The 284,492-nt window shown below is 50.8% G+C and overlaps 2 protein-coding genes across 10 annotated transcripts; one reads left to right on the top strand and one right to left on the bottom strand.

Moving 5' to 3' along the window:
• The first annotated feature begins 13,723 nt into the window (after positions 1 to 13,723).
• Positions 13,724 to 176,555, top strand: PTPRE (protein tyrosine phosphatase receptor type E). Of its 5 annotated transcripts, none has more exons than XM_086681174.1 (21): positions 13,724 to 13,986; positions 77,538 to 77,560; positions 131,602 to 131,720; positions 137,860 to 137,959; positions 138,248 to 138,321; positions 140,217 to 140,353; positions 146,284 to 146,374; positions 149,979 to 150,055; positions 150,932 to 150,968; positions 152,729 to 152,826; positions 156,801 to 156,920; positions 158,136 to 158,299; positions 161,820 to 161,955; positions 162,270 to 162,419; positions 162,752 to 162,845; positions 164,124 to 164,200; positions 165,060 to 165,194; positions 167,986 to 168,111; positions 168,844 to 169,010; positions 170,807 to 170,942; positions 173,600 to 176,555. In XM_086681174.1, exons 3-21 carry the CDS (start codon positions 131,609 to 131,611, stop codon positions 173,672 to 173,674), a joined length of 2,106 nt encoding a protein of 701 aa, XP_086537300.1. In that variant the 5' UTR covers positions 13,724 to 13,986; positions 77,538 to 77,560; positions 131,602 to 131,608; the 3' UTR covers positions 173,675 to 176,555. The 5 variants fall into 5 exon arrangements, with proteins under 5 accessions (XP_086537300.1, XP_086537297.1, XP_086537296.1 ...); XM_086681171.1 differs by lacking the exon at positions 13,724 to 13,986 and adding an exon at positions 77,030 to 77,267 and having other exon boundaries at positions 158,139 to 158,299; XM_086681170.1 differs by lacking the exon at positions 13,724 to 13,986 and adding an exon at positions 77,032 to 77,267.
• A 4,796-nt stretch (positions 176,556 to 181,351) lies between these two features.
• Positions 181,352 to 209,673, bottom strand: MKI67 (marker of proliferation Ki-67). 5 transcript variants are annotated; one of them, XM_086681176.1, is made up of 15 exons: positions 209,529 to 209,673; positions 208,858 to 209,037; positions 206,153 to 206,231; positions 205,929 to 206,044; positions 203,647 to 203,713; positions 200,958 to 201,003; positions 199,393 to 200,463; positions 197,768 to 197,949; positions 196,291 to 196,609; positions 196,085 to 196,203; positions 195,809 to 195,980; positions 192,409 to 192,567; positions 186,223 to 191,177; positions 184,935 to 185,378; positions 181,352 to 182,655 (listed from the first exon to the last, which is right to left on the bottom strand). In XM_086681176.1, the coding sequence occupies exons 2-15, from the start codon at positions 208,947 to 208,949 to the stop codon at positions 182,590 to 182,592; spliced, it is 7,887 nt and encodes a 2,628-aa protein (XP_086537302.1). In that variant the 5' UTR covers positions 208,950 to 209,037; positions 209,529 to 209,673; the 3' UTR covers positions 181,352 to 182,589. The 5 variants fall into 5 exon arrangements, with proteins under 5 accessions (XP_086537302.1, XP_086537303.1, XP_086537301.1 ...); XM_086681177.1 differs by having other exon boundaries at positions 197,780 to 197,949; positions 209,521 to 209,673; XM_086681175.1 differs by having other exon boundaries at positions 209,521 to 209,673.
• Positions 209,674 to 284,492: the final 74,819 nt, after the last annotated feature.

The raw sequence follows: 284,492 nt of genomic DNA on the forward strand, positions 1-284,492 counted from the left end.
TAAGTCTTTGCTAAAGGCTCTATGGAACGAAAAGAGAAAAGTTTACAAGCTCCTTAGTTTTTGACTTTGCTAGAGAGGTGCACGTTTGAAATTTCCTCTTCCAAACTAGACTATATTTGCACGTTATTTAAATTATAACTTGAGGGGCGCCTGGGTGGCGCAGTCGGTTAAGCGTCCGACTTAAGCGGTCCGTGAGTTCGAGCCCCGCGTCAGGCTCTGGGCTGGTGGCTCGGAGCCTGGAGCCTGTTTCCGATTCTGTGTCTCCCTCTCTCTCTGCCCCTCCCCCGTTCATGCTCTGTCTCTGTCTGTCCCATAAATAAATAAAAACGTTGAAAAAAAAATTTTTAAATTATAACTTGAGAAGGTACATCTTTATTTGTCTTTCGCGCTCTGATGGAAATGGTTCTGAACATTCTGGCATTAGGGCTTTCTGCCACCTATCCATCATCCCTGTTAAGCAACTAATGGTTTACCAATGCTCCTTTCTGTCTCTCAGAGAAACTCCCCCACGCTGCAAGCAGATCGCTTCTTGAGATAATAAAAAGATGTCCACAACGTGTCTGTCTTCCTCTTTTTTATTGTGCTCTCTTATTACAAAGTAAGATTGTGTAGGCACATTTGTGTCCAGTGCTATTCTGAACAGCACCAAACTTGTTTGTGGTGGAACGAGTCAGTTGTCTGTCTCTCTCCTGAGAGGAACTGGGCTGTGGGGGCTTCAGGACTCGGGACGTAATTGTTTTGCTCAACACTAGACCCCAGGGTCTGTCAAAGAGCAGACTCAGCCAATATTGGTTAAGTGAATTGTTGGAGACACAAAAACAAATACTCCACTATCGTGGACACATATGCTGTTTCAGTTTTTAATTCACGATGGCCAATATATATATATTGGCCATATATATATATGTGTGTGTGTGTGTATATATATATATATATATATATATATATATATATATACACCGTGCATGAACATCCTTCTACATAAATCTTGTCTATATCCCTGGGTATCTCCTGGCTTAGATTTCTGGAAGTGAATCAGAGCACGTGAACTATTACTGAAGCTGTTGCTTTTTGCTGCCCAGCTGCTCATTAGAAAAATTTGCAGTGATCTGACCACCCCCTCTTCACACAGCGAATGGCACGCTTTACTTGAGCCTCACAGCATTGCATAGTATCGGGAAAACTGTTTTTCCCCCCAATGAAGTCTATTTATTTTGACTACATTTTTAAGGAATGGGACAGAATTTCAGAATTTTCAAATTACAACTTCAGAATGTTAAGGGGTGGGGCAGAATTTCCTTTTAGCCCATTTTCTGAACATAATTTTGTATCGGGATATGCACATGAGATATGCTCATTACAAAAACTATATCGAATAGAAGTAATGGAAATAAAGACAAAAGCAATTACGATTAAAAATTCACCCTAGGAGAAGTAATTCTGGTCAGCCTTGGGCAGAGACTTTTACCTCACACCTTCCTGTCTATACATGCATTCATAATAAAACCAAGTTCTACTCTCTGTTGAACTCTAAAATGTGCTAGTACAAATCTCAGCAATTTTTCATGGGACTCCTCGTCAATCAGGTTTATCCTTGTATCAGGTGACCATAATTTACTTACACGTGTCTTTTTGGGGGGACACTTTTATTGCATTTTCACTGCTGTACCCACGATGTGATGAGATCCCTTACGTGTTGAATTTTGTTAGCCTTTCCAGGTGTTTCTTCCTGATGAATTCTTACCCACAGAGCTGTTGAGTCAACAAATAGGTGCAGATCAGCAGAAAGTCTGGGCCAGTTTAAACATTGTGCACTTTGTGCGGGGACTTCATTTTCCCCCAACCTCATCACCACATACTAGTACTGATCCTTTTAACCTTTTACAAGCTGGGAGAGGAGAAATAGGTCGTTGGTGTTATTTTACAAGAAGAAGCAGTGATGATTAACTTATGTTAGTATGTTGATCATTCATTGGTGTTTTCGTTTTCACACATTTTCCATTGGCAGTGTTCGTTCATTTATTGTATGTAGAGATGCTATTTTGTATATGATTGATTGTACAGTAAGGGCATTAACGCGTGTCAACTCCACACGGCACATAGATGTACACGAACACATACGTACATTCATTTCAGCGTTTGCATTTCACATATTCGTAGGGTTTTTGTTTTTTTTAACATCTTTGAAAATGTTTTGCTTCCTGAAGTTAAAAATGTCTGTACAGTCAGTCAAATATTTGTCTTATTTGTCCTGGATTCGATATCTCAACTCCCAAGTAACGAGGCCTTCTGCGTATTCAAACCAGCTCAAGTTTTCTTAAAAATGGAAAAGGGATGCACTTTGTAAGGGTACATGGTTATATCACAGTTCCCAAGGGGAGGCGGACAATGAGAACTCAGGACGTCACCCCAAACTCGCAATTTCCATTTTCTCTGCTCCTTTCTACATATATTCCACTCTTCTGGGTTTATTTTTTCTATATTAAGTGTCGTTTTTTGCCATTATCAGATTTCTGTCCTTAGACTTACTTTGCTTTCCTCTTCCTAACTTTTTTAAAAATAAATGTTTCATTTCCTTAATTATTTTGTTACTGGATTAATAATGAAAGTATTTAATACTGAGTTTTCATTTCAATGTAGGACTTTGGCCAGGTCCCATAGGTTTTAGGTAGAGTCTTTTGCAAACTGACATGTAACATTTTGAAATTGCAATTTTTGTTTCTTCCTTAATGAGGAATAAGTTTGTAAAATAATGATATGATAGTAGAGTTTCTATTTTTTGTTATTTACTTTTGCTTTTCTATAATTTTGATAAAAGAATGTAGTCTTGCGATGTTTACTCTTTGCATTTTATTGGTATTTTCTGTGTCAATTTATAAGCCATTTATATAAACCTTTGTAGCATTTCATGTCACTTGACGCTATTCCATTTTATGGATTTACCATCATTTATTTTTTAGGTTTATTTATCTGTTTTGAAAGAGAGAGAGAGAGGGCATGAAAGCAGGGGAGGTGAAGAGAGAGAGGGAGACAGAATCCCAAGCAGACTCCACACTCAGCACAGACCCCGACACAGGACTCGATCTCACGACCGTGAGACCATGACGTAAACCAATATCAAGAGTCAGACGCCCCTACCGTCATTCATTTAACAATGTCCTGTTTTGGACATTTGGACAACAACGTATGGGAGAGCTCTCGTTCCTGTAGTGCTGGGAAAGGCTGGCTATTACGTTTTTAAATTCTGGACGTTGTTATCGGTAATACAGGTAATTGTTATATAACAATTCTGTGATCTACCTCTCTGTGATCACTATAGTTTTACCTTTCCTAGAATTTCATAGAAATGATATATATAGTATGTAATCTTTTGTATACGGTTTGCTTTGAGATTCATCTGAATGTCCCCAAATTTGTTAATCCATTCAGCCATTGGACTCTTGGGTAGATTCAAGTTATTGACTACTATGAACAAAGCTACTAGGAGCATTTGGGTACAAGTCTTTGTGCGGATATTTTCTTTCCTTTCTCTTGCATAGATTCATGGGAGAGAAACTGCTGGGACATATGGTAAATATATTTAACTTTAGAAGAAGCTGACGGGATGTTTTCCGGAGGGGCTGTGCTAACGTGCATTCCCACGAGCTCTGAGTGTGGGGTTCCAGTGGCTCCATATCCTCTCCAACACTTGCTATTATCAGTCCCTTAAAATCTGGCATTATAATGAGTGCTTAGTAGTGTCTCACGATGGTTTCGAGTTGCATTTCGCTAACATGATTATTATGGAGCATCTTTTTATGTGCTCACTCACCTTCTGTATACCTTCTCTGGTGAAATATCCATTTCAATCTTTTGCGCATTTTCTTACCATGGTTTGTCTTCTTCCTGTTGAACTCTGTGAGTTCTTTCTATTGTGTTTTCTGCATGTAAATCCTTCATTAGATACATGCTTTGTTACTATTCTCTTCCAGTGTCTGGCTTGTCTCTTCAATTTCTTAACAGTGTTTTTCAAAGAGAATTTTTAAAAAAAATTTTGGTGAAGTCATGTGTACCAATCTTTTTATTTTATGAATTGTGATTCAAATGGGATATGTAAGAAATCTTTGTCTAACCCGAGATTGTAAAGGTTCTTTTTCTCCTATGTTTTCTTTTAGAAGTTTTATAATTTTAGTTTTTATGTTTATGGTTATCGCATATCTTGCATTACTTTCCGTATAGAGTATGAGGTAAGGTCTGCAGCTCATCCTTACTCATGTGGTTATGCAACTGTTCAACCGATTTCATGAAAGGCCTATTTCCTAACGAACCACCTTGTCATTCCTGTTGAAAATCAGATGACCACGTTTGTGTGGGTTTCTTTCTGGATTCTCTGTTACAAGGTCTTTCTTCCCAGCCCTGTATAAGCTCTGGGAACTGTTGGTCACACTGCTTTTCTGCGGGTCTCTTGCTGGCCCCAGGCAGCTTCCTCTCACAAGTGTGGATCAGTACTCAATCACAGATTCGAGGGATCTGTCTGCAGTTTCCTCTGTACACCAGGAGTATACCACAAATTCCAGTTGCTTTTGGCTTCCCAGGTTCTGATCTCCCTCTCTTTGGGCTCTTTATGGCTTCCTCTTCTTCCTTGGAATTTACCTGGGGCTGTGGTCAGTCTCCCTTCATTTGTTTTTCTCTCCAGAATCACAGTCTTATACTGCCAGATGTCTGGTGTGCAGAGATCATTCCTTCGTATACCATTTTCTGTTCTATTGATTTTTTAAGCCTGGAGGGCCAATCTGGTCGCTATTACTCTCCATCATGGTCAAAGGAGGCTTTGTTCTTGAATGGCAACATGGCGGCCACATTGTCTTCCTTTCAGACTTTTGTACATATGGGTCTGTCGTCTTTTGACCCTGAAGGCTGTTGTGGAAAAGTCCGAGGTTTGTTTTTTGCTTCTGATTGGGACTTACTTGTCCCAACAGCATAGCAACAAAAGTCTTCATTGGTGAAATCTAGTCACCTGGTAACCTGGATACATTTTTGCATAGATTGTTCTGTATAATTCTTTTTCTCTTTCTTTTTCTTCATGGGTTGTCTTTCCAGTCTTCCCATTCAGTTCATCGCAGGGAAATTTTTCTGTATCATATCTGTGAATTGTGAGCTCCCTTTGCTGAAATCTTCCCTCAGGCACACCAGTCATTCTTGAGTTGGGTTATCTCTGACCCACCATTTCTCTCTGATTGCTTTCGCATCTGATCTTTTTTCTCTGAATACACTGTTACTTCCCTCCATAATGAGAACTTGTCTTTCAGCCAAGCCTTTTTCTAATTTGTATAAAAATAGGAAATATGTAAATCTGAAATTGTGTGGTTTGGAGTTCTAATTTGTTTTCTTTGCTCTGAAATTTCCTTTTCATCTCGTCTCTGGTGTTTTACTATTTCTCTATTACTCCTTTGTTTTATCAAATTCTTCTTACTATAAGTTCTTGCAGAGGAAACTGCTTCTGTTCACGGGACCGAGTGTTCTCCCAGCCTGAAGAGGGTTCGCTGTTTCTCTTTCCTTTTGCTGAATGTTTGCAAAGTTCCCTTGGCATTTTCCCCCAGCTGCTTATGCTGAAAGTGGGCGTCCTGTCCAACCGTTGGTTTGTTCTAACGGATTTCGAGTGTTTCTCCCTGACACCCTGCTCACCTCCTCTGGGCTACTTGGTTGTATCTTCTCCAAGCTTCGGTGTTTGTCTGGGACGACTTTCGATCTTTCTTTGCTCCAAATGCACCCGGGAGGGAAAGAATGGACAGGGAAAGCTCTGACCGGTTGGCTTAAGCTCGTGTAAATCTGGAGCAACGGCAGCCTCACGCATCACCTGTCCCAGGGCCTCAAACGCGGTCTCCTCATCTTGCTGTTTCCATCTGCTGGTTGTGTTTCTTGAGGCTCTGCTCCTGAGTCCACAGACTCTCCTCCTTTTCCAGAACGTTCATCATGTCAGCTTCAAGTTACTGCAAAACAAAACAAAGCAAAGCAGAACAAAAGAGAACAATAAAAAACAAACAAACAAACCTCAAAACACAGCGACGACACCCCCCTCGTGCCTCTGCCGACAAATTTGTTGGCATTTTTAGTAGCTCGAATGTGGTCAGGCACCCACAGGCCTAGTGTTTGGGGGAGGAGTTACTGGAACTGCTTTGGACTCATTTTGAGTTTGGGGAGGCGGAAGTTACGACCTTGCTGCAAGTCCAGAACCTTCCACAACGATGTCTGGGAGTCTCCCAGGGTGTGAGAGGGACACGGTGTCACCTGTCCTGTTCCTTGTCCGGGGAACAAGGAAGCCCGGAGCTCCTCCAGGAAAGGGGCTACATCTAGCACAGGCTAGGGCAGACCAACACTGGGCGAGGGGCCGGGGGAGGGAGATGTCAGGGCCCGGGGCACAGAGGCCACTGCACACAGAACACGGTCTGGGGCATGAGGCCCCTACAGGTGGGGGCCAGAACGAGAGCAAACTCCGGGGCGAGGGTCACAAGAGCAGCCAGCAGGTGGCTTTGAGTGGGTCATTTCGGCTGCACTGTTATGACTCTTAACACTACCATCTCGAATCCCTGAGTATTTTTGGTCTAAAGTAATTGTGTCTAAATTAATGGGCTATGACACCATTTACTTTAGCTTAGTTGTAACAAAATGTCAAATGATGTACCAATAATATTTTCCTAGTATGTGAAAATAAACATGCGATTTGCATATGAAATGTTTAAAATGGCCATTCTTGCGCTATCTGCCATCCACAGTCGTCTCTCACCTCCTTGACATATATCGCTGCTAATGGGATCTTACTCTGGGAAATGCCGGTCTGAACGATGTGAAGAAGACCGTGCTCCCTGTGTTGCCATAATGCAGTGGGACAAGCTCTTAACTTTTTTTCTTTTTCACTACAATTTGAAGCTGCTGACTCCTTTTTCCATTTATCACGCAGGTCACTATGTGTGTGGTTTTTTGAAAAAAAAAATCACAAAGGCACCTTATGTCACACAGACCTCTACAGTGTATAATCGCGTTCATTTTACTCTTTGAATTAATTCATGTACATCCATGCTTTTCTTACGAAATGCGTGTAGTTTATATGTACTTCGGGACATTTCAGGAGAAAGACTGCCTTGATGTGATCCTAATCTTCCACGAAAGAGGCAAGTTTTTAATACACAAAAGCGTTTCTTGACATTGCAATGCCTCAAGGAGTCAAACATTTAATATTTTTTATCCTGTCTTAATAACTATCAGAAATAGCTACCTAAATCCTATGTGCCAAGAGTCTTTCCCGAGTATCTCAGTGCTGCGTTATGTCCTATCACCAACTTTTCCCTCCATCCCTAGAGCAAAGTGAAAATACATACGAGGCAAAAGCCGGGTGGATAATAAACTATTCCATACGTGATAATGTTCTGTAGATTACACGCACAAATTTCATGCTGACAAACAAGGAAATTAAATCAGTCCCTTCTGCTAAAAGAAGTTGAAGGAAAAACACACTTTTGCTAAAGTGTAAACATTTCTGAGATACTTGATTTTTCAGCGAGGTGTAAAAAGATATTCCACGCATTACGAGATCACTTGAAGCAGATCACAGAAGTTCTGTGCCGGATTGTTTTATTATTTGGCTTCCCAGTGGTACCAACCATAATTTTTGGACAACAGTTTATTAAGGGCTTAAATCAAATTTTCTTAATCACACAAGAAGTAAAGTGGTTGGAGTGTCTGGTCTGAGTCTTGAGTTCAGCTCAGGTCAGGATCTCCTGGCCCATGAGTTTGAGCCCCGCGTTGGGCTCTGTACTGATTGTGGAGCCTGCTTGGGACTCTCTCGGTCCTCTCTCCCTGTCCTCCCCTTCTCATGCTCTCTCTCTCTCTCTCAAAATAAATAAATATACATTAAAAAAAAAAAGGAGGAAAGTAATTAATGGATTTGTTACTGTGAATGGAACAAAAACCTGTCCTGGTACGTACATCCGTGAACTTGTTTCCAAAAGAACCCCGCATACACAACGTATTGTAAAAGAAACCACCCGCATTCTCTATTTACATGTACTCTCCTCTGTGAAAAATGACATATGGACAGGGATGCTCCTCGCGGCATATTTGTCTTAGAAAACAGGTGGGGGGGCACCTGGGGGCTCAGCTGGTTAAGCGTGCGACTCGTGACTTGGTTTGGATCAGGACACGATGTCATAGTTCATAGGTTCCAGCCCCGCGTCGGGCTCTGGGCTAACAGCGCAGAGCCTGCTTGAGATTTTCTTCTCTCCCCTTCTCTCTGCCCCTCTCCCTCTTCTCCAACCAAATAAAGAAATAAACCATAAAAAAAAAAAAGAAAAGAAAACAGTTGGGAACAACCTAAGTGGCTTAGGACAGAAGCGCAGTTGAATAAATGTGGGTGTATCCACCCACAGGCTTCAAGTGGCTACAATGAATATTTGTATGAAGCGCATCCACAGAGTACAACAATTCAGGCGGCAGAAAATCCCTATGTGTATCTTTTTGTAAATGTCCAAGGTTCCTCTGGAAGGATAGGGAAGAAACTGGCTACCGACTTTGTCTCAGGAGAGACGAACCGGCTGTCAGGGGAATAAGGAAGTCAGCGAGACTTAGGTTTTTCAGTTTCATTTTTAAAAACGTTTTGTATTTTGAGCTGTGTGTGCACATTCCTTATTGTTTTAGGTATGATGTCAGCTGCCATTTAAGTAACAGAACCACATAACTTGACTACACACTCTAACCGCGATTCTGAACAGCATATAGCATAGAACTCAAATTGCTACCTACGTGTGTGTCGTGCATTTAACGTTTCTTCAAAAATCTTTCACTCGGTGCCATTTAAGGTGCTCGCTGAGTGCTGAAGATGCAACACTCATGGGGACTCGGCTTCTGGAGAAGGGATCCATGGAGACAGCTAGAGACCAACGCAGTAAGCAGTTAAAATAAAGGTGGCAAATCTAGTTACAACCATGACAGAGTAACAGATACCACATTTAGCCTCCTGCCATCCACAGGCATGAAACAGGAAAAAAAAAAAGTGTGTGGTAAAGGGTGTTTTTGGGTCAATGGACGGCCATCAACCTGGAGAGGATGGGGGCGTGGGAGATGGTCCCATTAACCCTGCGTGCTGGCAGGGACGACCTCTGGACGGCAGCCGGGAGAAGCAAAGTCACTCAGAGAGCAGCGTTCTTTCTGAGCAGAGGACACAGCTCCCAGTCTGTGGCCAGGAGGGCTGGAGCATATGAGGAGGGTACCGAAGCAGAAAAGTTGTGCAGAAAAGAAGCGATGGCTTTCTGCACGAGAGCCCTAAACTCTTCCCTCTCGTGTGAGCTGTGCATCATCAGGATGAAAACCTTGCTTCCTAAAGCCTCCCCGGGGGCTGTGAGAGTGGAGGGGATCCCAGGAGTTCTGACCAGCTAGGGTGGAAAGACCTCGTCAGATGCGTTAGGCGTTCAGTTCCGGGCTCAGAAAAACCATGCTTATGACTGGGGCTACCGGAGCTCTGGAGAAAGGGCTTCTATCAGCCTAAGCTGATAACGTGAAAACGAATCTAGACTCCCAAGAATGCAGACAATTAAAAAATTAGACGTGCAAGGGCGCCTGGGCGGCTCAGTCGGCTAAGCGTCCAACTTCGGCTTGGGTCATGATGTCCTGGTTCGTGAATTTGAGCCCCACATCAGGTTCTCTGCGGTCAGCGCAGAGCCCGCTTCGAATCCTCTCTCTCCCTCTCTCTCCTCCCCTTCCCCCCTCTCAAAAATAAATAAATATGTAAAAAAGTAGACGTGCAAAGGAACAGGAAAATAATCAGGACAAAAAGCATCAATAGATGCAAAGATGACACAGATCTTAAAATTAGCAAAGAGCTCAGAGGTGCCATTAGACGTACATCCGAGAATTTAAAGGAAAAGATGAAAAAACGCGGGGAACCCTGGCAGAGAAATAAAAATGAACCAAATAAAAATTCTGTGACCTAAAAATACAATATCTGAAAGGAAACACTGAATGGACTGAACAGAGGATTAAGCACTGCAGAAGGAAAGATTGGCAAACTTAAATATTCAGCTATAGGAACCTACCCAGACTGAATCACAGAGACAAAGAAGGACTTAAAGCTTTGGAAACCTTCAGTGACCCATGGGATAATATTGGGAGATATCACGTACATATAGTTGGAGTCCCAGAAATGGGAGAAAGTAGAAAATATTAAAAAAAAATAATAATGGCTGAAAATGTCCAAATTTCATGCAAACTATAAACCTATAAACCAAGAAGCCCAGCTCATCCTAAGTATGATAGACACAGAGAAAACTACACTAAGATGTGTCGTTTTATTTTATTTTATTTTATTTTATTTTTTCTTTTTTTTTTTTTTTTTTTTTGGTGCAAAAAGGTGATTCTGTTACAGCACCGGGACAGGACCCATGGGCAGAAAGAGCTGCCCTGGGATTGTGGGGAGTGACTGATCATACACTTCTGAGTTTGTGGAAGGAGGGGGGATACTATTTTAATCACATTTCTCAGAAAACAAGGAGACGATCTTAGAAGCAGCTGGAGGAAGAAGATGCATTTCCTAAAGTACGGATATAGGTAGTAAAGCATGAATGCCCCCCCCCCCCCAATGTAGCTCTGTGAAAGAAACCATAAGGGAAAAAGTTCATTGTATCATTCCATTGATATTGGGGCCCCTGGGCGGGGGGGGGGGGGGGGTGGCGCCTGGGGGGCTCAGTCAGTTGAGTGTCTGACTCTTGACTTTGGCTCAGGTCATGATCCAAGGGTGGTAGGATCAAGCCTTGTGTCAGGCTCCACACTCAGTGTGGAGTGTGCTTAAGATTCTCTCTCTCTTTCTCTCTCTCCCTATGCCCTCTCCCGCTCATGTGTGCTCGCGCTCTCTAGCTCTTTCTAAAACTAAAAAAAGAAAACACAAAAAACGACCCATGGTAAAAAGTACCAGAGCAGGGGCTGCTTTGGTGGGATTCGGGAATTTTCTGGGAAGGGACATGTGGGGACTTTCCAGGGTGATGGAAATGCGATTGGGACACTTTTTTGCGTATTTGTCTTTATTCATAAAATTCATTAAGATTTGTATAATTCACCTATATTATTCATCAACGAAAAGTAATGCAAGAAAAAAAAAAGAATTAAAATGCTCCGAGACCCCCCTGAAGGAGGAGACAACTGCTTGTTTTCCTCTTCCTCCATACCAATTCTGCCTTTTTTTTTTTTTTTTTTTTTTTTGTTTATCCTCCTAGAGAGCATTTCTGGCCCGAGTGTTTTAATTTTAGCTGACATCTGCTGGGGCCTTTAAGGTCAATGAGCATAATCTGTGTTACCCTGAACTCGAGCCCAAAGTCTCAGCCCTCAAATAAACGGAAGACAAGACACACAGCGAGGGTTAAGAGTAACGGTCTCAGGAAAACTCCCTCCAGCCTCCTGCGCATTACAGGAAGGGAGCTGCAGGGTTTGGGGGGGAGCAGGGCTCCCTAGGTGGGATTGAACAGGAAGTGCTGATGGGGGCTGATTTAACAAGCGCTGGGGCCTGGGTCTGAAAGAGGAAGATGGCTAAGTGGTCAGGATGGCAAGAGGGAGGGTAGATCCTTGAAGCCTAGGGTGAGAAGAGGGCAGCGGTCTCAGGTGTGAGAAGCTTGAGCAGGAAGAGATGCCGAACGGGGAGGGGTAAGAAGGATCAAGGGGCTTCCGTACGGGAACCAGCACGACCCTGGCTTCAATACCTCTGACAACATGCTTCAGCGTGACGATGACGGATGTCTTCAGACTCTAGAAGAAGTGAAGGGATGCTGCTTCATTCCTGGAAGAATCCAACAGAGAGGATGTTACCAGGAGACAGGAGCCATCTGCCCCTCATCATGTTACCAGGGCTGTTGACTTTCCAACAGCAGATGTCTGACAAAGGCGACTTGTTCCTCTCTTCTTGCATCACGGTCTCTGTCTCCACGGCCCCGCAGCGTTAACAAGCAAAACCGTGCTCCCCCGGGCTTTGAAACGGTGGCCTTCATGTACATCAGCCTGGCTCTGTAGGCCACCGCAGCAGGCACACTGAGACCTGGGTGATGTCACTGGCCTACCTGGGCCCACCCACCTGGGCTGCTCCCTGCGGGGACGCTGGAGGGGGGGCGGGGCAGGGGGAGGGGAGCCGCCTGTCCAGCTGGGCTCCGAACACATGCCTGCCTGGTGCTGCCTGCTGGGCCCCTCCTCCTCTGAGCTGCCAGCCCACATGTTTTCATTGACACCTCCTGGCTATCAGGGCTGTGTGAGGAGCCTGAGACGGAGATAGAGAGGTGCTGGAGTCCCGCATGGCACAGACCGTCTTGGGGGCTCAAAGCCCCGATGTGATCGGGGCGGGGTGGGGGGCTAGTGGCTGACCAGAATGACGGACATCAGACCAATGGGTACATCTCAGAGAGAGTAGCAGAGGACGGGAGTGCCAGGCGATTTTCCGGGGGCAGAGGGGAACAGCCCGGGTGGGGAAGAGCTGGGCTCCAACAGGGAAGGGGCGCAGGGGTGAGGGCCCAGAGCAGCCGAGATGTCAGGCAGAGGCGAATCCGAGGTGGGGGGAGAGGTAGAGACGGGGATGCTCGTGGAGAGGCTGAGTCAGAGCAAGACTGGCCTGAGATGGCGGGAGAAGGGACAAAGCTTTGTGGAGAAGCTCTCCTTTATTTGAGTCTTCTGCATACGGATGGTGGAGGGAGCCCTGGAGTGGGACCGGATCCCCCAGGCACAGTGGGGGCAGGACAGGAAGGGGAAGCGGAGTTCAAGATCTCCACTGTCGCACCCTCTTTACCTCCTGTGCAAGGCAAGCTTTACTCTGGGCAGGTCAACTGGTCTCAGCCAGCAGGTGCCCCATCCCTCCTCAGTCTTTGGGGTCGACAGCTCTGTGGGCAACAGCCCCTACTGCCCCAGGCGTCGCCTGGGGGCTATGATGCAAGGTCGGGATCTGTGACCTCACTGCCACCTTCTCCAGTTGGTTCCCGCATTCACAAACCCGGAGCAGTGAGGTCCCCACGGCAGGGATGCAATCTCCCTCAGGAAGGCCAGGTCTTGGAGCAAGCTTGGAACCGCAATGATGTTGCCTGTATCCTTTCTGCCCTCCGGATTGGAACGCCCGTGACTCTGCCACCTCCCTACATAGCGCACAGCAGGTCGCCTGGAGAGCAGTCCCCGAGAGCAGCAGGTCCCGACCCTGCCTGGCAGCGGCTTCTTCCTCCGTGTAGGTGGGTTTCCCTTTGCCAGGCTCTGCCTCCTGGACCACCAAGCCCCTCACCAACCAGGTGGTGACCCCATCCCCTCTTCAGCGAGGAGGACGCCGGCTCGGGAGATTTTCCGGGCTCTCTCTGTACTTCTCGGAACCAGAAGCGGTACAGGGTGCCGCGCGCTCCCTTGTACCCCCTGCGTGACCCAAAGCGTGTCCCCAGCCAGGTCACTTCCCGGTGCCCAGGGCCAAGGCGGGGTAGGAAGGGCCTTTCCCGCGCGGAAGAGCGCCCGTCACACCTATCCCCGTCGGTGGGCGCGCGGCTCCGGGCAGTGGCCCCCCACCCCGACCCCGGCCAGGGTCTCTCCCCGGAAGGGGCGCCAGCCTGGGAAGACGGACGTCCAGCGAGCGCGGCGGGGCGCCTCCAGGTGGGGCTGGCGCCCGTGGTGCGCTCCCCGCGCCGGACGGCAGGCGTCGCCCCCGCTCCTCGCTGCGCCGGCCCCCGCCCCCGCCGCGGAGCCCGAGCCCGAGCCGGAGCCCGAGCCCGAGCCCGAGCCCGAGCCCGAGCGCGAGCGGAGGAGGCGGCGGGACCCGGCAAATTTCCTGCTCGGCTGCGGGCGGCTGGAGGCTGCGCCGGCGGCGCCCGGACCCCGCGGCCTCCGCGCGTCCCCACGACCCTCCTTGGCGCCGGCGGGGACCGAGGGGCGCCCCGGAGGGCGGCGGGCGGGCGCCCGGGAGATGCGGAGCCGCCGCGGCGGCGCGATCGGCGCGACCGGACCGGCCCCCCCGAGGTGAGCGCGCGCGCGCGCGCGGGGTGCGGGCGGGGGCCGTGCGCCCCTCCGGGGACCGCGCGACCGGGGCGGTCGGAACAGGCCGGGGACGCCGCCTGGGCCGCCGCGGCGGGAGGGAGGGGCCGCGCCCGGGCGCCGGGTCTCGGAGCCGGGTCCCCAGCGGCCCCGCGGCGCGCCGGGTGCCGGCGGCTGGGGACGGCGCGACCCCGGCCTCGGCGCCTCGGACCCCTCCCCTCCCCCCCGCCCAACTTGGCCACCACCTCGGCGGCTCCCGCGCTCCCTCTCGGGAAACCCGCACCCGGAGCGCGTGTCTGCGGGTGGCGACAGTGCCGTGGGTCGGCGACAGGGACGTAGGTGAAAGCGGGCGAGACCGAGAGGGGGTCCCACGGGGTGTGTGGAGGGCCACACGATGCAGGCTTGGAGACGGGAGCCTTGTGAGAAAGTGACTCGGAGTTGCGCCAACTCTGGGAGGGGCGCGGGCCGCCGTGCGGGTGCCGCCCCGAGGGTCCCGCGCCCTCGCCTTGGCAGGGAGGGGAGCGTGGATGGCCGGAGGGCTCCCAGAGGTGCCGCGGGGACACCCCCGGCGGCGGGCAGGCCGGGCGGGCCCAGGCAGGACTGCCAGGATCCGCAGTGGCGGTGCGGTGACCTGTCAGAGCGCCTGGACCGGAGGTCAGCGCGGTGCCACGCCTGCGGGCTCGGGGGCCCCGACTGGGGACGGCTGGCAGACCCACGGGGAGAGACGCAGAGCCAAGCCCTGCCAGACCGTGCTGGACCTGGCCTAAATTCCTTCCTGGCGTGGCCAGCCTTTCCAGAAAGGTTAACGTTATGCTTGCCCAATTATATTAATTTGTCTTGAATCAGGACCACTCTAGCCGAGTTTCAACGCAGGAAACTCAAGGAAAGAAGAACGTGGCCCTGTGCTTGTGTTTTCCCGTGGAAGGCTGTTGAGTTGAATGCTGCTGGTGGCTTGGTTTAGAAATCACGGCCTCCCTGTTCAGTCCGCTCTTGACCCCGGGTGCCCCTTGACCCAGAGTGCCTGGAGGTCTTTGTGTCTCCATGATGGGTGAAATTCTGTCTCTGTGAAATAAAGACCCACGCCCATCCAAAGTGTGAGTGGAGGGGGCAGGGAGGGGAGAGCGTCTCTCCCAAACCCGTGCAATAAGCCCAAGGAGGGCCTCGATGGGGAGGTGGGGGAGGGGTGCTGGTGGCGTGGGTGGCTACGGCCAGCTCCTGACTGCGCTCTCCCTCGACCTCGCTGAGATGGGGCAGAGCTTTGTGTGCAAATAGCGTCAGGGGTGTGTGCTCCCTGAGCACAAGCTCTAGGCCTTCAGGGAGGAAAAGGCCAGCTGGTGATGTGGACCAGGCCCAAGAGATGGGTCTGTGTTCTCAGTCAGGAGCCTGTAGGCCACCCGGCCCTTCTCAGACTTGGCTGTGCCTCTGACTGTGACCCCAGGGACAGAGGTCTTCCATCGCTGGGGTGAGTGATACCCCCCGCCCCCGCAAGGAAAACAACAACAACAACAACCCTAGACTCCCCTTGTGTTGACGTGAGCCAGGAGCTGGTTTTGTCCCTACAGAAGGGAAGGTTTTAGATTGAAAACATATCAAAATCTATGGCATCGCCCCCCCCCACTCCCCCTCCCCCCGGAGCTGAGTCAGTGTGGGAAGTGGATGACGGAATTACAGTCCCTGGGGCCCCTGGGAGGCCCGGAGTGAGCCGGAAGCAGCGTGGCCTGGTCCCCATGCTGTGCACAGAGGCCACTTCTCAAAAGCGTGTGCAAACCACCCATCCCGAGAGTGGCCGCCGCAGCCGCGGGGGAAGGCGCGTCGGAGGGGCGGATGCCTGAGGAATCCACGGCATTTGCCGGGTGGTTAGTGATGAAGCCGAAATACAAATTTCAGTTGGTCAAAACCTAGGCCTCCTTCACACTGCGCCTCCGTGGGTCCGCTTGGCTCTGTGTCCACTGAGGTCATCGCAGCCCAGGCTGCCCCCTTTTATCAGACTCCCTCCTTGCAGGTCAGAGGGGAGTTTCTAGTCCAGACCGCCCCTCGGCAGTTCTCCTTCCCGGCTGCCCCCGTGACATTTCTCCCGGAATATCAGTGCCCCAGCTCGAGGTTCCCCAAGTCAGACCTCTGATCCTCCGCCCCCACCAGCCCAACACTGTCCGCCTGTTTTCCTTACCCGTCTGATGGCACCAGCCTGCCCACCGCCATGGAAAGAGAGGCTGGATTGTAGTTTCCCTGCGGACGATGTTGTACCCTCAGCATCCAGCCAAGCACCTGACAGTGGGCTGGTCATAACTGTCATCGGGCACATGAACCCATGAGGAAGTGAAACGTTTTAGGAGCCCATCTTCTGAAGCAGGTGAATTCGTGTCTTCTCAGTGGGCGTCAGCGGGGCTGGTAGGCGGCCACAACATCCTGCTGGGGTAGATTGGGCTGGTCACATCGCCAGTTCTTCTGGTGATGCCGAACGCACCTGCTGTGGACGGGGCTGGACCACAGAGACTCCAGATGACCCCCTGAGGAGGCAGGCTTGGGAGCAGTGAGGGGACACCGAGGCAGCCCTCCTCGTCCCTGCACTGGAGTTCCACCCTCAGAGCGCCTGCTGTCGAAACAGGAACGGATGTATCCATTGGGATCAAGACTGGCCTTCTTAATATTTGATTATCACTAAGGAGGAAACTGTGAGCTTCACGAGCATTTCCAGTTCTTCTTTGGCAGGTGCGTCCTAGTGAACCCATGGCTCGCCACTCCCTGAGGGCACTGCCGTGCTTTCCAGAGCCTCGGAGGTAGACCCTTGCTCCACGCCTGCTCTGAATCTCCTTCTCCTCTGTCTCCATCTTGAGGGACTGCTACTCATACCTCACAACCCACTTCAAATGCCTCAGGGCTCCCCACAGCCTTCCTGACCCCTCTACCTAAGAAAAATCTCTCTCTCTTTCAGTTCCACAGAAGGTTAACTCTACCTGTTCTGGAGCACTTATCAGACCCTATTTTGATTTCCAGTGGGCCTGTCCAAATAGTTTATCTCGTCTACCAGGTGGTCAGTGCTTCTAGGGTAGAGGATGTGTCTCTGAGAGTTTGGGCTTTGAGTTCAGGTATGGATTTACATAAATCCTGGCTCAGCTGTGACCTCGGCTGAGCTCTTCCAAATTGACACCTCGGTGTTCTCCTCCATAGAATGGGAGCGGTTTTGAGGGTGGCAGATGATACGTGGAAAGCGCAAGGCAGATGACTGGCACCCAGTAAACTGGGCCGGGCTACAACACCTGAAGTTGTGCCCTGCGTGCGGTAAAAGAACCAGCGACGTCTGAAGGAGTGAATTAACCGAGTCACAACTCGTATTAACAGATACATCTCGCTCGCCATCCGAAGCGCTGGGCCAGATCGGTAAGGTGTGACATGCTAGGTAACTTCATTTTTTGGTGATAATCCGGCGGATGATGTGAACGTTGTGTGATGAAGTATTTTACTCTCGTGACGTCGCCGCTTCCCTGTGCTCCAAGAACAAGCCCGTTCTTCAACGCGCTCCATTGACGCTGCGGGGTTAAGAGTGGTCTGTGAGGCAGAGAGGTGGTTCTTGCGTGTTGACCTGTGCTCGTGGACTGAATTAAGCCAGTCTGTGGGTGGGACAACGCACGAGTGAGCCAAACCCGCACCAGGACGTACTGTGGGCTGGAGCCGGGTGTGTGCGTCCAGGGTCTAGATCCCGGATCTAGAACTGGAACGGCTTGTGGACTAGAACACGTAAACCGTGGAGCTGTGGACTGCCCCCGACACGCTCAGGACTTAGCATTTCTTACCTCCGCAGAGGGAAGTGTGGCACCGGGCCGTCTCTGAGCCCCTCCGAGCGCCAGTGCCCCGAGCGGTCTCACCCTGTCCCCAGCCGGTGGAGGCAGCACCGCCGAATGTGCGCGATCGGATCGGATCCAGGGCCCCGGCTGCCTCCGGTTCTTGGCTCGTCCCTTCAGCCACGCCTGTCTCCGCTCTGGGTACCGGGTCTCCATAAAGTAGGATGTGGCCCGTGGGCACAGTGGGCGCGCTTTTGTTTCGAATACGGACCCCAGACACGCCACAGATGTATCTTGGAGGGTTAGCCCTCTCGTTACTTTGTCATCTGGAGTTTTGCCCCCGGAGCAGGGTGCTGGGTAATACTCCAGCTGCTTGGGGTTTTGGACCAGCCACATCCGAGGTGATGGGGTCTCACTGAATTTTACTAACTTCTCCAGCAAACACAGGTGCACAGCGTGGGGGGCTTCTGCCGGACACGGGCACGGAGATTCCTAGTTCAGGGCTTACTAAGCCAGCTTTCATTTCTTCTCTTGGTCTCGCTGCTGTTCCCCAAATGTCATTAGTCAAAGTCTGCCCCATCCAGGTGTTGTACTCAGGGAGTTTTGATGTGGTTCACAGCCTCTTTGAACTTGAACAGCACCCGGCTCCGAGCCAGAAATGTGGGTATAATGCCTTTCTTTCAACTACATAAATACTTCAAAAGGGCTGATCACGCTTACGAAATAGAAAAATTTCAACGCCGTGTTTCAGAAAAACAACTTTTATATCGATTCCTATCGAAATAGGAACCAAATAAGTACTTTTAAAGGCTGTCTATCTTAAAAATATCTTTCCAATACAAATATCTTTCCAATTAATATAGCCCATTCGTGCATCTTACATGAGAAAACCAAAAGGGTGAAAAAGTCTTCTTACACCCGGAAGCAAATAAAAACTCCATCAGGAGGTGAGGAAGGGGGGAAAAAAAAAGACCCTTGATTATGCGCTAAAATTCTCAAGTGTTTTGGTTAGGTGTTTTGATGTCAGTGTTTCTTGGGTGAAGAATGAGAATGGATAGGAAAACTTGGGCGGGCCCCAGGCTGGGGTGCCGGCAACACGGAATTTGACCCAGTAGGTGGGCTCATGGCGGAACGAGTGTCCAGGCTGCAGCCGTGTTCCCGAGACATGCGTGTGGCTGCGTGGTCCTCTCTGGGGATGGGGGGACGCCTGTGCGATGCCTGGGGCTCACAGGACATCCAGCTCTTGTAAGTGAAGTGTAGACATTGGAGGAAGCAAATGATAGTCCTGAGTGGGAGCCAGGCAGGGGCAGCGGAAGAGGCTGCTTGTAGAGGGCACTCCCAGCGAGGGTTTTACTTTTTCAGCACCGAGCTCGGAGCACAGACTGTGGAGCAGAGAGGCGGGGTCAGACTGAGACTCATGGCACGGAAGCTTTGGACAAGTGACTGACCCTTTCCCAGTGTTTTCTGGTCTCTCTAATGAGGACAGTGACACTTCCCAGACGGGGTTGGCGTGCGGCTGGACTGAGGTCACGTGTAGGGAGCCCAGTGTAGTGCCTGCCAAACCGGTCAGTGGCCTTTTCCTGTGCCCGGGAGTCAAGGGGGTGGCTGGCCTTCAGTCCAAGGATTGGCATAATCTGGGCTCGGATTTCTCTCCTGCCACATTCGCTTTGTCCTCAGGGCAAGTCACTTAATTCCCATTCTATAAACGCAGACATAATTTTCCAGTTATCAGTGCCTGTAAATCTATTTGGACGTTTCTAGCTGAACGTTAGTGACCGATTTTTGTACCGGGGGGGGGGGGGGGGGGGGTGCAAATGAGTTCCATTCTTCTCCTCAACCAAGATTTCAGAATGTCCCATCACATAACTACTTGATTACAATGTATTATTCAAAGTGACCCTTGAACGCAGCCTTTTTATGTTGTTTCCTATTCCAAAAGGACTTTGCAGTTTTCAGGCTATGTCTGTGTAGTAGGACTTTCGCGAGTCTCTTCCATTGGCTCTCAGCAGACCTGGCCCGGACTCCTTCGCCAACACACTTGAGTGCCCTGGGGGTGGGGGGGTGGGGGTGCCCCCGCTGGAGCAGAGCCCGGGCGAGTGGAAGGTCCTGCCCCGGCAGGTTCCTCATTAAACTTCGGGCGCTCTTGTCTTCCTTTCTTCTCTAGTTCAAAAGGCCGGCTTCAAAGGTGGACACCCACTTGTCCGATCTGATGTCACGGCCCCGAGGCCTATGCCCACCTCCCCTAGCAGTCTGCTCGTCTGGGTTCTCGTCATGGGATAAAGCTTTTATTTTGTTGTTTGAAATCCAGCACAGGTGGAAATCCCTCGGTGAGAAGGGCTGTGTCTTCAGTGTGGGCTCTCACGTTTGAGTTCTAGGGCTGACTCGCTTCCTGGGGGGGGGCTTGGGGTGAAGGGTTTAAGGAGACAGAGGAGGAGAAGAGCAAACGTGTAACAAAACCCACTTGCAGTGAAAGGCAGGGCTCTTTTTGAGGTGAGAGGGGATGGGCCTTTGGGGACCCCGTGTCCCGCCATGGAGACAAATAGATCTTCCCTTCGGAATGCTCTGCTGATTTTCTAGATTCCAGAAATGAGTGCTAGTGAATTAAGCTAAGCCAAGCATCTGTTCCTACAAATGTTCGTGTTTCTTTCCAGACGTTTCCTGTCCTCAGCGTACTTCTCCACTGTGGTACATACAGAAGAGAAAGTAAGAGAGGAGAGAGAGAAACAGAGTCAGAGTCAGAGACACAGAGAGAGACACACACACAGACTCTCAGACACTAACGTGTTTTTTCTTCCAGGATTTGTCATCTGAGGCTGCCTCCGCTTTCCCTTTAAACCCCGGGTGGGAGCCGGGGATTCTGGACACGTGTGGCCGAGACGTGTGGCCTGGGACAGTTTCAGAGGGCAAAAGGGTGGCATGGCTGGTGGCGTCAGCATATGGAGCTAATATTCAGAGCCAGGCCCTGGGAGTCTCTGACACAGGACCTGTCGTCCCCCACGGTTACAGGAGAAAACCAGAGTGAACGAACAAAAAGCCAGAAAACTTGTGTCTCTGTATTACGTGCACGGATCTCCGGGAACTCCATTTGGGCTAACAAAATGCTGCCTTCGGGCTCTACTTGCTTTAATGAGTAGAAAACATGTAAATGATCTTCCAAAGAGGGAGAAATATTCCAGCTTCTGAACTAGGTACGAACAAGCCCCTATGCGATCTTGGCTGAACTATGACACCCGTTAATGAAACTGGCCTTTGCTGCTGTCATTTCAAATCACCTCAAAACCTGCATGGTTACCAGTCAAATCAATTTCTTATCATTAACGCTTTTTTGTTTGTTAGTTCGTTTTTTTCAGGATATGGTTTTTCTGGCTCCCGGAGGAGCCTTGGTTTCATAAACAGCCGAATGGTTAAGTACTGGATGTAAAGATACTTTGAAACAGTAGCCCAGCCCCATCCTTAATTTTGAAGCCAGGCTGACTCAGCATTCTGTCTCCCCAAGCTTGTGGCAATACTTTATTAAGTGCATCAGTAATTCAATAAATTACTTTTTGCTAATGTGGCAAGCATCAGCTAAAGTTCAGTCATCTCTTGGAGATGTTATCCGTCCACCCGTTTAGATTCCTTTGAGCAAAAGCCTGATTTTGGCCCAATGTAATATAAGAATGCAAAAGCCAGAAATTTAATAATTTGGTACCACACCGTGCCAAGCTAGGCCCGCTCTGAGCTAGCCAACGATATTCTTTCAAAGGATATTTCTTGGTTTTCATCAAATACGTGCAGTGTTTACAAGTCTGTAAGGTCATTGAGAAGAGACAGGAATGTTAAACGTTTATTGGGTACCCACAGCATACGTGCTCTGTTTTTGTACTGGAGTTAGCAAAAAAAGTCATGGCACCTGCCCTGTGGGTGCTCTGCGTCTGTGGGAGGCAGAATGCATCACTTCCAGGGTGTGTTAAATGTAACGCTGGCTGCAGAGGGAGTCCTAGAGGGGCTTCACCGGAGAGAACAGGCTTGGTTTCCAAGGATGTATTCCTGGCAGCCAACACGTCTAGAACATTCCAGATGGACGGCCTTCCATGTGCTTGCCCAGCAGTGAGAAGTAGCCTGTTCTGTCTGGGGAGGGTGTGTGGGTGGAGCTGGAGCCCAGGGATGGACGGGAAGAGACAAGAGGCCTGGAGCATCTGAGATTTTCTCCAAGCTTTTGAAAGCCATTGAGGAGTGTGGGTCCACTTGATGGATCAACAGTTCTGAACCCGTTTGAGATCATGGCCGCCTTTGAGATTCGGATCATGGCTGCCTTTGAGATTCGGATCATGGCCGCCTTTGAGATTCCGAAGAAGAATATAGATGGGTTCATTCGTGGAAAACTGCATGTGGGCACACAGGTTTTTTGGGTTTGGTTTGGTGTTTACGGTTTCCAGAAAATCCTGCCTGACCAAAGCCCCACAGTTTTCGACTGAGGAGACGACATACATCCGGGCCAGACACATATCTAAGAGATGATGACGGCCTCAGATTGCGGGCTGCGTTTGAGGTGCCTTAGCAGAGCCAAATGGACCTCTTGAATACAGGTGGCTGACTCTACTAGAAATGGTCTGTCCGGTGGGAGTTTCATCTTCAGAGTGGCCGTGACAATGTCAGTGCTTCACTGTGCTATCTGTTCTATTGTCGTCTTATGAAAACTTCGGTTACAGAGAACATTCATGGGTATCGGGCAGTATTCCCAATACAGTAACATGGAATCGGTCATTAAATTATGGCTGTGTCATTGGGAGAGCCAGCTCTCCCAGGATGTGGGGTAAGAATGGGCTTATGAAGCTCAATGTGGCCGGTTATCATTGGCCTCTGACACGTCCAAACTGGGAGTCACCTGCTCCCTCTCAGGCACCCACAACTCTTGCCTTACGGATCTCAGAACTTGGAGCACCACATTTAAATTTCCGTTTCCAATGGAGAAAATCCATATGAAACAATGTGTTATCAAAGGGGTGGACTTTGCTCCTCTGGGGGACAGGCAGAAGGAGCCGTGGTCCCTGATGCACACCATATCCAGGGGACGGCTGACTTACGACCGGGTGGCTCCAGTCTGCCAAGCATCCTGGCAGAGTGGGGGGAAAGTCACACAGTTACAGCAGGAGCGACTGGAGGAGTTTCTGACCCTGGTCGAGCCTCTTTGCCGATTTCTCGACGAGCACGAGCCTTCCTCCAAACTCCAGTGACCTGGACCAAGTGGGAATCACAGTTCTGTCTTCCATTCTGGGGGAAGGAAGTTTTACTGAGGGTTCTCTGGCTGGTAAAACATCCTCGAAAGTCACGGTGGTCCTAGATGATGGCCTAGCCCCCATTGCATTAAATATCCGTTTTCTCCCTTCATTGTACAGTCAAGCTGGATCCTGGCAACCTTTCTGTGCAGAGCAGTCCCCAGGACTGACACAGGACTTGGCAATTCAGCTGTACATTTGTGCTCAGGAAACTGAATTCATTGCACACTGGAAAGCAACCTCTTAAATTTATTATCATCAAATAAAAGAAGAAAAGGCATTTAATCACTTTCAGTTTTTTCTTTATTTTTTAATATTTTATTTATTTTTTAGAGTGGCAGAGTTCAATGGGGGGAGGGGCAGAGAGAGAGGGAAACACAGAATCAGAAGCAGCTCCAGGCTCCGAGCTGTCAGCACAGAGCCCGACGTGGGGCTTGAACCCACGAACTGCGAGATCGTAACCTGAGCAGAAGTCAGACGCTCAACCGACTGAGTCACCCAGGTGCCCCTATTTTAATGTTTGCTTTTGAGAGAGACAGAGACAGAGTGCAAGGTGGGGAGGGGCAGAGAGAGAGACACAGAATCTGAAGCAGGCTCCGGGCTCCAAGCTGTCAGCACAGAGCCTGACGTGTGGCTCAAACTCACAAACCACGAGATTGTGACCTGAGCTTAACCAACTGAGCCACCCAGGCGCCCCTCTAGGTATTTCTTAATAACCATCCTCGTACGTTTTTAGGTGACCAAAAATATGTTTTCTGCACAAGTCTTCCAGTTTACCAAAAACCAAAGCCACTCGTACCTTTTCGCTTCAGATGGTTTCTCTGAGGTTTGGCGAACAATTTGACCGCCCTCGTGGAGTCTGAGCGGGTGGCCAGCTGTAATGTGGAGCCTGGGACTGGCCCAGGGTCACAGCCTCTGCCCCGGGAACCATTGTCCTGACCCAGATGAGCCTCTTTTCCTGTTCTGGCCGCCTTGGTGGGCTGACCCCTTCGTCCTGCCGTGTCTGCACCGTCCGTGTGGCAGGGTCTCAGGACGTGGAGGCCCCTTGCCTGCTTCCAGGAGGCGAAAGCACCTCACCTGTCTGTTTGGCTGGAGGTGCATCCCGACCCTGAGCGGGACCGGAAGGCGAGACCTCACTGCTCTGCACCTATCTCTTGTCCCCTCGGCCTAGGTCACGCCGGCCTGTTCTCCTTGGGTGTGGTTCCCGCCTGGAAACTGGCTTCCAGGTGTATTTTAGAAGGCCGTTGCAGGTGTATGTGCCGTGTGTAGCGTGGTTTTGTTTAGCGAATGATTTTTTATTTGTCATGTTGAAATGCATCCCCTGAATGGACGGTCAGGGCCGTGCGGAGATCAAAGGCATCGATTCAGGTTATTCTGCTTTGTGATGGATTCCGTTGTTGTCTTTTCTCTATAGCAGTGATTTGTACAAGTTTTGGGGAGATTATGCTTCCTTTAGCGGCCTGGCGTCTTGGCGGGCGGAGAAGCCTCAGAACTGGCTGGGGCCGAGGCTGGGGTGCAGCCTCCGGGGAAGGTTGCGTGAACCCCCGCACTGCACACGGGCGGGGCCCCTCCCTTCTGTCCAGGTTGGTGGCTGGACCGGGCAGACAGGAGGAGCATCCCTTACCCCTTTTCTGTGACCTAGTATCATTTTAACCCCCCCTCCCCGCCACCCCCACCCCCCAGAGCCACCAAGCCTGCAGACGCACAGAACTGCCACCCGAGTGCCTTGACCAAGAGAGGCTTGTCCCTTCTGTCCAGGCGGGCAGCTGCCAGACTAGTCCGCCACCTGGTGTTAGCGGCTTCGGTCAGTTCAAAGGGTTGCTTTTTTTAAGTTTATTTGTTTTGAGAAAGCAAGAGAGCGAGCACGAGCAGGGGAAGGGGCAGAGAGAGAGAATCCCAGCAGGCTCCACGGGGTCAGCACGGAGTCCTGGGCGGGGCTGGAAGTCATGAACCGTGAGATCATGACCTGAGCCGAAATCAAGAGTCGGTCGGTCGCTCAACGGACTGAGCCACCCCGGTGCCCCTCAGAGGGTTGCTTTAAAAAAACAAAAATTAATGTTTATTTTTGAGAGAGCGAGAGAGAGAGAGCGAGCAGGCAGGGGAAGGCAGAGAGAGAGGGAGACCCAGAATCCGAAGCAGGCTCCAGGCTCCGTGCTGTCAGCACAGAGCGCGATGCGGGGCTCAAACTCGTGAACTGCGAGATCATGACCTGAACCAAATAAGAGAGCTGATGTCAAATTTCTGTCGGCTGATGCTGGGACCTTGGGAGCTGCGGGCGTGGTCATTTACACAGCCCTTTCATTCGTTCGTTTGTTCATTCATTCATTCATTCAACAGATACTAATGGGAGACCTACCAGATGCTGAGGCTTCAGTGAGGAACAAAATCCACGGGTCCTGCCCTGTGTCCTTTACCTGGGGCCTGGGTGTCCCTGTCTTTCTGTCCATCTGCCCCTGAGATTCCCCTGAAAAGCCAGCAGTGCCCAGCTCAGCCTTGCTCTGGAGACCGTGTGTGGTGTGCGGGCCGGGGACAGTCATCGTGGGTGGCCCTGAGGCCCTGAGGTCCCCACAGGGGACCGGGAAGGCCTTTCCTGCTGGGAACTGTGTGGGTCCCACTTCCCTTCTGTGTGGACCCTGCCGGGCGTGTGTTCGTTAGAGGCCCTGCTGCTACTTAGGCTTTGATGACTGAGCTACGAGCAGCACAGGACGAAATCTGTCTCGGAGTCCGTGTGGTCCCTGTGAGTCTGCTCCTGACTACAGCGTACAGAGGAGACTGGACTCAGGCCAAGGGGGCTGGGCAGCAGCATCACACAGAGCGGCTGCGGTCGGGGCCTGCCCTCCCCCCAGCTCTCTCCCTGGCTCCCATCTTCCCACCCACCCTACTCTTGTTTTCCCACCCACAAATACCACCAAGGCCTCTTCTTCCAGAACCCCAGACCCCACTGAGCTCTCCGTCCTTCCCGTCCGCTGGGGACGCTTGAGTTAGTGGAGCGAGTGCTGTGACCCCGGCCCCCGGCCCCAGTGGCACTGACCGCGGTTCTGCCAGCAGCCGTGGCTGCCCCACCATGTGCTCCTGCCCAGGCCAGAGGCCCTGAGAGCTGGTTCTTAGCCCGTCAGAGCGGCTGGCATGCCATTCTTTTCACATGAGTAATAGCAAAGCTGGTCCAAGAAATGTCCAGTATTTTCCCCCTGCGGTTGCCAAGTCTCAAGGGGATGGCCCGATGGCCTCATCACATGAGCAGTCTGGGGGGACAGCCTCCTGGGTCCTGGCCCTGCCTCAGGGGTCTGTCCGGGACCCGGGGCGAGAAGTGCAAGCCTGTGAGGAACCAGACAATGGGACGATTTGCCCCTTTGCTTCTGACTGAAAATCACTTCGAGTGTGTTTGAAGGGCTCTGTAGAGACTTTCTGCTTTGAGCCAAGTCCTCTCAAGGTACCCCACAACGTCTGTTGGCATCACGATCTTTCTTTCATGCAGTATCCAAACATTTCACTTCCGGGCATCTCTGGCAAGAGTTGGTTGAGTCTGGGGTTGGGGGTTAACCGCCTGGCACTCATTTGCCGCTGCCTGATTTCTGGTGGGTGAGGGCTGAGCCCCTTAAATGAGCAGAGCGGATCCGAGCGAGCAGATCTTGTCCGGCTGGAGGGGGGTGACTTCTCTGCAGGCTTCAGCTGCAAGATATCCACATCACGTGCAAGGTGCATTTGGTGGGGGGCGGGGGGAGGTTAAACACTGTGTCGAGATGCATGAAAAATCACATTAAGCCCCGTGCGAGGCCAGAGATGTTTCTGGGAAACTGGGTGTCTGAACAAATTACCGGAAGGTGTGAGGACAAACTCAAGCATTTTGATTGAGAAAGAGTTTGTGCTCTTAATGGGGATGAGTTACAGGGGCACAGTCATGACATTTGTCATCAGAAAGGCCAAGGGAAGGTGGGCGACATGTTGTTGAGACCCGGGAGCAGGTGGGTTGTGCTTTGTCAGCGGGGTTTCGCCGCCTCCCTGCCGTCGGTATGTTTGTCCTCTGCCCACCTTCCCTCGCTGTACTTGGGGAACATTTAACGACCCAAGCAATAAAACCTTCAAGATTACCCAGGACAACCTGGGCAGATGTTCAAGAGGGTCCCATTGGGTTATGGAACATGGAAGAATTGACATGCCCCACATAACTTGGGGCTTTCCTAAAGATTCTTGGTAATACATAATTTTTTGATGTTTATTTATTTGTGTGTGTGTGTGTGTGTGTGTGTGTGAGAGAGAGAGAGAGAGAGAGAGAGAGAGAAAGCACAATAAGGAGAGGGGCAGAGAGAGAGGGAGACACAGAATCCGAAACAGGCTCCAGTCTCTGAGCTGTCAGCACAGAGCCCAACGCGGGGCTCGAACCCACGAACCGTGAGATCATGACCCGAGCCGAAGTCAGATGCTTAACTGACTGAGCCGCCCAGGCACCCCCTTGGTAATACATAATTCTTCAATCTAGAAGTTACTGAATGTTGGTACAACTGTAGGCGAGCTTGCGACAGAGTCGCTGTTGTGATGCATAAACAGATCGAGAACACCTCACCCATCGGCACCATGTGTCTGCATTTGGAGGAGGCCCTGGGATTCCTGGAAATGCACGTTCCCGGGCACAGAAGAGGCTGCTCCTGTCAACTATGCTGATGCGGTTTTCCGAGCGCCGGGACAGAATTGGTGGCTCTCCCTCACCTCACCTGCCCGAAGCCAGCACCCCTGCAGGCTTGGCCGGCACTCGAAGAAGACCCATTTCCATGACCGGCAAAGTGACACTGGTGGTGGGGCAGGAGGCCTCCGTTCCCCTCCACGGGGATCCACCCACAGCACTGCGGGAGCATCTTCCTGTCCCAGCAACTGCCTTCCCCCAGAGAGAGCGATCCCAGAGGAAGCGAGGCAGAAGCCACAACCTCTTTTGGGACCTGACCTCAGAAGTCATCTTGTCTTCCCCGCAGTGTCCTGTGGGTCACACAGGTTGGCCCCTTTCATGTGGGGAAGAAGGAGCGGCTCTTTCCCGAGGGTACATGCTGGTGAGGAACCCTCGTTTTTCATTATCTTGGGTGTGTGGGTTGTGGCTTTTAGCTGGAGGCCACCGAATCTGACTCTGGTTAACTTACCAAGAAAAGGAACTGGACAGAAGTTACTGGATAGTTCTCAGAATCAACCGGAAGTCTGGAGAACAAGGTTCAGAAAGGGGGCAGGAGCCCGGGAGGCTCTCAACCACAATTAAAGTCCAGCCGCGGGAAGCTTTTGGTAAGGATGTGGCCTGTGGTCCATGGCGCTGAAGCTCCTGGGCATTGCTGGCACCGGCCTGTCACAGCTGTGGCTTCTGCGGACACTTCTGAAACGTCCCTGGGTCTGTGACTCACCCCGAAGAGCCGAAGGCTTGGGTAGGATTGATTGTCGGAGCCTGCATCACCTCCCTGCTGAAGTTTGGCTACAGGTGCATGGAGGGCGGGGCCGGCGGGTGGGACCCTGCCCTGGGACCTGTAAGAGGGATGCCAGGACGTAGGAAGAGGGTATAGATGCGGAGGGCAGCCCCCAAGCAGCAGACGTTCAGCCACCTGGTTTGTGCTGAGCTCCAGGGTTATTTTTCATCTCAGATATACCCAGTATCACAGCATTAACATAGTCCTGAAAAGTTACCTTGACTCGGATTGTGGTTTACATACACTGGCTAAGCTTAGTACCTTTTAGAAAAACGCAGATAATCCTTTTGTAAAGCAGCTAATCCTTTTAGAGAACAAATGGTCACTTCTTAGCCATTTTATTTGTAAAGATCCAGACCCCTATGTTGGGTTTTCTCAAGGCAGAGTTTCAGGCGTCCAGGTTTTCTCTTTTGCTCAGAGTGAGGAAACGTTTCAGGTTTGTAGATAACTCCTTGTAATGTCTCATGCTGTGTGAAAACAAGAAGCTGAGTTTTTTGTTTTTTGTTTTTTTTGTTTTTTGTTTTTTTTTCCTCCGCTGTAATAGATTCTTGTCTGGAAGGAAGTATGGGCTATTAAACTTTTTAAGCAGCTTCTGTTTATTTTCTCTTACCTATAAGGCTGTTTAAGGAGCCAGTTTAACTGGAGCATTTGCATGAGGGAGGAAGCAGGCGTTTTTAGTTGTTACACCTGGTAGGTCACATTTGGAAGATTCACCATTAACATTCATTTTTTTCCTCCCGTAAGAGGCTTTCCCATTACAGCGGGAATATTTTGTTCCATTTCTTAGAGCTGCTCTCACGTTTCCTGGATCACAGAGCGGGGCCCCGAGGTGACAGCTGGGCAGGAGCCTGGACGGGGTGGGCTTGGTGAGCCAGATGGAGACTAGACTCTCCGCTCCAGTCTGGCGACAGGTTCTGCGCGTCCAGAACAGTCCTGATGGCCACGGGAGCGCGGAGAACCAGCAGGTGAGGAGCTAGAAGCAGGCGGGGAGACCAGTGGGGCAGCCGCTCTCAAAATCTAATAAAGAGATGGGAGAGAGAGAGAAAGAGCCCAGTGAGGCATAGTGGCGTGGCAGGCAGGCATAGTGGCGTGGCCTCCGCCGTGGTGGGTTTGCACACGCCTCTCGGGGGGTGTCACGCTGTAGACCCGGAGGGCATTAATATCTCACTGAGACCAGTTCGGCTACGTCTTCCTCCAGCACTAGAACCCATAGGGCTCATTGGCTGATAAAATGAAATAGTGGCTTATATTTTCAGGGGCTGTGTTATTAAAAAAACATATTCCCTGAACTACTAGGATCCTACTCATTGTGAATGCCCCGCGGAGAGGGCACAGGAGGGGATCGCGGGTTCCCTTAGTGGGCCTGAGTTGTCTTCCGTCTAAGAGCGGCACATCTGTGAGATGCCAGCCCATTTTATGATTCGAAGAACTGAGACTCGGACAGTGAAAGGAGTTGTTCAAGGCCACATAACTGGGAAGTGGCCGAGCTGGGATGCAAGGCCAGGTTCGTGTGCGTGCCAGGTGGGGCGTGTCGCCAGACCTGGACGCTAGGTCTCGCTGGGGAGGAGCAGCCTGGGGGGAAGCCGCCCGGAGGCCAGGCAGCTTGTTTGCGACTCCTCGTGGTCTGCCAGACCGTGATCCTGAGATGGTCACGTCTTGGCATAAAATACGTGGCTAAAGAAAAAACAAAAAGTAACATTTTTCAGTGATTTATTTTAGTCATTTCCATCAGATTGACTCATTCCATGCTAGGGCATAAGTGAATCACTTTCCTGGTTTAATTTTACTTTTAAGACAAAATGCCAATCCCGGTGCATTTTAACATGCTATTATTATTGTATTACTGTTATTATTTAAAGCATTATGGCTTTTTTTTCCCCTTTAGGTGGCTTTTTCCATATTTTATACTGTGTTTAGCTATAAAACAGAAAGCACCATCATTTTTTTTAGCTAAGAAAATTGATGCACTCTACAAAAACTATTAGAGAGAATATTGATCGCCTGCATACAATAATCCTGAATTGCTTCTTTCCTCCAGGTTCGTGTATTGCCTTAGTGGTGACCTTCAGATTTATGGGTAGAGCGGAACTTCAGAGAAGATTTGTTTGGGAAATTTGCTGGGTGTTTTGCTTATTTCCCAACCTACTACACGCAGCATCTGAACAAACTTTAAAACCCCTTGATTTGACAAAGAAGCCAATCTCTGATGGCTCAGGTTCTGTTTATCTAGGTGTCTGGGCTGCGCCCACTTCCTGGCTGCTCCCTCTGTCTGCGAATTGCGCTGGTTGTGACTGACAGGCCTCTGTGTGTTTCCTCAGAGCCCGGACTTTCTGAGCAGGAAGGAAATAGTAGAAAACTTAGTGCAGATAACGCGGTTCCATAACTGCTTTTAAATGCACACTTGATCATTGCTGCCTATCGATTCCATCCACCCTCTTCGGAGAGTTTTCCAGTGTGAGTCCGTTCCTCTTTTCATGTTTTAATGGTCTTTCTCTGTGCATCAAGAACCCACCCTTCCCTCCTTCCTTCCTTCCTTCCTTCCTTCCTTCCTTCCTTCCTTCCTTCCTTCTTCCCTCTTTTCTTTCTTTTCTTTTCTTTTCTTTCCTTCTTCCTCCCTCTTTTCTTTCTTTTATTTTCTTTCTTTTTCTTCCTTCTTTTCTTCCTTCCTTCCTTCCTTCTTCTTTCTTTTCCCTTTCTTTCTTTCTTTCTTTCTTTCTTTCTTTCTTTCTTTCTTTCCTTCCTTTTCTCTTTCTTTCTTTTCCCTTTCTTTCTTTCTTTCTTTCTTAAGAGACAGAGGGAAAGAGAGCGTGCGCACACATGAGCGAGGGTAGGGGGGCAGGGCAGAGGGAGAGAGAGAGAGTCCCAAGCAGGCTCCACGCTCAGTGCAAAGCCCGGACTTGGGGCTTGAACCCACAAACAGTGAGATCATGACCGGAGCCGAAATGGAGAGTCAGACGCTCAACCCACCGAGCCACCCAGGCGCCCAAGAACCATTTCTTTTGGGTGTGGGACAGATTTGCTGCGCTGGCTTAGGTGAGCATGCTTGTCTGATCCCAGATCCCTCTGCAAGGCTGCCTGAGTACAAAGTGAAAACTGGTAAACGTCCCATCCTGGGTGCAGACTTTGCGGTATGTGGTGGAAATGTGTCTCCCTTCAAAACGACATTTTGGAAAGCATGGTATTTGGTAGCTAAGGGCTGCACCCACCCCCCACCCCCATCAGAAAACAGTTGTAGCATTTAGTTTCATGTCGGCCTTTGAGCCCAACTTTTATAGCCGAGCAAAACACTGAGTGGCTGTGTTAAAGGTCAAGGTCAGCACACATCAGCTTTCACCCTGCAAAGGGAGAATGAGCTGAATAGCCAGCAAAGTGACATGTGTGTGAAATACAGTGACCGTTGTGAATAGATGGATGCGTTCAATTTGTTTGCAGTTGTCAAAACCTCATGAATTGTAAGCCCGATGACGTTGTTTGCTGATTCATATCAGTTTTTTTTTTTTTTTCAACGTTTATTTATTTTTGGGACAGAGAGAGACAGAGCATGAACGGGGGAGGGGCAGAGAGAGAGGGAGACACAGAATCAGAAACAAGCTCCAGGCTCTGAGCCATCAGCCCAGAGCCCGACGCGGGGCTCGAACTCACGGAGATCGTGACCTGGCTGAAGTCGGACGCTTAACCGACTGCGCCACCCAGGCGCCCCATCATATCAGTTTTAAATTACACATGTGCTGCTTAATCTTAAAAGGGAAATTAAACCTTGGATTGGTATACACTTCAAGTTACAATGTTAAGCCATTTCTGTTTGGGGGAAGGAGTTTAATATACATCGTAAGATAAAGTTAGGAGGTCCTTGGCATCTGTCCATGGTGGCTTATGTAATTAGCTTCTGTCAACTGTAATTTTTCAGGTTAATTTCTTCCACGGTGTATGCCGTGTAAATAACAAAGTTACACATCCCTTTATACATTTAAATTGTTACCTAAATCCTTAGTATTAATGCAATAAAGTATGTTAAGTAAATTACATGGAAGTATCAGTTGTATGGCAAATAGGTAAAATTGATTTCTTTTTAGAAATCAGCAAAGATATTTTATTTGTCTAACAAATACAGGGATTTATCAAATCTCTAGGCCAGGTGCTAGGGACAGAAAGGTCACATGGTCACGGCCTTCAAGAACCTGCTAATCTAGCATGACCTTCCCAAAAGGTTCCCTGGGACAGGTGCGCCCCAGGGTTTTCTGCCAGGCGTGGTCAAATGAGGGCTGCGGCCTGCAGGGGGTGCCCCTTGGGAAGTTCAGGAACACCAGCTGTTTGCAGGACTCTATCACATTCCCGAGTATGTTGGTCTGGGCTCTGGAATTCTTTTTCTTTTTTTTTTTTTTTAATTAAAAAAATTTTTTTTAATGTTTGTTTACTTTTCAGAGAAAGAGAGACAGGGTATGAGTGGGGGAGGGACAGAGAGCGAGGGAGACACAGAATCCGAAGCAGGCTCCAGGCTTCGAGCTGTCAGCACAGAGCCTGGCACGGGGCTCAAACTCACGAAGCTCGAGATCATGACCTGAGCTGAAGTGGGATGCTTAACTGACTAAGCCACCCAGGCACCCCTGAAATTTTTTTAAATGTTTATTTACTTATTTTGAGAGAGAGAGAGAGAGAGAGAGAGAGAGAGAGAGACGGGGAGGAGCAGAGAGCAAGGGAGAGAGAGAATCAGCCTAGAGTCTGACACAGGGCTCGATCTCACAAACCTGGGCCGAAATCAAGAGTCAGACGCTTGACTAACTGAGCCACCCAGGCTCCCCTGGGCTCTGAAATTATTAACATGGGGTCTCTTGTGAGTGTTCGGGTAGAATTCAGAGGGTCTGTAAATTTAGATGGTGAGAAAATGTACCTCTTTATTTCCATATCATTGTCTTCCTTCATACTTTTATTTTCCTCAGACCTTAAAAAAGTTTTTTTATGGTGGAGACAATGAAACAACTTTGTCTTAGAATTTGACTTTCAAATTTCCACACGGTAGAAGTCATTTCTTTTGGCACGGCTCCATGAGTTTTGACAAATACATCAGAGCTGTGTAACCAACACTACGATCAAGGCACAGAGGTGTTATTGCCTACCCCCTCACCCCGCAAAGAAAAATTCTCCTGTATTGTGTCTTTAAAGTGAGACCCTCCAGCCCCACCCCTAACTCCTGGCAACCACTGATCTGTTCTCCATCCCTACAATGTTGCCTTTTCAAGAATGTCATATACTTGGACTCCTACAGCATGTAGCCTATTGAGTCTGCCTTCTTTTACGTAGCATGTGGATTTCAGAATCATTCTAGTCCACGGCTCGTCCCATTTTCTGTCGTGTAGAAGGATCATTGTGTGTTTAGTCTTTCCCCAGTTGGGGGGCGTGCGGTCTGGTTCCAGTTTGGGGCACTTAGGAATCAAATGGTTACGACCTGTGCACATAAGTTTCTGTGTGAAACTAGGTTTCCAGTTCACGTGGGAGAAGTAAGTATGATGGGATTACTGGATTGCACATCGCGTATGTTTAATTTGATAACACACTTCCAGACTGGTTACCACGGTGGGTATCACTGTTTGTGTTCCCACCACCAGAGTGTGAATGTTCCCCTTAATCTGCACCTTTGCCAGCATTTGATAGTGTCAATTTTTTCCTTTAGAAATGTTTTGCCTTTATGATAGGTGAGCTGTGGGATCGCACCGCAGTTTTAATTTGCGTGTCCCCAGTGACCAATGGTGTTGAGCGTCTGTTCATGTGCTTATGTGCCCAGAATACATCTTTGGTAGCGTCTGTTTAAACCTTTCATCCATTTACAAAGTTACGTTGTTAGTCCTATGTATTTTCTCTCAGGTCATTAAAAGTATTATTACGGGAATAAGCTTTCTGAGATGGCCCAACGGAGCCACGTCACCAAAAAGGTTAAGAGCCCTTGAGAGACACATTATCCTTAAAATATCTTTATTCTTGACGTTTTTGCACCTTCTTGTGGAACATCCCCTTGTTCCCAGTCTGTCACACACCATTTCCAAGGTAGCAGCTTGCCCGTGCTAGAACATGCCGCTAACCCATCATCCTTTCTGTTCCGGGTACATAAAATGCGCTTTCAAGATATCGCTCTCAAGTGTGGGCGGGATTCCTTACACCTCCCTCCTCTTCAGCGAGCGGTAAAGGCATGGCTTCTATTTTTATTTATGAAATTCTTTGGCCCTCTTTGCTTCTTTACTCAAATGGAAGGAATCTTAATTTGAAGGAAAAATGTGAACCAACGTATTCCAGGAGAATGGTCCTGTTCCAGATTTTGAATTAAGAGCTCTGTCTTAATGCAGGGAAACAGCGTGAGTGTGTGGGCCATCTGTATGGCACCGTGGATTAACATCGTCTCTGCCTGATCTCTGTGTTTCTGTCACAGCTCCTCAGCAAATCTCACGTCCCGGCAAAAATGCCTTTTATCTGACTGTGATATTTTTAATTTTTTTTTTCAACGTTTATTTATTTTTGGGACAGAGAGAGACAGAGCATGAACGGGGGAGGGGCAGAGAGAGAGGGAGACACAGAATTGGAAACAGGCTCCAGGCTCTGAGCCATCAGCCCAGAGCCTGACGCGGGGCTCGAACTCACGGACCACGAGATCGTGACCTGGCTGAAGTCGGACGCTTAACCGACTGTGCCACCCAGGCGCCCCTGACTGTGATATTTTTAAAAAGTCTCTTGTGGACCCTTTTAAGTGGACAGCTAAATTCTGACTTAGTCATAAACGAATCTATGAGTCAAATTTCAATACAGTCTTCAATGCCTAGTATTTTCAGGAACCATAAGCTTATTTATGCCCAATACATTAGTTTCGTCTGGTACTTCTTGTATTAAGGAATGTAGGGAAGATATAAGGCAGAGAAATGTTGTGTTACATTATTTTACTTTAACGAAAGGTCTTCCTGAAGATTCTCTTCTTCCCCATCAGAAAGAAAACAGCAGTTGAACAAGAGAATTAAATGCAATGTATATATTGAAAATTCACGTTTGGCACACACATAAAAATATGCCACGGCGAGGAACTCTGCCATGTGTTCGTTATTGTTTTAGGATGAATGCTAGTGATAAGTAGATACCCTAAATTTAATACTTGGCTCACTGAGCGTATGCAAACGAATGTTAAGTGCTTTTGGCGTAGGGAGTAGGAGATATAAAATAGCTCCTTACCTTCCAGCTGTGGGCAGTCCCTCTGGACGCATGAGGATCTCCATGGGCACAACGAGTGAAACAGTGACAAAGAAGTGCCTCTCGTTGAGTCCATTTCAAGTCCTGTGAACTCACGTGGGCGGTTTCAGCTCGTAGCCTGCAGAGAAAGCGGGGTGGAGAAGGCGCTTCTGCGCATTTGCACACGTGTATGCTTGTGGCCACTCTCCCACTCAGCCGTATCAGGTTCCTCTTGCTGCTGTGACAAATTACCATAAATGTAGCAGCCTAAAGCAATACCCGTGGCTTACACCCCGTTCCCAAGGTCAGCACCCAACACAGCCTCTGCGTCTGGCCGGTTCCCTGCTTAGAGGCTCGCAGGACGAAATCAGGGTATCCGCAGGTTACCTGTGCTTCTTGCCGGAGGCTCTGGGATGAGTCACTTCCGAGGTCACTGGGTGGGATCCACGTTTCTGCACTGGCTATGGGCTGGGTGGCCCCCGGGTCGCGGCAACTCCTCTCCTTGGCTCGTGGCCCCCGTCCTCCAGCATCAGGCCAGCGTCTGGGGGGCCCTCTCCTATTTGGGTATCTGCGTGCCCCCCGCTGCCACATCTCTCTCACTGGTGCTCATGAGGGCTCGTGGGACTGCCCTGGGCCACTCGACAATCCGGGATGTTCCCCTGTGTTGAGGGGAGCTGCTTCATAACCCTGATTCCATCTGCACAGCCCCTTCGCAGCAGCACCTAGGTGAGCGTTTGATGGAGAAAGCTGAGGGGTGGGAATCTTGGGGGATATGCTCGGAATTCTGCCTATCAGCGCCCTACACGTGCACATTAATAGCAAAATAACAAAACTCAAGGTTCTCCTGAGCGACTGTTTGCAGCAAAGGGATTTGTTTCCATTTTCGAGACAATATGTGCTGAGCTAATTCTGTGATATTTACACATTTGGTGTTTATGCCTCACGGACTCCATTATACATATCTTTAGGAATTCTCTTTACATAAATTAAGATGATTTTTCTCCTTCCCGAAAACATAGCAACATGCTGCGCATTCTGGATGGAAACGAGGAATTGTTTATACCACGAGCCAAGTTAAACTCTGGGAGGATTCAGATGCACGAGAGATAAAAACGTGCTCAAATGTACAGCATGTTTTAGATTTTCTAGGGATTTCTGTGCAAGAGTCATCACAAATTAATATTAAGAAGCTATTTGAGGGCGCCTGGGTGGTTCAGTCAGTTGAGCGTCTGACTTCGGCTCGGGTCCTGATCTCGCGGGCCATGAGTTCAAGCCCCGTGTCGGGCTCTGTGCTGACAGCTCAGAGCCTGGAGCCTGCTTCGGATTCTGTGTCCCCCCCCGCCCCGCCCCCGCCCCTACTTGTGCTCTGTCTCACTCTGTCTCTCAAAAATAAATAAATGTTAAAAAAAAAAAAAAGGCTATTTGATTATGACATCAAGAATGTATATGAGGTTCCCTGGACTTTAACAGAGAAAGTAATTTTAAACACACATCCTATCTTCCTCCCTGGGGCTGCCCAGGACAACCTCTGTCGCCCGGGAAGGACAGATCAACCCTATGTGGTGGCGAACAGAAGCTCAGGCTTAGAGTTTGGATTCTGTCTCTTCTCTCCCCAGTCCTCACCCTCCAAGCGGGGCCATTTTTGGCAAGTTCTGTGGTCTCAAGCCTCTGTGTTCCTGTCGTGGGGATGATCATCTTGCTTGTAGGATTTAACGAATAAAATAATCTAAGAAAATAATCTGTAATTTAGGGAGAGCTAGACACCGGTTACTTAGACAACCAAACGCACACGCGCGCGCACACACACACACAGACGCACACAGGGAAAGAGGGAGAGAGAAACTAGTGGTTGGGACTCAGCTTACTTTCTTCACACTTGTTCTGAAAAATTCTGGAACCATTATAGAGCAATGAGGTTTCTGAAATGAAGGGATAATCTTGGAATCAAAAGCAAAAAAGATGAGGCTCGCCTCCCCTCCCGACCCCAGCTTTTTTATGAGAGAGAGAGAGAGAGAGAGAATGAGAATGTGAGTGGGGGAGGAGGAGAGAGAGAGGGAGACACAGAATCCCAAGCAGGCTCCAGGCTCTGAGCTGTCAGCACAGAGCCCGACACGGGGCTCGAACTCAAGCTGTGAGATCATGACCTGAGCTGAAGTCAGATACCTAACTGAGTGAGCCGCCAGGCGCCCCTCACCTTCCCCTTTTCCTTAGAGCTGTCGGTGGGTTTTTGGAGGTGCCACACGCCAGCCCCTCCTGCAGACACAGTCTCAGCTCGCTGGTCCCCATCTGATTGTTTCGCCATCACCTGCCCGAGTGTGAGCGCTGTTCTGTTAAGATGATGTTCCTGTCCTTCCGTGTTAGAATGTATATTTGCCTTGGCGAGAAAGTCACATACATTTGTCTTTGGGGACATGTCTCTGAAATCTACCCGCAAGAAGCTACGTGAGGTGCCCCCCGCAGATGGGAACTGGCCCTCTCTCCAGATGAGCAGGCCTCATTTGCTTCCTGGCTAACCCCGTGGTGCTCGGAGTTTCCCAGAATGCTGCATTCCTCCCCAAGGATAACCGCGTTATTCGGAAACGCCGGACTCTGGACCTTCGGCGCTCCCCCGGCTCAGCCGTGGCGCAGCCCATCTCCTGTGGGACCTGTGCACTGTGCCACCTGCGCGTTCACGGGGGAGGAGAAGAAAGTAGTCCCTGCCCCCCCGGCCCGGCGCTCTGCAGTGGTTTGGGGCGCTGGGGTGCAGGGGCTCTGCACACAAGTGGGGGAGCTGCCGCCCTAGCTGTGGGGTGGGGCCCGTCTCTAAGACACGGCCTCGGAGGGCCCTCCAGGCCCTGGGGACCGCACCCCCAGGCGGCCTCCTCCTTTAGACCTCTACGCAGAGGACCGCCGTGCCCCTCGCTGGCAGTGCTGAGTGCGGGGCTGGTGTTTGGGGCCCCGCTAAGACATCTCCCTCCGGACAGGGGCTTTCCTGCCGACCCTGCGGCCCCCGGTTCCGCCCTCCCCACCAGCACTGCTGCCTCCGTGCACCTCTGTGGCGCCTGCGAACCCTTTAATCGGCTGGGGCTCCCATCTGCGAGTGCCCTCCTCTCCTCTGGTTTCCACGGAGAGGCTGGCAGCAGGGACGTCCAGCTGACGGTGTCCTCTCCAGGCCCACCGGCAGCCCCTCTGAATGCTGTAGGGTGTGGGTCTCCCCTCCTCTTTCCCCTGCCCGGGTGGCTGAGACTTCCCCCCACCCCCGCCACGTACATGGGTGGACCCCTGGCCCGTGGCTCCCAGTTTGGCCATGGGCAGGGCGGACCTTTTGTTACCAAAAGCAGCCCGGGAGATCATCTCCCGCCTGCCTGCGCCAGGGCACCCTGGGCCCTCCTTCTCCTGCCTCCTGAGGACGGATGCTCACTGTGTCCAGACCCAGCCAGCTGCTCTGTGGGCAGCTGTTGATGACATAGGCCCTTCCGGCCGGAGTGATGTCTGGGCCCTGCACCTTTCTGCCCGGGGGGGGGGGGGGGCCCTTCTTCAGTCATCTCCACCTAAGGGCACCTTCTCTGACCTGTTTTGCAAAGTACGCGGCCTTGGAGAAGCTTCCAGCAGCCCTCCAGGGTCATGCTGGGCCGCCGAGGGCTGCGGCCTCCCACCAGGGCCCAAGACGGGGTCTGCTAAGAGCCCAGGCGGTCACCCGGGTAGAAGCTCCTGGAAAAAGCTCCTGTTGTGAGTCGTGTGGACTGAGCCTCAAAACCGTGTAATTGCTTTCTGAGGCCGTGAGGCAGACACCTATGGCGTCTGCGGTCTCATGTCACGGCCGTCCTCCCTCTGCCCACCCCGCTCATCCTCCTCCTTGATGTGCAGACGGCAGTGGCCCCTGAGCCCCAGGTCTCAGCTTCGGGGACACGTTCTCCTTGCACGGCAAAAGGTTGTGCATGGGGCAAACCATGCCCACGGTGCCGCGCCCCAAACCACAGCCCAGCCCCGCATACTCCCCCGAACGCTGCACCCCCCCCCCCCAGTTTTCACTTCTGTTTGAAAATGACTCTCCATGTGTGAGGCCTCCCAGAGGTTGATGTCTGCCTTATGCTTAAAGGGCAAAATGGGAGACAGGCTTTCAGTTGTGGGATGAATAAGCCCCGGGAATGAAAGGCACAGCATCGGGAATGAAGTCAATGGTATCGTAGCAGGACTGCTGGTGACAGGTGGCAGCTCCGTCGTGGGGAGCTCAGCAGAGTATAGAGAAGTTGAATCACTAGGTCGTGCACCTCCCTGAAACTAACGTAATGTGGTGTGCCAGCTAGAATTTAAATTTAGGGGAGGGCGTCTGGGGGGGGGCTCGGTCGGCTGGGCGTTTGACTCTTGATTTTGACTCAAGTCATGATCTCACGGTTCGTGGGTTTGAGCCCTGCTTCGGGCTCTGTGCTGGCAGTATGGAGCCTGCTTGGGATTCTCTCTCTCTCTCTCTCTCTCTCTCAAAATAAATAAAGAGGCGTAAGAAAAAAACAACAACAAAAAAGGTGTTGGAGCCTCACCAATCATGGCCCAGCAGAGGCAATAGTGAAGTTTGTATGGAGACTGTTGGGTAAGCGTGTGTGGCTTTGAAATCTGACATTATTTGAGCCGTTGAGTCAACACTTGTGGTATTTAACGAATGGTGGCTGGTTTATGCGTGTGTCTGTCTGTCTGGACTTGCCCGGGTCAGTAACCTTACTGAAGCACGGGTTCTGAAACCCAGCCCAGTGGGTGTTGTGTGACTCCCCAGAACCATGTGATCCCAGCTCACCGGACGATCGTACTGTTACCCCCGCTGATACTCGAGCTGCTAATGAGCCGAGCGTCTCTAACGCCAACTCAGTTTAAAGATGACCAAGTGTTTGTGGTTGCCGTCCTTTTCAATGATTCTTGCTATAGTGAAGGCGGCCGGTGTTAGAATTGACAGGAGAAGGGAGTCTGGACCGCAGTCCCTGCGGGAACCTGCTTCTGTATCCAGAGGCCGTTACGTTCTGCTGCAGGCAGGACTCTGATGTTTTTACGCCTGACGGTACTTGGAAAACAAACAAAATGCAGGAACGAAGGCACTGATCCCAGTGACGTGGCCGCAACATTTTTATTAGGGGGATTGAGGTTTTAAATTCGTGACTTAAGTTGTACTGCACGTGATAATGCCCTTTTAAAAATCTGCATTTTCCCCCACCTCAGGAAGAAATAAAAAGGCACCTTCTCATGAATCATTTGATTAAAATTCCTCTCCAGCACCCTGTACAGCTCATTCACTGTGGAATCGTTGAAAACCGGGTGATTTGCACCTCTACACTTGCCCAAATGAAATCAGGAGTGTGATTTACAATTATAATCCCGGACTCTCTGAGCTGAAAGGGGTTCTAGCAGTTGCCAAAACCGGGAATGGCATTTTGCAGATGAAAAACAGAGGTCCTGGGGCCCTTTCTCATTAGGGTAGGATCAGTACCTTGGTAGCGAGAAAAGGGGGGATTCCTGAATTACACTCTTTTTAATAAACTGCTTACGTGTGTGTGTGTGTGTGTGTGTGTATGTTTTTTTTGTTTTTTTTGTTTTTTTGTGTGTGTGTGTGTATGTTAACCCTGTGACTCTTACTTAAACATATTGATAAATATGTATGAATAATATTCAAGTAGATAATGCTGTCTCATGTGTTTTTTAATGAGATATGATATGCTTTTTTAAAAAGCTTTCATTCTCCTATATTTCAGAGTAGCAACCTAGTAGCGTGTAATGCCAGTTTAAAGTCAGGAGACCCTTCTCTCTCTCTCTCTCTCTCTCTTTCTCTCTCTTTCAAAAATAAACATTAAAAAGTTTTTTAGGGGTGCCTGGTTGGCTCAGTCGGTTTAGCATCTGCCTTCGGCTCAGGTCATGATCTCACAGTTTGTCAGGTTGAGCCTCGGGTCGGGCTGTGTGCTGACAGCTCAGAGCCTGGAGCCTACTTTGGATTCTGTGTCTCACCCTGTCTCTGCCCCTCCCCTGCTTGTGCTCTGTCTCTCTCTCTCTCAGAAACAATAAATGAAAAAACTTAAAAATTTTTTTTAAAGAAAGGAAAAAGGGGCTCTTGGGTGGCTCAGTTGGTTAAGCGCCCAACTCTTGAGCTCTGCTCAGGTCATGATCCCACAGCTCTGAGTTTGAGCCCCACATCGGGCTCTCTGCTGACAGCACGGAGCCTGCTTGGGATTCTCTTTCTCCCCCTCCTCTCTCTCTCTCTCTCTCTCTCAAAATAAATAAACAAATATTTAAAAAAATGTAACGTCAGGAAACCGGCACTCTCCCCATGTCCTGCCATTACTTGTGTGCAAAATTGCTTTTCTGCTGAAGACTCTGTTTAGTTACTGTTACAGAAATTAACAAAAAAACCCCACCCCTGCTAAATGAGATAATCATTGTGAACAAGGCGGCACAGCAGCCCCTCAATGAGGGGTCCTGTACCAGGGAGCTGGGGTGCTCCTGGTCTTAATTACAGAGTACTGTTCAGCCCTGACTCAATTTGTTGTTTAAACAGACATTTTTAGAACAGTTTGTATTTTCTTCAATCCAAACTATTTTTAGAATTGATGTTACTTCCCTTGCATATGGTTGAGGGGTACTCAGTGAGGCCACGATACACTTATGAATTATGAAATGATGACACAATCAAGCTGCTCATCACAACTGTCACCTCACCTTTATGTGTGCGTGTGCCGAGAATACTTAAGATCCACGCTCTTGGCAAGTTTCAAGTATATGGTGCGGCATTATATTATTTATTTTTATTTTTTTTGGTGGGGTCAGGGAGCAGGGGAGAGGAGCAGAGGGAAAGAAAAAGAATCTTTTTTTTAATTTTCAAGTGTTTTATTTGTGAGAGAAAGAGAGAGAGACAGCGTGAGCATGGCAGGGGCAGAGAGAGAGACACACACACACAGAATCCAAAGCCGGCTCCAGGCTCCGAGCTGTCAGCACACAGCCCGACTTGGGGCTCGAACCCACGAACCGTGAGATCGTGACCTGAGCCGAAGTCGGAAGTTTAACCAACTGAGCCACCCGGGCGCCCCTAGAAAGAGAGAATCTTAACCAGCCTCCACACCCGTGTGAAGACCAACGAGGGGCCTGAGCCAACGACAGTGACAGCGTGACCTGAGCAGAAATCAAGAGTCGGACACTCGACCGACTGAGCCCCACCAGGTGCCTCTCCAGTGCAGTGTGATAAGCTGTAGTCACCATGCAGGGCATTAGATCCCCGGAACTTACTGGTCCTATAACGGAGAGTTTGCGCCTTTCGAACAGCATCTCCCTTTTCCCCATCGTCCCTGCCCCTGGCCACCCCCATTCTACTCTTTGCCCCTGTGCGTTTGACTTTTTAAAATGCCACGTTTAAGTGAGATCATGCAGTATCTGTCTTTCTGTGTCTGGCTTAGTTCACTCAAGAGAATGGCCTCCAGGCCCATCCATATTGTTATAAGTGGAAGGGTTTCCTTCTTCTGAAAAGCCGAATGAGTCTCCACTGTGTATATAATGTCTATACTTGTACTGCGTTGTACATTAGTGTGATGGTTGGCGTAACTATTTGGAATTAGAAAAACAGACACGGAGCCAGAAGGCAACATCTCCATCCTCTGGCCCCAAATCTCTCCTCTCCAACCCCGGCCCCCGGACCTGAAGATTCCAGGGTGCTAACTCACCGGAGTGAATTAGGACGTTGTGTTTCAGATCTTCCAGAAAGAACTGGAGGACCCCAAAAAGTAAAAGCTGCTGCTGCAGAGAAATGCTTCCTTCCCTCTGTTGGAACACAGTTTTATGAATGCCTTTCTGAACAAAGGCTATGAACCAATCCCATCATTCATTATCTTTAAATAGCATAACATTCCAGTGAAATGTTTCTCCAGATGTTTCAGCAAGAGAAATCATTTGTTTGTGGTTCACATTATAGCTTTTTTAGTAAAATAGGACTTTAGGACTTTCCCCCCATACTGGCAATCGTTCCGTCGATTGCAGAAATCTTCCGAGGATCCTTTTTGGATTCCTTCATCATTTTTAAAAATTTTTAAACTTCTTATTTTCCTATGGTGAGCATCCAGAACAACGTTAAGTTTTGTCTTTGGAAGATGAATTCATTTTGCCGTCTCCAAACAGGATTCTCACGTTGTAGGTCTAGTTATTCCGGAAAAAAAACAAGCCGGAGGCCCAAACACAGGATTCTTTGTTACTGTAAGCGATTGCAGCACACATTTTAGAAGGGTCAGCTGGGTGCAGGCCACCACATCGCCATGTGGGGTGGTGGCAGGGGGATGCGTGGAGGGAGAAAACGTGGCCCGGTCTTCCCTGGGATTCCAGTCCGGGGGGAAGGGCAGATACAATAGGAAGTGAATGAGCAACCCCAAGGGGACGTATTCCACACACCGGGGTGCAGGCAGGGCCCAGATGAGCAGAGGGGAGGGATGGGTCCCCAAGGACAGGCAGCTGGAGGCAAGCCACCTGCGGGTTGACAGTCCAGCCCATCTGTGGTTCTGGTCCATTCTATACACCTGCCCTCAGAATATCTTTCTGACAATCCTGTCCTGCCTTGGGTGCCTCCTTGATTAAATGCCTTGGAAGCTCCTTGTTGTGTTCATGCAAGAATTCTTCCCGCTCAGCCTAGACCACAGGCCCCTACCAGATCCCAGCTTACCTCTGATACCTCCCGTCCTGCTGTCCTCCAGAGGTGCTCTGCTCACACCCCTGCTGGTGAACCGTACCTCCTCGCCATGCTGCTTGCGCAGCCTGGCACGTCCCTGCTACACGCACCCCTCATCCAAGTCTTTGCTCAAGTAGCGCCTCGTTCCTTCCTCCAGGAAGCCCTCAGGGACTTCCTCCCTCTCCCACGGAGCAGTGCTCCCCCTGCACCCAGGACATTCCCTCCTTCAGTGAGTCTTGCTATAGCTCCGGCTGGGAGGAGGGAGTAGGAGCTGACGCCCCTCCTCCGTCACTGGGTCACTTCTCTTTCTCTGGGTCACTTCGTGCGCCTCAGAGTCTGTGCCCTCTTCCCTGGGCTGTTGGGCCCGGCAGCCCCCGGCGCTCACAAGGGCATCAGTGTGTGCTTGGGAATGAACGAACGAAGCCCTTCCCACGTAAGCAGAAGGTGGAGCCGGGGGGAGGCACCGCACCGGCAAAGGCAGGGCTCTCGTGTTTGAGAGGCCAAGGCCAGTGCCACTGAAAAGGCGGGGCTTGCCCTAGGTTGTGGAGGGGTGCTCCGGTCTCGAAGGTCTGCAAATGATAAAATCAAGAACTTCAGATTCCACTTTCTTTCCAGCTAACACCTTCCTCCTCCTCCACCTCCGTCTGGGGATTCTTGGACAGCAGCCCGGCAGCAGTCGTGGGAACAACACATGCTTGCTGAGTGCCCATTCTGCTCCGTGCACTGGCACCGCAGCCCCAGGGGAGTCACAAACACAGATGCCAGGCAGGCGACGTCCAGGGGACCGGGAGAGCCCCGCAGGCCTCAGCTAGGAGAAGCAGTACCTGCCGTGGCCACAGGGGGCGCTGCTGCTCAGATTCAGCCCGCGTCCGTGCCCGGAGCGCAGCCCCGGTGGGCAGGCCTTCGGATTGTTCGAGAGAAACCGGACATCTAGACTGGGTTGGGAAACGCTACAATTAAAAAATGTGGATGACTGAAGTACATTCTTTTTTACACCAGAAGGGCTAAAGAGGGTATGTTTTTTGTTGCCTTTGGTCTCCGGGCAGGCAGCTTTCCACCCCAACTGATGCATCTTGGTTGGTTTCTTGACTTCCAAGAGCTCTCCGTTTCCAATGCCACACAGCGCCACCTTCTCCGTCTTGCCAGAACTACGTGAGCCAAGTCCCCATGGGTGCACTTGAAGGCTCCGTCTTTATGTCTAGGCTCCCTTGGTTCATGGACTCTGGCCCCGGAGCCCTTCACCTGTAGCCAGGTGATCTGCAGAGTAGCGAGGAGGTAAGGCATGGGACAGCCCAGTCGTTCCTCCGGGCCGAGGGCAGAGCCGTGGCGAGTACGTGGAAACACACTGGTCTCATCAACACATCCCACATTGTGTCACCAGTGGGGAAAAAGGCAAAGAAAAAAGGCAGAATGTCAATGCTTCTCTGCAAAGCTGCGTGTCTTTTTATAATATCTCACAGGGAAGAAATAGGTCAGCATCGCCCCAAATGCAGGCCAATTTTCCCGCAGTCCAATCAAGAGCGCGTAGATGGGCCGTTTGACGTGCCAGGAAGCTCGCGATCACCATGTCAGAAGTAATGAGGATGAGTGTGAGTGGAAAGAGAGCCTTGACTCCCAGGGAGATATTTTAAGCAAGGGGGACCGAGGAACCCTGCTCTACCTGCCAGCGATCCGAGGCTGTAAAAAATCATTAGCAGTGACAGGATATTGAGGAAATGAACAAGTCAGGGTTAAGGTGCTGTGCTCCTGCCTCTCTGAAATGGAATTTTAGAAAACGAAACTTTTTCTTTAAATTGTACCACATCCTTGGTTTAGAAAAGCCAATCAGCTCGTGAGCCTATGCCCTCGATAGGTCCGTTTGATCGAATTCAGTTTAGATCGAAAAACCACATCGTGCAAAGTGCCCGCCAGCAGATGAATGGAACAACACGACGTGGTCCATCCAAACAATGCAGTGTCATTCGGTCTTAAAGAGGAAGGCGATGCGGACATGTGCTGCACGTGGGTGAACCCGGAGGATGTGATGCTGAGTGACATAAGCCTGTCGCAGGGGGACAAATACTGGATGATTCGACTCACAAGAGGTACCTAGAAGTAGTCAAATCCCCAGAGACAGGAAGTAGAACAGAGGTCACAGAGGCGGGAGAGGGGGGTGGGGGAGTTGTTGTTTGATTTCATCTAGGTGCAGAGTTTCCTTCTGGGAGCAGGATAAAGGGCCACTGGACCCTACACTCACACAGGCACGAAACTGGCAAGTTTTATGTGCTGTAGATTTCCCCACAACTTAAACAGTCCTCCAAGAGCAGGAACCTGAGGCCTGCATCTGTGATCGCAGGCCAAGACATCTTTGAGACCCGGAAGTGCTGTCTTATCACACAGGCCAGGATACCCGGTGACTTATCTCTCTATCTCGTCTGTCTAACAGAAACCCCAGCCATTTTTACGTAATTTTATCCTTCTCTTGTTGACCCGCCAGGCATCACCGCATCCTGTCCTAAGGAAAACAATAGGATTCTGTAAACTTGAGAAGGGTATTTAAGGAAACCATCGCTACGAGTGTAGTTCAGAGCAAAACGTGCTTGTGTCTCTATTAACCTCTGAAAGCGTATGTTTTTCTGAATCCGTGCATCTTTCAAACTCTGGACTGTATCAGGATGATTTCAAAATACTCCCCCTGCCCCTCTGTGACCTCTGTATTGAGGAAGAAGACTTTGCTGGTCCTTTTCGCCGGCATGCAGGGTGTCAGAGATTCCTCTGGGGCTCTCCAATTCCTGAGTTTCCCGGTCTCACGGAAGGGCAGTTGGGGACAGCCTGTGTGTGGCCTCCTGCCCGCCGCAGAGTCGCTCACATTCTCCAGTCCCAGATTAGACAGGTGGACTGGGAGGAACCATGCCCGGGGCTGGGCCTCCTCAGTGGGCTGGGCAACGTTGGCTGGGGTGTGTGTGTGTGTGTGTGTGGTGTTGGCGGGCGGGGAGGGGTGGCCGGGGGACTCTGACCTGGCTGCAGACTTTGGGACAGAAAGAGAGAGTAGTTTCCCTTTGGTATTGGGCTGCGGAGTCTAATGAGAAGTGACAGGGTTGCCACAACCGTTGGGGAGCTCGGCACTGTGGACCCCAAGAACAGCTGAAGTGCTCCCTTCGGGCAAATACGTCAGCCCCAGGGGCAGGGTGGGGGGCAGCAGTAATTTGGGGCCCCGCTGCCAGAAAGGCTGAGTTGCAGGGTAAGTTTCTGTGCAGAGGGTATGATGAGGATCCAGGAACAGACTGCAGGATAAAGCGGGACTGGGGATCAAAGTAAGACCAGAGCCATGGTCTCAGAGTGACAGGGTGGTGGTCAAGGCCAGATGGACGACTCTGGAAGGTAGGCGGGAAGTATCGACTGGATGGGTGGATGGGTCGGGGGATGGATAGGTGGAAGGATAGGTGGGCGGACGGAAAGGTGGGTGGATGGGTGGGTGGATGGATGGGAGGCTGAGTGGGGCGGGGGGTGACCTACCCATGGATGCCTAGGTTGATGAAGCTAGAAAAGCAAGCAAAGATCAGGCCACGAAGGCCTTATGAGGAGTTGAGCATAGCGTGGAAAGCCATTGAAAGAGTTTAAGGAGGAGGGTGACAAATGGATCTGTGTGCCTGAAAGATCGCTCTGATTTCATGTGGAAAATGGGCTGGGGGAGGTGCGAGACTGGATGCAAAGGGACCGTTTGGAAGGCAGCTGCAGGAAGAGATTGTAGTGCCTTGAAATTAGGTGAGCGACAATAGAATAAAGAAAGTGGGTGAATTCCACGAATTTTTAAAGAACACCGTTCTCAGGAAACAGCGACCTAGATATTTGGGGTACAAGAGGAAATGCCTGATGATAACCCCTAGTTGATTAGGCAGCTGGGGGAATGGCAGCACCTTCCGTCAGGGTAGGGGACGGAAAGTGGGTCATGTTCGGGAAGAGGGAGGGATTATCCCGTCAGTCACAGTGCCTGTGACACTTGGTGGCACCCATCTGTCTGCAAGACGCTTCCTCCGCTGGAGCTGAGGGCAGGCCCCGCCCCTTCCCTGCAACCCCAGAACTTAGCTCAGCGCTGGTCCGTGGTTCAGATTTAGATTGTTGTTCTGACTGGTAAACATGGAGCTGGGATTGGACAGTCTCTGAAGAGCTGTGTCGCTCCTGTGACATGGGGCACGGCAGGGAGACTTGAGGAACTGGCAGGTCAATGTGGAGAAGCTTCCAGAACAAACCGGCTGTGGGGAAAAGGTCTCCGTGTCTGGGTAGCATCTCAAGCCCAAGGCAAAGTGCCAGCCAGACTTCGGGCTCCTTGTCCCGGGGCACCTGTGTGTCTCATAGCTCCAGGCTCTTGTTTGAGGAACCCATTTCTCATGACAAGTGTCACAAACACTGAATGTCACCCTTGTTGCAAAGGAAGCTGATGTGGACAGACTGTGTGTTGCCTTCCCCCATGAGAACAGGGCTTGGCAATCAACCAGACTCACTATTACAACATGTCCTCGGGGAAGTAGGTCATGTGTCCCCAGGAGAGTCACAGAGGCCAAGGAGAGTGAGAGGTTTGCACTGAGCAGGGCTTTCTTTTTCTCAAAGCTCCAAAGGGTGGGGGCCAGGAGCCATTTTGTTTTCCGGCCAGTGGTGCGTTTCCTTCCCAGGATTAGTCATCCCCACCCCGTCCGCACCTCTGGCTCTGAGGTGAATGAACACAGAAGTGCGTTCTGTGTCTCGCCTCTAGCTGACCCCTGGGAGATGCTTGCCATTGTTGGGCTCTCTCCTGGTCCTCCTTGTAGTTGAAGAAGAGAAGGTGGCAGATCACCTCTGTGGGGTGTTTGCTCGCGACCTAGCGTGACTCCACAGAGTGTCCGCTGTGGCGCTTCCCACAGGTTTCTGAGAGGCCTCAGTGAGTGGTGAGGCACCACCCTGTGGTGAGGTGGCCCAGGATGGACCTTCGAGGAACGTAGCAGAACCGGGGAGGCTGGGCGAAGGGCGCGGGAGGATGGCTTCCCCCTTCAGACTCAGGAAGGGAGAATGGGTCCCTCAACAACCTGCTTGCGAAGGGGAACCAAGGTGATTAATTCTCCTGCAGGAACAGAAGAAAGAGGGACCTTCTGCTCCCTTACCATCGCTCCAGAAATATGCTCACTCCCCTCGCTCGTCTGAGACCGTCACAGACGACTGATGGGGTCCCCGACTGACCTTCAAAATGAAGGAGTTTGCCGTTCGTGGAGGGCTTCTGTCAGACTCCAGCTAGAGACTTTCCACGAGCCCAGAGCGTTCTGAGCAAACCCACAATGTAAGGCTTCATTTCCCACACTTTCCTTATCTTGCCTCAGACACATTTCCATTTTCTCAGTATTCCGTCCCCAAGATGTGGTAATGTTGCTGGTGTTCTGTGTTGGGAAGTGTGTCCCTGGGACCAACTGTGGTGCTATAAAGGAAATGATAGTTTTCCTTCTAAATGATTTTATATTTACACTAAAGGATAAATACATAAGATGCACTGAAACCCTCAAGCGATTGAAAATAAATATATGGGGGCATCTGGGTGGCTCCATCGGTGGAGCGTCCGACTTCGGCTCAGGTCATGATCTCGAGGTCTGTGAGTTCGAGCCCCGCGTCGGGCTCTGTGCGGACAGCTCAGAGCCTGGAGCCTGCTTCGGATTCGGTGTCTCCCTCTCTCTCTGCCCCTCCCACACTCATGTTCTCTTTCTCTCTCCCTCTCTCTCTCTCTCAGAAATAAAGATTTTTTAAAAAATTAAAAAAATAAATATATGTATTTACTTAATTCAGTGATTAAATAAATTAATGTATTTACTTAATTGAAGACCGCACCAGGGCCGAAGCACAAAGAGAAAACGTGCATTAAATACACGTGCATTAAAATACACGGAGGGAGAATGGCTGTCCATGCATTTACCGTTAGCTGATATTGATCACCTACTACGTGGCTGATGCTGCTCAGGGCCCTGGGAGGAGGGAGAGGAGAATTCAGACTTTGCCTTCATTTCAGAGCCAGTAAATAAAGGACATATGCATGGAGATGTTGATTGTGACAAAAAAAAAAAAAAAAAAAAGTGAGGACCCATCAAGAGGGAAAGTTTGAAAAAAGATTGGTTCCACTTACGGGTCATGGAACTATCTGCAGCCCATCAGAGGCGTGCTTCAGATCTATAAGGGCCAACAGGGTGGGATTTCTGCGATTCGTTAATCGGTGGGATGAGCAAGATGCCTCGTGCGTGTCGTGTCCCCAGAGTTTACATCTGCGCGCACTCGGCTGTCGAGCATCGTGGGCACGGCGAACGACGTGCTGAGACACGTTGCAAGTTACCACGTAGATCACTCAGAACATGCGGTTATGTGTTCAAGAACAAAGGTGTGCAGAGACACTCAGTGGGTCATCACGTATTTGTACCACAGCGCACGTGTTCAGGAAAAGCACCTGACTTCGAAAATTTAGTAAACCAAATCGGCCTGACCTCCAAACCAGGATTGGCAGAAACATGGTGACAGTGGGTCCCTGGAGTTCAGGGGAATGGTCATGCCTAAGGGTCTGGGTTTTATCCTGGAAGGCCAGGAGACCGTGCCTTTTGAGCCCAGGAGGATGAGTATAGACTCAGGACACCAACAGAGAGTTTGAGAACATGCACCCCCCCCCCCATCGCCTCTTTTTTAGTAGACTTTATTTTTTAGGGAAGTTTCGCTTTCACAGCAAAATTGAGTGGAAAGTGAAGAGATTTCTTATGTACCCCCTACTCCACACACATAAGTCTTCTATCAACGTTTGGCATCAGAGAGGCACACAGACACCCCATTACGTCTCCAAGTCCATGGTTTACATTAGGGTTCACTCTTGATGACATCCATTCTGTGGATTTTGACAAATGCACATGACACGTATCCATCATTTTAGCGTCCTGCGGAATAGTCGCACTGCCCTAAAAATCCCCTGTGGGCCACCGATTCATCCCTCCCTCTCTCCTCATCTCTGGCAACCGCTAATATTTTTTCACTGTCTTCATGGCTTTGCCTTTGACTTCTGTCTTCATTAACGTTTGCCAGAACGTTATGTAGTTGGAATCGTACACGTATGTAGCCTTTCCAAATTGGCTTCTTTTGCTCGGCACGGGCGTGGGGTCCTCCGCGTCTTGGCTTGGTAGTACCACACTTGGGTTTAGTGCTGGATGACAGTTCATTGTCTGGACGCTTCGCAGTTTACTCATCCATCCCCCTAGCAGAGGGCTTCTTGGTTGCTTCGACGTTTTGGCAAAATTATGGGTAAACATTCGTATGCAGTTGTCCGTGTCAGCGTTACGTTTTCGACTCATTGCGGTAAACGCCAAGGAGCGCGATTCCTGGATCGTATGATAAAATTACGGTTTCTGTGAGAAAATGTCAGACCGTCTTGCAAAGTGGCTGCACCATTTTGCATTCGCAGCAGTGAACGGAAGTGTCTGTTGCCTCACATCCTTGCCAGCGTTTGGTGTTGTCAGTGTTCTGGATTTGGGCCCTTGTACCGGGTGGGTGGTGAGATCTCTCCATTTTAATTTGCATTTTCCTGATGACATCTGTGTGCACCGTCTTCTCTCCTGCTGATCTGTCACCTGTATACGTCCTTAGGGCGTGGCCATTTGGGTCTTTTGCTCATTTTCTTTAAGGATTGGAAGTTTTTATTTTTATTTTAAGTTTATTTTGAGACAGAGAGGGGATGGGGAGAGGGAGAGAGAGAGAGAGAGAGAGAGAGAAAGAAAGAGAGAGAATCCCAAGGAGGATCCTCACTATCAGCATGGCGCCCAACATGGGGCTCGAACACATGAACCGTGAGATCATGACCCAAGATGAAATCAAGAGTCAGACACTCGGGGCTCTTGGGTGGCTCAGTTGGTTAAGCGTTTGCAGTTAAGCGTCAGACTTCATCATGATCTCTCAGTTTGTGAGTTCGAGCCCTGCATTGGGCTCTGTACTGACAGTTTAGGGCCTGGAGCCTGCTTCAGTTTCTGTGTCTCCCTCTCTCTCTGCCCCTCCCCTGCTCATGCCCTGTCTGTCTCTGTCTCTCTCTCTCAAAAAAAAAAATTAAAAAAAGAAAAGAGTCAGACACTTAACTGTGCCACCCAGGTGCCCCTGCCTGTTTTTTAATCAAGTTGTTTATTTTCTTATTGTTGAGTTTTGAGAGTTTTTTTTGCATATTGTTGGTAACAGTCTTTTATCAGATGTGTCTTTTGCAAATGTTTTTCTCCCAGTCTGTGGCTTATCTTCTCATTCTCTTGACATTGCCTTTTGCAGAGCAGAAATACTTAATTTTAACAAAGTTCAGCTTACCAGTTCTTTCTTTCACAGACCGTGCCTTTGATGGTGCATCTAGAAAGGCATTGCCACACCCAAGGGCATCTAGGTTTTCTCCCAAGTGACCTCCCAGGGGTTTTATAGTTTTCAGTTTTGCATTTAGGTCTGTGACCCATATTGAGCTAAGTTTTATGAAGGACTTAAGGTCTGCGTCTACGTTCATTTTTTTTTGCAAGGGGGCGTCCAGGTGCTTTTAAGCACCACCTGTTGAAGAGACCGTCTTCCCTCCATTGTATCGGCTTTGTTCCTTTGGCAAAGATCGGTTGACTGTATTTCTGTGGGTCTATTTTGGGGCTCTCTGTCCTGTTCCGTTGACTGATTTGTTAATATTTGTGCCCACACCACACTGTCTTGATGACCGTGGCTTCATGGCGAGGCTTGAACCCGGTAGTGCCTGTCCTTCAACCTTGTTCTCCTTCAGTATCGTGTTGTTTACTCTGGATCTTTTGCCTCTTTGCACAAATGGTGGCATGAGTTTGTCACTATCCACAAAATAGCTTGCTGGGATCTTGATTGTAATTGCGTTGAATTTGTAGATCACGTTGGGAAGAATTGATGTCTTGACCGTGTTGACTCGTCCAGTCCTGCATCCTGGCATCTGGGGATTTGGATGCCGGTCACTACACAGTCAGATGGCGGTTTCTGAAGTGGACTCTGAGGGCAAAGTGGGATGTACCCAGGAGCGTGGGCCTTCCTCCAGTCAGTCCACAGCGTCTACACCGTGCCCCACACGGAGCAAACACCTCATAAGCCAATGCTGGGTTGGATTCCAAGGAGGGAGTAGTTCAAGAAAAAGGAACAGTGAGGAAAGCCTCCTCTAACTGAGGGCCAAGATTTCTTATCTGCTCCTTTGAAAGGTCCTTTTTAGGGGTGCCTGGGTGGCTCCGTCGGTGGAGCATCCGACTTTGGCTCGGGTCATGATCTCGTGGTCTGTGAGTTCGAGCCCCGCGTGGGGCTCGGAGCCTAGAGCCTGCTTCGGATTCTGTGTCTCCTCCTCTCTCTGCCCCTCCCCTGCTCATGCTCTGTCTCTCAATAAGAAATAAACGTTAAGGAAAAAAAATCTTTATAAAACAAATTAAATAAATAAATGGTCCTTTATCAACTTTTCCTGACCTTGGACCTTTGCGTGCCTTCTTTCCCTCACCCACTGGGCCCCCTGGGGTTCTTTCTGGCTCCTCTGCATCCACGTCCAGAAGTTCTGTCTCGTGGGGGTCTGGTCTCAGCCCCGGCTTCACTGGGTCACCTCTGACCCTGAGCCCCTGGGAGCGCACGCACACGCACACGCACGCACCGTGACTTTGTCTGCCTGGAGGCTGCAGTGGGTCCAGATCATCTCTGGAACCCTAACCCACACACGCGTGAGTTTGCCGTCACCCGTGCCTCGCCCGAATGTGTGACCCCTCGTCTCCATTAGCCCCCACACGTGACTTTTCCTTCTACAGAAGCCCGTGGCTCTCCCAGCTCTCCTCTCTGCTGGGGGTGTGCATTCAGACGATGCCAACAAATCGGCTCCTCCAGGCCGAGCGGGGGTTCGGAGGCATCTCTGCTTATCCTGCACGTGCCCAGTGTGTGTGTGCGGCCTTCTCTGGGGCGCATAAGTGCTTTTTTCAGCTCGCACAAATGCGAGCGATTAGACATTCAGTGAAACACCCCAGCTGGAGCGTAGCCGCTTCGTGGCATTCCTGGTGACAGCCTCCCCTTTTTGGAGCCGGGCAGGCGGGAGATAAGAGGAGAACAGCGCTCGGCTTGTTGGGGCGTTCGTAGCGCACCCGGGGTGGGGGGACTGAGAATACTTCCTTAGAGGCCTCTCTGTGTGGCAGGGGTTGTATTTAGAAGGGGGGCTGCTTGGTAAAGGCCAACCGTGGACTGGGGGCTGGTCAACACCCCAGGGATGGGGTGTGGGGCCCCCCTGGCTCCTGACAATGACCTCAAGCCAGCACACGGTGCGGAGACCAAGGGGGGCGCCCCTTCGTGCTCCGTGGTATCTGTCAGGTGCTCTCTCGGGGAGAGCGCACGGCCCCTGGGACTGGCATCCTTACCGCTGTGCGACTCTCTCTCCCCTCCCAGCGTCTCTAACCGTCTGTCCCCTCCTAGCGTCACTGCCCTTGGTGGCCGTGAATCTAGTCACACTCTGGTCCAGGCACAGCAGGGCCAGGCGTGCCGTGGGGACCTGGCAGGTTGCCGTGGAATGAATGAATGAGTGGGTGAATGAATGAATGAGCGGATGAATGCGTGGAGAAAGAAGATGTGCCACGCGCCTTGCGTGACACTTCCCATGCAGTCGCCGGGGAGATGCTCGTTCTGGGAGGTGGCAGAGAGACTTTCGATTGTCCTTCAGGAATTATTGGGTTGTTTTCATTTCATTCAACAACAAGCATGCATTATCTCTTTTATCCTTGAAGTTCTACGTAACAACAGGGAAACACGGTAAACGTCCGGTCCTTCCTCTTTGCTGGGGCGCAGGGGTCGTGGGCGGTCTGGCCATCCAGGCCCGTGGCTCCAGCCCCTAATTCGGGGGAGGCGGCCCCTGATACGACATCCTGCACCTGCCCGCAGGCCGGCGCCCATGGGGTGTGGGGACTGTGTTAGGTCTCCCAGTACCGGGTGCCCTGAGGCCGAGCAAACAGTTGCATCTTCAGGGCCCCGACCTGCTCCAATGCCCAGCCAGGTGGGGAGCTGTGCCCAGGGTTAAGGCTCGTCACATTTTGTAAGGGAAGGAGGAACGAAACCCTGACCCCAAGGAGCCCTCTGGTTGCCCACATCACTGTCTCCTGGACACTAACGATGCTAGTTACTAAGAGGGTTGATTTTTTTTTCCCCTGTAGTCTGACTCTGGGGCCAAGCCTCTGGGGGAGTCTATGCTGCCCATGTAACAGGTCCAGGCCGAGAAAGTGCCCTCAGTTGCGCGTTCCCTTTACCCGGCCAGTTAGAGCGGGTCAAGCCCTCGTCTTCACCGCCCACCCGAGGCCCTCACAGCTTTACGCTAGGGAGTCGTCCGGCACCCTCTCCTCCCCGCTGCGTCCCCCCCCCCCCCCCCCGTAAATTTGTGCCAGGCCACTGCCCACGCTCCTTCTGGGATCACAGGTAGCTGCTACCAGCAAAAGACAAGGTGTGCAGCTCATTTTGGTTTTAGGTCAGTGGAGGGCAAACACAGCGATGAGTCGGCCGTGGTTTGGAAAAGTAGTTCGCCAGCCCGGTGTCTTGAGACGTCAGTGGGGATCCACAGAATGTTTTAGAGCAAGGTCATGGCACGGTCCGATCTTAAAAGGTAGCAACGGGCCAAGCCCTGAGGCGTGGAATGGATTTGGGGTACCGCTACATGACCATCTGGTAAACACGGATCATGTACCAGGCTTGCGTTGAGGGCTTGAGGGAGGGCCTTTAAATTGAACGCAGACAAAAGTGACCAGAGCGGAGACCGGAGCTGGTCGGGAAAGGCGGGTTCTCAGCGGGCCCACAACCAGTGGGAGGAGACTGGGATGCTGCTGTCTGTCGGTCGGGAACAGCCCAAGGCAGTGGTTCCATTTGCCAACCCTGGCGACGTGTTTTATTGTCATGGCTGGGGACGCGGGCCGGAGTCACTGGCATTTAGCAGGTGGAAGCCCGGGATGGTGCTGAGCGTCCCACAGAGCACAGGACGTACCCTCGTGACAAAGGATCGTCAGGTGCAAAATGTCACCCTGCCGAAGCCGAGAGACCCTGGGCTGAGGTAACGTCGGGAAGGGGAGGAAGGACGGAACCTTGCCGTCCACCGGAACCAGGGCCTGGGGGAGGAGCTAGACTGGGGCCACACACCAGACCGAGGTGCCTTCAGATTCCTAGGCAGAGGCGGAAATGTTTGTCTAGAGGCCTCGACTAAGAGGGGCGGGGGTCACGGGCCGAGAAACATTCGCTGATGTTGGAGGAAGGATGTGCATCAGAGGAAGGGGGTCCACGGAGGACCATTATGATGGCTGCTATGCCCCAGCAAGCCATGTGGAAACGTAGCTGACCCGTGATACCGAGTGTCCTTTCCTGCCCTTCTGCTGGGGCCAGCAGACAGCTGAAGGCCTGTGGTGCAAGCCCGTTGTCCATGCTGTGCACACACACACTGGCCAGCCCAAGTGTCTGGAATGCCCCCCCTTGCAGCTAATCAACCCCCACTCTTTCTTTAGCTCTCAGCCAAGGCTGCTTCCTACAGGAAGCACCCCCTGACTGCTAGTCCCGCCCAGGTTGCCTTCTCTCAAAGAACCGTGTGTGTTCATGTTTCTTCTCTCAAAGAACGTGCGATGAATGTCCGTCTCCCCCGTTACCCTAGAAACGTCCCAAGAGCCAGAAGGGCTTCTGAGTTGGCCCATCAGGGTATCTATCTTCAGAGCCCAGCACATAGTAGGTGGTTGGGAAATGTTTTGTAACTTACTACGCTTTGTCCCCGATGCCTAAGAAAGAGTCCTCTTTGCACTGTGTGAAGGGCCACACAAGGTGACGAATCCAGACTGGGCCAGGGGACGCTTCTCCAGTCCCGGGAAGGTGGAGGATGAGCTCAGCGGAGTGTTGTCCTGCCTCTCGCAGAAGCCACAGGGCCAGGGGTGACCTGCAGCGCGTGTGGCCGCCGGCCCTGGCGCTGAGCACAGCACGTGCTCGCCTTCCGGGAAAGCCACGAGCTGTGCACAGAGAAGGAAGGAGACTGTGCTCTGGGCCGAGCATCCGTCTCCAAGCTGCCCTGTCCCTCTGTGCCCGAGAGAGAGGGATGGCATCTCCCTCCTGGAGGAGAAGTCAGGCCTCATACCTTTCATCTAAGTTTCCATCCCTTGGTGAAAGTGTTCAGTTTTCTTTTGGTAAAGCAAGAGTCAGGGTTAGCATTGACCCCTAGGTCTTAAAATCTTCTGGTGTCGTCAGCCTCTTTGCTGCCGAGACCCCCTTCCTTGCAAAATTAATTATTTGAAGCGGAACCCAGTGTAACTGCAGCCCATCGCCCACTTTGGCTGCAAGGTATCCTTTCCTTCTATTGAATTTAAACGTCCACGAATGTATTTTGATAGATGATGCTTCTAGCTGTCTCTAAGAATTGATGAAGTTCTTAATTCCGTTTTTTCAGCCCTTGGCCAACTGTGGACAAATCTCAATTTTAAGGGAAAGATTGACTTCTTTATTAAGAAACCTAAGTGCCTCGGCGATTCTTTCCTCTTTCCGAGGGTGCTCGCATCGTACGGCGATTAATTCTTCTCGCGAAGGTACAGGTTGCTGACACTCGAGAATGTCACTCTGGGGCCCGTGAGCCCTGTTCAAGTCATGATTTTTAAAAACGCGTCTGCACCAGTGAGTGCCATGAAGAGTTTCCTTCCCACCGGGCACTCACGGTCGCTTGTATAATTTTCAGAACATGGGCTTGTCCGCAGTCTCCCGGATGTCAGCATTTTGCTGGACACGTGGGGGGTTCCCTGGCTCACCCTGGAACTGCCCTCTGGCTAAATGACAGGTGCAGCCAGCCAGCCTTTCCTGTGTTCTCACACCGAGATGCCGTGAACGCGTTTGGGCTTTAAATGCCTCTCGTCCCAGGCTCTCAGAACCCTCTGAAGAGCCTGCGTTCTGCTTCCGAAATTCGGTCTAAGATGCGTTTCCTTAATAGGTAGGTCACTACTGCAGCGGGTGGGTTTGACTTCTTCAGAAGTTTCTTTAATTTTAGCTTCCATATGAAATTTTTAGGCTCATCAAACAGCAGGAAATAGTTGCCAATCCCCTAAATGTTATCATTCCAAACGTCTCAGGAGTGGCAAGGATCTTTTTTCTGTGGCTGTTTTAAGTACTTAAATTGATCTACGTCCCTGTGGAAATGTGAAAAAAGCGTGGATTGGGTACGTCCACTCTGCCAGGAGTTTGGGGGGTTTTTCTGTTACAAACCGTGTTCTCCCCACACCTTGCCTGGTATTCGCGGTAGACAAGAGCCAGATCCTAATCAGAAGTGCTTGCCTTCCCTGAAAATAGGAAGAAATCGTGATTTCCCCTTTGCATTCCTTTTACAGTTTATATTAGAACAAAATTATATCAATGATTTTTTAAAGCTTATTTACGTATTTTGAGATTGAGAGAGAGAGAGAGAGAGAGGGCATGTGGGGGAGGGGCAGAGAGAGAGGGGGTGGGAGAGAGTCCCAAGCAGGCTCTGTGCTGACAGGGTCCAGCCCGACATGGGGGCTTGAACTCGCGAACCATGAGATCGTGACCTGAGCTGACGTCAAGAGTCGGATGCTTAACAGATCGCGTCACCCAGGCGCCCCTAAATGATTTTGTTTTATATTCCTCTTACGGTTTGTGTTAGAGCTTAAATATAAATGTATGTGAGTGGCCAAACGTCAGGAACACAGCTGGCTTCATTTCAGCTAAGTTCGGGGACCCCTCCTCAGGTGTAGCGAGGGGCTGAGCCTGGAGCCCCCGCTCCTCAGACCCAGGCGAGCACAGGGTCCAACGGCCTCGCGCCGTGTCCCGTTCAGGACAGCAGGCGCTGAATTCACAGGCAGCGGCCTCACACCCGCGCTGTTTTTGCTGCACTGGCCCCTTTGCCTGCACCGCCCCCCTCCCGGCTTTCTTGCTGAGGTCCCCGGGCCCCCTGAGGCTTCCGTGCGATCACTGGTCTCCCCAGTGGTCTGCGGGTGTCCCCGGTTGGGTGCGGACGTCACAGGCATCGAACGGGGCGGTGAACGCAGCATGCGCGGGCACACCGGTCTTTATTCCACCTCCAACAGCCCCCAGAAGCGGGTGGACGTTCCGTCCTCATTGGGACACGAGCAGTGGAAGCTCGGGAGGCCAGACGCACCGGGTCTACAGTCGGTTGGACTCGCTGCCTCAGATCTCCGCACAGCCCAACAGGAGTGCGGGGACCTTGGACGCTCGTGTCCCGGAGAGACTTGGAGACTTGCTCAAAGGTCCGATCACTTATGTTTCCGGGTGGGTCAGATGGGACAGCGGGAGCTTCCTCGGACAGATACCACAGCCAAACACATGCACACCAGCCTCCTGGAGAAGGCTGTGGTCGTGGTAATGCTAAAACGTCCGTATTTGTTGAGCACGTGACGTGTGCCAGACCCCAGATAGGGCGCCTGTTAGGAAGGTCACCGTGCACATCCCACAGCGCCACGGGGCGACCAGCCACTCCCTTTGCCGGGCATTCCGGGGTTGGCAGGCATGCGGGGGGTTCAGCGTGAGGCTGGACAGTCTTGGGCAAAGCGGGGCAAAGTGGTCACCCCACGCATCACCCCGGGGTAAAGGCAGACGTCTCTCATTCTGTAAGTGGAAACCCCATGGCTCAGAAAGCGAGGCCAGCAGCCCGGTTCTTCGTCTGGTAGGAAGACCAAGGCGGGTCAGACCTCACATCCTCACGCCCTGACGGCAGTGCCCAGGTCACGGCCGTGAGAGGCAATCCTTCCATAGCTGAAGGCTCAAGGGCATCCATATGACCAACATCTTAAGAAAGATTCAAGTGCAAATTGGAGATCCCTATTCCCTTTTGAAAAGGAAACGGTAAAAATCAGAAAATGATTTTTTAAATTTATTTAAAACATTTTTTTTCAGTTTATTTATTTTCAGAGAGACTGAGACAGCACAGGTAGGGGAGGTGCAGGGAGACAGGGAGAGAAAGAGAACCCCAAGCAGGCTCTGAACTCTCAGTGCAAAGCCCCTCACGAAACCATGAGATCACGACTGGAACTGAAACCGAGAGTTGGACCCTTAACTGACTGAGCCACCCAGGCTCAGAAATTATTTTTAAACAAAGAAAATTATTTTTAAACAAAGTTTCATGCCTAAAGGTACACAAGCTTGTTCTGTTGGAAATCAGGCTTTCGGTGGCAAAGGAACAGACACTCCCAGGGCAAGGTCAGGCCAGCAGCACGGTTCCTTTTCCAGCCTTAAGTCTGTCGACGCTGACGGTCGGTCGTCTGTCGCCCTGTTGTGTGAGGAGTGCATGATGCAAGAATATTCCTCAGTTGGCTTTTTAAAGACAAATTAGTTAATTTGTCTGTTTCTTTATACAGGATAAAAAGCAATTCCAGCCATGATCCAAAACAGTCGATCAAGTTAAAACTTAGAAGTGCATGTAAGCTTTAAATGTATACACCTTGAGTGGCGCCTGGGGGGCCCAGTTGGTGAAGCGTCCGACTTCAGCTCAGGTCATGATCTCGCAGTTCATGGGTTCGAGTCCCACATCGGGCTGACAGCTCAGAGCCTGGAGCCTGCTTCGGATTCTGTGTCTCCTTCTGTCTCTGCCCCTCCCCGACTTGCACTCTGTCTCTCTCTGTCTCTCAAAAATGAATCAATGTTAAAAAAAATTTTTTTAAATGTATACGCCTCAGATTCCCACAAAGTGACCCAGCTGTGTAACCAGCACCAGAGCGAAGGAATGCCGCGTGCCCAGCCCCCACTCCAGCCTCCTGGTGCTCTCTTCCAGTCCCTTCCAGGGATATCTACTGTCCCCACTTCTAACACCATACATTCATTCTGTTTGTCTGCTTTTGAACTCTGTGTAAATGGAATCATGGAGTGTGTAAAGTCCGTTTTGTATTAAGGTTTCTTGAATACCGACGATACACGAGGAGCTGTGTAGATCTTCGATGAATGTCAATGGCTTGGCTTTGAGTGCATCCCACTATGCTCTTATGGAAGCCTGTGTGTCCCGTATGGGTCACAGAGGTGTCTGAGTAGGCCAGTCCTAGAAGACCACACTCCACCGATGACTGGCTCACCCGTGCTGTGCGTGCTCGGGAAGGCATTGCCACTGGGTAAATCAACCATGTAAGCCTCACCGTAACGGAGTTCAGCAGAGTCATGCGGCCTCTGTGTTGGGGGGTCTTGTGAATGCTGAGGTCCTGTGCACTCTGGGCTCGAGCAAACAAGTCAGGACAAGAAAGAGAAGTCGTTAGTAGGTGTGAGGGGAGGTAGGTTTTCCAAAGTCACCTTCCCCGGCAGCCACCGGTGGGGACCTGATGTGAAGGCACAGCTGTCTCAACAGACGGTCCCCTTCCAGCCCCGGGCTCTGCCCAACAACATGCTTGTCCATCCTGGCCATCAATGAATCCTGCCTCTAATGTCCTGGGAGCCCTCGGCCGGTGCCCGGAAGCTTCCGCCGTTTCCGGCCTGCAGGCTGGCATGATCCTTGTTATGTCTTGATACTCTGTGCTTTTCATCCCCGTGCTAGCTGAATGACTGAGCTCCGGGTTCTTCCTCATCACCCCCGGTGTTCTACTCCGTGAACGTGGAATCATAATAACGGGGCGGTTACAAGCATTCAATTAAAAATACTTTGTGGGAGCGCCTTGCACAAGTAGGCATCCGATAAATACCAGCTCCCTTTCCCTGGAGATAAGATGTGATTGCAACTGTGCCTTAAAATTCGGTCCGAAGCTTCCTGGCTGACGAGGCAAAAATGAAAACACAATGGCTTGTATTGTTCTGGTCCGATGAAAAGAATGTTCCCAGTTTTTCAGGAAATATAAACACTTTCCTGGAGCTAGATTCGAAGGCAACTCTCTTTTGAAAGCCTGAGTAATTCAGTTGATGGGGTTTGCGACCATTTTTTTTCTGCCAGAAGATGAAGAAATCACCTTTTTATCTCCATAGCATGTATGAATCCCTTAATTAAAAAATACTTTCCTGAGGCCATAAATTAAGTATGGAGAGCTAATGCGTTGCCATTAGGATTGAGTGAGTTCTCTTTCTCTGTTTCTTTACAATGTAGAACAAAAGGGCATAGGGTCTGGGGTGACAGGAGGGAGTCCTTCCTTTGCTTGTTTTTTTGATGCCCCCGATGGCTCACATGTGTCTGTGAGGATGGAGGTGATGTACATGCAAGTGTCCTGTGGCATCGGCATCTGTAGAGGAAGGGATCAGGCTGGGAGCCTTTTCTGCTATCAAATCACATGTCTGTAGGATCAGTGTGAGTGTAAAGTCTGATTAATCAAAAGCCGAGTGAGCTGTTGACACACGCCGTGGGTGCTTTGTGCAACTGTGCTCATTCTGGTTTGTGAGCGCAGAGTTTTGCTCCAAGGGCTCTTGGGGGTCGGATCCAGGGCCCAGAGCCTTGTGGGGCTGCCCAAGTTAGGGAGGCATGGCGGTCTCTTCTCTTCACCTGCCTGGAAACTTCAGAATTTGGATGGGTTTGCAACTTCGACATGAATGATCAAAGCATTTCAGTTTTTTGTTCTTTTTTTAATGTTTTTTTTTTAAAGTTATTTTTGAGAGAGAGAGAGACAGAGTATGAGCCGGGGAGGGGCAGAGAGAGAGGGAGACACAGAATCTGAAGCAGGCTTCAGGCTCTGAGCTGTCAGCACAGAGCCCGACGTGGGGCTCGAACTCATGAACCACGAGATCATGACCTGAGCTGAAGTCGGAAGCTCAACCGACTGAGCCACCCACGTGCCCCAGTTATTTGCTTTTTCATAGAGGAACTTACACACACACACACACACACACACACACACACAGACACACAAAGAATAGCATGTAACCAAGGTGTTTCCCCAGCTCTCAATGGCCAGGAAATTCAGCACACACAAAGTCCAGGGAGATGTGAAGGGTAGGGGGCCACTTCACAAAGGGGCTCTTGGGGACCCTGTCCTCCAAGGGCCTTCAGGAACCCAGCTGTTACAGGGCACCCAGAGTACCCTGGGCCTCAGAGCTGGCCCTTGAGATGGAAGGACAGTGAGGGACCCCATCACAACAACCATCGCTTTGCAAATGAAAGGTCTGCATTTGCAGAATTCCTTGGAACCAGAGCAAGCTCTCCTCCTGGTCTCTGACCACCCAGGGCTGGATTTCCACCCTTTAAAGCTGCTGATCTTTTGTACCCTCATTGCCTGTCCCCGCCCCCTCACCGGCCGGTGGGGGCGGGTCCCCTCACCACCATCCACAACTGATCTGTTGTACTTTGTTGTACAAATGCATCAAACGTAGCAGACATTCCATAAATATCGTCTGTCACCCAATTACATATTATATAGCTTCAGATGCAAGGGTGTCGCCCGCAAACTCTTTATTCTACACTCAAAAGCTTGATTATTCTAACTATTCTTTCATTAACCCCACAGTGGGCTAAGGTTACCACTGGACGCTGAAGTTTTCATTATAGCTGCTTTTGTGAACATTTTCCCCTCGTTGCTGAAGATTTTAGGCGGATGACGTTCCTGTTCTTGTTAGAGGAATCGTGTGTTGGAGAAAGGACGTTTCATTTTAATTATGAATATTATGAATAATTAGTCACTTTAGAAATAAACCATTCTCCCCCCCTCCCACCCCACACTGGTGAAATTTATCTGGGGCTAGTGGTTGGATAGATAGGTTTCTATGTCATTAAAACTAATTGTGGTAGCAAAAGCAACTGAGTCATCATCCTGTCCCCTATCTGTGACAAAAGCATGGAGGGCTCGCCGTCTAATGCACAGCAGCGAAGAGCTCTGTGTCCCTTGTCACACGCGGAGGCCTGCCAGTATGTCATACAGAACTGGAGTGTCACAGAGATTGCCCGTCTGGCACGAGCTGTGGGCTCTGTTCGCCTTGCTGATGTGGCACTCACCACACCTCTGGGCATGTGCAGACATTCGCACCCCACTGACGTCCGCCATCCAGAGGGACCCTCGTGGGCATGGGGAGTCCCGCCCAGGCCGAGGGACCGGGGAACGGTTGGAGCACAGGTCTTGCAATAACAGACTTGGGGTGGGAACAAGGTTTGATGTGAGCTTCAAGGATGTCACCTCCGTCGTTGGAGTTTCTGTGTCCTCTCTGTGAGGTGGGGAGGGCCATTCCCAGCCCCGCCCCCCCTCCCGTGACAAGGGTTTGGAGATGATTGTCTGCCTGGTGTGTGTACCAGGAAAGCCCGTGTGCGGTAGCCGTGGCCTTGCTGTCGTCATGGCTACGGTGCGTTTCGGTTCTCTTGACGGAATGAGCACCTGGGTACGGAGGTTCCCATCCAGTCGTGAGGCGAATGCAAGGTGATTCTCAGGCCAACCCTCAAGAGCCCGTGATTTCCAGTTTGGTCGAAGCGGAAGGACACTTGTCGGAAATACGGTGGCTCTGGAACGAGACTCCCAGCTCTCGACTGGCCAGAGATGTGGGCCAGGAGGGCGGGTGTCTCCAGAAGGCTGGCCGGGACCCCTGCTGGGATGGCCAGACCGTGGGGTTTCCATCAGTGCTCACTTAGGCTCCTGCCGAGTGCAGATGTCCGGCTCCGTGCAGTTTTCCCAAACTCACCTTCCAGAGATCTTACCTTTGCAGAAACCAGCCCTGCTTTCAATGAGCCAGTCTTCCTTTGCATTTGCTCGTGAACCTTAGACCTGAGTTTAGGGTTATGTGGAAAATAACATCTCGGGGTCCTCACAGGACACACCAGATAAACTGTTGGCTTTTTAAGGAAATGGCGCATTTAAACAACTTTTTTTTTTAATATTCATTTATTATTTTTGAGAGAGAGAGAGAGAGAGAGAGAGAGACAGAGTGTGAGTGGGGGAGGGGCAGAGAGAGAAGGAGACACAGAATCCGAAGCAGGCTGCAGGCTCTGAGCTGTCGGCCCAAAGCCGGACGCGGGGCTCGAACTCACGAGCCGTGAGATCATGACCTGAGCGGAAGTTGGACGCTCAACTGACTGGGCCACCCGGGCGGTCCAGGAGCTGGTGCTTCTCGACCATGAGGAAGCTTCACTGCAAGTGCCCTTCCTCTGGTCGCTGGGTCATGACCACTTCCTCCACCATGGTCCTGGGGGAGCACTCCTCTGCACACAGCTTGTCTCCCGGGGGGGAAGTAACTTCTGGCCTGGGCACCAGGAGTATGGGGTTTTCCTAATGTTGGGGGCATTCTCGCCCAGGGGCGGAAGGCATGCATCCTGCTGGGTTTTGTTTCAGGCCCTCGCTCTTCCTGGGCACTTGACTTCCTGCAACTTGCTTCAAGCTCCTTGTGAGGATAGATGGGCTCCCGTGTGAGGAATGTCCAGTGTTGTGCCTTCGGATCATCAGTACCATTCTGACCCCTGTGCTGTGGCCCCACCCCCCTGCCATCCCCAGGGGACGGCCCTGGACTTTCTGTCTTTACCAGAACTGCCCCTTCTCTGGACCTCACCGTCTCTCGTTCACGGTTCGCAAGCTCGCTCATAGGATGCTGTGTCCTCGGACCATCATCTGAAGCTGCCCGTGACCTCCTGTGTAAAGGCCTGCCCAAGGTCACCCACCTTTCCACTGCGATGGTGTGCAGGGCCCTGGCCCGGGGAACACACACACTGGGTCTCCCTCCCTCCCTTCAGACTTGGGCTACAGGACAGACCACCAGCCACGCACGAGGCAGGTGAGGCCCCAGGGGTCCCTGCAAAGTGTGCAGACATCCTAGTTCAGCTCTCCCTCCAGCCTCTGACATCTCCACATTGGCTCAAATGCCAGACCCTACGCAGGCTGTTTGCTGAAGCAACTCAATCCCGTGCGTTTTAAGATGATTCCGTGAGCCGTAAAGAAAAAAACAGACAACGAAAACTTTTTCCTGAGAACGACGGACGCACTGCCTCCCCGTGGAAGAGGAGGGCTGACCTTTCTAGGTAGACCTTTCTAGGTCCGACATCACACTTCTGTTACGGCGCATTGTTCCAGAATGGGGTGCGGCATATTTGTGCTATAATGCTGTTCTTGTTTCCAAGTGAATACTGCAGTGTTCTTCGATGTGGAGGAGGGATTCATTACAAGTTCACGGAACTTTCTCAGTGGTGGCAGCGGGGGGAGATAGGTGCTTGTCCTCAGCAGAGTATATGCAGAGCCCGGAGACAGTTTTGTTAATAGCTCAGTGATGTATGAAGTCTCCAAAAGCTCACCTTTCGTTATGAACTCGGCACTAGATGGAGATAGTTTTTCTACTTTAAGATGCTACATCGATGCTTAAGGTAGTCTTTGCTACCTCACATTGTTTAAAATTTTTTTTAATGTTGATTTGTTTTTGAGACAGAGAGACAGAGAGAGAGAGAGAGAGAGAGGGTGAGCGGGGGAGGGGCAGAGAGAGAGGGAGGCACAGAATCCGAAGCAGGCTCCAGGCTTCGAGCTGTCAGGGCTGAGCCCGACGTGGGGCTTGAACCCATGAACCACGAGATCGTGACCTGAGCCGAAGTCAGACGCTTAACCGACTGAGCCCCCCAGGCGCCCCATCACCATGTTTTAAAGCTAGCCTTTGCTCTGCGCACGTTACATGGATTCTTAGTACTGACCTGGTTTAATGGGTCAGATCTGACAGTTTGGTTGGGGGAAGTTATTAAACTGAAATATTTCAGGGTTTTGGTGTGTTTTTTGAAATTTTTTGTTGTTCTTTCTTTTTGTCGTTATTTGGGCAAAATGACTGGTTGATGAACAGATCTTTCCTCACTTGGTTTACTACTTTTCAAAGTCTTTTTTGGGGGGGAGGGCCGCCTGGGTGGCTCAGTTGGTTAAGCCTCCAACTTCGGCTCAGGTCATGATCTCGCAGTTCACGAGTTCCAGCCCCGCGTCGGGCTCTGTGCTGACAGCTCAGAGCCTGGAGCCCGCTTCGGATTCTGTGTCTCCCTCTCTCTCCCCTCCCCTCCCCCACTCATGCTCTGTCTCTCTCTCTCTCTCTCTTTCTCTCTCTCTCTCTCAAAAAGAAATAAACATTACAAACAAAATTAAAAAAAAAAAAAAGTCTTTCTTAGGGATAGCTAACATCTTTTCTGCTCCGGATATCAGGTTCCTGGAAAAGAATTGTGCCATTTTTAGAGTGTTTCTTCTCCTTTTATTATGATGCTAATATATTTTTTGAGTCTCTCAGCAGCCTCCTCTGGTGTCTGTGCGGGATGCCCACCTAACTCACTTCCTGGGAACTCTGAGAGTAGGACCCCGTCTTGAGGAATGGCCACCCCGTTACCCAGGCCCCCGAGTCAGGCCTAGGTCTCCCTTGATATCTTCCTTCCTCTACATTCTGTAAGACTGGTGGGCTCAGCCCCCTTGGTCTTTTTTTTTTTTTAATTTTTTTTTTTTTCAACGTTTATTTATTTTTTGGGACAGAGAGAGACAGAGCATGAACGGGGGAGGGGCAGAGAGAGAGGGAGACACAGAATCGGAAACAGGCTCCAGGCTCTGAGCCATCAGCCCAGAGCCTGACGCGGGGCTCGAACTCACGGACCGCGAGATCGTGACCTGGCTGAAGTCGGACACTTAACCGACTGCAGCCCCCTTGGTCTTTTTTTTTTTATTTATTTATTTATTTATTTATTTATTTATTTATTTTTTTAAATTTTTTTTTTTAACGTTTATTTATTTTTTTGGGACAGAGAGAGACAGAGCATGAACGGGGGAGGGTCAGAGAGAGAGGGAGACACAGAATCAGAAACAGGCTCCAGGCTCTGAGCCATCAGCCCAGAGCCCGACGCGGGGCTCGAACTCACGGACCGCGAGATCGTGACCTGGCTGAAGTCGGACGCTTAACCGACTGCGCCACCCAGGCGCCCCCCGCCCTTGGTCTTTAAATAGCCGCCCATCCCCAACTCCATCCCTCCTGCTGCCACCCCAGGGGCACCTCCCCCTCCCTCACCTGGACTCAGAGTGGCCTCCATATTTGTTCACGGATCCACTGTCCATGCTCAGTGGCCTCCCTTTTGGCAGAGAGAGGGATGTCCAGGCTTACAGCCGTCTGCAGCCCCCTTGCAGCTTCTGCCCGAATCCAAACGCCTTTGCGACATCCCAGGCCCAGCACACCTCTCATTCCAGACCCGTACTTGTGATTTATTGGATATCTTCTGTATACCGAGTTCAGCGCCGGGTCCCTCGTGTGGATCACCTCTCTTATTTGCCCAGCACGGTGAGGATTATTATTCCTATTTCCCAGGTGAGGAGGGTAAGGCTCAAAAAGGTTAAGTGACTTGTTCCAAGTTCAAAGCCAGGATTTAAATTACTTGCCATTTCCAGAATGTTCCATGTACTCTCTGGCTTCCCTGTCTGCCTGGGAATCTCATTCCTGAGAAAGATGCCTTGACTTTGGCCAAACACAGGTTAGATTCCACTGCTTCCACGTTTCAAAGCCCCCAGGCTGGCTGTGGTCACAGAACTCACCCCTGCATATCAGTGATCTGATTATAAGCCAGTCTTTGGGAATTCCAAAGGGGGTGACCTAGAACTATGCTTGTGTTTTGCTTGTCAGTGTGTCTGTTTTGATCCCTAGGCCTTCTGCATTTGGCACAGCACAAGCCCATAGAAGATACCCCACGAACGGTAGCCACCGGTGTAAGTGCATTTATTCATTGACCCAACTGGTAATTTCTGAGTTGCTGATATGTGCATAGAATTGTTCATGTAAGAAGTTCAAGGTAGAGATGACAGGATTTCCCAGCAGAAAGCACCAAACTAGCTACGGGTTATGTATCTTTGGGTGAGTGTGTGCACCTTGCCGTTGTCATGGGTAACCTTCGGTGGACTTGCCCGCCCGCACCGTAGGGCAGTGGAGAGGTGGTCCAACTTAGTCCGGATCCACTGCCCGCCAATATTATGTGGCTGTGCAGGTGTGGTTGGAGCAGGAAGACCGAGGCGGATGGGGCAGTGGAGGACGGCGGCCAGGAGGGACAAACTCAGGGGAGCCCGGAGGCTCGGACGAGGTGTCGAGGACGGTGTGGGTATGATGAGCTCCTGGCTGTTTGGGCTGAGATGGAACGCTTTCTGGGCCAGGGCAGCGTGAGGAGAGTGGGGGACGGGGAGACCACGATGTGTCTGGAGGACGGTAGAAACAGTTTCGTGTGGGTGAGGCGTCTCTGGAAGGTTCCTGCTCTGGACACCGTGGAGAGGAAGCACCATGTGACTTTGGCGGGGCTGCAAAAGGGGGGTTTGATGTTAGAAGTGGGAAGGGGCCCCCTGGAGAAGGAGGGTGCCCGTGCCCGTGAACCGCGTGTGGGTGGCTTGCTGGGGCTCTTCCCCGGAAACTTCCAAGCTCTGTGACGCTCTCCAGACGGTGGTTTTCCGGCACATTCCCCCCTTCCAGTCCCTACCAGTCTGATCGGAAAAACGCTCTTCTCTCTATTCGTGAACGGTAGCTATTCTTATATGATAATAAAACTGTGTTTGTTAACACTGGTGAACTGGCATGTTTTGCTGGTCCCTTTGCCATTTGTATAGGACGGGTAGTAGCTAGCATTTTAATTAACAGCAACAATAGATAATTTAAAATTAAGAAGCACGTTATAAGTTGCCTCTCATTCTGGGTCCACGGGAATAATGGGCCTCCTGAAGAGTTATTTAACGCTACGGCTCATCCCTTACTCTGCCTTGGGAAATCTCGCCTTGCCCAGGCCTCCGCAGCTCGCTGCTGTTCACAGCTGAGCGTGAGGGTCATCAGCCAAAGCCTTGGTGGTTAAGGCTGATCACAAGCCTGGGGCCCCTTGGTGAAAGGCAGGGGCCTTGGAAACTGGCATTCTAAAAATTAGCACCTACAAGCATCCGTTAACGATCCAGATATTAGAGATAAATCGTTTTCTTTGAGGCTCACTGGACCTTAATTAGACCAAGAACGACATCTTTTGAATCCGATCCGGTATGCAGTTGCCATTAGCGTCGTGCACCCAGTAAGCCCGTCGGCAGTACCTTTCACAGGCTGGAGGCAGGGGGAGGAGGGAAACAGGCCTTGCTTTCAGGGAGCCCTGCGGACTCCATCCACCCTGCCCGAGGTAGGAGAAACAGCGTCAGGTCACATGTGATCAAGGCTCTGGCAGTGGAGAGCGAGAAGCATGGGGCCCGCAGGGGAGGCAGTGCTCGGATGAGGTTCGCTCCCTCTCTGAGCCGATTCTCAGTCCCACCCTCTTCCCTGCCTCGCCCAGCTGGCGGACACATTTAGTCGTGTTCAGAGGTGGTCTGTGGAACTTTCCATTGTCTGCCGGCACCTGGCCTCTAGCACCGACTTGAGGGTCCAACTCGACCTACAGCATCACCTGGATGATGAGGATGGTCTTCAGACATGCCTGGGCAGGTGCAGGTTTATCGTCCCTGTGTCCTTTGGTCCTCCTTCCGAATACCGTGAAATTCATCCGCCCATTCAGTGTGGATGCCTCCCCTGGGCCAGTCACGGCTCTAAGCACGTGGGCTATTTATTCCTCTCTGCGTTCGCTAGGAAAGACACGGCCTTGCGTGTGCACCATCGAAGGATACCTCTAAGCTCGTGAGGCCCCCAAAACAGGCCCAGAGAGCCACCGGGGTTGGCTGGTCTCCATTTTCCCACTGGTGGTTAATTTATATTTCAGTCCTTCTATTGCCAGTAAGCAAGCAGTAGTGGACAAAGGAAAGTGATTGGATTAACCTACTGATTTTTTTTTTTTTTTTTCCTGCAAACAGGAAAAAAAGATGCCGATGTTTGCTGTTTCTAGGCAGCAAGCCCGGACCCGACGTGAGGAGCCCGGGTTTCCCTGGGTGCAGAGCCCATTTCACAGACCAGAACCCTGGGGTCCACAAGGGCGGGGAAGGGAACTGGTCAGCATTGTCTGGGAACGTGGCTGAGCATGACTTGGTTTACTGTATCCACATGGGGTGGGATGAGGGGGTCAGGAGCCAGCAGCCAGGGAATGAGAGGTCTCTGGGGCCAAGGCTCAAGGTGAGACCCTGTTTCGTGTGAAGAAAATGGCGGAGTAAGGCACCTCAGTGTGTGACTAAAATCGGAGCGATGGAGGGGCACACTCACAGATGACCCCATTATGACGTAGCAGGCCTCGTGGAGGCTGAACCAGTGCCACCTGCTGACAAGCCAAGGGCTCCCGGGTTTTCTCCATCTATTAGAAATTTTCATTCGTACACGATTGCAGAATAGAAAGAGCCATCATTTATAGAGCAAGGATCATGTGGGTTTGAGAGGCCAGTACATTTCCACCAAGAGCGACTTTTTTCCCTCATGAAATTTTTTGAGGGAAAATGTGAAATCCGTACCTCCCACACCTGGGGAGCCGGGAGCTCTGGGTAATGTCCCCCCGACCCCCGGGGGAAGCTGGACCCCTGGTGTCAGGACTGGATTTTGGACGCGGGTGGGAGTGAGCATCCAGGGGAAGTGGGGGGCTCAGAGGCTGAGTCTCAGACGCCTGTTTTGGTCCCTCGGATTCTTCCAGGTGGGCTGGCTGGGGGAGGGGAGGGCGTGTGGGAACAGGTGTATTTGGGGAGCCCTGTCTCCTCACCTCCGCCTCCATGCTCCAAATCCGCACAGTTAGAGAAAAAGAGGTTCATGGAAGCAGACGCGCATGAGGGCAGTCAAGCTACCACCCGGTGCTGGCTAGGGGGTGAGTGGAGGAGGGGAGGGAGGGTCCCAAGATGAGCACCTTCCTCTCGCCTTCAGGGCCCAGGTAGAGCTGAGCGTGCTGTGGGTGCCCAGCCCTGCTCAGAGCCCCAGCTGGGCCACACAGCTGTAGAATGACCTGGGGACGTGCACAAACCCCACAGCCTGGGTAAGCTCCACAGTCCAGGCAGAGAGCCCTTTTGTCTTTAAGTCCTTCGTGCAGCTGGTTTAGTTCCCTGGGAGCTCCAGGAAGCCTGTGCCCAGGTCCCGAGTCCCACTGCACCGCCTGGTCGTGGGATGCCCGGTGGCAAGTTGCTTAATCTCTCTGGGCCTCAGTCTTCCCATCTACAAAGTAGGTCTAAACCAGACTCTTTATGGGGACATTGAGAGACTTCAGTGATCCCTGTGTGCACGTGACGGGATCTCTGGTGTGGACTACCTGTCACTACAGTGGACACTTTCTCCAAGGATGTTTTCACACTGTCCTAGCCCTCGAGCACAAGAACCTTCACAAAGATGCTACTTCTGGGGCAAAGGCTTTTAAAGTATGACATTGACGAATGTCACTATTTGAGAATCGTTTGTGCCGAATGCAAGAGGTGGGCCAGTGAAGAGGTGGGCAGAAGGACCAGGTGCCATCCCGGACCTGCCACAGCCAGGTTCGTGCTGGCTCGGGGCAGAGGGAGGGGCGAGTGCCTGTTCTAGACCTGCGCACGTGGCCTGTGGGAGGGGAGCACAGGCGGGGCCACCCTCCAGGCTGGGGCTGGGAGAGCACCCTGTGCCTCAGAAGGAAACAAAAAGTCCTGTGTTCCCACAGGATAATGGCAGAGAGGAGCATGGATGTTCAGAAGCCAGCAGCCGTTTGAACTTGTCAATATGGAGTCATTGGCTTGCTAATGGGCATAGTTTTCCAATCCAGAGAGGCCCCTCCCCCAACCGTGGGGTAATTAGGGAGGTGCCCTTCTGTGCACTTGGGAGACTGGGGATCCAGCTTCAGAAACAGTGTCAAGAAGCAGGCAGGGACACACGTGGGTCTTTGCTGAGCGGCTGTCCCTGAATCATTTTTAAAATTTGCCGGATATTTAGAAGTCCAGCTCGTTGGTCACAGATTGGCAAAACGGGTTGGGAAGACAGATCTTTTCTCCAGCCTTAACAACATTGTTTGAAGGACCCCTGCTCTCACCTCTTCAAGGCGGCTTGCTGTGGGGTGGGCAGAATATCGTGGATTCTCCCCAGCTCGTCATTCAGGGAGGTTTCCTGCCTCCCGTGAGGTCAGCAGCCTTTCTCAGCCTCTCTTTTGTAGGTTACAAAATACAGAAATTAACAGCTCTGTGGATGCTTGGAAGGTAGGCAAGGAGACCGTGATACTTGTCAGCGTCTGATCTCAGGGAGAATCTGCAGCCCAGGTGATTCGGGAGCATTTTGCACGGTGTCCCATCGCGTGAGCGGTTTCCGTCGTTTGCTCCTTTGTAAGTGGATTTTAGGCTCTTTGGGCAACCCACCTAAATGGATTGCCCTACTCCTCGTGTTGAGAGTCGCTGTGCCTGAGGGTGAGCGACACTCCTGCTGTGCCAAGTGCTCTGACAGCTGATCGATTTGGGACAACTCCGTGTCTCCGGAAACCCTGGGATCCAAGAGAATGCGGCCAGGGTGGCAGTCCTGTCTGTGGGGTCTGACCACGCTGATAAGACTGCGGCAAGCCCAGATTCATGGTGTTTGATTGCACAAGTTTGCTTTTTTGTTTGTGTGCCCTTGCTTTGCAAAATTTCATAAAAGTTCACAATTTAGATAGACTATACACGTGGAAATACAAACGGAAACATTGTAATTTTTTAAATGTTTGTTTATTTTTGAGAGAGAGAGAGAGAGAGAAAGAGAGAGAGCATAACTGGGGGAGGGGCAGCGAGAGAGGGAGACATGGAATCCGAAGCAGGTTCCAGGTTCTGAGCTCTCAGCACAGAGCCCGACGCGGGGCTCGAACTCACGGACCGAGAGATCATGACCTGAGCCGAAGTCAGAGGCTCAACCTGCTGAGCCAGCCAGGCACCCCTGCATCCAAATTGCTTTGAAAGGCTGCTGCCCACCGGGCCACGTGAAAGAGTAGCTTGTAAATACACCCTCAGCAACACACAGGCCGCCCACTTGGATGTTTAGGATGCTTCGGGCCAAGGGTGCGAGTGCAAAAGACATTTTACTTTTCTCTGAGTTTGTTAAGATTGTCCGGCTCCGTCCCTCTCAGAGCTGGACAAAGTCAGCATAATTCTACCTTCTTCCCTAAATGAAGCAGCCCCGGCAGATGGAGTCTAAACGTCATAGTTTTATTTTCTTCTTTGTGAGGTTTGGATACACGGTAACGTTGCTGGGTCTTTCCATATCTCGTGAGCGATCAGGACCGAGCCCTGCAGCCTGGGGCCACTTCCTGCCGGCGTGCCCGCCCTCCTGACCTCACCCGCCCGGCTCCCCCCGCTTCTCGGTGGATTTCCCCTGTTCCGCGTCCTCACACCACCTCTTTCCCAGGGTCTAGCTTGGCAGGCGTCCTCCGCCTCTGTGCCCTGGAAGCAGAGTGGCCGCGTCTGGACGCCCCAGGGACAGACCTCCACACTTGCGTGGTCACGCTGGCTCAGGCTTCCCACAGAAGCACGTCTCCCCCCCTCCCTCCCCAGCCCGGGACGTGTGCGGCCAGCCTGAGCCTTTCCAGGTCTTCCGCACACAGACCTCGGCGCAGCTTTCCCTGGGGGCTCAGAGGGATTTGAGGGAGTTGCTTGTGGCAGTGTTGTGCCCCACCGATGCCTTTCACGGGTCCTCCTGCTGGCAGCTGGTGGTAGACGCCAGGAATGTAAAGAAAAGGCCGACTGTCCCTGCCCTGAAAGAATTATGGCTTCGTTGGCGGGGAGGTTGGGGATGGAGACACAGAAAGAAAAAACAACGGCCAGCGAACAAGGGTAAATGAACTCCAGGGTAAGCTGGATTTGCCCGTGCGGCCCAGCCGAGAGTGGTCTCAGCAGCCCTGGGTTAGCCTCCCTGCCTCCCTGCTCTGTGTGACATGGGTCAAGGGGCTCGCCGAGCCTCCGTGTCCCCTTCTTCCAAATGGGACTCGCCTGGCCTGTTTCGTGGGACTGGCTGTGGGCTGCGGGAGAGACATCGTGAGCGGCCCTGGACGGGATCCAAAATCCAATGGCTTCTCTCCGTCCCCTGTTTGGAGGGTGGCACCATTCCTGCCACGACCAGAAAGGTCTCCAGGTGTGGAATGATGCCATGCAAACAGCTCAGAGACACCCTCCTGGCGAGAGGAGCAGCTCTGCTCCCGCGAACCGACCTCCCCGACCCCCAGCTTTAAATGTGCTTGTTTCATCTTTTCAGACCTTGTGCTCCGTATTAGAATTGCAGTCTGCATCAGGGCCTTAGGCTGAAGGAAGTGTTCGTGTGCCGAGGGTTGACTGGAGAGGGTATTCTGGTTGCTTGGGTTTTGTTCTAATTCTGTTCTTTGAGAAACTGATAGTTGTGGTTTTGTGCTATGAAGTGTGTGATCTATTTGACCAGCCCACAGTTCCGTGTATCCTTGCTTAGTTTAAAAACTAAAACAGCGTGAGTTCAAAGCTGAATTCAAAATGGTTGTGTGTGTTTTGGGTTGGTATGTAGTCAATTATGCTTATTCATTTGTTTAACCATCGTTGGGCAGGGTCCCCGCCTGGTTCTACACACTCTTGGCTTTTCTCCCTTGTGGTTTTCAGTGTGGTTTGACTCAAGCCTGCACCTTTGCTTCTGCATATCATTGGGTTTTATTTTATGATAAAATGACTGAACATTACATTGGGAGGTAGTTTTGAGCATTTCTAACGAAGGCTGAAGCGTCAAGAGCCCTTTCTGCTCCTGGCTTCTCACCATGCTTGGCCCCAGACAAACACACACGTCTCTCTCCCCAGCATTTTCCCAGGCTCTCTTAGGGGATTGGAAGCAGTGGACTCTTACAATTATTCTTACGAAAAGCAGTTCCCCTCACCTCCCATGATCACCAGCGGCCCAACAATCAGTGCCTCCCTCACCTTCCCGCCATTCACTTTGTGTTACGTCGGGCCCTGCTGCACTCTGGGAACTCTGTGACTTTATATGTTACCCAACAGACTGGTTCCCAGTTGATTTTTGGTGGATTCTTTGGAATTTTCTATGTGGATGCTCATGTCATCTGAGAATGCTGAAGTCTTACTTTTTTTTCTTTCCAGTTTCAATGCCTTTTATTTCTTTTTCTTGCCTTATTACGTTGACCAGTACAATGTCAAATATGAGTGGTGAATGTGGACATTCTTGCCTTGTTCCCAGTATTAGTGAGGAAGCATTCAGTCTTCCCTACTGAAGATCACATTAGCTGTAGACTTGCCCAAGTAGATTTAAAATTCCTTAGTATTAGGAGAACTATTTCTTCTGCTTTTTTTTTTTTTTTGACTTCAACCTACTTCCCGGGTCAGCTTCTTAATTCCTGCAACAACTTGTTATGATTGTGTGCTGGAGAGTGCTGTCTTTGGTGTAAAATATCTAGCCTGGCCATGACTAAGATAAGAAGTATTCTATTTTGGTGGAAGACACCGGGCACCGCATTAGCTACTTAAAAATAGTGGCGATCGAAACATCTAACGGCACAGATGCGTGGTGACAACTCTTCATGGTCTCTAGCTCCAGCGTGAGGCTTCCCTACTAGCCGCTCACACAAGAACCCGAGGGCCACGGCCACGGACCCGAGGGCCAGCTGAGGAGTGGATAGACAGAGCACGGTATATGGTATATGGGAAATGAAAGAGTGTTCGTCCCCAGGAAGGAACAAAGGACTGGTACATGTTCCAACATGGACGGACCTCAAAAATAGTGTACTAAGTAAAAGCAGCAAATCACAAAACGCCACGTCCTGTAGGATCTCATTTTTGTGAAATGTCCAGAAGGGACCAACCCATATGCAGAAAGTAGATTGGTGGTCGCCAGGGGAGAGGGGGTGGGGGGAGGACGGGCTGGAGAGCTCAAATGAACTAATGGGCGTGGGGTTTCTGTTGAGATGATGAAAACGCTCTAAATTTAGGTATGGTGGTGGCTGTAAAACTCTGTGGTTATGCTAAAAACCATTGAATTGTACACAGGTGGACTTTATGGCATGTAAATTATATCCTAATGAGATGTTAAAAACGAAAAGGACATAAAAGCTAAATTATTGAGGAGTGAGCAGGCTGGATAATGATTTAGCTGGAAAACCTGGATGAGGGGCCAAGCCATGGAGGTTTTAAGAGGCGGTATCTGGGAAGAGGGACAGGGGGCACCACCTTGGAAGAGGGGGGCTCCCAGGCTGGGGACTAGACACCCAGTGCTTCTGATCCAGGTCAGCCCCCGCGCCCCCACCCCCAACACTGACAACCAGAGATCACAGGAGAGCTTGGGGCAGGGCACTTTTGGAAAGCTGATGACTGTAGCAAAAAATGTCATCATCACGTAGATAGATAGAAAGGCCTCAAGAAGACCCCAACAACGAAGCAAAAATGAGCACATCCAACTAAAGCTGTAGACCAAGAAGTGACTAGAATGAGCAACTAACTAACACAGGTAACCAGAAAACTAATTCTTTCTCTTTTTTTCCCCCTTTCTTTTTCAGACTATAGCCTTCGTTTTCCCTGGGTGAGTACAAAACTTAAACACTTTTTTTCTGATGTGTAGTTAACAAAAAAAAAGGGGGTGTGGAATTTCATGGGATTTCATTGTTAGCGAAGCATTATTTCTAGAGAAAGAGGGCCAGTATGATCAGCTGGTGTATTTGAATGTTATGCCTTAACCTACTTGAAGAGGCTCATATCATACTTTTGGTTACATCAGTGTGTGTGTGTGTGTGTGTGTGTGTGTGTGTGTGTGTGTGTGTGTTTGAAATCTGGCTTTGCTGTTCAGTCTCCTGAACTATATTGTTGAGAATACAATTTCAACCTGCTCTCCTTTCACTGATTTGTCTGTACTTTTCAAAGGGCCTCTCCTTATCTCGCTGAACACATTGGATGACTATTAGGGAACACAGAGGCACGTAATTGCATTGATGGTAATTGCCTCTTAAATTGATCTGCTTTGGGGGAAACTGCTGAAAAGGAGCTTTTCTGGAATGCACTTTGGGTTAAAAAAAAAAAAAGAAACAGTGTCATTGTCACGTCGTTTTATGCCTTTTGAGATCGAGGCAATGTTCCACGTCCCTGATGTCCTAGTACTTAGAGAAGGAAACACCACCGCCTTTTTGTGTTCTACTCAGTCGACTTACTGGTGTTAAGATCCCCCAAAGAAATCAAGGGGAGAAAATCTAAGAGCTCTTGAAGTGGCCACAGTATGTGGGCAGGTGGCTCTGGGGCACGGTGGTGCGTGTGCTCACGTTTGGTGAGTGCACCGGATGTAGGCGGCCAGGATGTTGTATTTCTCACATGCGTCACCTTGTATGAAATACTCTGACTCCCTCCTGAATTATTCTAAGGTCGGTGGGTCGATTGTTTGGCTTTGGCTTCCCCCCCTTTTGGTCTCGTGGCAGTGTTCCATCTGGGTGTAAATGCTTACGGTAGTCCCGGTGCGATCGAATGCGTGTGGCTTGTATGGACTCTTGCTCCCTGTCTCAAAGGAATGTAGATACAGCCAGCAGTTTATCGAGATAGAGAATGGGGAAGGCTCCGTTTGTCACCTGCTAAGCTAATTGCGTTGACCCTCTTCTCTATGTCATCATTATCGGATGTGAATCAGTTTTCAATGGCACGATCTACTTCAGCAAAAGTCAACAGTGGGCTCCAAGAGCAGGAATATTACTGGAATCATATTCAGGGGTAGAGACTTATGTACAAGCAGTCTTCAGTCCCTTAGTGCCTCAGAATCCTAAGCGAGAGGCATTGGCTCATCCATATTGGTTTCAATGGATAGTAAACATGCTGTTCGTCAAGAGCACGGGCTCCCTATCTTGCTGGAATGAAATATTTGAGGGTCTCATCCCACAGACTCATCCCCTCCCCAAATACAAGATCCGGGTTATGATTTGTTATGACATCTGATCTTTACCCTCCTTGGCTCTCCACCCCGCACTGGTTCCTCCAAACCCAGTCTTGCCATTTGCCCATTCCAGAGTTTCCTCCCTCTTGGCAACTCCACCTGCTTCCTGGCCATGTCACTCAACCTGGTCCCATTGTTCACCTCCCTTTCTTTCTTTCTTTCTTTCTTTCTTTCTTTCTTTCTTTCTTTTTTTTTTTAAGGTTTATTTATTTATTCTGTGAGAGAAAGAGAGAGAGAGAGACAGAGCACATGTGAGCAGGGGAGGCCCAGAGAGAGAGGGAGAGGAAGAGAGACTCCTAAGCAGGCTCCCCACTGTCAGCACAGAGCCCGACATGGGGTTCAAACCCAAGAACTGTGAGATGATGACTTGGGCCGAAGTCAAGAGCCAGATGCTTCACGGATGAAGCCACCCAGCCCCCGCTTCACCTCCCTTCCAGGAGGAAAGAAAGTAAAGTTTGCTCTCGGAAGCTATGAGTTGTTAGGTAACAAGGGCTGCTTATTTTAGGAATTTTCTCTTCGATGTGAGGAAAGTCTGTTCCAAGCATAAGCCCCTGCTTTGGTGGCTACCTCATTTAAAGCCTTTGTTGGAATCTGCTGCTGGGGGCATCAGGGTTAGAACATCGGATGGCTCTCTTAGCCTAAACATTCACTGCTAAACATTTGAGTCTTGTCCCAGAGTTTCAGGATTTCCACTAACAGAAAGGAATTTATTTCTAATTTGTGGGCTTAGAAATTTGGTTTGGAGTCCGTTAGAGCTAAATAAATAGCTCACTTTGGGCAGGGCAGGAGAGAGCAAGCCCCCTGAGGTTGGTGACTGTCCCAAGCCATGGTGCTCAGGTGGTGGGGTGGCTGCAGGAGCCCAGGAGACACCTGCTGGGTGAACCCAGGAGCCCTGGGCGCCCCCTCTGCTCTCAGCTGTCAGTCCCTTCCTCCTGGGGTCATTGTAATGGATAAATGAGCTCACCCCGAGTTAGCAGGTAATAAAATTGATGTAATTAACATCATCGCAAAATTATGGCAATTGTTTCCAACGTTTAAAGATGTCATTTAGGGGCGCCTGGGTGGCTCAGTAGGTTGAGCTTCCGACTCTTGATTTTGCCTTGGGTTGTGATCCTAAGATTGTGGGAGGGAGCCCCGCCGTGGGTTCCACCCTGGGCATGGACCCTGCTTAAGGTTCTCTTTCCCTCCCTCCCTCTCTCTCTCTTTCTCTCCCTCCGCCCCTCCCCCTGCACACATGCGTGCGCTCTCTCTCTCTCTTAAGATAAAAACATAAAAATAAGGGGCACCTGACTGCTTCAGTCTGTTAGGCATCCGACTAACAGGTGATTTCACAGTCGTGGTTTCGAGCGGGCTGTGCACTGATCGTGGAGCCTGCTTGGGATTCTCTCTCTCCCTCTCCCTCTGCCCCTCGCCTGCTCACACTGTCTCTCAAAGTAAATGAATAAACTTTTTAAAAAGTTGCAATTAAAATTAAAAAGTAAAAATACCAAGCGGGCATTTAAGTGGGTAGTGATGTATGTCCCAGTACTATAACAGAGAGCAAAGGAGTTCTTTTTTCTAGCAGCACACTCTGACTTTTCATTAAAAAAAAAAAAAAAAAGATGCTCTATATTAATATCTGGCCTTAAAAAAAAGAGTCCACTTTCCCCTGTTAAACTGGATTAAGAGGGGCCTTTTTAGCATGACCACCATCCCCCTGGTTTTCTTTTGTTTCTCCTTTTTGTACTATGTAAATACAGACTGGGGAAGTAATACTATAATTCATATCCACCATCGAACATGACCAAAGTCCCTCAACCCGACAACGCTTACGACTCTGTGGGTCTCCGTTGCCTTGTCTTTAAATAATGCAGTGGAATGTCAGAATTAAGAATTTATGCAAGACACGTAATTAAGGTTTAAATATCTTCTCCAGGCTCTGGGAGGTCTTGTATTGTTATACCAAAGGGTATCCACCAGTGAGGAAAATTAAATGATACTGTAACTTGGCTGTTTCACTTTGGTTCTTGGAAATACCAAAGGGATAAAAGGCAATGAAATTAAAGTGCTGATATTAACAGTGAATTTTATTTTAAAATTAACTTGCGGTATTCATTCGCTAGCTGTCTCCTCTTTAATGATGTATCTTTCCTCCTCTGTCAGTTTCCGTATGTATGATTTTTCTCTTCGAAGTCCCTTTTCTTCTTCGGTGTTGGCGGGAATGGCCACCAAGGCAGGAAAAGAAAAGAAGAAGCTGAAGGTTTTTAAATGAGGTGCGGGGGCCTGGCCTGTGTTTGGCAAGGCAGGGCGGACCCCTCGGAACATGCCTTCTGACCATCTCAGCTGGGCCTGCGTTTCTGCAGGTGGTTTCTCTGCTGGGCTCTGCGTCTTCAGAAATGACAAGCGTGATGTATGATGTGCAGAGCTCACAAGACTTGAACACTTTCTCAGATATTTGACTTCGATTTCCTGCCTTTGCCCTGTTCTTGGGTTTTTATTAGCATCAGCGGATCCTCTGGGTTTCCTATCCGAGCAAAATGTGCTGCTCCCAACCGCGAAGAAGTTATTCTCCCGTAACTGAGATTGGAAGGTGACAGTACGTTGGAAGAATGCCTGCGGACCGGCTGGTGACAAACGGATTCATCCCTCATTTGTTTCCATTTCCACCCCCCTCCCCCCAGGAAAGTTTCAACATTCTTCCAAGAAGTACCACCTAAAAGGGTCCGCTAGGTAATTGTTTGTCATATGCCCAAGCCATGGATATTAAGCGGTCATGGTTTCCACTTAGAGGAAATAGGAACACAGCTCTTCTATATAAACTCGTGTCTCGCCCCTGAGCTCCTAGGGACCCAGTTCAGAGCTGGAATTCTTCCACAAATCCTTTTCCAGCTGACAGGAAAACATGGATTCTCGCGGGCCGGGATGGCTCCCCAGCATCATCCCCGTAGGACCGGAGGTAAAGGGGCGCCAGAAAGGGGAACTTTTCTCGTCGCTTGGGATTTAGGTCGTGGTTGTTTGTGATATAATTCCTAAGGCGTTTAAGAATCCAGTGCAAGAGTATTAGCAGGAAGCGGTCGTTAAGGGAAAATTTGGCAAGCTCCTCCGTTCGCTTTGTCCAGCCCCGTGCAGGAAATCTGGGATTTATGCTTCAGGAAACTGTTTTAATCCACCGCAGCCGGGCCAAGTGGTGCCCAGGGACGGTGCCGTGGAGAGCCGGCTGCCTCAGGGCCGGCGGGTTGTCCGACTGCCAAGAATCCGCGGTGAGGTCCACCTTTTAGGAAAACAATCCCCACTTGTTGTTGGGGCCCCAGGCTGACTGGGTGACACGTCAGAATCCCACTCATTCTAAATGGGACATTTCCTTTTTTTATTATTATTTTTTTTTTATAATCAGACCCACCCTCCTAACTTGCCTTATCAGCTAGATTTGTGCAGTGGCATTTTAGTTCAAAATGACACAGTGAGAACGTGGGAAGGACCTGGTCTGCAGGACAGTGAGTTGGTCCTTCAAGGAGCTTGTGATCAGGTGCACGAGGCAGGGCTGGTGTTCTGTGTGCCGGGCTTTCCAGCCTGTGCACTTCGGTGTGGAAACAGACGGCGTCCTCTGCCTGATGGTGGCATCGGTCACACTGCGGGGAAGAGGACAGGAGGTGTATCAAACTTTTGGGATGTATGACTTTTTTTGAAATATATTTTTTTAATGTTTATTTGTTTTTGAGAGACAGAGAGAGAGAGAGCATGAGCAGGGGAGGGGACAGAGAGAGAGGGAGACACAGAACCCGAAGCAGGCTCCAGGCTCCAAGCTGTCAGCACAGGGCCCGACGCAGGGCTCGAACCCACAAACCGCAAGATCATGACCTGAGCCGATGTTGGACGCTTCACTGACTTAGCCACCCAGGCTAAGTAAATGTTTATTTATTTTTGAGAGAGAGGGAGAGACAGAACACGAGCAGGGCAGGGGACAGAGAGAGAGGGAGACACAGGATCGGAAGGGGGCTCCAGGCTCTGAGCTGTCAGCACACAGCCTGAAGTGGGGCTCGAACTCATGAACTACGAGATCATGACCTGAGCCGAAGTCGGACGCTTCACCGACTGAGTCTCCCAGGTGCCCCCTGGGTGTGTGATTTACAGAGGGATTTCTGAGACCCCCGGGGCCACAGAATCGGGAATGAGGTCTGCACAATGTTAGGAGCGGGGACGGACCCCCATTCGATGCGGGAACTCGCTGGCCCCCAACTTTAGTCCCACGGCCTGGGGGATGTCCCCACGTGAACTGGGACACTGGGCAACAGGAGTATAAATCCATTCTGTTCGAAGACTGATCCTCCGAGGTGACTTTTTTAAACAGCTTATTATGGTACAGAGTTTGGTATAAAATATTTAAGATGTCGGAAAACTCTCTGTGGAATTGCTAAACGAAAATCCATCCTGTAACGGATTCTCTGAGTAGTTTTCCTTCTTGTTTTGAGTGGAAACAAGCAATAAGCAACAAGCCAGAAAAAAAAATGGATTTGTGTGGTTTTTATGATGGGGACTGATTGGATCCTAACAACTTTTTAAAAATACGTTGGTGGCGTTTAACTGATCTCAAACAACCATACCAAGACTGGTCTGCTATCAGCAATGATAGAGATTTTGTGTTCAAATACTGTACGTAAAAATATGTTGAAAGCCACCACGTTACCACGCTGTTGCTGCTGCTGCTGCTGCTGAGAAATGAATTTTTTAAAATCGTCATGTTGGTGGAAATTATTATTCACCAAAACAGGACTTGATCTATTTCCTGTTTTGCCACATAAGTTAAATGCCTTGTGCCATTTATAATCACGCACACGCACACGCACGCAGAGCACTTTACAGTTTGCAGAGCTCCGGCTCACGACCTCACTCGGGCCTCCGAGATTCCTTGGAGGCAGCACAGGCGTGCGTTCTCACCTCCGCCTTGAAGAAGTGAAGACAGAGACCCAGGCCACCTGGGAGAAGTGAGCGGGTAGGACAGTGGGAAGGGACCCACCCGTGTGCAGCAGCCCCCACCCCAGGGGCACAGGTTCCCTCTGAAACCAAAAAGCCGGGCCACACTCATTCCCACCCCCCACAGTGAGGACGCAGACCTGCCGAATAGAAAGCAACATTTTCCATCATGAAAAAATATCCTTTTGCAGTTATGCGAGGCATAGAGGACAGCAATAAATGAGGACATGTCCCACGGGTCCGGCAAACGGCGTGCTGGCAGATAATTATATTTTGGAACGACTTTACGCTCAGTTGAGTTGATCTTGGCCAGCGTTCCGAGTGTTTCCACACGCTATGTGCTGACCAAATTCAGTTTTCTAATCTCTTTGCACACACTTGCCCGGCTTCCTCCCAGGTTTTGTCTGTTCCCTCCGCCGGTGTGCCTCAGGCGGCCCCTGTGGGCCCATAATCGTGCCGGGTGTTCAAAACCCCAGTGGTAGGTCCGAGTTTCCGGCTTGAGGAAATATTGCCCGTAGGGCCTATGTCGGAATCCTTTCTTTTAGCAGGTGGGGTTGTGCGTTTTGCACAGAACCCTAGGAGAGGAGTTGGACAGACCTAGAGTGTGAGTGACTCAGACACGCCCCTTCATGCCCTGAGCCGTACCTTCTTGGTCTAAAAAAGTAAAGGGCTGGGTGACAATTTCTTTAAGGTCTCTTCTGGACGCGAAGTTGATGATCCAGGGCGATGCCTGTCTGGATGTGGCGTTAACACAGGAATCTCCCTAAAGGAGCCACTGCTGTGAATCCACTAGTTACGTCCGTCTCCTTCCCTCCCGGGGGGGAAGTCTGTCTCTACCTCCTGATGTAAATGTTTTACAACCTTCGCTTGGGAAGGAAAGCAGCCGTCCTTTGCCGATCTCTCTGCCTCTGCTCTTGTTTATGAACAAGTTAGCCCCCACTGCCTCCAAAAGAACCAGGAAGCATAGAAAGGAGGGCCTTATTAGTGGGAGAACATTTTTTTTTTAATGCTTATTTATTTTTGAGAGAGGTGGAAAAACAGAGCACGAGCAGGGAAGGGGCAGAGAGAGAGGGAGACACAGGCTCCAAAGCAGGCTCCAGGCTCCGAGCTGTCGGCCCAGAGCCCGAAGCGAGGCTCGAACCCACAAACCGAGAGACCACGACCCGAGCTGAAGTTGGACGCTTAACCGACTGAGCCACCCAGGTGCCCCAGTGGGAAGACATTTCTGAAGGGCAGTCTTCTTCCCATGATGTGTGCGTGCACAAATTAAAGACTGCCAATCCTTCGGCTCTGATTTTAAAACTTGAGCAGAAACACGAGTTAGTAAAACAAAGGCCCTTTCCCCACCGTTCTGAGACCCGTTCTGGCAAATGGTTCTGGGGGTTGTGTGATGGTTTGTGGTACCCGAAGAAGTGATTCCCTGGGAAGGCAGATTGCTTAATCTTTTCAGAAACCATGGAAACCCCCTGGGGCCGCTCTGCTTCCCTCTGGTGCGAGTTCTCAGCAGAAGAACAGGCTGGAAAGTGCCTGTCGCGGGGATGAAGTTAGCGTCCTGAATGCACGCGGTGTGGGCAAGATCACCCTCAGAGCCATCACTGTTTCCAAGTCCTGTGTCTGGCTTCCTTCCAACGTGAAGTCACCGCCGACATTCTGTTGTGCTGTTTCCTGTTGTGGGTGGATTTATTTAATTTTTAATGAGTGATTCACAACCCATGGCTGTCTGTTTTTCCTCCTGCTGAGAATTAAGGCATGTTTCCTTTAAAAAAAAATCGTGCTATCATCTGGGTACTGTGGTGCTCGGCGTGTTTGGGACAGGGGGACATGGTGATACCACAAAGAGGAGGCATTTAGCCTCCCCGGGACTCTTAGGAAATAGCAGTGATGAGATCATCCTGTGACTATGCTGCTCCAGGGTAGAGGCGGTCGCACCTCATTATATATCCCCAGACCCTCCTTTCTCTACAAATGTTGTTGAATGCCGTGTAGTTGTTTAAAAAAAAAAAAAATTCTTTTTTTTCATGTTGCTACAAATCCATTCCGCTTGGAAAGCCACGTGGTCAGTCTCCCTCCCGGAGAGCCCAGTAACATAATCAGTTGCCACTCACTCAAGCTTCCTTCTCGTCTGGCTGTTTACTCCAAGCGGCCTCTGTCCACCCAGCTGGGCTCACGAGCCGCCTCTGGTCCATAACCTTAATGGAAAATAGCACCGGGAGGCGGGGGGGGCGCATCTTGGGGACCAGAGCTGTTGAGCTCCTGTCTCAGGGTCACTCCCTGCCAGCCTGCTTCCATTCCTTGGCAGATCAGCATCGCTCCTTCAGACGGGTGGGGGGTGCCTCCATCTGTACAGTGAGGCACTCCTGCCTGGCCTGGGCGTAGCCGGCCAAGCTCGTGCCCCACGCCTGGCACCAAGGACCCCAGCGTGGGGCTTGTGTACTGAGTCGGACCGCATGAGAAATCTTTTTTTTTTTTTTTTTTTTTGCTTTTTTTAAGTAGGCTTCATGCCCGGCATAGAGCCCAACGTGGGGCTTAAAGTCACAACCCTGAGATCAAGACCTGAGTGGAGATCAACAGTTGGGTGCAAAACCGACTGAGCCACCCAGGCGCCCCCAGAAACCTAAATAGTGCATCAGGTCCTCCTGGGTGGCTCAGTCGGTGGAGCGTCCGCCTTCGTTTCAGGTCACGATCTCACGGTTCATGGGTTCGAGCCCCATGTCGGGCTCCATGCTGATAGTGGGGAGCTTGGGGCCTGCTTCAGATTCTGTGTCTCCCTCTCTCTCTGCCCTTCCTCATCCCCCGCTTGTGTTCTGTCTCTCTCTCTCAAAAAATAAAATAAACATTAAAAAAATTTAAATACTGCATCAGAAATACAAATATTACATCAAGAATCTAAGTTCCAAGACGGCTCTCCAAGTACCTTTTCTAGAAATTCAGATACCATGGCAGAAATGCAGGTATTGTACTCCAAGTCCAAATACCTGGTCAAAAATCCAAGTGCCTGGTTAGAAATTCAAGTAGCATGTAAGAAATCCAAATACTTCTCGTCAACAGTGCAAAAGTATTTGATGATTTCACTCCTATGTGGAATTTAAGAAACACGGCAGATGAACATAGGGGAAGGGAGGGAAAAATAAGATAAAAACAGAGAGAGGGAGGCAAACTGCGAGAGACTCCTCAGTACAGAGAACAAACCGAGGGTTGATGGAGGGAGGTGGGTGGGTAAGGGGTGGGCATTGAGGAGGGCACTTGTTGGGATGAACACTGGCTGTCGTATGTAAGAGATGAATCACTAAATTCTACTCCTGAAACCAATACGACACTAGATGTTAACTGACTTGAGTTTAAATTTAAAAAAAATAAAATAAATCCAAATGCTTCTTTAGTGTTCTTTAGGAACCCAAGTACCACGTCTGAGCATTTGTCATTGTGGTGCATATCGGGTCCTCATTTTTCCCTAGAATGTGTTGTCCCTTTTCTGAAATTCATTTTAAAAGTTAAAAAAAGGTAACTTTTATTTCAGCTGGGTTCCTATGCAGTTTGTAGAAATTTGTCTGTTGTCTGAGTCGGGGTGACCCTGGGAGATACGAAACAGTTGGCAGTCGCCCCTAGTCACACAGCGCAGTGAGGCTCAGTGGATGGCTGAGGAAGCTTTTTCGTGACGTCTCTAATCCAGATTCTGAGAAAGACCGAGAACCAGTGTCAGCGGGGTCTCGGCAATCCTGGTGGGAAGTTTCTTAAATCCGCAGGAAAGGGTTTTCTTTGAGGATATGGTTAAAAGAGAATTAATTACATCCTCCTCTTGGGAAATGAAAAGTCAAATTAAGCGAATGGCCTGATGAAAGAGAGCTCCCGGTTCGGCTGTAGAAACGCGTCTTTTCTTGAACTCCTGTTTTCTGTTCTCCATGATTTATAGAATATGGAAAACATCGCTGGAACTGTCGCCTGGCTGGCTAGGAGACAAGGGGACGGAGACCAAGCGAGTTGGCTCCTGACTGTGACCTGCGGGACACGGCAGCTCTAGGGGCGGCCAGTGTCCTCGCTGGGACCCAGCAGCTCCCCAGGTCCACGAATGATTGCGGAAGGAGGGGGAGTGCAAGAGTGGTCGGGCACAGGGAGCGGGGGGGGGGGGGGGGGGGCGGAGAGCGGGCAGTGGGCAGAAAGAAAACTCCACCTGTGCCTTCTCCACGGTGCCTGGGTGGCACTTAGTGTGAACGGGGCCAGCTACAGAAGATGTTGGATTGCTTGTTCAAAGTGTAGGACAAAAAGCCTTTTTCTTCCTTCTGTGGTCTCTCTCTGGACCTGTCATGCTGGGTTTTTTTTTTTTTTGTTTTTTTTTTTTGTGTTTTTACCTTCGATTCAATGTCATGGTCCCTGGGGTACGGGGGTACTCTAGGCAGCACAGACTGTCACAGATGCCGCAGACCGTGCCCCACGACTTGGTAAGGAAGTGCACACATCAGGGGGCAGGAAGCAGGGAGTCAAGAACCAGCCCTGGGGGAGGTGGCAGCAGGTGGGCCAGGTGTAAGGCTGCAGGGTCCCGGGGCCCTGCGCCATTGTCCCATCAGCCTGCGCCTTCAAAACACAGAAATTCAGAGGTAAAGTTATTACAGACTTCAAGACAGCGGCTACTGGGCGTGGAACCCCATGCACCGGGCCCTTCTGAGTGTGGGTCTCTGGGCGACAGCTCTGGTCTCTCACCCCCACCCCCCCAGCAGCCCGGCCGTAAGAAATGATGGTCAGAGCGCTGGAATGTTCACTCGTGGATTTTGTAATAAGGGACTTCTGTTCCCGAGGAACGCGGTCCATTTCCAAAGAGTGTTTTATTTCTCTCTGCATCGTTAGTTTATGGGAAGGTCTTCCCTGAAACAGCCCTCGCTACCCAACCCCCAGCCCATGTCACGTTCTGCAACCCTGTTTCACTTTCTTTATGTTGTCGTTCAAGCCCTAGTGCGAGGGTGGGGTGTTTATCCACTCTGTCCCCTGCGGGAACGTAGGCACACCAGCGAGGGCACGATGAGGGAGTGTGTGTTTACTATTCCTTACACTGCCTCACATCCTTTTTGGAGCAAGGTGGATATAAATACACAAGTGAAGTCAACCGGCACCCCGAAATGCAGAGTGCAGAGTGGGGGGGCTTGCCAGAACTCTGGCATACCTGCCAGGAGACCGACGACAGCAAAACAGTCATGTGCCTTTTGGGGCCTCCATTTGAAGGACTTAAGACGGGTCCCCGAGGCCCCTAAATTCTCAGGGTCAGCGGATCCAGAATCGCACCACGGGATTACTCAGCCTGTGCTCGGCTAATGGCCCAGAGCCTGCGGCGGGGCTTGAAACTGGACAGCCCCCAAGGCTTTCTGGGGTTTCATAAATAGCTTCATGCGATAGGTTGTTATAAACACGTCAAAGCCTTGTTTTCCTGTGACACTGCAATATTTGGTGAGTTCTTCTGGATGGCATAGCAGAATGGCTGAAGTAAACATTGCCTGGAGTGGTTGAGAGTTTTCTGAGCGTTGGGGAAAACTGTCAGGTCAGGAACCTAATCATTCTGACATGCCTCATTTGTCATTTCTTTTTTTTTTTTTTTAAGTTTATTTATTTATTTTGAGAGAGAGAGGGGAGGGGCAGAGACAGTGGGCAGGCTCCTTGCTAACAGCAGAGGGGCTCGATCCCACAAACCTCAAGATCATGACTTGAGCTGAGATCAAGAGTCAGACACTCAACCGACCGAGCGACCCAGACGCCCCGCCCCCATTGAGCATCTCTGCCCATGTTTACACTCATTCTCCACATGCGTGCGCACACACGCTGGGAAGAAAAAACCCCAGACCGCCTTGAAGCAAATGGATGTGACCTCTCTTTCTAGAATGTGTGTTAGTAGGAAGTAGGGAGCTTTCTGTGAGAGCTCAGCGAGCCATCCACCCCACCTGCGTCTGCCTTAGCTGACGGCCCTGGCGTTTAAAGAGTCTAGTGTCTCTGGGAAAATTCACGTCGGGGACATCTCGTTGCCAGGAAGCAGGGCCACTCACTTTTCGTTTCAAGATGATGTGAAGTCTCGTGTGTTATTCCCAGTGTGGACGTGGAGCCGTGAACGATGTCTAATGATTTGGAAGGGGAGAGAGCCGAAGGAGGACACGCGATGCCGGAAGCTTCCGTTGCTCAGCAACGTGTAATTTTACCTGTGTTTCACCAAAGGCAGGTAAATGGGCAAAGCCCATTTAATACGGATGGCACATAAAGGGGAAGATCTCAGCACCTGCCCTGTCCAAATCATTGCTTCCGCCGTGGAACATAAGCAGCAAAGGACAGATCCGGGCGGGTCGGACACCGGTGGGCGCACCGGGAGGGCGGGCAGTGCAGCGATGCCCCATTCTTCTGCATCATACTAACTTAGCAATAAAGCACATCGAGTTGCTCAAGTTTCTAACTGTACAATCTCTGGCCTAAGAAGCCCCTTCTTAGGTTCACGGCTGAGGCCACCCCTGTTTTCCTAAGTGTGGCCCCTCAGTATGGAACCCATGTCTGTGCAACTGCATCCGTCCAGGACACCCCACCTCCCCGGCCCCAGCTTCTGCTGTCCGCTTCCTTGAATGTCGGCAGCTCAGCTCACGAAAAGTCTTCCTTCCAGTGAAGAAACCCACATGCCCTCAGGCTCTGCAGTCACAGAAACCGGGCTGGCGAGTCCTGGCTGTTGGGAGTTACTGTAAATGCCGCGCCCCCCATTTCTTGGTGGAGTGGGTGTTGCAAGAAGTGTGTCTATTCATTGTTGTAGCCTCGGTGTAAGGCCCCCATGACATTCTTTCCTGTGTGGGGAGAGTTTTCCTTCTGTTCCTAAAACAACAGCTTCTCAGCTTCAAGCCTGGCCAATCTTAATAGAGTCGTGGCAAAAAAAAAAAAAAAAAAAGTAAAGCAAAGCAAAAACCAAAAAACAAATAAAGGGCATTGGCGGGGATGGGGGGGGTGAGGCGGGAGTGATGGAATTTGCATTCATTTGCATGCACAAATAACCTGGCGCAAACTCAGGTTAACTTCATGATTTGGGGCCAAATTAAAAATTTTTTAATGTTTATTTATTTTTGAGACAGAGAGACAGAGCACAAGAGGGGAGGGACAGAGGGAGACAGAGACACAGGATTCGAAGCTCAGGCTCCAGGCTCAGAGCTGTCAGCACAGAGCCCGGCTCGAACCCACCAACTCTGAGATCATGACCTGAGCCGAAGTCGGACACTCAACCGACTGAGCCACTCAGGTGCCCCTTGGGGCCAAATTTAGATTTGACATTTTCCTTGAAGCTTCGCTTCAAGTAATTAGTTAATTAATTACCACCTTTAGGTCCACTCCAGGTTTATTTCTCCCCTTTTGATTGACACCATCTTGTTGGGAGGCCAAGCCAGCCCTTAAGACCATTTTGCTATAAGAGCCAAGGGCAGGGGCGCCTGGGTGGCTCGGTCGGTTGGGGTCCGACTTTGGCTCAGGTCACCATCTCACATTTCGTGAGTTTGAGCCCCTTATCAGGCTCTGTGCTGACGGCTCAGAGCCTGGAGCCTGCTTCCGATTCTGTGCCTCCCTCTCTCTCTGCCCCTCCCCTGCTCGTGCTCGCTCTCTCTCTCTCTCTCTCTCTCTCAAAAATAAATAATATTAAATTTTAAAAAAATAAAAAGAAAAGAAAAAAAGAGCTAAGGGCAGCCAAGTGTCCAGATAAACTCGGGGTCTGCAGAAGGTAAAGCTGTGAAGCCCGTGTGCTCCAAAGGGAGGATTCCACCTGTCGTCTTCAAGGCCATCCCTCACGTCCCTGCTCTGCTGTGGGGCTGTCACAGGGTAGATACCCTCTTCCAGCCTGGACTCCAGGGCTGGAGCCTCAGGGAACCAGCCTCCGCGAGTTCAAGTGGAGTTCAGCGCTCGAATAGTAGTACCTCCCTTGTTTTATTGTTATTGCTGTTGTTGTATGAAGCCAGGCTTCACAGGTGAGAGCCCCCAGGAGCCCGCAGAAGCGTATGTGTATGTGTTTGTGTGTGAATGTGCGTGTGCACCGGATTACAAATACAAGCAAGACAGGAGACGTACACATTGCTCAGCCGATGCTTCAAAAACGAACATGGCAGGGGTTCAATTAATGCGAACTCCCAGCCCCCCTCCCCCTGCCCCCCCCCAAAATGTATTTTTGCCGATTTCTAGTTTTCTCACTCCTGCTTTCCGAGCAGCTCTCCTCGGGTCACTGGGAATAGTGAGAAACGTTTCCTGAAGTTCAAGAGGGGGATACGTGGCGGTACCGTGGAGGGGTTTCGTCTCCTTGTTTTCGATCTCGTGGCGCGTGTTTCTGCCGTTGGGTCAAGGGCACCTTCGGCTGTCACCGCTCATCCCCGCCGTGAGGGGGAGCCGGGGCTTCTATTGACTCAGTTTTACCTAGCCAGGTGTTTGTTGTATGAAAAACCCGTGCCGTGTGAAACAAATGGCTGGGGGTAAGCGTGTGGCGTGGCTGCAGCGGGAGGGGCGGAACCCACGGCAGCCGTGCGGCGGCGTCACCATGGCAACCGGTGGAAATAATGGCCCCCTTCGGGAATAAAAGAGATCTCAATCCTGTTGCGAGCGAGCCGCGCTGGCTGTCTGCGGGAGAGATGGTCTTCGGTGATTGTTTCAGAAATGTCCTTATCAACAGACCCTGAATGAGAGGCGGCGTTTTCGGAAAATAAATGGATCTGCAGACAACCCATGTGATAATCTAAGTCACCGAGGACAGCAAGGCAGGGATTTGAGAAGCTGGAGAGGGAATACCACGGGTATGTCCCGTGCCCACCGCCGTGCCTGTGCCTGCTCGAAGCCTGGTCACTGGCCCTGCCGCGCAGGATCGTTGCTGGCTTTTTTTTTTTTTTAATGGGAGGCAGACATAATTGGGAATTCAAGAACTTGAGTATATAACTAGCATCTCTTTGGCACATAGCAAGTACTCAGTAAACAGTACCTCGGATCAAATGCTCAGGACCAAATGAAAGTCAGTGCCTGGGGCTGGTCAGAGGGATTGTAAAAGTATTAAAAAAAAAAAAAAAGTAAGAGAGTACAGCCGACCATCCTCCAACGTCGCGGGCCACTTTGGTGCGTTTATGTGAGTGTCTCCCTGGAAGACTAGAGCCTGTGTTAGAACTGTTCGTGCACCTGTTATGCCCGCACTCATCGCCCCATCCTTGGGGAAGGGCACTTTCTGTATGAAGCCACCATCTTCCCGGGGATGTTCAACCCATAGAACGCGAAACCCAGAAGCTTCCACTTTGTCGCAAGGGAGGGGGAACTTGGTAAGAACAGGCAACACGCAAGCAGCAGAGAGTTTCAGCTTTTCGGATAACAGACGAGAGAGTAATCTTGTGGGTACATTTCCCTTTTTAGTTTAGGAAGTGCTGTGGAAGAAAACAGAGATATTTTTGATAGGACTTGACTCTGCAGAGCAGCACCGTGCCTGAAATAGAACTGCTCTTTAAGCCGAGTGGAAAACTCTAGAATGAAAAAAATGTACCTTTACACCCTACTTGGGGGAAAAGGACTCCTAATGGATGTGCCAGGGAGCCTCTTTCCCGGTTCCACTGTATTTGCATTTCAAATTCCTTTTGCCTTGAAAGAACCCTTTTGAAAGTATAACATGAGCAGTGACTTTTGCTGGAAAGCTGCATGTGCAGCGTGGGGGTTTGTGATCGGGGCTGACCCTGTCTTCTCCTCCCCCCCCCCGCCTGCGGGCCCCGGGTCCTCTCCCTTCCTCTGTCCTCCACCCCCAGCCCCCTCCACTGCCAGCAGCCAGACTGGCTTGTATGCTGCCTGTCCTACTGATTTATTTTAAGCTTAAAAAAAAAAAAATGTCACTACACCACTACGGTTATAAATTTATTTTTAAGTATTGATTTCAACGAGAGATGAGCACGCTCTCCTGTCACTTTTTCCCTGCTGGATTTTCGGCTCTGGTTTCTGATGACATCGTCTGAGTGCCTGCGGCCGGCAGCCTCAGGAGGAGAATTGCAAAGGGAAAACCCCGCGTAAATAATGTATCACCTCTCGCATCTGTAGCCCGCTTGGAAATGTTCACGTTATCAGCCGGTGAGACTCCAGCGCCGTGAACGTGGGTTTGAGCAAGGTGATCACCTAGGGGCTGCTTAGAAAGTGATGCTGTGTAAGTATCCATGGATGCAGAATACAGACACGGAAGGGGATTTCCAGAAGGTTCCTCCTGTCTCTCATAGAGGTTGTGAGGAAAAATGCACTCTCCACTGGCTTTTAGAGTTTAATATCTGATGTTGCTTCTCCCTGATAAGTTAGGGATGTCATGGCCGTTCTGTTCTTCGCCAAGCCCCCGTGTGAGTTTACACCACCAGTTGGTCAGACGTAACATCCCTGTAGGTGCTGGTTCCGCAGCTTTGTTTTGTTTTGCTTTTTTGTTTTGTTTTTGCTATATTTTATTAAAAGAATTCTAAGCATACATAAAAGGAAAAAGAATTACATACTGGAGCTCTTTTCCCCAAATAGGGCTTAGAATGAAAATATGAACAGATTCAAGAAGCATTTTCATAATGTACAAATGGTGACTAGACCCTGGACTTTTTTTCTTTTTAACATAATACTATGTACATGTGCTCTTGGTTTTGGGGCAGATTCCCATGATTCATCACTTAAATACAACACCCAGTGCTCATCCCAACAAATGCCTCCTCAACGCCCATCCCCCATTTCTCCCTCTCCCCCGCCCCCTCCCATCAACCCTCCGTGATTCACGCCAGTCTTATGCCTTCCTACTTCGGTATAAATTGCTATTTAATATAGAAGTGCTTTCTCTTTCACTTGAAATACAATAACCAAATGTACTTTAAGCAGCGAGAACGTACTTAAAATTTTGGACATGCGTCTTTCAACTAATGTGAAAATTATAAAGGCATTTTAGGAGGAATTTGACCTGAAAGCTGACTAACCAATTACTTGAAACATTACATGATAAAACTGGAGGAAGAGATTTTTCCCTTTCTTTCTTCCTTTCTTCTTTCTTTCTTACTTTCTTTCTACCACACGGCTTGTGGTTGAAGGCTGTATCATATATATATATTTTTTAATTTTTTTTAATGTTTATTTATATTTGAGAGAGAGAGAGACTGAAACAGAGCATGAGAAGGAAAGGGGCAGAGAGAGGCAGACACAGAATCTGAAGCAGGCTCCAGGCTCCGAGCTGTCAGCACAGAGCCCTACACGGGGCTTGAACCCACAAACTGTGAGATCATGACCTGAGCCGAAGTCGGCGCTTAACTGACGGAGCCCCCCAGGCGCCCTGAAGGCTGTATCATAATACTGAGCAGCACATGTTCTCATAGAGACTGTATTTGATAAATGCACGAATGACTTTTCAATTACTAATGCTACTACCTGGGTAAACCCAGACACAACTCACCTGTGAATTGTTTTTGATACGTATGGTGAGAACACCTTTCCTGCTGGGAAGAAAAGAATAGGTTGCCTTCTGTGCAGTGTTGGTTTTTTTTTTTTTTTTTTAATTTTTTTTTTTAACGTTTATTTATTTTTGAGACAGAGAGAGACAGAGCATGAACAGGGGAGGGGCAGAGAGAGAGGGAGACACAGAATCTGAAACAGGGTCCACGCTCTGAGCAGTCAGCACAGAGCCCGACGCAGGGCTCGAACTCACGGACCGCGAGATCATGACCTGAGCCGAAGTTGGACGCTTGACCGACCGAGCCACCCAGGCGCCCCTGTGCTGTGTTTTATTTCAACCAGTTCTGACCCAGAACGTCAGTCGTTCCTTGGTGCCCCACGAGCTCTGTTCTCCACTCAAAGGACGTGGTCATCGCCCCATTACCCTGAGAATCCCTGCCCCGAGTGCTCAGCAGAGCAGAGCCTCATCGTACCTCAAGAGGTGACAGGAAGCTGAGCTGCCCGGCCAGCTTCCCTCAGAGCCCAGGGAGAAGGGGTCCCTGTGCATCTGGGCCTCCGCACGGAGCGTGGCAAGTGCATCCCCAGTTCATGGTAAATATGTTTGCTTTATGTCGTTTGCATCAGAGAGAACATTAGACTATTTCACGTTAGAAAGTCGAGGGGGAAAACTTACTCGTGCTTTGTCGATGATGTGAACGGGCTTCCCTTGCCTTGAAGTCAACTGTGAACCATCCCGACTGTTCTTGGCTCAAGAGAAGTCTGATCGCGTGCCCGAGTACGGGACAGCATGCAGGAAAATGTCAGGGGCGTTGCGCCGCGTGCACGTGGGAAGTTCTCAAGGAGCGTTTGGTTTTCCATTTGCTTCCTTTCACCTCGGGCTGCTAGTGCGCTGGAGAAGGGCGCATCGCGGGTGAAGCCGGAGCTTTCTGTGCGGGGTGTTTTGTCCCAGGTGTGCGCCGGGTGGTGACCGTGGGGTCAGGAAATTAGTACACAGGTGGCCACCTACAGGACAGCTCCAAAGGAAAAGCACAGGGAAGAGCATGCGCTTCAGGAGTAAGTTGGGACTCACTCTCTGAGTCCAGGGGCCCCGGCGACAGAAACGGGTTTGAGGAGGGAGGAGGCAGCAATGGGGCTGCTGGCAGGAGAAGTCTGTTGTCCCGTCTTCCCAGCGCCGTGGCACAGAGCAGGGGTTCACAAAGTCATTCCTGGGGCGCCCTGGTGGCTCTGTCGGTTAAGCGGCCGACTTCGGCTCAGGTCACGATCTCACAGTTGGTGGGTTCGAGCCCCGCGTCGGGCTCTGCGCTGACAACTCGGAGCCTGGAGCCTGCTTCCAATTCTGTCTCCCTCTCTCTCTCTACCCCTCCCCCACGCTCTCTCTCCCTCTCTCTCTCTCTCTCAAAAATAAATAAACATTAAAAAAAGTATTTTCTGAGTAAATAAAAGTGAACGAAATGACAGGCAACGTCAACTCGTTTTTGCAAGATTTGTCATATATGATATGTTCTGTCCCTCTCCACCCACCGCGCATATATACTTACATAACGTAGAGTATTGAAAAGCAGCATGGGCCTTGGAATTAGACACTGGGTTCAAATCCTGGCTTGTCACTATGTCACTATGAGACCTCATTTGAGCCAGGGCCCAGGGGGCCCAGATGAGACCGCTCTTGTGATGCACGGCCATGCCACCTGCCTGGGAGCAGGGCCCAGGCAACATCGCTGTTACTACCCTTCTTGTTATTTCTGACTTCCTGTTCTCCTGATGCCCCTGGAGAGCAGTGATTTGTATTTCCTTGGGAAATAAATTTTAAAAACCAGCCAGGCTCTAGGGCAAAAACAAAACGAAACAAAACAAAACAAAACGAAAAAAAAACAACTTGCAAAATATTTTCTAGTGCATTAAAGAATATGAGCCCTGTCAGTTCTGAAGCAGACTATAAGATTTGGATTTTAAAACTATACCTTGGGGGCGCCTGGGGGGCTCAGTCGTTTGAGCACATCTGACTTCAGCTCAGGTCATGGTGTCACAGATGGTAAGTTCGTTGGGCTCATTGCTGTCATCCTCTGCCCCCCCCCCCGTCCCTCCCCTGCTCGCATGCACTCTCTCTCTCCTCTCTCTCAAAAATAAATATTTAAAAATAAAAAAAAAACCTGTACCTTGTTACATTCATCCTGATTATAGTCCAAAAAAAAAAAAAAAAAGACCTAACTTAATTAGTGTGAATGTCGCCACGTAACTTCTAATCATGAGTGTCATTTTCAGTACCTGCTCACCATGTAATTCAGCACAAAGGGACCAGCAGAATATCAGACTAGTATTTCATCAGGAGACATGATGAATGCAGAAGGGGGAAGGTTTAGAGCTTGGAAGCCCGCATGGGGCCCCGTGTGCCTGCTGGGACATCCCATCTGCAGCGGCGGCTCCGGGGCTCCAGGCACCCCCACCCCGGGGTGTGCGCCCCTTCGGCCTCAGGAAGCTGTGTCACGACTGCCACACGTCACTCCGCGTTTCTGTGCCGTTTCCTTTCCTGGAAAGTGAGGATCCGAATGGCCCCACTCTCTTACTGTTGTGGCAGGGGTTGAATGGGTTAGAGATGGAAAGCACTTAGTACTTAGCTTGGAGTGCACAGTACTCAGTAGATGCTGCTTACTCTCACTTCTGCAGATGTCCTTGGCTATGAAGGAAGATCTTGGAAGCCAAAGGGGGGAGGGTGCCTTTTATCCCAAAGTACAGCGTGCGGTGGTCCTCGGACGATCTGTCCTTACGGAGATATCATTCGTGTAACGTAACGTTAGCTATCTTAAAGAGAACAGTTAAGGAGCGCTTAGTGCGTCCGTCATGTTGTACAGCTTCTACCTCTACCTAGTTCCAACACATTTTCCTCAGCCCAGAAGGAATTCCCGGCAACCGGTAGCCATCACTCCGCATTTCCCCCTCCCCCCCAACCCCAAGCAACCAGTAATCTGCATTCTGTCTCTCCTGATTTGGTATTCTGGGTATTTCACATAAATGAAATCATACAATCTGTGACCTTTCTGTCTGGCTTCTCTCCCTTAGCAGTATCTTTTGAGGATCATCCACGGCCCAGCATGTGTCCATACATCCTTCCTTTTCATGGCTGGATAGCAGCCCATTGGGTGATGGGCCACATCCGGTTTATCCATTCATCCACCAGTGGATCTCAAAGTTTTCTGCCTTCTGCCCATTGTGGATGGTGCTGCTGTGACCATTCGGGTCCACGTTGTGTTCGGGCGTGCCATTCTCAGTTCTCTCCAGTGTATACCCAGGGCTGGGATTACCGGGGCCATCGTAACTCTGTTTACCTTTCTGAGGAGTTGCCAGAGTCCCCTGCAGTGGCCACGCTGTTTTACGTTCCGACCAGCCACGTATGAGGGTTCCAGCCCTTTCACTCCCTCACCGATCCTTTTTAGTTTCTGTTTTTAAAAAATTGTAGCCACCCTAGTGGGCATGAAGCGGTTATGGGATTGTGGGCTTGGCGTGCGTTGCCCCAACGATCCGTGGTATTGAGCATCCTTTCGTGTGCTTGCTGGCCAGTCAGAGGCTTTCTTTGGATAAATGTCCACTCAAGTTCCTTGTCCATTTTGTTTTTGCCTGAGTTATTTGTCTTTCTCTTGCTGAGCTAACAACAGTGTTTTTGTGCATTCTGGATGCAAGATCCTTACCCGCTACGTTGTTTGCAAGTATTTTTCCCGTTCCATAGGTTGTCTTTTCCCTTTCTTGATAGTATCCTTTGATGCACAAAAGTCCTTGAGGGTTTTCGGTGGAAACTGAGCTCCGCAGTGAAAAACTTTGAATCACAAAGAGACAAAGTCCTTCCCTTCTTTATTCTCCTGCTGTCTTCCTCAGACTCAAAGAGAGGCTCACCTTGGACCCAGTGTGTCTTTAACATCTCTGCAACTTGCTCATCTACCTTGTTAACAAAAGGACAGCAGGCTTTGACCCAAGAGCCTTCATTTCACAGTTCCTCTTCCCCACAGTCCTTGAGTTCATTGTGAAGGTCAGCTCTGGATCCGGCGAGCAACGCTGCTTTTTCCGTTTACACTAATGACAAAGAGTTTCTTTTTGGGGGCGGCTGGGTGGCTCGGTCGGTTGAACATCCAAATCTTGATTTCGGCTCAGGTCACCATCTCACCGTTGGTGACTTCAAGCCGAGTCAGGCTCTGGGCTGTCAGCTCAGAACCTGCTTGGGATTCTCTCTCTCCCTCTCTGCCCTCCCCCTAGTCTCCATCTTTCCAAATGAATAACCTTAAAAAAAAAGTTTCTTTTTAAAATTGCGTATTTGGGGGCACCTGGGTGGCTCAGTCGGTTGAGCGTCCGACTTCGGCTCAGGTCATGATCTCACGGTCCGTGAGTTCGAGTCCCGCGTCAGGCTCTGTGCTGACGGCTCCAAGCCTGGAGCCTGCTTCGGATTCTGCGTCTCCCCCTCTCTCTGCCCCTCCCCTGCTCATGCTCTGTCCCTCTCTCTCTCTCAAAAATAAATATTCAAAAAAATTTTTTTTAAAAATTGCATATTTGATTTTCTCAGAAAAATGAGTGGATGATGTGAGGAAGCTTGTGAAGGCAGTGAGAGAGCCCCTGGGTGTCCCTGAGCAGGCGGCAGGTGAGGGGTGAGTGAGGACCACCAGCCTGGTGATGGGTTGCAGAGGGGGTGGACAGTGCTGGGCAGACCTGCCCCCGCGGGCTCCTGCACGCCGCGTTCCGGGGTTATCCTAGGCCCTGTTCCTCCCTGAACTCTCACTGCCGTCGGGTGAGGTGAAGAAGGTCTTGACCTTCCGGGAAAAGAGACAGAGCACAGGAAGTCTGTGAAATTTGCCTGAGAGAAGGATGTGGTGGGACCTAGTGACGGATGAATGTGGCACATGAGGAGGGAGGAGGGTCTGGAAGGATCTGGAAGGATCCAGCAGCCAACAAAGGGAGACATGGGCAGACAGGACACTAGATCACTAGATGCATTTTTAGAAACCTTTCTTAGCTCAGCACCTGTATGAGTCTGGTGGGGCTGTTGTAAGACATTAATACAAACTCGGTGGCTTAAACCAAGAGAAGCGTGTTCTGTCATAGTTCTGGGAGCTGGAAGCGTGACACCAAGGTGTCAGCAGGGCCACATCGCTTTTGATGGCTCTGGGAGGGAGTCCTTCCCACCTCTTCCAGCTTGGATGGCTGCTAGCAACCCTTGGCTTCCTTGGCCTATGGCCGTAATTGGCCCTTTTCCACCTCGTCCTCACGTGGCCTTCTGTGCGTGTGCGTCCGTATCCTCTCTTCTTACAAGCCACCAGTCAGTGGATTCAGGGCCCGTCCTAATCGCTCATGACCTCGTTTCCACTTAACTCATTACATCTGCAGAGACTCTATTTCCAGACAGGTCACGTTCCCAGTACACCCGAATTTTGCGGGGAACACAATTCAACCCATGGAAGTTGGCGGTTTCTCCCCTTCTGCTGGAGGTCTTGGGGGTAGTAATGATACCATTGGGTTTCCTAAGACCAAACCCAGTGCCTCCACCTCCTCTCTGGAGTTCTGGCCTCAGTGGGGGTCTGCGCCACCAGGGTCCCCGGGTGCAATTTCCCAGACCAAGGAGAAAGTGGATTTTCACGGGCCAGGTTAAATCAGAGCACCAGAATCAACGTGGAGGTGCCCCTTACACACTTCGATGATTTTGACATGCAAATCACTGCTTAAGTCTCTTTTCTCCTGTCTGAGCCAAATAGAAATTACTGGGAGGTTTACAGTGTCTCAAGTTGGTTAAATTGTGTTTACATAGTTTCTAGAAACAAACTAGAGACGGAAGTAGTCTTTAGGCCGTGTTGATCCTGGGAAGCATCCCTGTGGAAAGGCTCCCTGGGTGGAGTGGCAAGGCAGCTGACTTTTCTTCTGACGGCCTGACTTTGCCCGACTGGGGGTACAGCAGAAGGGAGACCCGTCAGCCTTCGGGTGGCCAAAAGAATGGAGAAAGCCTACCCCAGGACCATCGAAGAAGCATTCCTCAGCCCCAGAGACTGTGTCAGGCCCCATGAAGGAATCTTCCAGCAGAAAAAGCATTTCTAGGACGGCTCTGCCCCTCGCCCCTCCCTTATCGTCATCAGATTTCAAATAAAGGAGCGTTCTGTACTCAAAAGGGTTTGATACAGCCCGTTTGACTGTTCTTAACGAGGCCAACCTTTATTTGGCCCGAACATTGCTAAATAAACCCAAATTCTCACGGCCTGTTTCCTATTTTCCTGTTACCTGACTTTCTGGCAGATTGTGACATTGATTTCCTTTGAGGTCTCTTTCCTTACCTTTTTTTTTTTTTTTTTTTTTCCTCCTGGTAACTCAACAAGGAATTCTCAAAGGGCATAAAATTCTGTGATTCTATATCGATAAATATTTGAGGAGACACAGCTGGTGTTTATAAAGACATTGGTTGGGGAAAAACAAAGTCAACTCAGGCTTTGGTTGTGGTTTTGGGTTTTTTGTGGGTTTTTTTTTTCGTAAACCTTTCTGCCATTCCATTCACTCACTAAACAAATATTTATTAAGTGCCCGTTTTACGAGGCAAGGGCGTTTCCCAGGTAGAACAGAATGGAAACGAAGTTCTGAGTAAAGATATTTGGAATCGTAAACCCACAAAATGCTAACGTGGGTTAGTGCCAAAAACAATTCATAGATTTTGGGGGGTGGGGCGGGAGTGAAAGTAAATATTTTCAGTGAGTTTTTGGAATTTACAGAATGTGTTCTGTTTTTCCTGCAAGGAACTGGTTTTCAGTTCACACAGGGTCCCAAGCTCCTTGCACTTGTCCTGGCAAAATTTCACAGAGTTTCAGAATAATTCCCGGGTCTGATGAGCTCGCTGTGATGGTGGAGGCCTGGTTTGCTAAAGTCTGGTCATGTTCAGACTGCCTGGGTTGGAACTCAGGGTGGGCAGATTTCCAGCTGTCAAGTTTGGGACAGGTTTCTTTTTTTTTTTTTTAATTTTTTTTTCAACGTTTTTTATTTATTTTTGGGACGGAGAGAGACAGAGCATGAACGGGGGAGGGGCAGAGAGAGAGGGAGACACAGCATCGGAAACAGGCTCCAGGCTCCGAGCCATCAGCCCAGAGCCCGACGCGGGGCTCGAACTCCCGGACCGCGAGATCGTGACCTGGCCGAAGTCGGACGCTTAACCGACTGCGCCACCCAGGCGCCCCTGGGACAGGTTTCTTAACCTCTCTGACCCCCCCCCCCACTGTAAGACAGGCATGAGGGGAGCCTTGTGTGTCTCCCAGAACTTGGGACGGCCAAGGATGTAAAGTTTGTGCAGCACCATCCACGCCAGAGCAAGTAGCCCGGAAATGTCACTGTCACGATCACCAGCGCCGTTGCTTGTCCTCGCCTGCCTTGCTTTTGGAAATGGTTGTCTCTGAAATAAGGGTGCATGTTCTGTCCCAGGCACCCACTTCCTACGTAGGTAGACCTCCTGAATCCCAGTGCTGACTCACATTCGTCCCCACTGTCTGCAAGGGGCAGGCGTGCACTGGGGTGGGAGCAGCCCCCCGCCTCCCCAGGAAGAAAGCTTCCTTCCCAGCTGGGGAGGCAGCACTAGCTCTGGGCCAGGGGCACCTGCAGAGTCCGCTGGCCCATGCACCTGCCAGGGAATGAGGCAGGGCTCTCTCTGTGTGTGCCTGAAACAGCCTCATTTCAGGAAGGAAAAAAGAAATCCTAGAGATTCTTAGCAACTTTCAGGAGCCAGGGGGAATTTTAAAGACGCGGAGGCCTCCAAACCCAGTCTTGTTGTCTCTGAATCGAGTTGTGCAGTATCCTTCCTCCCGGTGGGCTGGGGGACTCTGGAGTGGAGGCAGCAGCCAGCCCGGGCTAGCGGGAGGCAAGGATTCCCCCTGCGGTCCCGATGTGGGGAGGAGCCCCTGTCTCGTCTTCCTCAGGTCGTGCGGGCTGAGGTCACAGCTTCTCCGGACGTTCTGTCCTGACCCCTGCTGCTGGCCAGGGGTGTGAGAAGGAGACGGAGCAAGGGAGACTCAGGAGCAGGGGCTGGAAGATTCTGGCCCTTTCTCAGAAGCAGACGGGCTTCCAGAGGCACAAGGCAGCCACGCTGTGGTCTCATCCTGCCACATCCCTCTGCTCCTTAAGTGGCTCACGCGTCCAGCCAACATACGAGTCAGCAAACCCTGTGTGAGTTCCAGGCACAGTGCTAAGCTCAGAGGTGACAGACAGAGAGGGGAGGTCTCTGGTCCACCTGGCATGGCCACACTTCACGTGTCGTCTGCAGATCTTACCAGCATAAGCCTCTCCGTCTGGGGTGGCTTAGGGAGTCACTGTTGTCACCTTCTCTGTGATGCTGTCCCATCCAGGCCATCACAGCAGCCCTCTCCTGGCGTCTGGGAGGCGTAGCTTCCTGTCAGGGTCTCGGGGCCCAGCGGAGGGCATGGGACCAGCCACGACTCCATAAATGTTACCGGGTGTATGAACCCAAGGCTTCTCACTGTTCCAGAACCGCCTGGTCGTTCTGAAGGCTTATGTCTCTGGGACTGAAACCTGAGGTCTCTTCAGATTCCCTTCCCCGACTGAGAATGGCAGAGTCTATTATAAGAGAAATAAAATTGATTCTCTTGCTTCTTGGTTGGCTGTCTTGGAGCTGAACATATTTCAAAGTGTTTATTCACATTCCAGAAAGGCGGTGAAGGGCTTTCTTCTTATCTCGCAGGCTTTCCCCAGGGGCTCAGTGAGGTCACCGTTTTGCTGCTTTTACAGACTCAGAGAGGGCAAGAGCTGACCCGAGGCCACACAGACGATGGACCAGAGCCCGGGTCTGTCCCTGAACTGGTGACCAAGGCTCTTTCTAATGCCTGTGCTGCCGGGAGAGCCGTTACAGTTCAAGAGATGTTGAGAACTCAACCGTTTGGCGTTCACACTTGGGTCTCTCCAGTTCCGAGTGGTTTACATAGATCGGTTATGCCCTGGGGGATTCCTTTAGCACATTTCTGACGGGTGAGGGCTCGTACTCAGGCACAAGATGTCTCTCTTGTTTGAGCGCGGTGACCTCACATCCACCCATCTGTCCCAGGCGGGTGGGCGCACAGTGGAGCATCAGGCCTCCGTGCCTTCGTGAGAGAAAGAGGATCGTGCTGTCAGCAGGCACGAACCGAGACTGTCCAGGACAGGTGGGCACGTGGTCACTCTGTTCAAGTAGGCGCCACAGCCCGTGGGGGTCGTTCATGCATCCACTCCGTTTTCTTTCGGCAAGCCCCCCTCCCCTCCCCACCCCGCCCCGGGCAGCCCCCCGGTGCCGGGTCCTCCTCTGGTCGTGAACCAGGCCGACCCATCCCAGCCTCCGTCACCCATTGTGTTTGTGGCACATTGGACACCTGGCCTTGGTCCTTCATGACCTCGTGTGATGCTTGAACTGGGGACCCCTCCGCATTTTACAGGAGAGGCAGCCTGCCTGGGCTCCTGCACCCGGTGGGGGGCGGGGGAGGGTGGCAAAGCCAGGGGCCTCCCAAAGCGGGTCCTCGCCGTGTGCCCTGGGGGCAAGAGAGGCTTGGCTGGGGGCACTGGCGTTTTTCCTTTGACCAATAAAAGAGCCGCTCCCCTCTCTGGGACACAGCACAGCGGCGAAAGGCCATGCGGTCCACCCAGCCTGGCTTCTGGCCTCCCCTCCCCACGTAGACGCCCTCTCCCTCCCCGCCCTCCTGCCTCTTTTTCTGTCTCTCCTTCTTTCTCCCCCTTAGGCTCCCTGAATGCAAATGGCACACCTCACAGCTGTCATCACTTGGTTTATTACGTGACTGATAACTGGTCCGTTAGGCGGAAGGCAGGCCAAGGACAAGAGTGGCCCGGAAGTCTTCTGTGTTAATTACTTACCCCCCTCTGTCCTTGTGCCGAGCTTTATTTGTACATACTTTGAGTTGCGGTGTCCGGTACAATTCATTTTAATATGAATGGTGGCTACTGGGAGAACCAAGTCAGCTCCCTGGATGTGACTTGTCATCTGATGTATTATTAGTTTTCCTCTCGTTTCAGGCCAGGAAAGGCCGTTCGAGTGTTACATTGCTTGTGGTGGAGATAATGGAGCCACAGATCATAAAATAAAATTCCAGGCTGGAAAGTGGGTGTGAGAGCGCCTGTCAGGGAGAATTCAGGTGCGTCTCCTAATGCTGCCTGCTGGTCCTTCGCTTCAACGTCACGAAGGGGAGGGAAGTCACTGGAGAACCAATGTTTGTCCTGGCCTCGGCGGGGCTGTTATTTGGGGCAAGTGCGGGGCCCAGAAACCACACCTCCGGGAAGATGCAGGAAAGATGCTGGGTGTGTGAGAGCCTGACCTTGCAGGAGGCGGGAGTCGGGAATATTTTGGTCTCGGGTCCGGGAGCTCGAGGCAGGTGCGAGTGGACCGGTCTCTGGTTTCCCTGACGGCGCCACCTGCTGGTCATCTCTGCCATCGCACCCAAGTGTCCACGAAGGCGCATGCGTGGAGGCCCGGGCCCCCCTCGCTCCATCGCCCTCCGCTGGCCTGCATCTCTGATGCTTCCAAATCAGGGAGCGAGTTGAGCCCGTGAAATGTGAACTATGATACTTCCGTCACTGACACCCCCTTCTCGGACACTCCTGCCACTCGGCTTCCCCTTTCTAACAGCATGCTTGTTTTCATGTGTCTACCTGCCCCGTTAGGCTGGGAGGCTCCTGGGGTCACACCTGCATCCCCCCAGGATACCTCGGTTGGTGCGCAGCAGGAGAAGTTCAGCGACTATGGGTGGCACCTACATTTCAGTGCAGAGGCGGTGCCCTGAGCACCGGGTTGTGGCCCTGCCGCCCTTCCCAGCAGCTTTGAGAATCTACGTGTGTCCCCATGAATCCTGACAGGCAGGCACTGTGCCCCCAGGTTGCAGGCGAGGAGAGTCTCTGGGAAGCAAGGGACTTGACCCAGTGACAAGCAGAGGAGCCCAGGTGTGAACCCAGGGCCACCTGTCTCTGTGTCCAGGCCTTTCTCATTGGGCTGGCTGCCTTCTGGAACCTCCCGGTGAGTTCAAGGGCTATCGTGGGGGAGTAAAAGGCCCTGAGGATAACTCTGAGGTCATGGTCACCCAACAGCTCCGCAGTTTCCTGGCCTATAAGCCCAACTTGTCCTGTGTCTGAGAGCAGACACAGCAACCCCAGGAGCCCAAACACTTAAAATATGACACCTTCCTTGCTTTGCTGAAAGCAAGTAAAGCTTTTCACCAAGGCAGGATCAGCAAGAGAGCGCGACCTCAGAACATGGTTGTATACTCCGCTTCCTCCCACAGCCGGATCGTTGACCGTCTGCGTTTCTCCTCGATTCAGTGGTGGTCATGCACGCTTACCCCACGCTAGGTGTGGGAGAGGTATCCTTTCCTGCCTGTGGCAGCTTCCCAGAGGCAGGAATGGGGTTTTAGTCCCTGTGGCATCTCCAGCACCGGGTGTATCTATGTGGACGCAAAGACTGGGGCAAACTTTCAAGTGGTTTGGCTCCAGCCACAGCTCACGCCCCCACCTTGACCCCAGTGAAATTCTTTTCAGGGGACAACTGGTCTCCCTGGTCAGAATAAAAAAATCCCACGAAGGCAGCATCTGTATCTAATCTTGTTGATTAAACAAGGCCTCCTTCCATGCTCTTTGTCCAGAAGGTACTCAGTAAATATTTGTTGAATGAATAAACAAATCTCTATTACTGGCTCCTGGTCGTACGAAAATCAGCGTTTCTTTAAAAATTCATGAATGCCATAATGTTTCCCAGTATGAGAGCAAAGCATTTTATGAAATAGGCGTGAATTTTCTATTAAAGAGAAGAGTCTCTATTTATTAATATTCCCAAAGGGTAGCGCTTTTTTCTGGTTTACTGGTGTGCTGCTGTTATATTTTTCCATAATTCTATGGTGTTGATGGTAGTTTACTGACAGAGCACCAATAAAGAAAAATGTTACCCCGGAACTATATTACTTCAAGCGTTGAGCCCTATCAGATGGAAACTAATCAGTTAGCTGAGTCGAAGGTGGCAAAGAGAATGTTCTCCCCCAGAACTGTAAGAAGAGGAGACCGGGAGATGATCTGGAGGTCTGGATTTGTGTGGTCAAAATACATAGCAGGTAGGGGCTCTATGAAGAAAGGTGTTGGGATAATTTAGGAATGGAAGGAAGTCTTACTTCTGAGTGCCCCTGGGTGCTGGATTTTGATCGAGGTCAACATTATGGGGTGCAGCCCGTTGAGGAAAGCAGTCTTGTGAAGAGCCCCACAGCCCACAGAGGAGGTGTGTGCAGGGAGGTCGCTGAGGGCAGGGCTACGTGTATCTTGTTTACCATCGTACAGTAGGTGCCCGTAAATAGTTGAATGAATGAGTGAGTGAATGAATGAATGAATGAATGAAGCTACGGGGGACCACTTCCACGAGACTCAGGTGGGAACCTACCTCCGCCATTCTGTAGCCATGTGACTTGGGCCAAATTGCTCTCACTCTCTGGTTGTGGTCATCTCCGCTCCAGGAGAAGGATCTAAATTTCTCCTTTCCAGATTGGCAGAGCAGAGGGTGGGGGGGAGCGTGAAATTGCCCACCACATAATGTTCGTGGCACCCAGGAGGACCCGGGATACCCGTTTGCAAAGTTATCCCGTAAACATCCAGCCTAGACGTTGTCAGGAGCCCGTGCACCTCCCATGTTGCCTGGGAAACATGAGCCATGCCACCCAGGGCAGACTTAAAGAGGGCCAGGCCTTCAGAAGGGACCCTGGCCCCCGTTGTCCCCTTCAGGCACAAATGGGGTTGTGTACCCACCTTGTGGTTGGGTGTCCAAGGAGGGTCTGAAGCAGCTTCTTTGAGTCATGAAATGTAGAGAGCTCTTTCCTTAGTTGCAATCTGCAGGCAGATTTTCTTCCAAATAACCAGAGGTGTGGTTATAAATAATTCATGCTCATTGTTTGGCCCAATTAACATTCTTCAGAAGACGGGGGCCACGCTTGAGGTCGGTTTCTCCTTAAGGGACAGCGACACACCCTGTTGGGCTGGGCTGAGCTTCTGGCCTAATTAGATATTTACACAAGAGACCGGAGTGATGGGGTGGATTTATTTTTAATAAAAGAAGATTAGAACCTGTGTATCCACAGCATATTAAGGAAAAACGAACCAAATTGAAGTCCTCCCACAAAGTGGAGAGTGGTGGCCTGAGAAGAGAGGTCTCGCTTAGAATTAGTCAAACTTCTTGCCTTGAGACAGGAGAACATTCAGGCAACCTCCCCGTCTCCCCTCCCCCCTGCCCCCCACCCCACGTCAGCATCCTCCGGTGCTGAGTGAGGGTGGCGGTGATGGAGAACCCCCTGAAATCCAGAGACTGGGGCCAAGTGCCCACGAGTGGGGTGGCAGCCACAGGCTGTGTCACAAAGGAGCCAGGTGGGGTTGACACAGCGGGAATGGGGTCAGAGTGGGGGCCACGTGGCACTGTGCAAATCCAAACTCATGTTCGGGACCAACCTCTGCAGCCACGCAGAAATGCGCACCAGCCCTGGTTTTCCCACGAGAAGCCAGATCTCCAGCCTTTGTGTGTAGACTCTCCTCTTTTTCAATATCTCAGACGAATCTAAAAGCCTTTAAACCCCAAGCATACACCCACTCCTTGAATTCAGCAATTCCACTTACAGACATTAAGCCCCAAATAAATGAAAACTATTTGTCCACAAGAAGACTTGTAACCAAGCTCACAGCAGCTTTGCTCCTAACAGCAAAAAGTGGGAAACAACCCCAATGTGTATCGAGAGGAGACGGGGGAAGCAAGTTATGGCAGTCATACCCTGGAAAATTCTTCACGCCGGAAAGACGTGGACACAGCAGCGTGCATGAGTCTCCAGAACCCGCTGAATCAAAGACACTCGACTCAGAAGAGTACGTGCTGTGTGGCTCCATTTATAGGAAGTTCAAGAACAGGCAAAGCTAATCATCCCTGGAGACGGAGATCAGAAGAGCGCCCGCCTCTTGGGGTCGGGGGAAGGGTAGACTGACGTGGCAGCCGGGGTCGCAGGGGCTCCCACCCAGAGGCGTAAAGCGTGTACATGGACTGTGTGTGATTGTACCTTTTCTTTTTTTTTTCAACGTTTTATTTATTTTTGGGACAGAGAGAGACAGAGCATGAACGGGGGAGGGGCAGAGAGAGAGGGAGACACAGAATCGGAAACAGGCTCCAGGCTCCGAGCCATCAGCCCAGAGCCTGACGCGGGGCTCGAACTCACGGACCGCGAGATCGTGACCTGGCTGAAGTCGGACGCTTAACCGACTGCGCCACCCAGGCGCCCCTGTGATTGTACCTTTTCAAAAAGGAAAAACTTCCGAAACGCATCCCAGGTCAAACCCAGGCTGTCTGTGGGTCGCCTTGGGTCCGTAGGCTCTGATCTGTAACTTCTGTGCGGATCCGCGTCCCCCGGGCCCCTCAGTTTGCAGGTGGAGAAACGTGTCCCTCACTAGCAGGTGTCTGTGTGGTATGACCAGGCGCAGGTGGGCAAGCAGGAAGCTCTGATCCCACCAAATTGCTGCCCTCCCCGCGGCCCCTGCAACGCCACCGCCTTGCATTTATTGCCGTTTCCTGGTCTTTTTTTCAAATGCAAGGTTAGAGGCACGTGCTCCCCTTGTTTAGACCGAGATGGCGGAGGCTCATCGGCCTTCCTGTCCTCCTGACAGGAAGATCCGTTGCTGGAATGTGGCTGTGCCAGCTGGGGTCTCGGGCGGACGGAGACAAAGGGCATGATGCCCCATCTCTGCCGTGGACCCAACAGCCAGGCGTCTTGTGAGGTCCTCCTTTTCCTTCTTGACTCTGCAAGTGTTTAGGGAATGAGGAGACTGTACATCTGAAAAACGGAAGGCAGACACATATGTGCACATGGATCGAGCACCTGCTGTATACCCATCAGACTACAGAGTCAGGGGGCTCAGAGGCAAGGGGAGACAGACAGGTCAGTCAGCCAGGCTGCATGGTGGCGAGGAGCACAGTCACTCTAAGAGCTGTACAGGGGCAGCAGAGGGGGACAGTCTGGGGACTGAGGCTCAGGAAGGGGTCTGCCCTTCATCTCTCCTGGGAGACCTGAAACCAGGGAACAACACCCGGCAGGGCCAAAGGGTCTCATGTGCAGACCCCGCACAAAGCCTAGCGGGCTGCTCCTGCCCACGACACCGGCACACTGGTGCCTGCCCTCCACACTTGCCCCCCAGAAACTTCCCAGTGACAGACGTGTGTTCCAGAGGCGACAGGAGCTTTGGGGTGGGGAGCATGCAAGTGACTTCCTGGAGCCGCCATGCCCCAGCTGTAAGTCCACATCCCGTGCTTCGGGACTCCAGCCGGGGGAAGCTCTGCTTCACACTGCTTCTCGAAGCTCCTGGTCACTCGCGCTTCTGGACGCTTCCAGGCATCGACGGGGAGGGTCAGTGTGCACAGCGTTTCCAGCTCCAAGGCACGCCGTCCCCGCCACCTTTCAGCTCTGTGCCATTCTTGCTTTTTTCCTCTTTTTGGCTCTTTTATTTTAGAGATGGGGGGAGGGACAGAGGGGGAGAGAGAGAATCTTAAGCGGGCTCCACGCTCAGTGAGGAACCCGACGCTGGGATCAAGAGTCGGATGCTCAACCGATGGGCCCCCCCAGGCGCCGCATGCCATCCTTGCTCTTGAATTTCCCATCTTGAGGTGCAATCAGAGTGGGTCTCAGTGACCCCGCCAAGATCCGCATTCAGGTGGCCTCGGTGGGGCATGCGTTTCTTCTGTTCCTGGAAGCCGAGTAAGATGAGAGGCCAAGTGGACGAGTCCCTTGATGAGACAGGAGATGCCCTCCCTATAGCTTCCCACTCCCCTGCAGTCAGGACCCCCACCCCTGTGGGTTAAGCCTCAAGCTGCCCCTGGTCAGTGCTCCCCTGCCCAGCCCTCCCCGGAGTCCGCTTCCTCCCAGATGAGTGAAGTCAGAAAACAAGACAGCTGGAAAGTGGGGGCCTCTCAGCCTCCGTGGTGTGCTGTCCCACTCAGGCCACCTGCATCCCTCTCTTGCGTCACATTCCCTCTGTCTCTGTCTCTCTCTCTCTCTTTCTCTCTCTCTCTCTCACACACACACACACACAGACCATTTTTAGTGGGTTTCTGGAAGATGACTTGTATAACATACACACTGCACCAGGGAGACACCGCGTTGAAACCAAGGACTCTAACAGGTGCCACGCCGAGGGCGTTTCCCCTCAGGCTCAAGAGACCTCACCCTATCCCCGGGCACCTCCTTCCTCTGCCACCTCCCAGGCACGACTGTGCAGTGGTTCAAGCAAGGCCTTTGGAATCTGGGTGTTCTGGCTTCACATCCCAGCCCCGCCACTCACTGGAGCTCAGAAGGCCTCCGCGGTTGTGATTGCGGCCTCGTCCTGGGCTTCCCGCAGGCCTACAGCTCTGGGGAGTGAGCGGTCAGGACCAGACCCTGTTCCAGATTTTTCTGGGCAGATGTGGCACGTGGGCTTGCCGTTCTGTGGCTCTTTGATGGCGTCCTGCTCAAGCACAGTCCATTCATTCATTCATTCATTCATTCTTCTAATCACTTGTCCTCTACACATTCCTGAGAATTTACCATGCGCCCTGGGGTTGTCCCCCAGGCCCCTCTTGGGCAGGGGTCTCTGACCAAGGCCAGAGTGGTGAGTCGAGGTGGGGATCGGCAGGGGTGCCATGCTGGGGTCCTGGGTGCAGGGTGCACAGCACACAGTGTGCCTCCTGGGGGACCCCTCCCCGCTGCATCTGTGCTGTGAGCATGGACAGTCAGGAGGGACAGTCTGCCTTTGCCCAAACCCCAAGCGACGCTTCCTGTGTGAACCTTTGTTCCATTTGCAAGGGCGCACGAGGGTCCTCTCGGGAGGACGAAGATTCTTCCCTGGGCCTCCCCAGAGGCTTTTCTGGGAGGTGGAGACTGTGCAGCTGTGAGGCAGAAGGCAGCTGTTTGATGGCGAGGCAGAGAAACTGTGCTCAAAGCAAGGATCCGTGGACCTTCCTACCGAAGGGTCAGAATGTGAGCAGTGTCGTGAAGTGTGCTGTCCTGCCCTTGGTCCTGGCTCCAGGGCTGCGTCCTGCACTGACGCAAATCCGTTTCTAACTGCTTTGGTCTTTGCTGATTGGTCTCTGGATCTCAAGTTCAAGTATATAATCAGATCTCAAATATAAGCAGTTTTTGCACTAACTTACTGCCGTTTGGTTGACCACAACAGAAATCTACTTCAGGACTTTTCAGCATTTAAAAAAAAATAATAAAACAAAACAAAACGAAATGAAATAAAATGGAATAAAATAAGATAAAATAAAAAACTGGCTAGTCTCACCGTGGCTCAGTAGTTAAGTTTTAGAGCATGCATAGCTAGATAGTTCTGGGTCTATTCTCTCCTCGATTTTGTTTTGTTTTATTTTATTTTATTTTATTTTATTTTATTTTATTTTATTTCATTTCATTTCATTTTATTTCATTTTATTTTATTTGTTTACTTACTTAAAGCTAATTTATTTTGAGAAAGAGCAAGAGCGAGTGGGGGAGGGGAAGAGAGAGAGAAAGATTGAGAATCCCAGGCAGGCTCGACACTGTCAGCACAGAGCCCCATGCTGGGCTCAACCCCCACAAACCATGAAATCACGACCTGAGTCAAAATCAGGAGTTGGCCGCTTAACCAACTGAGCCACTTAGGCGCCCACTAAATTTATATTTAAAAAATGTGTGTGTGTGTGTGTGTGTGTGTGTGTGTGTGTGTGTATAGATATATGTTCAAATACATACCTAAAACCAAACTATTTGGTTTTGCAATAACAAAACGGCCAGTAGATTCTGCAGCTGCCTGGCCCGCCGTGAGTACCCAGCAGGTGCCGTGGGTTTCCAGTGTCACGTGGGTGGAGTCAGGGAGCGTCGTCACAGCAGCAGCCGCGGTTCCATCTCGAGGCTTTTAGCATGGGCTCCACTGGCAGTGATGAACTCGAGCGGGAGCCCTGTGGTTGGACAGGGGCGCTTGAGCCGCGTTGCATCCCTGCCAGTGTGGCGTCTGTCTTCAGGTGAGGTTGTCCCAAACCCCACGAAGGAGTGCTATCTATGCCCGCCAGCATCGCAGACCCCGCGTCTCCAGTGACAAGGGCGTCCATCCGTTCTCCACGTCCCGTCCTGGCCGCTGAGGAGACTGTGACCCCGGTGGGCAAGGATGGGCTCTCGGACAGCCTGTGAGCCTCTGCGGCATGAGCTCACCCCCACGTGTTGGGAGGAGGCTCACTGAACCCAGTCGGGCTGAAGTTAATAGAAGCTAAGGCCCCGGGATCGGCTGGCGCCCGTGTTCCACAGCAACGCGCGGGTCTCAGGGCGGCCTCCTGTCTTTGGGCCACCTCCACCCTTCTCCCGGGAGTGGGCGCTCAGGCACGTGGGCTGTTTCCAGAATTGAATTAGCACAGTCAGAGCACTGGTAAGAAGGTAAAGCTATTGTTGTCAGCCCCCCCCCCCGCCCAGAGTGTGTGATGCCTTCCAAAGCCAAGCACACGCATTCATTCAGCGCACCGTCGCCTGCTCGTGTCGGGACCCCCAGGCACACAGACCCCTCGTGTTGTTGCGTTGTGCCCAAGAGTCTTGGCACAACGTGTGATAGGTGCCTGCTGCCCAGGAGAGGAGACGGGTCCAAGGTTTCTTACCATTTGCTTCCCCTTGAGATTGCTTTCAGGTGAAGGTTGAGCATCCTTATTTGACTTTTATGTCGATTGCATGTTTCCTTTCCAAGGGCTTTGATTTCCACTGTAATCAGCCTCAGTTTTCAGGAACGACTCTAGAATAGGCATTTAAGGATTGATCTCTGATAGAGCTGCGTGCCCAGACAATTGGCATATTTGCTGAGAAATTCACCCAAGGTTGCAGCACGAGGATTCACCATTTAGACAGAGGACGTGGGTTTAGCATCCCACCTCGGCTTCTCCCCTGGAGGCAGGGATGGGAGTGTTGGTTTATTTATGGATCCTGTTTGAAGGATGTCAAAAATCGATTTACCGACACGGCCCCGATGAGAGTCACAAGGTATTTGTCTGATTCCCCCCTTGAAGGCGTTCTGACCATATTCTGAAGCCCCAGAGAACTCTTCAGCCACCACACTTAACACACAGCTCCCTGCATCAGCAGGACCTTGGCACCCGAGGGCCGTCGGCACACCTGCTCCCTGCCCCAGGCCCGAGTGAGAAAATAGGGCAGGCCTTTGCGAAAACGGTATCTGTGCCCGCGACCACCTTCCTTCCATGCATTCTTCGGGGTTTTAGTGAAACGCGGGTCCAGGAAAGGAGGTGTCCCACAGTTTGAGGATGGATGGTCCCCTAGAAGGAGATACATGGGACCTGTCCTTTCCCGCCCCAGGCTGTCCTGCCTTCCCAGTCAGCCTTCCACCAAGTCTTGTCCTGAAGACACCCCTACGGGCTTACGGGGTGCTGTTGCAGACTCTGCCTTCCGCCTGCTGGGCCCCTCCAGGAAGTACAAGGCCATGAGCTGATCATGGCTCTCTAGGAGTTCACGTCCAAGTTCAGAAGGAGGAGGAGCTAGAAAGCATTGTGGAGCAGGGACCACCAGCTGTGGGTGCCGGCCCAGACCTCCAGGCCTGGGGACTGGTGTGGAGAAAGGGCTTCCCTGGGCAGTGGCAGGTGCAGGGCCCTGGATGTGGGTGAGACCCTGAAGCGATGTGGGCGAGGCTGGCATGTGCCTCTGGGGCAGCCTGTGAGCAAGGGTCAGGAGATGACAGTTGGGATGGAAAGAAGCTACCTTCGCCCAGGGATCCCCTTTCAGTCATACTGCTTTGGCAGGCCGTTGTCTGAACATCTCCATTGAAATTAAAATGCACCAGGACGCGAATGAAGAATAATCTGAGTGCCTTTCCCAGGGAGTAAAGATCACCATTCAAATTTGCTACAAATAAATTGCTAGTGCCCTCCATCAGGGCCGTGGCAATTTCTGGCTGAAAAAGTAACAAGAACTGATAACGTATTGAAGGCAGGTCCTTGGTTTCTATTAATGTTTACTTATATCTGCAGAGGTTAACGTGCTGTCCTCCGGGCATTCTTTCCATCTGAGTTACAGTCTATTCTATGATAGTAATTTGGTTTTGGTGAAATCCAAACACTATCCCACAACAGAACTGTCTTGTTACTGCCGAGGGGGTAATTTTTCATGAATAAAGAATTCGGTGAAGGTCTAGCTTCTGTCAAATGGAAATCTACAAGCTCCTACAAGGGTAAAGAAATTAGTTATTGGTACTTTGTAGTTTTTTGGAGCCCATGAACGATTGTGAGGCCTTGTACGTCATTCACGCTGTTCGAGATTGGGCAACAAAACTTTCATCATCCTCTTTGGTTTTATGTGAATGCTTTCAGGAGTGAAGAGTTACCATTTTCAGGCGTTTAGGGATTCCTTCATTTGTTCTTTGAAAATAAGGGTGGGTTTTCTTCAAGAGGGGGAAGATTTATCTGTCAAGCCTAGCTATAGTTCATTTCTGTCTTCTTCGTCCCCAGCCATAGAAACATGGTAAGTTTCCTGCTCTCTAACAGGTGAGTGGTCGGTGGGCTTGTTGGTGGTGATGAAGCAAAGTCAAGTATGGGGTTAGGATGGGTGAAAGTGTGCCTTTGAGAAGCTTCCTTGTATCTTTAACAATCTGTGCTTCTGTTGTCTTTATTGCGAGGGAGGACTTCATTCTTCCAGAATAAGCTTTTTACTTCCTATTCAGCTTCAAGAGGGCAAGATGCATAATTGGAATGATGCAAATCCGTGCACGGTCCATGGGAAATCGAAACTGAAATTATCCCGTAACACACTTACACACCAGCATTCTTACAGGTCCCTGCCGAGGGCCCAGGTAGAGTGCTGCCCCATCCTCAGGAGGGTCCCTTGCCTGTGCTGATCCAGGGTCCTGCTCGGGAGGGGCCGGCAGAGAGCCTGGTGCAGACCAGTACATCAGAGGTTGCGATACACTGGGGCTTTATAGTTTTCGTGTGCAGGTATGGGGTTTAAAAAAAAAAAAAAAATCCATTCATGAAATCAGTTTCAGCATATAATCCAGAAATGTGCACACAGGACTTTAGCAGTGTGCTTATAATAAAGCACTCAAATGAATTACAAAGGGCTTTTACTCTTAGACACAAAGGATTTTCTAAATTCTTTCAAGACCAATTGCCCCTCTGTTACTAGGTCAGCATCGGGGAGGAGGGTCAGCGGAACTACCAGTGGGGATTCTTTGCTTAGGATGCTTTGTCCTTTCCTTTCACGGACCCCTCCTTTGCTCAGGGAAACTCCTTCTCCAGCTTCTCAGCCCCCATAAGGGAGGTAGGCTCTGCCCCTGGCCAGCTGAGGATAGCATAACAATAGATATTTCCTGTCCTACTTTATGGAAGAGTAACCTGAGACATCGTACCTGCAGCCACCCCCTTCTTTTTTGTTTCTTTCTTTTTTTTTTTTCCTAATCTAATAACTTGAGTTTCTAAGAGACCAGTCAAGTTGGGCACAGGTTGAACCTTCCAGACTCAAATCTTCCACATTTTCTGCTCTCTCTCTCTCTTGTAAAAGTTAGCCACTCATTTAACAAATCGTTCCCGGTTCTTGAATGGAAAGGCTACAGTCACAGGAGTAAGCTGACGAGTCAGGGGCAGACCTGGGAGTGAAGAGACACCCTCTGCCCCCGGCCCCCGCAAGGGCCTCCCCATGCCGCTCCCCGGGGTGCATCTGGGCCACCTCGACACTGACAGATGCCCCCCCCCCACCCCTGGCCCCCTTCTAGTCCCCAAAACTGCATGGACACAAGAGAAGAGTAACCACCACGACAAGAGAGAAAGTGAAATTGAATACCATGTGGCCACTGCCCCGTCACAGAGAGCAAGTTACCTGCTTGTTAGGAAAGAAAAAATTGAGTGGATAAAGGTCTATGTCCAATCACAATGCCAAATCCTGTTGACCTTACTAACAGGATTCCTCTGAAGACTTTAAGTTCACCTCCAGCAGTCCTCAAACCAAGCCTCAGATGTTTCAAACACACCTCCCGTTCTGCAGTGAAAACTTCTAGATTCCCCAGGAGCCACTTCTCTTCGTGAAGCCTTTGACTTTGGTAACCTCCAAACACATTTCCAGTCACAGGGAGCACAGGAGTAAGATCTTTTGCACCTAAAACAGGCAGCCCTTTTGTCTTCTAGAAATATCCTTTTGTCCTTTACCTGGCAAAATACATTTTCAGATGCTATTTCATGAGCTGATGTGGTTTTATTTCCCCCAGTTAAAAGGAAGAGTAATGAGATTTGCTGCAGAGCCATTTTTTTCTTTTTTTTTCCCTAATGAGTTGAGAACTAATGGCCCAAATGTTCAGGCCTATCTATTATTCTGGGGCCATCTCATGTCTTGGAGACATGACTCATGTGTCAGCTCAGTGTCAGCCATGAGGTCTCCCTGCCTCACCCCATGAGGGCAGTCCCACTTCCCAGACTGGTCTACTCACTTGGAACCATGTGTGGCCCCTCTGGGGACTTCAGTTATCTGCAGCTTGTCTCGGGATGTGCCTTGTCTCGGGGATGTACCTTGTCTTGGGGATATGCCTTGTCTTGGGGATGCGTCCTGTCTCATGAATGCGCCCTGTCTTGGGGATGCTCCTTGTCTTGGGGATGCTCCCTGCCTGGGAGATATGCCCTGTCTTAGGGATGCACCTTGTCTCGGGGATGTGCCTGGTCTCAGGGATGCGCCCTGTCTTGGGGATGCGCCTTGTCTCAGGGATGCGCCTCGTCTTGGGGATGCTCCCTGTCTCGTGAATGCGTCCAGAGGGGAAGCGGGGCACCGGTGCAGGGGCTCACAGCCAGGGAGGCCGCCTGTTTGAAAACAACTTTGCTTCCAACGCTCCACGTTGAAGGCCCACTGAGACCTTCTAAGACATACTGTTTGTTCTTAGTTTATCCCACTGCTGCGTCGTGCCCAGTGATTTAAGTACAATGTGATCGGCTCCAACTTGTGAAAATAATCTGCGTCTCCTCGGCTCTCGTTTAAGAAAAATTGTCGCTTGGTACTTGCGTGGTGAGAAAGTGCAAAACAAAAAAACAGAAATGCAGTTCTCTGGAAAGTTCTTTGACTGCCTGTGCGTAGCTTCCTAACTGAGGAGGGAACTTGATCTGAATGTCCTCTAAGCTGTCACTGCACTGGTGTGTCTGCCCCGGACTCGGTGCGCTTGGTACCCGGTGGTCCCAGGCCCAGGGCGGAGGACCTGAGGTTCAGCTGAGGTTCAGTGGGGGACACACAGTCTCTAGCAGAGGCCGGTTCCCCCGGATGGGCCGGCAGCTGCCTGAGGGACCCCACGCTGACCTGCAGGTCACAACCCCTTCTTCTCTGGAGACCTGCCTCCCCAGGTCTCCTCTGCTCATGTGAGCCGAGAGCAGTGCTGTCTGCAGGGCCCTGGGCGTCCAGCCAGACTTCCCCCACGACCTGCTGCAGGGAATCTGGGGGCTCCACGCCTCCTCAGCTCCCCCAGCCTTCCGGGTAGGCCCCTCCTCCAGGGCATGCTGTGTATTCCCCAGGGACCTCAGCCATCTCTGGACACACCTGGCCTGTGTATATGGGGTATGAAAGGCAAGGGTGTACGGAGAGGGAGGCGGGTGTCCCTGGCTTCTTTCCTCGGGTCACCCCACAACCCAGGACTTCTGCGGGTCCCACCGCACAATTCTATGGGCTCAGGATTCTTCTCCTGGCCCCCAGGGGTTCTGCGTGTGCCAGGGAACCCCAGCCAGACTCCACGTGTGTGCGCGGTGGGCAACTGTGCGGTCTCACCCCCTCAGAGCCCGGGGGGTGCTTCAGTCTCCAAAAGGAGCCAGCTCTCTGCCCTGACAGCCTGGGGCTGGTGGGCGGGCACCACACTGTCTCTGCCCTCCGTGTCCTCGCCTGCCAAGGCAGAGGCGGCCCCTGCCTCTCTCGGTGGCTGTCAGAGGAGGGTCAGACGAGAGGACCCTGGAGGGCATCGTGGGTGATGCCGACCCCTGCAGGCATCTCCTTGTCATTTCTTTCTGGATTTTCCCCCTTTTTCTCTCCTAACAAGTGGACTTCTTTGCCCTTGTCTTTTCAATGATGTCTCAATGGTTTCACATTTAGATGTTTGCAGTTGCTTAATTGTTCAAAAGCAATTAAGTTCCAGCCTTTCCCCAACTCGGATAAAAAGCATATGCCCTTCTCATCTTTTATTTTCTTTTTAACAAGCAAAACCTCCGAAAAGGCAGGCTCACCGTGGGTGCATCTGGAATGTGCTGAGGCTGCAAGTTTGACTGCTTTCGGGGCTTTTATTATTATTATTTGAGTCTTTCAACCATGTAAGTGTATTCATACCTGAAGCTCAGAAGAGGCCTAGATTTGTTTCTCCTTTACCATGAGGACACCTCTTTGTTCTTTGAGGTTTTATGCTTCCCTAGTGCATGACAAAATGATAATCGTGCCCTGTGAGGAATGTTGCCCTGATTTTATGGAAAACAGGCACGGTGGCATTAGGTACGAGACACGTGGGCAGGCAAGTCCCCCCGAGGCTCAGGGGGGTCCCGGGTTCCTGGAGGATTCACCGGGGGCCGACACGATGGCAGGGCCCTGGCGGGGGGGGGGGGGGCTTGCTTTGGTGCCTGGTGGCAGAACGTGCTTGACTTGTGTTTGCGGCCAAGGTTTCAGCAAACTGGCAATGTCCTTCCCAGTCTGTTTCCGGAGGGAGCAGGCTGACGAGCCTCGCCCACCCGTCTGTGCCTGCCGTGACTGTCTTCCCAGAACCGTCTGTTCTCGGCTGCCTGCTGGGCGGAGGGATCTCCTGTGCCCCAGGACTCACCCCTCGCAGACCTGAACCCCACAGGTGTCGAGGAGAAACCCCGACCTGTAGGTGCAGAGAGGGACTTGGCCGTTTTCTGGGAACATTAAGGGTCCCCATTTGTCATCGTCCGGGTTGCCGCTGACTGACTTCCTGCTCTTGACATTTCTCAGTAAACAAAAGGACTTGGCTGGGTCTCCTGGCCTTTGCTTCCTAACCCAGAAGGTGGCGGTAGCGTTTGTGCCTAATTGCAGTAGGCTCAGCAAGGGGCGGGCGCGGGGCGGGGGACGCTGGGGAAGGTGTAGCGCCAGTTTGCATTTCCTGGTCCACAGATGAACTTGAAGGGTCCGTAAAGCAGTGGGAGACCGCCCGAAAGGAGTCAATGGTTGGTCTTTCTCTTTTTGCTTGCCCTCCTCTGAAAAGGCCTGGAAAAGCCGGCACAGAGAGAGGGCCCGGCCTGGATCAGAGATACTGCCCCTGCCAGGTAGGCAGAGGTGGCTGCTAAGGGGCGGGACTTTGGGCAGAAATGATGAGGCCGAGAGCCATGGCATAGAGGAACACGTCAGGGCTGTCAGCGACCTTGGAGTGGCTCTGACTTTGACCGGGAGCTTGGGGGCTTCCCTCTGGCTCTGGAGACCAGAAGCAGAGACGATGTGAATACTTGGATTCCTGGGGAATGCTAAGCTTCACCAGCCTGTCACATTTGTTATCCTCAGAACCTTCTAGAAAGGAGCAGCAGACATTCTTACCCACTTCTGCAGGCTCAGGGGAGGAGTGAGGAGCTGCCCCCCCCCCCCCCCCCCCCGCAGGTAAATAAGGGATCTCACGGCCGTGTGGCGTGCCTGCCTCCCGTTCGGTGACGTGAGGTGACCGCTCTTCTGGAAGGCACACCTGCAGCCACGCTCGGGGATTTGACCACTGCCTGCCTGGTCTCTGAGTGTGCCATTGTCTTCTTTATCCAGCTGCCCCTGGAGGTCACTGTGACCCACATTCCTGGGAAAGATTGGGGGAGCGGGACGCACAATGTGCTCGGTTCTGCATCTGCCCCTGCATACGGGCAACATTCAGACGGCCGCTGGCCACTGCCCAGCTGGAAGAAGCTTGTCGCCGAGCAGATGGGGCAGCCCGTTCTGCTCCCGGGGACTGTCTCCCACCACAGCTAAGTGACCCGCTGGAGGACCAGGGCCAGAAAGGCAAGGTTCCTGGCTGTCAGCTTCTGGCACCTTCATTCACAGAGCAGCAAACCTGGGCTGGAAGTGTGGATCTGCTCCGGGAAGAAGCCCCCGACACCGGGAGGCCTGGAGACCCTGCTGCTGTCACATCCGTCCTGTGGCCCTCAGGCCCTGGCCGCCCACGCGTGGATCACCCCCCACCCTGCCCCCATGCTTCTTCCCCTGCCGAGGCTGCTCCCAGAAAAGCCCTTCTTCCTGCTCCATTTCTCCTTGGCTGATGCAAGTGCCCCTGGCAGGCTTTCCTCCTGGTCACAACTGCCCCTGGGGACTGGCTTCCACTCCATTCTCCCTTTTGACCTAAAAGCCGTCCAACGGTTCTATCTACCCTGCAGGCCTCTTGATGGCAAATTCTCGGAGGTAGAGATAAGACCCTGGCCGTCTCCATCCTTGACTCTTGGACTCCTCCCGCTGAGCCTGGCCAGGGACCTGTGTGATGGTTGATTTGAATGCTCACAGGGTGCCCGTGCCGAAACCGCCTGGTGACTTGGTGTCTGAGCCAGAAGGAGCAGCTCCAAGGATGCCTAGGCTGGTTCTCAGAGACTTACGTCAGACTTATGGCAGAACCACGTAGTTCCCCAAGCTCTACCTTTTCCTGGTGCCCGGTGGGGCCATGGTACTTGGGGACATCACCAGCCACCAACGTTGACTGAGCACCTACTGTGAGCTAAGTCTGGTGTGGGCATTCACACCGAAGTCTCTGGGCCCACGAGCCATCTGGAAGAAGGAGGCACAACTGACCTCTCACATGAGTGCTCACTGCCCTAGGGCGCTGTCCTTGACCGCAGTCGCTGCAGGTCAGATGGATGTGGAGGGACCCTGGGTGCACTTCCCTCTGGGGGGTGTACCGCTTAAGGCCTGTGCGTCTCCTTTCTTCATGATGCCAGATTCCAACAGAAGCTTTAGTCTATTTCTGACTACAGGAAAATGTGTTGAATCACACACGTGTTCCAGTGGAATCACGAGCCGTTCACACAAAGGGCGAGGAAGCGACAGTGTGTGTCCAGGTTGGGGCTGAATTTGGATTCGGAGCCTGGGCTCGTCTAAGGTCTCTCTAAGGCCGGTCTGGGGCTTTCGTAGCTGCCGGCATCTTGGCACCGACCTGCATTCGTTGGCGACTCTCAGGCATCTGCCCAGCCACAGTCAGATCTGTCAAGGCTGTCTCTGAAATTGTTCATCTGCAAAGGGAGAGGCCCCTTGTCTCCCCCAACCCTTCAGAAGAAGGCCCGACCTCCCCAGAAGAGAACAGAGCAGACGTGGGTGTAGACATTCTCAGCCAGGGCCGCAGAGCGGGGTCCAGGCTCTAGGACTGGGGCTCAACTGTGGAAACAGCAGGTGCTCCCCCACAGCTCTGGCTGCTTCCAGAAGGAAGTGATGGGGGAGCAGGCCTTCCCGGTCGGTGCTGGCAGCACGATGGTGCCTGGTTCACCGGGGGGCCCAGTGGTTTAAGTAATCAGCCCAGTTTCAAGAGTTATGCATATTTATTATCTCACGGGTCCTCCTGTCTTACTCATCGGGAAGCAAGGTCACAGGGGTGAGGTGTTCTGGCGAAGGCTCTCACCTAGCTCAGGGAGAGGAGAGAAGGAGGCAGGAGAGGATGACAGAGACAGGGAGACGGAAACACAACAAGCCCAGCCTCGGAGGCCCCGTTCTCTTTGAAAACCGACCTGGGTTGATGAGATGGAGAGAAATCTGCCGCGATCGCCCCTGATGACCTATTTCCTTCAAGAACGTTCATCAAGCCTCTCCGCTGTGCCAGATGGACGTGACTGAGAGCGGCTCCCGCCCCCAAGAAGCCCCAGGGCATAGATCATTCTGCCCAGTGTTGTTGGCTTCCGCTTCAAAGCAGTCCTTCTGGAAAGCTTCCCCCACCCTCCACCCCGACGTCCTCAAACGCTGCCATCATCAGTCAGTCCTGCCACCAGAGACACTGGGTCTCCCGGATCCTGTGCAGATTCGGGGGCTTCCTGAAGGCGCCATGTTCTCTGCCCCTGGCACCCGCTGCCCCCCCAGCTCATGCTGCCTCTGCCTCCTCTCCCACTACCCCCTGGACTGCTCGGCTGCTCACCTGAGAAGAGACCCCTTCGCCCTAGGCAGCCTTCTGATTCTGACCCCTCTGGGCTGGCGTCCCGCAAGTGCCTCCAGTCACCAGCTGGTGTTAGTGTCCTGGTGGTTCCAGCCCCTGGAGTCCGCCATATTCCCCTCCATTGTCCACACTTCTGAGTAGAAGGTCGGCGGAGGGGGTGAGCCTCAGCGTGGGTGTCTCTTCTATTAAGAAGAAGAGGTGGGGAGAGGGCCGTGCGTTTCCCACATTTATTGCCATCTTTCAGCTACTACTGCCGAATCCCAAAGTCCGATGGATGGGGCTTTGTCGTGTGGGTCCCCCTGTTTTCCTGCTCAGGTGCTTTGGGCAGGAATTCTCCCTCCATATTGGCCTTCCTTTCATTTTTTGTGTTTTAAAAAAGTTTGTTAACGTTTATTTTTGAGAGACAGAGAGACAGAGCACGAGCAGGGGAGGGGCAGAGAGACAGGGAGACACAGAATCCGAAGCAGGCTCCAGGCTCCGAGCTGCCAGCACAGGGCCCGACGCGGGGCTTGAACTCAGGAGCCACAAGATCATGACCTGAGTCGGCGTCGGATGCATAACCGACGGAGCCACCCAGGCGCCCCCTCCACATTGACCTTCCTGATGGGTCGCTGCAGTGGTCCTCTGATAAAACGCATCTCCTCTGGGTGATGGGCGAACAGGCCTTTGGGGAGCATGAAGGACCTGTGAGTGTGACTGTCAGATGCGGTGGGGGGGGAGGGGAGGGTCAAGCCAGCAGTCTGGTGTGAACAGGTTGTGTTCACTAGCCGGCTCAGCTGTGACCTTCAGGACAAAAGAAGTTGGAAGAGGTCGGATAGGGTGAGCCCCACGGTGTATTTTGGTGAGAGAAGGAAGAACAAGGACTCGTCCTTATGACCCTGGCCTCAGAATCGTACTCCTGGAGAGTCCGGGCTGATTCCCAACATCCTACTCCGTTCCGTGCATGCTCCTTCCACAGCCTTCTCCAGGCTCCCGTAGTGACCTCTCTCGCTGCGACGGCCTCTTATTATTCATTATTTGCTTTTTTATCTTTGCTTCTTTGCTTCTTGTCCCTGTATCCTGTCCATGTTCACGTTTCTTCCACATTTCCCATCTCAATGCAATTAAAAGTGAAAATTTTAGTTATGAGAAATTGCACTGAAGGAGTCCAGGAAGGGCTTGGTGGCCTGTCCCCTTGGCTGTCGCACTTTCTCCAGGGTCTCTTCTTAGGGCAAGGGACCCACGGGAAGGGATGGCCTCTCTTTAGGGGCGATCACCTCTGAAACATGAGCAGCCATGCTCTCCACTCTGTCCCACCCTCCCCTAGCCCAGTGGGGACAGCACTGCCCTTTGGAGGACACCATGTGGCTAGACAAGAAGGCATGAGCTTGGACAAGAGTGGGTTGGGTGCTAACTCCTTCTGGCCCCTGTGTGGTGGGAAAAGTAGTTGAGGCTGAGGCCCCCCGCAGGCCACCTGTGGTACCCACCAGCTGAGCAGTGGCCCCTGCCATGGCCCCTGGTCATGGCCAGGCCATGGCAAGGGCCACTGGTCATCAGGATCTGTGGGGAAAATGAGAGATTACAGGATTTTGACAGAGTTGCAGGAAACAGAGGCAAAAGAGTTTTGCCATAAAACTTATAGACAACAGTCTGAACTCTCACGACACTCGCTTGGGCATTTACCGTCGGGCGTAAATCTACGTCTTTTTGCGTTAATTAGTTTTTAATAACACTTTATGAATTTGCCCTAAACCCGTCTGTCAGGAATAAAGTGTGGAAAAGGGCACATGTTAAGCACTGAGTCTCTGTTTTCAAGAAAGTTGATGATGAGGCTACAATTTGCACAAAATATCCATCAGCATTTACCTTCTGTGTCGGGGTCCGAACTGGTGCCGCTGACCACAGAGAAGCCATGAGAGCGAAAAAAGCCTCTAAGAGAAGCATCCGCTTCCCCTGAAGGGTGACTCAATGACCTCTGTGCCCCAGGATGATGGATTGAAGGGGCTTTACACACGGCCCTGGGAAGCAAGGGCTGTTTATTTAGATCAGATGACTATTCATAGCGAGTCAAGATCATTATCAATTCCAGGTCTCATTGCACACTTACGGGAGGTGAAGTGATCGCCATCAGTGCTCCCAATAGCAGGTGCGTTTCACAACCTGTCAGATGATAACCGGTTTTATATCGGTGCCCTTTGCAGACGGAAAACGAGTTAATTCCCGTAGTGGCGCCGTTGTTTTTCATCCGCTTCGTGGAATCCAACGACGAGTGGGAGGCTCCTTCTGTGAAAGGTGAACACCTGACCTGATTGCTAATGTCACCGGAAATGCCACGAAAGAATTCAACACCGAGGACGCGTGCATTTGTTTGGTGGGATAATAGAAGTATATAAGGGCTGGCGGACCTCGGCGTTTGTGGTAAACGTCCCACACTTGGACTTGATTGTGATGTACAGATAATTTTTAATTGCGCCCACGCCAAGTAAATATTCTGGCAGAGAAGATAGAGGCTGTAGATGTCAGATTTTAGCAACAGCTACGCTTGGAGGAGAATTAAACTGAAATATTATGTAATGGAGCTGATGTTGAATTTTGAAAAATACTTAGCTTGGGAACATGCATGTTCTATTCCCGCCCCATCAGAGCTCAGAAATGCTTGGGGCTTCAAAAAGTCGCTCAGTAAATCAATCTAAGTATCCTACAAAGATGGCAAATGTTTCTATAAACAAGGCTCCAAGTATTGGTTGCCTGTCGTTCTGAATTAGTCGGAAATATTTAGTAAAAGTAAATGCAACCGGAAAATACAACCATCAATAAAAACCCCTCAGCGTTTTAAAGTTTTGCACAATTACAACTGTTGAAAACATAGGTTATGAACAGGAAGACATTAAAATCTTTCTCTATGAAAGCGAGGAAAGAATAAAGCAAACAGAATGATGAGGGCTCACAAGATGTTTCTTTGAAAACTTCGCAGACAATTTTATGAAAAAATTTAAATATTAAGGATATTGAAAATATATTAAAAGTGAAACATATTAAGAACAGACAAGGTGGGGCGCCTGGGTGGCTCAGTCCGTTAAGTGTCCGACTTCAGCTCAGGTCGTGGTCTCACGGTTCATGGGTTCGAGCCCCACGTCGGTCTCTGTGCTGACAGCTCGGAGCCTGGAGCCTGCTTCGGATTCTGTGTCTCCCTCTTTCTCTCTGCTCCTCCCCCACTCACACTCCGTCTCTCTCTCAAAAATACATAAACATTAAAAAAAATTTAAAAGGGGGCGCCTGGGTGGCTCAGTCGGTTGAGCGGCCGACTTCGGCTCAGGTCACGATCTCACACTCCGTGAGTTCGAGCCCCGCGTCGGGCTCTGTGCTGACCGCTCAGAGCCTGGAGCCTGTTTCAGATTCTGTGTCTCCCTCTCTCTGACCCTCCCCCATTCATGCTCTGTCTCTCTCTGTCTCAAAAATAAATAAAAAAAAAAAAAAAAAAATTTAAAAGAACAGACAAGGCTGAGAAAGCAATTGAAGCAGGTGAATATGTACCGAGAGTAGGTGTTCTGTTCATGTTCTCATTTTATCATATTATCAACACATGAAACATTTTTTATAAAATAGACTATGGCTCTAATGTGCACTGGTAGGTTAGTTTTGTTTTCTAGAAAGGGTTGTGTTTTTTTAATTTTTAAAGATAGGTTTTGAATAGAAGCTACTTAGTGGGTTCCCATTTTAATAAAACCAAATGCTGACCACTAATGAAATACTGTAGGAAAGCATATGGCTTTAACTGTTTCAGCCTCTCTTTTGCTCTCGGAGGTCCTGTTTTGGATGAGAAATTACACGTGGCCCATCCCAGGGGCTCTCCTTTAAGGGTAGAACAAATATTTAGCTCTGCTCCTTTGTGAGGGAACGGAGTCTGTCTTGTAATTGAGAAGCAGCAGGCGTGTGAACCACTCGTGATGGGTTTGAGCTGCAGAAAGAAAACACTACCATCTTGGAACTGCAGGGGGCAGTCTGGCTCAGTCCTTGCAGGACACCCAACACCGGAAGGCTCAGCAGGGTGGCCCTTCCTCAAAGACACTGGCTCAAGGAGGACTCCATACCCTCAAAAGCCCTGAAGGTACCTGTCAGCTGGAGAAGCCAGCTTGGAGGAGGCAGGAGATGTCCCCAGTCCCCAGGAGGCTCGACGTCTGGTTGGGAGACCCAATGCCCAAATGACTCTGAACAATTCCGGGCGGTCTGATCCCAGGAAGAGAGAGTGTCTCTGGCTTGCTGGACCTCAAAGGTTGGTGGGATCAAGGCAGAGGGGACAGGGGTCATCCGGTGAGGGGAAGCATGTGAGCAAGGGCTGGGGGATGTAGACGGGTCAGAAGAATCCCTCTCCTGCCTTGGGTCTCCACCTGCACCTGCCTCATGTCCTCCTCTTGTTCCCTGGCCGCCATTTGCCAGACGCACAGCCCAACTCCTCTACTCCTGTCCCCAAGGGTAGTGGCCTCTTTTGGCTGGGCACGGAGGCCTGGCCTCTGCCCCTCTACACACCCCCAGAGTGAACTCACCCACACACTGAAGCTTCAGCCCTCACTCCCATCCAGCCAAGTCCCAGGTCCTCGACACAGTTCCTGTTGGCACTCTGCTAGAATGCTCTCGGGACCCGGAGAGTCAACAGGCCATCTCCGGAGACAGCAGGGCATCTCTCATAGGATTGCGGTGAGGGATGGTGAGGATAACTTATCCCAGGAGTTCAGATAGCTTATCACACTTCTGGGGAGTTCAGTAAATGGTAGCTTGTATTATCGCTTTATACTCCAAGCCAAAATCCACTCCATCCCCAGACTGGGGACCCCAGTCTCCAGATCTCAGCTAATGAACGATGCCCCGTTGCATTCCATCTCCCAAGATGGAAATCCCAGTGCCTTGGTGCCCCAGTCAACACCGTGTCTAGCTAACTACCATTCACGCAGATTCTACCTCTGAAGCCCCTTTCAAATCCCTCCCTCCTTGCCATTCCCATTGTCCTGGCTTAGTCCAGACCTTCCTACTCTGCTGTGTAACCAGCACGTCTCAGATTTGACGTGCATGGGAGCCGCCTGGAGATCTTGCGTAGGAGGAGGTCCTGCTGTGTCTTGAGATGCAGCATCCCTAGTATGCTCCCAGGGGATGCCCATGCCCCCAACCACTCTGGGGCGGCAAAGGCTTACGCCGTGCCTCTTGTGACTTGTGACTGGCTTCCGGCACTCTCTCTGGAAACTTCAGTGGCCACTCGCTGCTCACAGCCAAGGTTGTCTATACCACACCCTTCACTCTCCATATATTTGGATTTCATGCATCTGGAGTTGGGCTCAGGAATTGGCATCTTATTATAATACCTCCGAGTGGCTCTTATAGTGTAGGTTGCTTGTGGAAAATGAGCCTGTAACACCAAACCAAACTCTTTAACGCGACTTTCAAGGGCCTTCTCGATTCGGTCCCGGGGGGAGTGAATCATCACTAACTCACCTTCCTTCCTTGGCACTGTGGACACTCATCTCCGGACAGGGGGTCCTAGGGGATGCTGTGTTTCCACTCTTCCTTCCAGCTCCACAAATCTGCGTTGGGGCAGGACCAGCATCCTATTTAGTTTCGCGGCTCCGGGACCCGACAGTCGGCCTGCTCCAGAGCGGCCCAGCAGAGTATTAAAAAAGCATCAAGTGGAATAAGAAAACAATGCTAACCAAACTGATATCTGGCTGGCTGACTTTTGATAAGAATAAACACAAAAGCTGCTTTGTTGGAAACTGTTTTGATGATCTCTGTTCTGAGACGCAACGTGTTGTATGCCCACAGTACTTAACATGCGGTAGGTTCAATACAAGTCCTTAAAATTCACCACGGGTTTAAACTACTTCAAGGACTATTTTGTGCCGATTCGTGTCTGTGCTTATTGGTAGCTTGCACAAACCCTCCGAGGGTGAATCGCCAGGGACAGGAAAGTTGTCATTGGCTTGGCAATAGAAGTATCGCAATAAAGGGACTCAAGGGGGTTTGAATTCTGCAAAGTCTAGTGCCCTCTGCTGGCCACAGCGGGCAAATCACCTGCTGCTCCAGGGGCCACTACCCATCCCCCTGGGTGTCTGATGGGTGATGAGATGGCCTTTGTCGGCCTGAAAGTGTCAACTTTCTCTTAGGTCATTGAGCATTTGGAGAGGAGGGTCTTGAATGAATGCATATAACAAGACAAATGCTTCAACTAGGAAGTGTGCATTTCTGAGTTGTATTAAACCACTTAATACTTCCTAATCACTTACTCTGCAGTGTATTCAACTGTGTAAAAGCGTCATTCAAGAACAGATTCTGTCTGGTGCAGCCTATGCAGAGCTGACCGTCAGGGCTTGAGAGCTTTTGTCTCGGGTGGTCCTGGGTTCCATTCATGCCTCTTCCATCCCCTCTGCCCCCGCTTCGGGCCTGTTCCTGAGTCCTGGAGGGTTGTCGTGGGGCAGTGTCCACAGGAAGGGCCCAGCACTGGTAGGTGCTCACGGGATACAAGCTATTGTGTGTGTGCACGTGCGTGTGTGTGGCTCACTTTAACAATCTAAAATGTATTTGGGAAATAAACAAGAGGAAAGAGGTTGGAAGCATTGATTGTGGCCATGATGGTTGCTCTAGGATAATTGTCTGCTCAGAATGGTTCCATTTCAGCAGTGGTGATTGCTGAAATGCGATTAGACTTTTTGCGCTCATTCAAGCGTCTCCTCTAATTACAAGGAACCAGTGTTTCTGGGCCTCGGTCCATCCATGTGCCCCGGGGAGGCTTTTTGCAGGAAAGTGCCGTCTGAGGGGACAGGCACCCCAGGGGACCACGGAGGGAGGCGTCAGGAGGGAGGGAGCCCACACTCGCGGTCACCACCAGATCTCACTGGGCCCAGACAGCCGCACGCCTTGCCCTGAGGTGACTCTCCCATACCCCTGAGAGGTCCTTGCCACATTTTCCGAGGACCTAAGGTATTTTGGCAAAATTGGAGCACCAGGCAGGGATCCGTGGTGGCCCTGCAGGTCTCCTGGGTGAAAGATTGCTTTTTCCCATGTTGAGCCACATGGCAACCCGGGTTTGCTCCGTGCATGTCCCCACCCACCCGGTAAAGACTTCCCTCCATTCCCAAGAGGCTCCTCAGAGATGAGCTAACTAAAGGTGGCCCCTCCTGGGTGGGGAGGGAGCCTCCCTGCGCCTCACCTGGGAGCGTAGACAGGAGGACAGTCAGGGGCAAGGCCTTCACCCCAGAGCCACGGGGGAAGTTCCGGAGAACAGGCCAAGTGCGAGGCTCAGAAGAACACTGACTAGGCCGGCCTGCCCATCTCCAATCTCGTGGTTGACTCCTCAGGATGGGAGGACTTGGCTGGCCTTTGAAAGGCTCATCGGGCTCCGGAGTATGGGACACATGGGCCCGGGGCCTGCCCTCCCCCCGGCCCCGAGGCTCAGGTGGGAGGCAGTGAGGGTCAGCACTCAGAACGAGGGCCGGTGGTGTGGGTTGTGGCCAGGGGGACAGCAGAGGTGGACCCTGTGCGGGTGGGCTGCACCCCCAACCCCATGCCCCTGGCCCTGTGACCACATGCTGGGTAGCCTAACTCCTGAGCCCAAGATTGTTCCCCAGGGGCTGCTTTTCTCTGGGCTCTCATGGTGCAAATGGAAACCCTAACCTGTGTCACAGCAGACACGAGAGAATGTTCCCACGTTCCCCAAATGTTGAACAAATCATTGCCGTGTGGCAATTTATTCTTTCAAGTTTCTTTATTTTGAGGGGGTCGGAGAGGGAGAGGGAGGGAGCGCAGAGAGAGCGGGGAGGGGCAGAGAGAGAGGGAGACACAGAATCCGAAGCAGGCTCCAGGCTCCGAGCTGTCCGCGCACAGCCCGACGCGGGGCTCGAACCCGCAAACTGAGAGATCGTGACCTGAGCCAGAATCAAGAACCAGAGCCACCCAGGTGCCCTGACCGTGCGACGACCTAGAAGCAACGGGTCAAGGGCCTCGCTGAGTGTCCGTGAGGCTGCCGCTCAGAATCTTAGATCTCCTTGTTTGTGTGCTCAGGGTTTTTCCTCTCCCGGTTCCTCCACATCCTTGTTCGCCTCCCCTCCCCCCCCCCCCCCACCGCCCTGTTTTACGCGAGGTTCCCTCCTGGGCTGGGGCAGGGGGGAGGAGGGGCAGCCCCAGGCGCATGGCGGGGAGCACTCTGAGCCTGTCCCTGCTTCCTGCAGGTTCGCCATGGAGCCCTTCTGTCTGCTCCTCCTGGCAGGTGTTAGCCTGCCTTTCGCCAAGGCTCTCAAGGGCAACGAGACCACCCCAGCGGAGAGCAACTTGACCTCTGCGACCGCAGGTGAGGACCCAGCTGCCCGCCGCTCACCTGCCCTTGCCATCCCCCACCCTCCTGGTAGGGTCTCAAGACGGGGGGTGATGACCCCGCTGGGGGAGGAAGAAGGAACATCGAACACGGAGCGCCTCTCAAAAGCAGGCTGGCCGCACGAGCCAGTTGTTGGGAATTTGACCAGAGCAAAGCTTAGCATTCGGGGGGCGGCAAGCACAACCCCGTGCTCAGAGTTGGAATCGGCTTCGGCGGGAAGCGGGGGGGCAGGGGTTCGCGGCCCCGACCCCGCCGTGGGGAGCCGATTCTAGCGATCCTCAACAAATGTGGACGTGGACGAGTGCCTAGGGGATAGTTAGGCTCTGACATGGCAGTTGATCCAGTCAAGAAATCAGTGTGAGTCCTTCCAGGCATGATGTTGGTACCGTGGCTGGAGTCACGTTTTTAAAAGAAGAGTCCACGCGTGTCTAGAGATGCATGTTGAAGTCCTTCTGAGGGAAGCAACCCTCCCTCGGGGAGCCGCTTGAGAAAGAGCCCCTGGGGAGCAGGAGGTAGGCGGGGCCATAGGCCAACCCAGTGGCCCGGTCCCCATCAGAAAGTCGGTGGCAGATACGTGGGGGTCACCGCTCCACGCTCCTGCCTCAGTGGTAGAAGCCAGACACGAGACCACGTGTTGTGTGATCTCCCTTGATAGGAAATGCCCGGAATAGTCGGGGTTGACAGAGGAGAAGGTACCTGAGCGCTTGGCCGGGCTGGTGGGGGCAGGCGGGGGGGGGTGGCAAAGGCCAGGTGACCTCAGGTGGACGAAAGGTGGACGGGAAGATTCTAAAACTGGATTGTGGTGGCAGTGGCACAACTAGGAATTACCTAAAAATCATTGGATCTTCTGCTTAAAATGGGTGGGTTCTGTAGAATGTAGATTTAGCGTCACGGAGTTGAACTAAAGGCCGTGCAAAGCTGACGGGAAGGGGAGGAGACGCGACAGAGAGAGCAGGGGCTCTTGAATCACGTGACCCTTGTTCGGCTCCCGCTGACCTGGCCAGGTGACCTGGAGTAAGTTCCTGAACCTCTTCGGGCCTCAGTATCCCCATCTGTGAGTCGGAGGTAATAACAGTGCCTCCTTTTGGCAACACTGTGAGCGTTAACGAGACCACCGAGCTGGGTACAGAGGCTCGTCCACGTGGGCCACTGCTGTGGACGGCTGGACAACGTGTCGGGGGAGGCCCGTCACCCCGCCAGTCGCTTACAGCCCGGAAACGCGGCCTTTCAATGTCCCTTGATATCTCTTTCTTGGATGTGTGCCCAACTGATGAGTTCAGGGTCCCCAAGGACTAGGCCCGGACTCCCTGGGCAACCCCACACGCCTCCCTGGGAGACCAGAGGCCGTCTGTGGCTGCCAGCTCTGTCCCCTGGCCGGCTTAGTAGGAGCCCGTAACCAGCAAGGCCTGGTCTCTTGAGTCTGTATCACGGCCTGTTGCCAGTCCCTACACGCCTGCCCGGTCCCTTCCCTGTCCATCCCCCAAGACTCCCAGACATAAAACTCAAGGCATCTCGGATAAGGCATCACTTGGTGTATCGGTTAGTATTCTCCAGAGAAACAGAATCAGTAAGACATGTGCTTACACTTTCATTTATATCTGTATCTGTATCTATGTCTGTATTTATATTTATTATAAGGAACAGGGTCACAGGACTGTTAGGGTTGTTGAGTCCAAAATCCGCAGGGCCAGGGAGCCGGTTTGAGCTCGAAGGCTGGCAGGCTGCCGCTGCAGAACCGGAATGAGTGATGTCCCAGTTGGAAGGCAGTGAGGGAGGAAGGATTCCCTGTTACTCACAAAAGGCCCAGCCTTTTTGGTCTCTGCAGGCCTTCGACTGATTGGGTGAGGCCCACCCACAGTGGAGCGTGAGGAGGCGTGTAATCTCTTCAGAGACCACCAATCTAAATGCTGAATCTCATCCTAACAGCACCCTCATAGAAACACCCAGAACAGCAGCGTTGGACCACGTATCTGAAACCCCGTGGCTCAGCTAGGTTGGCATTCAGCATCACACTTGATTATCACAAGGCGCTGGGTAAACAAAAATTACCAACTTCCTTCCAGAAGAAAAAGCTTGAGTGAGATAATTAGAAGTGCCCCATTCGGGCTGGGATCAGGGACTCAACCCCCATGCAGCTCAAGGGCCTTACGTGATTTTCTGAGCCCAGACCCGTGACCTACAAATGCACCCTTGGCCCCCAAGAGAAGGGCGAAGTAGGGCTCAAGTCACTGGTGCAAGACCCCAGAGAGGACGGCCGGAGCAGCCCTGTCCTCACATTGCCAGCCGGAGAAATCCAGAACTGCAAAACAGGAAAGACAGGAGTCCCTAGCAGATAGAAGCTGCATTTGTTATTGTCCTCATGTACGTTTTTCACATTTTTAAAAATATTTATTTATTTTTGAGAAAGAGAGAGACAAACACAGAGGGCAAGCGGGGGAGGGGCAGAGAGAGAGGGAGACCCAGAATCCCAAGCAGGCTCCAGGCTCCGAGCTGCCAGCACAGAGCCCCGTGCGGGGCTCAAACTCACAAACCGCGAGATCAGGACCTGAGCCGAAGTTGGATGCTTCACCAACTGAGCCACCCAGGTGCCCCGTGTCACTGTCCTCATCTCAAGCAGGGCCCCTGGTGCTGGGTCCCTGGTGCTGTTCCACAGCCTGGGACCCTGCAGACCTGCCCCGAGGACAGTGTGTCCCCATTCTACCGGGCAGAGCATCGTTTGCCCCAAAGCGGAGAAGCCAGAAGAGAGCTGCGTGGGCGTTTCTGCAGCTGGCACCCAGGGCACCGTCAGGGTGACTCAGCCTCACCCCTGGGCCTCTTCGCTTCACTTGGAAAGAAAACGGTTGGCCAGTAAGGTGGCTGTGGGTGTCAGGCGCTCCTTTCGGGGACAGGGAAGCGACCTCGTGCCCCTGAGAACAGATGTGTCCCTCACGGCTTGTTACAGTTTCTGCCCGGGGCTTCACGGCTTTGGCAGTGGCTGCTGGTCACACAACCAGGAGGCAAGTCCACGCTGGCTCCAGTTCAAGGTCTCGGTGACAGCAGGTGCATGGGCTCCATTGGCCTAGAATTCCAGACGGGAGCCTGACCCGCGGGAAGTGCCCTTTGGAACTTTGTTCCCTGAAAGAAGGATCATCTGGTGGGATCACAGCACATTGCCACAATGTGCCAATAACCGGAAGCCCTGTTTGTTCCTTGAACAAAATGTATCAAATAATCATCAAGAGACATTCCTTTACGCAGGAGTTGAAGGTAAATACTCACAAACAGTACAATTAAATGCTGTTGTCCATATTACAGGAAGGCTTCCTAAAAATTAATAGAAAGAAATTAATAGGAAGAAATTAATAGAAGAAAAAGACATCCCAGTAGGAAAGTGGCAAAGCAAGCACATATGACCAAGCAACGTGCAAATATCCAGTTGATTGTTTTATTAATCACGAAATGATGCTTTACTCTGTAGAAAGTAGGGAAAGGCAGGTTGCAGTGGTATTATTTTATTTAGCTGTTTGGCAAAATTTAAAAGGATTGCTCACAGCCAGGGGGGATCAGCTCCATCATCCAGTCTAGGTAAGCACGGACGCTGGAAACCTTGCAGGGGGCAACTTGGCAGTTTCTATGACGATTTAATGTGTGTGCCCACTGACGCACAAAGTGTCCTTCTGGAGCTTTCTACGGAAGCACTTTTAAGATACCCAGGGAGAAAGATACACGATGTAAAATCGTAAGTAAGAGAAAAAAAAAAAAAAAAAAGCTGGAAAGAACCTAAATGTTGGTCGAAATCTCGGGTTGTTCAGGAAGTGGAAGTCTAAGCAGCCGTTAAGCAGGATGAAGAGGCCGGCGTGTGCTGACCCAGAGGCTCGCCAAGACAGACGACCGCGCGAGAAGGCCGAGCCACGGAGCTGGCCCCATAGAGGACGGCGTCCGTTTTTGTTGCTGTTGCTGTGTTTTCACACTCCACTTGGCCCAGGGGACACGGCCCAGCCCGCAGAGCTTTTTTTCTGGACCATTTTGTTTCACAAAATGGCATTTAGGTTGAATTACTTATCAGAATTTAAAAATCAGATAAGTTTTACAATAGCTACGAGTTTCTTCTTTTTGGCAAAGCCGGGAGAACTGGTCGGTGTGGGGGCCCACCTTCCGCTTGACCTCAGTGGGGCCGCCCCTGCAGACGGGGCACGGACTCCCCAGTTCTCCCAGCCCCGCCAGGCCTGCCGGCCCCTGAGTGATCTTACCTGTTCTCTGCCCCCTCCCCCCCCGCACCCCGAGAACAGAGGCAGCTGCTGACATTTGTCCCGATTCTGCCCATGCACACAGCCCTGCGCCGGGGCCTCGGGTCATTCAGCCTGGTCCTCAAGAGCACGCTGTGGAAAGCCCACATCTGTAACTGTAGCCTCTGAGCCTGGAGGCTGGACCCTGGAGCCTCCTGATGAGGCCCCCCAGAGATGGGCTGTCTGTGGCCCAGGTGCCCATCAAGGCTCCGGGTAGTGCCCACACCCTCAGCCAGGTGCAGCCAGCCCTCGGACCCGCACGCTAGCCACTCGGTCACTGCCAAGATGGACGCTGGCCTGGGGCAGCCGAGGTCTGTGCAAATGCAGAAGTGGGGGGCGAGAGAAGGGCACCCGCCTGTGCCCTGTGGTTGCATTTGGCAGGGCAGGGATGGACCCCAGTCGGGGAGTGGAACACCCAGGCCCCCGCCGCCCCCCGGGGTCAGGCATCTCCCCATCAGCCCGGGCTTGAGTTTGCTGCAAGGGCCTGGCAGAGCAGGGCGGGGCCTCCGTGGGTGGGCGAGTGTGGAAGCTCCCCCCCCAACCCCCCCCCCCCAGCCGGGTCAGCTCCCCAGGGGAGCTCTGCAGCAGGTAGGGCCAGGGAAGAGGGACTGGGGCACACGCTCTTAGAGGCTCTGCCTGGTGTCGCCCTGGCTTTGCCCTACAACTTGACTTGGGAGGTCCCTGGCCACATGGGAGAGGCATTGGCTCAGCCTGGAAGGAGGGCGTCTTGTTTGGCCAGGCTTCTGGCATCCGGGGCCACCTCATCACAGACCAGGTGTCTCTCAGTCAGTGCACCTCTACATCAGACGGTCACTCGAATCAGTAAAAACTGGCATTTATTAGAAATACGTGCCTTGGCCACTGACGGGTGCCAGAGCCAGTGTGAGGCCCCGGAGGGGGGAGTTGCTTACAACCTGGATGGGGGTGGGGAGGGACCTTTAGGATACACGAGGATGGGGTGCCAGGGGAGGGAAGCTGCAGGACCGCGGTGCCCCCACTGGGCTCAGCTATGGGAGGACACAAAGCTATGGGAGGACCATTGTTGTCTTTGAGGAACATCCACTGACTCAGAGGGAAGGCGGTCGCCCCCAGGGTCTGTTCATTCCGAGAGAGTAGGGTCTGTGCTTGGAGGCATACAGAGACTCTCTGGGATCCACAGAAGGGGAGCCAAGCGGGCTTCCTGGAGGAGGGGGCATTCGAGATCTCCCTGGGAGTGGGGACATTTTGGTGAGTGGGAGTCTGGGGAGGCAGGGGCTAAGTCAGAACAGCCAGCCTGTCAGAGCCCCCTCAGAATCTGGGCTTACTGGGCAGGTCCTGGGCAGCCCAAGGCAGCTGCCCCTGGTCCAGGGATGTGGCTCCTTCTGAATGAGGAAAGTCAGCCTGGACCCGTAGGATCGGAAGCTCGAAGCTTCAGGGGACCTGGTCGTGGCCTGGCCACAGACCTTCACCCAGCCCACGGGCCAGGCTGCACCCCCATTGCCCTGAGCTCCTGCCTGGCCCTGGCAGCTCCCCACACTGTCCCCACAACAGCAGGGCATCTGACCCTCCACCCTCTTCCACCTTCCTGGTGCCCCGGACCCCGGGGAAACAGGTTCCTTGAGGGGGGCGGGGAGCTCCCTGTCGCGCCTTCACTGCCCCTCAGCCCTCACCAGGGTCAAAGTCACCGGCCCCTCAGTTCACGCTCTGTCCCCCGTGTCTCATCTCATCAGTGGTGAGAGCACAAGGCACCGGGCGGTGGCCTGCTTTGCCGACGGGGAAGCGTGGTCTGGTGCTGGGGCTCCTTCCTCGCCCAAACCCCCTTTTTCCCTTCGTCTGAGTCCCATCGTGATGGGGACCGGCTCTGCCCGCAGGCCCTCCGGACCCCCGTGCGTCCCAGCCCCTGCTGGCCTGGCTGCTGCTGCCTCTGCTGCTGTTAGTCGTCTCCCTCCTCCTCGCCGCCTACTTCTTCAGGTAGGAGTGTCCCCGGGGCGCGGGCGGACTTGCCCCGACCAGCTCTGATGAGGAAATGATCTCCTCCTGGCCGCACTGCGGGTGTGGGCCCAGGCAGAGGGCGGCAGGGCTGGGGACCGGAGGGGCCGGGGACGAGCGGGGCTGGCGACCCGGGGCCGGCGTGGCAGGGTCCAGCCATGAGCGGCAGGAAGAGCTTCTCCAGGCTCACCTGGTGGGTATCCTTGCGCAAGAGCCCTGCGTCCCAGGGACCTTCCCTGTGCCCGAGGCTAACCAGTCTGTGTCTCGAAGGTTCAGGAAGCAGAGGAAAGCCGTGGTCAGCGCCAATGACAAGAAGGTGCCCAACGGAATCCTGGAAGAACAAGGTACCCTGCGGGGCCGGGGGGCCGGCGGGGGGGGGGGGCTGCCGGGAGGGTTTGCTGGGGGCTGTCGTCCGCCTCTTATTTGCAACATTAAACCCCTTCGCCTTTGAGACTTGGGTCTCCCTTTACCTGGTGTAATGCTGGCGTTTGCGATGGTAGAATGTTACCATTTCAAAACTTTTCTCCTTTCCCTCGGCTATGAAACAGACATGGGAGACTTTCCGTTTGTGGCTTTGTTGGAAACGCTGTTCACATCCTGTCCTGTTGACAGGGTTTTGACGTGTGACAGTTTTCAGGAAGCCCTTTAAAATCACCCTAGGATGAGACAGCCTGGTTCATGCTCTAAAGGGCTCCCCTGAAATTCGCACCGTTTTCGGATCTTGACGCTGGAAGAGAGCTGATCTGCCAACGTGTGAGGCAGGGATGGTCCCCGTGGAGGGCATTCCCAGCCTTGTCTTTCGGGCTCTGGGCTCAGTTCTGTGCCTCAATGCTACTTACAAGGCACACTGTTTCTTTTGCCCACAAGTGCAGGTGGCTGAGAAAGTTCTGTGAGGCAGAGACTTTCAGAATGATTGGTTCACACCAGTGACTGTAACTTCCTCTAGTCAGCTTGCTACCTAATAGTTCCATGGTTTGGGGGAGCAGACATACCGTCAGCCTTCAAACAGAATTGCAGAACCGGCCCCCAGATAATAAAAAAGAACGTCAGCCCCAAAAGACCTAGCAAGGGGCTGGAGGGCAGTCCTGGGGTGCTGGCGGGACCTGAACGTCACCAAGAACCTCGTTCGGTGCTGCTGTGGCCTGCGGGCGCCTCCTTCCTGCCCCAGCTCGCTCCCTGCACGTTTCAACAGCCCTGAAAGGGAGGGAAGAAGGTGTGGCTGGCAAGGCCCAGAGGCCCAGCCAGACTCACTCTGACGCGTCTGCTCTCAGAGGAACGAGCCCTGCAAGGAGTTCTTGGCTGGGCTTCAGAAAGGCTCTGCAGGTGGGGACAGGCCCTTTGCAGGAGTGACAGCAGAGTGTTCATGTGGACTTTGTCAAGAGTATCAGTCACGTTGCAGGAAGAGAAGCCCCCGCCAGCAATCTCTCCTTTTGTCTCACTCTGAGTTGATGGAAGGATCTCTCCTGAGGCCCGTCCTCGTTGTCAGTGCCTCCCTGCCCACTCCCCGCAAAGCAGGGATGGTCTCTCTCTCTCTCTCTCTCTCTCTCTTTAAACATTTATTTATTTGAGGGGGGGAGGGGCAGAGAGAGAGGGAAACCCAGAATCCGAAGCAGGCTCCAGGCTCTGAGCCGTCAGCACAGAGCCCGATGCGGGGCTCGAACCCACGAACCACGAGATCATGACCTGAGTCAAAGTCAGATGCTTAACTGACTGAGCCACCCAGGAGCCCCCAGGAGGGTTTCTCTTACTACTTCTGGAGCTTGTGGTGTTTCAGCAAGCAGACTATTTGTCACAAGGAAGATAGGGCTGAGGGAGACGCATATCCTAACCGATTCCCTGTCTTTCCCACCTGAACCAAAGTTACTCTTCCGTATTGATTAACGTACAATCGTTTCTCCCTATTTCAAGCCTGGAAAAGTGAGTTGGAGTGTGAGAGTGCCCGGATCCTTGGTGGAGGGAGCGGGGGCTGGGGGCTGAGCTGGAAGATGAGGTGACTGTGGTTGGTGAGAGCAGGTCACACCGGCCAGAGGGACACCCCTCTGGTGTGGATGTTATCACAGGGGGCAGACCTCTGCGCTCAGCTGCGTGGGGCCCTGCTCGGCCCCGGCTTCGTGATCGGAGAGCACCGTCCACCCTCTGACTGTGTCATTCCTCCGGGGTGCCGTCTGTCCGTCCGGTTCATGAGTCAGCCATCCGGAAACCTGGCTGAGTGGCCCCCATGTGTCTTCTGGTCCCACAGAGCAGCAAAGAGTGATGCTTCTCAGCAGGTCCCCCTCCGGGCCCAAGAAGTACTTCCCCATCCCCGTGGCGCACCTGGAGGAGGAGATCCGCGTCCGGTCGGCGGATGACTGCAAGCGCTTTCGGGAGGAGTTCAACGTGAGTTTGGAGGTTCCTTGCTGTTCTTGTCGTGGGGTCGGGGCCTGGGAAACGCAGCACCGCATTTCAGGGCACATCTTCCCAAAGACCGCATACACTCGCGTGGGTCGCCACACTGTCCCAGAGGGGTTTCTGGACGCCTGGCTTCTCCTGCGAGGTCCACGCACACCCCTCGTTGCTCATTCGTAAGATGAGACGGTCGAGCGAGAGGTTCCCGAAGGCCCCTTCCAGCACAGACGCTCTGAGCGCCGAGTCCCAAAATCTAGCGTGATAGGGACACGGCGGTCTCCCTGATGTGGAAGACCAGGGCCCGAGCGGGCGGCAGGGTGACAGTCCTGCGTGGAAAGCGGTGGACCCCCCCCCCCTTCTAATGGGCCTCGGCAACCTCGTGCATCTCGCGGGTGAAGGAAACATCCCTCTTGCGAACCACCCTCGTGGCATGACTTAAACAGCCGTGGGGCCGCTTGAGGGGCCACGGGCTTCGGTTCGACCTGTGCCCCAGCCTCTCCTGGGCATCACCCAGCTACTGCCGTTCTGGGTGAATTGCCTCTGTGGATCTGGCAATGGCAGCAGCCAACTAGCACGGCTTTAACCAACTGTGATGGTCCCCACGGGAGCAAGCCGATTCCCCCAGCTCTCCACAAAAACCATGAAGGTGCGTTCGTGACGCCTCGCCTCGTGCGATTCGAGTTTTTGTCAATGTCCTGTGAATTGTGACTCTGTTGGATAGACAGAGATTTGGGGGGTGGGGGGAGGGAGAGAGGGAGGCACATGGAGGGGGGTGCAGGTAAGAGAGACACCGGGGACACTCATCTGGGGTCTAGCCATTCAGTGTTTACCCCTGACCATGTTCCTCGTGAGCTCTGTGCATCTTTTGCACACGTCACACGCAGCCGTGTGCTCAGTGTTGAACCCTAAAGAGAGGCCGGTGACGCTGACCGCGCCTTGCTTAGCCTGCTGCCCCACCCCCCCCCCCCCCCGGGCCCTGGCACAGGGGCCAACGTCTGGGCAGCCAGCCTCCACCGTCTAAGAGGGGCTCTGGGCAGTGGGCCGCATAACCAGCGGCGTGTGGTGTAGCTATTTAATCCAGAGACGGCACTCCAGCAGATGCGTGGCTTTTCACACGGAAGCATCCCGCGAGGGCACGGGAGGTGACGAAGCATGGCATTGGTACTTTGCTTATTTTTTTAACATGAGCCTCACCCGCCTTTGCCTTGCTTCCCTTTGTTTCCAATTGTGTCTTCTATTTTGGGGAAATTAGGTCATCTTGAAAGACAGCTCGACGCAGTATTGTTTTGCAATCTGTCAGCCTGGCGAGAGAAGTTCATTCTCCGTGTTCACAGTAACTACCCAAGTTGGCAGCGGTGTGACTTTGTCCCCTCCTGTCTTGTCCTGTTTCCCCATGTGCTTGTGTTTCCCCGCGTGGACGTGGGGGTCGGCCTTCTGCCGGCAGGAGGACCGTGAGTTGGAACCAGCCGGCTCCGCTGAGATCTCTAAAGTGAGGGCGACTCCAACGCAGCAGGGCTGGAAGTAGGGTCAGGCAGGCGACGCACCTGCCCCAGGCATGAGCAGCTCAGTCGGGATAAATAGTATTTCAATTATGCAAAAATATCAAAAAAATTTTGTGTTGTTTGTTTATTTGTTTTGAGACACAGAGAGAGTGGGGAAGGGGCAGAGAGAAAGGGAGACAGAGACAGAGATAGAGAGAGAGAATCCCATCCAGGCTCTGTGCTGTCTGCACAGAGCCCGACACGGGGCTCAAACTCATGAACTGCGAGATCGTGACCTGAGCCTGAGTCGGATGCTTAACCAACTGAGCCACCCAGGCGCCCCCAAAATATCAAAATTGATGCAGGCAATCCATGCCGAACGAAATAGTAAATGAAGACAAGATCATTCCGACTGAGTTCTCCTGCGGTCCCAGGCTCCACCATGAGTTGTCACCCCACCGTCACCCATCCTGGCATTATTTAAAGGTTTGGTGTTTGCGACATCGTGCCTTAACTTTGAATGTAAAAAAAAATGTTTTCAATGTTGCATTGGATATTATTTTACCTCGATTCCTGGGTTTATGGTGCCACTTCAGATTTTGCCCCCGAAGCAAGTGCGTCACCCTTCGTGCCCTGCCCTGCCCTGCCCAGCTGCCCACTGGAGGCCTCCGGGCAGTGAAGGATGAGTAGATATGCAGAGGGAAGGAGGGTCTGGTTCCTGCGCTGGGGGACCCGGGACAAGCTGCTTGTAGTCTCTGAACCCCAGTTTGTTGCTCTCGCCAGTGAGAGCTGGCCCGTCTTTTTTGTTTGTTTTATTTTTGAGAGAGAGAATAAGAGGCAGAGCACAGGCAGGGGAGGGGCAGGGAGAGAGGGAGACACAGAATCCGAAGCGGGCTCCAGGGTCCGAGCTGTCAGCATGGAGCCTGACACGGGGCTTGAGCCCACGGTCCATGAGATCACGACCTGAGCCGAAGTCGGACGCTTCACTGACTAAGCGACCCATGCGCTCCCCAGCTGGCTGTGTCTCAAGCCGTGTTTGTGTGGCTTCTGTCTCCTAAGCGCCCTGGAGACTTCCAGGACCCGCCCACTCTTGACTCTGTGATGACCCCGCTTGAGTTAGACAGCTGTTCCCCTCTTCCTCCTCCTCGCCTGATGTCCTGAGTTCCAGTCCCAGAGACGAAGAAAGGGACGGACAAGTCTCAAAACGAGTTTGGACGTTTGTGTATTGCCGACCCAGAGCATCCGTGAGCTGAAGGAGTTTGGCCCTGGGTCACTTCGGTGGCATGGTCGAGGCGTGAATGCTGGCCGGCCTGCCTCTTACCAGCCTGGGGCGCTTGCTTGGTCCATTGATTCCACCTCTGCCTGCCTCGGATTGCTCGCCTGTACCAGAAGGACGCTGCCTGTCCCCGTAGGATTGTCCGAACACGTAAAAGAGGCAGATGCGTGCCCAGCTTCGCCCAGTGTCTGCACGAGAGGCGTCTGGGGCTGCCATGCTTTTTAGGATGACTCCTGGGGACATCCAGTCTCACAGTCTCCACCCGCCATGATAGAGTGCCATCCCAGCAGAGGCTCTCCCAGGCCCCCCAGTGAAACCCCGGCCAGTGAGTGCCATTCAGGGCAGGAACACCCCCTCCCCAGACAGAGTCTGTCCAGCTCAGGGGCCCTGCCCCAGCCCTAGCATGCGTGTTGTAGAAAGGCGCAGGGGTGGCGTGAGCCAGAACCGACCCCTGGAGCATGCTGGACCAGCCCACACCTGGCTGCTCTCTGTTCTTCTCATTGGCTACCACCTGCCCAGCACTGCAGAGCAGGGAGGAGGGGGCAGGGACGTGACCTGTGGCTCCTGTGTGTGCTCACCGAGATGAAATCCCACCTCCAGAAGCAAGCACACCAGCCGACCCTGTTCGGCCAATTTATGTAATCGCACATTCAATCGCCAGGTATTTATTGACCGATCACGACCTGCACGGCTCCTGCTCAGCGCTGTGGGGGTGACCCGGTCGCAGCAGAGCCCTCCCCGGGTGCTGCCCCGTTTCCCCTGTGCCCACTGAGCAGCTCAGAGATTCGAGTCTGCAGGCAGATTGACAGCGGGACAAAGTGAGGGGTGGCAGTCATTCTGTGCGCTTGGAGACAGAGATATGCCTTCTACACAGAGCACCTGGCCTCACCCCAAGTGGCCCCCCGCGCAGCCCAAAAAGCCGGTATCGCCACCCCAACTTCATATCCCGGGTCTCAGGCCACTGCGGGGGGTGGGGCAGAGCTGGGTCCCCCCTCGACACCTAACCCTCCAACCTCCCCACATACCTCACCGTAGCCACCCCACCTTCCGAGGAAGAGGGAGGTTTCTTGGGTTCTTTTTTTCTTTTTCAATTAATCATTCGCATAGATTTTAATTTTTAGAGCCGTTTTAGGCTTAGGGAAAGATTGGGCATAGAGTACAGCGTTCCCCCTTAGCCCACAGTATCCCAAATCAACAGTGTCCCGTGTTCACGCCCTACGTGTGTTCCAAATGAGAACTGATGTTGACTCATTGTCACTAACTGACCAACGTCCAGAGCTGGGGTTCCAGTGTGGTACATTGTGTGGGTTCAGACAAACGCATGACATCATGCGCCCACCGTTACAGTATTATACCTCATTTTTATTCTCAGGGGTGAGGACAAAAAAGCTTTCGAGTATAGAAAGAGAGAAGTCTGTAGAATGTTGCCACAGATTCCCTGTTTAGGTTAGGTCCAGAAAATCAGTGTCAAGACAGCTTTGATAAGAACCAGGAATTTTGTGGGGCGCCTCGGTGGCTCAGTCTGTTGAGCGTCCGACTTCGGCTCAGGTTGTGATCTCATCGCTTGTGGGTTCGAGCCCCGCGTCGGCCTCTGTGCTGACGGCTCGGAGCCTGGAGCCCGCTTCGGATTCTGTGTCTCCCTCTCTCTCTGCCCCTCTCCTGCTCATGCTCTGTCTCCCTCTGTCTCTCAAAATAAATAAACATTAACAAAAAAAAAAAAGAGAGAGAGAGAGAGAGAACCAGGAATTTTGGGTAGAGAAGGCATTGACCCTAAGGCACCCACCAGGCTCTCTGCCGGTGGCCGTCCAGTTTGGTGAACTGAAAACAAAAGAAAAAGTTAACTGGCTGGCAGGGGCTCAGTCTGTGAGGGAGAAGCCCCCCGCCCCAGAAGAGGGAGGCTCTCGGCACCTGTGGGCGGTGAGTCCAGCCCTTGTGACTCATGGTGTGAATAAGCCTAGGGCCGCGCAGCACTTGTGAGGTCTGCCCCCGTCTTCCGGGGACTTCACACTTGAAGAAGGGGAGTCTTGGTGGCCAGCTCCAGGCCAGACTGAAGGTACCTGCCGCTTGCCAGCCAGGTGAACCTGGACAAATCTCCAGCAGCCTTAGGGGCCAGTTTCCTCATCTGGAAAATGGATGATTCTAGTGTGCTCTTGTAATAGGTGAGTTATGGCCTGGGGCAGGTGACCCACTCCTCCTCCAGTGCCTGGCACATCTCAGCGGCTTGGTAAATAGTGACACTCGTTCCTCGAATTCCAGTGTCCCCTCCCCAGTCCAGTCAACGTTGAGGTTAACGTTGAAGGCCGTGATCTGGGGGTTCAAAAGGCTCTTTCCCACAGTGCACTGCACGGGGCTTGCCTACGTGCGGAGGGCGTCCCAGCAGCCAGCGAATGCGGGGGGACGACTAGAATCAGTGGAAGTCAGGGAGCCCAGGGTCAGCCGGGTTCGTGTCCACGGAGCCACACATCAGTCACAGGGTGCTAGCTAGCGTCTCACGCCTCGGTGTCCTCATCCGAGGTGGCGGGGGGATAGGGCAGAGTTCCTGAAGCCAGGTGCGCACACAGGACCCCTGGGGATCTTGCGCTGATCCAGGCTGGGGCTGGAGTCCGTGCTTCCCACAAGAGGCCAGCTGGACCTTACCCGCTGGCCCGCGAGCGCGCGGCCTCTCAAGCAGGAGGCCCACATCTAAGCTCCCCGAACATCCTCTGCCCATCCCCGAGCCCAGCCCCACGGGCACAGCTGGCCTCCACAGCCCCTCCGCAAGGTGCCCTTGCTCTGCCCTCTCCTGCTCCAGAGTTCTCCTGTGCTCAGTCTGTAAGTATCCGTGGAGTCCCCGCTCCGGGCCAGGACCAGTGGCTCCCAGGGCTTTGGTGACAGTGCACAGACAAGTCCCCGCCTTCATGCAGCTGAGGGCTCAACGGTGGGGTCGTCACCACGTCCACAGCTCGCTTGGCCCGCTGGCGAGAGCGCCCTGAGGGCAGGCGGGCCTGTGTCTTCCTTATGCATCTGCCCGGCACCTGGCACAGCCCGCCGGGCAGGGAGGGCGGTGGACTGCACGTCGTTTGCTCGGCCGGGGTTTCCTTGATTCCTGTGCCCGTTAGCGAAGTGGGCGTAAACGCTGTGTTCGGATTCATCACGTTTAGTGCTAACTGTGTATTTTCTTCTAGTCGTTGCCATCTGGACACATACAAGGAACTTTTGAACTGGCCAATAAAGAAGAAAATAGAGAAAAAAACAGATATCCCAACATCCTTCCCAGTAAGACTTTACTTTTTCTGCATGATTGGTAGCGTGTGGAGTAAACTCAACATTCCTTTGTAGCTCCTGGGGACTGTGCCTGCCTGGGCAGTATAACAGTCCCGGGACTCGGGGACGAGGGCCCGGGCCAGCACCACTGCTTGGCGCTTGTCCAGGGAGGTCTAGGTGGCCGTCTCCCACAGCGGGCTCAGGCCACCTCTGTTGTCGTGGGTCTGCCCAGGGGCCCAGGGGAGTGCCCCCCGCACGGGCTGGCGGGGGCCCGCTCCTGGGCCCAGTCCTGAGCCACAGTCTTGTGCTGACAGTGGCCCTGGGCATCTCCGCATCTCAGACTCAGTGCTCTCGGCCACCAGCCGTGGGTCTCCCAGACCAGGGGCAGAAATGACAGAATGAGAAATGTGCAGAGATTTGGCAGCTTTGTGGGAGGGCTTAGCAACGCCAGCAGCTAAACAGGGCCATGGGCTGCGGGGTGTGGGGTCCAGGGAGGCCGTCGGGCCAGATAGCTGACAGATCTGTCCAGGGAAGTGGCTGGACAGGCTTCACCCCGGGGGTGCCTTTCACAGCCCACCTTGGTGCCAGGACAAACCTGAATGTTCCAAGCTGTCAGCTGGCCAAGGAGGGTTGCAGTATTCTTCGTTCAGCTGGACCCCTCTTGTGGGCTTTGCCCATCAGGCTAACAGAAAGGCAGCCGGGAAGGGTTTAAATCCGGAGCCCCAGGCCAGAGAATCTCCCCGTTCTCAGACAGAGCCTCCGTGGAAGCAAGGGAGCCAGCCTGTGCAGTGGGCCTCAGTCCACTTGGTTGCATTTTTAGGATTGGAATTAAGTCCGTCTCTTCAGAGGCACGACAAGCTGTGGTCCGCCCAATTTGTGTGGTCTCTGGACTCTTAGCACTTAATAGAAATAATTCTTTTGCACTTTACAAGCATAGGATTGACACCTCTTTTTTTTTTTTTTTCCAAAGGCCCCTATAAGACTATGATCCAACTACGATGAGAAATTAACCAAATAGTCTTTCGGCTAAAACATATTTGCGTAGGCAGCCAAGGGAGCCGCAAGGAGATGGGACACGAAGCTGTGCAGTGAGGAGGGGCTTGGGCCAGGGTTAGACTCTGGACACGCAGTGGGGGTCCAATCGGGAGGGCTTGCCACTGGATCTGGGGTGGGTTATCAGAGAAGGAGGGAGGCAAGCCGCTTGGTTGGAGCAGCTCGAGGGAAAGGAGAACCGTGGGGGGAGGCTTGGGATCTTTGGAATATTTTGTGTCAAGTAAAAATCGGGATATTTGCAAATTAGTATTATTATCTACTATTAGTTTGACTAATTAACTTCGTTAATTAATTTAATTTATGCATTGACTTACTGAATGTATCTGTTGAGGACCTACCTACCCAGCCCCAGCACTTTTCTAGGGTCCTGCCCCCATTTGCCTCTTACTCACTAAAACCCTTATTTAAAATTCTTTGAAAGTTAGTTTATTTATTTTAAGAGAGAGAGAGAGAACGAGAGAGAGCGAGAGAGTGCTCATGAGTGAGCGGGGGAGGGGCAGAGAGAAAGAGAGAGAAAGAATCCCAAGCAGACAGTACAGAGCCTGATGTGGGGCTCAATCTCACAAACTGTGAGATCATGACCTGAGCTGAAATCAAGAGTCTGCTGGTTAACCGCCTGAGCCACTCAGGCACCCCTAAATTTACTAGATTTTTAAGAAACCCCTCGACCCAGGCATGGAAATGGCTCTAGGGAGCTTGGATGACAGAGAACAAGATGCCTGGCGTGTCCATGAGGCTGGGCTTCGGAAAAGCTTGGTGACTGGTAGGGAGACAGCATCCTCTACTCTGGAAAAAAAAACAGCAACAGCCAGTAATTTCAAAATATAATGTTTTGAGAGCGAAGTGTGACTTTCAGAATAAAAAGACAGGAAGCTCTCCGAAACTGCAAGGTTCTAAATCTAACCAGAAGGCTATTTTCTGCCCTCGGCTTTCTATAGCTGTTCTCAAAGCGTAAACGGTTCCAAATTATTTTCAACTGTCTTTACACATGCTCAGCCGGAGCCGTATCTGCTTTAGGGCTGTCAGCCCCTGAGCAGGAGGGTGTCGTAGAGGAGGCCATCGGGCTGTACGTTTGGGGTTTGACACCCTGGCTGCCCCATACGAGCCATGACTTTCCCTGAAAGCCTCAGTGGCCTCTGCTGCTGGGGGCAGGATAGATCGGGCCCAGCGATACCGTGTCTAGTCAACAGGTGTCTGAGGTCAGCAGCGCCTTCCAAGAATGCGGAAGACAACAGCTCCTTTGCCGCAGACCCACCCCGCAAACACACACGTCTCAGTTAGTTTCAGACCTGTGGGGACAAGCAGGGGGTAAAGCAGGACAAAGCAGGACGATAGAACGCGGTAAATACATACGGAGTGCTCACTCTGTCCCAAGCCCCGTGCCCGGGGTGGTGTGAACCACCCCGGGAGCAGCTTTGACTCTTGACCCTGGCCCTGGGCCCGGTCTGGCCATCCATCCTCAGTATTTCCGATAGCTGTTGTGCAGCTGGAAGTAGGAGACCCAGGCCCGGGGCCATGACACTTTGAAGGGCCCATGACACCATCTGATTTCCTTTAAAATCAGAAAAACAAAAACAAAAACAACACCATAATCCAGTCTGGTTACGGTAAGCTTTATACTAACTAATAACACAGTTGTAAAATAAAGTGTTTACTTTTTTCTTTTATGGAGGAAGGGGCCCATGAAGGCAGGAGTGACAAGGACCCACCAAGGTCACAGTGGGGGCCCTGGTTGAAACTTCCCCAAATGTGCGCGCACACACACACACACACACACACACACACACTCCACAAACACATACACGCCAGACCCACACACACAGAGAAGACACACACCGCACCCCCACCTACCACACACACCTGCACACCACCCGCCCCCACATGGAGGAAGCACACGTCACACACCCACACAGAGCTCTCTGTGGTCAGCCCCCTCGCTAGAGAGTTGCTTGTACAGCAGGCCAGAATCTTCCAGGCAGGTGGCCCGCCAGGCCCAGCTCAGGTCAGCGTGAGTTCCGTCCACCTTCCAGCCCTAGGGCCGACTGGAAGGATGGGGATCGGGGTGTGGAGTCAGCTTGTCCCTTCCCTGGAAAGCCCGGGAGCATGGACCCCAGCCCTTCCGTCCAGGGCTCTCCTCAGTGTGCAAGGGCCTTGTTAAGATGGGGGCCCAGCTGGGGTTTCGGAGAATATGGTGATCTCACTGCGGGGCCCCAGCACGTGCTGCTGTTCTGTTTCTATGTGAGGCCCAGCAGCCCCCACTCCTGGACGCTGAAATTCATGCCTCTGCTGTCAGCCCACAGGTCTTACCGGACACCTGGTTAGGGCCGGGCACTGTCCTCAGTGCTGAGATGCAGTGCTCATTCAGTGAAACAGGTGTATTCCCATCCTCATGACACAGAGGGTCTCATGAGGACATTGAAAAGGATGCGTCCTCTGTCCCGGTGATCGCCACGCAAGACCCGGTCATGTCAGGTGCCGTGTTTAATGCTGTAGATGGAAGAAACGTATGGCAGGTGTGATTTCCTTATCCTGATGTCATGGTTTTTTGTTTTCTTCTAAACAGATGATCATTCCAGGGTGATTCTGAGCCAAGTGGACGGAGCCCCCTGTTCAGACTATATTAATGCTTCGTACATAGATGTAAGTCTGCTGTTTTCCTGTCCCCGGCCCGGCCTGATGCACACACCTGCACCATTTGGGGACTCAGCGTGAATCGTGACTTTCCTCTCTGGGGCCGGGTCACAACCTTCCTGGGCAGCTTGGCCACAGCACAGAGAGCACAGAGTCGCCCGGGGCTTTTGAATTAGCATCTGTCCGGGGATTCATTTTCAAGAAACAGATAAGCACAAAGATGTTTGTTACAGCATTCGTTCCATTACTGACCAAATAGGACAAGAGGGATCAGTTAAACAAACTATGGTAAAACCATAATGCAATGGATTAAGAATTCATTTTAATTGGGGCGCCCGGGAGGCTCAGTCGGTTAAGCACCCGAATTCGGCTCCAGTCATGATGTAACTCACGTCATGCTCTGTGCTGACAGCTCAGAGCCTGGAGGCTGCTTCAGATTCTGTGTCTCTCTCTTCTCTCTGCCCCTCCCCAGGTCACAGTCTATCTCTCTCCCTCTCTCTGTCTCTCTGTCTCTCTCTCTCTCAAAAATAAACATAAAAAAGATTTAAGCGTTCACCTTAAGTGAACCTTAAAATATCGGTTAATATAAATTATAAAATTATCTTAAAATACAACATAGGAGAATTTGTACTTACCAGTTAAAAGTATCTGAACGTGTGTCTGCTTGTGTGTGTGCGTGTGCGACTGGGAAAGTATTCACAGGAAAAATCTACGGCGGGGCCAACAAAAGTAGCACTGGCTCCGAAAGGACTAGTGAGTTTTCTTCTTCTTTCTGTGTTTTCCAACTTTCTCGTGGTTGATACGCGTTACTTTCCAAACAACAACGGCAAACGCCTTCAGCCAAGAAAACGAGGAAGAATTACAAACCTGGTTTTATGTTTCTAGGGTTACAAGGAGAAGAATAAATTCATAGCGGCTCAAGGTAAGCTTCTTGCTGTTCTTTTCAAAACGGGATTTTGGTAACATGACGTGGGAGGCTACCTGGTCCTTATCTGCTGCCAGGAATCCCGAGGCTTCCCCAGGGCTTCCTGTACCGCCCCGTCTGTGTTGCCTGTTTGCAGTCTGTCCAAGCTGTCCCTGAGCAGGGGCCACACAGGGGTGTCCCGAATCTCACAGAGCCTTGCGATTCGAGGCTGGCGCTCCATTGACCCCGAGTGTCAGCATGTCCTGGGAGCTGCTCAGACGTGCTACGTTCACACCTGCCTCTCAGCAAGCCTTCTCGGGTCATTCTGTGCCTTCGTTCGCAAAGCTCTGCCCCACGAGATGATGAAGCGTGTTGTACAAACAGAGCTTCAAAAGAACAGACGAGTTGGAGCCCCTGAGAGCCCAGGTCCCCCTTCCGCGGTTGGGCAGCCAGGGAAGGGTGTCATCATTTATGACTGTAGGTGTAGCCGGCACGTTGGACGTACATCCACGCAAAGCATGCGTGTAGACAGACAGACAGACAGACACATGCCTGTTCCCTCACATGCATGGTGCAAAGACAGGGCACCCAGTAGGTTAACGGTTATCATTTGAACGTGCTGATTCTTTCATTAGACAACCCTGAACCTCTCTCAGCTGGCCGAGCTCGGGTGTGGCTCCCAGTTGTGGTTGTTTCCAGGCGGGTGGGGAAGGGAGGGAGTCGCTTATCAGATCAAGGCCTTAACCCCCAGGGCACCTCGCATGCGCCCTTCAGCTCGCACACGATCCACTTTGCACGGACGAGGTCTGACCTACCATCCGTCAGCCCAGAGGTGGCTGGGGACGTGGAGCCCACAGCGACTTTCGTGGGCTTCCTCCCTCGCAGGCGACAGTCTTTCCGACAATGGGTCCCCAAATTCAGCGCACGTCGGAATCACTTGAGAGCTTATTAAAAATGTACATTTCTTAGGAAATAGAGAAGCACACAGACGCATACACCCAGAGTGCAGCGTCAGAGAACCCGACAGACATCAGCTGACACAGATAGAGGAGTCTCTCTCTAGTAAGAAGGGGGGGCGGCCCGGGGCCCAGGCAGTGGCTCAAAGGAGAGGGACCTCTTGATCTTCCTGCTCCGCCCTCCGTGGCATGTCACTGTCTGCCTCAGGGTCACAAAATGGCTGCGTCTCCAGGCACTGTGTCTGCATTCAGGCAGGAAGGAGGGCAAAGGGCAGAGGACTTTCTTCTGGGGACACTTTGTCTTTGGTTCAGACCGCTCCCCAGGAACCTCAGCCCACACCCCGCTGGACGGCACTGAATCATCGCCAGCTGCGAGGGCAGCTGAGAGATGAGGGAAGGGGGTTAGACGTGGAGGGTGAGTGGGCCCGTCTGCGTCTCTGTCTGCGTCTGTCTGTCGCGCACACACAGACCCTTGTGCAGTTCTGGAGCGGGTGCTGGCGTGCCGAGGCTTTGAGGGGCCCCCTGAGCGGCCGCACGGCACTCTGGACAGGCAGGCTCAGACCCCAGCCTCAGCTGAATACCCGTGATTGCCTGTGAATGGGGTCACCCCCTGGACGCTGCTGTGTGCCTCCCCAAGGACATCCCAGCCCCAGGGGGTGGCCAGGGGTGTGGGCGGTGGGGCGGGGAGGCCGCACCCCTTCCCGGTGGGCCAGCCGGCCCTTCTGTGCCTGGGAGGAGCCCGGTCCCAGGGCCCCAAGGCCAGGGTGACAGGGGCCAGAGACCCTCTTCGGGTCTGACTTTGGGCTCCTCCTCTGCATACAGGCCCTAAACAGGAGACAGTTAATGACTTCTGGAGAATGATCTGGGAACAGAAGTCTGCAACCATTGTCATGTTGACGAACCTGAAAGAAAGGAAGGAGGTGAGCCCAGCCTTCTGACTCACAGACTCTACTCTTTAAGCTTCTGGGGCTTGGCTGGGGGTGTGCTCACCACATCCTTTTCCTATCCCTCTCCCTTCTTATCGCTGCAGAAGAAGACAAAAAAAAACCCAAAAACACGAGGGGCTCACAGCATTTTTATCGTGAAACAAATATTCTGTGTTCCAAGCATCTCACTGCTCTAGACGGCGACACGCAAATGTCACAGGGTTAGTTCTTTCTTCAGCCGTAGAGCCCCCCACCCCAGCCCCAGCCTGGCTGCTCTCCGGTGCTGGGCGTGTGCGGCTCAGCACTCAGAGGCTCAGCGTGCTGGGCATACGCTACGGTGGGCCTCGGCCGACCAATAGAAGTGGATTTCCTGCTTATTATCCAGACTAGAGAACTGTATTTGAAACACAAGGTGTATTGAAGGAATGTGGATTTAATTAGCTACTTCTAATTTAAAACGTAATGCACGGACACCAGAGGAACTTGAAGCCTCTATAAAGAAGGTCAAGCGGATCCACGTCCTAAGGGGACAGATACTCCTCCTGGTCTGCTCTGCGGGACAGGCGGCCGCAGGGGAGTGTGCAGGGGGCAGCACACAAACCCCGCCTCCTGTGATTTAAGTGCCGCTGGGAGGGGCAGGCGCCAAACAGAAAGCAAATAAACATAAACTGTGTCAGGAGGTGACATAAAAAATAACGGAGAGTAAAGGGCTGATGAGCAGGGAGGGCCAAGTGAGCCAGGCAGACAAGGACTTAGGGGCCTGGGCCTGGGGCACTGGGGGGGGCGGGGCTTCAGGGGCTGGGGCTGGGGCACTGGAAGGGGGCGGGGCATCTGGGGCACTGGGAAGGGGTGGGGCATCTGGGGCTGGGGCACTGGAGGGGCGGGGCATCTGGGGCTGGGGCACTGGGGGGGCGGGGCTTCAGGGGCTGGGGCTGGGACTCTGGAAGGGGGCGGGGCATCTGGGGCACTGGGAAGGGGTGGGACATCTGGGGCTGGGGCACTGGAGGGGCGGGGCATCTGGGGCTGGGGCACTGGGGGGGCGGGGCTTCAGGGGCTGAGGCTGGGGCACTGGGGAAGGGGGGTGGGGCACGTGGAGCCATTCTCCTGCCCTCCAGCCATTGACTTTTTACCTAAGGGGCACAGACCCGTACTGCATAAGGCAGAGCAAGGTGTGATGGTGGTTTCTAGAGCAGGAAGGAGGGTACCCCAGAGGGAGTAGCAGTCCCCCTTGGGTGTAGGTCAGGGTTGGGGCAGGAGTGGCACCATGTCTGAAAGGCTGGAGGGAACTTGACCGAATCCAGCCCGAGAGACGCTCCGGGGGCAGAGTGAGGTGATCATAAAGCCAGGAGTACCCGGCTGGGCTCGCACCTCGAGTGCCCCCAGAACCGCTGGCAATGGGTCAGGGAACTGGGCTGGGGTCTCGGGCTGGGGTCTCCGGTGACAGACTGAAGCAGGCGGCCCGGGGAGGGTTTCTCTGCCGAAAGCAGGGCCTGGGTTTTCAGAAGTGAGTTTTCACCAGCATGAAAGAATCGCAGGCTAGAAGGAGGCTTGCCAGACAGGGGGACGCTGTTCTAGCATGTTCCAGCTTGAGGCCCAGAACAAGGGGGGGCTGGCCGGGGGCGAGGAAGGCTCTGTGTGGTGGGAGACGTCTGTCCTCCTGGTCCCTGTCTGGGCCTGCCGTGTCCCCACGCGGTGCTGGTCTCCACCCTGGCCCTGTCTTCGCACACTGGCAGGGGACCCCCAGGCAGCTGGGCTCAGGGGAAGGGGAAGGGCTGCTCCCCGGGATGGAAGTAGGCGGCCTGCCGGGGCAGCTCTGCTGAGGCCCTAGGCAGACACCGGCCCTCAGGCAGAGTCCTCCCCTCCCCCCGTGCCACCATCACTGGTTTGTTTTATGTCTTCCAAAAAGCACAGGAAAAAGCCTCCAGTCACTGTTTCCGGTTGAGTAGGATGGAGTTTTTGTTTTGTTACCAGGCCGGTTGGGACAGAGCTGGAGAGGGTCACTCTCATGGGACGAATCCTGTCCTGTGGATGGAAAGAGTGACGGGAGACGGGGGGGGGGGGGGGGGGGGGGCGGGGTTCCAGGCAGGAGCCCTGAGCCCTTCCCACACTCTCAGCAGATGCCTTGGCAGGACCCGGCCCCCAAAGCTTCGCGGGGAGCCCCGGGTTCCCTGGGACCCGTGGCCCCACTGCTGCCACTTGCAAGGGGGTGGGGGAGGGGGCTGGTTTACACACATGCGACCCAGGGAGACTCAGACACCCTCCCCCTCTGCACCCCCCCTCCCCCGCCGTCATGTTACTCGACATTTATCTCCAATCTTTCTCTGAAGCCTCCTGGATTTTTCCATTTTTGTGACTCAGAGCCGGCCTCTTCTGTATCTTGATTTTGACCATTTCAGATGAGACCATTTCTCAGTAGAGTTCCCTTTTCTTAAGTGCTTACCCTTCCCTTATTGTCTCCCGGCTTCAACATCTTGGCTGAACGTTGTGAAATGCGGTTGCTGTGACATCTCGTGATCTGACTGGAGGGAGGGCACCTTGGGCGTCGGGTGAGACCAGAGGTCAGAGGGTGGAGAAGTGTCCACACCCACAGCCCTGTGGGGGCCTCGGAACCAGCCCTCAGGCCCTGGACCAGAGTCTTTCAAGGGGAGAATCTCAAGAGGTCCTGGAGGGTCCCCAGGAAGCCAGGACTGGCCTAGATTAGCACTTTTGGGTAACTGCTTCTCTTCAAGGCACCTCAGAGATGCCCTGGAGTAGGGAGGGGAAGTTGTCCTACAGTGTCGTAATATAAATGCTGGGCCTGGTAAGTGCCAGGCTGCCTTTTTTCATAAGACTATTAATCCTCGTGACTTATTAGCTGTGCCACTCGTGGGCAGCTTCCAGAATAAACTGTCTGATGTTTATTTTTGAGAGAGAGAAAGAGATAGAGTGTGAGTGGGGGAGGGGCAGAGAGAGAGACACACAGAATCCGAAGCAGGCTCCAGGCTCCGAGCTGTCGGCCCAGAGCCCGACGCGGGGCTCGAACCCACGAACCGTGCGATCATGCCCTGAGCCGAGGTCGGATGTCTAATTGACTGAGCCACCCAGGCACCCTGTCTGTCCGACGTTTAGAAGGCTTGTTGAGAACATCTGGGCCCCCATAGGTGGGTCCTCACACACTCCTGCGCCTCGTGTTCACGGAAGACTGTTGCCCTTTAGGCCTCTTGCGCTCTGTCCCCGGATGGAGCCATTTGTAGCTCCGAGGGAGGGAAGGTAAAGAGGTGGGGCTCTGTGTGGCGGGGTGCCCGTCCTCTGCAGATTTCTGCATCTGCCTTGTCCTAGGCGGAGATAAGTGGGGAGCGTTAAGCTGACCCCTCTTCCGCGGTGGGCTGGCCAGCTTTGTCCTCCGTGAGCCGAAGGACACCCTGCTGGGTCCAGTGGGAAGCGTTTGGGGACACGCCGTCCTCCCGTGAGGCCCAGCCTCTGTTGGTGTCGAAAGCAGACAGGGGCCCAGGTATAGGCTCAGGGCTGTTTTGTGGCCTCAGTCTCCCAGCTTCCACACCTCCTAGTGCTCTTTCCCAGCTCCGGAACTGTCTGAGGGAACCTGGTGTGTGTGAGGAGGCCCTGTGTTGATGGGGGGGGGGGGGGGGAGATGAGGGCGCTGACGTGCCTGAAGGGCACACACAGACTTATTAACTGTTTCTTAAAGTTTATTTATTTTGACAGCACGAGAGAGAGTGCATGTGCATGAGCAGGGGAGGGGCAGAGAGAGAAAGAGCATGTACACGGGCATGCGTGAACGGGGAAGGGGCAGAGAGAGAGAGAGGGAGAGAGAGAGAGTCCCAAGCAGGCTCCTCGCACAGAGGCCAACACAGAGCTCGATTCCACAAACCGTGACATGACCTGAGCCGAAACCAAGAGTCAGACGCTCAACTGCCTGAGCCACCCGGGCGCTCCAGACCTATTTCTTTCTCTTCAACTGTCCCACGTAGGAGAAATGCTATCAGTACTGGCCGGACCAGGGATGCTGGACCTACGGAAACATCCGTGTGTGCGTGGAGGACTGTGTGGTTCTGGTCGACTACACCATCCGGAAGTTCTGCATACAGTCGGTAAGCGTTCTGAGTTACCAACTTTCTGGAAAGGCAACCCTTCGAGAGAGCAGGGTCAAGAATAAATACACGTGTCATTATTTTTAGCATGAAGAGCCTCACCCCCACCACAGCCTCCCTGCAGTGTTGGAGCAGCTCTGGCCGAGGGGGGGCTGAGTCGGGAGGAAGTGCGGGGGTGGGGGTGGGGGTGGGTTTGGGCTTTCGTGGACTGAGGTCGGGTCTACAGGGGAGGAGACAGGTGCACCCCTAGTCTTCAGACAGCTCTGGATGCTCGTGGGCCTCAGTCACTGTTTTGGGTGGAGGAAGGCGGGTCACTTGCATGGGGGCACGGGGTTTGGGGTCCCCCACTCAGTCGCATGATGTCATGTCACACACTGAAGTGATGAAGTGAGGTTTTTTTTTTTAACAGTCTCAAAAGTCGATCTGTCACCTGCTCAGTATTTTTTGCCTTTATTTCCTACTTGTCCCTACTCCATCCCTGCCTAGAAAAATGTAAGGCACAGATGCCTGTGGACAAAGCAGATGAAATAGAGATTTAAGATATATGAAAACCAGAAGATCATGCAATCACGAGTCAAAGGTGGAGGGATTGGCATAGTCAGATGGCAGAATAGGAGTCTGAGGTTCCTAGAAGCCACAGCAAAGAAGGGAAGAGGATGAGCTTGATGGTGATGGTGTTTGCTCTCCCCTGCTTGTGTCCCTCCCGGACACAATGACACACGCGCACACACACACACACACACACACACACAGGCACTTCCACATACACTATCCAGCCTTCCATGATACGGCCAGAGAACCGCACCCATGGGCCTTTGGTGGGGAGGAAGCCTGAGAGGCTCTGAGCAGGGCTGGTGGGGTGGGGTCTCCCGTAACGGGCCAGCCACATCTTTCCCCTCAATCTTGAGCCTCTGGGGAGCGAAAATGTTTGCTGCTGGCAGTTACGCAGGCAGACCCCGATGTGGCCTCCCCGCTCACGAGTGGGGTCTGTGAACTCCAGGGTCGGCTTCAGGGATGCGTCTGGCTGCCGGGGGCCTGGGCCGGGTGCTGTGGGTCCTGCTGTGCTGACCCCTCAAGGAGCCATCATGCTGCCGGTGGACCCACGGCGGCCCGGGGCCTAGATGGCAGGGGTGGAGGCGGCGAGCATCCTCAGGAAGTGATGCTGGGGGAGGGGCGGGCGCTGTTCCCCCACTCACGTGTCCCCCTTCTCCGCAGCAGCTCCCCGATGGCTGCAAAGCCCCGCGGCTGGTCTCCCAGCTGCACTTCACCAGCTGGCCCGACTTTGGAGTGCCTTTCACCCCCATCGGGATGCTGAAGTTCCTGAAGAAAGTGAAGGCCCTCAACCCCGCCCATGCCGGGCCCATAGTGGTCCACTGCAGGTATGTCGGGCCGGGGCCCCCGGAGGACTCACCCTCGTGGCTGGGCCGGTCCCAAGGTGGGCAGAAGGACAGGTAGGGGCCTAGTAAAAGCACCCTCCTGCCCGCTGTGAACGCAATTACTAGTGACAGCTTGGGGGATCCCTGGGGGTGAGAGCCAGAGGGACATTCAGCCCACTCTGTGACAGCAGGACCTGTCCGTCAGCAGCGTCTGAGGGGGATCCCCAATTCTTAAAACAGACAAAAGCCGAGGGGCCAGGTTGATAGTGCTCTTGGGGCTCTGGCAGGTTCACTGCCCCCGTAGACCCCAGGTCACCTCTGGGGACAGAGATGGAAACCATGCTTCTATGGAGAGCCCCCCCCCCCCCAAGTCTTTCTACATGAGTGCGCGAGGCTCAGAGGGGCTGGGGGCCATGGCCCAGGAACAGCCAATAGTGGCCAGGAGCAGCTTTCCAGGGCGGGGCGTCCCCCCTCCCAGCTGCAATCTCCTGGTCTGCAGTGGGAGGGACAGTCCTGGAGGGGCCCGGGACTCGACTCTGAAGGTGGGCTGACTCCCTCTGGGGCTTTTGTCTGCCTGCCCAGCGTGGCCGCTGGTGCAGAAAGTCACATACGAGAAAAGGCCTCGGACTTCGGGTTGGTTGACTGGCTTGTGCCCTTTCTGCTTTTGAAGACAAAGGCACAGTGGTGAGCAGTGCTCCAGGCCAAACTCCCCATCCTCCCGGTGGGTGCTCAGTTAGAACCTGAAGACAGTTTGGGGGCCAAAGGGGAGGCCCCTGTCGTCTGGCCAGGGATAGACTCCTGGACCTGCCACTTGGGAGCTGAGGGATGTTGGAGCATCTGTGCGTCGCGTGAGGTGGCATCCTTGGGATTACACCTGCCGGCCTATGAGCTCCTCCCAGCAGGTGCACTGGAGAGGGGAAGGGGTGGAGGCCCATGCTGTGCGGCCGCAGCTGGGGGTCCCGTCAGCTGGTCCCGTTCTTGCCCAGGCTTCGTGAGACTGAGTCTCTGTGCCGCTTCTGCCGAACTCCGGTGTGGCCGGTTCCAAGCATCTGTATCACTGTGTGCAGGTGCCTTTCGTCCCTCGTCCCCTTTGTCCCTCGTCAGTGCCAAGATACTCAGAACGAACTTGGCTCTGACAGCCGGAAACAAATACGATCCTGAGGACGCCCTAGCGGGCGGGGCCCGCCATCCATGAAGCGGGAACAAGCCTGGCCGGAGGGGCCTGAGTCCCATCAGAGATCCAGGGCCCTGCCGTAGCAGGGACGGCGGGTGCTTCCCCAGTAGCCTGTCCCCAGGCCCCGGGGTCCGACGCCCTCAGCCGGAGAAGCCGTGGCAGGGGGTCTCCGCATCCGGGTCCTGTTGGCTCTACAAGACCGTTCCTGCCGCTGCGGGCTCCCTGCCTCCCGCTCCCTGTGGTGGTGGCCCCGCTCTGCCCTGGATGGCGGGAGGTAAAGAGACGGCCTCTGTGTCTGGTCGGAGGGCAGCCGCAGGGAGCTGGCTCCGTTCTGCTTTGTCCCCGTCCCTCCAGATCTGTCGTGCTTGTGACATGTCGGCGAATGACCACTGCCCGTTCTCTGCTCCCTTCTCCCTCAACCACAGGTGCCCGGGGCAGGTGCGTCCGCTGTTCGTCTTATTTTCGCGCTGGGCGCCCTCTGTGGCCGTGAGGCTCAGCTCTCACTCTTGAGTGCCTGGTCGTCTCCCTGCGGTTCCGTGTTCCTAAGCCCCCCTCCTCTCTGGGGGAAGGAATCCTTCCCCTCCTGGGCTGAAGCCCCCTGAGAGGCCGGTGTGGGCAGATGGGCGGTTCTGGGCGCCCGTCTGTTGGTGGTGATGTGGTGGCAGGAATTCGTGCCAGGAGGGCAGGCCTGCCGGAAGCCAGCAGGGTTAGGGAGAAGGCTCACACTGGCTGTCAGCTCCCGAGACCCAGGGCGGACTTGACTCCACCTTCCCACCCCCAAGTTCATTTTCATACAGGATCTGCTCGGGGCTCCGGGCCATGCACGGCCCCCGCCCCGGGGCTCTGACTTCCTGATGGCCATCCTTGCTGACACACTTATCCTCAGCGTTTGGTTCTTGATCACTTAATAGGACATTCTGTGCCTGAGTCCCCCTGAGAACAGCGTCCCCACGGAGGCGGCCAGGACGGGTCAGCTGGCCTCAGCCTTTCCATGGGGGACCAAGTGGCTTCTCCCACACGTACCCCAGGCCAGGTGGGGGGGGGTCCTGTAAGCGGCTCAGGGACCTTCACAGCCTTGCAGGGAGTTATTTTGTGGCCTCCCTCTCATACCTGTTGGGTAGTGTCTCACCTGGCCCTGCACCTGATGATTTTCTCTGACTTCGTATCTGAGAAAGAACTAAGACTCCCAGAAGACCTCTCACGTTTCACCTGTTCTCCCCGCTGAATGAGGGGATCTGCCCAGGGGGACGGTCTTTGCCGCTGTCCTAGCCCCGTTTCGGAGACGAACTGGAGAGAGTGGTGTCTCCCACCCACCCAAAGGGGAAAGTGGGGGACTTGACTCATTAAGTCGTGAGTCTTTTTGTTAGATTTCTTTCTTTCTTTCTTTTTTCTTTTCTTTCTTTCTTTCTTTCTTTCTTTCTTTCTTTCTTTCTTTCTTTTTTCTTTTCTTTCTTTCTTTCTTTCTTTCTTTCTTTCTCTTTTCTTTTTTTTCTTTCTTTTTTCTTTTCTTCTTTCTTTCTTTCTTTCTTTCTTTCTTTCCTTCTTTTCTTTTTTTAAAGAGGGTAATGCTGCAGGGGCTGGAGGGAGTGGTTCATGCTGCATAGATGAGTCTGGGTCACTAGGGGGTTCCTCCTTCAGCAGATGTTGGCTGAGTGCAGCTCTGTGCCCACTGAGTCCTGGGGGCCGGGGAACAAACACGTATGGCCCCACTGTCTGGTGGAGATGTACCTAGGACGGCGGGCGGGGGGAGGGTGGGACCGGGATCCCGGCGGCACAAGGAAACCCAAACCCAGGAAGCCAGTGGGGCAGCTTCCTGGCCAGGAGACTGCTCAGCTGTGACCCCAAGGGCCAGCTGGCTTCAGCCAGCCGCGGGAGGAGTGCTGGGGCGCCAGAGAGAGACCCAGTGCCTCCCATGAGGACTGGCCTTGGCTCAAGAGCGCACAGACGTAGCCTGGGGAGCCTCCTTTTTATAACGAACTTGGAAAAGCCATTTCCAGTGTGACGTTGGAAAAAATCCACTTGCACACACAACAAGAAGACGGCATTTGGTAATAGAGGACGATTACAACCTCACGTGAGACGACTACGACAGATTTTTTCGACATGCCTTTCAACAGTGTCTAGTTATTAGAGGAACAGTGTCAGATAATTTTACGAAGATTGTGGTGCCCTCTGGTGGCCTCCCCGTAGACTTGCTCTTCATTCACCAGGGAAAGGCTCGGTTAAGCGATGGGCTGTGTCTCCCAGTTGAGGGCAGCGTGTCCTTCCGTCCAGGTGCACAGGTCAGCTTTGGCGGGCGGGGGGCGGGTGCCGTGGCTCACGACTCGGCCTCTTTCCTTTCCCCGGCAGCGCCGGTGTGGGCCGGACGGGCACCTTCATAGTGATCGATGCCATGATGGACATGATGCACGCTGAGCACAAGGTCGACGTCTTCGACTTCGTGTCGAGAATCCGCAACCAGCGTCCTCAGATGGTTCAAACAGATGTGAGTAGCCCTCCCCCAGCCCAGCCCCTCGCCCTGGGGAGAGCTGCACAGAGCAAACCCAGACACCTTGGCCACCCCTGGACTGTCAGTGCACGGGTAACAGTGCCTGGCAGGGAGAAGGTGCTCAGTAATGCCCGCTGCCATATGGTCCTCACTCAAGGCCATAAGCGGTCATTGGTAATGGCTGTGCATCTGACTTTTGCTCCCAAACCTCCCTCCCTTGGCAAAGCGTGGAGTTGGTTGTTGCTGAGCTGTGAGCGGCCAGCGGTGGCCGGGCAAGCTCGAGGGCGCGGGTGCTCTGGGTCTCCTCGCAGATGCAGTACACGTTCATCTACCAAGCCTTACTGGAGTACTACCTCTACGGGGACACCGAGCTGGATGTGTCCTCTCTGGAAAACCACCTGCAGACGCTGCACGGCACCTCCACCCACTTCGACAAGATCGGGCTGGAGGAGGAGTTCAGGGTACGTGCGAAGGCGGGCAGCCGGCCAAAGGAGTCCCCTTTCAATCGCCCACCCCCCTCTGGCCCGAGCCCGGAACAAGCAGGGTGGCCCTCCCGCCCATGACGCAGAGGGAAGAATTCTCGGGGGCTTTCAGAGCTGAGCAGGGGCCCGTGTGGGGGAGCGCGTCACGCGTGGGCTCTCATTTCCCAACATTCGGGAAGCGTCCAGGGTCAGAGATGGGCCGTTGTTGCGGGTCAGCAGGCGCCCTTGACAGGGGTGCTGTTCCGGGGTTGAGGGAGTCACGCGGGAGAGTCCGTGTTGGAGCTGTGACCCCGTGTCCTCCTTGACTGCAGAAACTGACAAATGTCCGGATCATGAAGGAGGACATGAGGACAGGCAACCTGCCGGCCAACATGAAGAAGGCCAGAGTCATCCAGATCATTCCGTGTAAGGCAGCCCTGGGGCCGCCCCGTGGGATTGAAACCCCAAGGCAGGACGGGATTGGGGCTGGCACGCTGGGAGAATTCTTTGACTGCCCGCCTCTGTAAGCCAGGATCCAAGGGCAGGACAGCCCCCGGGCCTGGGGTTAAGGGCTCCTGGGAGGCTATGTCAAGGGTAGGTGAGAGAACACCCACCTGTGAAGCAGTGAGCGACCCAGACAGTCCTGTGTGTCAGGTGGGCAGCATCTGATACGAGATGTAGGTGGCAAGACAGAGGGAGGACTTCCTGGTAGCGGAGAGATTTGCTCTGGTCGTGACTCTGGGGCTGCATGGTTCTCATCTCATCCAGTAGTCCCCCAAGCCTGTATATGGAGGAGGGGGCCCTGCTCCAGGCCAGGGGACCTGAAAGGCCTTGGAATGGGCAGGGGTGGAGTTGGGACCCTGGCCTGCCCCGAGGTCCCAGGTAAGGGGGAGAAAGAGGATGGGGTGCCCATGTTTGTTGAGTGCAGGCAAAGAAACAGACTCCACAGAGATCAGAGGGACCGCAGGAAAGGAAGGGAGAGGGTGAAGAGAGAGAGAGAGAGAGAGCACCTCACTGCAGATGTGGACTCAGGGTTCCTGACATGCTTTAGCGGTTGCCAAGAATCAGAAGTGCGTGAAGGCTGGGGCGCCAGGGTGGCTCAGTCGGTTAAGCATCCGGCTTCGGGTCAGGTCATGACGTCACAGTCCGTGGGTTTGAGCCCCGCGTCGGGCTCTATGCTGACAGCTCAGAGCCTGGAGCCTGCTTCGGATTCCGTGCCTCCCTCTCTCTCTCTCTGCCCCTCCCCTGTTCATGCTTTGTCTCTCTCTCCCTCTCTCTCTCAAAAATAAACAGTAAAAAAAAAGTTAGAAAAAAAAAAAAGTGCATGAATGCTGGGTGAAGACTGCTTCGGCCTGAGACACTGGCTTCTGTGAGGCTGCAGCCATAATTCCAGGTCACCTGTCGGGCCACATTCCTTTTACTCCTGAAATGCAGTATTTTTAATGCTCATATTTTGGTATGAATTACATCAATTCATGGCACACGAAAATGATAACTGGGGTAATTTCAGAGCTTTCCTACCAAAACACAATTTCCTGGGCCAATTTAATTAACCTACTTTATAAAGTAAACCTTCCAGGGACTTGACTCGACTTCGCGATTTTATTAACAAGTTTTGTGTTTTGGAAGCTTGTAGCCACAGAGTGAGCTTTGCAAGGCAGGGCGGTGTTTGTGCTGTGACTGAAGGATCATACTGCTTTGCAGATGACTTCAATCGGGTGATCCTTTCCATGAAAAGGGGTCAAGAATACACAGACTACATCAACGCCTCCTTTATCGACGTAAGTATAGCGGCCCCGGCTGTGCTTTGCAAAGATGACTGTGACCTTCATCCGTGATCACAGACTCTTTATTAACTCATTTTCACGATCAAGAAGGAGTCCTGAAATCCCAACCATTTCGTTAGCAGAATTACTTGCTTCTAAAAAACAAAAAACAAAAAACACGAACAATGAACTTTGGAAACAGAGGTAACAGGTGCACTGCTAAGGAATTTGCTTTATGAGGCACGGCGCTTTTTCTTTGACGTCTCTAATACGCACCAGGGTCACATGGGCCCTTGCACGGCTGGCTGTCCTGCAGTCTCTGTGCCCTCCTGTCCATTCCGCGTGGACGGAGCGGTGGTGCACTCCGGGCTGACCGTCACCGCCTGTCTCCACGCACGGTGCGCCGAGCTGTGAAATGGTTGGGGAAGGACGCTGCGGCCACATCTGCGTTAGCACGTCCGTTTGCAGATGAGAAAACGTTGCCAGAGGTCACTTGGGCCGCATGGAGGAACTGGATTTGAATCCACTTCCTCTAAGCCCGCCCCCAGTCCACCACCATGATGCTAACTGAGCCGAAACACAGCAACACACGAGAACAGAGTCATCGGTGCTCTCTCAGGTGGCCGGGGCCAGCGTGGCTCATGCCACCCGCTCAGAGGCGACCCCTGGCGCTGCAGAGGAGGTGGCTGGGTCGCAGAGGGAATGGGCATCTCGGGCTGTCGCTGCGTGCAGGTGGTTTGCTGGGGCCCAGCCCAGCCCTGGAAGCCGGAGAACATTTTCCCTGGCCGGGCCCTGGCCTCTCCTGCACCCCGCTGTCCATGGTGGAGCCAGGAGGAAAGGGAGTCAGACTCTAATCTCTGTTCCCCCTTTGAAGGGCTACCGACAGAAGGACTATTTCATCGCCACCCAGGGGCCCCTGGCGCACACGGTGGAAGACTTCTGGCGGATGGTCTGGGAGTGGAAGTGCCACACGGTCGTGATGCTGACGGAGGTCCAGGAGCGAGAGCAGGTCAGGGACGCCCGCCGCCCTGCCCCCTGCGGGGGCCTCCCAAGAACCCACAGCGCCCCTGGCGGCCCCCCGCCACCGACAGGTCCCACCCCGTGGCAGCCGTCAGCTGCTGAGGCCACAGGGACTGGGGAGGGAGCCAGGCTGGAGACGAAAGAGGCTCCACTCTTGCTCAGCCATGACCGCCCACTGGCTTTCACTCTTAGCCGGCATTTCATGTAACCTATCTTAACTGTCTTCGAGACATAAGGACGTAGGCGTTGATATGTGTGTGCCTTACAGGTGTTGTCCTGGGTGGGCCGAATGACTCAAATGCTTCCCTTTCCCCAGAGACCCGTCCAGGGCCTTCTTGTGTCTTTTATTGAATGACACAGTAAATACTCGTGAACCCACCGTCCGACTGAAAAGCCAAACCTTACCGGTGTTGTACATCTACCTGTACGTTACCCAGGATAGAGCCGCTACCCTGAATCTGTGTTTCCTTTGCTTTCTTGGAAACAGCACATTGACGTCCAATTCACATACCATTCAGTTCATCCTTTTAAAGGGTAGAGCTCGGCGATATTTTTTAAATTTTATTTATTTATTTTGAGGGAAAGAGAGCGTGTGTGCATGAGCTGGGGAGGGGCAGAAAGAGAGGGAGAGAGAGAGAGAGAACCTTAAGCGACTGTGCACTGTCAGCTCAGAGCCCGACTTGGGGGTCAAACTCTCGAACCATGAGAACCATGACCTCAGCCGAAATCAAGAGTCAGACATTTAACCAACCGAGCCACCCAAGCACCTTGCAGTTTTTAATATACTCACAGCGTTGTGCAACATCAGCACCATTTAATTCTAGATCGTTTTTGTCACCCCCAGAGGAAACCCCACACCCAAGAACAGCCACTCCCCATTCCTTCTTCCTCTAGTTTCTGCAACCACCATGAATTTGCCACTTCTGGACATTTCATGAAGATGAGTTCCTACAACATGCCTTGTGTGATCGAGTTCTTTCACTTAGTGTAATGTCTTCAAGGTTTAACCATGTTGTATCAGGAATAAGCTCTTTTTTTCTTGACAAATAATATTCCATTGTAAGGACAGGCCATATTTTGTGTATCTGTTCGTCAGCTGGCGGACATTGGGTTGTTTCCACTCTTGGGCTGTTACACATTATGGTGGGAACATTCATGTTCAGGTTCTGACACGGACCTGTGTTTTCATTTCTCTTGGGGAGACGCCTAGGGGCCGAATTACCGGGCCGTATCATAACTCTGTCGTGCAGACTCATACAGCTTAACATTTTGGAGAACTGCAGACTGCCTTGCACGGCAGCTGCCCCAGTTTGAATTCCCTCCGGGAGTGGACAAGGGCTACAGTGACTTCTCATTCTACCAACATTTATTGTCACTGGTCTTTTTAAAGCCATCCTAGTGGATGTGTTCTTTGCTTTTTCCAGAAATCTTTTCAGATCATATACGTGTGTGTCTAAAGCAACTACTGCTTTTGAACTTCATACAAAGGGTATCATTACAGTGCGTGTTCTGCCGGGACTTGCTCCTTCCGCTCAGAATGATGCTTTTGACACTTTCCTACCCTGATGCGTATCGCTGTGGTTCATTCATCGTGATTCTATTTTGTTCCACTATACAAACTGGACATCCTAAACCCACTTCTCTATCCCTTCTCCCTCTATGGGAATTTGGGATGATGCCACGTTATTGTTTTACACATGGCGCTACCTACCAGTACATTCTCCTTCGTGTCTCATGCTGCACAAGGAAGAGCAGACTCCAGAGGGACATTACGCCACATTGGAGAGCGTGTGACAGTTTGGGTTTCCAAGATACTTCCTCACTGCTTTGCCAAGTGGTTCCGTTTCCCAAAGCGGACACTGGTGGTGTGTGAGAGAGATATTCGATCGACGCCCTTAGTACCGTCGGGCATCCTCAGTTTTGTTGATTGAATACGAGTATCTGTCATCCCTTTGTAGCTTTGATTGGCATCTCTCTGATTCCTGTGAGGTCAAGCCTCGCTTCGTATATGTATAGATGGATGTTTTCCTCTGTGCAAGACGCCTGGCCATGCCTTTCTCCCGTTTTGCTAGTGAGTTGTTGACTCTTTTTATCTTGACTTACAAGAATTCTTTACATGTTCTTGATACTTACCCTCGGCGGGTTTTACGTACCGCAGATGTCTTGTCCCAGTTGATGGCATGTCTTTTCACTCTTTTGAGAGTGTTTGTTGATGGAGTGAAGTTCATTGTGTTGCCATCTGATGTTGCAATCTTCGCGCCGCGGATGGTTAGCTCTGTCGGGGTCTTGCTTAACGAGTCCTTCTGCGCACCTCAGAATGGAAGGACATTTTCTTCTAAGGCCTTCACGGTTTTGATTTTAACTTTAAGTATTAACCCATCTGGGTTTATTTTTATGAAGACTCAAACCTACTGTATACGGTAGTGTAGGTTGTGCACTGCCCAACTCCAGGAGGGCTGGACCGTTCATATCAAGCTTGGTAGGTTGTGAGTCAGGGATCCAGTGCTTTTCCTGCATGGAAAACCAATTTTTCCAATTCCACTTATAGAATCTTTTCTTTCCATCATGTCCTGTATCTGAGTTGCAAATACATGCATGTCTGTTTCTGGATTCCCTTGGTCAATGGGTATTAACGGGCATTCATATTTGTATTCATATGTGACTTACTTGGTCAGATGAAGTACGTTAAATGGTTTGAGAGTGATTCTGCCTCATATCCTCAAACTGCTAACAGCAAGTTATTTGCTATGAGACTTAACATGTTATTTTTTTACCCCAAGGATAAATGCTACCAGTATTGGCCAACAGAGGGCTCAGTGACTCACGGCGAAATAACAATCGAAATAAAAAGCGACACGCTTTCCGAAGCCATCAGCATACGGGACTTCCTGGTCACTTTCAATCAGGTATTGTTGCCAGAGTGCGTCCAACCCTTGTAGACAGAATGCACCGCAGCATCCCTCAGGGTCTGCTGGTGATGGTACCAGAATGTCCTGTTCCTTCCACCTCCTCTAACTGGTACCTTGGGATCCACGTTCAGTGCGGTGAGTAGGGAGCCATGTTACAAAGGGGCAGGTCTCCTACGACGTTCGCACCCTCGGGGTCACCTGCCTCCTTGCCGCACGAGATGGTGGAGCAGAGTGGCCGACTCCTAGAGGCGCCACACGGCCACCACCTCCGCCTTCGGGAGAAATGGCAGTGGTGGGGCCGCAGGAGGAGGAAAGGCCGTGGATCAAGCCACAGAGGCCTGTCCAAGCTTGTTCAGAGCCCCTAGGACAGGAGGGGTCCTGGCTTCTTAAGAAAGAGATGATCGTGTTGTCTCCCGCAAAGTTGCCAGGGATCCCATAAAGGTATCTGGCGGGCCCTGGCGAGGGGCTCCAGGGAACATCCTCTGGATGTCTTGCCCCCACTCGGAAGGAAATACTGGCATCCCTGCCCTTTAGGGTGCACACAGCCCACAGACCGCCTGGTCAGGCCCCTCAGGCCGGCCAGGTGGGGACGGTGCTGGCCTTCGGAGGCCCCAGGAGGGGCCCAAGCCTTGGCGCGGGTCCCCGGGAGGACGGGTGGGCCCGGGTCCCGCTCCTCGGTGGTCAGGGTCCTGTGGCCAGGCGGCACTGAACGCCCTTCCCCGCCCGCAGCCCCTGGCCCGCCAGGAGGAGCAGACCCGACTGGTGCGCCAGTTCCACTTCCACGGTTGGCCCGAGATCGGGATCCCGGCGGAGGGCAAAGGCATGCTCGACCTCATCGCGGCCGTGCAGAAGCAGCAGCAACAGACCGGCAACCACCCCATCACTGTGCACTGCAGGTGGGCGCCCCCTGCAGGTGGGGCCGAGCCAGACCCTACGCCCGCTTAACTGCTCCCAAGGGCGTCATTGCCCTGGACTGTAGGTTTCACCTTCCCCGTACACAGAGAGCGTCACAGGGATGCGGAAAGGTCATCTGCTGTACCCGCAGGATGCATTTGGGGGGAGGAGTCAGGGAACCCGCTCAAACACACGTTTCCGTATGCCTTTTCAGTCCTCAAAAACCCCTCCAGGCACAGCTCTGACAGACCCACTTCCTGAGCCTCGCCTGCCGGCCTTCCTTTTGAAAGACTGTTCGGGCCGATGTACCCGCCCCTCCCTGTCCCCTCCTCTGGGCTTGGGGAGCCAAGTCCGCACTGTAGCACACCCTCGAGGCAGGAAGGTTTTCTTGAGCCGCTCGAGGATGTCCAGGCTGGGACCGCTGCCCAAGGGCCGCAGCCCCACCCCAGCCCCGCTCCCAAGGCAGGCACAAGGGAGGCCAAAGGAAATGTGGCTGGGGTGCCCCTGGAGACAGCTAGGCACCCACCAAGGCCCTTGATTAGCAGCATCACAAGTGTGGAAGGGTGAATCTGGCCCAACCTAAAGACGTGCCGGCTCACCCTCCTTCTGTGCTGACCCACTTCTGGTTATGCCAGAGCCCCTCCCCGTGCCAGCAGCAGGGGCGGGGGGCGGGGGGCGGGGGCGGGTTGGCCACCAAAGCAAATCTCTTCCTCGCAGGAGTTTGGGGTGCTTTCCTTGTCAGGGGTGCTAATTCGCTTCTGAAGCCGCCCTTCTATTTATTTTTCCACACGTGGCTTCCGTTTTGCGTGGCTGCCGCTTGCCCCACCCCACCCATCCCTTGTAGCCACCAGAGCCTGGGCCTCGCTTGGGGGGATTGGAACTCTCTGCCTGGGACGGGCCTGGGTGCGCTTCTGGCCTGGCCAGCAGGTGGAGCACACGCCCCGGGTTTCAGTTCCTGTGGGCTTTGTAGAAGTCTTTTAGAATAAACTGGAAACGAGTGCCCGCCTCCCCAGACCCGGACTGAGTGTAGGACACCAGGGATGCAAAGACGAACAAATCCCACAAGGGCAGATGTGGGGACAGGTCACTGAAATGGGACGGGAGCCTGAGAATCAGCCCACCCGGGGTGGGGCGGGGTGGGGGTGCCTCTGGGGCCTGGAGGGCTCTCTGGGGGGAGCCAGCTGAGCCCGCCCACTTTGGGCCTGGCCTCTTGTCTATCCTAAGGCTGCCTGGGCTCTGCTCTTGTGGGGTTTATCCAGTTTATCAAGAAAATGACCATCTTAAGTGGAATGGACCCAGATCTTCATCGCTGGGAAGTGTCCCTTATCTAACCTTCCCTGGCAGGGGACGCCCTCTGTCTTAACATCACACCTTGTGAGCCACCGCTTCTCAGAAGGTGGGTCCCTCGCACAGAAGGAGAATCCAGGCCGAGTTACCTCTCCCCAGACCTGAAGCAGGAGGGTTCGCATTTCTGACAAGTTCCCCGGCAACGTTGATGCTGCTGGTCCCGGGGACCATACCCGGAGAACCCCCCGCCTACACGAGTTGCAGCTTGAAAGCTTGTGCCGGGTCTTGATCCCACTCATGAGCCACCTGTCTGCTGTAACTGGGCCAGTGCTTTAGGAGTGTCACGTTTGCGGACTCTCGCTCCACGCAGATGATCTTTGGAAATCCAAACCTGGCTCGTTTTCGGGGGCGATTGCTTCTGTGCTGATGTGCGGGGATGGGCTGCAGGCCGTCCGCGTCTCGTCCCCACGGGCAAGCCCCGTCGTCTCCCTTAAGTACTTTTCCTCCGCAGTGCTGGAGCCGGGCGAACAGGTACATTCATCGCGCTCAGCAACATTCTGGAACGAGTGAAAGCCGAGGGCCTTTTAGACGTATTCCAAGCTGTGAAGAGTTTACGACTTCAGAGACCGCATATGGTGCAAACCCTGGTAAGAAACTGAGTGGCGAGGGTGTTTCCGGAAGGGCCGAGAATTGTCTGTGCTGAGTGTGGGGAGAGGGAGGAGAGCGAGCTTCTCGGGGGACGGAACTCAGGGCATTCTCCCCGGTGAAGCTCCACGGACCCTCTCCTTCCCTTGAGTCTGGCTGGGGACGGTCCCCTGGGCAGGACGCTGGAGGAGGGGTGTAGCCATGACTTCAGACTTTAAGACCCCTTGGACAGAGGCACTGAATACACCAGCTTTCTGTGTCACGGTGACTATTCCGCCAGATTCTAGGGCCATCCTCTTTCATTCTGTGACAAAAACACACGCTTCCTGGTTTGCAGAAGACATGCTTCCTCAACAAGTAATCATTTGGCCCCAGTAAGTGCAATTTCAAGAAATGTTCTCACACATCCTTTTTCTCAAGTCTTCCTATTTGTAGATGTGCCCTCCTCGCCCGCTCCTTCTGTATACTCACAGGGTCCCCAGGCAAGCAAGCCATCACATGGGCCCCTCCAGCACATTCCCGTCGCAGGGACAGCTCAGCCGCTAGGATCGCCTGAGCAGAACGGGGTTCGCCTCGCGCCCCCAGGCTGGGCGAGAGTGCGGGTCTCACCCTGAGGGCACACCAGCCTGGCCTGGAGAGTGTTCACAGTCCTGCTCCGTTGCCAGGCTGCCCTCACACTTGCTGGGGGTGGGCGCCAGGCTGGCATCGGCCTATCTCTGGCCCTCCCAGGTGGTCCCGAAGTGAATACAGTTTCGAGAGCCACTATCAGTAAAGGAAAACTGTGTGCCTACCAGCCCCCCACCCTCCTTGCCCCCACGCCCCTCTTCGGGCCATGACTGGGGCAGAAACCTGAGGCTCCCCTGCTTTCCCTAGAGCCCTGGCCCCAGTGCGGACCGTCCTTGCTAGGGCTCTGGAAGATGCTAGAGGCATCTTCTAAAGGTTATGCCTGCCTACTGACAGCTGATACCTCCTACAGGCATCATGAACTTGAATGACTTTGGGCATGGGAAAAACAGAAGCAGACCACTCCCAGGAAGATTTTCTAGATGAAAATAATAATGATAACAGGAATACCTTCAAAAAGAAATTCAGAGTTTTTTTTTTTTTTAATTTTTAATGTTTATTTTTGAGAGAGGGACAGAATGTGGGTGGAGGAGGGGCAGAGAGGGAGGGAGACACAGAATCTGAAGCAGGCTCCAGGCTCTGAGCTGTCGGCACAGAGCCCAATGTGGGGCTCGAACTCACTGACTGCAAGATGATGACCTGAGCCGAAGTTGGGACACCTAACCAACTGAGCCACCCAGGCGTCCCAAGAAATTCAGTTTTTAACTATGAGCCATAGTCTTTCAGTTTCTTTCCTGTTTTTTGAGTCCACTCCCGGCTTCCCCAGGCAGAGTGAATAGCTTTAGTCCTGTCTCGCCCTCAGTTTAGTATAAAAGCTAAGTCATGGCGTCCCTTTGTTGCTTGGGCTTTGGGCGGTCATCCCAACATCACGGCAGGACGTGCTTGGACAAGCTCCTTCCACTTTCCAGACTTTAGTTCCCTATCTGTGGAAAATGGGGCGACAGCACCTGCCTTCAGTCGGCATGCAGATTTGTTTTATGTCTGTACCTCAGGGGCCTCGTGAGTGCCTGACCCAGGGAGGCTCCCAGCGATTGTAGCAAAGAACATTTCTTATCCGACTCAGCATGCAAACACCTCCTTGTTTGTTTTTAATGTTTATTGATTTTTGAGAGAAACAGAATGCAAGCGGGTTAGGGGCAGAGAGAGAGGGAAACACAGAATCCGAAGCAGGCTCCAGGCTCTGAGCTGTCAGCACAGAGCCCGACGCGGGGCTCGAACTCATCAACAGTTTGATGCGGGGCTCGAACTCATGAAACGTGAGATCATGACCTGAGCTGAAGTTGGATGCTCAACTAACTCACGATTTGTGAGGAGGGTGAGAGTCAAATGATGCACAGGAGTGTTTTAATAAGTCAGATGCCTTAGATAGAAGGCGATGTTTTTTGAATTCTAAAATTTATATAAAACAATGTCCCTTTTTGGAGTAAATTGAGGCTTAAAAATACCCTAGATTTTCATCTTTTTTAACTTTCATAGGTTACTTCTTTGTTACATTATGTTTATTTGAAGTTAAATATGCTGGGTTTTTTTAAATTTTTATTTCAAAAATAGTTGTTTTCCAGTTTTTTAATGTTTATTAGTTTTTGAGAGAGAGAGAGAAAGAGAGAGCACAAGCAGGGGAAGGGCAGAGAGAGAGGGAGACACAGAATCCGAAGCAGCTCCAGGCTCCGAGCTGTCAGCACAGAGCCCGACGCGGGGCTCGAACCCACAAACCGTGAGATCCTGACCTGAGCCGAAGTCGGACGCCCAACCGACCGAGCCACCCAGGCGCCCCTGTTTTCCATTTTAAGTATGAAAACTGAAGACCTTTTACTCAGACTCTCCTCAAATATGCTAAGTTGAGACTAATCGTTGCCATTTTTTTATATTACAAAAACAGTTTTACCTGGAAACGTCTCTGTGCAACCAGTATGTAACTAGTCAGACTAGTCAGACATTTTTTTTTTTTTTGGCTTCTTTTTATGAGTTTCTCCTAACTAAATTAATGGAATTTAAAAAATCATTTTAATATTTTCTTGTTTTTTTTTTTTTTCAGGAACAGTATGAATTCTGCTACAAAGTGGTACAAGATTTTATTGATATATTTTCTGATTATGCTAATTTCAAATGAAATTCCTGCCTTAAAATATTTTTTAATTTAATGGTCAGTATATTTTATAAAGATCATGTTAATTTATTTCATAGTTGACATTAATACCCGTCCTAATTTCTTTGTATATATTTTGTTACGCTTTAAAGGCCACTGCTATAAAGTTATTAAATCTTAAATACCCCTTTTAAGAACGGGAATAATGTATGAAGGTCAAGTAATATCCCGTAAAACGCATTTCTGCTAATATCGGTAAATACTCTAATTTTGCGTTAGATTCATCATATCCTATAATTTCACACGTTCAGCACGTCTAAATGTTAAAAATCTTAATATGCAATGTGTGCTTGACGCAGGAGAGTAAACACAGAGCCCGCTGTTAAGAAAGCGGTCGAGGACTCAAAAATCAGTTGAAATTCCCTGTCCAGACACTGATTTTTACAGGCCTGCGCAGTGGCATTTTGCGGGAGGTAAAATGTTCATGGAGATACACCGTAAGTAGGGGATCCTGTGAAGTCCTCAGTCTCAACTCATGTGGTTTACCTGTACATTTTAAAGATCAAGGGCATCACAGCCCGCGTGCAGGTATAAAATGCATGAGCACAGTTGGTGACCATATAGTGATACACGTGCGTTTACTCAAGGCTGGGTCCGTGCTGTCTGGGCCGGAAGTGGGGAGATGTCAGTGCTGGTGGCATGGTCACCCGTGGCCTTGGGTACGGCAAAATCAGCTATCAGGCTGCGTTCCCACGTGGCCACTTGCTGTCCGTCTGTCTGAGTGTTTGGCTCAGAGGAGTCTCTGAGAATCAAACCAACTGCATTTCTCACTCTTGCCTCTGGTCTCGAGCTACCTAGAGGCTCAACACAAACCACTTCTTAATCCTAACGTGCGGATAGAGCCAAACGTCTGACTCACGCAGATGCCAAGAGCACACGCTTGGGGAGACCACCACAAGCACTGATGCTTTCAACTTTCTGAGAAGCATTTTGGGTTGTTTTTTTTTTTGTTTTTTTTTTTTAAATCTTGTACACGCTAAGATTGTTTGTAAGAAAAGAAATCTTAAAATCTAGATTTATACAGTTTTTTTTAAAGTCCCCCTCCTCAATATTTAAATAAAAGACACAGAGAGAGAAATCCTTAATCTAAAGGCTAACTTATTTTTGAATGGAAATACTACTGAGACCTTTGACACTGGATAATAATAATCTCACTGCCAGACTGGATTGGCTTATGGAGCGACAAAAGGGAGAAGGTTGAATGTAGAAAAGTTTAATTTAATGACGGTGATCTTTCTGTGGCCATTAGGTAGCAGATGAGCATATGAGCACAATATATATATATATAAAAATATAAAAAAATAAAGACACCTGCTCTAACATACTAAAGCACTTAAGATGTGCATTTGGGGTACAGTTTGTTTCTTGCTTTTAAAAAGAAATATAAAGGCCTTATTTGACATTTCCACTGAGAAGTGACTGCACCTTCCTATTGCACTGTTCATCCCGTGTCCGTTTCTGGTGTGCACAATGTGATCCCAGGGTTTCTTGCATACTAACGATAGCCTCACGGTGATCAAGTCTCCGTGGCTCCTCTGAGCTCCACTCCGTGGCAGAAGGGGTGCCAGCCAGAAGGGCGAGAGCACAACTTTGTGACCGATGCCGCCGCCGCCAGCCGTATCCCTGGGCACACGCAGTGCTGAATACATCCCTCCGTCCTTCCCGGGACCGTGAGGATACGTTTGGGTCGAAGAGGAAGATGGAGGCAGCTCTGCAAGATGCACCAGCTGGTCCCATATGTTTTCATTGTCAGAATCCGCCCCCCCCCCCAAAGCCTTTCTGTGACTGAAGGAGAAGAGAGAGAACCAAGCTTTTCATTTGGCACCAAACCCTAGAAACCGAGCTGGCTACGTCGTGATGAAAGTGATTTGTAATGTACCCGAGGGTTCAGGGTCAAAGTCAAGGGAATGGACTCGGGTCTAATTTAGGAGCCCTCATGAGAAGCTGTCGGGCCCTTCAGTGGTCTACCTGGCATCTCTTGTGTGGCGATTCAGGTCGAACTTACCAGGGGTGCCCTCGGGAAAGTGCCCCGTTTGTGCGTTGTTCTGTCTCCCTGTGCCCGCTGCAGGCATCTTGGCACCCGCTTTGGTCCTTCCGCCTCTGGAAACAAGGCAGAAGCCGCGACCCCTAGGGCACAGGACCCCTGTCCCCAGTCGAGGGCAGTACTTGCCTTTCTAGGGGCCTGGGAATTGCAGCCTCCTGGCCTCTGCCCAGGCCCCCCCGACCCACCCAGTCCAAACAGTCCCTTTGGGGACGCGCTACCCTCTCTGTGCAACCGGGAAAGCCGACCTCTCCTTCCCCCTCTGTCAAAGAAGGTCCATGGACATGACAGCGCCCCGCTGACGGGGCTGACGAGGCCATTCTTACCTTCACTTTTTTGTGTGTCGCATGAGGCTGCATCCAAATGCCAAATAGCGATTAGGAGCCTACCGTTCTGATCGACAAGCTGTACGGTCACTGTGTGACTCACTCTACTGTTTCTCTCCATGTGCTAGACGAATGAAGAATGCATACCAGTGTTTTGAAAGGTATTTTTATGTGTTTTTAAAAACTTTTTTAAATGAGCCTGACACGTCTGTTTCAGCATTCGAAGACATGCCCATGTGATTTTTAAGATGTGTGGTTCCTGATACTTTTGTTTAACTAAATCGTGTTTAATTTATGTGCAATCTTTATAATATACATCTGTAGTCCCCGTTTCAACTATCATAGTTTCTTTTATTACATCTGTAATTTGATCTTGCTCTGATTATAATGCCAGTGAATGTTGCTGAATTCTTTGTATATGCAAATTGCAAGATCTAAAACAGTCTGATGCAAGGATAAATCTTTACTTTGACTTCCAGCCTGCGTCTCGTTCTTCCGTGAAATCTCTTCGTTGTATTCCTGTGCCTTACGTCCTCTTAGACAAGACACTCATTAGGAGGTAGACATTGATTCATGTAGACCATAACTTAGGACTTCTAAAATGTAGCTCCGCCCTGGCTTGGAAACAGCCCCGACCGTGGGCACAGTGGCCGGCCGGGGGGGGGGGGGGTGGCCCCAGCTCCCCGCTGCTCCTCAGTAGGCGTGAGCTGTGCGCGCAGCACTAACAACTCGCCCTTCTGGGAGCCCGTGCTCCTCCTGGAGTCCAGACAGGGATCTGAGCTCTGAGCGGTGGTTTCTTGGAGTCCCCAAGGAAGATGACGGACCGCGTCTGCGGCCAGGCAGAGTCACAAAGTCCTTCCGACACTGATTTCCCTCCTAAAATCGGAAACCCCGTCAGGCCTCCCTTCGCACATCTGCGTGTCTCTGCTCACCCCCCAACTCTGCCTCTGTGCTCCTTCCACCTCCTCCCCCTTTCCGGACCCACCCGCGAGGTATTTCAGGCCTCACGTGGAGTGTAAACACACGCTTGTTATTAGTGGTTGTATTTATTTACTGCATGTTATGAGGCTTGTTGTATTTGTTAAAATGGATGATTTCGTAACCTTTTATTCTCCTCTCCCCTCCTCCCTCTGAAAAATGTCACCTGCTGTGAAATGCCACATGCTCGTACGGGCTGCTTAATTACTGGCGGTTCCTTATGGGTCTGTCTGTCTGCATGCCCCTTAGCAGTGCTAAGTACAGCAGGACCCTTCCACTGGGGAGAGGGGAACCGCAGAAGGGAGAGAGCAGACAGGGGAGGAGGGATGGAAGAAAGGAGGTTTGGGGGAGGGTGGGGGGTTCAAAGATGGGCATCAACCAGCCAACCAGGGACCAGGTGGCTCAGCCAACCTGCCGGAGCCCACAGCCTCAGGAAGGGAAGACGCGCCAGGCCTGCCGTAGAGGAACCCCCCCCCCCCCCAGTCAAATGGAAACATTTCCAACAAGACACCAGGTGCGAGCGACCTCGGACAGACAGACAGGTTGAACGACCACCGAGGCAGGTTAGCACCTCCCCGGGACTGAATGGTGTGGGTCAGGGATGCACCTGTTAGCAGCGGAGGGCTCAGCGGTGAGCTACATCTGAATGTTAGAGACATTAATACATGGAAACTTGGCGTCTTTGCCGTGACGACATATATGCCACCAGCGTGCCGTTGTGTGAATTGCCTGTTTGCCCGAAGGTCTGTCTCAGCATCCGGGCGAGTTGGCACTTGAACTCCTTCCTCATCCGGTCTCCGAGGGCTGCTTGGCCCTCTCCAAACCTAACGAGCTCTGGTGGCCGTTCCTCCACGGTGGGCATCGGCTCACGGCGTCCCTGCGTCATTTTCCGAGGAAAACGCTTGCACACGTGTGCGTTTCAGCTGCAAAGCGCTTCTCCGGGAGAGCTTCCTGGAAGTGGAGCTTCTGGGGCGAAGGGCAAATGCATGTGCAATAGAAATAGGAATTGCCAATTTGCCACCGCCGAGAAGTGCCCCAGCGCCTCACCGCCCACGGTGCGGGGGGTGCCCGTTTCCCGACACGCCACTAACCCTGGGTGTTGGCAGATCCCTTTCGTTTGTGCAAAACTGAGAGGCCAAAAAAAAAAAAAAAAAAAAAAAAAACATACGTCATCTCAATTTGCATCTCCCTAACTTCTAGTGGGTTGAGCATCTCTTCACGCTTTTAGTATTTGTATTTCATCTGCGAATCACCAATTCATATTTTTTATCCATTTTCCAAGTTGTGTCATTTGGCTTTTCCTCATTGGTTTATTTCCTCAATCTATTGTTGATTCCTCGGTGATTCTTTTTATAGCACGGACACTAACCCTTTGTTATTCTTACTACGAATATTTCCCTTCCATGCTTGATAAAAAAATTGTCAGTGCCGGCTGTTAAAGCCCCTTGTCCAGGAAGCTTTGGGGCTCACCAGCTTCTAGATTGGGTTGATGAGCACAAGGCGGGGCTGCCCACAGCAGGGCCCTCTGTGGCTCTTGCATGGCGATATCCAATAAACGGATCAAATCGAGCCTTCATTCCTGGGACACAGGACTGTAGACACAAGGAGGGGCTTCATGGGAACAAGTCACGGGCATCTTGTTCCTTTGTAAACAGCAACATTCATGCAATCCCAATTTACAGATTGTTGAATGCTCTGTGCCAGCGTGGCCCTCCATGCTGGTGGCACTAAGAGGGGGAAGGCTGGGACCGTGTCCTGGAGGCACGTCAGGGGCCTGGGCCATCTGCATAGCACTGGAATCGGGGTCCCGGGAACTGCGGCTGGAATACCAGATCTGTTTCCTAGAAGATGACTCCAGCAGCTCATCTAGAGGAAGCTTCTAGAAAGCCCAGCAAAACCTGGGATCCCAGCCACATATCTTAAGTCATTTTTAGTGAAGAGGTAGAATTTATGGAGTTGACATTTGCGAAGGAGTCTTTCCACGACAACCCCGGATGCCTGGGCCAGGTGAGGGGCCAGGCAGTGACGGCCTAGATTCCGTCCTGATCTGTGTGTAGGATTGAGGGAGGCCTTCCCTTCCTTCCTTCCTCAGCCCCTCCACGTGGTGATAGATTCCAGACACACCCAGACACCTGGCTTTACCTCCCGACAGAAAACCTCCTCCCGGGGACAATCCCACTCACCCCTGGCCCCTACCTCCAAGACCTGCCCACACATTCTCTCCCAGGATCCAGGACCTATTTGGGCAGCCAGATAAGAGACTGAGCAACCTCAGCCTTCCTGGCCATCTCTGGTGGCCCTGGGTCAAGTCCTTGTCCCTGGACACAACTCGTGCCCAGACTGAGCAGATATATGACTAGGGTTTCCAGGAGTCCCCTCCCCCTACACGTGAGGGCTGCTTCTAGAGTTAACGTGATGGCTCACGGGCCAGGAAGAAAACGGTCCCTTCACGTCAGAGCTGTAGAGATGGAGACAGTCTGGAAGAGCAGGCCTTCTGACTCAGCCCCGGTCTGCTGCTCCCCCCTCTTGGCTCCTGAGTTTGCTTGTTTTTTTCTTCCTTTTTCCTTTCCTCCCTTTAATAAAAATCCCCTGGGTTTTAAAATTTCATTTCAAGGACACCCGGCTGGGTACCTCCTCTGCCTGGGGTCACTACTGACACGCGGCGATGGTGAATACCCGGGCTGCCCTTCACGGAAGGCCACAGCTTAGTCCTAGGACAGGAGGCCCGCTCTCAGTCAATGTTCCAGTTTCCACAGAACGGCGTGCCACAAGTTAGCACAGGATGACTCCAGAGCAAGAAACGGGGACCCAACCCGGCCTGGGAAAGGGGGTGACCCGGGCTTCTTTGAGGGAGCCTCACCACAGCTGAGCTCAGGACTGGAGGAAATCGTTTGTGAGGCAGGAAGGAGGTGGGGACAAGTGGTGTGTGTGTGTGTGTGCACATGCACGTGTAGCATATGGTAGGAGTGTGTGTAGGAGGGTGTATGTGTGGAAGGGTCTTGCCTAAGGAAGTCAAAAGCTGGCTGGTACAAAACTCGAGTAAAGGAGGTCAAAGAGCGGTGTACCTGGGAGGTTCAGTCGGTTAAGCGTCCGACTTTTTTTTTTATTATTGTGTATTTATTTTGAAAGAGAGACAGCAATGGTGGGGCAGAGAGAGAGACCCAGAATCTGAAGCAGCTGAAGTCAGATGCCTGACTGAGCCACCCAGGTGCCCCAAGCACCTGATGGATTTCAGCTCAGGTCATATCTCAGTTCGTGAGCTCAAGCCTCCCATCGGGCTCCACGCTGACAGTGTGGAGTCTGCTTGAGATTCTCTCCCCCCACCCCCTGCCCAGCCCTCCTCTGCCTGTGCTCTCTCTCTCGAAATAAATTTAAAAACCTAAAAGAAAGGCAAAGAGAGATTGGGAGGCAGATCACGCAGAAGCTTGGAGGCAAGGAAAAAAAAAAAAAAAAGTAAAAGTAGTTTCTGTTCATTGAGAACTTTCTGTCAGATGGATGTTACTCATTTGGAATCCGAGGCCCAGAGAAGTTACCAAACCACACAGCCAGTAGGTATTTATTTCTTGCAACCCTGTTTTCAAACAGACTTGGCCTAGCTGGTTAATGTCTGATGCTTAAATGCTAAGCGAAACTGTGTCCTGCGGACATGTTTAATCAAACACTTGTTTGAATGAGCTTTTCTAATGCAGCATTTACGGTAAAATGAAAACCACCCTTACTGTGCTCTTAAAATACTGTACCCTTACGAAGGTGAGGAAATCTGATATATTGCAGTGAGATTTTTGGTTAGAATTGAACCCTAAAGGGGTTTTTAATTAACCAGTATATTCCATTCCCCAGGCATATGGCTAATTGAAATTTTTCTACGTGCAAGGTTCATAATTACTACGAAATCTGAAGTGTCGGCAGAACAACTTAATCATAGGAAAATCCTACTATTTTACATTTCCTGGTGTTTCGCTACCTAAATGACACATTTATGACTCACACCTTCAAAGAAAAGTGCCTTTTCTAAAAAAAAAAAAAAAAAAAAAAAAAAAAAAAAAAAGAGCTGCCCTTCCTAAACTACTGTCCCTTCTTCTGCTCCCCGAGATCCCACCCCTTTCTGACCCAGTTCAACCATCACCTGCTCTGCGGACTCTCGGATGTCCCCCCCACCCCCGCTCCGACCTACCGCCCTCCCCAGGCTGTCACTCTTCCGTGTGATTTTAGACAACACTGTTCAGAGTGTTCTTACGGCAGCCACAACGGCAAAGGCAACTCCCAGTGACCCAGAGACACGCCTAGATTCATGCATTCATTCAGCAAACATTTTTTATTATGTGAACCTGGCTCCACGCCAGACACAATGACAGAAGAATGGACAGACAGGGACGCCGTGGGGGACGGCTACCCTGTCTTGTGTCCCATCCTCGCCTCGACACGGCTGGACGAGTGGGGAAGACTCAGACAGGTGACCGGAGGGAGGATGCGCTACCTTCTAACTTAGGGGACACAGAAAGAGGAACAAGACAAAGTAGAACACGAGAAGGTGGAAATGCCCAGCGGCCTGGGTCTGAGGACAGCCCGGGAATCACGGCCGTTCCTTAGGAGGAGGGTTTGTGTTGTTTTCTGGACAAGGTGGCGTGCGGGGCCCTAAGGCAGGCCGACAGGTGTGGTCTGAGAACGCACAGGCAGGCGCAGATCCAGGAGGTTGGGAAAAGGGAAAAGACGGGACAGAAAGGACGAGTAGCCGGAAGAGGCCGCACTGTTCAGGGACGAGGGGCGCCCTGGCCGACGGCCCTGAGGCTCGGGGTGGAGGCCTTGTCAGATGTGAGCAGTCCCAGGTGAGACGAATATTCTTCAAGCGAAGAAGGCAGGCCCCCTCCCAGTCGGTCCTTAAATTCAGTGACCCCTTCCATCTTGAAGGTGGGGCCACCAGCTTCCTCCAGGTCACACTTGTATTGCCTCCAGTGCTGGGGACACCGAGGAGAGGGCTGTCCTGTGCAGCTGGCCAAGAGCCGTGGCGAGCGGGGCCAAAAGCCTCCCCCATTGTAAAGAAATATCTGACACGTCTCATTAATCCATTCGAATCTGCCCATTCCCTAACGTTTCCTGAGTGCCTGCCCAGTGTTGGGGACACAGAGACAGAAGCCCCTGCTTTCACATTCTGATGTGGGACCCAGACCCACGTGAAGCATTTACAGAGCCGTGCGGCACGTGCTGGCATACACGGCTGACAAGGACGGACGGGTCATAAACTTCAGGGCCACGTTTTGCCAAGTTGAAAGCCATTTCTAGGTCCCAAGCCCCCCACCCGCCCCAACCCAAGGTTTACGTTTTTATCACTCTGTGAGTGATGGTGGATAGTCTTCTCCATGACCTCCACGAGGTCTCTGTGAATATGCCATCTGGAGACAGAAAATTCTAAGATTTCTTAGACACCCGAATAACATTATTTACACAACTCCCTTTTAAATTGACCCAAATATGCTACTAAAACATATCACTAAATGGAATGTATCGCTTCCCCCCACCCCTTTTAAACGTCTTAGCTAAACATCTTCATTGTCCCGACGACTTCTGGTTCTTATTTTCTTGATGCACGCATTGTCCTCATCCTGTTTGGAAAGAAAAAATAGAACTCTTAAGTAATTGAAGAGAACAATTTTTGTAACCAACCACACTCTGCAAAATCCCAAAGCCTGATTAGGTGTGATGCACGCCTGGAGTTCTAGGAAATTAATTTTAAGGTTGGAAATGAGTTTTAGGAGGTAACCCGTGAACGTCGCTTTTGTCCTTTAAAATGTTTTTACTATTTGGTTTTTTAGATTTAAATAGGAAGCTCTGTAACCTGTTTTTAAGTTCAGACAGTAATAAAAAAAAGAAAGAAAACTGCCACGCAAATACACACATTTTCACTAATTAAAAAAAAAAATACCACTCAAGGGGCGCCTGGGTGGCTCAGCCGGTTAAGCGTCCGACTCTGGGTTTCAGCTCAGGTCATGATCTCACGGTTCGTGAATTCAAGCCCCATGTTGGGCTCTGTGCTGACAGCGCAGAGCCTGCTTGGGATTCTCTCTCTCGCTCTCTCTCTGCCCCTCCCTGCCTGCGCTCTTTCTCTCTCTGTCTCTCGAAATAAATGAATAAATAAACTTAAGAAAAAAAAAAGCCACTCAAAAAAGTGAATTCAAATTTATCAACAGGACAAAATCTTTTGGGTTTTCTAACTCATCTCTGGTATGAGGTGCACAATCTCTCCACACTCAGCGCGTGTGACCGGAGACCGCCTGCTGTGTGTGCTCCAGAAGGAGCCGAGAGGAGGCTCATCCCTCTGGACAGGGAGATAAAACAAAGGACGATCTGCCCTTTCAGAACCAAGTCGGGTGTCTGCTCCTACTTTACGCTGTCCCCCAACCCAACAGCCCATCAGAAAAAGTATGTCATGTTGAGGATACTTCGGAAGCAGACCCCATCAGTGCCTTTACCAAGTGATATTTATTTATTTATTAAGTGTATTTATTTTGAGAGAGAGAACACAAGCAGGGGAGGGGCAGAGAGAGAGAGAGAGAGAGAGAGAGAAAATCCCAAGCAGGCTCCGCACCGTCAGCGTGGAGCCCGATTTAGGGCTCGAACCTACGAACCGTGAGATCATGACCTGAGCTGAAACCAACAGTCAGGCCGCTTAATGGACTGAGCCACCCAGGGGTCCCCCTTACCAAGTGGTCTTTAATACCTGAAGGGAGGGAAGGGTCAGGAGAACAAAAGGCAAGAATTAAAAAAGCCAAAGGCTCAGTTTGAATGCACGCGCCCTGAACCCCTCGAACGATGACTGAAGGTATCACCTTACTCCAGCACAGATGGCCATCCGATGACCCGAGTATTGGCAAAGTGTCATGGTGGACTCCCACCCCGCAGAGGACAGTAGAGTGGGCGCTCTAGCAGCTAATCAGGGGCTGGGGGCAATATATTCGGTTTCTGCTGACCACACCCACCCGCTCTGTCCCTTTTCCCTCACGGCTCAAAGGATGGCGGGGGCACCCAGGGACGTCCTGGGCGGGGACGTACGCGGGCACCGTCACCATCATTCCAACACGCGGTGAACAGACCCCTTCTGCCTTCGCCGCTCGCACTGAGTCAGACCAGCCGGTCAAGCAGTGAGTTCACGCACGCACATTCAGAGGGGCGGCCACGGCACTGGCCTCTGGAGATCTCCAGCCGCGTGCTAAGAAATTTACACCACTCGCAAACAGGGAGCTACTGAACCCCCTCCCTACTTTTAAACTAACAACATCAAGTGTTCCCCAGGAGAACACCGACTGGATTTAACCATGCACCGTGGATTTATTCAAATGACAGACGGCTCATGGGCTCCTGAACGTGATGCCACGTTAGCAAGCACGTGGTACCACTCGTCTCATGGACACTCTTGACTTTCATCCGGTCTAGCTTTCCAAAGCAAATCCCAGGAGATCCAGACAGGACCACCCTTCTGCTTCAGTAAGTGCTTGCTCTTCCTGAAGGGGGTCTTCATGTCAGTTTTCTATCTGAAGTGGAATCCCCTAAACACAGCTACGACGACACACTCATGCTTCCCACACTAGTGTAACTGGGACCTGGCAGCAAGTTATATGTAATGTTTCTTTGTTTTTGAACATGGGGCAAGATCGGATTGAAACATCCTCTGCTCGTGAAAATAGGAAAACAGGGGCTCCTGGTGGCTCAGTCGGTTAAGCGTCCAACTCTTGATTTGGGTTCAAATCATGATCTCACGGTTCGTGAGTTCAAGTCCCGTGTGGGGCTCTGCACTGACAGCTCGAAGCCTGCTTGGGATTCTCGCTCCTTCTCCCTCAAGATAAAAGAAACAGAAAAAAGAAAAGAAAACCAGTGAGTTACGTACCTTTTTTATATTTCCAGCACATCTCTTGGCACTCCGAGTTACTCGCTGTTGGGATTCACTCTCCAAAGCATTTCCTCCAGGAGGGATCTTAACTTTTCTGGATCTCAAAGACATGACGTCTGAACGTGGTGTTACTTCTTCCTCCTGATTCTTCACGTGGACACCCACACCTCTCTCCCTTTGCTTCTCCTCTGCCACGTCAGGCAAGGGCACCTTCCTCGGTCTTGTAGACCGTAGACACATTCTACTTGCAAGGACTCGGCCCGCAGGTGTAGAACTCTTGGCTCTGCCTTCAGGGCTTTGTGGCTTCGTCTGTTGGGAGGTCTTCCGGGGCTTCTTGTCATTTCTGTCTGTCTTCACTTTCTCTGCTGCTGCTTTAACAGGCTCGGGCCTTTGCTCTTCGAGCTTGGTTTTATTTGGCCGTCTCGAGCGGAGAGACATCGCCTAAAAATAGCAAGACAGCCGCCACATGCCAATCATGAGTAATACAAACCTCACACTTCAACACAGAGAAGAAAACGATCAAAGGGAATTTCGAAAAAAATCATGTGAAAACTTCACGTTTGTTTTAAGAGGACAGCAACCACTTCATTCCAGGGTGAAATCCTCTCTACTGACAAACCATGAATTTCCAGGCTCAATTTCCATCACAACACCTGAGTGTCATATATGGCAAATTCGATTACAACAAGCATTAATTACGTGGGCTTTCTAGAAAAATGCCCCCTTTCCAGGCAGTAAATGAATTCCTAAGCCTTTCGCAATCATTTGCTCAAGCAGGACAGGAGAGTCAGCGTTTCTGGAACGGAACGTACAAAGTACTGTCCATGCAGGAGTAACTCTCTGCCTCACAACCTTGACAGGTGGGCTCTCTTCGGGACCCGGACGGCCACGCAGATTGTTCTAACCGCATAAAGACTGACCCTGATCCCCCGCCCACCCAGCGCTCCTGCTTATGGGCTCTGGGACAACACAGGACCGAGCTCCTACCTTTCCTCGACATCTTTCACACCTCTGCAGATGACCATAACTCACTCAGTTCCTGAGAAACTCTCGTCAAAACTGGTCATAAGAATTTTGACCTGTTATTTTCCCACACGAAGTCTATTCTCTCTATAAATCCCCAAAGGATTCTTTAACTTGTCTGCAGTTACTCACTGTGCTGAATGCAGACCCCTTTGGGAGAAGATATTCGCATATAGATTCAACAGTTTATACCAGATAAGAGCCTCGAATGGAGAACACCATCCGAGATGGCATACAGCGACTAAGTGACATCTGCCATCACCTGTTGTGGAGAGGCTGTCGTCCTTCCTACTTCTCGCCCCTCTGTCCTGCTTTCCCTCTTGCCGCTGGTCAGGTCCTCTGGGACTTGCATCCTTTCCGCTACAATCCTTAGCTTTCTCTTCGCGGTCAGGGGCTCAGGGGGGTCACGTCCTTCTCTGGGGGCCCCCCTTCTTTTCTTCAGGGGAGGCTTCTCTTCGGCAGTGGCCTGGGCAGGTGTCACAGAGCGCAGCCTCTTTGTTCCTGGGCCACCTCCCTCATTTCCTCGTTTTCTCTTTGGGGACGGGGAAACACTGCTTTCACTCCGAGATTTTACAGGGTCTCGGTGGCCTGCCAGATCTTCCACGGGCTTTCCTTGAGGGGCCCTACGGACTCTTGCTAGGGGTTTCACAGGTTTCCCTCCGTCTGGTGTTTGCTTTGGAGCTCCCTGGATGCTACCAGCATCACCCCGTTGCTTGGTGTGATCTGGCCTCGGGAAGGACTCTCTGAAACTGGCCAGGTCTTCCAGGGGTTGGGTGGGGTTCGGCGCTCTTGGCCGATTTTTCCTGCCCGTTACGTTTTCTGTGGGGCCCAGTTTCTGCTTTGCAGTTCTATTAAACAATTTAACGTCTTTATCATCACCTCCTGATTCTCTGAGCAAGTGAGTGCTTTCCTCTGGCGTTTGGGTGGGCTTCCTGAGAGCTGAGGGCTCTTCCTTAAGATCAGCTTTCTGGGGAGGGGTCTTGAGCCGCCTCCTTCTATTGGTAGGCTTGTTGCCTGGTCCTGCAAGCGGAGATTGGAAGGGTGCTTTGGTGGTTCGGTCACCAGTCACTGGGTCTGCGGTTTGGAAAAGCTCTTTGAGACCAGCCAGGTCTTCTGAGGACTGGATCTTTTTCTTGGGTGTTCTTGGCCGCCTCTTGCTTCTAGATACATTTCTTACAGGCTCCAGTTTCGGCTTTGGGGTGTCCTTGAACAATCCGATGTCTGCATCACCACCTACAGGTTCTCCGTGTTCATGTGGGCTTTCCCCTGGCAGCTGGGTGGGCTTCCTGAGAGCTGAGGGTTCTTCCTCCAGGTCCACTTTCTTGGGAGGGGTCTTGAGCCGCCTCCTTCTATTGGTTGGCTTGTTGCCTGGTCCTGCTAGTGGAGATTGGCAGGGTGCTTTGGTGGTTTGGTCACCAGTCATTGGCTTATCTGTGTGGTTTGGTGTTTGGAAAAGCTCTTTGAGGCCAACCAGGTCTTCTAAAGACTGGATGTTCCTCCTGGGTGTTCTTGGCTGCTTTTTGCTTCCAGTTACATTTTCTGTAGGGTTCAGTTTCCGCTTTAGGGTTTCCTTAAACAAGTTGATGTCTTCCTCCTTACCTCCAGGTTCTCTGTGTTCGTGTGGGCTTTCCCCTGGCATCCGGGTGGGCTTCCTGAGAGCTGAGGGCTCTTCCTCCAGGTCCACTTTCTGGGGAGGGGTCTCGAGCCACCTCTTTCCACTTGCTGGCGTGTTGACTGGTTCTGCTCGTGGAGATTTACAGGGAACTTTGGTGGTTTGGTCACCAGTCCCTGGGTCTGGGGTTTGGAAAAGCTCTTTGAGACCAACCAGGTCTTCTAGGGACTGGACCTTTTTCTTGGGTGTTCTTGGCTGCCTCTTGCTTCCAGTTACATCTTCCTCAGGTTTCAGTTTCTGCTTTGGAGTTTCCTTGAACAATCTGATGTCTTCATCTTCCCCTACTGGTTCTCTGTGTGTGCGTGTGGCTTCCTCTGGCCTTTGGGTGGGCTTCGTGACAGCTGAGAGCTCGTTCTCTACGGTGACCTTCCCCAGAGCTACCTTGAGCCGTGTCTTCATGTGGGTTGGTATGTTGACTGTTTCTGCTAGCAGAGATTTGCAGGGCACTATTGTGGTTTTGACAACAGCTGTTGTTTTCTTGGTTTGCTCTGGGGTTTGGAAAAGCTCTTTGAGGCCAACCAGGTCTTCTAGGGACTGGACCTTTTTTTGGGGTGTTCTTGGCCGCCTCTTGCTTCCAGTTACATTGTCTGCAGGTTTCAGTTTCTGCTCTGGAGTTTTGTTAAACAATTTAATATCTTTATCCCCGCCTCCTGATTCTGTGTGTTCGTGTGGGCTTCCCCCTGGCATCTGGGTGGACTTCCCGAGAGCTGGGGGCTCTTCCTCCAGGCCCACTTTCTGGGGAGGGGTCTCGAGCCGCCTCTTTTTACTTGCTGGCGTGTTGCCTGGTCCTGCTAGTGGAGATTGGCAGGGTGCTTTGGTGGTTTGGTCACCAGCTATTGGCTTATCTGTGTGGCTTGGTGTTTGGAAAAGCTCTTTGAGGCCAACCAGGTCTTCTAAGGACTGGACCTTTTTCTTGGGTGTTCTTGGCTGCCTCTTGCTTCCAACTACATTTTCTGCAGGATCCAGTTTCTGCTTTGGGGTTTCCTTGAACAATCCGATGTCTTCATCACCGCCTACTGGCTCTCTGTGTTCGTGTGGGCTTTCCCCTGGCATCTGGGTGGACTTCTGGAGAGCCAAGGCTTCTTCCTCCAGGTCCACTTTCTGCAGAGGGGTCTTGCACAGCCTCCTGCGACTTGCGGGTGTGTTGACTAGCTCTGCTAGGGGAGATTTGCAGGGTGCTTTGGTAGCTGGGTCATCAGCCATTGGTTTATCTGTGTGGTTTGGGGTCTGAAAGAGCTCTCTGAGTCCAGCCAGATCTTCTAGAGAATGGGCCTTTTTCTTGGGTGTTCTTGGCCGCCTCTTGCTTCTAGTTACTGCAGGATTTGGTTTCTGCCCTGGAGTTTTGTTAAACAAGTTGATGTCTTCATCATCACCTCCAGGTTCTCTGTGTGAGTTTGTGCTTTCCCCTGGCATCTGGGTGGGCTTCCTGAGAGCAGAGGGCTCTTCCTCCAGGCCCACTTTCTGCGGAGGGGTCTCGAGCCACCTCTTTTGACTTGCTGGCGTGTTGCCTGGTCCTGCTAGCAGAGATTTGCAGGGTGCTTTGGTAGTTTGGTCACCAGTCATTGGTTTATCTGTGTGGTCTGGTGTTTGGAAGAGCCCTCTAAGTCCATCCAGGTCTTCTAGAGAATGGACCTTTTTCTTGGGTGTTCTTGGCCGCTTCTTGCTTCCAGCTACATTTTCTGCAGGGTACAGTTCCTGCTTTGGGGTTTCCTTGAACAATTCGATGTCTTCATCACCACCTACTGGCTCTCTGTGTTCGTGTGGGCTTCCCCCTGACATCTGGGTGGACTTCCTGAGAGCAGAGGGCTCTTTCTCCAGGTCCACTTTCTGAGGGGTCTTGAGCCGCCTATTTCTACTTGCTGGCATGTTGACTGGTTCTGCTCGTGGAGATTTGCAGGGAACTCTGGTGGTTTGGTCAACAGTCACAGGGTCTGGAGTGTGCTCTGGGGTTTGGAAAAGCTCTTTGAGGCCAACCAGATCTTCTAGGGACTGGACCTTTTTCTTGGGTGTTCTTGACCGCCTCTTGCTTCCAGCATTTTCTGCAGGGTCCAGTTTCTGCTTTGGGGTTTCCTTGAACAATCCGATGTCTTCATCACCGCCTACTGGCTCTCTGTGTTCGTGTGGGCTTTCCCCTGGCATCTGGGTGGACTTCTGAAGAGCCGAGGCTTCTTCCTCCAGGTCCACTTTCTGCAGAGGGGTCTTGCACAGCCTCCTGCGACTTGCGGGTGTGTTGACTAGCTCTGCTAGGGGAGATTTGCAGGGTGCTTTGGTAGCTGGGTCATCAGCCATTGGTTTATCTGTGTGGTTTGGGGTCTGAAAGAGCTCTCTGAGTCCAGCCAGATCTTCTAGAGAATGGGCCTTTTTCTTGGGTGTTCTTGGCCGCCTCTTGCTTCTAGTTACTGCAGGATTTGGTTTCTGCCCTGGAGTTTTGTTAAACAAGTTGATGTCTTCATCATCACTTCCAGGTTCTCTGTGTGAGTTTGTGCTTTCCCCTGGTGTCTGGGTGGGCTTCCTGAGAGCAGAGGGCTCTTCCTCCAGGCCTACTTTCTGGGGAGGGGTCTCGAGCCGCCTCTTTTGACTCGCTGGCGTGTTGCCTGGTCCTGGTAGCGGAGATTTGCAGAGTGCTTTGGTGGTTTGGTGACCAGTCATTGGTTTATCTGTGTGGCTTGGGGTTTGAAAGAGTTCTCTGAGTCCAGCCAGGTCTTCTAGAGAATGATTCTTTTTCTTGGGTGTTCTTGGCCGCCTCTTGCTTCCAGGTAGCTTTTCCACAGGGCTCAGCTTCTGCTCTGGAGTTCTATTAAACAATCCGCTGTTTCTATCACCACCTGCAGGTTCTCCGTGTGAGTGTGTGCTTCCTCCTGGCATCTGGATGGGCTTCCGGAGAGCCAGGGGCTCCTCCTCCAGGTCCACTTTCTGCGGAGGGGTCTCAAGCTGCACACTCATTGCGGCTGGCATGCCAGCTAGTTCCAACTTTGAAGATTTCTGGCGCTTTTCTGCGGTTTCATTCTCAGCCTCCTTTGGTTCCTGCACACGAATGGGCATGCGGAGGAGACCTTGGATGCCTCCCAGGTCTTCCTTGGGTTCTGTGTCTTGCCATGTCTTGAGGGGGGTCGGGTCTGCAGCTGGTTCCTGGTTTTGCTCTGAATATCTTCTCGATCTCCTCACTGCGACCACCTCTTCAGAATTTTCCTTTGGCTCGGTATCGTTCTCACTCGCTTCAAAATAGCTCTCCTGTTCCTTCACTGCTCCCTCCAGTTTCTGTTCTCGTTGCGGGGTCTTCCTCAGAAGTCGTCCCGGAACATTCTCCACAGTGTCCATCTTGGCTTCTTCGTCCTTGCGCCCTGCTCCTGGCATCTGTATACTTCTGGGCCCCACGGACCTTCGAAGCCTGTTGGCGCTTGACGTGGCCTTCGGAGCCCCCGATCCCGGAGTTTTCTCAATGTTCACATTTACTCTGACACTCTGACGTCTGAGGACAGGGCTCGCGAGGCTTTTATCAGACGGCTCTTGCGGTCCATTCTGAGTCACGGGGAACACATTCTCTCCTACAGGAAATAAAAACACGCGTGAGAAATATACCCTGTTCAGTATGTTGTGCCAATCTGGTATGTTTTCCTTATGAGATATCGTGTAAAAGCCAATAGTTCAGCCTCCTGTCCACCTGGGCTAAGCATATGAGGCTACTTACGTGGCCATAAATCTGTCTTGCATGTGAGCCACATGCACCTAAGAATATCGTTACCTGGTGATATACAGCAGGTTCACACTTAGGAGGGGATTAGGATCCACAGAGATCAGATACAAGAAAAAAAGTTCTTTAAGAAGGGGATCCCGAAGGTTACCGCACCGCGTCTCAGTCACCTGAATGCAGACATTCTTTCCTTCAAACATGAGAAGCAAACAGCCATTTCTCCTGCAGAACCACTAATACAATAACATGGCTTATCGTCAGGACGTGTGGGGTCCTAACTGCACAGGAAGCATCTACTTTTCAGCACAGGGTGCACTGTTCACATGGTAAAGCTGTTCCCTTCATGCCAGGCCCTGGGTAACCAGTACTCAGTGCAAGAGCAAGACAGACTCATTTCTCCCATCTTGGGCTCACACCGGGGCACAGGCCTTCTGGAAGATTCACGGCACTAAATTGTACGCATTCTCTTTCTTTTGGGTTATTTGTGGCAATTTTGAGTTGGAATAATTTATGTAACGACGAGGAGCGATCACTCCGCTTCTCTGCTGGTCAACCCCTTTAAATAAAGAAAGCAGAAATGTGCACGGGCAGTTTACAATTATTAAAGGAGTACTCTTTTTTGTGCAACTCGCTGAATGCCAATGCTAGTTCAACTGCGAATAGGAAGTTCCCCTAAAAACAACAGAACAGGGGCGCCTGGGTGGCGCAGTCGGTTAAGCATCCGACTTCAGCCAGGTCACGATCTCGCGGTCCGTGAGTTCGAGCCCCGCGTCGGGCTCTGGGCTGATGGCTCGGGGCCTGGAGCCTGTTTCCGATTCTGTGTCTCCCTCTCTCTCTGCCCCTCCCCCGTTCGTGCTCTGTCTCTCTCTGTCCCAAAAATAAATAAATGTTGAAAAAAAAAATTAAAAAAAAAACAAAAAAACAACAGAACAGAGAGGCTGGAAATGGTACTTTTTCAGGAGTATCTGTCATAGACAAATAATAGTGTATCTCTTGTAAAAAAAAAAAAAAAAAAAAAAAAAAAAACCACCTACAATTCCTACTGAAAATATTAAAGTGCTAGGAAAAAACAAAAGTAAACCAACCGAAAGTTTCTGACGTGCATAGCAGAGGTTTTTCTCCCGGGTCAGGTACTTGAAACTCTTTTCTGACAACGTCCTCTGAATCTGAGAGAGCGCTGGGACGCAGGCTCATCGTCTGTGGCTTCACTTTCGCTGCTGGAGTCTGGAACATTTCAGTTAACCCTGGTATACGAAAATATGGGAAAAGCAATGAACAAACACATCGCTCATACATGCCAGCAACCATGCCAGTCTGCACAGACCCCAGAGGAAGTGGCAGAGAAGGAACAGTGAATCACTCCCCAGAGTTCATTGGAGACAGTCACGTATTAATGATGAACTCATTTTGGGGCGCCTGGGTGGGTGGGTTGATTAAGCGCCTGACTGCCGCGCAAATTGTGATCTCGCGGTTCGTGAGTTCTGAGTTCGAGCCCCGCACTGGGGTCTCTACCGTCCACGCAGAACCTGCTTCAGATCCTCTGCCCCCGTTTCTTTCTGCCCCTCCCCTGCTCGCACGCTCTCTCTCGGTCAAACATAAATAAAGATTTTTTTTTTTAAATAACAAACTCATTTTTGAAGAAGCGCAATGAGAAGTTGCGATGGCATCTCGTCTTCTTTGCTTTTCCTCTTGGTGAGAAAATCACATACAGGAAGGGGACATGTCAGTCTTGCAACGTTGCCCCAATTCTGACCACCAGCCGGGAGACAGAGGCCACCCCGGGCGCCCCCAGCCACACATCCAGAAACCCGGTGCGCTCATGCTGCATTGAAAAGCCCTCACTGAGGCAGACCGGGGCTTATGTCCAGAGAAAACCTTCCCAATTAAAAAAAAAAAAAAAGACTGCCCATCGATAGTACTGTAAAATGGCAACATCACCATGTTTCCCTTTTAACGCCAGAAAGTGGTATTAACAGCATCTCAGAAGAAAAGCACGATACAGTTCTTTGAAGGGAAGACCGATCTTTCCGGAACACTCCCGTTATCCCGCTTTCGTCTTACTCTCATCCTGCCAGCAATGGATCAAAACGCTCTCTCGGTCTGGCATCTGATTGCAAACTGTCTTTGAGAAGACTGTTCCGGAGGCCCTCGAACCAGCCATTTCACTTAAAAGTCTCCTCCTCCTGCCGCTACTCAGGCCCCCCTTAAAGAGCCAGGATCCAGGCTTCAGTACAGACTGCTGTTTTGTCATGAAACTTACTCACACCAAGGGGTGGGAATTGTTGCACTCTCTAGGAAGGGGTCTGGAAGGAAGGTTGGGAAAACCCACTGTCTGAGTACTGAGCATTTAAATTTCTACTAATTTTATCTTAAAAATATTTTTGAAGATTGGTTTTTTTTTTTCTAATTTTTTATGTTTATTCACTTTTGAAAGACAGAGAGAGACAGAGCACAAGCAGGGGTGGGGCGGAGAGAGAGGGGGACACAGAATCCGAAGCCGGCTCCAGGCTCTGAGCTGTCAGCCCCAGAGACCGACATGGGGCTCAAACTCACAAACCGCGAGATCGTGACCTGAGCCAAAGTTGGACGCTCCACCGACTGAGCCACCCGGGAGCCCCTGTTTTATTTTTTTAAAAAAATTTTTTTTTCAACGTTTATTTATTTTTGGGACAGAGAGAGACAGAGCATGAACGGGGGAGGGGCAGAGAGAGAGGGAGACACAGAATCGGAAACAGGCTCCAGGCTCTGAGCCATCAGCCCAGAGCCCGACGCGGGGCTCGAACTCCCGGACCGCGAGATCGTGACCTGGCTGAAGTCGGACGCTTAACCGACTGCGCCACCCAGGCGCCCCGGGAGCCCCTGTTTTAATGTTTATTATTGAGAGAGACAGAGAAATGGTGCAAGGTGGGGAGGGGCAGAGAGAGAGGGAGACACAGAATCCAAAGTAGGCTCCAGGCTCTGAGCTGTGAGCACAGAGCCCGACACGGGGCTCGAACCCACGAACCATGAGATCGTGACCTGAGCTGAAGTCGGACACTCAACCGACTGAGCCACCCAGGAGCCCCTGAGGATTGGTTTTTAATGCTTTGTAACATAAGGACATTAGAACCCTCACACATGAACATAATTTACATAATGTACACGTATGTACATATGACTGCATATTGGGTGGTACATACTCGAAACTTTTTTCTCATTCAGTTTGCTATCAAAATGGGCTACAATTGTTCTGCGTTTTTACAGGTATGTTTACGGGTATTTTTTTTTTTAAAAGCTAAATGTATTTTTTTTAATGTTTATATGTTTTTGAGAGACAGAGCACAAGCAGAGGAAGTGCAGAGAGAGGAAGACACAGAATCCGAAGCAGGCTCCAGGCTCTGAGCTGTTAGCACAAAGCTTGACGTGGGCCTCGAACTCATGAACCGTGAGATCATGACCCGAGCCAAAGTCAGACGCTTAACTGACAGCCCCCCAGGTGCCCCAAAAAACTATGTGTAGTGATCCTATTGTGACAGTACTCAGAGGGAACTTTATTTGGGTTATACAGAGGAGTAGAACTATTCCATCTTAAAATACACCAGGAAATAGGGGTGCCTGGGTGGCTCAGTCAGTTGAGCGTCCGATCTCACTTCAGCTCAGGTCATGATCTCGCAGCTCGTGAGTTCAAGCCCCACGTTGGGCTCTGTGCTGACAGCTCAGAGCCTGGAGTCTGCTTTGGATTCTGTGTCTCCCTCTCTCTCTCTACCCAAACCCACTCGCATTCTGTCTCTGTCTCCTCAAAAATAAATAAACATTCAAACAAAAACATTTAAAAAAATACGCCAGGAAAAGAAAAAAAAAAAGACCCCATCTAATGGGAGGTGGAATCAAGTCTCCCCTCCCTCCAAAAGTGTTGAAGGCAGAAAGCACCGGTCAAACCATGGAGAGTGAAATCCCAGCCCTGGGTTCCTGTCTTGGTGTTAATCTAGGACAACCGTAAGGAAGTCACATCCCACCGTTACTGAGAATGGAAACACTGGTTCAACTGTTCATGCTTAAGGGAAGGCCTCTTCACAGGCTTTCATTTCTAGAAACAGTTAAGCGTCATGGAAAGGAAGGAACCTCTTGAAACAGTAAAATATTGTTCAACTTCGGGGCGGTCGATCAGTATAAACACAGGGGAGGGGCGATTATAAAAACGAGCCTGCTCTCTTCACCATGAAGCGGACTCCAGTACTCTACACGGATGCTGCCATCCTAGGCAAAGCTGTGCAGTTACCACTCATACCTGCCTCGTGCGGGACTCGTGACCCCCAATACGGTCGAGGTCCGGCTCTCGTCCAACCCAGCAAGTTCTTCCTTGAACCACCAGAACCCCAGGAGCTGACTAGATCGTTGATCCTCCCGTCTGCTCCCCACCATACACATCTACGGCATCCGTCCACGTTCTCACATGTAGGGGGATCGAAGGGCTACGGTTTCCAAGCCTCGAGGTTGTGCTTTTACCTGACAGATCTTCATTGAAGTCCACCTTCTTGTCGATGACAAAGTTGTTGAGCATTCTGTAGGGCCGGGCAGGCACATTTACTTTTTCAAGGTGAGCTTTCCCTATTATTATGGTACAAGGAGAGTTGGCATGGCCTGTACTAAACTCACTGTGAACGCCGCTAACAGGCTTCTGGAAAAAAAAAAAAATGTAACAAGATGAAGGAAACGTCAGCGCGTACCTCCCCACCCAACGCGACCTTACCTCACAGCACGTGGCCAAGGAGCTGTTCATACCTTCGGAGTGTTCGCTTTTCTTGGCCTTTTGCTCAGCTGTCGCTGGGGGCCGTGTTTGACCGCTTTGGCCTGGGTCTGTTTGGCCCCGAGTTTCACTACGTCCGCCCACGACTTCGCCACTGTCACAAGGAAAACGTGTTGAAAGGTTTCCGAAGCCCCGTGAGCGAGAAAACCGACCTTAAGACATCCGCGGACACGACACTAACCGACTAAATTGGCCTCAGAAGCTCCGCTCCTTCTTTTGGAGTAAATCCTCTGCAAGATGTCATGCTGGCTCCGGTCGATGGAGGTTCTCTTTGAAAGCAAGCCACCGCTCTTCCTGCCTCCCCTCTTAGGAACATCCGTGTGATGAGATTTGCTGCCACCGGAGACCGAGGACGCCTTGGGTGACCTGCGACGTGGGTCACGGGCACCTGGAGAAGTCCTGGTCGGATCACGAGCTGGAGATCCCGCGAACTGCGGTTGTGCGGTCACTTCCAAATGGAGTCGGGAAGAATCTTCTTTTCCCGATGGTTGAGGACGGTCCTGACGAGATTTAAATGTTCATAAGATACCTTACCGCCAACACAGAGTCTCTGTAGTGGATGTGAAAACCCTGCCCAGTTAAAGAATTTTGGCTGTTTCAATCTGGAAGCACCAAAACGTTTCAAGCGCTGTCAAGTGGAAGGCAGAGATGGGAGTCTGTGCCCCTCATTTAAGAGAAAAAGGAAGGAGGGGGGGTGGGAGGGGACAGCAAACCAGTCTTAAGTGAGGAGTGAGCATGCTCTGATCTGAATTGGAGAAAACACCACCTGTGGACGTCTAATCCCCTTTGGTCTACGTGGAAGGAGGGCCGCTCATTTCTGGGAGCCAATAGAGAATGGAAAGGGAGCCACACATACCTTATACTCCTTTTGGTAGGAAAAGAAATGAAAGATTGCCCAGGCCCTCTGAGGGGGGTGAGCTGGGCGGCCATACCTTCTAAAGACCTAAACTCAGGAGGACAACACAGCCTAGCGTAGGTGATTACAAAGTTCTAAATAGCTGATGGTGGAAATCATGGGCGTGTTGCCACTCAAGGGTTTCCTTTTCACCTTAGAATTCTAAAAGAAAACAAACAAACAAACAAACCACCTTACGGTTTGTGTCATGATGTCTCCAGATTCTTTCTAATCAGTAGTTTGTTTGTTTGTTTGTTTGTTTTTTAATGGTTATCTATTTATTTTTGAGGGAGAGACACGTCGTGAGCAGGGGAGGGACAGGGAGAGGGAGACACAGAATCCGAAGCAGGCTCTAGGCTCTGAGCTGTCAGCACAGAGCCCGACGTGGGGCTCCAACTCATGAAGCATGAGATCATAACCTGAGCCGAAGTCGGATGCTCAGCCCACTGAGCCACCCGGGCGCCCCTCTGATTGGTAGTTTTTACCGAACCCGCCCCCTCCCCCAGCCTGAGTGGTCTTCTGGAAGCAAGGCTGGCAGGAGGCCTCCGCCCGAAGAGGCCTTCACAGGCCTCCGCTGTGCTCAGCCACGTGAGAATCGGGGTTCCAAGCCCAGGGGTCCATTTTCCACCCCTCAGTGAGTGAGCCATCCTTTAGAATTTTTTGTCTTTACTACGTTTTTAGAAAGAAAAAGGTCTCCGTTGCCATTGTGCTGGCGTGGGGCGTTTGGAAAGGATGTGTCCTAGGCGGGAGTGAGAATACTGACCGTTGACCCTACCTTGATGATTTTCTTCAGGACAGGTGGAGTGTGGCTTACAAGTGACCTTCTGGGTGTTTCTCCTCTCTTGAGAGGTGTATTAGGAGGTAAGTTTTCATCAAATAACTCCGGCTTCAGACGACCACCGAAGGAGACCCGCCTTCTTTTCAGGGGTGTTCCCTCAGTCTTATCTGAAATAACGAATACAAACGTGGAGAAGGAATGGACGATGTGTGGACACCTGAGACATGTTTCAAATTGCCGTTAAAGACAAACCAATGGAAAAGCCCCCTTGAAAACTAACACCACAGCGTCTCATCCTTTTGCAACGCTCACGGAGCTGGAGCTCAGGAAAAGACCCAGGGATAAACTCACAAAGCGTCACGTCCCAACCGGACAGTACAAAGATCTCCTAGGAAAGGTTGAAAATGCCCACGTGGACAGAGCTTGATAAAGGGATTGGTGTGGATGGGGCGGCTTTCACTTTGGAGCAGGGGAATGACAGACACGGATGCTTCCGCGGTGACCGGATAGGGCTTTTTCCAAAGACACCTATGAACTCGGACCTCGCCCAGGCCTACCTAGTGAGAAGTCGTGAACTTGAAAACTTCTCCAGGTGATTCGAATAGGCGATTCACGAGTCCCAACCCCACCGTACATCCCTATGAACCGGCACTCAACAAGAATCCCTTGTCTGAGTGATGCCTCCTTTCTGAGACTCATAGGGACACAGTGACGGATGCGTGCTGGTGTAATTGCAGAGAGGGGTGCACCTCGCATGAGGGACCGTCTGCAAAACAGAGCCCGGACGGTAAGCCTGCTACTTCAGAACACCCACAGAACCATCCCCCCCCCCCGAAAAGTATGGGAGAAAACCCAGGAGCTACTGAGCCCACTCGGGGGTCACAGCCCTGCCGCTCGCTGGGTGACAGGAGGCCGTCAGTTTCCCGTTTTACAAAAGGGAAGTTAACAGGGATACCTGTCCCGGGGGCCCACCTGCTACCTGCATAGAGGATCAAAAGTGCCCATGTCTTTAAAACACCTACAACAGCTCCTGATACAGAAACCCGTGGGGATAGTCCAGTGGTTTATAACACAGCAGCAGCAGCAACAACAACAACAAACAACAACAACAACAACAACAACAAACTACTATTAGGAGACACGGAAAACAGAGTATAAGTACCTGAGAGACACCCTCCCTGTATTTAAACATTCCCAAGGGACTTCCCTGGACTTAGTTTACAGGAGCAAACTCACAGGATACGAGTGCTTATAGTTCGGAACTCAAACGTTTCTGGAAAGCCATTATGCTTATTACTAGGCTTATTCTCCTTTCTATCTTCTTGTGGGTGGAACGGGAGAATCCAACACGTTTTTGGACCCCTGTAGGTCCCCGGCTGTGTTCGTCCCTGACAACCCGCCCTCCCTCCGGAGCCCCGGATTACAATTGTGCGCGTCTTCAGGACGAGTCTATGAGAGCAGACGGTGCATCTGGCTTTGTGCACATAGGCTCCCTGCCACGGTGAAATCACCACCGACGGAAGGGAGGTCTCATCGGTTCCTATCTAGATACAAGGTATGAGCTATGGGGGGGGGGGGGGGGCGGTAAATGCACAGTTAAGTAAACTTACTGATGGAGTCCCCAGAGTTGCTTGTATCAACTGAACTACGACCAGGCAACCCAGAGTGCATGCGCCCCACGGCGGCACCCGCTTTCTCAGGCTGGTGGACAGAACTGTTTGGAATCTTCCTTTCAACTTGAACGGGCAACGGAGCTAAAATCGCGTGATTCTGAGTTTCTGGTTCTGGCGTAAGAACGTCCACACTGGTAGGAATACTCCTCCTCCTTTTGGAAAAGAGCTTTTCTGGTGTAGCTCCAAAATTATCAGCGTTTTCGACTTTAGCGGGTGTTTGGTTTCTGGCTAAGGACTTCCTAGGAGTAAACGTCTTGTTATCTGTCCTGAAGCCTTCCTTTTGATCCAAATTCACAGGCGCACTTCCGCCGGCGACCATCAGGTCTTCACGCTGACGTTTCCGCGAGGACTGCGGGGAACGTTGTGCCAGGGTCTTGGTTTCTGTCATCTCCTCAGGAGGGACGATGGGACCCCTGGTCTCCTTGGGAGTCTCCACAGCCTCCTCACCTTGTCTCCTGTCCTCGGTCTGGCTAATACCTTGTTCTCCCAAAGCAGGATCTGCCTTCATTTGGGTGCCCCGACCTGACCTAGGTCTGGATTTAAGTGACACTGGGACTTGTGTCCCGCCTTGTAAATCACCAGAACATTCCTTCTCTGGTGGGTGATGACTCCGTGTTCCTGATTTTTTACCGCTCTGTAGCACATCTCCTTTTTCTGATTTCACATCAAGCTCTTCCTTCATTGACTCGTAAAGCTTCTTAAAGGGAGATTCATTGTTTGCACCATTCTCCAGACCCCGCGTAGAGGGTAAAGGCTTCAGGTCTCCTTTACAGCTCACTAACGTTATGCTGAAATCTTCCTTAGAATCCTTGCCTGTAGGATCCGTGGTATTTCTGGAGTTACCTCCAGCAAGTTCCGAGGGACGAACGACATTAGGCGTTCTGCTTGCAACCCGGTCCTCACAGCCACCAGAGACCATGCCCGCTGCTTGGACATTCTTCAGAGGCCTTCCTGAAACACTGTCTTCCGAGGCTCTTGAACGGACATCGGAATCTTGAAGCTTCCCGTCTGGGCGATGAGTTATGAAATAAGAAACAGAAAGTTCAATCTTTCCTCAGTGATGAACACCTAAAGTATTCGAATTTTAAAAGCGTTTCAAATTGTCTTCTAATCTAGCTTTTCACTTAGCCTGCAAATTATTTAATGCCCAAAACGTGTAACAGAAGTATTCTGACGCTGGTGTTACGAGGCAAACAAATAGGTCACGTCAGCCTCCTATAACCCATGTGAGGCATGGAATGCTGTTAATCTACTCAATTAAACCGGTAACCTAACAAGACGGCTTATACCTGGATGCTCCAGTGAGCACGGTGCCCTCTAAGTCACTTGAGGAAAAAGTGAACTCAGATGTCTGCCTGTGTGCCATGGGAAGTAACACAACCTCCTAACTTTTGTGAAGCTGAATGCAGAACACAGGCGTTCTTGCTGTCCCTTCCTCGCCGTAACGCTACGTGGAGAGCTGACCTTGAAGGATCCCAGGAGAAAACCACAAAACTACTAACCAGGGTCGGAAGAGAGGCTAGATCTTGAGACTCGATGCAGAGATTCCTGTGAATTGGCAAAATAAAAAACAGTGATGTAGGTGTCTTTTCAAACATGGGCAGTCATATTTATTAAAATGTTCTTGCTAGGGAGGCTCTTCCCTACCAAACTGTCCTTATATGAATTTTAGAGACTTTCACCCAAGACGCTCAGGGGCAAGTGCTCGTAATACAAGTATTTCTTAGCTGATTTTAAAAATATATAATGATAGTATAAGAAACAAACTTGAAGCTCAGAATTGTTTAAACTGGACGTCAGTTGAAGCGCCCGGGGGGCTCAGTCGGTGGAGCGTCCGACTTTGGCTTGGGTCATAATCTCCAGGTTTGTGAGTTCGAGGTCCGCGTCGGGCTCTGTGCTGACAGCTCAGAGCCTGGAGCGTGCTTCAGATTCTGAGTCTCCCTCTCTCTCTCTGCCCCTCCCTTGTTCACACTCTCCCTATCTCTAAAAAATAATCATTAAAAAAACATTAAAAAAGATAAATAAACTGAACCTCAGTTGAGTTTTGGGAAGTTCCTCAAACTTCTCTCTCATCCCCCCACGAGAGAGCCAAAGCTGCAATTAGACATCATCTGCATGCAGCGTCTGTGAACCTACCAAGGGCACGGAATTATTGACTTAGTACTCAGCTTTGTCAGAAACAGGGTACAGGACCTGCTGGGGCCCCACTGGGCACGTGTGCTTTGGCTGGCAGGTACACCCGAGAGCCGGGATGGTGAGGCCAAGGTGAAACCAGCACACCACAGGCGCTCACCCTCAGCGCACGACAATCAGATCCGGCTCCTCCCCCCCCGCCCCCCCAACTGCTGCCCTCACAATCTGTCAGAAAAAATTTTAAGGGGCAAGGAACAACCAAAGAATAACAATTATGCAAGATATAAAAGTTCAGTGTTGCTTCAAAGGAGGAAAAGTATCTCATCCGAGTTACTACAGAGGGAAAAAAAAAAATCACAAAATATATCCAAGGGCAAATAATTTAACTTTTTCCTTCAATCTGTTTCAGATTTCTTGGTATCTAACCCGCTGCTTCTCAAATTTGCCAAGTGAGGGATCCGTTTCAAATTTCCCATCTGAAGTTGGCCAACAGTCTTATGACCAAACAGGAAAAATAAATTAAAACTTAAAAATTATGTACAAAATACAAGCCCATTTTTGTACCATTATATTCCATAGCACAAAGATCACTGCCCAACTGCTATCACATGTTCTCAGTATTTAGTTTCAGTACTGGCTTTAGCACAATCCCAACAATGAACAGTTCATAGCCCTCTGAGACCTCTTATCAATGTTGTAAAAAGTTTATTTATTTATTTGAGAAAGACAGAGACAGAGTGGGAGAGGGGCAGAGATAGGAGGAGAGAGAGAATCCCAAGCAGGCTCCACGCTGTCAGCACAGAGCCCGATGGGGGCTTGAATCCACAAGCTGTGAGATCATGACCTGAGCCAAAATCCGAGACCACTTGTCTAACCCAAAGTTCAGCGTTTTGGTTGGTTCCCTTACACCCACCAACCAAGTAGGTGGAAAACCTCAAAAGCTAGTTTTCCCCCGAAGCTGATGAGTGGCAAGGTCAACATTAAGGTCACTGCTCTAGGCGGGAAGCAGCACCTCGATCTTCGGTAGAGTGGCTTCCTGCTCATTTCGGGCACGGGTACTGACTTGTAAGCCAGAGAATCGCAACCCGCTCACAGGAGACCAGCTTGGGTAGCTTCATAAAGAAGAGAAGTTCACGGGACACGTCCTACCAAAGCTCCAAGGATGGAGATAAGCCAAGCGTTCTGAAACGCCAATACGTCTGTCACGTAACACTGTGCAGGACCCCTTTGGTACCCAGAGCTCCGATGTGATGATCTCAGGTACATAAAGATGGAGAAGAGCAGTGACCGGGAGACAACAAGAGCCACGGGATAATGTAATCCCCGGATTTTAATTCCTTGCAATGGGCTGTCCTAACCAAAGGTCTGCAAGATCAGATCGTGAGATGCTAAAGGGGCCTTTTGGGCCAAAATGTTAGACTGACCTAGTCCACTCTTTGTGAATAAAAGAAGTACAGTTTTCAATTATTTCAATTTATGGGGTGTCTCGGGGGCTCAGTCGATTAAGCCTCCGACTTCGGCTCAGGTCATGATCCCGCAGTTCGTGAGTTCGAGCCCCGCGTCGGGCTCTGTGCTGACAGCTCGGAGCCTGGAGCCTGCTTCGGATTCTGTGTCTCCCTCTCTCTCTCTCCTTCTCCCCTGCTCATACTCTCTGTCTCTTAAAAAAAATGAAATTATTTCAATTTATGGGGCTCCTGGGTCTGTCAGTTGGTTGAGTGTCTGACTCTTGATTTGGGTTCAGGTCATAATCCCAGGACCGTGGGATCCCAGCCCCGTGTGGGGCTAACACAGAGCATGGAGGCTGCTTAAGATTCTCTCTCCCTCCCTCTGCCCGTCTCCCCTGCTCGCACACTCTCTCTCAATAAATAAATATAAACAAACAAACAAACTCAAGTTTGTCTAAGTTCATCATGTTTAAGACCTCAGTCACACCTTCCTTACAACTGGCCAGTCATCCTCACTGGTGAGACACCATTCATCGACGTGCACATTAATGATTTCATAGTATTGTGCACAGGAATCAGAACTCAAAGTTGGATGCCACCCCTCGCTCATCACCTGTTTGCGTCTTTGTCCTGGGAATTCAGTAGACTTCCTTCTGTCCTCGTGACTTTCATTTTCGTACCTGAAGTGCGCAGAAGGACAGACACATATTCAGATTCAAGATCTGTAACTGACGGTAAAACTTCCCCATCTGATTAATGTCCAAGGAGCGAGGAACAAACGTCAGGTTTGTTTTATTCATGGAAATAAACATAGTTAGGAAAGATCTTAGGTCGTCTCAAATTTCTTTTGGAACGCTAACGTCATAGGTTGGGACCCAGGTTGATTTCTGAACACGGACGAGCCCGTGTGAGTACCTCCTATGTGAAAACCTACTGCATAGGATGGCCGATCGGATTTCCACCGGTTTGTATCCCTGGAAATCATCTGAGGACTTGGAAGGTCACCCAGGAAGCCCTGCGGCACGTGAGGCCTGAGTCACTTTGTGATGTTATTTACGGCAGGGTCACCACAGAGCCACCCTAGAATTTAGGGCTGCTGTGATCTCCTCAGTTTCCTGCTTACTGTATCTGTACCCGGACAAAGACTGGCACATTTCTTAATATGTAGAGAGATTTAGCAACATACAAAGTCGTTCTATCAGACCTCAAGCATCCATTCACGAACAACCTTTTATGGGCATACTGAACTTGGCCTCCAGGGGGCAGTCTGATCTGAAACAGCTGGGTGTCTGGAATTGCTTCTCATGGTAGTCGAGTTCTTGGTCAAGTGCCCCTTCCTAAGACCTTTTCCCCATTCTTTGTTGGAGGGATTTAATCATCCCAGTTAATCTCAGTCTGAACAGCACCTCATTTTGGGGAAGAAGTTCTGGTCTCCACTCCACATCAAATACTTCCAAGCTAGAAGTCTGTTCGATAAACACACCCTTTAAACATGGAGGCAAATTCAGAAAAAGCACGGGAAAGAAACAGCCAATGGAACAAACAGAAGATTATCTATTTGATACAAACGAAGGCGGGAAGGAAGGCAGCGTTCCATTTGGGAGCGTGGATGAAAACCATGACCCCACCACGTGCTGCTTACAGGAGTCACGATGTATATCCCAAGGCACCCACAGAACGAACACAGAAGGATGCGCCATGCCAGCAGCAACCAGAAGAGAGGGGTCGCGCTAACATCAGACAAAATAGATTCTAAGATAAAAATTGTTCACAGAGACCAAGCATATTTTATAATGGTAAAAGGATCAACCTATCAAGGAGATAAACCAATTATTAAGAAAAAAAAGTGTACCCAACAGCTGGTTCCAGGAAACCATCTAAACCTGAAGGATTATGCAAAGCTGAAAGCAATGTACCAGAGAAAAATGATAAAATGCAGTCACTGATAAAAAGCATCAGTGAAGGTACAGGATCTCTCAGAAAGATAAATGGCAGGGCTTCACCCACCAGGAGATAATTCTAAATTTAAACACACACACAGGAGAGCCTCAAAACACAGAGAGCAAAAACAGAAGAGCAAAAAAACAAAACAACAACAACAACAACAAAGAAAAAAAAATCCTCAATGCATGATTTCAACTAACCTACCTGAATTAAGAATCAAGGGGGTGAATTACTATGATTCTACAGCCAGGAATTTGAGTCTAATGGACGCAAGTGGACAGAACACTGCACCCGAGCTGTACAACGCTCTCTAGGGCACCCCTGCCGTCTCTTCACATGGCTGTCCCTCTGAACACCTGCTTCCTCTTCAGTGTCCTAATCTCCTCTTCTTACAAGGACACCAGTCAGATTGAATTAGGACCCACCCTAAGGGCCTCGTTTTAACCTAATCACCTCTTTAAAGACCCTATCTCCGAATACGGTCATATTCTGGGTTGCTGGGGGTTAAGGCTCCAACATATGAATTTTGGAGGGACACAATTCAGCCCGTAACAGATGGAAATCACAAAGGCGCTCGCTTCGTGATAAGCCCATCTGGGCATCTTATCTTGTATCTTTCTGTAAGAGCGTCTTTTACTTTCAAATGAAAGAGAAACTGAAAACTGCGGTTTCACAACACTTGCAGCAAAATAAAACCCCTTGGGGATCTGGTCGCTCCTCTTTGGCCCAGTTAACTGCATTTGGATCCTCGAAGGGGATCATCCAAGTCCCCTGCGTCATCCCTTCTAGACTCTTGTGACTTTAGATGGAGAACCAGTGGTGAGCATGGCAGCCTCAGATGCTCTGACACTCACCGGCATTACAGAAAGATCACAGAAATCTACAAGGCTAGTTCTGGTGCATCAGAAGGTCCATTTACGTGAGTCTGATTTGTTTGGACTTCTCACCTACCTGAAGGAACGGTCAACAACAGTGATCACATCTCCATGCTTTAGTTGTACAGGTCCATCAATGGTAGATCCATTGACTTGTGTTGGATTCGTGGAACTGAAATTAAACAGCATTGCCTACAAGGTAGAAAAAAAAGGGGGGGGAATAGGTAACTCACAAATGGGTAAGAAGTGAAATGAAAAGTTAAAAAAAAAAAAACAAACAGACTTCAAACACCCACTTACCTCCTGCCCATTGATTTCAATTTTGCAATGTTGTTTTGAGACTACAGGGAGCTGGATGCGAATGTCACATTCAATACCCCTTAATTGAAAAAAATAAATAAATAAATAAGATTTTTAAGCTCCTGCATTTAAAAAAAAAAAAAATTACATTAACGTTTCAAAGTAAAACATCATTTGACCATATGTTTGATCCTTAAATGCAACAACAGAAAGGAATAAAAACTTGGGCAAGGTCCCTGAACTGTGCATTTTGCAAACAATTTGGACAAGTGGTATATAACTAACGATACTAAACCTTTAAAACTTCAAGTACTTAGAAATAATTATAAGGGAAAACAGTAGAATACAAAACTGGAATGCCTTTTACTGAAATACCTGCTTATAAGACCCAAATAAGAGAGCATTTATAGCACAGTCTGGAGAACGGTGACGATCTTTAATACTCTGTGCTTTTTTTCTATAAAAAAAGGTTTATATGTGTTCATTTGTAATGTTATGTATGTTTAGAGGTTTAATCATCACAAGTGCTGTATTTTTTGCTAACACCTGTCTGTGCAGCCGTGCTTTACAAACAAAAAGCTTACAATTACATCAGCACCTATCTCGCGGTGTTGTTCAAGCAGTACATGAATTATACACGTCTGGCGTTTGCCTGGCACACAGTAAAAGCCACGGACTCATGAGCTTTTCATGGTTTTAAAACTGCACTGTATTAACGGGCAGATTCAGAAGTCTTATTAAAACTACAAATGCAAACAACAAATACACATTATTAGATTCAACTTGTCTTTCCACACAAGGAACATGAACAGGAAGCACCAGGAGGGAGAATTTCCAAACCCACATAGAAACTAATCAAAACGGTCCTTAGTAAGGTTCCTTGGGTCTGGTGTCCCCGTTACTGAAAGTTTGAACAATTATAGACTCTTCTCTCTGTTCTCAATATAATATTCTGGTGCTAAGAATATCTCTTTCTACCTATGGCATATGACCAAACACTTAGGAATGGGTTTTGGTTTTTTTTTTTTTTAAAAGTGTATTTATTTATTTTGAGAACACGTGAGGGAGGGAGGGCCAGAGAGAGAGAGAGGAAGAGAGAGAATCTCAAGCAGGCCCTGCACTGTCAGAGCAGAGCCGATGCAGGGCTTGAACTCACAAATTGTGAGATCGTGACCTGAGTCGAAATCAAGAGTAGACATTTAACCGACTGGGCCACCCAGGCGCCCATGAATGGGTTTGAAATGTCAAATCTTGCATAAAAAGATATTTAATCCCTTCTGTATAATAACCAGAGTGACTGACATCTGATACCAAAACGTTTATTCTTTTTCCTCCGAAAAGGAGCTAGAGCAACCCACTTTAGACTAAAGAGGAGAATTTGACTTTTAGGTATCTGAATATTCCAGCAAGAGAGACAGAAAGAGACACACACACACAGAGAGCCTATCTTGTTAGAACTGAGAATTTGTTTGGCTGGGAACTGCCAGCTAGCATCCCTACGGATCGGTCGTTCTTGACCTCAGCACTGTTGCCCTTTGAGGCCAAATGATTCTTTATAGTAGAGCGTGTCCTGTAATCTGTGGACACTATACCCTGTTCAGCAGCATCCCTGTCCTCTGTTCACTGATGCCAGTGGCATGAGCTGCCCACACCGTGGGCACCGTCTCCAGGCCTTGCAGGAGGTCTCCTGCAGGGCAAAATAATCCTAGTCTGAGAACCACTGCGGCTTATGATTCCACATCCAGGCCACGCTTCTATTAGACACAGAGTGCCAACTCTATGGATCACCTTTTACTCGCCAGACCCGTACTAGGCACGGAGTACATAATTACGAACTAGACAGTCCCTGTCCTGGGAGAGCTCAGGAGTGGGAGACACAACCAAAGCCTCCTCGCCCTGTGTAGCGTTAGGGAAGACAAGAGCAGTGTTCACCAAAGGCTTCTCTTTAGGTAACATTTAGATGATTATCAAGAAGGTGGAAAGGAATCCCTCACACAGGAAGATAAGAGAACATTCCAGTCGTAAAGGTCAAACTGGCTAAAAGCACACAGAGGAGCAAAAGCGTAGAATGTCCGTGGTGGGGTAGAACGTGGAAGAGGGCTGGTAGGACAGGACGGGGTGTGGGACCCACCTCACAGGGCTCCACAGGGAGGGTGACCTATCATTGATATAAAGAGTCACAGGTCAGAAAACGGGAGGGTGCCTGTTATGCAGGGACCACAGTTATTTACCAACAACAACACAGGACAGCAACAGGCGAGAAAGAAGTTCTCAAATCACTAGCAAGACTTCTCCCAGCTTCATTTCCCCAACAAACCAAATTCGGAGGCTCTTTCCCTCATTTGCTCAGGAGGGTCCCCCACAGCCAAGGAACACCAAGTTTGGAGGGGTTTCAGATGAACACCCTGGCCTTCTAAAGAATGCATGAAGTCAATCAGGATTTGAAGATAATCTACATCTTTCTCCATTTAAAGATTTTATCAAATCAATTTTAAAATGTGTTCGATTAAAAAAAAAAAAGTATATAAACATTGTCTTCAAAATCCTAGTTCCTAATAAACAACCGTGAGAGGTTGACAACCGTTAGGAAAGTCACCAGCAAACTGGGGGCAGGAACTACTTCTCGGGTGTTTCCAGTCTGTTAATCTGTGATTAGGATATTAATGTCTGTTAAAGGAAATTGTCCACCCCTATGCAGGGCTCACCTTCCAAACAAGCAGGTGCTGAGGCTCAGTGGAAAGTGGGGGCCGTCCGCCCCGCTCCTTTTGATGGTAACAAGGCGTCCTGTAGGACCCATTTTCTAAACAAGATGTTGAGTGTAATCGGTATAGGAAGGTCAGGCATCAAAAGGTCTGCAGAAGCAAACTTGATGCAGGAACATGCCACTGAATAAAACAAAAACAAAACACGCGGAGGAGGTGGGGTGTTACTCTGAAAGCAAAGAGCTAGGAAGTCACTTGTAAGTGACCAAATGCGCTGGCTTATACGATCACCATGCTTCTGCCACCCTGACCCACATCTTACTTGAGCCCTGGGGGAGCCCCAGCCAGGCCCCGGGCTGCACCTTGGAGCCCCCCCCCCCCGCCCCCGCCAACACCCAGTGCCCCCAAGGACCCGCGGCTAGAACTCTCGAAGCTCATCAAGGTCAAGGCTCCAGGGGGTTCCCACCAACACCCGCTCGCCAGAGCCCTGGCCGCGCTCCAGGCGCCGGTTCCCGCAGAGCAGAGGAGTCCCCGCAGCTCTAGTCCCCAGACGCACCGGCCGTCCCCGAGCCCCGAGGCGCCCCGGCCGCGGCTCACCCGGGACAGTCGCCCGCACCGCCACGGCCACCGCCACCTGAGTCCCCTGCTCCTCCAGATGCAACTTACGTCCTCACCCGGAAAAGCCAGCGACTCTTCCACCGGCGTCCACAGCCCGCCCCGCGCTCCAGGGACGGACACCGCCCGCGGCCACCTCCGCCGCAGTCCTCACTACCCCCACCCCCCGCCGTCGCCCTCGCCGGCGACCAGGTGGCCCAGCCTAGCTGCGTCCGGGACGCGCCCGGCGTTAGCAGCTCCGCGCGTAAAGCCGCCGCCGCCGCGCTCTCCCGATTCAAATGAAAACAACCATTCGAATTTGGCGCTAAGCGCTGCGATTGGACGCGGCGGTGCGGAGGCAGACCAATGGGCAAGGAGCGAGGGCGGGCAGGGGCGGAGCTAGCGGGGAGGGCGCGGGCTCCGCGGGGCGGGGGAGGGCGGGGTGGCGGGCTTCCCGTGCACCTGGGGCGCTTTCTCAGGGTCCTCACCGGGGACATAGTAACAAGGGTGGAAATGGGACATGGTCTCACTGCCGCGAAACCCGTCTCGCCTCCTTTTCTTTAAGGACAAACACAGTTGTACACAATATGCGACTCATTGCTGGAAGGTTTGGAAATTTTTAAAGTTCCCATAGCTCCCCAATGATAACCGATTATTACAAGCAATCTCTTGTGTCCTTTCCCAGCTATGCAGGTACTAGTCTCTTTCAAAAACACACTAAAAAAGCATGGTATGCACATTGTTCTGTATTTTGTGTTCTCTGCTTCCTTCGTCCCGTGGACATTAATCTTGAGCACACGTTCCCCTTTCACTTTCTTTTTGATGGCTGCAGAGCATTCGATTTGAGAAACCATAATTTCCTTAATCACGACTATTGCTATCCATTTATACTGAGGTTCCCAGTATTTGCCTCTTAGAAAACAAATTCTCCAATTGTGCCTTACAACAAGAAGGGCTTCTAAAATAACCACAGGATTGCCTCCTAGAGCCACCTTCCGGGGGGGGGGGGGGGGAGGGCACTCCTGTAGAACATGAAATGGGTTCATCGTTGCTTTAAAATGAATTGACAAATGAACTTTGAAGCTTCCTGCTCCTGAGGGGTAAGTCAGAGATGGACCGCCTTCAGGAATATGGAATCGATCCTAGGAAGGAAACGTGAATGTGTAGGACCTCCAACTCCTAATTGTCTGGGACAAGGCTGATGTAGGTAACTCGAATGCATGGATGCTATTAACCTTCTTTAGGGGATTAGTTTCCATTTCCTCCCCCTTTATGCTACCGCAGAAAGCGCATCTCTGAACCACCCCAGAAAACGCCACTTCTGTCACTCTAATTACTGCTTCCTATCAGGGACGGCTCTGTGACCTTGCTGGGGCAGCCTAATTAGAACGGGGAGGTGCTGAACTTCCTGTCAAATCATCTTACACACACTCCGAAGTACACGGAGTCAGCGCTCTAGACAGAGCAGGAGTTACAGGAAGACTTAGGGGGTTGGCAAAGTGCCAGACCCGCAGGACAGTCCCCTTAAACCGTTTGGTGGCCTACCTCAGCGGTGGGGCTTTCAGCTGGGTTTGAAGCTTGGCTCACAACCTAAGATTTCTTTGAAAACGCAGATGTCACTCCTGTGAGGAGAATCCCACGCCCCATCTGCAGGGCTGGCATCTGGACCCCCAGCCCCGCTCCAACACCATCAGAGTCTCGAATAGAGTGTAGAGTGGGGACCCCGTTAGAGCAACGGGCACCCCAGATGGGCAGGAAAAGGCATTGGCCTCAGGGCTTGTCAGGGTATCCCCTGTCGGATGCTCATAGTGCTCACACACCCGCGGTCAAATCAATCAGGCCAAGAAAGTGTCTCCAGGGGACTTCCCTGTCCTTGGACCCCTTCTCCTTGTGCCTCCCCCCTGCCACCTTCACTTGCCTGAAATTTACTTGGGGAGGGGCACCTGGGCGGCTCACTCTGTTAAATGTCCAACTCTTGATTTCGGCTCAGGCAGTGATCTCATGGTTCCTGAGTTCGAGCCCCACACTGGGCTCCGTGCTGATGGTATGGAGCCTGCTTGGGATGTTCTCTCTCTCTCTCTCTCTCTCTGCCCCTTCAGCTCTCTCTCTCCCTCTCTGTTTTTCAAAATATATAAATCAACTTTAAAGAATTAAATTCTTGAAATCCACTTGGAGGATGGCTCCAGGCATCTAATAAGGGACCATTTGACAATCCTTTTCAGTTCCACATCCATCCACTTGATGAGAAGGTGTATTTCTATTATGGGGTATATGTTTAAAAGGTATTTACCACCTTTGAAATGCGTGTGTTGTTTGGTCATCTGTGTTCCAGTAAATAGTATATTCTGTGATCTCTGACACTTCATCCAGGAGAAAAGGTGGGGGGAGGGCGGTACAGGGCAGGTAGGTCCAGGCGCCCCTCCCCGGGCAGGCTGCGCCCCCATAAGTGTGGTCGGTCCTGGCTGAGTCTCACCCCGGCACCCCGGGAACTGCCCTTGCCAGGTGCTCCAAGCCCACAGGCGCCCTCAAGGCTGCAGGAAGAGGTCATGGTACCAACCATCACCGGAACTGCTGTCTTCCTTCCTAACTTCTCTTCCCTTCCAGGTCTCTTAATCACATCCCTCCTCCAGCCAGCTTTCTAGTTTCCAGGGCAGAGGAGGGCCTTACAGTGGGGGTAGGAACAGCACAGGTGGCCAGGGGTGGGGCTGGGATCCTTCTGAAATGGATCTGGCATGTTCTTCCCTCTCACAGGTCAGCTACACCCCTGAGACCCTGGAGACCCCTAGACATCCACTGGCCGTCAGCTTCAGCCACGACACCCAAGCACTGACCCAGCCCCAGGCCGCTTGCTTGGCTTCAACCACCAGCTGTAAAGCTGGGCTATCTCCCCAGGGCCCCCAAGGCCAGGTGTGCCCAGCCCCCTGAGCCAGACCCCAGTTGCCTCTCACCCAGCTCTTTGGCCCGCATTCCGCAGGTGGGTGGGCAGGTGGCCTATGGTGTTGGGAGGCCCCTGACTCCCCAACCTCTTCCCACACTGGGTCACCTGGGCCTTTCTTCCTGGCTTGTCAGGGAGGCCAGTTCCATCTACGCCCCAGCACGTGTGTGGGACCACAGCTCAACGTAGTCCTTACGCTCCACTAACCCGGAGAAAAGAGGAACCCGAACACTGATCTCTGCTCTCTGAGTTTAGAAAAAGAAACTGGGACAAAGTATGATATCGAAAAACATGAAAGAAATTTTGAAAAACTTAAAAAAATGTTTATTTAATTTCGAGAGGCAGAGAGAGTGTGCACATGAGCAGGGCGAGGGGCAGAGAGAGAGAGGGAGAGAGAGAGAATCCCAAGCAGGCTCTGAGCTGTCAGTGAGAGCCCGACACGGGGCTGGATACCGACCACGAGATCATGACCTGAGCCGAAATCAAGAGTTGGATGCTTAGCCAACTGAGCCACCCAGGCACCCCGAAAAACTTCTTTTTTATCAAGAAGCTAATACTATATGCTGTCATGATAGAATATTTGGATAATATACAAATGTAGAAGGAAGAAAAATTTGCCCTAAGATAAAGAACAACAAAAAAAGCAATCACGTTTTTTTGTCTCTGTAATGTTTATTTTGCATAATAAACATATCTGTGTGTACCCATACCTTTTTTAAAAATTTAAATTCCAGGGGCGCCTGGGTGGCGCAGTCGGTTAAGCGTCCGACTTCAGCCAGGTCACGATCTCGCGGTCCGTGAGTTCGAGCCCCGCGTCAGGCTCTGGGCTGATGGCTCAGAGCCTGGAGCCTGTTTCCGATTCTGTGTCTCCCTCTCTCTCTGCCCCTCCCCCATTCATGCTCTGTCTCTCTCTGTCCCAAAAATAAATAAACGTTGAAAAAAAAAATTTAAAAAAAAAATTTAAATTCCAGTTAGTTAACATACAGTGTACTATTGGTTTCAGGAATAGAATTTAGTGATTCATCATGTACATACAATACCCAGTGCTCATCACAACAAGTGTCCTTGAATGGGTAAAGATGTGCTATCTATCTATCTAGATACACAAATGGAATATTACTTGGCAATCAAAAAGAATGAAATCTTGCCATTTACAACAGTGTGGATGGAACTAGAGTGTATTATGCTAAGTGAAATATGTCAGAGAAAACAAAGGCATGTTCCATTTTATTTCTTAAGCTTTCATTTAGCCTTATCATGTAAGCGTTTTCTCATTCATTCTTGGTGAATATCACCCTGATAACCCTATTTCCACTGTGTTTCAACATTTAGGTTTTTTCCTAACATTTAATTATTACAAATAATGCCGTGATGAAGTGATGAAGATCTTGAGCAGAAACCTTGTAATAGATTATGTTCTTAGTTTCTCTCCTCCAAAATCTAGTTGCTGGATCAAATAATATTTGCTTCATATCCTCTAACTGCTTGCTTTTCAAAAAGGATTGTAACAATTTATCCACCCAGGTCCGTGCTTGAGAACCACCAGCTCTTTGCTTTCACATTGTATTATTTTTTTAATTAAAAAAAAATTAGTTTAGGGGTGCCTGGGGACTTAGTCGGTTGAGGGTCTGACTTACACTCAGGTCATGATCTCACAGCTGGTGAGTTTGAGCCCCATGTCAGGCTCTGTGCTGACAGCTTGGAGCCTGGAGCCTGCTTCAGATTCTGTGTCTCCCTCTCTCTCAGCCCCTCCCCTGCTCGTAGTCTGTCTCTCTCTCTCTCTCAAAAATAAATAAACGTTAAACTTTTTTTTTTAAATATAACAAAACTGGCATCAACTATATCAGTTGGTTTAATACCTTTAAGTGGCCTTCATTAACCTATTAAAACAAAAAGGTTTTAACAGTTCCACACATGCTTTCACAGAATGCCTCCAAATATTACCAAACACAAAAGACAAAGTGGAAAAGTTATGCATAGCATGCGATGCTTATCTAAGAAATGGGCTTATGGGTATGCATGTTTATTTGCTCTTATTAAAAAGAAACAGTAGCAGGGCACCTGGGTGGCTCAGCCTCCGACTTCGGCTCAGGTCCTGATGGGTTCGAGCCCCGCATCAGGCTCTGTGCCGACACCTTGGAGCCTGGATCCTGCTTCAGATTCTGTGTCTACCCCTCTCTCTCTGTCTCTTTCAAAAATAAACATTAAAACACTAATAAAAAGAAAAAGAAACAATAGGAAGATAAACCATATAATGGAAAAATGAAGGACAGAGGACGGAGAGAGAAGCTAGATTTCTCCGAACCCACCATGTTTGATAGATTGGACTTGTGATCATATTAATATTTACATAAATATAAAATCAATTAAGCCAAAGAAGCAGAAAGCCCTTTAGGTAGATGTTAAAATAAAACTAACTGTATATCAGGCAGCAACACAGTCACACACAAAACAATAATTGGAAGTGATTTGGATAATAATTTAATGGTACAACCCTTGTTAGCAGTCGTATTGGCAGTAACACTGACACCATTATTCTGAGCTTATATATGATAATAGGATAAAGCAAGTAAGTCATTTTGTGCAGATCACCAGGAAGAAAGTTTTTCAGCCTAAAAAAGGGACGTAAATATGGAATCCAAGAGTGAAGAGTTCCATGGCTACCCCGCCAAGTACTAGGGATCCTCACCCCGAATTTAGTTTGTATCTAGAGACTGATGACTTTATGCCCATCCATCACAGGGTATGACAAGGCTGGTGATCTGGACTGCCTAGGTGGCTCAGTGGGTTAGGAGCCAGACTCTTGATTTCGGCTCAGGTCAGATCTCAGGGTTCGTGAGATCAAGCCCAGCCTCGGGCTCTGTGCTGACAGTGCGGAGTCTGTTTGAGATCCTCTCTCTCCCTCTCTCTCTCTCTCTGCGTCTCCCCTCCAAAATAAATAAATAAACATTTTCTAAAAGAGGAAAAGATTGATGATCCTCATAATTGAGGTCTCTGTGGGGAGCAGGGCGGCTCTGAGCTTGCTTCAGAGAGTAGGGAGAGGAGCTGGCTAGGTTTTCGTTGTGGTCAGGATGGGGCTGGTGGCAGGGGCTGGCTCTTTGAAGGTGGGGGGACTTGGGCTTTCTCACCAGCTCACCCAGAGGTGGGACGGACGGGGAGCGAGGGGTGAGGCTGCAAAGCTGTCAGCAGTCAAACCTCAAACAACGAGTCCAACTCCCTGTTACATTAAGTAAATTTTGAATTGGATATGTCAGTATGAACTCATGCTGAATCATCTATTTTAAAATTTAAGAATAGAGTAATACTTCCTGATACATTCCCTGAAAAGACCTTGAACTTACTCAATGTTACGGGTCTCCTTACCACCTATATTGTGGCTGCTTGATGCTATTTCCCACTAAAAGGAACCCAGGTTCCCTGTACAAATGCTAGACTCCATATGAGGGACAGGGACGATGCAGGATGACGCTAGGACATTTCATCACCTGGAAAAGCAAGGATGTGCCTCAAGGACGACTGGGATCATGTCTAAAGGACCCAGGAACCACTGGCAAGGGCCCCACCCCTTGGCCCACAGTGGGGAAACTGATCTTCAGTAAAAAAAATAACTACAGTGGATTGAAACTCATAAGATGCATTTACATTCCTCAAGTTCACAATGACTCCTTAACAAAAAGAAAGAAAAGAAATTCTCTGGACACCTTCGGACAATGGAAGACCAGCCCATTCCGGCAAAGAAAGGGAGGAAAGTAAGCTTTTGTCTGCCTCTCTTGTGTGAAAAGGTGCCTCCCCGCCACCACATGGTTGGATATGGAAAGTCTCTCTTTGTAGATAACAGACAATAAATGCATGGAAAAGAGGAAAATATAGTAGAATATCCCAACTAAACACACCCTTAATGAAAACATAAATCCAGGCAACGATCATCGGGGCTACGTGTCCCAAAAAAAGAGACAGCCTCGCCTGCAACCCGGACCTCTGTCTGCATGGTCGGGGAAAATAAACTGGAATGGGATTTGGCCCCCAGAGGCCCCCAGAGGGAGCGCTCAGTGTACAGGAAACAGGTGGGACAGCAGAACCTTTTAAACAGCACCAATGGGATGCAGTAGTGAAATCCAGACTGCAGCAACGCTGCAGGACAATGAACATGCGCCTTTAGTGTAATGCAAGGAAGTAAAAAAGAGGACGAGGGACCCTACATACTTAAGGAACGGATCGGAAGGTCACGGGCTTCAGCCATGATGGAGTAAACTGGCCTCAGACCTCCCACTGCCAACAGTTGTAAGACCGAACAACCTACGTAAGGCAGCTCTTTGCAGGAACTTGGCCAAGGGGGCCGCACAGACTTGTCCCTGAGAGAAGGAAGCCCATGCGTCCCACCCCAGTTCCTGCAGGGCGTGTGGGAGAGTAGTGGGAGGTGTGGGCGTGGGGGAGAGTAGTGATCTCACCTTGCGGAGGGAGCGGTGGTTGGGGTCTGGGGAGGCTGAGACAGGTGGATTTGTGGGGTACGGGGCTGCCCTGGGCCCTTAGCCAAGGGCTGGATTGCACAGGTGCAGGGAAACTCTGCAGGACCTGGCAGGAAACAGCCACTGAAAGAAACCTCTGTCCACCTAGCCGTCTATACCCAGGGAACACATCCTGTTAAAGCAAGGGTGAAGGAGACACTTTCAGATAAATAAAAACCAAGAGAGCTAGAACTCATTGCCAACACACCAGGGAAATGCAATTTAAAACCACACCGAGATACCGTTACATGCCCACCGAAACAGCTAAAATTAAAAAGTCCAAAAACAGCAAATACTGGCGGGGGGTGGGGGGGGAAGCGGAGAGCTCATCACTGCTCGTGGGAACACAGTGGCACAACCATGCACAAAACTCCTGGATGGATCCTTGTAAAGCTGAATACACATCTTTCCCACAATCCGGCAACTCCACAACTCACAATCTGCCGAGCAGAAATGAAAGCATATCGCCACAAAACGACTCGGATAAGCAGCTTTGTTCATTCTGTCCAAAACCTGGGAACACTCCAGCATCTATCAACAGGGTATTTCCTCACAGGATACGTTATGGCATAAGCTGTGTTACATTCACACGGTGGAACGTACTACAAAGGGATAAAAAAAGAACGAGGTTTTGGATTACGGCACATGGCGACTGAAATATGTTGACGTCATGAGATCATGACCTGAGACCAAATCAAGAGTCCAACCCTTAACCAATGGAGCCACCCAGACGCCCCCAAAAAGCGTTTGTAAAATCAAATATAATTTATGAGTCTTTTTTGGACCCGGTTTAGAAAAATAAACTGATAACATTTCTATGAGGCGGTTGGAAAAATGGAGGCACAGACTGAATACCTGATGGTCCTAAGGAGCTAATTGTGCTGCGACAATCGCATTAGTATTGCGACAGAGGTATTGTGTTAAAGGAGTCCTTGTCTATTAGAGAATCACACTGGAATATTTATGGAGGAAGAGCTAGGATATCTGGGATTTAGTATAAACCAGTAGGGGGTCAGAGGGGCCAGTGGAAGTGTCCTGGGGGCACAGCTGACCCCAGATGGCCATGGATGTCAATTGTTGGAGCTGGGGGATGGGTACTGGGGATTCATTACGTCACTATCACCACTTTTGTATATGTGTAAGCTTTCCCATGAGAAAGGTTTTTTTTTCTATTTTATTTTACTTTATTTTATTTTATTTTTATTTTATTTTATTTTTATTTTATTTATATATAATTTATTGTCAAATTGGTTCCCATACAACACCCAGGGCTCATCCCAACAGCTGCCCTCCTCAATGCCCATCACCCACCTCCCCTCCCTCCCACCCCCTCATCAACCCTCAGTTTGTTCTCAGTTTTTAAGAGTCTCTTATGGTTTGGATCCCTCCCTCTCTAACCTTTTTTTTTTTTCCTTCCCCTCCCCCATGGTCTTCTGTTAAGTTTCTCAGGATCCACATATGAGCGAAAACATATGGTATCTGCCTTTCTCTGCCTGACTTAGTTCACTTAGCATAATACCCTCCAGTTCCATCCACGTTGCTGCAAATGGCCAGATTTCATTCTTTCTCATTGCCAAATAGTATTGCACTGTGTATATAAACCACATCTTCTTTATCCATTCAAAATCAAGTGTAGCTAACAGTGAGAAATACAAGGAAGCATCTCATGGGGGGTGGGGGGGTCCCTCTTGGGCAGGAGTGGGCAAAGCCTGGAGAGGCCAGGGGAAACCCACCCCCTTCCTGACCAAGAAATGCTTGGGTCCTCTGCTAAATTCAGGCTCTGGGCGATGGACTGGACCTACCTCCCCCCTTCCTGCCCCTGGGCAGCCCCAGGCCCACCGCTTGCATCTTCAAAGACACACCCCTGGGCGGCCAGAGGGACCCTGTGCCGAGCCCCGCCCGCCTCTCAGAAAAGGGGTTTCTATTTAAAAATGTAAAGGACATTAATTGCCAACATCTCGAACAAAACTTCAGCTTTTTCCGCTACTTTTAAAAGGGCAAAACATCAGGCCACCTCCAGCAGGCCGGCCTCCACCATCTGCCGGAGCCCAGGGTCCGGAGCGGCAGCCGCCCTGTCCCCGCCTCTGCGTCCCCTCCCGGTGCCTCCCGCCCCAGGAGCAGAGGGGCCCGGCAGCCGCTGAACCTACGCGGACCCGGAGCACGATGGCTGGGGCCGCAGCGCCACCTGGTGACCAGGTCGGACGAGCGCGCCCTTCGCCTGGAAAAGCCCGCTCTGTGGGCAGGTGACTTCCAAGTGTGCACAGGCCCGGGACCTGTGCTGCGCCCTGAGCGCGGAGGTTGCTGCCAACTCCCTGTGTCCTAGGTCACACCAGAGAGCGCAGCGTTCGTGCCACTTTAGAAGGAGGACAGTTCCGTGTTTCCACCTGACCTTTGTGCTTGAGGGCACGGCCCTGTACAGAGCCATGCAGAGCCCAGCGGATGGGAACAGGACAGCCTGTGCTGAGGCGGGGGACTGCACTGTGTCTCCTGGCCGGCTGCACGGTGCCCAGGCAGGGGCCCCGGAAACCCCGAGCGTCCTGTCTGCACCATACCTGGAATCACGGATCGTCTTCAAAGCAAAACCTAAACGAAGCACGGCTCGAGTAGGATTGATGGGAACATAAACCGTCATCATCTGAAAAGCTCTGTATGAAGTTAAGCGCAAGTCGGTTCCAAATGTTTTGGGAGGAACGTCTTCTGGCTAATGAAACCTTTGAATCCATATTTCGATGTGGAGCTAATTGTCTTGATCAATTTACTGTTGCTATAAATAATAATAATAATTTGTTGTTTGGAAACTTTTAACTTTTTATTATAAACGTATTAGTTTCAGGGGCACCTGGGTGGCTCAGTAGGTTAAGCGTCCAACTTCGGCTCAGGTCATGATCTCGAGGTCTGTGAGTTCGAGCCCCGCGTCGGGCTCTGTGCTGACAGCTCAGAGCCTGGAGCCTGTTTCAGATTCTGTGTCTCCCTCTCTCTGACCCTCCCCCGTTCATGCTTTCACCATGTGGAAAAGGTGAATAAGGCAGCCCATGTGGTCAATAGCACACAATCCTTGGGGGACAATACCCAAGAGACTCACTAATGCAGCATGCCACATGCCGCGGCCGCTTCCCCATGGTAGGTGGTGACAGAGCAATACCCATCTAGGGGACGATCTCAGTAATCACCCTGAGCAGTAGCCGTGTCCTGGGATATGGACGCGAGTGGACCCCATTTGTTAGAGTGCTATTTCTCTGCTGCTGGAAACATCCTCCAGGTGAGCTTTGGAGAAAGATTGAACTGAAAGATTTGCGGGATGATAGAACGTGTTTGCGTGAGCTTACAGAGTTAACGTAATTATCATTTGATTGAGGGCCTGCCCTATGTCAGGCACTCCGCTCAGCATTGCAGGTTCCTGCTGTGCCCTAGATACCGCCACACCGGGGTCAGGGGACAGAGGCGTGTGTGAAATTTCAGGAAGTGTTCACTCTCGGGGGCTGCTGAAGTTTCACTTGCGTGACCCCGAGAGCGAGCACCTCCTTAAATTTTGCACCCCCCGCCCCCGCCCTCCACCTGCACAGGTGCCTCTCTCATCCAGCCCTGATTTTACAAATGAGGAAACCAGAGCACGGAGGAGGTTCATTATGCTTCTGTGTGTCATCACAGAATTTGGGGAATTTTTCTGGCTTTGTTTCACTTCGGCGACCTTACTCTTAACAGCTCAGCTATGCGGTTTCTTCTTGGGGCTCTAGGTTTTTTTGGCTCCCCGAAGTGTTTATTTTTGCTTCAAGGCTCAGTTGCCTCCCCTCCCCAGGTATCTCGACTATTGGAAGCTGACTTGATTACAAAGCAGAGGGGAAGGAGCTCGGGGGAGCCTGGGTGGCCCGAGCTGTGAGTCCCCGCTTGGGCCTTGGGGGCTGAGTGTCCACCTAAGGGTTAAGGCTTCTGTGGCCTTGTGGACGGGGCCTGGCCGCACACAGCAGCCCTGCCCTATGGGAAATCAGTCCTCACTCTTGTCTCCACCCCACCGAGGCCTCTCTTGCCTCTGACGCCTATCAAAAACGGAAGCTTTATTTCCCATTATCGTGTACTACCGATAATGATGCTAATAACGTTGAAAACCGCAGCCGTGCCTCCCACGTGTCGTGAGCCAGGCATGACAGCACTCCCTTTCACGCACAGTCTCACTAGCCTTGGTGACAAGGTCACACAGGAGGAATCATCCCCATTTCACAGATGGGCATTTGAGCTCGGAGAGCGAGTAACTTGGTCGGCGTCATATAAGCAATCTGCGGCAGAGCACGTGACATGGGGGTCTTTCTGGGATCCCACTGCTCCAGACACCTTCGCTGCGGCTCCCATGTGTGTAAAAGGAGGCCTGTCTCCATGCATTCCTAACGGAAGGAGGCTGCTTCTGTCTCATTTGCCTTGTGTGCTTGGGCTAATGCTCCACTAAAGCCTTCTCGGGGGCTGTGGAAGAAGTGGTTCATGGTGAGGTGGAAAGACCGAAAGTAAGTGCTAAGTTAATCGCGCTGCCAGAAGGTAAGAATATGACTGAGGAGAAGCCAGAACCTCCAGGACCAGGGTTTGCCCCCTGTCACGGGCTCCACCCGCCTCAGAACAGACTCAGGGAAATGGCTGGACCCAGGAGCCCGCTGTTCCGTTTCCATGACACAGGCACCTAGAAACTCACAACGTCTAGCGGGGTTCTTGATGTTTAAAATGACCACTTCAGGGGCGCCTGGGTGGCGCAGTCGGTTAAGCGTCCGACTTCAGCCAGGTCACGATCTCGCGGTCCGTGAGTTCGAGCCCCGCGTCAGGCTCTGGGCTGATGGCTCAGAGCCTGGAGCCTGTTTCCGATCCTGTATCTCCCTCTCTCTCTGCCCCTCCCCCGTTCATGCTCTGTCTCTCTCTGTCCCAAAAATAAATAAACATTGAAAAAAAAAATTAAAAAAAAAAATAAATAAAATGACCACTTCATTAACATTCTGGAAGTACTCTTTTTTTCAACAGCAATGTCCATTCGTAAGCGGGTGTTTATTCCCATTACAAATAATGACCAGGTTCATTTCTGAGATGTGATCAAAGTGATAAACATTCAGGTTTTTTTTTTCTCATATCTGCATGATATCCATAAATCTTCTTTTGTTGTGGAAATGCATCGTCACAAGTCAGCAGCAGCTTTGGAGAACTGTGGACCTGGATTTACATTTCTTCTTTACTGCTTACCTGTGCTATGGACCTTCTCAAGGGATGTAGCGGGGAGGAGGCTTGTCCTTGGCTGGGACAGGGGTGCGGCGGGGAGGAGGCGTGTCCTTGGCTGGGACAGGGGTGCGGCGGGGAGGAGGCTTGTCCTTGGCTGGGACAGGGATGCGGCGGGGAGGAGGCGTGTCCTTGGCTGGGACAGGGGTGCGGCGGGAGGAGGCGTGTCCTTGGCTGGGACAGGGGTGCGGCAGGGAGGAGGCGTGTCCTTGGCTGCCAGGAGCTGGCAGCCAGGAGAGCGAGGTATTTCTTGTGCGTCTTCTGACTCCTCCCTCCTAAGGGGAGCCTCTGGTGACCAAAGGGGCACTTGGTCATCACATGGACAATTGAGACCCAGAAGCTTCCTCCTTTTAAAACAATGATTACAGTCATCTAAGGAATCTCAAAACTCACTTCTCAAGGCAAAAATAATAGCAACTTTTGGTGTTTATTGTGAATTACATGAGCTAAAATGTGTCAAATGGTTGTTACGAGCTGGACTGTATCCCTTCCAAATACATACGTTGGTGTTCTAACTCCTGGTTTCTCAGCATGTGACTGTATTTGGAGCTAAGGTCTTTCAAGAGGTAATTTAAGTTAAAACGAGGTTAAGTGGGTCCCAACCCAGTATGACAGGTGTCTTCAGAAGGAGAGGAGACTAAGACACAGGCACATGTCAAGGACGGCCCCGCGAGGACAGAGGGAGAAAGAGGCTGTCCACGTGCCCATCAGAGGGGCCTTGGACGAAGCCGACCTTACCAACCCCTTGACCTTGAACCTCTAGCCTCCAGAGCTGTAAGAAATCACATTTCTGTCATTTGCCGTCTCTGTGTGCTTTGTTGTGGTTCCTGAGCAGACTTACGCGATGGCTCTCCCAAGTCCTAGGATAGATTAGACACTCAGGACGTCCCGATTTCTCTTTTCTTTTCTTGTCTTTTTTGGGAGGCACCAGATTTTATTAACTCACCTTCTTGAGATCAGAAATTGTGCCATGTTCGTTTCGGTGTCAGCGATGTGTAGCACACACGCAAAGCTTACAGCTTAAAGGAATCCAGACGTGATTTCTCAAAGTGTATCATGTGGCACGGAGTCCCCAAAGACACTGCATTCGAAAAAGTGTCCCCTGGTCAGATGACTTTGGGAAACACTGTGTAGCATATTTTCTGCCTGAAGATTTATTGCACACACCGCCCAGGAAGACAGGAGGCTCTCAGAGGCTTTGCGGTAAGAAATAAGCGGTGAAATTCACCACCTCTCAAGTCTGGTTGACCATGACTCTTGTGAAATGACGGGCAATGGTCTTCATCATCTTCAGCCTCAAGGGCTGACTGCATTACTACTTACATCACGACAGAAATGGGTCAGCAAAGCTGCAGGCGATGCACAGAGACCAGCCCAGAGTTTTGAACGGCCGTGTTTAACTAGGCACCTATTTAGTGAAGACGGATGTAGTGTCCGTGTGCTAGACCCTCTTCCTGGGCTTTTCCCCCCCTTTCCCTGACTTTATCTCGTTGAATCCTCACAATGGCCCACGCCCCTCTCTCTTCCCATCCTCTCTGCGTCTGAAGAATATATTAAATGGGGGCTGGTTTATGAAGACTTGTAGGCATAATGTAATATTTTGCACCACTGTTTGGATCCGTTTGTCCATTAACTTCAGGCTGACCGTTTTCTGTGCCAGTTTAAAATCCTCTCTAATTAATAACTATTCACCAAAGACAAACGAAGGCAGGATATTGGTAACGGCCAGCTAAGAAACTTTCCGAGACCTGCCAACAGCGGACCACGAAATGCCCCTTCGCAGTGGGCATGGATGAATGGCACCAGCCCTGGGCAACAGTGTGAGTCTTGCAAACCTGACATTGAGCAGAAGGAGCCAGGTACAAAAGAACAGATGCTGTGGGCTTCCTTCTTTGTGAAAGTCAAAACCACACAAGGCCAGTCTATGGGTTTGTGGTCACCCTTCAGTGGCGGGGACGCTGGGAAGGGTCACACGGGGGCTTTGGGGCTGGCACAGTCTTTGTCTTGTTCTGGGTGCTAAGGCAAGGCGGTATTTCATCTGTGGGCATTTACTGATCTGAATTCTTGTGATTTGCACACATTCCTATAAGTATTTTATATTCCAGTAAAACATTCCTAACAGAAAAAAGAAAACACAAATGAAGCTGAGTTCCATTCTTATTTCTTGGAGGAGATACAGCTTTCTTAGCTTCTTGATAATGTAACCATTTTAGGTTCAATAAAGACTTCCAGACTTCCAGAGAAGCTCTTTAACAGACATTCCAGAGGCAGTAGCTCCTACAGGACAGAAATGGGATCACTCTTCTCTGTTTCCTCAGCTCCTCGTCTGGCCTCAACCTCCCCGACAGCCCCGGCCCGCATCGTCCCCCCCACCCCCCGCCAGCCGCTCACAGCCAAGGGGGTAAGATTGGCTTTGAGCTTTCCTCCGGCATTGGACTTCTTAAATCGTTTCCCTTATTCTCTGTCGGTCCCTTGTCTTGCTGTCTGATCCCCGCTTTTCCTTTTCCTTCGAAACTGGAAGAGGGCCAGTGGCCGGGGGGCGCTGCTGGAAGCAATCTCCCTGGGTGCTCCCCTCCTGGAAGCAATCTCCCTGGGTGCTCCCCTCCTGGGCTCTGCCCTGGTCTGTGGCCCATTGGAGACCTCGCTTTGGCCCGCCCCCGATTTAGTGTGTCCGAAGCAGATCCCGCTGACCATCCCCAGGTGGGCGGCAGGTGGGATTACCGTCTACTATGGGAATGAACTTCCATTTCAGAAGCCACTGGGCCTCTCTCTTGTTTGTGAAAGTTTACATTTCTCAGGCTCTGCGACCAGCTCCGACTTGCTCCTAATTGCTGGGGTAATGGGTGTAATCATCAGGCCCGGGATGATGGACGAGGCCATTGCGCGGGCGTTTGCCTGTCTGCGAGCGTGGAGGGCCGTGTAACCGAAGGGGGGGAGCCCCCGAATCCCAGGGCAGCCCCTTCGTTCTGCTGCCCGACGCCTCTTAGCACCTGAAACAGCTTTCCTTTTAGACGTGGGGGGGGGGGGGGGCGTCAGGCGGGGAGGGGCTGAAGCTAAGTGGCTGTTCTGGAGCTGTCTCTTCATCAGGATGATACTTGGGCCGAGGCGACCGCCTGTGTAAACGTGGAAGGTGATTTCACAATTTGCTCTCAGGCCACTGAAGGGGAGCTGTTTACTTCTGCGTTTTTACAGCAGCTAAATCACAGCCGGGACGTTCCAGAGCTCAGCAAACCGTCATAATTAGAAACAAAAGTTACTAGTTTCAGTGCCATACACTAAATTAACGTGAAGACTTTACTGGCTCCATAGAGAAAGGTCTCTGCATCCCGGGTCTTGGGGAGACTCAAGGACCTTGGGCAGGGGTGGGTTTGGGGCTCGCTCAGGGTGTCAGGCGGGGCGGGGCTTGCTCAGGTGGGTCAGGCGGGGCTCGCTCAGGTGCATCATGTGGGATTAGGGCTCACCCAAGTGTGTCAGGCAAGGGTGGGGCTCACTCAGGTGTATCAGGCGGGGGCGGGGCTCGCTCAGGTGGGTCAGGGGAGGGTGTGACTCATTCAGGTGTGTCAGGCGGGGGCAGGGCTCACTCAGGTGTGTCAGGCGGGGGTGGGGCTCGCTCAGGTGTATCAGGCGGGGGAGGGACTCCCTCAGGTGTGTCAGGGGAGGGTGTGACTCATTCAGGTGTGTCAGGAGGGGGCGGGGCTCACTCAGGTGTGTCAGGCGGGGGTGGGGCTCGCTCAGGTGGGTCAGGCCGCCTCCTGCTGGGGTTTGCGAATGGTTTCAATGTAGGAGTAAGATTGATTCGGCGCCGTTATGCTTGGCCCTCCCTTCAGTTTCTGCAAAGTAATGGATGGAAACGGAAAATGGAGAAAACAGAAAAATGAAGTGAGTCTGGAACAAGGGAGCTAAAGGGCCTCCCACGACCCCACTTTCTCCTTCTCCATTCCCTCGGCCTCATTCTTGTGTTCCTTTTCTCGCTCCTATTCTAACTTAGGTCTTCAGTCATGGTGTTTCTTGATTCTCCCTTTCTCAGGAAGCGCCCTGTGCACCTGCATCCCGTCAGCTCAGAGCGGTGAAGGGGCCCGGCAGGCCCACACACTGATTATCAAAGGAACGCAAGAACACTGGACCCCAGGTTCCCAAGTGACCACGGATGCACCTGCTCGGCTGTTCTAGAACTATCCCAACCCAGCTGTGGTGGAGGAAAGGGCCATTACTGTTCTGTCTGGATCTCTGTTTCCATCTTCAAACCTTGCAGTGGTTTTCCATTGTTTTCTGTGTTCACGAAGTCCTTTATTGAAACGAACAAAGGCAGGGTGTGTTTTGAGTGGGGTGGCGTGAATGAGGGGGCGCGAAGCAGACCTCGCCAGTTCAGCTTTTCCCTGGAGCCCCTTTCCAGGTCTGAGGTCCCCGGGGAGGGGAGGCCCAGGGGCATGTGCAAAAGCCAGCAGCCTAGATGATTCCTAAGGCCCTTGGCAGTTTTGCAGTCCCTGGGTTACGAGTTTACACCCACAACACAGCCTCGGGCCGGTTGTTTCCTCGGACTTGCTGTGTCCGTTCGCCCCGATACCGTGTCTTCCAGGCCCAGCCCTCTGTGATTCTCCGAGGCCACCTTCACGCACAAGGGTCCCCGCGGGAGGGGCGCTGGCCGCTGGGTCTTACCACTTGTCCACTCCCAGCCTCTCTGTCCTTGTCGGTGCGGTCACCTGCCCGCTTCGGCCCTCGTAGCCGAGAGACTGGGCACCTCCAACCGCTCTCTACAGCTCACTGCCTTCTTTCCTCGCAACCCCTTGCCTTTCCTGCACGTTGTGAGCTGTGAGTGTAGCCGCCAGAGTAAGCCTTTTGTACTTTTTAAAATGTTTATTTATTTAATTTTGAGAGAGAGAGAGCACACATGAGTGGGGAGGGGTGGGTAGAGAGAGAAGGAAAGAGAGAGTCCCAAGAGGGCCCGATGCTGTCAGCACAGAGCCCGATGAGGGGCTCAAACCCATGAACCGTGAGACCACAACCGGAGCCGAAGCTGGATGCTTAGCCGACTGAGCCACCCGGGTGCCCCCAGAGTAAGCCTTTTAAAACAGAACTTTTTGGATGTCACTTCCCTCCTCAGAAACTCTAAGCGCACCCCCAGGAAATGAAGTCCTCTGTTCTGGGCACAGCACTCAGGGCCGAGCTCATTCTGTTCCTACCCGCGTATTAGGTGTGCAGCCGTCAGAGGCTGCCTTGCTGGCAGCCTTCCTCACGCGGCGGAGGAGAAGACAATGAGTAGAAAGGAAAGGAGAGGAAGGAAGGGACAAGTGGAGAGACAGGAGGACAAGTGGCTCTGCAGCTCTCCATCCTCGTGCCTGCTCCCTCGTCTCTGGTGGGGGCTCCCAGCACCCACCCTCCCTGCGGACAGAGACCTCCAGCCCCACCCGTCCTTCTAACAATGGTGGAGTCCCTGGAACTCAAGATTTCCTTCAAAGGAAGGAAGGAAGGAAGGAGGGAAGGAAAGACAGAGAAGCTCAGGGAAGGAAAGGAAAGGACGGGAACAGAAGGGAAGGGAGGGAGGGAGGGAGGGAGAGAGACGGAAAGAAGGAAAGGAAAGGAAAAGGAAGAAAGAAAGAAAGAAAGAGGAAAGAAAGAAGAAAGAAAGAAGAAAGAAAGAAAGAAAGAAGAAAGAAAGAAAGAAAGAAAGAAAGAAAGAAAGAAAGAGGAAAGAAAGAAGAAAGAAAGAAAGAAAGAAAGAAAGAAAGAAAGAAGAAAGAAAGAAGAAAGAAAGAAAGAAAGAGGAAAGAAAGAAGAAATAAAGAAGAAAGAAAGAAAGAAAGAAAGAAGAAAGAAAGAAAGAAAGAAAGAGGAAAGAAAGAAGAAAGAAAGAAAGAAGAAAGAAAGAAAGAAAGAAGACAGAGAAAGAAAGAAGAAGGAAGAAAGAGAGAAAGAAAGAAAGAAGAAGAAGAAAGAAAGGAAGAAAGAAAGAAAGAGGAAGGAAGGAAGGAAGGGGAAAGGAAAGACAGAGAAGCTCAGGGAAGGAAAGGAAAGGACAGGAACAGAAGGGAAGGGAGGGAGGGAGGGAGGGAGAGAGATGGAAAGAAGGAAAGGAAAGGAAAAGGAAGAAAGAAAGAAAGAAAGAGGAAAGAAAGAAGAAAGAAAGAAGAAAGAAAGAAAGAAAGAAGAAAAGAAGGAAAGAAAGAGGAAAGAAAGAAGAAAGAAAGAAAGAAGAAAGAAAGAAGAAAGAAAGAAAGAAAGAAAGAGGAAAGAAAGAAGAAAGAAAGAAAGAAGAAAGAAAGAAAGAGAGGAAGGAAGGGAGGGAGGGTGGGAGGGAGGGAGGGAGAGACAGAGAAAGAAAGAAAGAAAGAAAGAAAGAAAGAAAGAAAGAAAGAAAGAAAGAAAGAGGAAGGGAGGGAGGGAGGGAGAGAAATGGAAAAATGGAGAAGATCACGGAATAATGGCAGGATGGTAGTGACCAAATGACCTGAATGGGCCTGAATAATATATTAAAAATCCCAAAGTACATCTCGATGTTTCTCCGTCTGTTCTCCGTGACCTGGAATGTGCTGGCACAGATGCGGACGCACACGCTTGCTCACCCGGCAAGCTGGACGCGTGTGCGTGAGGCCGGCAGTGTCTACTAAGTCACCGCGCTTAGCAGGCCGTCACCTCTTACAGGAGCAGGCATCTCAGCAAGCATTGCTGGTCCTCCTTTTACACCCCGGGGTCCTGCTGGGACCTCGGGGGATACAACCATGAAGGGCTCCCAGAGGCGCCGCCCCCTGGGTCTCACTTCCAGGCCGCTGGAGGAGTCCCAGGTATCGGCCGCACAGGAAGCACAAACCCCCAGTTCGGCGGCGGGAAGTGACTGGGTTTGGGGACGGACCTGGGGGGGTGAGGGAGGGAGAACTGCAGCCTGGGGGCCGGTCATGTGACCACGGTGCTCCTGCTAAAGCTTGTCCTTGGTTGGCACAGCTGGTAAAGAGCCGGGAGCTCAGGCTGAGTTGGATCCCAGCTCCCCTGTCTTTGGCAGCTATCCAGCCTCGGGGCTTCCATCCCTCGGATGGAGTGGCATGGACTCTGCAGGCTTGTCCGAGCACGAGGGGACGGGATGACCTCCTAGCGAGGCTCCCGGCACAGCTGTGACTTCAACTCTGGTGTTTTCAACTCCTCCCCGAATCTGGCCCTCGAGCAGCCAATGAAAAAATCGCCCAAGGAGAGGTGGGCACGTGGGTGCCTGTTGTTCTAACGTTGTGGGGCTGGTCCTGATCCACCAGGGGGCGTCCCGATGGCATCTTGGACCAGGTTTGGGATCCTCCGCTTGTCTGGCCGAAGATCCCGATTTCTGAGAACTCGGGTTGGAGGCTTGCTAGAAAGGACAGGTTTCGGAATGAGGCCGTGTTGTCTCTTGTGGTTCTCTTAACCTTGCTGAACCTCATTTTCCGACCTGTGGAAGGAGCAAGCCAGCTTCTCTGGGAAGGGGTGAAATGAAACAAGTTGACCTATGTGAGGCCACAAGGGGTTTCCACTCCCTCCCGTGCCCTCTTGGTGTCTGCCCGCCGCGCTCCCCAGTGATGCTCTCCGGGACCCCACAGATTCCCGGACTCTGAGCCTGGCCACGGAGGGCCAGCGTGGCTTAGGGAAACCGGTGGTTTGAGACAGAACAGCGGAAAAGAACAGGAATTAGGGCTAATGAGGGTCTCGCCGTGTTGCTTAACTGTGGGAAATCTCAAGGAACATGTGTAGCCACTGCCCACAGCTTTGGGCTCCAGGAAACTGGTGCCAACCTTGGGGACAGTGTTAGTATTTCATGGGAGGGAAAAATGCCAACCTTAGATCACTGTTTTCTCCTAACTTGTAAAAAAGCATTGTTCACGCTCAAAAGGAATGATTACTTTCATTAATTTGAAAGCTGGAATGTGGAATCAGCAAATTAGGGAATGCTTCCCAATGCGCACGAGATTTTGAGTCTGGCGCTGAAAATCTATCTAAAACTCTAGACTCTTTTGAGAAACTGCTGTAATAAGATGAAGAATGGCAAAGATCACTTGTGGCGTAACAGTTCAGGGATTTAACAAGCAATGTACGTGGTTAAGTGAGGAAAACACAATTTCGAAAATAGGACTGTGCAGTGTGATCCTATTTTATGAAAACATACAAGAAAGAAAAATACACTATATATGGATGGTAACATACACGGAAGGGTGTATATATATATATATATATATATATATATATACATATCCTAGGGTATTTCTTCTTTTGAATTATTTTACTGTTTACATTGAATGCTCATTTGTTAATAAGAAACAAATAAGTAAATTAAAAAAAAAATTCCTGCTTTTATGTAACTCTTGGAGGAAGTATACACTCCTGTGAAGTGGTCTTACCAAAATAATCAAACCTGAGTCTGGATACGTGCGATAAATTCAACTACCGAGTTCCAAGACATGCATCGGGGAGTGTAGAAATGCCTCGTGGGGTCCCCCTAGGGTCAGGATCAGCGGAATCCAGAGGGAAACTCTAGGGGAAAAGTGCCCTGGCTTCTTCAATAGATAAATAAATCCAAGAGAGACGGAGACAGGAAGAGAAGAGAGAAAGATTGAGAGAGAGAGAAACAGATCGAGAGAGAGGGAGACGAAACGTAGGAATTAAACATCAGCCAATTACAGCATGTGACACTTAATTTGCTTCTCGACTCAAACTGTAAAAAATAATCGTCCAGGACGTTTGTGGGACAACTGGAAAGCAGACCTCTAACTGGCCTTCTAAGGCTATTAAGGAATTCTTGTTCATAGTTTTTAGGTATGATAATGCTATTTTACAGGTTAAAAGCCCTGCTACTTTGAGGTATATCCCAACTGTCTGCTGTTGGCATGATAGGTTCTCCAGGATGTGTGGGAAGGAGGGAGGGACGGAGGCGGGCAGGGGACCAAGGATCAGGACCAGTCATGACTTGAATACCGAGCCTGGGCAGAGGGACCCGGGGTACCCAGTGTGGTCCTTTACACTTTGGCACGTGTTGGTATTTCCTGTGATAAACAAGCTCGAGGAAGCCTCTCCTGCTTCTCTGCGATGACTCAGACCAGAGCCTCGGACTAGTGATCTCTGCCCACTGCTCCCGGGAGGACCCTACATCACCCCAGTCCTCCGCTGGCTTCTTTATCTCCTCTACTTACTCCTAATTATCTGGAGAATGCCCGGGGCTAGACCCACTGGAAACTGGCCATCTTGGCAAGGTGCTGCTAGGTCTTTTCATTTCAAAAAGATTTATCTCTAGAGTACCCAGGGACAGGAGCTCTCTGTGGCGGGAAGGTCCCTGGCCACGGCCGCCACCGCCACTCGTGGCGGGCAGCGAGGCGCTACCTTTGCTCTGCAGGTATGTTCCCAGCTAAACCCAAATTATTAGCCTTAATACAATTTTAAAACAATTATTGAGCTAACCGGATGCGAATTAAACAAAATGAACCTATAAATATATGTGTTTTTCAAATTAGTAATTGGATTTTTTGATGATCTTTGGCGTGACATTGATAAGCTGCCTCTCATAATGGTCTAATTAGGCAATATGTAAACTTTGGCATTCGTTTCTGTCCTGGTGGCTTTTTCAAATGATGTTTGTAAAATTTGCAATTTCATATTACAGATTAAAAATTAAAAACTGCAGGAGGCTAACATTAAAATGAGAATTCATTTCAGGGAAAGCCCTGTAGACAAAATTCACCCTAATAGAATTGAGCATAAGGGGCTGTAAATCACGGCGCACGGTTACACAGGGGAAAGGCTTGTCAAAACCAGTATTGTTGGTCTGTAGTTCTATTCACAGTATTAAACCCATCAGCAAAGCCACTTTGGGGAAAATGTGAACATTATCAAAGAACAGTAAATTAGCAAGAAATTAAAGCATATACCCTTGCATTTCCAAAACAAAAGATCCCTTCATTAAAGACCTTCCATCGTGGCTTAATATTCATAGCAGTAATTTGCATAACTAAATCAGTTTTCACTGATGAGAGACGACCAAAGTTTTTTCACTAATTTCTTTTTTGAATGAGCTCTCTAGTTTTTTGATTAAAATTTCACACCAGTAGTTGAACAGAATCGAATGCATGGCTTAGCCAGATTTGCAAGTGTCATCTTTTAAAACACCAGATTAAATGTTACTTCTTAGGACGGAAGGTATTGTTCACACAGCTTTGTTTACTTTAAGCGCATCGACCGGTCTCTCCTTGACGTTTAGGCCTTGCATAAACCAGCTTAGCGAGGGGCAGGATCGAGCTCGTGGCCTTTGGACTTGCTTCTGGTCCTGTCTGAACCTGTAGGTAGGCACTGTTGGGCAAGGTGGCCGTGGCCACCTGCTGACTAGGGCAAAGTGGCCAGCTTGCACACGTTAGGGGTTTCCAGTGTCTCTGTGAAGGAGCAATTGTCTCCTGACATGCTGCTTCTCTTTAGAAAAAGGTGGGCTCCCTGGTGCAAAGAGGATGGGGAGGCTGGCTGTCTACACCCTGGGGACAGCGGCCGGAGGAGAGCCACCGGCCCAGGGGTGCAGGGACAGCTGACTGTCCAGGCCTCCGGCTCCCCCCTGGTTCTAGCTATGCGAGCTGCTGCCCTTTCCTCTGGCCACAGGATGAAACAAAGTAACTATGATTTGGGCTCCCGGGCTTTCCCTGGGACACATTCTCCGAGTTGTCTAACAATTTAATCCCAGTTAAAAACACACTGTTGGGAGTGAGGTAGTTTACTTTTTCTTCCATCTCAGCTAGAGGCGCCCAAAGGTAAGGCCGTGCACCTCATTTGGGGGCTGGGGGGAGATAGTTACGGGACTTTAATTGGTTGTGGGTGATTTCAAAAAGACGTGTAATTGAAAGTACCGTGGTTTACTGCGTGGACAGCTTGCAAAGCGGTGTTTGGAAAGACAAGTTGCCCCTTCTGCTGAGAGCGGCATCTTCTGACTTCTCTGTCCTGGGCACTCAGTGCCCAGCCAGTGCTCATTCTGGAGATCTGTGAACTCTTCCTAAAACTACTATCTTCCCACGTTAATCCAGCTCCTCCCAGTGAATCGGTTTCTGGAGATTCTTACATCTTTTGGACTGGATGTATTGCCTGATACCCAAACTAAGAAACTCAACCACTGATGTAAAAATGGGGGCCTAAAGAATACATTTTTACAGAGCGTTTATGATGAATCTCCTTATATTCCTCTTATCATTCAGTCATTCCGGGGAAACCGTTGGATGCCCAGCAGTGTGCTTTGCTCTCGTGGAGACCCTGAAACAAACATTCTTCGCACTGTGGCTTAAATACATGACCGTACGACGTGTTTCTTGTCTGCGGTCGTACGTGCACGTGGGATGGCGAGTGTGAGAGGGCTTAGACCAGGCAAAAGGCAAGTTAATCTTTTTTCTCATCAAATTATCAAGTCAGCGCATCAACCTGTTGGCCTCACGTAGCTCGAAACTCACTAGCAGTCCAATCTGAATGTTTTTGGGATCAGGGGGAAATATCGCATTTCAGGAGAACTTGAGTGAAGGAGAAGCTTTTCCCCCTTCAACAGGACTGTGTCTCTCAGTTCATTTTCATTTCCCTTAAACAGACATTGTCACCTGCTGGTTGGTATGGCTGCATTTAGCGGCCTCCGGAGCCCTGGCAAGTGGGGTCAGAGCCAGTGGACATCTCTGCTGCTCCTGGGGGATAAAGGCAATAGTGGGAGCCCGGGAGGAGAAAATCGGAAGGGCCGTGTCTTGGGCAGAGACTGGAGGGTGGGAGAGATGGCAGAGACAGAGACGTTGGAGGAGGACCTCCTGTCTGCGAGGTGTGGTATGACCCTTGAGAGGGAGAGAAGGCAGTGTGGCCTCCCCTCCACTGGACCTGGTCTCGGAGAAGCCTGCCTGGGCTCAGAGCATCCTTCTCCTGCCCTTCCCACAGAGTGGTGATGACCAGCCAGTGGCGCAATCGTGGCCTTTGGATTGCCAAACGGCGGGGGTTGAAGCCAAGGAGGTTTCAGATGAAGTTGAGACTGCGGAGATCGTCCTGAAGGCCACGTACGTCTGTAGAGCAGATGGTTTCCGGGCTCTCTTCTCCACTCAGGCCCTGATTTCCCGGCCTTCTGTGACGTTACTATGGGGGTATGCTTCTTCTACAGAAGTATGTGACATGGAGAACAACCAGAACTTTCTGACAGGTAGGTACAAAGGTATTAAATAGACTTTTCAAACAAGATGCAGGGGAAAGAGGGCTGCCATGAGCTAGAAGGCGGAGCTGAGGGAGGAAAGCGTCCAAAGTGTGGCTTCAAGGCCAGATGGGGGTTTGGAGGTCACCCTGACATGCCATCAGGAGGGGCTCCACCTGCAAGGAGGCGGGGGTGCCTGCTTGGTGCCCTTGAAGGCCGACCGCAGGTGCACCCTTACAAAAGTTACATTTGCTTTTGGAATCCGAGTTCTAGAGCAAGATTGCCCACAAAGCACACGTTTCTACGCTGAGCTCCGTTTTAGCGACGGGCATCGCACAGCTCACAGCCCGAGTTGATTTTCTGGTTGGGGGAAACCTTCAGATCTCGGCATCGTCGATGCCTGATGCTTCTAATCTCTGACACCCTGCTAGCTCAGGAAAGATTTCATAATTAAAAATGTAAAAATGTTAATTACCTGAAGATACTTCCTGATGGGTAGCACTGATCAGGAGGGAAATTGATGGTATTAAAACAGGGACAATTATTAGATTAAGCAATATTCAGGGGAAATGTCTCTCATAAGAACTCTGTGTGTGGTCATGCGGGTTTGGTGCTGTTTTCGGTGTTACGTTCTGTCGGTAGAACAGGGACGCATGGAACTAAGAGAATTTGATGACATGGGGTGGGTGGAAAGGAGGCTGTGTTTCCCTGGTCAGCAAAACGCTTGGGGACATGGGAATGGCTCAGGAAGGAGCAGGAGGAAGGGTCCGTGCGGCTTTGATATTCCTGTGGCCACGGGAGAGAGGGGTCCGCTGGTGGAGTCTGGGGGAGATTCTGTTGGGGATCTGGGCTGGGGTCTCGTGGGGGCTGGTGGAGTCGTGTGAGCATCTGTGCCTGGGAGGACCTCTGGCCTGCGTTAGGGGCATGTTTCTCCAGGCCGTGTGGACCCACGGCCCACCAGGGGGGCGCGCCGTCTGCCCTGTCGGGGGCCCGGCTGCCTGGCAAACTTCTGCAAAGGCCCAGAGAGTAAATAGCGTCAGCTTTTACGGGGTCTGCCTTCGGTGACACCACCCAGCTCTGCCGTGGCGGTCAGACACAATTCATACCCAAACAGGCACGGCTGTGTTCCCGTAAAATTTCATTCGTGGACGCTGAAGTTTGAATTTCGTACAATTTTTACACGTGAGAAAACATCTTATTATTTTTTTCCCCGTGATTGAAACATGTGAACTTCATTCTTAGCTCATGGCCTGGAGTTGGCCTGCAGGCCGTGGTTGGCCAGTGCCTGCTGTGTGGGAATATCTTGTGTTTTGTTTTGTTTTTAAGTTTATTGATTTTGAGAGAGAGAGAAAGAGTGTGCGTGGGGGAGGGACAGAGAGAGAGAGAGAGAGAGAGAGAGAGAGACCTAAGCAGAGCCTGATGCAGGGATGGAACTCACGAACCGGTAGATCATGACCTGAGCCAAGATTAAGAGTCGGACACTTAACTGACGGGGCCTCCCAGGCGCCCCTGGGTGGGAATATCTTGGAATTTTCATTGGCAAATTTGCTACTTGGTCAGCTTCATCTACTTTAAACCCTAGGAATTGAATGTGCTGTGTTATTTGGACAAACCCACAGCACAGACAAGGTGGCAAGAATTGAGAAGTGCTGGTGGTCATGGTCGATAATTCAAGTTCATTAGTAACTCAAGCGTGTTCCAGAATTCTGGCAAGCTATCTGATTGGTACCGTGCACCATTTAGACAAGAGCTTCTGTGGAGATTCACTCATTCACGGACTGATGTATTGCTTCACTGAGCAAACCTCCATCCAGGGTCTCACTGTGTAGCTCATACTGGGTCAGGCCTCAGAAGGCAGGGCAAAACCCCTTCGCCCTCACAGAGTTTGCTGCCTAAGGAGACAGACATTTAGCAAGGACATACACAGAGACCTGCGTCACTGTGGATTTTCAGCTGTTGTAGGGGCGCCTCTCCCATATCCCCACGTTCCGGCTACCAGCGTCTGCCTCTTTCTGTTGGACAGCCTGCCTCCCCGTCTGCTCCCCTGCCCGTGGGTTTCCCTCTGCCAGAGCTGAAGTGCTGAGGGACCAATGCCCCTGTCCTTCCTGTCCCCCTTCGGCCCAGGACTTCGGGATCTGATGTGTAAATACTCCAGCTCCCTTGCCCGTTGAATGGGAACATCCTGAGGCTTCTGTTTCTGCCAAACACCATTTCCTAGAGATTCCCCCGTGGGATTAATCTCTCATCACCTCCGCTGGTCCCTGGCTTGACAACAGGCCATGTCATGTCGGCAGACGTGTGAGATGTGCCAGCCCCGTGACAACTTGTGATGAGTTGATTGGATCAGGGAAGCAATTTCATTATTTAAACTGCGTCAGGCGGATGAAGCGGGAGCTCTCCAGGCACGGAGGGAGCCGGGGTGTGGGTGTGTGGGTGCGGCAGGACCCTGAGTAGGTGGGGTGCGTGACCCCCCTCCAAGCTCACTACTGTGCCAAGCGAGGGAGATACCGGGGCCCCTGCTCTCTGAAGGTGGGTCTCAATTGTGGTCAGGTTACTAGAGGAACAATTTCTGGAACGTGTCTAGATGTCTTAATTCTCACATCAACAACAACCCCGTGAGGGTTGAGAGGGTAAGTATTCCATAGAGATACAGAGTGAGTTGCAGAAAAACCGCATGCAGGCGAAGCTACTGGGCCTCTTGGCTCTTAGCCGCCTGGTGTCTCCTTCCGCGACACGGTGGCTGGTGCCCAAGAAGGGAAAAGCTTCTTCTGCGAAGCCGGGCATGCCTGGCCAGTGGGCGGAAACGTTCAGCGCACTCCAAAGCCTACAGTGTCATCCGGACTACCACCCGGTTGGTAATACTTGTGTGCATTTTTCTGCACAGGCGTGCAAGACACACATAGTAACACGTACATGTGTTCTACAAAAATGGAATTTAATGAGAGGTCATTCTTTCAGAACCTACCTTTTAGCTAGCATATTGTGAAATGATTTCTAGGTCGATAATTAGACATCTACAACATGATTCTGGGTTAACGCACTGTATTCCATAGTTATCTTGGGATTTTTTTTTTCAATGAATATTTGTGGCTTATAGACATGGCTGCAACAAATATCCCTGTATGTTGAGTTGGGTTTCTGTGTGCCCAACAATTGCCTTAGGGTCTTCATGGACTCAGAGCCTGCTCACAGGCAGCGTCCTCGACGACTGCTCTTCTGTTTTATTCTCGTGCACTGGCCACGTTTGGGGCTTTTTTCCCCCTTCACTATCAGTCCCAGATATCATACATGTCCTTGATTATTAATAACTTGTGATAATAGCTAACACTTTTTGAGTGCATTGAGTATTGTTTGCCAAGCTCTGAGTTTGATGCTTTTTATGCATTGATTAATTTAGTTCCCTGGGGTGGACAGGCAGAAGGACACCCTCCCAAAGATGTCCACATCCTAATCCTGGAATACTGTGAACGTGTCACCTTCCATAGTAAAAGGGACTTGGCAGATGTGATTAAGTTAATGATTTTTGAGAAAGAAAGATTATCCTGGATTGTTTGGCTTGACCCAATGGAATCACATGGGTCCGTAAAAAATGGAAGAAGGGAGCATAATGTCAGAGTCAGAGAGGGACTGGTAGGTGCTGTGCTGCTGGTGTTGATGATGGAGGAAGGTCAAGGGAGGTCAGGTCAGGTGCCTCTGGAAGCTGGAAAGGAAAAGGGAACAGAGTCTACCCTGGAGCTTCCAGGAGGAACACAGCACTATTTATGTCTTGATTGGAACCCAGTGAGACTGATTTTGGACTTCTAACCTGCAGAGCTGCAAGATAATAAATCCGTGTTGTTGCAAGCCATGAAGTTTGAGATTAACTTGCTACAGGAGCTGTAGGAAAGTAATGCATTCGCATGTGATTTTTCTGGCGAAAATTCTGTGTTGATACCCATTTTATAGAACCACATGAGGTTTCTTGATGCAGTTAAGTAATGGCCTCAATCAAGATAGTGAGATTCTTGGGGCGCCCGGGGTGGCTCAGTCGGTTGAGTGTCCGACTTCGGCTCAGGTCATGATCTCGCGGTTTGTGGATTCGAGCCCCCGTCGGGCTCTGTGCTGACAGCTCGGAGCCTGGAGCTGCTTCGGATTCTGTGTCTCCCTCTCTCTCAGCCCCTCCACTGCTCATGTTCTCTCTTTCTCAAAAATAAATAAACATAAAAAAAAAAGAGATAATGAGGTTCTTTGGAATTTGCGTTCTGTTTCCTGCTACTAGTCTGGGAGGTCAGAACTGTCTTCCATCCCGTCTCTTCGTATGTTCATTGGCCATTTAGATAATTTTCTACTCATATCCATTCTTATTGATTTGTTGGAACTCTTTATATCTTGAGGATAAAACCATGGTCTGTCAGGCACGTTATGAACATATGTTTTAATATTTTTGTCTCCTATCTGTGTTTAAAGTGTGGTTATCTGAACCAAAGTTTTTTATAATTTTTATAGCAAAATCTATCCACTTTATCCTCTGTGGTTTTTGTCGTGGTGTTATGCTTTAAAAAGACATTCTCCCTCCAAGATTACAAAAATATTTATGTATGTTTCCTTTTAAGAACTTAACGATGTATTTTTTATATTTATTTTATTATTTTTTTTTTAATTTTTTTTTCAACGTTTATTTATTTTGGGGACAGAGAGAGACAGAGCATGAACGGGGGAGGGGCAGAGAGAGAGGGAGACACAGAATCGGAAACAGGCTCCAGGCTCTGAGCCATCCGCCCAGAGCCTGACGCGGGGCTCGAACTCACGGACCGCGAGATCGTGACCTGGCTGAAATCGGACGCTTAACCGACTGCGCCACCCAGGCGCCCCTGTATTTTTTATATTTAAAATGTTAACTCCTGTGTAATTTCATTTTGGTGCTGGGTAATACCTAGGAGTCTAACTTAATATTTCCTTTTCCTTTTCTGAATTCCCGTAAGTTCTTGGATCTGTGTCTGCATTCTCTGTACTGTGACCTGTTTTGCTCTGCCTTTCTCTGCACTGGGACACACAGACTTAATCTTGTCATTCAGTAAGAACCTTCAGTAAGGTTCTTACAGTAAGGCCAGGGGCAAGCTTGGTGGGGGGGCTAATGTGCTACTCCTGTGGTCTTGCTTTACATTTCGAGTTAATGGATAGCTTACCTTTACGTCTCTCTGTATTGTGTGTTGATGTTTCATTTTAATATATATTTTGTCTTAGCGCCCAGCTAAGCTAGCTCAGTCGGTAGAGCATAAGACTCCTAATATATTTTTTGTCTTATTTTTTCTTTTCCTATTTTTATTTTTTGCTATAATGATCACATTTCCTTTGTTGATTAAAAAGACTATTCTGGTAATTTAGAAACTATGCCTATTCATTTTCAATTTTTTTTTTTTATTTTTTTTCAACGTTTATTTATTTTGGGGACAGAGAGAGACACAGCATGAACGGGGGAGGGGCAGAGAGAGAGGGAGACACAGAATCGGAAACAGGCTCCAGGCTCCGAGCCATCAGCCCAGAGCCTGATGCGGGGCTCGAACTCCCGGACCGCGAGATCGTGACCTGGCTGCAGTCGGACGCTTAACCGACTGCACCACCCAGGCGCCCCTCATTTTCAATTTTTAAAAAATGTTTTATTCATTTTTTGAGAGAGAGAGAGAGAGAGAGAGAGAGAGAGAGATGGTGTGAGTGGGGGAGAGGCAGAGAGAGAAGGAGACACAGAATTGGAAGCAGGCTCCACGCTCTGAGGTGTTAGCACAGAGCCCCGCGTGGGGCTCACATCCATGAACCATGAGATCCTGACCTGAGCTGAAGTCGGACGCTCAACCGACTGAGCCACCCGGGCGCCCCCATACCTGTTCTTTTTCCAGGCAGCTTGTGGCTACTCTCACTATATCGATTTAGATTTGCAAAATTAAAAGAGCTTCATTGGTTTGCTCATTTGATGATTATGAAAATGACACATGACTATAACATTATCAGAAAATACCTACAAATGTAAAAGAAGTGAAAATCACCCATCGTAGTATCACCTAGAGAGAATTATTGGTATCAGTTGGCAGTGTAATTTATAGACTGTCTGGGTGTCTACCTGGATAATTCTTTCTATTCATGCTGTTTGGGAGGGTTTTTTTGTTTGTTTAATAAATATCCCAGATGTCTTTCCATGCAAATACATTAAGCTATCTCTTCATCCTTGAAAATGATAGAATATTCTATCCTATTTATCGGTCTAGACTTCTACTGTTGAATATTGAGTCTGTTTCCACCTCTTGCTATTGTAAACAGTACTGCAATAAACATTCCGGTTCCATTCTTTCTTTACCATTTGTTTCCAATTGTTGGGTCAAAGGCGTTCATTGTAATGGCTTGCGTCCTATGTTGCCAAATTACCAAGTCTAGGGGCTGTGCCATTTTGTATTTCCACCAGCAATATAGAAGCATCTCATTTGTCCTACGCCCTAATCAATGCTGGGCTTTAATTGTGTCGATCTTTATCAGGTTGGTGGTTAAACATGGTATCTCATTATTTTAATTTTTCTTTAATTGATTTCTAGAAAGGTTGAACATTATTTCATGTGTTTATCAGCCATTTCTATTTCTTTAACCTGTGGGTCTGTATGTTTCAAGCAGGTAGAGAATGAAACGGTGTCTGTGGGTGTCCTTTCGGAATGGGATGAGAACAACACAGGACTTTTGTATCCAGTGTCCTACCGTGGTGGGTGTGGGTTTGGGAGACAAGTCAGAGAACTGCTTCTTCAACTCCCCAGCTCGCCAGTTTCACAGGCTTTATGGCTGATCAGCTGACTCTTCTTCCAAATGGTGATTTGACTCTGGATTGTGTGCTCGGCTCTGATGTGGAGCTTCCCAGAGATGCTGCTTTTAGCAACATTTGCTACGCTGTACCTGGCCATCTGAGAGTGGCTCCACGTGACTTGTTTGGACAAAACCCAGGATGCCACTTTCCAGCTAAAGCTGTCCAAAGTACAGCTCCAATTAGCGCAAGAGAAGAGGGTTGGGCAGCCCTGACTTGTCTAAGACCATGTGTCTGGCTCCACAATACCGGACTAGAACCCAGGCTACCGTTGTCCTATGTCATAGTGTCTTCCCTTGCAATGGCCAGTTTTCGCTGCCTGATAATTATCCCCGTGTCCGTTCTCAGCTTCGCCTCCCCACATTTCATTCATTCGTTTACTCACTCAACAAATACTTACTGCACACTTACGAGGTGCCAGGCAGTGTTGTGGCATCGGCTTTGAATCCGAGCTTCTTGCCTGTTGACCCTGTTCCAGACTCTTCCTAGACCTCCACTGCTTCATTTCCAAAGGGGAGTGAATCTGAGAGCATCGTATCTGCCTCACAGAGTGAGAGTCAAGTGGAAGGATGAGGGGACGCACCTGGCACGGCGCCCCGACACGTGGAAAACGGAAGTCAGCTTCTGCTGATCGAGAAGAACTATGTTGACTAGCTTGTGGACAGCTGCAACCATGCAAGTCCCACCCCGGGCCTACTGCCTACCTCTGTCTGCTCTGCAGAACAAAATCCCTCGGAAAGGTGTGGCAGATACAAGTGCCTCCTGGTGAAGGTGGTGGTCTGCGAGACCCTCCAGCTGTAATATTGGCTCCTCTTACAAAATCTGGTCTCTGGTCTGGGTTGGGGCAGTGGGAGCTTCCCGTGCTCAGGTTGTGGTTTCCACGCCTCGTGAACCCCTCCTGGATAAGGAGGGACTGGAGCTCGTTGTTTTCTGTGGAGTTACACACGGAAATTCTAGAGGAGCCGAGCAGCTGAGTTTGACTTTTAAATAAGTTCCACTCCTTCTCTTTCTCCTGCTATCCCCAGGCTCGGTGCTCCCCCCCATCCCTCCCTGTTGTCCCAGGAGCCCACCCACCTGGAAATCAAAAGACGGGCTCCCCATAATTCTTGCAGACCTGCCTTGATTGAAGACTTGCAGAAAAGCCTGGGTATCTGGGGTGTTGGAATAAAATTTCTTCTTCTTCTGCCTACAACAGATCCGCATCTAATCAAAACCTTTAATTAAAAAAAAAAAAAAACTCAGGTACTTAATTTGATTTGCTTATTTGCATAATATCGGAGGACAAAAGAAACCTGCTTCCCCACTCACGTTTCTGCTGCAGGCCAAGCAACCGGCCCCCTGTGATCTGGCCCATAATCGGGGCTGGCCTTGGGGGAGGCAGGGCTCACTACGGCAGTGCTGTTCGGGCTCCGGGCGGGAGGTGGGGTGGCTGTTCCGTAAGTGGGAAGATTCTGGAAAGGCCTTTCTAGGAAAAAGGATTCTGTCCCGCATCTCAGCTGCTGGTGTAAAGGCCAGCTTTTCTGAAAGTGGACTCCTCTCTCCTATGTGGCATCTGCAGGAAGAATGGAATGTGATTGTCAGAAGCTTTAAGGAAAGAACCTGATGGGAGGAAGGCAGTGAGGATGACAGAAGGCGCTCCCTGGAAGCACGCTGCCTTCTGCACATCTTCACCTGCCTTCCGTGACATCTGCTTTTCACGTGGGTCCCTCAGCTGCCCTCTCTGGGATGCCCCGTGAGCATCTGCGAACAAATGTGCACAGCGTATTTGTCCTAAGGACGGAACATCAAAGCCGAATGGAATGAAAAGTTGCACTTAGACAGTATTGGCTTCAAGCAGGGAGACTCGGTCCCACAGGGGACCTACCTGTGCAGGGGTGGAGGGGAAGAGGGACCCTGGTCTTAGGTCACAGTTGGCGGGGCAGTGTGCTCGCAGGCCAGCAGAGGGAGCGCTGGAGTCCAAGACGAGCAGGCGCGCAGCTGGCTTTTAGCAAAGAACAGAGAAAAGGGGACTCAGGAAAGCTTGTCTGTGGGACGGGAGGGTTCTAGAAATCTGCACAGCTATTTACGTTGCGCATTCGGTGCTGTCCAGGAAACGAGGTAAAGTTGGGCTATCAGAACTTCGAACAAATGTTTGTGTCCATTTTATTGCCAAAAAATTGCGCTTGATAAGAGTATTTTTCCCCCTCAAGTGGTGTAAGGGATGGCTTCAGAAGAGCCCCATTTTGTGTCTTGTAATTTTGAATGATTCTCTTATCTGTAATAAAGCACCAGTCAAGCACAGAATTAGGATTCTGGAAGAAAGGGCTTAATGAGCTCCGACATCTCTATCTGGGGTAGGGAGAGCATCTGATCTTAAGTGTTGTAGAAGGAATTTGTGAGGAAAGATGCAGAATATTTGGTACGACTAAATGGGAAAAAATACGTTAGCCTCTTCTCTTTTCCCGTGTGCGTAATAAGCCAGTTTGCACGGCAACGCCTCCTGTGCCGTGGGTTCAACACGAAGCACTTTAGTACAGAACTTCAGCTCTTTGTTTCAGATAGGCTGGGTTCTCTCATTAAGGGGAGTTAAAGAAAAAATAGCCTTCTTTCCCCACTTACATTTCTGGCATCAGATGTTCCATAATATATCATCATCTGCAGCAGACGACTTTGGAAATAGCTGACTATTAGCAACTTAATTGCCCTTGAATATACAATGCACACTTGTGCAGAGCGTTCCTGGAGAAGACTGCCAGCGGGCAGTGAAATGAGAAAAAATGTCCCCTTGGGTTACATCTGTATTGAAGTTTTAAAGAAGGAATAAAAGAAGATGTGGCCGTTAATGGAAGTTTTAGCAGGAGTTTAACCACTGTTTGTCACTCCGTTGTAGGCTCCTGTTAGGATTCTTGTTCTGTGTTAAAGGCCCATTAGTATCCAGCGTCTGGGTAAACAGGTATCCCGAGTGCCACTATCCAAGTGTCCGACTTTTTGAGCAATAGCCGTTAAGAAAGGCCTTTAAAACATGCACCTGATAGCAATGGGTTCCTGAGAAAGCCTATTTATTAGATGTGTTTTACGAAGTCCTGAGAATTGTATCTGGGGTTAAATGTCAGTACATGCAGCGTGATCATACGGCATGTTGGATCCTGAAATCCTTAGGAATCCGGAACGATGCGAGTCAGAAAGCTGAACACCCAGATGTGTGAGGTCCGTTTATGCCAGCAGTTGCCCCAGACAGATCTCTTGCGTTTTGCGGCAGTATCTCCAACAATGAGCAAACTGCGACGACTCATTTGGGTCATCTACAAAAAGAGCTCATCTGGAGGGCTGAATGGTGTGCCGATCTGGATGCAAGACACAAAATGTTAATTAACGTCGTACTTGGTCTAATAAACAGCGTCGGTCTTAAGATAGTTACAGGTGCAAGCATAAAAGAGTGTTTTGAGTCCTGATAAAGATCAAAGGGCGTGGAAAATGGTAGTGAGAAGATAGAATGTGCTGGACAAGGAGGCCGTGCGCTAGAGGTGGTTCAGTAGTTGAGTCTACCATTCGTTGTGTAGAAAGACATCCTTGTTAGATTTCAATTTCTTAAAAGATTCTTTTTTCTGAATGAATGTAAAATAAAATTGACATGCTTGTCTGTGGAATCCTGTGGATGTTAAAGCCTTGTACAGGGTTGTGTGACCACTGCCATAGTCGGGACTCATGACAGTTCCATTACCCCCAAACCTACCTCTTGCCACTCCTTTGCTGTCCTACCGTCTTCCACTCTGGACTCCTGGAAGCCACTGGTCTGCCCTCCATCATCACAGGCTTGTCTTATGGACAATGCCAGATAGATGGAATCGAGAAACAGGTAACCCTTCGACATTGGCTTCCTTCACTCAGCATAGTGCCCTTGAGCGCTTTTGAGACTCATCCAAGATGCCGTGGACACCAGTAGTTCGTTCCTTCCTGTTTATGGTTAGTAATATGGTTGTGAATATACCAGTTTGTTATCCATTCATTAGTAGGAGGACTTTTGAATGGTTTCTAGTTTTTGGTGATGATGAATAGAACTGCTATGGACATTTGTACACACAGATTTTTGTGTGAACATAAATTTTTTTCTTTTCTTTTTTCTTTTTTTGTTTTTCAGGGAGAGAACCTAAGAGTGGATCAAATGTGCATGTTGAGGGTACGTTTAAGTTGGAAAAGAAATCTTAAACTGTTTTTCTCTGTACCATTTTGAATTTCCAGTAGCAATGCTCGGTCTAGCTGCTCTGTCTCCTTGCCCACACTCAGTATTATGAGGGGTTTATCTTTAGCCATTTTCGTAGGTGTGTAGGATTAGTTCACTGGGTTTTAATTTACAGGCGCTTAATAGCTAATGATATTGAGTGCCTTTTCATGTGCTTACTTGACATTCACATGAGATCTTAGTAAAGTGTCTATGTAAGTCTCACCCATCGTAAAATTGGGTTGTGTTCTCTTACTCTTGAGTCTTGAGAGTTTTTTACGCATTGTGGATCCAATCCTTTGTTGGATATGCGATTTATAAATGCTCCTCCCAGCTCTGTGATGTCTCTTTTTATAAAGACATTAATCCTATCGGATCAGGATCCCACCCTTATGTCTTCATTTAGCCTTAATTACTTCCTTAGAGACTCCATCATTTCGCCTTCCTGCATTGACAAGGACTTCCAGTATGATATTGAAGAGGAGCATTGAGAGTGGACATCTTCCTTGTTCATCATCTTAGGGGAGATATTACATCTTTCACCATTAAGTGATATCTGCAGGAGGTATTTCTGTAGATGCCATTGATTAGGTTGGAGAAATCACTTCTATTTCTAGTTTTCTAAGAGGTTTTTTTGTTTGTCTGTTTTCATTTTTGTTTATTTTAAATCATGAATGGATGTTGAATTTTATCATTTTTTTTTGGTGACAATTGATATAACCATGTAGTTTTTCTTCTTTATACTCTTAGCATACTCTTAACTGATAGACTTTCAAATACTGGACCAGTCTTGCATTACTAGGACAAATTCCATTTGGTCACAGTACATTATTTATTTTACATCTGTTGATTTGATTTGATAACGTTTTATTTAGAATTTTTGCATCTATGTTCATGAGATACATTAGTTAGTAGTTATATTTTCTTGTAGTGCTTGTCTGGTTCAGTTACCAGGTGTCACAAAAACAGTGTTGAGAAATATTCCCTTGTCTTCTATTTTCTGAAAGAGATTGTGTGGAGCTAGTGTTATTTCTTTTTAAATGATTGGTAGAGATCACCACTAAACCATCTGGATCTGAGGGTTTTCTTTTGTGAAAGTTTTAAACAACAATTTCGAATTATGTAATGTAGGACTATTAAGGTTTTCTGCTTCTTCTTGAATGAGTTTTGGTACTTTGTGGTTTTGAGAATTGATTCATTTCATTTCAAGTGAAGACTTTATGTGAGTAAAATTGTTCTTAGTATTCTCTTACTATTCTTTTTATATCTGTGATGTTTGTCTAGATTGATCACCTCTCTTTCATTCCTGGTGTTGATAATTTGAGTCTTTTTTTTTTTTTTTTTTTTACTTTTGTCAGTTGGGTTTGAAATATATCAATTTTATGGATCTTCTTAAAGAACTAACTTTTTGTTTCATTTATTTTTCCTGTTTTTTTTTTCCTTTTTTACAATTTTGTTTATTTTTAAAAAATTTTTTAACGTTTTTATTCATTTTTGAGAGACAGAGAGAGACAGAACACTAGCGGAATAAGGTAGAGAGAGAGGGAGACACAGAGTCCAAAGCAGGCTCCAGGCTCTGAGCTGTCAGCACAGAGCCTGACGTGGGGCTCGAACCCACAAACCGTGAGATCATGACCTGAGCCAAAGTCGGACACTTAACCAACTGAGCCATCCAGTTTATTTTTATTCTTATCTTTATTATTTCCTTCCTTCTTGCTTTGGGTTTATTTTGCTCTTTTTTCTAGTTTCATAAAGTGGAAGCTTAGATTTTGACCTGAGTCCTTTTAAATTTTCTAATATAAGCATATAATGCTAAAAATTTTCTTCTGAGCCACTCTCTCAGTTTTAAGAAAAGCAAGTAAGAAATATGAAGTCAATTTATTTTCAAGAAAGCATTTTCTAGGCTCTTTCCTTCCCACCCCAGCCAATTAAGTATTAAAAAATCCCTATTGTGTCCCTAAAGTGTAAGGGACTGGAAAAGAGCTCAGAGTCTATCACATAGACTTTACTATGCATTTCTATTTCTATGGCATTATTGTGATCTTGAGTCTTGAAGAAAAAGTTAAATAATATTCTATAGGTTATGTCTGCTGTGTCATGAGATAAATGCACAATATATTTTAGTAAGATCTCTGTAAGTGCCACTGATTTAACTTTCTGCTTTCATTACTCAGAATTCCTTATGGTGAGGTGGCTGGTGTTACATGTGTTACGACACTTCAGTAAGAAAATACTTCAGACCCATTAGAACTGCCAAGGGAACTCCATGTTTATAAGAATTTCTCTTTAACATTTTTCAAAGTTTATTTTATTTTTGAGAGAGAGAGAGGGAGAGAGAGAGGGAGAGGGCATGAGTGGGAGAGAGCCAGAGAGAGGGAGACACAGAATTGGAAGCAGGTTCCAGGCTCTGAGCTGTCGGCACAGAGCCCTCCGCGGGGCTCGAACGCAAAACTGCGTGATCATGACCTGAGCTGAGTCGGACGCTTAATGCACTGAGCCACCCAGGTGCCCCATAAGAATTTTTTCTGAGAGAAATCCAAACTGTGCATACGATTCTATTTCAATAACGATTTTAAGAAGAATTTGTGCAGCAGGGGACCTTACTTTACACTCTTCCAAATGATTTGCTTTCAGGGCTTCCTTGGACAAGAGAAGGAGTCTCTTGAACACACCGTCCCAACTGGGAGTAACATCCACCCGCCCTACTTGAGACAAGATCAGGGGTGTTCAGGGTGGTATGGCTTTAGACCACCGTTGCTATTCAAACACTGAATTCCTTTGTTCTCTGGAGATTTAGCAATAGCGAACAGTGCTTCCTGACTTTTGGCTCATTTATTTTGGGAGTGAATTTTTTATCACAGTAAAATATATGTCACACAAATGTTGCCATTGTAACTATTTAAAAAAATTTTTTTTAATGTTTATTCATTTTGAGACACAAAGAGAGTGTGAACAGGGGAGGGGCAGAGAGAGAGGGAGACACAGAATCTGAAGCAGGCTCCAGGCTCTGAGCCATCAGCACAGAGCCCGACGCGGGGCTCAAACCCACGAACCGAGAGATCATGACCTGAGCCGAAGGCAGACACTCAGTCGACTGAGCCACCCAGGCACCCCGTGTTGTAAATATCTTTAAGTGGCATAGGTGCCAACAACCATATTTATATTGTTGTACAACCATCACTGCCATCCATGCCGGAACTTTTCCATCTTTCTCAATGGAAACTCTCTACTCATTGAACACCACCTTCTTATCCCCCCTCCCTGTGGCTGCTGGCACCCACAATTCCACTTTGGTCTCTAGGAATGTGACTACTCTCAGTACTTCATAGGAGTAAAGCCATACAGTACTTGTTGTTTTGTGTTGGTTTATTTCACTTAGCATAATGTTTTCCAGGTTCATCCATGTTTTATCATGTGTCACAATCCCCTTCCTTTTTTATGACTGAGTAGTATACCACTGTTTGTACGTGCTGCACTGTGCTTATTCATTCATCGGTTGGTGGAGACTTGGGTTGTTTCTAGCTTCTAGCTCATTTGGCAGAAAAACATTCTGAGTTTCCTTTCAGCATATGGGTATGCGGCAGGAAAGTGCTTCTGTAGCCTTGAAGCTATTAGAAAATCTTGGATCTAACTTATTGGAGCACTAACCATGCCTTTACAGCTCATTATATCTATGGTACAGAGCTCTAGTTCCCTGTAGGGGATGGCAGGGGCCATATTAGAATCTCCTGGGGAACTTGTCCAAATGTTCCTTCTTCCTCTTCCTTCCAAGTTGCTTTACTGTTGGGAGTGGATCATAAGTCTTACTTGTGTTGGATGAAAGTTTTTTTCGAGACCCACGGACATAGACTCAGGAATATTTCTGCAATTGATTCCTTATATTAACACTTGGAATTATCTTGGCTGGAAACATCCAAGCTTGTCATTCCTTAAATTTCTGTATTTACTCCCTGGGGCATCCTTAGTTTTCTCACTACTTTATTTTTAGTGCACTCTGTGCACACTTTTCCCCATGTGGTTCTGCTTGGATTCATCTGTTTCTTGAGAGTAGAAGTTGTGTGATTTCTTCTAAACCGTGATCGGATACTGCAGGGGGACGAAAGCTAGGGTTATCTCACATCATTGCAGGGACGGGAAAAGCAGGATTTTGACAGCTGTAGATAGAGGTGGTGAGCATTTCAGTTTTGGGGACAGAATTAGCAAAGCTGCAGGGCTATGGAGGTATAATACAAGTGTTCAGGGTTCTAAAGAGGAGGAAGTTGAGGAGAAGAGAGAAATACTCCATCTTCCAGAATTTCTTAAAAATTTTTTTTAAATGTTTTTATTTATTTTGAGACAGAAAGAGACAGAACATGAGCAGGGGAGGGGCAGAGAGAGAAGAAGGCATGGAATCCGAAGCAGGCTCCAGGCTCCGAGCTGTCAGCACAGAGCCTGACGTGGGGCTCAAACTCATCAACCGTGAGATCACGACCTGAGCCGAAGTCAGATGCTTAACTGACTGAGCCACCCAGGCGCCCCATTGAATTTTTATTTTTTTTCTGGCTTGAATGTCCACCTACACCCCCTGAACCTAAGCTCGGCCATAGGTCCAAGTCCTCCCTAATGGCCCCAACCCTTCTCTACGCCTCTGGGATGTGCCCCCAGCTTTGCATTGCAGGTGATCTTTTCCTCTCTTGCCATTGAACTGGGGTTGGGTGTTCTCATCCTTCCGGCAAAGCCTGTGAGGTCCTCATGCCTCTTCCCATTGAAGGAGCTGGCACCACCATAGTTTGAAAAGAAATTCCTGACTGGTGAATGAAAATACCAGAGAATAATTTGAGACATACAACTATTGAAAGTGAACTTGCAGATGAATATTTGAGGAAATAAAACAAACAGTATTCCATAGAAAAATAGACTGTGTCTTAGGATGCAGACTATTTCATTTTTGTGACCACCAATCTACTTTCTGTATTAACGTACAGAAAATGTTGGAAAGTCTCTTTTCCAAGATGGTAAGAGTTGTTAATTCTGAGGAAAGTTCAGATGATTTTATTTTCTACGTTAGGGTTTTCATAAATTACCTGTGGCCCCCTGCCCCTTCCACAACAGACTGTTTCACAAGGGCAGAAACTGTGTCTTTTGTATGTCTGGTGTGGAGCAAAGGCGTGGCTCCCAGTGGGTATTTGTTGAATGAATAAATGAGCGACTCATATAGTTACGGTGAAAAAAATCTAGTCTCCTTAAAATCTGGTTTAAAAATCTCTGAGGGGGTTTACAATGAGTAAGACATGGCATAGGCCTCTACAGTTTGTGAAATGGTATATAAGAACCAACATGCGGGGTGCCTGGGAGCGGTGAAGTTGGTTGAGCATCCAACTTCAGCTCAGGTCATGATCTCACGTTTCATGGGTTCAAGCCCCACATCGAACTCTGTGGATGAGTTAGAGCCCCACGTCAGGCTCTGTGCGGACAGGTCAGAGCCTGGAGCCTGCTTCAGATTCTGGGTCTCCCTCTCTCTCTGCCCCTTCCCAACTTGTCCTCTGTCTCTCTCTCTCTCACTCTCAAAAAATAAACATTTAAAAAAGTTAAAAAAAAAGAAAAAGAACCAACATGCTATAACTATTATGTCCATGGAAAGATCTCCAGGCCCCTTCTGGTTCGAGTCCTCGGGCACCACTCCGGCTCGCTCAAGGAGCCCCTTTCAAACGTTTCCTTGATTCCACCCCTTTCTGGAAGTCTGGGTAACCTGGGCTCATGGTGAATGCAGATTTATTCTACTCCACATTACCTTCTCTTAGAGCTAATTTAGCAACACGCACACCCTTTCTCAAGATTTCTATCAGGTGGTGGTGAACTTTTAACGAAGGTAATAGAAAACATTTCTCCGGCTGAGAAAAAGGAGGGAATTTGAAATGCATTTTGACCTCATCAGCTTCTTTCATCTGATCTCTGTAATCAGTTTTATAAAAAGCACATGGCTGTCCTGTTATATCTTGATACAGAACAGTTTTGGTGTCCCATAGAAAAAAAAATCAGAGAACTGTTTCCAATCTTGAGAGATAATGGGGGTTCACTGGAGGGTGACGGGGATGGTCTGTCTCTTCCGTGGCCCCGTTTCGGGGACAGTGAGCTGGAGGGACTCCACTCATCAGTATGGCTCCATCTTGGTGACGGGTGGTAGGGGCGCATTCCCCCTCCCTCCCCCCATGAGGGCATATTGAGGTTTGCCTTCTGAGCTGTATGTCCTTCCTCCTTCCAGTCCTATCCACTAGCTGCCTCAGCCCATCTGCAACTGAACTGGGCGAGACTCTTTCCCCCCGGAGTTTGTGTTTGGCGAATGGCTCTGTTCCCCAGCTAATGGCAAGGTCAGAAACCTGGAAATTATTCCAGGTTGTTCTTTCCCTTGACCCACAAGAATCAGTGTGCAAGGCACTAACAAACTAGTAATGGCAGCAAACGTTTGTTGAGTGTTTCCCTGGTGCCAGGCACGAAGAGCTTTCCACGAGGTCGGTACCGATGGAGAGACAGAGGCACGAGAAGGAGAGGAAGCAGGGGAGCTGGGATGTGGAGCAGGCTGAGACGGAGGTGTGCACCTTTCTGCTCCTGAGATGAGGCCCCAGAGGTTCACTGGGGTCAGATCGTGGAGGAGCGTTCAGGCCATGCTAACGAAATTGCACTTTATTCCTCACCAAAGGGAAACCATCACAGGATTCTAAATGGGGGACACAAGGAAGCATCATGTGGTTTTCATTCTGGCTGCAGGTGGGTGAAGGATTGGAACAGGAGGGTGGCAGGACGGGCAGGCAGGAAGGAAGCCAATAACATTGCAACAGCATTGGCCAAGAGCTGCAGAGAGCTTGAAATAGAGCAGGGGCAATGAGGACAGGCAGGAAGGGGTGAGGTCAAGAGCCGTGTGAGCACAGCCAAGCCTGGGTGCAGAGCAGGGGAGGGGGACGCAAGGAATGGGGAGTAAGCCGGGGCTTCTCATCTTCTCCTGTGTCCAGTTGTTTGCAGCTCTTCCGGGTCATACATCTTTCAACTTCATCCCAATTATCAAATTCCTACATGTCTATTATAGACTTTAGAGTATAGAAAAAAAAAATATGTTGCATTCCACCATTCAGTGAAAATCATTATTGACATTTTTGTACACACCAAACATAAAATATATTAAATATATATTAATATTTGGTATATATTTATATATATACACACATAGCATATATACTATGTACATATCCTAGACCTTTTTTTTTTGAAGATTGACCGACCTCCTGAGTTGTACATACATGCGTATGTTATATGTGGTGTGCACGTGACATAGGTACATATATAAAGTGCATATATATAGTTGAGTTTTATTTTACAAAGACAAGGGTCAGGGTGCCTGGGCGGCTCAGTTGGTTAAGTGTCTGACTCCTGGATTCGGCTCAGGTCATGATCTCATGAGTGAGTTCAAGCCCTGAATCCGGCTCTGTGCTGACGGTGTGGAGCCTGCTTGGGATTCTCCCTCTCTCTTTGCCCCTCCACTGCTCTCTCTCTCAAAATAAATAGGTAAACGTAAAAAAAAAAGAGTCATAGTTTACACAAATATACGTACATGTATACATACATACATATATACATACATACATGTCTTCAGCTTAAAAAGCCACAATCAATGTCCAGTTTGTTTAATATTTTTGTTGCCTGTTATTTATTTTTTTTTTTTTTAATTTTTTTTTTTCAACGTTTATTTATTTTTGGGACAGAGAGAGACAGAGCATGAACAGGGGAGGGGCAGAGAGAGAGAGGGAGACACAGAATTGGAAACAGTCTCCAGGCTCTGAGCCATCAGCCCAGAGCCCGACAAGGGGCTCGAACTCACGGACCGCGAGATCGTGACCTGGCTGAAGTCGGAAGCTTAACCGACTGCGCCACCCAGGCGCCCCTGTTGCCTGTTATTTTAATGCATGTATAGTGGTACTCTCTCTTTCTCTCTGTGTAACCATCCCATAATTAATATGATCAATTCCTTACTGCTAAACATTTATGTTGTGTCTGAATTTTTGCTCCCATCAGGAACTCTGCAATGAACCTCCTTATTCAGTATTTAGATCTTTGTATTTTCTGGGCTCAAGTTTGGCTCATAAATACCATCAATTCAGAAGTGGTTTTTTATTTCAAGATGAATTATCACAAGTGGATTTGGTGAGTCAATAGGCAGGGGAATATTTAGGGCATTGGTTGCTAGTTGTTGCCGAATTGCTGTTTAGAGAGAGAGGGTCACTCAGTCGCATTTCTACCACAAATGAACGACATTTTCCCAGTTATTATAAATTTCCAAATCTTTGCCAAATTTCATTTCCTGTACTACAAGTGAGGATGAACATTTGTTCATATGTTAATTGGTTAGTTATGTTCTTTTGTGAATTGCCTGTTCATGTCTTTTGTCCATTTTTTCTACGGGGGTCTTTTCCTTTTTTGACTTTTTTTTTTTTTTAAAGGATTTGTTTTAATTAAGACTTTGGGGATGGAAGAGATAGAAACAGGCTTGAGTCAGGACACGTAAGGATGGGAGATTGTTGACAAAAAGGGAACAAGGAGAGGACACTTGGCTTCATCTGAACAGGAGCCGGCAAGTAAAGCCTCCAGAACCCAGCGACTTGCCATTCTTTTCACTCCTAAAGACCACTTGGTGTCACCTCCTTGCTGTTCTCCTGATGCTACCCCATCCTCCTGCCCCGAATGGCATTTTCTCCCTGCTCATCATCTTACAGGTGACCCAACATGGTGAGCAGCCCGGTCCTTCTTCTAGCACCTTTCAGCTCTGCACCCCCAATGTTTGGTGTCTCTAAAGACAGACTGATGAGTGAAGCCCTCCTTTGAACCAGGCCACAAGAGGGGCCGGCCATGGCTTGACTGTCGTGATGTCACACATCCACCCTTGTTTCCATCAGCCCCTTCTAGGTCCACAGGTGGGGCCAGTTTTCTAGATGGGACCGTGAGAAGGGCAGGCAGTGAAGCACAAATGATACAAACATCAGACTTTTGCTTGTCAGATGGGATAGGCATATTTTCCGCCTGGGTATGTATGTTTCCTGGTGGTTAATTTCTCAACATTATTTCTGGAATGTGTTCACGTCTCTCCCTCCCCTGATGAAATGGCCTTCCTCTGGTTGTTCATTCCTTCTGTCCTGATCATTGCCTCCTGGCCTCCATGCCTCTAGTTACAGCCCTGCCCACCGTTGTGTCTCCCCCCTGCCAGCAAGGGTATCCCCAAAATGCAAACCATCCTAGGACCCTTCCCTGATTTAAATCTTCCAGTGGTTCCTCATAACCTTCTGGACAAAGTCCAAAGTCAACATGGCACCATGTCCCTCCTCCTCCTCATCTCGGATGATGCCTGATGCCACTGTAGACACCTGTGTTCTAGCCACAGATGGCGCCCTTCTGCCTGGGATGTCCTCATCTTCTCTTTCTGACAAAGCTAGTATATGTTCTTCAATAATCACTGTAGTGTCACTTCTTTGCTTTTCGTAACACCTACTTGGGCGGCATGAGTTTTTCTTTGTTATACCTTTTCTTTCTTTACTTTGCCCAGGAGCATCCTGGGTTAGAATTGTCCCATATGCTCTTCTTCCAGGTGGGACATCCTCATGGGTCAATGTCCACCTTTCTATTTCCCAACCCCTGGAAATGGGGTTGAGTTAATGCTGCCCCACGAGTGAACAAAGGGTTCATACGTGGGCAGTTTGGTCGGTGGAATATCCCGGTTAATGGAGAGTCATCATAAATATGTACTACCGTTTTCCATATATTGAAGGATGATTAACTGGATCTACCAACAACAATATCCTGAATTCCAATCCAATTGCTGACAGATCAGATAGATTTCAGGAGTGTGTTGCACTTGGCTGGGAAGAACAGAGACTGAGCACGGGGCTGTGAGACTGGCAGCCCACTTGGGAATCCTGGCTATTCCTCCACACCTGCTGTGTGATCTCCAGCAGGTCAGTGGGTCTCTACCAGAGGCGAGCTCATAGGAGGATTGACCTCTTAGGGCAACGAGGGCACAGGGAGGGAAGGCAGGTCACATGGTCCGTTAAGGGCTTGGCAGAGCTTAATGCATGTTAGAGTTTATTAATGTGAATTATAATTACTAATATATTTGTTCTATCAGAGTGCTTGTCACCAGTGGGACTGTCTCATACAGCACTGCGGATAGAGCAGGAAAACACGATTACTCCCATTTCTAGTTGTTTCAATTCTGGACAAAGAGCAACTTGAATTGCACCTCGGAACTCCCTATTGTATACACCTGCCGTTGCTTTCAGAGGCAGCTTCGACTGTCAGAGGAGGTTTAGATTCGATGCCCCCCACCCCTTTCCCTTCTTGGTGCTGGTAGAAGATTCTGACCACTACTCGCTTAAGCGGGAGGGGGTCCCTGGAGCCGAGCACCTGCCTCCACTGCCGTGTACAGAGTCTCATCAGGTGCGACAATCTGGCAGTGGCCTGGCATTTGCATTTCCTCGCTGTGTGTGGGGCCTCCCTGAGCCCCACCTGCTGTGAGCTGTAACCCCCTCGCCCCGGGAAGGCAGCGACTGGACATGAGATTAATTCTAGACGATCCAGTCCAGCACTTGCGCGGAAATGTGCTCACACGCTTTTGCTGGTAAAACCATCTCAGGTGCTCAGAGAGCAGCCCAAGTGATAAGCACGCTCAGAGATAGGGAGTGTGGCTTGTTCACATCAATCTGAGCTAAGAGGAAAATCATTTGTGTGGACAGTAGCTACGGGGCAGCCGTGAGGTGTGATGGCCACCATGGTTTCCCATCTGCACGCTCCAAATACATGAAGTGTCTCATTGCTGAGCCTGGGTTGTGATGGGAAGAGATGCATTTGCTCCTGTCTCTCTAGACTCCCAACCTCTGCTGCTGCATCCTTAATGGGAGCCCATGCCCAAGACACTTCCAGCTCTGTCAGGATCAAGATCGCTCTCTTTAAGCCTTGGCTCAGCAACCCATGGCCTCTGGGCCAAGAGTCCAGCCTGACTCTTGTTTCTATGGGACCTGTGATCCAGGAATAATTTGTAAATTGTTGGGGAAAAAAAAGTCAAGGGGAAAATATTTTTTGCACCACGATACCCACTTGAGTGACATCCGTCCATGCATCGCCCACGGCTTCCTTCACACGGAGTGGAATTGTTGGAATGGAGACTCGGCAGAACCCAGTCTAGTTACTGAGAGCTTGCCCACCAGGGCTTTAAAGTAACCACACGTCTTTGTCAATGACAGTAGCTATGTGGCTTTCTGCTTTTGTCTTCTGAAAGGAGTTCAAAACTGGCGTGTGACCACGTGGGAGCGTGGGGGGTGAGGTCCTCCGTGGACCAGCTTGCTCTATCCTCCACCACTGCGTCTACACCAGGAACTGGGTCAATGTGCCTGGAATTGTCTGCTTCACAGCCACGCACACGACCTCAGCTTTCTGGTCGTCTTCTTGGCGGATCTGACCTGGGGATGTTCTTGGACTCCATACTGTAGGCTTCACTACAGCAGGTCCCAGGGTTGCCCATGACCTTCAGGTCTGGCCAGGCCTCCAGGCATGTCGCCCAGGTCTGCTCGTTTGCAGGGAGCTGTGGGTCACTATAGAAGTTTCTGGCAACCTTGCATTTGTTGGTTTTCTGGAAAGGCTAGGGCGGGCCTGCAGAGCTGCTGGGAGGGGAACAGAGTTGGTGGGCCATCTGCTGTCAAGCCAGCCCGAGATGGGAGACCGCCTCACGGAAACCAGGGAGCTGCCTATGGGGTTTGAAGACTCCAACCAGTCATCTTGTCCATCTGTAGGTGGGCGTGTCTACAACGCAGGGAGGGCGGTAGGGGTTGCAGGTGCAGGAGGCACACAGCCTGGCTCGGCTCAAGAACTGCCACTACTTGTATCCGGAGGAAAAAGTGAAGCCACCTGAGTCTCTTCTGCACCCTGCTTGCTCTGAGTCTGGCCACACCTGGGGGGCTCGCATGGTGCTCCCATCCCCAGATGACCACCCCGTCATCCTCTCCCATCTGGAACACCAGCCATGACAGGACTGTAAGCTGTAAGAGCCCTTCGCCCTCCGGATGACAGAGATTGGATATGAGCTTGGCCCTGGGAGGTTGACGCTGTCTTGAATGACCCTGCCCTTTAAAAAGGACAGCGACGGTGGGTGTGTTGGCTTGTCGCTGTGGGAGCACCCACCAGTCCCAGGCTCTCAGTCCTGGCTGCCTTCATGGGGGTGGAGGTTGTGTCATTTACTGGGTCACAGGTTTGTGGAGTGACCAGCTCTTCAGTTTGCAGGGCACAAGGCTCTACTGGGAAGGTCCCACACAAACTGGGATGTTCGTCACCCTACGGGTATTCTGTTCCATTCAAGGATGACTCTGCCCTGTGACACTGGCTGCAATGACCTTATTCAGTTACTTATTGACACGTTGCCAGACTGGGTATCGGAGTTTGAAGGTGCAGATTTCACCACCAAGTGGGCGGCCCAAGCAGACCACCAAGCAGAGGCTGCTCGACACCTCACGACGCCCAGAACGGCCCCCGCAACACAGAATCGTCTGACCCCGGAGGTCAACAGTGCCGGGTGAAGAGACAGCTCTGGGGGGTGAAGGGAAGCAAGACAGGCAGATGATATTATCTTTCTTAAATATTTAGACAGCTTGGCTTATACCGTGCTTTCTTTCTCTTCAGATGCTGTGATAGGAAGCTCACTTACTGATGAGATTAACATCCAATCAGCCTCATCGCGAGCTCTGTCTATGGGTGTTATAGAACAGGAGGAAGCTGGGCATGCTTTGGATGCTCCAGAAGATTCTACTGAGGAATTTGGGCAAAGAACCTTTCTGGTGAGTTGAAGGTTTTCTGACTCCTCTAACGTTGACAGAGCCTGCCAGAAGGGCCAGCTTATTTTTTAGGGGTTTTGCCTGGGACCCGGGATGCAGGTTCCAAGGGACTTCTTACCGTCTGCAGAGGTACTTGCATTTAACATTTATTTATTTTTGAGAGACACAGAGAGACAGAGCATGAGCGGGGGAGGGGCAGAGAGAGAGAAGGAGACACAGAATCTGAAACAGGCTCCAGGCTCCCAGCTGTCAGCACAGAGCCTGATGCGGGGCTCGAACCCACAAACTGTGAGATCATGACCTGAGCCGAAGTCGGGTGCTCAACCGACTGAGCCACCCAGGCGCCCCGAGGTACTTGCATTTAAAAAAATTTTTTTTTTGGAATAACTTCAGACTCATAGGAAAGTTGAAAAAAATAATACAAAAGTTCCCTTTGCCTGGAGTTACCAAGTTTACATTTTTACCACACTTGTCTTATTTTTACCATCTGAGAGTATCCTGTGGACACGATGCCCCTTTATTCCTACACACCTGAGTGCGTGTCTTATAAAAGCAAGAACATTCTTTTACGTAACCACAGCACAGTGGTCAAAATAAGGAAATTAGAGTTGATACAACAATATCATCTAATCTATACCTCTTGTTTCTCACCAACTGTTATCTTCATGTTCTTTCTAGCACGTTCCATTTTCCCCGTTGTCCCAGTGAACCCGTCTCCTTAGACTCCTTTAGCTGAGAACAGTTCCTTGGGTTTTCTTGTCCTCTATGACCTCGACAATTTTGAGGAGCACAGAACATTATTTTATAGAACGTCCCTCAGTCTGGGTTTTTCTGACGTGTCCCCCTGTGAGGACATAAGGTTATGCATTTTTAACCAGGATCCTGGGAAAGAGGAGTGGTTCAGCCTCTCAGATCATGTCAGGGGGAAAATGGCGGCTACCTGTCCCCTCACCACCAAAGTGAACTTTCCCCAGGTTTCTTTAAGGTTATTACCTTCACTTTTGCCATTACTAAATGTCTTCAGGGAGGCTCTTTGAAACTCCCTAGTTCTCTTTATCTTTTGTTATGAAAATTTCACTAGTTTTACATCCATGGATGCTTCTCCCTTGAAACTATTATTATTATGATTGTTTTGCTCAAAAATCCGTTCTGCCTTCTCCTGTCCATTAGATTTCTCCTGTAGAGATGAGCTTTCTCCCTCTTTCTCGTACAATTTATATCCGTATGAACTCCTGGATTCTTATTTTATTCTATGGGCTATGACCCAGTACTGTGATTATTTAGTGTGATGCTCAGATTGTCCTAGATCTTGCCATTGGGGGCCGGGCTCCTGTGTCCCTTTGACACGCCCCACTCTTTTCTTCAAATACTCCCCTAACTTCTGTTCAGTGTGGTGTTCCAGATTCATCTTATCCTTTTCCTGCACCAGCCTGGAAGCCAGTCATTCCTCCAAGAAGCCCTGTTTCCTTCTATTGGGGAATAGGATTTAGAAACCAAGATCTGAGCTCTGGGGGTGCCCATGGCAACCGTCTTCTTGCAGACTCTGTCGTGAGCAGACAGAGGTAGGAAGTGTGTGTGTGTGTGTGTGTGTGTGTGTGTGCATGCACGTGCACACACACATGCATATCATCTGCCTATCTTCCTATTTATCTATGTATCTATGTGTCTATCTACTATCTATCTATCTATCTATCATCTATCTTTTCTCTCTTTCTCTCTCTCCCCATCCATCCATCCATCCACACTGACACTTCCAATGCCAATCCAACACCATGGGATTCATTCTGCATTTCCTCCTGTCCACGTTTCTAACTCCCTTTTCCAACAACGGAAAACCTGACTCCCATTGTTCAATTTGTTTACTGTTTGCTCAGTCCCGCAATACACATAGAAGGGTTTTGGAACCGCTAACTTATGCCACTGTGGAAAACAAATTGACTCGTTGAGTTTCCGTCTTTTAAAAACCCTTTTGTGTTTGTTTATTTCTTTGTTTGTTTTCAGCCTAAAGGACTAAAGTATGAACATAGTAGTGTGTTCAAAAGTTACTGGAATTACTTTTTGTTTCTCTTTCTTCAGTATGCTTATATAATTTGTCCTAAATACACTTGGGTTCGTCTGTTTTTGTTTGTATTCCATTTTGGGATTTTGCTAAAACTCTTTTGAGTATGTGAATCAACAAGGCTCTAGAAATCAGAACTATACACACATCTCCCTCAGAGGAGTGTCCCTTGCCCCTTACCCTCCACCTTGGCCCCCATCCCCTTTTCTTTCTACCTTTTCCTTCTAGCCACTGTGGGTGCCCATCTCATTAATTTTCAGTTTATCCTTCCTGTGCTTTCTGTCTGCACAAATGAGATCACGTATACTTTATCTCCTCCCTTTTCCTTGTGCACAAATATATGTACTTGTTTGCGTTTTCCTGTGTCCACTTGACCGTGTGCTGAGTAACACTAACTCACGAGGCTCTCCTCCTTCTCACACTGCGTGTTACTCTTGTGTGTGGACTTGCTGTCTTGCGTGCGGCCATTGGGTTGCTTCCAATATTTTGCAGCGCAGCGCTGCCGTAAAAAGCTTTGCGTAGACCTCTTTTCGTGTTGTCATTATTTAGTTTGATGCTCAGACTGTATCTTGAGGGGAGGTGTATCTTGAAGGGGAGATTTCAGATGCCAGAAGGCTAGGGAAGGAGGATTGGCCATATGTACTTTCTGCCACTGCTCTACCCGCCACAGGCTTTACCAGCTTGCCCCCCACAGCAGTGGGCAACAGCACCTGATCGCCCACCATTTCTCCAACAGGATGTTCCGTCATACTGTCTGACAGATGAGTATGTCTCCAGCTGCATGGTCCAGCAAGGGTGGGGGTGGGCGGAGAAGCATGTTCCTGGACCTCACTCACCTTGTGCTGTTGGCCCCTACCTTCAGGGTGCAGAAACCCCTCCCCAGAAGTGCCCGGGGAGCTTCTGACCTGGAAGCCTCTCTGCTCCTGCTGGGTCCCTAACTTCTGGACACGGGCAGGTGGCGGGGGGCAGGGGCAGACCCATTGCGTTCTGGGTGGCTCCGTTGCCCACGGAAAACCTTCGCAGCGTCAGAGATGGGCAGAGTTGTCTCGGGTCCTGTGTAGTCTGAGCAGGAAGGCAAGGTGCACACAGCTCAGGCCTGTTTGAACGTCCCGCGGAGTCCATGCACTTCCATCGGGAGCTCAGTGGAGTGGCCCTCAAGCCTGCTGGTCAGTGGGGCCTTGGGAACCGAGCTGGTTTACGCTCAACTACCTAGCCTTACTCTTAGACATGGGCCCACAGCGCTGGAGTCAGGGGGAATGACGGCTACGAGGTGGGGCCCGGTGGGGTGGGCTTGTGTGCCAGGGGTGGGCGGTACCCCCTCCTGCCCCCCCCGCCCCCCCAAGAAGGAGGAAACAAAAGCAAATGCATAGGCCATGTGGACACATCCAGAAATCTTGAAGGAAGAGGCTTCCTTCTACAAGTATGTCTCTTAACCAAATGGAACATTAGAAATCCAGTGCTTATCCTCAGAAGATTGTGAAGCAGTGTGGTTCCTGGGAAGCAGGCTCATTTTTTTTTTTAATTTTTAAAGTTTATTTATTTATTTTTAGAGAGACAGAGACAGTGCAAGTGGGGGGGAGAGAGAGAGAGAGAGAGAGAGAGAGAGGGAGAGAGAGAGAGGGAGAGAGAGAGAGGGAGAGAGAGAGAGAGAGAGAGAGTCCCAAGCAGGCTCCATTCTAACAGTGCAGAACCTGATGTGGGGCTTGAACTCACCAAACCGTGAGATCATGGCCTGAGCTGAAACCAAGAGTCGGACACCGAACCGGCTGAGCCCCCCTGGTGCCCTTGGGACGTGCTAAGTGAGAATAGTAGCAAGGGAGAAGAGCACAGCATTTATGGGGGAATTGAACATTGCTTCGCTGAGCCCTGGCAGAATGAGTAGGCGAGAAACGAATCAAGGTGTAGAATGATTTAAATAATGGAATTAATGGGGATGCGATGATGCCGGTGTTGGTGGAGTTTATTGAGATAAATCACGTTTTCAAACATTCATGAAATGTGCACAATATTTGCATATCGTGCAAGGAACACTCACAGTACTCAGAGAAACTCTCCGAGTTCCCAGCGGTAGAAACCGACCAGTCCGCATTCTCTATTTCGGATTCAGTGAAAGCAGCAACTATGGATATGTGTTTGAACAAACCAAAAAATGCTCCAACCTACCTGCTAATCCAAACACGGCATAACACTCTCTCATACGAAAATTGGCAAAGAGGAAGTAAAATACAGATACCGGTAGAAAACACAGAAAATGATTCAAAGGAGAATCTTATGTTGGTTACCGCCGGTCAAAAGGTACAAATTTCAGTGACGAGTGAGTTTTGGCGACCTCGTTAATGTCCAGCTTGGTGATTACAGTTACCAATAAGGGGTTATATGCTTGAACGTTCCTAAGAAGGTAGATCTTAAATGTTCTCCCCACCAAGAAGAAATGGTAATCACGTGAGACACGATGGAGGCGTTAGCTAACACTAGCTTTGCGGCATGTAAGTGTATCAACTCAGCGTGCCCCGCATCCTAAACTTACACAATGTAAGTGACAAATGGGTTTCAGCGAAGCTGGAAACAAATCTTGGTTTCTTTCAGAGTAGAAAGCAGAGGAAAATTCACACCCTTACAACTTTTATTAACTAACAAGAAAGAATAAGGCACAAATAGAAGGTATTTTTTTAAAAAGACTAACACAATCTTATAGGCTCTTCTACGATTTATTTTCCCCTGCACGTTACAACTCACCACGAATACCTTTCCATTTAGGACATAAGAAATCTTTCTTCTTTTATTAATGGTGAAATAGTCTATAGCATGTGGTATTCGAGATTATTTATATAGTATTATTAGGATTATAGAGTATGTATATAGAATATTATATAACATTACAGATTATTTACACCCCCACCTCCAGCAACGCACACTCAGATTTTTTCTGTGTTTTTCAATCACAGGGGGTGTTGCGTTGGGCCTCTTGTTAAATATTTTTGTGCAATCTGCAAGTATTTCTATAAGCGTAAATTTCTAGGTGTGTGATTGCTGGGTCAAAGGATATGTGCATTGAAAACATTAGTAGCTATTGCACACCCCTCTGATAGATGATACTTGTCTGTATTCCCACCGATGTTACCGGAGCGCCCCTGGTCCTTCCACTGTCACCCAGGGCCGGCAGCTGGGGTTCCCCGCCTTCCCTCCTGAGTGTGTGCTTGGGTTGGGCTGACCACCCAGCGCAGGAGGAAGATGTGGAAGGGGAGGAAGCGAGCACAGGCGGCCCGCCTCTCGGTGTCACAGGACATTGGCTCGGAGTTTATAAATTTTTTTTTTCAACGTTTATTTATTTTTGGGACAGAGAGAGGCAGAGCATGAACGGGGGAGGGGCAGAGAGAGAGGGAGACACAGAATCGGAAACAGGCTCCAGGCTCCGAGCCATCAGCCCAGAGCCTGACGTGGGGCTCGAACTCACGGACCGCGAGATCGTGACCTGGCTGAAGTCGGACGCTTAACCGACTGCGCCACCCAGGCGCCCCCATTGGCTCGGAGTTTAGACAAGGCATGGACTCCTAGAATTCCAGACCGGAACTGGCAGTGGCGGGGGTGGGGGAGAGAGTTTCAGGAAACAGAGGGAGCCTGAGAGGTCCATTCGGTTGAGGACACATGAAAGATGATGGTGCCTCTTGGGCACAAAGCAAGACGTACGCCTCTGATTGTGACATCGTAAGTGCCAGCCCTGCGGCAGTCCTCGAACAAATCCACGAGAAGAGATGTGTTGTGCACCTACCTGTGTCCTGCACGTGGCCGTGAACCGAGCAGCAACAATCCCTCAGGGAATGCCGGTGTCGGCATGCTGTGTCCTTCAGCCCCGAGACCGCTGGCCCCGCCACTCACCGCGGCAGCCACGGGTAGTGGCCTGGGGTGGGGGGGTGGGTGGGGGTCGGGAGGCCAGCCTGCTGGTGCCCAACTGTGGCCCACCTGTCACAGAGCCACAACCCCCCTGCCATCTCAGAAGGTCCCCGTGGGACCCCCACACATCCTGAGACGAACCAGCTCATTGTTACTCTTAGCTCCCCAAATATTCTTTTAAGATCGTTATACATAGTAATGAATGTATTTTAGAAAATGTACATAAGCACAATTAAGAATATAAGTGGGGGGGGCGCCTGGGTGGCTACACGGGTTGAACATCTGACTCTTGGTTTAGGCTCAGGTCCTGATCTCGCGGTTCGTGGGTTCGAGCCCTGTGTCAGGCTCTGTGCTGACAGCACGAAGCCTGCTTGGGATTCTCTCTCTCTCTCTCTCTCTCTGGCTGTCTCTCTGCCTTTCCCCTGCTCATTCTCTCTCTTTCTTGAAAATAAATAAATAAATAAATATTATAAAAAAGAGGGGTGCCTGGGTGGCTCAGTCGGTTAAGTGTTTCACTCTTGATTTCGGCTCAGGTCATGATCTCATGGTCGTGGGATCGAGTCGTGTGCTGGGCTCCATGCTGAGTGTGGAGTCTGCTTGGGCTTCTCTGTCTCCTCTGCCCCCCCACTCACACTCTCCCTCTCTAAAAAAAGAGAGAGAGAGAGAGAGAGAGAAAAGAAAAGAATATAAATACGCATAAGACTAGCACCCAGAAACACCAACAGTGAGTATCGTGGCATGTGTCATTCCCGGGCAGCAAGTTAATTCCACAGAATCTACGCTACAGACAAATCCTCTGCTGTAATGCATATATATATGTGCACACACTCCTGTAACAAAGGCGCGATCACACAGTTCACACTGTTGTTCAGCTTGCTTTTTGCACTTAACAATAGAGCACATATAACTGCCATTACATAGTTCTCTGTGGTGTTCTTTCTAACGCTACTTTATTGTACTCCTTGACACCCTGGGCATCCGTCAAAGCTCTTCTCGGAGTGCAGCACAATTTGCCAGAAACGCCTCTTTGCCCCGGGCTGTGAGTCCATCACGCGTTAGTTTATCCCTGGCTCTTAGCACGATGTCTACCAGGCAATAATGACATTAACAACGAGTAATTATTGAGCACTTACTGTATGCCAGATTTTTAACAGTGCTTCTTTTTTTTTTTTTTTAATTTTTTTTTTTTTCAACCTTTATTTATTTTTGGGACAGAGAGAGACAGAGCATGAACGGGGGAGGGGCAGAGAGAGAGGGAGACACAGAACGGGAAACAGGCTCCAGGCTCTGAGCCATCAGCCCAGAGCCTGACGCGGGGCTCGAACTCACGGACAGTGAGATCGTGACCTGGCTGAAGTCGGACGCTTAACCGACTGCGCCACCCAGGCGCCCCTATAGTCCCCCATGCTGTACATTAGCCAGCCTTGGTTTCCTAATGTTATTCGCCAGTAAGGGGAACCAGGGCTGGGAACAATGGCAGATCCCCGGATGGGTGGGAAACACGCAAAATGGGTGGGGCGCAGGGGCGCATCTGGGAACGCAGAGGGAGGGGTGTTCAGAAGGCAGCGCCATCAGGATGCTAAAGGGCCACAGGAATCAACGGGAAGAGCTCCCCGTTTGAGCAAAAAATAATGTATTGGAGTATAACTCAAATATAAAATAAATGTGCCTAAGTCTGTGCTGGCATAAAGAAATGACCAAATAAATAAGCAAGGAGAAGAGACCAATCTCTCATGAAGAACAATTCCAAGAACTTTATGTAGATATTCTGCTGTCCAGGAGGGGGCGTGGAACACCCCAGTTTATAGGTGTGGGCTGCAGACAGCAATTTCCTTCTCCGAGTACAGGATGGAAGGGGGGACAGTAACTTTTCAGCAGAGACACCTGCCAAACATGACCTTCGCCAGGTGGTCGAGGTCAACATCCACAGTTGCGAGTCCTGTTAACAGCATGCACCCTTGACGTGATGTGATGAGAATACTTGACCTCTGCCCTTTTCCCCCAAACCCATAGCCCCAATCTAAGGATCAGAAAGACATCAGAGAAACCCAAACTGAGAGACATTTTGCAAAATGCCTGACTAGTACTCCTCAAAACTGTCACCAAAACAAGGACAGTCTTGAGATACTGGCACAGTCTAGCGGAGCCCAAGGAAATAGGACGACAAAATGTAATGTGATGTCCTGGATGGAATCCTCGGATACAAAGAGGACATTAGGGAAAACCCAAGGGGATACAGTATGAATTGGATACAGTAGGGATTCCAGTTAATAACATCGTATCAATACCGGCTCATCAGCTGGGTCAAAGGCAGGCGCTCTCGTAGGTGTTCACGGCAGGGGAAATGCAACTATCCGCGCAGCTTCTCGGTGAAACTGACACGATTCTAAATTAAAATTCTAAAATGAAATTCGTCGTAAAAAGCGTCCTCTATGCATTCTCTCTCTTGACTCTCCCCAGAGTCCTGGGGGGGGGGGTGTCCCCCTTCTGCGGGTGGAGGGATTGAACAGAGAGAGTGCACGGGTCTTGCCTGAGGTCCCAAGGCGAGTAGATGGCTAGGCAGGACCAAAGCAGGGCAGCAAGGTTTCAGAAACTTCCCTCAAGAATAATTGCTCCATAAATATTCGGGGGAATGGGCAGTGAGGAGGCAGGCTCATTTCTTCACGACAGTTTATCACATCCAGAGCCGCCTGGGAACGCGCTGCTCTGGTCCCCGGTGCTCCCACGGACACCGGCCGGGGCTCCCCGGTTGGAGGAAACCGAACTGCTCTCCGAAACCCTGAAAATCGACACCCCCGGAAGCTGCAGTTGTGCGACAGCGGAAATGAAGTTGTTTCCCTTCCCAATTTAATAGGGGACAACGTGCAGCTCCAGCCTACTTTGAGTTTAACAATTTGTCCCGTTGCCATAGTAACCGAGAAGAGGCCTTTAAAAATATATTCCGTCTGACCTTGTTGTTCTGGAGATTGATGGATGCGGCCCGGGCCAGGCGACGCGGCCGTGCGACTCCAGGGATGGCCACCAGAGGGCGCGCCGCGGCCCGGCGCGCTCGCGGGATGGGACGTGCCGGGCAGGTGCGCGGGACCCCGGGGGTCAGCGCGGGGGAGGGATGGGGCGCAGGGCCGCTGGGGTTTGGACCGCACAGACCCCCCCTCTGTCTTTGCGCTTCCTCTTCGGGAGCAAACCACTGCCTCGCAGTTCGTTTCCCACGCCCGCAGGGAGGCCGGCCCCTCCCGCGCCCCTGGGCCATTCTAGAGGCAGCGCCGCATGGCGGGGGGCCCTGGGGGTGAGCCCGTCTCCTGCCACCTCCCCCCCCCCCCCGGGGAGAGGAGCAAGCAATTCTGGGAACCAGCGGTGCCTCCATTTCCTCGTGGCTAAAGGGGGGCCCCTCTGCCACTTTTATGTTGGCAAAATGGCCAGAAAGAGACTGTTTGCCTGGTCCCTCTCCTGCCCTGGCCTCGTTTCCCATCTGTCCCCGAGTTTCCTCCTGTGGCTGTGGGTGACCCCCTGACTGCCCTCTTTTAATGAAACCTCCCTCCCTGCTTGGATTCAGCGCCTTTTGTCTTTGCCGGGCTGTCACCGAGGGGGTAAGGGCACTGCTCTGGCCTGTCCTTTCCACAAGGCGTTTGCAGAGATGATTTCCACACCAGAGGAGTAATGCTTGCCACATTTTCGGTGGCCTTGTGTCCTGAGATTTCCCCACGTGGAACATTTGTCCTCGTGCGCCTGGGTCCCTGGTTCTGTTTTAAGAAAGGAGGGAAACCATCCATTATTTACTGCTGTGGCTGAACTAACCCCGCCCCTGTTACCTGTGGCCTTGTCCTCGGCTGGCCTCTCTGGTCTGACGGGGAGCCCCTCCACTCGGCAAGCCTCCGGCTGGTGAGACAGGTACCCCCCAGCTGCACCACACAAGCCTTGCCTTCCACTCCGAATGGCTCTGGAGGCGTGAGTCCTGAGGAGGAAGCAATGTGAGCCCGAGACAGGGAACCAGCTCCCAGCCCAACAGGGCAAGCGACCTTAGGGAAACACAGACTCACGTTCACCTTCCTTCCCCTGGGTTTGCTCACCCCAGGTGGCCACTGGCTGGCTTGATGCGGGCAAGGCAGGCTCCAGAGGGAGCCCGGACCAGGAACCTCCCCACCCCCACCGCCCCGGCCTCCCCGTCTCCCAAGGCTGTGATGGCAGGGGCCCCTCTGGGTGCGCAGTGCTCCCTGCTCCGGCTCTGGGGTCTTCTCCACCCCCGGTCCCTCATGATCAGGGAGGCAGAGGGACTCGTGGCCTGGGGAGGAGGAAGATAACTAGGAAACAAATACCCCGTCTTCAAAAACGGTCCTGAGAAACGTTTCTGTCCAAGGAACAAGCCGGCACGACTAGACCTTGCTAGAAGCTTTGTATTTCTGCGCTTAATATTATTACTTATACATCAATATCGACATTCGGCGTCCATAGATATGTGATAAAAAGCATCCGATAGGTAACATATTTTATTTATGTGTGGTAAATATTTCAAAACTCCCGTGTGTCTTGATTGGAAATTGTGTATTACTGGACAATTTAGTTTCAAAGGTTTCTCTCTCATGTAAGATTTATTAAGATTTATGAGGCAGCTGCTGTGGTGTGATCGAGTGTATGTGAAAGTCCTGAAGAATAAAATTGGGGTACTGCCCCGTGATCTCGCCGTTTACAATCCCATTTATGAGGCGAGGCTCTTCGCTGTTTGTCATTAAGATGCAGTGATTTGCTCCGCATGAATTAACCGCTGTGTAATATCGCCTGAGAGGAGCAGGGTGGCTAGTTGGGAAAGTCAGCTTGCAGGTTACGTTTTTCCATTGTTTCAGAGGTGGCCACATCGTTCACCGGCCTCCGGTGAACGGGAGTTAATTCAGCTACGGCAGTAAATAATGTGGTGCGGTTCTGGAAAGGGCCACTAGATGGCGCACTGGAGGCTGCCGGGAGCCCAGAGGTGCCTTAGAAGAGGGGCGCGCAGCCCCTCAGTGTGGACAGAGCTTCATCCAGCAGGTGTCTTGGCCCGGGTCGGTCTGGAAGTCATTTCAGACAAGGTGCCTCTCAGAAGAGGCATTCTTGGAGGCATCGTTTCCATACCTGGGCCAAGTTCTGGCTGGCTCCCGGAAGGACCTCCTTGGGTTGTCCTCTGCATGCACCTAACGGGGGAGGGTGTGAGACAGTAACCCAGGTAGGAGTGAAAGAGTGTGCATTCCGGCTACAGCTTGGCTATGGGTTGAGCTGTGCCTCCCAAAATCTATGTTGAAGTCTTAACCCTCAGTAACCTCAGAATGTGACCTTATTTGGAAATAGGACCCTTGCAAATTTAATTAGTTACAATGAGGTGATAGTGGAGGAAGGTGGGTTCCTCCCTAATCCGGTGACTGGTGACTTTATGAGCAGGTAGCCGAGTAGACACAGCTGCAGGGGAGGGTGGCAGGGACCGTAGGGATGTGGCACAAGCCTGGAGCCACCAGAAGCCGGAAGAGGTGCGGAGGGACCCTCCCCTAGAGCCTGCGGGCAGGGAGCGGCCCTGCAGACCCCTGGTTTCGGGATGGTGGCCTCCGGAACCTCGGGAGACTCAGTGGCCGCTGCTAGGAGCACCCCGTGTGTGGTCTTTGTTACCGCAAGGGGCCCGGGGTGTGCACGGGGCCACCTGGAGGCGGAAGCAGGAGCTGGCCGGCGTGGCCCCCTTGCCGCTGGGCCTGCTCCCTCTTCGTGGTGGCCAGAGGCGTCCCCTCCAAGCAGGGGTGGAGGTGAGGGGTGCGAGTGCAGAAAGACTTACTGTCATCTTTTAAATTTCTGCCTGGAACTTGGAGTAGGGAAAGTTCTGAATTAATGCAGCGTGAGAGTGGCCGGATTGTACTGGAGCACAGTTGATTTCTGCAACTGATCTTAGCAAATAATGCCTCAACCTGCTCCGGGGTTCTGTCATCAGATCCTGCTGTATTAGAGCTTGGGAGGAGAAAGAGGGGGCCTCCTGAGCGCTCGGCATCGCCCCGAGAAGGGTGCTCCCACCCAGCCCTGGTAGCAGGACCGCAGCCTGGCTTCCTAGAAAGAAGATGGCTGGGGCCTGGCCCTGCCCAGAGGTGGCCGTCTTGGAGACAGTGACCTGCTGAAAACCCAGAGAAGAGGCGTGGGAGCCCCCGGCTTCTCCCTGGACCTTGTTCTCCCGTGGAGGAGGTGAGACCAAGCCGGTGGTCATCCCAGCGAGGCCGGGCCTGACCAGGGGAGCCTCTGGCTGCTGGAGATAAAGGGAAGACGACCACATCCCTTCTGTTTCTTCTTCTCCATCAGAAACCACATTCTGCTGGGATTCGAGCCTGCTTTCAAACCTCCGCGCCTCTCCCAGGAGCCTGTCCTGGGTCCCTGGTGCTAATTTCTGACGAGAGGAAGATTGTTCACAATCAACTCCCCGCCGCCCAGGCAGGGTGGGAGGTTGACATTCTCTAGGAAGACAAAGCCAGGTATTCAGGTGCGCTGCCTCCGGACCTCAGCGAGGGGGGCAGCATTGTGTCACTTGCGGCGAGGAGGGAGTGCGATGGAAGTCACCGTGGCAGAGGACGGTGGCCATCTGCTGTCCCCCCCCCCCGCCCCTCCTAAAACGGCAGCGTAATTATGGACTTGCTTGGCTTTGTATAGTTCTCCGTTTCCGGTAAATATTAATGGGTCGCTTTTTATTCATTTAGCTTATGTTTTTGAAAGATGGCCTCAAACAAAAAGATCATATCTGTATGTTGTGCTTTAATTTATTTTCACCTTTTTTTCTCCTTTGGAGACCCCTGGTGTATCATCACTTTGTTTACCACAAATTAAACCGGGCCTGATTGTTTACCCGACTGGGGGCCCCTGTGCATCGCTCCTACCCTCCTTTTTTAAATAATCACAACCTGGGATTCATTTGCAAGAGGCCCTAATCTGCATGAGAATTATACAATTAACTTTTGATTAACCACCTAGTTCTTTTTGAAGCCGCGGTGTATAGGATACTCTGCATTTAAATAATTTTCCTTAAATTGGGAGCAGGCCTTTCATTAAGCTGCTGAGTTTGACTGAACAACAACATTTGGTGATAATCAGGGCCAAAACAATAGGCAAGCCGGCAGGGCTAGAATGTCATCTTTAAATATAACAGTCGAGATAAAGGCCCCCAGATTGTGCCTTATCGAAACACAAAAAAATCAAAGGACTCTCTTGTCTGTGGCAAAATGCAGAGGCCCCAGCGATGTGGGCGACCATTGTCTGGCCTGGACGGCGGCAAGATTTGCATGCAGGGGGCCCGCAACGTAAAATACACATTACATCACGTACAGCGCTTATCTCCACGTCTGACAATAATTATCAGGAAGAATATACTCAGAATGACTTTTTTTGTGATTTTTATGCCTCCCCAACACAAGGAAGGGGAGATAACAGCATTAGGAGAAAGGAGAGAGTCTCCCAAGACTCTCCCCGGAGCTGGCTCTTCGATTAAATTCGCTATACCCCTCCAGTGCTGGGAAACAAGCGGGAAGAAAGCCTGGGAGCCTTTTATATAGGGTAATAATAGACCTGAACACAGCCCTCACCGTGAGATAAGATCCATTGTCGAAACAAACAAAGGGAGTCGTATTAAACAGCCCTGGAAGAATATCTATGAGCAAAGTTTGAAATCCGCTTTCTGTCTCCTCTCCTTGCACCGGTTCTGCAAGGCCGACGTGATGGGGGCGCAGAAGACAATACGGCGGGCGTCTCTGATTTAAGGAGCCCGGGAAAGCGAGGTCGTTGTCTGGAGGTCACTGAGGTCGAGTTAGGACTTTCGAAGGTCAAGGTCATGCCCTTCCTTCTGAGGGCCCCACTCGGCTCGAATTCACTTTTCTCCCCAAAGTCCAGCAGAAGAGACCTTGCTCTCCGATATTGGGAGCCCCGGGGGGATTTGGTGGAAGGTCGAATTCAAAAGGTACCGTTCAGCCCTTCTGGGCTCGGTCCTCCGCGGTCCTGCCCACCTTCCTGGACCTTCAGCATCCTCAGGAATTTAGTTGTCCTTAAAAGAATCGTTCTGCTTCCTTCTCTTGAAGGGAAGTGTTAAGGACCCGGTGTTGAGCACCCAAAGTCTGGACAGCATGTGGATACGGGTACGATGTCCCCAACGAAAACAAAGGTCATAGCCTCAAATTAGCTGCTTTCCCACAGCCATCTGCACTCAGTTGATGAGAACATAGCATTGATCTTATGTCTGATTCCCTGCATTCCTGATCGGCATCCTAGGGGCTCCGTTGGTATAGTGCTCCCTCAGCCTTTGAGCAAGGAAGACTGGGATGTTGAGGGTGAATTTTCGGTCTGATGGAGGTCAGAATACTATACTAGCTGGGCTTTTCTTTTCCTCCAGGGGAAGGAATTAGCAGCAGTCAAGATTTGGTTAGTATGAGTTTGGTTCAACCTGCTCAGCTCTTTCCTTTATCCACCTACACAGTCTTTGCCTTTTCTTCCTGTGTGGGTCTGGGTTGGGGTCTTCTGGAATGCTCTGACTGGGGGCTCTTAGCTGCCGTGGTGGGGCAGGGCGAGTGTCCCAGGCCAGCCCTGGCTCACAGGGGCCACAGGTGTGTGGGCAGACCTGTCAGGTTAGCAGCTCAGAAGTTGAGCCTGTGATTCTGAGCATGCTCACTGGGGGTTGGGGTGGGGAGATGGCAGGGGGAGCTAGAGGAGGGGGCAGGGAACTCAGGGAGTGGGTCAGGAGGGAGCAAGCGAGGGCCTTGTCTTTCCACAAACCCGCCGTGTGGAAAGTGCCCTTTCTGAGTCTGTTTCTTATGTGTAAGTCACAGGGCTTCTCAGAACACAGTGTATCTGGGTGGCTTCGAATTTGCAGAGGCCATGGTTGCAGGTCCCTGGGAGCTTCCGGGACAACTGGTGTGTCTTCCTTGTGCTTTTCTGGGGTGGGAGGAGTTGGCAGAGGCGATGAAAACCTATGGCACAGCTTCCTCGGGTAGAAACTTGGTCTAAATAGATGGGGGAGCCAGCCAGCAGAGACTGAGTGGAGAGGCCGCTCGCCAGCCTGACCCTCGGCAGCCAGTGTGTGTGACATCTGTGCCCTGGACAGGCCCCAGCTTTGACCCTTAGGGTTGCCCACCTCTACAGGTGCTGGAAGCAGGGAGGCGCTTCCTTCAACCTGCCAGAGATTGAGGACTCCCGCATCACACCTGGAGGGGCTGACCCAGGGTAGCAGAGCACCCCACACCTGAATGCATTTTCCATCAGAGCTGGGGGGGGGGGATGGGCAGAAGAGTGTCAGAGGACCAGGGCGTTCGGTGCCTGCTTTTGCCCTGCAAGCTCGATTTTCACAGGTCTGTAGAAGGTCATTCATTAGGAAGGGGTCTCAGAAGCCACCTGCACCTGCTCCCCCCACCCCCAGACTCTTTCTGCAGCAGGAACCTTTTCTCCCCAAAGGGGCCTTTGCACCGACCAGACTTCATGGCCAGTCAGGCCTCCATTGGCCAGTGATGCTGAGGCTCAGGGCTCTATCTCTCCCATGTGCAAAGACAGGGGTATGGCCTGCAGAAATTTTTAGCCACACTTAAAAAACAAAACAAAACAAAACAACAACCTCAGGAAAGCAATGAAGTTTGATTGGCAAAGCGTTCTTCCTGTGAGTGGCTGAAGTGATTTTACAATTCGGAGAAATGTAATTAATGCTCAAAACAAGCTCAACACATAAATTTTGGATTCTTGGTGAACTGGGCGTCGGGTTGACCTTCCCTGCAGTTTGCCATCAGTGCCGAAGGTCAAATCATTATTTTCAAGCCCTGTCACCTCCCGTGGTCTGGTATTTATGAAAGCGGGGCTCAGCATATGTTATTGGGTGTAGTGGTTTTTTTTTTTTTTTTTTTTTTTCACATTGTGATTGTTTTGAGCAGGAAAATGCCAGGGCAGCTGGGGAAATGGATGCTACCCTGTGGGTTTGCTAATGAGTGTGATTGACCAAAGGCAGCTGGTTAAAGCAAGATAGAACCGGCAATGGTCTTCACGATTAGGGAACAAGTTCCCATGCACCTAGTGGGTGGGGAGAAACACTCAGGGCAAAGAAAGAGGTGGCTGGATACCACGACTACGATTGAAAGAAAAGGACTTTACAGTTGGATCCTTTTTTGGAATCCATCTTATATTATAGAAAGTGAAAAAATATAGGAAGGGCAAATTGGGGACTAGGAAGATTACAGTAATATAGCTTCTCAGCTAATTGATTAGCAATTATGGTTGGTAATATTGTTCATTTTAATTGTGTTTAATCTCTACTTTGGTAATAAAGATTATTGTTTTGGATTATGACTTTATCCTACTATACTAATTACTAACTTGTGAAATTAAAGTGTATATTTTCACATCCTGAAAAAATTCACACCATGCCCTTATATAATAGTTTTATTTTCTGAGCAGGCAAGTTGCTTAGGGTTGTTTCATCCTTAACACCTGAGAAGGACTCAGTTTTGGCACCCAAAATAAATGATGTTTGTTCTACTTACTAAGGTAGATGGGCTTTAAAAATATGTTTTTAAGGGGAAGAAAGGAACAGAAGATATTGCCAGGAGTAAATCTGGACTATGAGCGAATGCAAGTAGACTTGTGTGACAAACTGATTTTTAATTTTAAAAGGGATTTCACCCCTTATGATGGTTCCTGCGGATTTCGGCTGGCAGGCATAACATGACCCCACCCTGGAGCTTTTCAGCCTCACCTTTCCACTGTTATACCTTCAACCACTGCCTAGGGTCCTGTCTCTTGGGACAAACATCAACATGACACACCTATTCCTTGTGGTTCAATTTTTTTTTTATTTTCCACAAACTTCCTGTATCTCGTGGCCCATACTCGTGGCTCCCACTTTGTCCCCAGCTTCCCATCCTGACGGTTGTAGATCAACCACATTCATGGCAGTCCCCCATGACCAGCCCCCAACAGAGACCTTGTGCCAGACATCACACTCATCGTGTGGGCTCTCTACGTCCTTTTTGCCCCCCTCCGTCTACCTGTCCTTTCCCCAGCCTTCAAGAATTCAAAGGTCCTGAGTCCCCTCAGGGTGTACCACCCCACCCCACCCCCCAACAATTAAAAAAAAAATGTGTGTGTTGGGACACTCAGGTGGCTCCTTGGGACACTCGGGTCAGTTAAGCCGTGAGTTCAAACCCTGCGTTGGGCTCTGTGCTGGGCATGAAAACTGCTTAAAAAATGTGTATGTTGTAAGGATCCTACATACTCAAACCATCGTCAACAATTGGGATTATTTTCCAGGACGTTTTCTTTGTATTTATGTAGATCGGGGGTCTGAAGACGTTTTTTAGGGTGGGCCACATAGTGTATTCTTCAGTCTTCGCAGGGCTTTGTGATAACCGCTCCCCTGTGTTGTGTCAACAGACGCTACCAAGCGAATATGCCTGGCTGGTTCCAGTAAAACTTTGCAAAGACAGACCCCCGAATGGATATGGCCCGCAGCCTGTGGTTTGCAGACCTTTGATGTAGATGTTTACATATATACGATATTGCGTATCTTCGATTACTCTGACGTGACGTTGGGAAAATTTCCCTTTGTCAATCAAATTTATACCTGGATGTGATGTTAATGGCTGTATTACATCCTGGTCCAAACATTTGTTGCTATCTTATTTTCAGAAAAGTTATGGCAATTTATAATTTCATTAGTAGTTTATGAGAGGTCTACCCAACCACAGGCCTGCGTTGAATTGCGTAAAAAAATAAAGGTTTGGCTAATTAGCTAGGAATAGGAGATCTAGCAGAATTCTTCTAGCAGATGCTTGTGTTAGCCTGGCTCTGTTGCATTCACGGCATTGATTATCACCTCAGAGTGGATCAATATTCTCCCTCAGAGATATGATCATTCCAAAATGTCCCCAATGCTGGTCTCCTCATATGCCTTGTTACCTCAGATCCCAGCCTCAGCCTCTCGTGCCTGCCTCTTCCCTTTCCTTGCGTTTCTTAGAAATGCCCGAGAAACAGGTATCACACAGCCACTGGGACACAGAAAATGTGGGTAGCTAGTCTCACCCCCTTTAAAACAGGCTAAGTAGGTTTAAGCCGCTTTCTTCTTTCTTTTCTTTTCTTTCTTTTCTTTTTTTTTTTAACAAAAGCAGTGGAATGTTTGCACAGTTACCTCTACCCTGGAGCATCTTAGATCACTTCCTCTTTGCGACAAAGCACTTGAACGAAAGGCTCGAAAATGGTGCCCAGAGGTTAAGCTGGCACGGATATCAATTGCCAGAGCTACAGGCGAGAAAGCAGCCTGCTTCGCCCCGAGCCTCCGTCTGACCGTGGAATTAAAAATGAATCACGTTCCTAATAAATGTAATCCCGCAAATTCTCTGAATGAACAGCGCTGAGAGCACGAGCTGGCACGGACGAGCGCTTCGGAGAGGACTCTGCCCACGGCTTCCGCAGCCAAGCCTCCCCTTCCCCCCCAGAACAGGCGCGAGTGCTAAGTATTTGTGCAGATGACGCCCTTGGAAAGCCCTGCACCTCCTTTTAGTTGGGGGCCATTTGCACTTTCTCGGCAGTGTCTAAATGCATCGCATCCAGGTCCCGCACACGTTTTGGGGACATCGTTCGAGGGCGAGGCTTTGCCACGGGCTTCCGCGCTAACGGCCCCAGGCTAAGGGCCGTGGTTCCTCGCGGCCTCTCCAGATACCGTGGTCGGGGACTCACTCCTATTGGAGACAATCCTTTGATTTATTTTCCTCAGCACTTGTGCCAGAACCAACTGTATTACAGGCTGTCTAATTGAGACTTGGCAGCAGGCAGGCAGCCCGGATCACAGGCAGCCCAAGCGCAGATCTCGGATCCCAGGCCAGTGGGCACTTAGCACGTCTCGGAAGCAAAGCCGGCGTCCGCGTTCCAGCAGCGCGTGCCAATGCTGCTGCCCCGGCAGCCCACTGGCTGATCCACGGGCTGCTCTGCCATCGGTTCCAGAAGGAGCCACTTGTGAGCTATTAAAGACAGCAATGAAGTGCCGTGGTGACAGTGGTGATTCGGGGAAAGGCGGAGGAACCATCCGGGAGGGCGGTCTCCTCTTTTCCACTGCGGCCAGTCTGTGGGCAGGAGCGAGGGGCCAACCAGCACCTTCCCCGAGGAGGGGCCGGGCGTGGTGGGGGGGAGAGAGCTCCTTCAGGGAAAAGAACATGAAAGAACATTTCCTAAGTTCACAGACAATAGACTTCAACCACGTTCTCTGATGTTTACTAATCCAATAATCCTATTTTCAAAGAATGACAAAAAGGAGGGCCCGTTACCAGTGTAGTGATAAGAACACAGCTATTTGATATAGGTGCAAATCCTCTCAAAATTGATCTATAGATTCAACACAAAATGTGCCAAAGTCGGCTGCCTTTAAAAAAAAAAAAGAAAGAGAGAAAGAAATTGGCAAAGTCTTCCTAAAGATCATGTGCTCCTGTGAGGAGTTGAGAAAGCGAAAACCATCTTGACAAAGAACAAAGCTGAGGACTCCCACTTCTGGTAAGTAGACTACAAGTTACGGTGACTAAGACTTAACGATATTGTCTTCCAACCTCTTGAATGTGGAATTCCTCTCCACTTATTTAGACCTTTAAACAATTGCTTTCAAAAATACCTTCTTTTATTTATTTTTGAGAGAGAGAGACAGAACGGGGGAAGGGCAGAGAGAGAGGGAGACACAGAATCCGAAGCAGGGTCCAGGCTCCGAGCTGCCAGCACAGAGCCCGACGCGGGGCTCGAACCCACAAACCGTGAGATCCTGACCTGAGCTGAAGTCGGACGCCCAACCGACCGAGCCACCCAGGCGCACCTGTTTGTTTTTTAATTGTTGACTTTTGAGAGTTCTTTTCATGTCACAGATAATATATGTGCTTTGCAAATGCTTTCTCCAAGTCAGGGGCTTGGCTCTTTATTCTGTTAATAGCGTCTCTTGCAGAAATGTTAATTTTAGTGAATACTAACTTACTCATTTTTCCTTCCAAAGGTTATACTTTTGGTCTCGTATCTAAAAGTCATCACAAACTCAAGGTCACCTGGATTTTTCTCCCATGTTATTTCCAGAAGTTTATAGCTTCGTGTTTTACATTTACGGATATGATCCCTTTTGAATTAACTTTTGCGAAAGGTGTGAGGTCTGTGTCTGGAGTAGTATTTTTATTATATGTGGATGTCAGCAGTTCCAGCACCATTTGTGCAAAGACTATATTTTCTCTGAATTTCCTTTGCTCCTTTGTGACAGATCAATTGATTATATTTGTATGTGGATCTGTTTCTGGGCTCTGTATTCTGTTCCATTGATCTGTTTACCTATTCTGTGTATGTATCTATGTATCTATGTAAACCACACTGGTTTTTTTATTTTAATTTTATGTTTTTTAGGTTTTTATTCTAATTCCAGTTAGTTCCCGTACAGGGTTATATTGGGTTCGGTACATAATATACTGATTCGACAATTCTATACCTCACCCGGGGCTCATCACGACAAGTGCACCCCTTAATCCCCATCACCTATTTCACCCAGCCCCCCAGCCCCCACCCCTCTTTGCTGAAGATTAACCTCAGTTTGTGTTCTTTAGTTAAGAGTGTGTTTCTTGGTTTCTCTCTGTCTCATTTTTTTCTTTGCTTGTTTGTTTTGTTTCCTAAATTCTATGTATGAGTGGAATCATGTGGTGTTTGTCTTTCTTTGACTGATTTGTTTCACTTGTACTCTCTAGATCCATCATCATTGCAAATAGCAACACTTCATTCTTGTTTAGGGCTGAGCAATATTCCATTGTATATCTATGCCACATCTTCTTTATCCATTCATCAGTTGATGGACACTGGGTTGCTCCCGTATCTTGGCTGTTGTAAATAATGCTGCTTTAAACAGGGATGCATTGGGGCGCCCGGGTGGCTCAGTCGGTGGAGCGTCCGACTTGGGCTCGGGTCATGATCTTGCGGTCTGTGGGTTCGAGCCCCACGTCGGGCTCTGTGCCGACAGCTCGGAGCCCGGAGCCTGCTTCGGATTCTGTGTCTCCCTCTCTCTCCGTCCCTCCCCGACTTGTGCTCTATCTCTCTCTGTCTCTCAAAAATAAATAAATGTAAAAAACATTTTTTTTTTCAACAGGGATGCATGCATCCCTTTGAGGTAGTGTTTCTGTATTCTTTGGGTAAATGCCCCATGGTGTGATTGCTGGATTGTAGGGTAGTTCTATTTTTAACTTTTTGAGGAACCTCCATACTGTTTTCCACAGTGGCTGCACCAGTTTGCATTCCTACCACCACTGCAAGAGGGTTCCTTTTTCTCCACATCCTCACAACATTCGTTGTTTCTTGCTTTTTCTTTCTTTCTTTCTTTCTTTCTTTCTTTCTTTCTTTCTTTTTTTTTTTTTAGCTATTCTGACAGGTGTGAGGTGGTGTTTCATTGTCGTTCCGATCTGCATTTCCCTGATGATGAGTGATGTCGAGCATCTTTTCATGTGTCTGTTGGCCATCTGGATGTCGTCTTGGGAGAAAGGTCTGCTCAGGTCCTCTGCTCATTTTTAATCCCGCTGTTGGGGGTTGTTGTTTTTTGGTGTTCAGTTTTGTAAGTTCTTCATATGTTTTGGAAAGTAGCCCTTTATCGGATATGTCATTTGCAAATATCTTCTCCCATTCAGTAGGTTGTCTTTTAGTTTTGTCGGTTGTTCCCTTTGTTGCGCAGGAGCTTTTTATTTTGATGAGGTCCCACTAGTTTGTTTTTGTTGTTGTTTCCCTTGCCTCAGGAGACATAGCTAGAAAAAAGTTGCTACAGCTAATGTCGAAGAAGTTGCTGCCTGTGTTCTCTTCAAAGATTTTTATGGTTTCAAGTCTCACATTTAGGCGTTCCACGCGTTTCAAGCTTATTTTTGTGTCTGGTGTAAGAAAGTGGTCCAGGTTCATTCTTCTGCATGTCGCTGTCCAGTTTTCCCAGCACCACTTGCTGAAGAGACTGTCTTTATTCCATTGGATATTCTTTCCTGCTTTGCTGAAGACTAATTGACCATATCATTGAATGCCACACTGTTTTGATTCCTGTAGCTCTGCACTAAGTCTTGAATTTGGTAATATTGGTCCTCTGACTATTATTCTTTACTATTGTCTTGACTATTCTGGGTCTTCTGTTTTTTCATATAAACTCTAGAATTACTTGTTGATATCTAAAGAATAACTTGCTGGAATTTTGACAGGAATTGTACTGAATCTATAGGTCAAATTGGGAAGAATTGACATGCTAACAATGTTGACTCTCCTTATCCGGGGCACAGAATACCTCTCCATGTATTTAGCTCTTCTTTAATTTCTCTCACTACAGTATTGTGGTTTTCAGCACATCGATCTTGTACATATTTTGTTTGATTTATATCTAAGCAACTTTCTTCTGCTGCTTATGTAAATGGTGTTGTATTTTTAATTTCTAATTCTTAAGATTTTTTAAAACCATTTATTTACTTTTGAGAGACAGAGAGAGACAGAGAGTGAACAGGGGAGGGGCAGAGAGAGAGGGAGATACAGAATCTGAGCTGTCAACACAGAGTCGGACGTGGGGCTGGAGCCTATGAAACACGAGATCATGGCCTGAGCTGAAGTTAGTGCTTACCTGACTGAGCCACCCAGGCTCCCCTTCATTTCGGATTCTAACTGCTCATTGCTGGTATATAGGAAAGGGATTGACTTTCATATATCAACCTTATATCTCACAACCTTACTATGATCACATCTTAATACCAGGAGGGCTTTTTTGGCCAGTTCTTTGGGGGTGTTCCACATAGATATTTATGTCGTCTTTGAACAAAGACAGCTTAATTTCTTCTTTCCCAATCTGTGAATCATTTATTTACTTTTCTTGTCCTATTTCATTAGTTAAAACTTCCAAGACAGTGTTAAAAAGGAAAGCTGAGAGGGGACATCCTTGCCTTGGTCCCCATCTTGGGGGGAAAGCATCTAGTTTCTGACCATCGTACGGTCTGCATTAAACCTACGGGTACATTTGGGGAGTGTTGCGCTCATAACCATGCGGAGACTTTCAGTCAATGAACAGTGACATTTCTCTCCATTTGTTTATTTATTAAAAAAACATTTTTTGACTGTTTATCCATTTTTGAGAGAGAAAGGGAGAGGCAGAGCATGCACGAGCGGGGGAGGGGCAGAGAGAAAGACACAGAATCCGAAGCAGGTTCCAGGCTCTGAGCTGTCAGCCCAGAGCCCAACGCGGGGCTGGAACTCACAAACAGCGAGATCATGACCTGAGCCGAAGTTGGACGCTTAACCAACTGAGCCACCCAGGCGCCCCCATCTCCATTTATTCTTTCATTTCAGCAAAGTTTTTTAACTTTTTATTTTTTTAGTTTTCGGCCTAAAAAGTTTTTCACTACATTTGTTAAATGTATTGCTAGATATTTTATTCTTTTTAAAGCTTTTGTGAATAAAGTCACTTTCTGAATTTTATGTTCAGATTTCTCATTGTCAGTATGAAGGGGTACCGTGGATTTCTGTATCTGTTCATTAGCCTCACACTTTTCCCACGGACTCTTTGGGATTCTTTGGGATTCTCTACCTACAGGTTAGGGTCTCCGTGAATGAGGACAGCTTTACTTCTTCCTTTTCAATCTGGACACTTGCGATTTCCTTTTCTTGCTTGAGTGCACTGGCTAGAAGTTTAGAACAAGAGTGAATAGAAGTGGTGAGCGGGCCATCCTCGTCTTTTTCACAAATTTAAGGGGAAAACATCCCGTCTTTCATCATTAAGGATGATGTTTGCTGGAGGCTTTTCACAAATGTTCTTTATCCATTTGGGGAAGTTCCTGTCCATCCACGGATGGACGTACTTTCTTTGGCTTTTGTCCATGGTGTGAGCCACTTGGCTGCCAACAGCTAAGGAGGGCAGAGCAGAATGTTGGAGGTCCTGGATCAAGCCACCCTAAGTCCCACCATAGCTCTCAGCATCTAGTTTTGCGAACCTGCAGATGTCTTTATCGTTGAGGGCTGGCTGACTTAGTTGTTTGTTACGTTGAACAAGAGACCTCCTCACTGATATACCGCCTTCTCCAAGCAGTCTTCCTGATTCATCCGCCAACTGTGCCCCATCCTCTCTGACTTTCCGTAGCTCTTTGTAGCTCAGTCGTCGCACATTTTGTGGACACTGGGTCTGACCCTTTGCGTCTTCCTCTGCCAGCTCCTTCGGGCAGTGGCTTTACTGCCTCTGTGTCTGCTTGGCATTGTGCTCGCAAACCGTTGATACTCAGCTCTTGAATAAATTAATGAAAAGATACTTGTGTGATTACTACTGAAAGGGGTTATATACTTTAATCCTTTTTCTAGAAGTTGCATTTAGGTATTAAATCTCTTTTCAGTTAATTTTGGTGAAAGGGATAAGGTCTGTGTGTGGATTAGTAAAAGGAAAGATGGTGAGGCATGGCCCGTTTTTGGTTTTGTTTTTCCTCCTCTGAAGCCTTGGGGCAATTTGAACGGTGAAGCTGCCGAGAGTTCCCTGAATGGAGCGAGACTGGAGCCCACAAGCATCCTTCCTTGGGAAAGACCCTTCCTTCCCTTCCTTCCCTTTCTCCAGCTCTGTGCTCTGTGGAACTTCTTTGAGAAACGTGGACTCTGTTTTACTGACGAGGCTACTGACGCCTCCAGACTCGTCTGATTTCATGCGGCTGGTTGGAGCAGGGCTAGGACTGGAACCCATGTACCCTGCATTTCAGGCCAGTGCTCATTTGTGCCTGGAAATGAGCCCCTGGTTGCCGTACCACCGATGCCACTGCTGGTGTGAATCTTCCTCATTTATAGCACCCAAAGGTGAGAACTGTGGGAGCCTCGCAGGCGATCTTGTACGACCGTTTGATTTAGTCACTAAACACATGGATGCCTTGGAGGGCGAAGTGGTTTTGGAGGCTGTGCTTACGGGGCCGAGAGTCTTAGTCTGGGTCACGGTTAGTTCTATTTGCTGGCTTCGGGAAATCAGATCCTCTCCGGAAGTAGAGAGCGGCCTAGGAAAGATCCTATCCTTCTTACAGACATAAGGGAATCAGTAAGCTGCGTCCTGTAGCCACTGAAGGGATTTCTGGAAAGTATGAACGTCCATTTCATTCTGCATCCTGCTGGCGAACGCCATCCCTGCTTGGCCTCTCCGGCGGGATCAGGTTTCTTGACTCCACATCTCAAAAACCTGAAGGAATTGATGTTTCCCTGAACATCGGGCAGAAACGCCGTCCCTTTCCGACCCAGAAGCTTTGCAGATGTGTCACCTACAACCATCAGTAGTAGGTCGACCGCTAACGGAGTTATTTCCCCTAAACCAGTTGATGGTCCCTAAGCTCCCACCATCTTCCCCGAGAGTTTCCGGCCCTGGGCCTTCTGGGAGAGCTTGGGGGCGTTCATGCTGGGAGAAGCAGCTGACTCCAGCCCTGGAGGTGAAGCGTAAGCGGAAAACAACTGGCGAAGGGGAAGCCGAGAGGAACGGAGGTAGGAGAGCTTAACAGCATCTCACGCGTATTAGGTGCTCCGAAAAATGTTTGTGGGGAGGACGTGTGAGCCAGAGTACCAGCTAGGCTGCATGCACATGTTAGGGTTTCCTTGAATTCTGAACCGACGTGAGTGCCATTCACACACCGCTTCAGACCTTAGGGGCTTACGACAACTGGCTCCTTTTCTCTCGTGCTCTCTCGCTCCGGATGGCTCTTCTGCTGGTCTCCCTTTGGATCTCTCCTGCAGTTGCAGTCACATCAGAGCTAGGAATGGGATCCTCTGGAGGCCCAAGTGGAACACTGGCACGGCTGGACTCCCCCCACCCCCCAACCTTGCTCTTCTCAGAAGCGGGGACGTTCTCTTTCCGTATGGCTCTTCTGCTCGTCCTTTGTGCTCTTCTGTGCTAGCAGCAAAGCAGCTAGCGGGACGTCTTTACCCAGCAGCTCAGGGTCCCAAGAGGGCTGCGGAAAGACCCTGTTGTGCAAGTGTTCACCAAACCTCTGTTGTGTTGCTCTCGCTAACGTCACATTGGCCAAAGCTACTTGTGTGGCCAAGCCCAGGGTCCGTGTGAGAGGAGACTACAAAATGGCGGAAATACTGGCAGGATGGGTAGTTCATTGGGGGCCACCAGTGGGACAGTGCCCCAGAGGGAGGGGAGGTAGGGCTGGCCAGGCAGTGAGGGGAGATAGCTTCACACAGCTGCCCTGCGTGGCTCTACTTGAGGGTGAATGGGCATGTGGAGTGGCTACAGATGGGGCTGGAGAGGTGGTTGCAACCACTCTGAAAATGCCTTTTATTTGTTGTATCTTATTTTTAAGTTTTTAAATTTTTATTTATTTGTGATTATTTTTTAAATTTACATCCAAGTTAGTTAACATACGCTGTAATAACGATTTCAGGAATAGAATTTAGTGATTCGTCACTTATACATAATATCCAATGGTCATTTACTTATTTTG

This window comes from Puma concolor, chromosome D2 (assembly GCF_028749965.1).
Source record: "Puma concolor isolate L17-30 chromosome D2, mPumCon1.1.hap2, whole genome shotgun sequence".
Taxonomy (NCBI): Eukaryota; Metazoa; Chordata; class Mammalia; order Carnivora; family Felidae; genus Puma; species Puma concolor.

Bases quoted from the DNA above. Each gene is read 5' to 3' on its own strand.
- MKI67 (XM_086681176.1), bottom strand. From the start codon at position 208,949: ATGGGTCCTACAGGACGCCTTGTTACCATCAAAAGGAGCGGGGCGGAC. The intron at 203,714-205,928 runs GTAGGTGAGAAG...TGCGCACTTCAG, and splicing joins GTTGTTGACCGTTCCTTCAG to GTACGAAAATGAAAGTCACG. The intron at 182,656-184,934 runs GTACGTAACTCA...CTTTCCAAACAG, and splicing joins GTGCTGGAAATATAAAAAAG to GATGAGGACAATGCGTGCAT.
- PTPRE (XM_086681170.1), top strand. From the start codon at position 77,148: ATGAGGGGCCAAGCCATGGAGGTTTTAAGAGGCGGTATCTGGGAAGAG. The intron at 140,354-146,283 runs GTGAGTTTGGAG...ATTTTCTTCTAG, and splicing joins GCTTTCGGGAGGAGTTCAAC to TCGTTGCCATCTGGACACAT. The intron at 162,846-164,123 runs GTAAGGCAGCCC...ACTGCTTTGCAG, and splicing joins AGTCATCCAGATCATTCCGT to ATGACTTCAATCGGGTGATC.